General features: G+C 39.2%; 1 protein-coding gene and 1 long non-coding RNA gene across 3 annotated transcripts; one reads left to right on the top strand and one right to left on the bottom strand.

The window, feature by feature from the left end:
• The first annotated feature begins 290 nt into the window (after positions 1 to 290).
• On the top strand, positions 291 to 123151 carry LOC131761713 (uncharacterized). Of its 2 annotated transcripts, none has more exons than XR_010841601.1 (5): positions 291 to 556; positions 3816 to 3886; positions 112671 to 112802; positions 122022 to 122128; positions 122712 to 123151. It is a non-coding gene; the product is annotated as an uncharacterized lncRNA (long non-coding RNA). The 2 variants fall into 2 exon arrangements; XR_010841600.1 differs by lacking the exon at positions 291 to 556 and adding an exon at positions 602 to 769 and having other exon boundaries at positions 122712 to 122846.
• GDA (guanine deaminase) lies at positions 73784 to 202585 on the bottom strand. Its single transcript, XM_059072734.2, has 14 exons — positions 202022 to 202585; positions 149457 to 149545; positions 142366 to 142537; positions 129700 to 129787; positions 127584 to 127689; positions 125876 to 125903; positions 124623 to 124730; positions 121224 to 121331; positions 119898 to 119995; positions 114680 to 114747; positions 89254 to 89400; positions 86027 to 86157; positions 78489 to 78516; positions 73784 to 77732 (listed from the first exon to the last, which is right to left on the bottom strand). Exons 1-14 carry the CDS (start codon positions 202142 to 202144, stop codon positions 77662 to 77664), a joined length of 1365 nt encoding a protein of 454 aa, XP_058928717.1. The 5' UTR covers positions 202145 to 202585; the 3' UTR covers positions 73784 to 77661.
• Between the last annotated feature and the right edge of the window lie 41208 nt (positions 202586 to 243793).

The raw sequence follows: 243793 nt of genomic DNA, 5'->3' as shown, positions 1-243793 counted from the left end.
ATCAGCAGGTGGTGGCTGGCACATTCCCCTTTGATTTTGTGGCTCAGGAGCATCAGGCTAAAACCTAAGCTGAATAAACATCATATCATTTGGCACTGGCAGCATTCCTGGTAGCCCGGGTCAGGCGAGGTTTAAGGAGGATTAGGTTTAGATTAGAAAAGGGGTTGAGTTATTTTTTTCCCCTGTGGTCTCTCTTAAGTGCCTTAGGGTTTTGTAAGAGGAAAGTGGGCTGAGAGCCTGGGCTCATTTGCTCCAGAAATAAAAGTGGTGAGCTCGGTGTTCTTTTCTGGAAGACAGGGGTATGTTCTTCTCCTGAATATGGTTTCTCCCATGAGGGTCAAGAGCGCTTCGGATTTGCTGAAAGCTCTAGACCTTTTCTCTAGAAAACTGTGAGCATTTGTGCGCGTGCGCCCACGTGGACGCACACACGGGCACGCTCACACCGGTGCGCGCACACAATTTGACTTCTTCCTGGGGGTTCCTGAAACACTCAGGCTAGAGGAATTTTAAGAGCCTACACAACTCACTGATGGGAGAGACCTCACTCTTCTCCGAGGTGAGCCTTGAGGGGCGGGGTGGTTGTCCTCCCCAGAGTGGCTCCTCGGTGACCACTGGCCGTGCGGCATGGCCCTTGCTGTCACAACGCCGGGTTTCCTTGGCAGTCCGGCCTTGGAGAGGCTGGCCAGGGGCTCTGGCACTTGCTCCTGTTTGTAAGAGTCTTGCTCCACTCCCTGGCGATGGCTTGCAAAGCCAAACCAGCGACACACAGGTGAGTGGGTAGTGGGGGAGGAAAGCAGTACCGCGGCAAACACCCTTTTTTTTTTTTTTTTTGGCGGTACACGGGCCTCTCACTGCCGTGACCTCTCTGGTTGCGGAACACAGGCTCCGGACGCACAGGCTCAGCGGCCATGGCTCACGGGCCCAGCCGCTCCGCGGCATGTGGGATCTTCCTGGACCGGGGCACGAACTCTCGTTCCCTGCATCGGCAGGCGGACTCTCAACCACTGCGCCACCAGGAAAGCCCATGCGGCGAACGCCTTTTGAAGGCACACCTTCTCCTTAGATTCCCGGGAAGATGGCGTGTCCTTTCACCCTGGCGTCTGCCAGCTCCGGCGTTGCTTCTGGGGCAATTGTGGTTGGCTCTGCCCTCCAGGGAAAGAAACTGCTGACTGAATTTTTCCTCGTTCTTCTCTTTCTCAGTGGTGTCCTCCTCACCACCAGCTTTTTTTTTTTTTTTTTTAAAGGGTGAGACTAACATGTTTTTTTCTCAGATAAATGTATGTCCCCACTTAACAGTTAAACGCCAGAGTGCCCAGGCGGCCGTTTACTTGTTGTGTAACAGAGAGCAAGTCTCTCTAACCTCCCTGAGCCTCAGTTTTCTCCAGGGATTAAAACAATGCTGCTGTATGGGGCAGTCATGAAAAATCAACATGGGACAAGTTATTAGCAATTCTCTCACTCTAAGTGAATATTTGGGAATGGTTTACCATTACTGTTATAAGCAGATTCTTATCCTCCAATGGAACATGATTTTCTCTCTAGAAACAACCTTCTAGAGCCTTAAACGCAAGCATAGGCTTTCTCTAATTTCGCACAGGGAATTTCCATTTGCCACGTCTAGGATGAGCAACTACTCAGGTGGCATCGTTTTAGGGGCTGCTAAAGATTCGAATCCCAAATAGTGCTCTTAGCGTGAAGGTAAGGGAACTTAGTGGTCCAACCTAGTCTACTGTGTAATAAATATATTTTAAAACATTCAAATTCTGCTTTTCATTTTTACACCACTGTCACGTAAGTGGAGAATACCATTCTGGTTTCTATAAGAGTTAACATTTGAGCACTTTCCATGTCCTAGTAGATGTCCTAAGCACTTTAACTAGTTTAATCCTTGCCATAACACTCCAGATAGGTCCTATTATTATCATTTTATAAATGGAAACAGAGGCTCAGAGAGGTTAAGTAAATGGTCCAGGGTCACAGAGCTTGTGAGTATCAGAGCTGGTGGTAAATCTTCAGCCTCCTGCTGCTTTGATCTCTCCAAATTTTTATGGGAATGTGTTGCCTCGCCTTACACTCCCTAAAATAATAATTTTCAGTTGAGAAGTTCATCTTTGCTCTCTTTGATAGGCCTGACAGTCTCCCCCTAGCAAAAATCTCAGATGGCTTAACGCTGTCCAGAGCCTCAGATTTATTAACGCAGCCTTCACATTGTTTGTAAAGCTGCTGGATAATTTATTTTTTAACCTCCACGCTGAAGAAAATTATGTACGTGCACACATGCTTCAGTGCTCATCAGTAAGGGGTGAAGAAGTATTAGTGTTTGTGTATATCATCCAAAATGTTTGCTACTAAACAAATAGTTGTTAACGCTGTACACAGACTCAGGTGGTGGAGCTTATAGAACTTACAACATGATCTCCAGCTTATCCTCTCATTTTTTTTTGACCCTGAGTAAGTTTTGGATATGAACTAAATTTCTTTATGTGATATTTTTCTGATTATAAAAGTGTTACATGTCCCTTGTAGGAAATTCAGAAAATATGGAAGAAGCCAGTAAAGAGGGAAGAGATATGGGGACATATGTATATGTATAACTGATTCACTTTGTTATAAAGCAGAAACTAACACACCATTGTGAAGCAATTATACTCCAATAAAGATGTTAAAAAAAAAATAAGCCAGTAAAATAGGGCTAAATTTCTTAGTGTGTGATCTGGGCCCAGAACCAAAGGTCTTTTGGGTTTAGTTAATACCTGTGCAGTTATTTTTGTGAAGAACTACAAAGAAAAGCCCTTTGATTCTAGGGCAATTTTAAGGTATTTTACCATAAGTCATTTTAAAGCAATCAAGTGAGAAAAAAAACAATTTTCTGTGCTCCTCATTGTTACAGATGAGTCTGTAGAGAATTGTTGAATGGGGGGAAAAGTAAGCTTATCACATCCCCAAATGCTGTGTATAATATGGCAGACTGGATTCTTGCTTTCTTTAAACTTCCAAAATGATCTGGAATCTTGAGTTTCCAAAGCTGTGTGTTAAAAATATTTAACTTAGAAATGTGATTCCCTACTCCCCATTTCTCCCCATTTTCCTTCCTATTTATAAAAAATTAAAATACTGTACTTTAAAAAATAAAATTCACGAAAATCAAGTTTTCCATAATCACATATGGACATTCGCAGTACTTAATATTTACATCTCACCTGAATATGAGTCAAAGAATGAGTTACCCCCACATATATTTCTCTCTCACTATATTGGCCAACAAATATTTTAAAATATTTAAAAGTTATTTTTAGGCACTGCCTGCACATGAACACATAATAGAAAAAGATCAGGCCATTTACTTATACATGTTCTCAAATCAACTATCCTGAACTGATACTGTGTGTTCATTATGTCTCCACTGGTATATAAAAAATTAGGTAGATTGGAACCTTATTTTCTTCTTTGGTAGAGAAGAGTTGATTTCATTCTAAACAGCATCGCTTCCCATGTTGTCTGTGGGCCTGGGTCCTGTAAAGCAATTAATGTTTTCAGATTTACAGTACACAATTTCAGAGGCATTACTTGCTTGTGTAATCGCTTATTTATGTAATATTTATTTACTTATCACTTCACTTCATCTGTGAGCCTCAATGTGATTTGTAAATATTAACATATTATAATTACGTTTCATCACAGGGAAAATATGATGTACAGTCATTAGTAGTTTTATACCATTATTAGCTTTGTAGTTGACCTAGAAAGCTGGCATTTAGATTTGTGGTTGTGGTTTCTCTCTAACTTATAGTAAATCATTCTTCTCTTTGTGTCAGTGATTTGCTACCATGTATTGAAAGAAGTCGGGATGATGCCACATTCCCAAGGGATGCCAGAAGACCTCAATGTAAGTTTACTCTTTCTACTATAAGATTTTCATTGTTTTGCTCTTAACTGAGCACATGAAATTTAGGGTCCTCTAAATAACTGATATCACACTTCCTAGAGTGACCTTTGAAAACCAGCCAAACAAACAAACAAAATGTTTAGTATTATCAGCACCGCATTCACCAGGATGAAAAACAATAAACGAGCAAACCAACGTTACTATGACACCTAGTTAGTCTGTCTGGGCTTGTGACCTTTCCCCTTTGCCTTTCTCTCTGAACCCTCTGAACGTTTTGCCCTTTTTCTTCTGAACTTCTTAGGATGGTGGAGCCCCATGTTGTGAATTATGATTTATAATCTCTTGTCTTGTGTTTATGACATTCTGCTTCTTTACAACATGATTTATTGCTGATCTTGTTTTTAACATTTGGACATAATGCGTTTATATTTCAAAGCTGAACATTGTTCTTTGTGTGTTATGTTTGGTTAATCTTGAGCAATGGATCTGGAGAACCACAGATGAGAAGCAGTAATAAAAAAAAAAAAAAAAAAAAAGGTCCCAGAAATGCAGTAGCAGCTGCTATGGTTCAACAGCAGGGATGTGAAAGCTGCGATGCACACAGCCCCTCAGAGTAGGAACTTGTTTGGACTGTGAATCTGAGTAACTCCCTGAACCAGTAATACTTTCCGGGGCCTCTGAGTCTAGGATAAGGATCACCTTTGACTTTATAGTGACTAACAATGTCTGCTTTTCCAAAAGAATGACGAAGGATGGAAGGGGAAGGCACTATTATCTACTTTTAATTGTACATTTTTCCTAGCAGTATGCTAATTTAATAAACAAATACCTGAATATAGCTCAACATGTCAATAATATTAGTCATGTGCATGTTAGCATGTTTAAATGTTGATAACTGTATCATTCTAGCCATTTGGGTTTGCAGACTTACAATACAGATGTGCCCCCATGAGGACATACTGAGATGGTCTTCTCAGATTTTTCAATTTTACACTTAAATTAATATTAAAAGAAGTAATTACATTATAAAATAACAGTTTCCCAAAAGGCTTTTGAGTCCAGGTTCTTACTGTCCTGGAAGGTGGCAATTATTGGTCTTGGATCTTAGACACTGTAATTTTCATTAAGGCTAATTCTGTTCTTGCTTGGTGATCCATCCTTACACTGAATAACCCACTTTCTAGGATACCTTCTTTATAAGTAATAGAAGTTCCTATTGAAGCAATCTAAGACTGGCATTTTATAAATTATTATTATTGAGCAGTCCTCAGTAGAAGTAAAGTGACCGTTTTTCTTCCTTTGTTCCTTCCTTCCTGATTTACACTCTAGTTAAAAGGAAATATATGAGTCCTGTACAGAAACCATGTGGCTAGCAAGTCAGTATTCTATTACCAAAGCTTATGTCTTATCTTTACCTGGTTGGCAATCCACTGAACTCTACCAGGTCAGGGCCTCTGAAAAATATCTTTTGGAAAAAGCACAAGCATTAGATTTAGATGCATCTCTATCCAAATATATCTCTTCCATGTAACTTACCATGTGACCTTGGACAAGTTAACACATGTGTAAAAGGAAGAAAACAATAGCAAACTTGTAGAAGGATTAAATTAGATAAAAGTATAAGTTAAGTACCTAAAATTATGCTTTCTACTTGCTAGACACTCTGTACATAGACCTGAGGTAGTGAACTAATCTGTAAAATGTTCTTACATCTCTCATTAAATCTTCTTTTTCATAATTCTCTGCAGAAGCTTATGAAAAACAGTAAGCTTTTCCTTATGTAAGAATAATCCCCCCTTTCAAAAAGAAAATTGCCACTTTCTCTGTACCAACAATTATTCCTTATTCATCGTACTTGTACCGTCCGAGAAGTATACAATGATTGAAACAGATGAAGAAAAATCAAGAACTGTCCTTACTCAGGTTGGCCACAGTTGACAATGAAATTTCAAAGAGGAATAATATTGTAAGCAGAATGAATTAGAAGATTGAACTGCAAAAGATCTAGAAAGATAAGAAGCCATATAGATACAGCATCTGAAAAATGTAAGATGAAATTCAAGCAAGGTGTTCTAATGTACTGGAAAATGGAAGGGGTTGCTGGACCAACCCCTTATATCACTTAAACTTAGAAGTAATTATGCAGGAAAAATCCATTCGAAGAAGATAAGTTCAAAAGAGGCACTGAAAAAAATGTGATTAATCCTATTAAAAACAGTTGGTAGGGGGGATCAGAATAATAATAAGACTTAACCATTTCACGAAGACCTTTTGTGCATGCCATCTCTGTTTCTCAGAGCAGCCTTGGAAGAGGGGAACCTCACTTATTGTTTTACAGATGTGGAACTGAAGCTCAGGCACAAGCAAGTGACTTGCCCAAAGTCATATAGGTAGTACAGGATTCAAAGTCCATTATAATCTGCTCTGAGGGAAAATCTGATGTGGTTGTTTCACTAAGGACTAATGAGTTTGATTAACTCTATTTCTGATAGAAAGCCAACTATTTTTCTGCCTTGAATATGTTAACCTGAATAATTTAGGAAAATATTTAGAAGCCTTAATTATAGACATTATCTTTCAGGTTATCTTCAGCCTCTAAATGTTTATGTAAATATACTAATTTTGTGAGGGATATATATGTCCCAAAAGAGGCTTCAGATAAACACAACTGTATTAATACCAACTAAGACTTAAGCCCAAACCCATATTGGATTTCCTATCCTGGTGGCCTCAGCTAAGCTATGTCTTCACCTTGGGTGAATAAGTCTTAGTATAAAGGCAGACCGAAGATAAGAGGCTTGATTGCACTCCAAATCACACTGGACATTTGTTGGTCATCTTGCAGAAAATTAAAAAATAAAATTAACTGTAATAACACGTATATGGTAAAATGCACAAACCTTGAGTGTACTTCTTGATGACGTTTTACATTTGTATACACCCATGTAAATTACTGCCATCAAGATATGGAACATTTCTGGTGCCTGCAGGCCTTTTTAGAATATCTGTAAAGATGAACTCTCCTTCTCTAAACCATCAGTGAGGAGAAAGATGGCCTTTGTCTACAGACTTAATTGAGCAGGTAATTATTTTAAAACTGCAGGGAGTCCTTAGATATTCAGAGGGATGCCTAAGCTGACTGTGTGGGTGCATCAGGCGTTTACTGGATCTTGATGTTTCCGGCTGTTGCTCTGTGACGTTTCACCCTTCCATGTCTCTTGTAACTGGTTTCCTCCTGAGGAGCCAGTCACTCCTTCCATGTGGTTTGGACATTTCTCTCCTTTTTTTTGGCTGAGCTGTGGGGCTTGTGGGATCTTAGTTCCGCCAATCAGGGATAGAAGCCGGACCCTCAGCAGTGACAGTAGTCCTAACCATTGGACCGCCAGGGAATTCCCTTTCCACGTGGTTTGAATCAGACTAATCCTACCCCTGGAGCTCCCTGGGTTGGATGAGGGGAAGTAGGCTTAAGCCAATGAGTACACTGTATTCCTCTGCCCACAATAATAGGCTGAGGGATTGGCACGTGATTCACTGGCGCCAGTGCAATGCAGTGAGACTGCTGAGACTTCTGGGATTGAGGCAGGCTCACCCTTTCAGTTGGTGGTGAATGCTGAAAGATGTGAAAGGTTAGTACAGTAATCTTGCAACACGGAGCAAAAGATATCTGAGAGAGAGTCAGTATTAGGGAGAATGGAGCCGATGGACTGAAAGAAGGAAAGCTGATCTGCAAGCAGGGCAGAGTTCCCATATCCAACCATACCTGAAATAAGATCTAGTCCTGGACTTTTATTATAAGACTCAACAGATTCTCTTGCATAAACCAGGTTGAATTGGGTTTTCTGTCACTTGCAGTCAAAATGACCTAATATGTGTCTGTTAGGGCTGAATTATTCTCTATAACAGAATGAGGGGATTGTTTTTTCTTCTTTTAAAAGCGAGTGCACACACAGGGAGGGAGGAATGAAGAGAGGGAGGCCGGAGTGCCAACTGTTGCAGAAAAGGATGGAAGACATTTTTAAAAAGCAAGGATGATGAATATCATATGCATGTTTTTGCAGTCTTTGTAAAGTAACTTTCATCTTTTCAAAACTCTAGTAAAGTTGGCTACATACAAGAATGCCTTGTGTGGACTGTATGTGTGTGAGAGAGAGGGAGGGAGGGAGGAAGAAAGACTGGTTTCTACATTGTATTGACATGGTATGAAATAAGGAAAACAAGAAGTGATGGAAAGATCAATTCCAGACTCAACAAAGTCAACAGAATAGGAACTTGGAGTCAGAGCGGACACTGAGAATATAAGCCCTCCAGAAATGTGTATAATTGTTGAGGAATGCCTTGGACTTTCCACATGGGATAAAGGGTTGAGCCTATCTCCCCTGGATCTTAAGGGGTAAGATGACACCAACTAATTATGGCTTATATTATTCCTAAGTCTGTTTGTTTGACAATAACATTACTTACTAGTAATAATTTTCTTAACTAATTCTAACTTTGGATCAATTAAACAAATCCAAAAGGCTAACATATAAAATTCTGTGTGCAGAGTGAAAAACAGATAATGGGAAGACATTTTCCAAAAATTTCTTGAAATAAGGAATTTTAAAATCAACAAACTATTCACTTTACTGCTTTGCAAAAAGTCAGTTTCCCCAACCCCAAATGTACCCAAAGGGAAACAATATGCAGGCACTTCCCAGTGTTTAATGTAGCTGCCTGTGCATAATGCTAGCCCCAAATGAATTTAACTCACTTTCAGTCCCCTGAAGTGACTAGTTAGCCCCAAATAAGATATTTACCACTTATTGTGAGTAATTATACTTACCACCCCACCCTACCCTGGAGCTTCTTCTGTTCAGGGAACATTCATTAAATTGTAACTGTATTTGATTTTCAGCGAGTACAGAGTAGTATAAGTAGTGTAAAGTAGGCAGGATCTACACCCTCAGAAATTCCATGTGGAAATCATACATATATATGATTAACACATCCTCCACTGGCTAATTACAACTGCAAGAAAGTGATAGTATGTCGTATAAGGTAAGGAAACGGGAAAGCCAGATATTGCATGTTGGTTCTCCAGGAAATGGACTCTGAGGTGGAAATTAGTATGCAAATTGTTTATTAGGGGGTGCTTTAAGGATCAAAACTTGTGGAAGGAAGGGAATGGGAAGGAAGCAGGATTAGGAAGGTCAATCATTAGTGTTGTAATGTCATTTAAATCAAGGTCTAGGGGACCCCACAGGTAGCCCTGAAGCCGGGATGGCTTTTTAGAGTTGTTCTTATTTGAGAGGAGGAAGCATGGACCAATCATTGGATGCTGGCTGCCCCAGGGAGGGACGTGACATTGGGTGGAACAGCCCTGAGGACCGTCAATTGACATCCTTCCCAGAAAAAGCTAGAGAAATAAATCCTTCAGTCCTAGAAGGGGTCTCTGTGGCATGACACACAGCAGCCATACCACCAGAAATTATTTAAGGTTTTGAAATTCAATTAATCTAGTTATGCTCTAGACATATGAACCCCCCAGGGCTCTTGGGGGGTCAGAGTGACTCTCCTGGACATATTCTCCTTGAGCAGTAAGCTTCTTCATTCTTAGCCACCTTATTAATCCATCTAATAAGAACATTTTCCCAGAGAGGGGAACATGGTAGCCACAAGAATAACCTTGCTTGAGATAACGAAGAAATTACTGACATTAGAGCAAAGTGTTTTGGAGTTGATTCTGGAGTCAGAGTGATAGTCCTGTCACTGGAGTGGTCTAAAAGCTTTGCATACTGTTAACTTACTTAGATCTTTGCATGTATGGGGGCACCAAATGGTTGATAATGTCTATCATGGGAAGGCAGCTGAGATGCTGCTCAGTTCCTACTATTTGCAACTTAAACATGTGCTGTCAATGAAGAGAGAAGGTAACCAAGCTTGTGAAGATGCCCTGAGTTCAGAGCTGTTAGTTACCAGCTGTGACTTCATATTTTCAAGTGCATTATTAATGTTTGGATGACTATCTGCAGACACGCAAGAAACATGGAAATAACTGCTGCATCTACTGATTTCACGGATGTGGCTGGAATGTGTCCCATTTCAGGATAATGGGAATGGGCTGTCTGCATTATTGCTCAATTAATTAATTAACATAATGGTCCCATTATGTATTATAATGGTCACATTATAAAGGCCAGCACCTCACAAATGATTGGCTTTGTGTAGCAGAAGCGAGTGAAAATAATACAAGAGACACAGTTGTGGCTAGGCCCAGTGCTAATTAAATTCATAATGACTTAAAAAATAAGAAACATCAGATGCTCTTAATCAGAGATTTTCTCTTCATTAGAGAAATATGCCTTGCCATATTTTTGTCTGAGAACCACTATGGAGTTACAGGGAGTTTAGGGACAGCTCTGAGCAAAGTTAATCATAGCCTGCTCAGTTGATTATAGTATGCTTTCTGTTTGCTTGTCATGTGAGTAGAGAGAGCTTCAACTGCCTGACACAAAAGGACTGGGTATGCCAGAGAATTATGTATTGTGTTATTTGTTAAACTTTAGAAATGAGACCAAGGCTTAATGTTGAAAACCTCTAATCAACATTGGATTGTTCAGACTCAAAGCTGTGTTTATAATAATAGCAGATAGTAGGATGGAGGTATCATCCATTTGCAAGTTAAATAGAAACATTATAATTGAAAGCGCATTAAAATTTTCCCAGATAGAGTTAAAAATTAATAATAACTTGATGACTTTACTGAAAAAAGAGGAAAAACTATTTGTTAAACTTTTTGAGTTGCTAGAAGCATCTCTGTCCCCAATGAACATTGGGCGGGTAGCAACACAAAGTAACTCACCCTAATTTATTACATTCTTCATACTAATAGATGAATAACATCTAAGAAAAAAAGATTATTTTTGCTACCACACTAATAATTGTAATATGCCAAGGTAGGGTGAAAAAACACTTCTTTTGTCCTGCAAATGTTGATAATATTCAGATGTTATCAAAATCTGAATAGAGTACACAGGAATTTTTGCAATTTATTTTAGTAAAGGGTACTAAAGTAAAGTGTTGGTTTTAGAATAGTACCTAAAAACTTTAATGACATCTCGCTTTGTTTTCCCCTGTTCATAAGCTTTCTAGCCACTTTTTTTGATTAGCGTGTGGAAGAGGGGGTATCTTTTATATTATTTATTTTTTTAGCAGATAATTTTTTTAATAGACTTAGTGTTTTGAGCAGTTTTAGGTTCACAGAAAAACTGAGAGGAAGGTACAGAGATTTTCCATATACCTCTGCCCCCATACATGCACAGCCCCCGTCATTATCAGTATCACCCGCCAGAGTGGTACATTTGTAATATCTGATGAATCCGCATTGACATGTCATTATCCTAGAGTTCAGAGTTTGCATTAGGGTTCACTCTTGGTATTGTACATTCTGTGGGTTTGGACAAATGTATAATGACATGTACCCACCACTATAGTATCATACAGAATAGTTTCACTGCCCTAAAAATCCTCTGTGCTCTGCCTATTAGATAATTATTTTTAATAACAAAATTATAATAACAGTAAGCTCCGAAGACAGCTCTTAAAAATCATCAGCCTAGGGCTTCCCTGGTGGCGCAGTGGTTGAGAGTCCGCCTGCCGATGCAGGAGACACGGGTTCGTGCCCTGGTCCGGGAGGATCCCACATGCCGCGGAGCGGCTGGTCCCGTGGGCCATGGCCGCTGGGCCTGCGCGTCCGGAGCCTGTGCTCCGCAGCGGGAGAGGCCACAACAGTGAGAGGCCCGCACAGCACAAAAAAAAAAAAAAAAAAAAAAAAAAAATCATCAGCCTGAAGAAATTCTATCCAGCTTACAAGATTTGGATGACTGTGGCCTATATTTACCATTGTATTCCATTTTCTGAGCTATCAGCATCTCTGATTATAGTTCACCATACACAGGCCAGAAACATCCACCTGAAACAAATATATCTGAGCTTACCCACTGAGGCAGTGGGGTGAAGCTGATTTCTAAGATGACTGTAAAGGGTGACAAGGAGACACATTTTCATTTATACTATTCAGATATGCAGGCAGGAGCCCCTTTTTTGCCCTGCTTTGGTCTATGGCTTAATTCTTCTGTCTAATCTTTACTTCCCTTTTAAGTTACATCTTATTTGATTAAGTGAAACAGAAAGTAAATTAGGAAAAGCCCAAAATACTTTGACAAATTTAGGTCATTGAAAAGGCCTAAGGATTTTTTTCTTTTTATTAAGGTGTCGAGTTCATTCATTTGTTTGCTCATTTGTTCAGTCACTCAACAAGCATACATTGAAAGTCGTGTATTCCAAGCCCTGTAAGGCCCTAGGGGTACAACGATGAGAACATAGTCTTTGAGAAATGGAGGGAAGTCCCTATCTTCTCTCCTCCCCGTCCCAGTTCCTTTATTTCCCCTGGCTGCCCAATACACACATACTTGGGGATAGGCCTGTGGATCTAGTTACCTCCTCAGGCTCCACTCGACATCATTTTAGTGGAATCATTTTATGGCAGGGAGCAGCAATTATTTAGGATTTTTTTTTTCTTTTTAGTGTTTTTGAAAAATCAACTATTCCTTTGCTAGCAGATCTTTCTGGATTTTATGTTACCACACAGTCAATTGCAGTGAATTCATAAATGAAGAACCAGTCTTTGCATCATCAGGGCAGTAGGAGATGTGCCAGTCCTGTTAATCACTTAGTAATTAGTATGTAGGTAAAACGCATCACGGTTGAGAGCAATGTCACATAGAGTACGAATGGGGGAGTCATAAAGACCTGGATTTGAATCCAGGCTCCATCACTTAGGAGCTCTGTGATCCTGGGCAGGCTATTTACCTTTTCTGAACCTTGGTTTCCTATTTTGTAAAAATGAGTGATACTGCCTGCCTCACATATGGTGAGAGTTAAATGTGGGTCTACTTCAAGTTTCCCCAGGTCTTGACAGCCTGAGGGCATGAAACTGATCATCTTAGGGATCCTGTATGAGTTTGCTTGGACTGCCATAACAAAATACCACAGACTGGGTAGCTTCAACAGTGGAAATTTATTTTCTCAAAGTTCTGGAAGCTGGAAATCCAAGATTAAGGTGCTGGCATGGTTGATTTCCTCAGGGCCTCTCTCCTTGGCTTGTGGATGGCCATCTTCTTGCTTCCTCTTCATGTGGTTGCCTCTTTATACAAGTGCACCCCTGGCGTCTCTTCCTCTTCTTGTAGGGTCACCAGTCATGTTGGATTAAGTTCCACCCTAACAGATTCATTTTAACTTAATCACCTCTTTTAAGGGCCTTATCTCCAAATTTTGAGGTCCTGGGAGTTGGACTTCAACATACAAATTTACGGGGATACAATTCAGCCCATAAGAGATAGTAACTTGGATTTTACTGTGTTGCATTCATCTACATAATGCTGGAGTGTAGCTCAATATAAATCCCAGAACGTACCTTATAGGTGTTCATGGCTTTCCAGTTCTTCCACTCTTGGTCTGCCCAGGAAGTCACTTTGAGGAACCTCTCCACCACCGCTCCGGCCTGAGCCCTCAGTGAGGACAAGATGTCTGCCCCTAAGGTTCCCTGCCTGGTGCTGAGGACGCCCGGGCAGCACAGCCCCTTTTGCAGCCTGCACTGCAGCACAGCCAGGCCCTAACTGTGGGGAGAACACCACTCACCCTGCTCTGCATCACGGCCTGTCACCAGGCCTGCAGCCAGGTTGCTTATACCTCTGTGTCTCAGCTTCCCTTGTGAAAACATCTGTTTCATCATCTGTCTGCAGCCTCTTGCCCAAGAGGCTTCAGACAGTATGGAATCAAATGCCATGCTCTGTTCCCTTCCCTAGTCTCTCAACATCAGGCACCAAGTCACGCCACCCCTCCCACTCCAGGTTAAGCCAGAAACCTCATTGACGTTGACTTCTGGTGACCCTCCCTACCAGGTTGTTCACAGGCTCAGACAAATCTGAATCCCAGTTCCAGTTTAGGGCACAGGACTGCTTTACATGTAAACTCTTGCACTTTCCCAACATGTTTATTCAGCAAGTGGCTTAAAGGGGGCAATGCCATTAGTTTCTGATTCTGCTGTCTTTGCCATTGGCATCCTATAGTGATTAAGAAGGTGGGCTCTGCAGTCAGATTGCCTGGACTTGAAATCCTCTTCTGTGACCTTGGGCTGGAAACTTATGTTCCTTAAGCCTCGGTTTTCCTATCTGTAAAATAGGTATAGTAACAGTTCTTACTTCATAGGATTATAGTAAGAATTAAATTGGTGAGAGATGTAAAGAATTCATCCCCATGCCTCGAACACTATGATTCTAATCGCTGTTATCTAATATTCTCTGAGTGCTAATTCTTCTAGGTACTGCTTTCAGGTATTATGACATTTCATTCTCAAACGATCCCACGAGGAAAGTCCCCTTCTGATCTTGATTTTACAGATGAGGAAACAGTTGTCAGTAGTCCGAGGTGGCACAGTTAATAAGGATTCAGTCCAGTTCATTCGGACTCTTCACAGACTCTGCTCTAAGCACTGTGCTCAGTAAGTGTTATTTATTATTACTGTAGTCATGATCAGTTAGTCAACAGATTTTATATAGATGCTAAATGCACTTCAGTAGGTAGAGTGAGAAATACAAAACTTTGGTGTTTTCTTTCAAGGATCTATAATCTCATTGGGAAGACTGGATCCATGTATGTAAAAGCAAACTGAAATAACAAGGTGCTGTGGGTAACTAAATAGTGGGGATAATATACATTATGAGTCTCAAAGAGGGAGAGGGAGAGTTTGTGGCCAACCAGTGTGGTCAAGGAAGGCTTCATGGAGAAGCTGGAACTATGAGCTTGGTAACTGTTTGATGATTGAATAACTTAGGAAGACATTGAGGAATAAGTGGGACTGGGAGAAATTAAGAGGAGGAGGAAGGAAAAGCATTTCAGAAGATCAAGGTGAATGAGTAAACTGCTAAATTGGAGGAAATACCAGTATTGTTTAGATTAGTAACTTAGAGTGACCCTGAATACCTGTATCCCCGGATACATTCAAAGTGAAACAACTTTTGTAAAGCTACCAAACCTCTTTAAATTCAGGGCATATTTAGAAAATGGTAAGATATTGATGACACATTGGGGTAAATGAATGAGGCTTCTAGAAAATGGAACCAACAGTCACAGGCTAGGCCAGGCTGTAGCCGCCAAGCCTCACCAGCTGCCCGATAACTGAAGGGAATCAGTATCTTGGTTCTAGGCCCCCGTTCTAAACAGCTTAAAAATTAGTCGGGGCGGATAGAAATGTACCAGTATTTCTTAGTGTGTTTTTACATAATTACCACCTAATGGTGTCTAAAACGATAAGCTACACGTTACTAAAGCAAACAGAGAAATGTGCAGTTAATTTTACATTAAGCCAATGATGAAGCTAGTCCAAAAGTTTCAAAATGAGACAGGAGAAAGGAAGCCAGCCATGATGGATGAAAACAAATTAAGACCTAGTGGTTTCTGAGTTTAAACACTCCACCAGCAAAAGTCAAACAATAAAAATGACAATTAAAAAGCACATTTTTTATTAGGTGATGTCTGACCACACAGAATGCTGGGAACTGGGTTTATTTATTTAGTCCACCCGAAACAGCAGGATAACACATGCATGGTTGCACATTTTGGGTGGTGGCACATCAGTTGCTGCCTCCAAGGCTAGTTGAAAGAGAACATTTTGTGCATTTTGCATGATTAGTAAATTGGAGTGGACACCAGGACACATAAGTATCACTCTTAGACCCAGGCAAGAGGGGCCCTGACCTGGGACGCATAATTTAGACGGTTCTGCTCTGGCTTGCCACATGAGGCATCCCTGCTTATGGGGCGAGGGATCCATGGGGCCAAAGGACTGTGCCCATCTGGAATCCAGCAGTCCCCTCCCCACCTTGACCAATGGCTTCCTGCCACTTTTGAGGGCTTCTGCAGACCTCATCCCCAAGTCTATCCTTGGGAGAGTAAATGGCACCATTGGTGGGAAAACCCCTGGCCATAGGGTAACCGAGGACCAGCCGGGCAGTCTGTGTTGTCCACACTGTTGGCATAAAGTCCCTCAGAGTTGAGGACAGGGCCAGGGTGGGTGGGAGAATTGGGCAAGTGTCAGGGCCCAGCTCTCCCTATGCCACTGTATTCCAACGAGGAGGTTTGGGGAGTCTAAAAATTCTAAATTCCAGCCTGGCCCTCTAGGTCATTATAAAGGTACATTTGTCAAGGTATGCCATTTATCTGATTGTCCACTTGACTTAAAACTTTTAAATACTTAGACATAAGGTATGTGGATGTCCTTTGTATTCTTACCGTGGGCCCACAAATGCTTGTGGTGGACCCAGGACACACAAGAGTCTGACAGAAAGCACAACAGGACAAGGACACAGAAATTCTGAGTCCCATCTCCTCTTAATCCAGGGCTAGGAAGTCCATGGCATAAATTTGGCCTGTGGGTGCTGTGTGTACCACCAACTCCATGTCTTTCTGTTCTCTTTCTTTTTTTTTTTTTTACTTTCTTCCTCGTAATCCAATGTGTCCCTTGCACAGACTGGGAGATCAGCCAGTGTCCACCTTGGGCACCACACAGGTGATCACCAACAGGTACATGAAGATAAAACACAGTCACTCAGAATTACAAAAATGTGAATTACTTACCCAGCAACACATCCCCCCATGGGCATAAATGCCTAGCTCTGTGTCACATTCAAAACCAGCCCATGCATTGTTCTAGTTTTCTTTTCCTAAAGCTGGCCATTCCTAGCCTTTTGGAGTAGTTTGCTTAATGTTTTATTTTAATAGATTATCAATGCTTTTGTTTGCTTTCAGATCATATCTGCTACCTCAGTCCATATTAATATCTCCTTTAAATAGAAATTAAGCCAGAATCAGTGTTAAAAGTTCTTCACCTTAACATAGCTTTCATTGTAGAGTGTTTGGAAGAAATTCCCATTCCTACCCTCCTATATTAATGCGTTTTTGTAGCTTAAGTTAGAAATGAAGGTAAATCATTCAAAGTAGACTTTGAGTGGTTTGTACCAGAGGTGTTAATTATTGATTTCATTAACCTTTAGACTCTAGGATTCAGGAATTTACCCAAACTTAAAGGAGAAAATATTCTAGCTCATCTGCCTAATAACTATAAAAATTTTCTTGACAGGCTGACTTTGGGCATGCTTATTAACAAGGAGGTATTGAACACCAAAGTCAGGTGATATTGTTTGATTTTCTCTTTTTCTAAAGAGAAAGGAAAGAGATGGCCTTGAGGAAAGGTCTAGAGATCTGAATACAGAAAATGTGAGTTTGAACCCCAGCAGTGCCTCTCATTAGCTGCGTAACTTTGAGTAGGTTACTTACTGTCTCTGGATCTTAGTTTCCTCAATTGCAAAGCAGAAGAAGCATCTATGGGTGGGATTGCTGGTTGTCTCAAAAGAGACTATGTATGATAAAATTTTTTGTAAACTAAAAATCACTGTAAAAATATTAGTTATTATTAAATCCCCGTTACAAGGCTGTTTGCTTTCAAATCTCTGTAAGAAGAGGATAGGGAAGAAGTTTCAGAAAAAATAGAGAAAAATAAATGGGAAAAATGATACAGACTAAACCAGAAACGACTTTAAGTATTTAATTTGCAGTGGGTGCTGAATAAATAGTATTGACTATAAACAAAACTGAATTTTTTATTTTTTTATTGAAGTATAGTTGATTTACAATGTTATGTTAGTTTCTGGTGTACAGCAAAGTGATTCATATATATATGTATTCTTTTTCATATTTTTTCCATTATGGTTTATTACAAGCTATTGAATATAGTTCCCTGTGGTATACAGTAGGACCTTGTTGTTTATCTATTTTATATATAGTAGTTTGTATCTACTCATCCCAAGTGCCTAATTTATCCCTCCCCCACCCCCTTTCCCCTTTGGTAACCATAAGCTTGTTTTCTATGTCTGTGAATCTATTTCTGTTTTGTAAATAAGTTCATTTGTATCATAGTTTAGTTTCCACATGTAACTGATACCATATGGTTTTTGTTCTTGTCTGATTTACTTCACGTGGTATGATAATCCATCCATGTTGCTGCAAATGGCATTATTTCATTCTTTTTTTATGGCTGAGTAATATTCCATTGTATATATGTACCACATCTTCTTTATCCATTCATCTGTCAATGGACATTTAGGTTGCTTCCATGTCTTGGCTATTGTAAATAGTGCTGCAGTGAACACTGGGGTGCCTGTATCTTTTCGATTATGGTTTTCTCCCAGTATATGCCCAGGAGTGGGATTGCTAGATAAAACTGAATTCTTCATGAAATTTCTCTCAAGAGTAAGATGAAATTTATAAATAAAAACATTGATTTTATTTTTAGGACCCAGAAATTTGGTCATCATTTCTAGATAAATGAAAATGCCAACTTCCCTTAAAATATTTCTGTATCCTATTAAATGAGCAAACAAAAACCTTAGTAACTGTTGCCCCACACAGAAATGGAAGCTCCAACACAACAGAGATTTTTGTCTGTTTTATTCACTGATGAATCCCCTGTGTCTAACCCAGTGCCTGGCACAGAGCAAGTGCTCAATATATATATTTGTTAAATAAAATGAATTAATATGTGTATCTAAATCAGCGCTGCAACTTGGGAGCTAGTTTCCACAGATAATATACTTTTAGGACAATCACTAATGAGGCCCATGCTTACCATTCCAATGAGAAAAAGTCTTTTGTTAGCATCAGACCCTGTGCCTCAATGATTAAGGTTTTTACATGAAAATTGTGAGTGAAGCTGGCCTCTCTCCGTAAAAGGTAAGGCTCTGGAACTCACACGGACTTTTTGCCTTTGAATGTATGGTCTTCTACAGTCAGGAGGAGAGTTGTAAAACCAAGTGTTTCTTGTTTTAAAAATTAACTTGCATGCAGCTTAATTGTTTTAAAAGGCTCTTTGATATCTGTTATCCTTGATTAGCTCAACAACTCGCAGAGGCAGGCAAATGATAGTCTCTATTTTGTGCAAAATGAGACCTAAAGAAGGGAAGTGATTAGCAAGTGGGGGTGTGGGAGATAAAAATAGAAGTTGGGTCCCTTGATCCTTGTCTAATGACCTACTTAACCCAGCATGATGTATGCATGCAGTCATAATTAATAGACTGCTCATTTGTTGTTTATCAATGCAAAGATGTTTAAAGGCAAAAAAATGTAAACAATTGTTTGGACTAAGTTAAAAGCACCTTCAGTTGAACATAAATATTCCCAAAATGTTTTCAAAAGGCATTCTTTTTGTCTCTGCTTTCTGGGTAGTTGCTTTGTCTTCATTTTATCTTGCATGCTTGAACAGTCTTTGTTGCTGGTTCCATAAAGCTAAGTGCTCATTACCACCTATTTTCATTGTTTTAAAGTGTTCTATGACTTCTTGTTTTGTGATTTAAGGATTAATCTCATTTTAAATAACTTCTATTTCCTGTACCCTAAGCAAATTATGGTAGAGATAAATGCACAAAAATTAAAGTCCGTGAACCAAAAGTAAAAAGGTTATGGAATCTTATTTGTGAAGGAGCTTAATTTTAAAAGCTTGCCCCCTGCTGGAGTAGTGTTGACATAACAACTGGAAATAAGATTGGGAGGAACTGTGCAGTTATGTTGAAGGCCCATTCTGATACCCATAAGACTTCAGTTATCTTTTAAAGACCCTAAAATTACAGGTCTTGCTGCCTGTTCAGATTAACTTCAATCACATACTCAGTCCAGAAAATTCAGAGTTCAGGAATAAGATAAGGCCACACTACTGAGTTCTCTATATATAAAATTCTATCTTAGACTAAGGGATTTTCTTTCATAAATTATTTATGAGAACACTTTAGAAGCAAATTTTTTAAATTACCTCTTGAAAATTTTAAAATAAAAACCCACAAGACAAACACAGTAGCAGAAATAGAGAAAACTACCTCTTTTTACCCTGCCTTCTGTAGCTGACAAACTCCTATTCACAGGACCCAGCTCAAATGGCTTCTTTCCTTTAAGCTTAATCATACTCCCTTAAAGACGATTAGCTATTTTCTTTTCTGTGCTACTGTAAATAAATTTTGCATTTATCATACTATATTGAAATCGTCGATATATTTTTCTCCCCCAAAGCTCCAGGGACATCAAATGAGAACTACAAAAACATGTAAAATGTTCTCCTTTTTTTTTTTTTTTTTTTGGCTGCACAAGGCAGCTTGTGGAATCTTAGTTCCCTGACCAGGGATTAAACCTGGGCCCTGGCAGTGAAAGCTCCGAGTCCTAACGACCGAATTTCACATGCTATTTTAGAGAATCATAGATTATTAGAACTAAAAGGTATCTGAGAGATTATTAGTTCAAACACACCCCTTCCCCAAGCTTCCCCCACCCTGCCAACTTCCATTATGTAGATGAAGAAACAGAGCCTATCTAAATAAGATAACTATACAAGTTCTCTCATCCAGGAATTATCAAAGTAAAGCTATCATCCCTATCTTTTTTTAAAATTTTTTTATTGACCTATAGTTGATTTACAGTGTCATGCTAATTTTTATTACACAGCTAAGTGACTCAGTTATACTCAGAATATATACATTCTTTTTTTATATTCTTTTCCATTATGGTTTATCCCAGGAGATTGGATACAGTTCCCTGTGCTGTACAGTAAGACCTGTTGTTTATCCATTCTAAATATAATACTTTGCATCTGCTAACCCCAAACTTCTAGTCCATCCCTCTCCTTTCTCCCCTCCCCCTTGGCAACCACAAGTCTGTTCTCTATGTCTGTGAGTCTGTTTCTGTCTTGTAGATAGCTTCATTTGTGCCGTATTTTAGATTCCACATATAAGTGATATCATACGGTATTTGTCTTTCTCTTTTTTAAAAAAATTTATTTATTCATTTATTTTTGGCTGTGTTGAGTCTTTATTGCTGAGCACAGGCTTTCTCTAGTTGTGGCAAGTGCAGGCTACTCTTTGTTGCAGTGCACGGGCTTTACATTGTGGTGGCTTCTCTTGTGGAGCACAGGCTCTACACGTGTGGGCTTCAGTAGTTGTGGCACGTGGGCTCAGTAGTTGTGGCTCACAGGCTGTAAAGCGCCGGCTCAGTAGTTGTGGCACATGGGCTTAGTTGCTCCGCGGCATGTGGGATCTTCCCGGACCAAGACTCGAACTCGTGTCCCTTGCACTGGCAGGTGTATTCTTAACCACTGTGCCACCAGAGAAGTCCTGTCTCTCTTTTTGTGACTTACTTCACTTAGCATTATAATCTCTAGTTGCATCCATGTTGCTGCAAATGGCATTATTTTTTCTTTTTTATGGCTGAGTAGTATTCCATTGTATATATGTACCACATCTTCTTTATCCACTCATCTGTCAGTGGACATTTAGGTTGTTTCCATGTCTTCGCTATTGTGAATAGTCCTGCTATGAACATACGGGTGCATGTATCTTTTTGAATTACAGTTTTGTGTGGGTATATGCCCAGGAGTGGGATTGCTGGATCATATGGTAGTTCTATTTTTATTTTTTATTTTTATTTTTTTTAACATCTTTATTGGAGTATAACTGTTTTACAATAGTGTGTTAGTTTCTCCTTTACAACAAAGTGAATCAGTTATACATATACATATGTTTCCATATCTCTTCCCTCTTGCATCACCCTCCCTCCAACCCTCCCTATCCCACCCCTCTAGGTGGTCACAAAGCACAGACGTGATCTCTCTGTGCTATGTGGCAGCTTCCCACTAGCTATCTAATTTACATTTGGTAGTGTATATATGTCCCTGCCACTCTCTCACTTCATCACAGCCCACCCTTCCCCCTCCCCATATCCTCAAGTCCATGCTCTAGTAGGTCTGTGTTTTATTCCCATCCTACCACTAATCTCTTCATGACATTTTTTTTTCTTAGATTCCATATATATATGTGTTAGCATACGGTATTTGTTTTTCTCCTTCTGACTTACTTCACTCTGTATGACAGACTCCAAGTCTATCCACCTCATTACAAATAACTCAGTTTCATTTCTTTTTATGGCTGAGTAATATTCCATTGTATATATGTGCCACATCTTCTTTATCCATTCATCTGTTGATGGACACTTAGGTTGCTTCCATGTCCTGGCTATCGTAAATAGAGCTGCAATAAACATTTTGGTACATGACTCTTTTTGAATTATGGTTTTCTCAGAGTATATGCCTAGAAGTGGGATTGCAGGGTCATATGGTAGTTCTATTTGTAGTTTTTTAAAGAACCTCCATACTGTTCTCCATAGTGGCTGTATCAATTTACATTCCCACCAGCAGTGCAAGAGTGTTCCCTTTTCTCCACACTCTCTCCAGCATTTATTGTTTCTAGAGTTTTTGATGATGGCCAATCTGACTGGTATGAGATGATATCTCATTGTAGTTTTGATTTGCATTTCTCTAATGATTAATGATGTTGAGCATTCTTTCATGTGTTTGTTGGCAATCTGTATATCTTCTTTGGAGAAATGTCTATTTAGTTCTTCTGCCCATTTTTGGATTGGGTTGTTGGTTTTTTGTTATTGAGCTGCATGAGTTGCTTATAAATTTTGGATATTAATCCTTTGTCAGTTGCTTCATTTGCAAATATTTTCTCCCATTCTGAGGGTTGTCTTTTGGTCTTGTTTATGGTATCCTTTGCTGTGCAAAAGCTTTTAAGTTTCATTAGATCCCATTTGTTTATTTTTGTTTTTATTTCCATTTCTCTAGGAGATGGGTCAAAAAGGATCTTGCTGTGATTTATGTCATAAAGTGTTCTGCCTATGTTTTCCTCTAAGAGTTTGATAGTGTCTGGCCTTACATTTAGGTCTTTAACTCATTTTGAGTTTATTTTTGTGTGTGGTGTTAGGGAGTGTTCTAATTTCATACTTTTACAGGGAGCTGTCCAGTTTTCCCAGCACCACTTATTGAAGAGGCTGTCTTTTCTCCACTGTATATCCTTCCCTCCTTTATCAAAGATAAGGTGACCATATGTGTGTGGGTTTATCTCTGGGCTTTCTATGCTGTCCTATTGATCTGTATTTCTGTTTTTGTGCCAGTACCATACTGTCTTGATTACTGTAGCCTTGTAGTATAGTCTGAAGTCAGGGAGCCTGATTCCTCCAGCTCCATTTTTCATTCTCAAGATTGCTTTGGCTATTCGGGGTCTTTTGTGTTTCCATACAAATTGTGAAATTTTTTGTTCTAGTTCTGTAAAAAATGCCAGTGGTAATTTGATAGGGATTGCATTGAATCTGTAGATTGCTTTGGGTAATAGAGTCATTTTCACAATGTTGATTCTTCCAATCCAAGAACATGGTATATTTCTCCACCTATTTGTATCATCTTTCATTTCTTTCATCAGTGTCTTATAGTTTTCTGCATACAAGTCTTTTGTCTCCTTAGGTAGGTTTATTCGTAGATATTTGATTCTTTTTGTTGCAGTGGTAAATGGGAGTGTTTTCTTAATTTCCCTCTCAGATTTTTCATCATTAGTGTATAAGAATGCCAGAGATTTCTGTGCATTAATTTTGTATCCTACTACTTTACCAAATTAATTGATTAGCTCTAGTAGTTTTCTGGTAGCATCCTTAGGATTCTCTATGTATAGTATCATGTCATCTGCAAACAGTGACAGCTTTACTTCTTCTTTTCCAATTTGGATTCCTTTTATTTCTTTTTTTTCTCTGATTGCTGTGGTTTGAACTTCCAAAACTATGTTGAATAAGAGTGGTGAGAGTGGGCAACGTTGTCTTGTACCTGATCTTAGTGGAAATGGTTTCAGTTTTTCACCATTGAGAACAATGCTGGCTGTGGGTTTGTCATATATGGCCTTTATTATGTTGAGGAAAGTTCCCTCTATGCCTACTTTCTGGAGGGTTTTTATCATAAATGGGTGTTGAATTTTGTCAAAAGCTTTCTCTGCATCTGTTGAGATGATCATATGGTTTTTCTCCTTCAGTTTGTTGATATGGTGTATCATGTTGATTGATTTGCGTATATTGGAAAATCCTTGCATTCCTGGAATAAACCCCACTTGATCATGGTGTATGATCCTTTTAATGTGCTGTTGGATTCTGTTTGCTAGTATTTTGTTGCAGATTTTCACCTCTCTGTTCATCAGTGATATTGGCCTGTAGTTTTCTTTCTTTGTGACGTCTTTGTCTGGTTTTGGTATCAGGGTGATGGTGGCCTCATAGAATGAGTTTGGGAGTGTTCCTCCCTCTGCTATCTTTTGGAAGAGTTTGAGAAGGATAGGTCTTAGCTCTTCTCTAAATGTTTGATAGAATTTGCCTGTGAAGGCATCTGGTCCTGGGCTTTTGTTTGTTGGAAGATTTTTAATCACAGTTTCAATTTCAGTGCTTGTGATTGGTCTGTTCATATTTTCTATTTCTTCCTGGTTCAGTCTCGGCAGCTTGTGCATTTCTAAGAATTTGTCCATTTCTTCCAGGTTGTCCATTTTATTGGCATAGAGTTGCTTGTAGTAATCTCTAATAATCTTTTGTATTTCTGCAGTGTCAGTTGTTACATCTCCTTTTTCCTTTCTAATTCTATTGATTTGAGTCTTCTCCCTTTTTTTCTTGATGAGTCTGGATAATGGTTTATCAATTTTATTTATCTTCTCAAAGAACCAGCTTTTACTTTTATTGATCTTTGCTATTGTTTCCTTCATTTCTTTTTCATTTATTTCTGATCTGATCTTTATGATTTCTTTCCTTCTGCTAAATTTGGGGGTTTTTTGTTCTTCTTTCTCTAACTGCTTTAGTTGCAAATTTAGGTTGTTTATTCGAGATGTTTCCTGTTTCTTAAGGTAGGATAGTATTGCTATAAACTTCCCTCTTAGAACTGCTTTTGCTGTATCCCATAGGTTTTGGGTCATCGTATCTCCATTGTCATTTGTTTCTAAGTATTTTTTGATTTCCTCTTTGATTTCTTCAGTGATCACTTCGTTATTAAGTAGTGTATTGTTTAGCGTCCATGTGTTTGTACTTTCTACAGATCTTTTCCTGTAATTGATATCTAGTCTCATAGCATTGTGGTCGGAAAAGATACTTGATACGATTTCAATTTTCTTAAATTTGCCAAGGCTAGATTTGTGACCCAATCTTATGATCTATCCTGGAGAATGTTCCATGAGCACTTGAGAAAAATGTGTATTCTGTTGTTTTTGGATGGAATGTCCTATAAATATCAAGTAAGTCCATCTTGTGTAATGTATCATTTAAAGCTTGTGTTTCCTTATTTATTTTCATTTTGGATGATCTGTCCATTGGTGAAACTCGGGTATTAAAGTCCCCTACTATGATTGTGTTACTGTCGATTTCCCCTTTTATGGCTGTTAGTATTTGCCTTATGTATTGAGGTGCTCCTATGTTGGGTGCATAAATATTTACAATTGTTATATCTTCGTCATGGATCAATCTCTTGATCATTATGTAGTGTCTCTTGTAATAGTTTTTATTTTAAAGTCTATTTTGTCTGATATGAGAATTGCTACTCCAGCTTTCTTCTGATTTCCATTTGCATGGAATATCTTTTTCCATCCCCTCACTTTCAGTCTGTATGTGTCCCTAGGTCTGAAGTGGGTCTCTTGTAGACAGCATATATACGGGTCTTGTTTTTGTATCCATTCAGCCTGTCTGTGTCTTTTGGTGGGAGCATTTAATCCATTTACATTTAAGGTAATCATCGATATGTATGTTCCTATTACCATTTACTTAATTGTTTCGGGTTGTTCTTGTAGGTCTTTTCCTTCTCTTGTGTTTCTTGCCTAGAGAAGTTCTTTTAGTGTTTGTTGTAAAGCTGGTTTGGTGGTGCTGAACTCTCTCAGCTTTTGCTTGTCTGTAAAGGTTTTAATTTCTCCCTCAAATCTGAATGAGATCCTTGCTGGGTAGAGTAATCTTGGTTGTAGGTTTTTTTCCTTCATCACTTTAAATATGTCCTGCCACTCCCTTCTGGCTTGTAGAGTTTCTGCTGAAAGATCAGATGTTAACCTTATGGAGATTCCCTTGTGTGTAATTTGTTGTTTTTCCCTTGCTGCTTTTAATATGTTTTCTTTGTATTTAATTTTTGACAGTTTGATTATTATGTGTCTTGGCATGTTTATCCTTGGGTTTATCCTGTATGGCAGTCTCTGTGCTTCCTGGACTTGATTGACTGTTTCCTTTCCTATATTAGGGAAGTTTTCAACTATAATCTCTTCAAATATTTTCTCAGTCCCTTTCTTTGTCTCTTCTTCTTCTGGGACCCCGATAATTTGAATGTTGGTGCATTTAATGTTGTCCCAGAGGTCTCCGAGACTGTCCTCAGTTCTTTTCATTCTTTTTTCTTTCTTCTGCTCTGCAGTAGTTATTTCCACTATTTTATCTTCCAGGTCACTTATCCGTCCTTCTGCCTCAGTTATTCTGCTATTGATCCCATCTAGAGTATTTTTCATTTCATTTATTGTGTTGCTCATCATTGCTTGCTTCCTCTTTATTTCTTCTAGGTCCTTGTTAACTGTTTCTTGCAATTTGTCTATTCTATTTCCAAGGTTTTGAATCATCTTTACTATCATTATTCTGATTTCTTTTTCAGGTAGACTGCCTATTACCTCTTCATTTGTTAGGTCTGGTGTGTTATTATTTTGCTCCTTCATCTGCTGTGTGTTTTTCTGTCTTCTCATTTTGCTTATCTTACTGTGTTTAGGGTCTCCTTTTTGGAGGCTGCAGGTTCGTAGTTCCCGCTGTTTTTGGTGGCTGTCCCCAATGGCTGAGGTTGGTTCAGTGGGTTGAGTAGGTTTCCTGGTTGGGGGGAATAGTGCCTCTGTTCTGGTGGATGAGGCTGGATCTTGTCTTTCTGGTGGGCAGGTCCACGTCTGGTGGTGTGTTTGGGGATGTTGGTAGCCTTACTATGATTTTAGGCAGCCTCTCTGCTAATGGATGGGGCTGTAGACCTGTCTTGCTCTTTGTTGAGTATAGGGTGTCCAGCACTGTTCGTTGCTGGTCCTTGAGTGAAGCTGGGTCTTGGTGTTGAGATGGAGATCTCTGGGAGATTTTCGCCATTTGATATTACGTGGAGCTGAGAGGTCTCTTGTGGACTAGTGTCCTGAGGTTAGTTCTCCCACCTCAGAGACACAGCCCTGATGCCTGGCTGGAGTGCCAAGAGCCTTTAATCCACACGGCTCAAAATAAAAGGGAGAAAAAATAGAAAGGAAAGGAAGGAAGGAGGGAGGGTGGGAAGGAAGAAAGGAAGGAATGGAGGGAGGAAGAAAGGAAGGGAGGAAGGAAGGAAGAAAGGAAGGAGGAGAGGAAGGAAGGGAGGAAGGAAGGAAGGAAGGAAGGAGGGAAGTAGGGAAGAAAGGAGAGAAGAAAGGAAGAAAGAAATGGAGAAGACAAAATAAAGTAGGATAAAATATAGTTATTAAAATAAAAAATAATTATTAAGAAGAAAAATTTCTATTAAAAAAAAAAAAAAAAAAACCAGGTCGGTCTAACCCTAGGGCAAATGGTGAAAACAAAGCTATACAGACAAAATCTCACACAGCAGCACACACATACACACTCACAAAAAGAAAAAAGGGGAAAATAATAGTATATCTTGCTCCCAAAGTCCACCTCCTCAACTTGGGGTATTTCGCTGTCTATTCAGGTTTTCCACAGATGCAGGGCACTTCAAGTTGACTGTGGAGCTTTAGTCCGCTGCTTTTGAGGCTGCTGGGAGATACCTCCCCCTCTCCTCTTTGTTCGCACAACTCCTGGGGTTCAGCTTTGGACTTGGCCCCGCCTCTGCATGTAGGTCGTCCGAGGGCATCTGCCCTTCGCTCAGACAGGACGGGGTTAAAGGAGCAGCTGATTCGGGCGCTCTGGCACAGGCCGGGGGGGAGGGAGGGGCACGGATGCGGGGCGAGCCTGTGACGGCAGAGGCCGGCGTGACGCTGCACCGGCCCGAGGCGCACTGCGCGTTTTCCCAGGGAAGCTGTCCCTGGATCACGGGGCCCTGGCAGTGGGGGGCTGCATGGGCTCCTGGGAGGGGAGGTGTGGAGAGTGACCTGTGTTCGCACACAGGCCTCTTGGTGGCGGCAGCAGCAACCCTAGCGTCCCACACCCGTCTCTATTGTCCTTGCCGACAGCCGCGGCTCGCTCCCGTTTCTGGACCTCCTTTAAGTGGCGCGCTTAAACCCCTCTCCTCGCGCACCAGGAAGTAAAGAGGGAAGAAAAGGTCTCTTGCCTCTTCGGCAGCTCCAGACTTCAACTGGACTCCCTCCCGGCTAGCCGTGGTGCACTAACCCCTTCACGCTATTTTCACTCTGCCAACTCCAGACCTTTCCCTGGGATCCTACTGAATCCCGAGGCTCAGTTCCCAGCCCCGCCCGCCCCGTCGGGTGAGCAGACAAGCCTCTCGGGCTGGTGAGTGCTGGTCGGCACCGATCCTCTGCGGGAATCTCTCCGCTTTGCCCTCCGCACCCTGTTGCTGCCCTCTCCTCCGCGGCTCCGAAGCTTCCCCCCTCCGCCACCCACAGTCTCCGCCTGCGAAGGGGCTTCTAGTGTGTGGGAACCTTTCCTCCTTCACGGCTCCCTCCCACTGGTGCAGGTCCCGTCCCTATTCTTTGTCTCTGTTTATTCTTTTTTCTTTTGCCCTACCCAGGTACGTGGGGAGTTTCTTGCCTTTTGGGAGGTCTGAGGTCTTCTGCCAGCGTTCGGTGGGTGTTCTATAGGAGAAGTTCCATGTGTAGATGTATTTCTGATGAGGAAGGTGATCCCCACATCTTACTCTTCCGCCATCTTCTCCAGTATTTCTAGTTTTCTGAGGGACATCCATACTGTTTTCCATAGTGGCTGAACCAACTTACATTCCCACCAACAGTGTAGGAGGGTTCCCTTTTCTTTACACCCTCTCCAGCATTTGTTATTTGTAGACTTTTTAAAATGATGGCCATTCTGACCATTGTGAGGTGGTACCTCATTGTAGTTTTGATTTACATTTCTCTAATAATTAGTGATGTTGAGCATCTTTTCGTGTGCCTGCTAGCCATCTGTATGTCTTCTTTGGAGAAATGTCTATTTAGGTCTTCTGCCCATTTTTTGATTGGGTTGTTTGGGGTTTTTTTGTTGTTGTTGAGTTGTATGAGCTATTTATATATTTTGGAGATTAAGCCCTTGTCTGTTGCATCCCTTGCAAATATTTTCTCCCATTCCATAGGTTGTCTTTTTTTCTTTTTAATGGTTTCCTTTGCTGTGCAAAAGCTTATAAGTTTGATTAGGTCCCATTTGTTTATTTTTGTTTTTATTTCTGTTGCCTTGGGAGACAGACCTATGAAAACATTGGTACGATATATATCATAGAATGTTTTGCCTGTGATCTCTGATAGGAATTTTATGGTGTCATGTCTTATGTTTAAGTCTTTAAGCCATTTTGAGTTTATTTTTGTATATGGTGTGAGAGTGTGTTTTAACTTCATTGATTTATGTGCAACTGTCCAACTTTACTAGCACCACTTGTTGAAGAGATTTTTTTTCCCATTTTATATTCTTGCCTCCATTATCCCTGTATTTGATTCCAGTATTACTATCTCCTTTCCACACGGTGATCCTGCAATAATATATCCTGCCAAACTCTTCAAAGGTACTGATTTTGTATCCTTTAATTTCCTAAAATCATGTGCAAAATTTGTGTGCATGTATTTTACGGCCTGCCTCTATGAGGGATGCCTTCCCTCTCTAAACATTCATTCACTTATGCATGCATGCATTCATTCAACACATATTTATCAAAGGCACTATGTGCAATCCTCAGCAAAATACAAACTGAAACCAGCAACATATAAAAAGTATTATACACCATGACTAAGTGTGATTTTTTTCCCCCAGGAATGCAACATTGATGTAACATCTGAAGATCAATCTTGTAATATACCATATTGATATAATAAAGGACAAAAATCACACAATCATCTCAATAGATACAGAAAAAGTATTTGACAAAATTCAACACCATTTCATGATAAGAACACTCCACAGACTAGAAATACAAGGGGACTCCTAAACCTGATAAAAGGCATCTGTGAAAAGCTTACAGTTAACATCACACCCAACGGGTAAAGAGTGGATGTTTTCCTCCTAAGATCAGGAACATGACAATGCTGTCCTCTATCACCAGTTTTTTAACATTGTACTTGCAGTTCTAGCCAAGAAAAAGAAATAAAGCCCATCTAGTTTGGAAAGGAAAAAATAAAACTATCTCAGTTTGCAAAAGACATAATCTTTTATATTAAAAATCATGAGTAATAGACCCACACAAAACTATTAGACCTAATCAACAAGTTCATCAAGGTTACAGGATATAAGATCAATATGCAAAATGCAGTTGTATTCCTATATAATAGCAATGAACAATCTGAAAAAAGAAATGAAAAAAGTAATTTCATTTACAATAGCACCAAAAACAGTAAAATATATAGGGATAAATTTAACCAAAAAGTTGCAAGACTTGTACACTGAAAACTACAAAACATTGTTGAGAGGAATTAAAGTATTAATAGGTCCCAATAAATGGAAATAAATGTAAACATATCCCATGTTCTTAGATAGGAAGAACTGTTGCCATCTTACTGTTAAGATGGCAATACTTTCCAAACTGATCTACAGATTCAATGCAATCCCCATCAAAATCCTAGGGGTTGGGGGCTTCCCTGGTGGCGCAGTGGTTGGGAGTCTGCCTGCCGATGCAGGGCACACGGGTTCGTGCCCCGGTCCGGGAAGATCCCACATGCCGCGGAGCGTCTGGGCTCGTGAGCCATGGCTGCTGAGCCTGCGCGTCCGGAGCCTGTGCTCCGCAACGGGAGAGGCCACAGCAGTGAGAGGCCCGCGTACCGCAAAAAAAAAAAAAAAAAATCCTAGGGATTTGCATTTTTTGCAGGAATTGATGAACTGATCCTAAAATTCGTATGGAAATCAGGGGACCTAGTATAGACAAAACAATATTGAAAAAGGACAATTTAAAGTTTTAGCACTTTCATTTCAGTCTAGGATCCAATTTGAGTTAATTGTTGTATGTGGTGTAAGTTAAGGGGTTCAACTTCATTCTTTCACATGTGGTTTTCCACTTGCATGGGCCTGAGAATTCGCTGAGAGTTGATGAAGATTTTGTCAACTCAGGTTTCATGTAATACCTCAAAGTTAAATCAAGTTCAGTATTCGAATTTATACTTTGAACTAGATATTCTAATTTCTAAATCAAGAGTAGGTTTGGCTTCTGAATGACAGTGGGTCTAATTGTTGCTTAAGAGTGAGCTGTGAAGGCATGGTCCTGGCAGGAACTAGGAACGATCACCCCCATGGAATAATCTTGCAGGAGTGAGTTAAATAAAGTTGTGTTTTGATTGTGCTATGACCCAGGCTTGTTCAGCATACTGTTTACATATGTAGACATGTGTTGAAGAAGTCTGTCTTAATGACGAAAGTGAAACATCGGAATCTAAGGGCATGTGGTCGCCAGCCCTCAAGATGGCCCTCAGTGGTCCCACCTCTCTGTATTCATGCCCTTGTGTAGGCTTCTCACACACTGAATAGGGCTGATTTGTGTAACCAATAGGATATTGTAGAAACTGTGGAGTGTGGCTTCTGAAACTATGTCATAGGAGACATTGCAGCTTCTGCATTCCTCTCTCTTGGATCCCTGGCTCTGAGGGAAACTCACTGCTGTATCATGAAGATACTCAAGCAGCTTATGAAGCTGTCCATGTGGTGAGGAACTGAGGCCTCCTGCCAACAACCATGTGAGTGAAAAGCTTGGAAGCAGATTCACTAACCAGTCAAGATGATGAAAGCCCAAGGAAACATTTTGGTTTTTGTTTTGTTTTTACGGTACGCAGGCCTCTCACTGTTGTGGCCTCTCCTGTTGCAGAGCACAGGCTCTGGACGCGCAGGCTCAGCGGCCATGGCTCACGGGCCTAGCCGCTCCGCGGCATGTGGGATCTTCCTGGACCGGGGCATGAACCCGTGTCCCCTGCATCGGCAGGAGGACTCTCAACCACTGCAGCACCAGGGAAGCCCCCAAGGAGACATTTTGAAGAGACCTGAACCAAAACCACCCAGCTAAGCTGCTCTTGGATTCCTGATCCATAGAAAATATGTGAGGTAATAAATGTTTGTTATTGTTTTAGGCCATTAAACATTTATCTAATTTGTTATGCAGCAGTAGCTAACTAATCCAGGATAAGGAAGGGCAGCAGTTCTGGGTATAGGGGAGATACCTGAGAGCCGAGGGACCAGGTCCTGACCCTGCCACAGGGTGGCTATTCATCAGTCCACATCTTGACAAACTGGTAATTTGACCTTACCTGGTGGGGTAAGGCTGGCCTTACCTTACCCTGATGAGCTCAAGGCAAAAGAGAGAAGTAGATCAAGTTTATTTCCAAAACTATTTTTAGTCTTCTACTGCTTTATAGCTCCTCCAAGATCCCCATCCTGACATCTCAGCTTACTGTCTCCTGCTACATCACTGCTCCTCCTTTCTTTAACTAGTTCTGTAAACTGCTTCAAGTCAACATATACTGAGGGTTTGCTATGTGCAAGGCCCGCAAAGATGAATAAACCCCTATCCTTCTCCTAACAGAAGAAGCCTGAGATTCTGCATTTTCAGGAAGCTCCCAGCTGATGTTGCTACTGCTGGTCCTGGGACCACACTCTCAGCATAGGGCTCTGAAGACTCTGCAAGCATAGGGATGGAAGATAGTGCAGCATGCCCAGCAAACGCTTGAACTCTCACAATGGAGGATACTCACTGCCTGCAAATCCAGCCATGTATACGGTTCTGGCTCAACTTATATCCGAGGTCTGTCACAGTCACTGTGAATGAAACATGAGAAAGAGACTGATAGAAGTCAAAATTTTTACTCCTTTTCTTTTACATCCCACCAAGATCTCCCTGCCCTAATCTTATAAGCTCCATACATGTTCTTCAATTTGACGAGCACACCTGATCGTGTTGGAGTAAACGGCCTTGGGCACCCTCTAGAGGCCAATAGTAATAAAGGCAAAGAGAACAGATTGGTAATTGAAAGTGAAGAGGAAAGAGGGTGAAGTGGTAGAAAGGGCTTGTTAACTAACCCGCGGGGGGCTGGGGAGGGAGTGTCACATACTCTGTAGCCTTCTAGAGCAGCAGTTCTCGAAGTGTGGCTTGGCGACCACGAGGGGGTCCATGAAGTCAAAACTGTTTTCATAAAAATTTGCCCTTTTTACTCTTATTCTTGCATGAGCATAGAGAGGAAATTTCCAGAGGCTGCATGACATACTGAAGTCTCAGCAGATTGAATACAGAAGCAGATTTGAGAATCTTACTGTCTTCTATTAAGCTGGACATTAAAAAGATCTGCAAACATGTGCAACTCTTCTAATTTTTTTTATTTTTGAAAATACAGCTATTTTTCATAAAAATGTTATTTATGTTAACATATAATGGGCTTATTACTGCTGTTATTTTTAAGTAAATTAATACATAAAATTTTTATATTTTAATTTCTAACACAACAAATATCTACAGATAAAAATCCACATAAACAAGAACACTTCAGGGGTCCCAGTAATGGTGAAGAATTATAAGGTTCTGAGGTTAAAAAGTTTGAGAATCGGGGCTTCCCTGGTGGCGCAGTGGTTGAGAGTCCGCCTGCCAATGCAGGGGACACGGGTTCATGCCCCAGTCCGGGAAGATCCCACATGCCGTGGAGCGGCTGGGCCCGTGAGCCATGGCCGCTGAGCCTGTGCTTCTGGAGCCTGTGCTCCACAACGGGAGAGGCCACAACAGTGAGAGACCTGCGTACTGCAAAAAAAAAAAAAAAAAGTTTGAGAATCAATGCTCTCAACCTTGGCTGCATATTGGAGTCAACCTAGGAACCTGGAAAAAATACTGATGCCTGGGTTCCATGCCCAGAGATCCTTATGTAATTGGTCTGAGGTACAGCCAAGATATTGGGATTTCTAAACGCTTTCAGGCAATTCTAATGAACAGACAAGGTTGAGGACCACTGCTCTAGGCTAAAGGCTTTTACTGGGTGTCAGAACAAGCACAGCCATGGCCAGATAACAGGAAAGCAAATACAATTCTTTTTTTTTTTTGCGGTACGCGGGCCTGTCACTGTTGTGGCTTCTCCCGTTGCGGGGCACAGGCTCCAGACGCACAGGCTCAGCGGCCATGGCTCACGGGCCCAGCCGCTCCACGGCATGTGGGATCTTCCCGGACCAGGGCACGAACCTGCGTCTCCTGCAAAGGCAGGCAGACTCTCAACCACTGCGCCACCAGGGAAGCCCAAATACAATTCTTAATAGTGAGTGGCGGAAGAAAAGCAACAAGCAATCAGTCTATCACATTATCCCCAAAAGTACAACAGGACAAGGGGTATATTTTGCACCTCTAGCAATCAGACAAAAGCTTTTTCTCTTGCCAAGAATGGGACAAAGGAGAATACATTAACATGTGACCGAGTGAGGATTTGAGCAGCTTTCGGGGACATAAAGTTATAAAATCTATCCATAGAGCTGTCACCAAAGAATAGGAATCAAACCAAAGAAGTCAGCAGGATGCTATTCTGATTCCAAAGAAGCCAAGTAACAGCCATGGGAGTGGGGATCCAGAGAGGGATTCAAGCCCACCAGGAAGCACTCTCTTTGCCACCCCCTGACCCTGTGGGATGAACACAGGTGAGTTGGTACAAGCTCCAGCAGCTCTCAGGTGATCATTACTTAGCATGACCAGGGTGGTGCCAGGAGAGGAGAAAAGTATAGCTAAGCCCTCCAAGCAGGGATGGTTTGAACTGGATGCGGAGCTATGAATGCAGTGATAATCATACCACAGCTCTTGAGCTGAGAGAGCTCTCAAGCTGTCAGGTAACCTGCTGCTCTTCAAAAATGTAAATTTTACACTAGGTTATTTAATTCAGATAGAGAGCAATCTCAAGCTCTTTTGGTAATGTGGTCAGTAATGATTGTAAATTAGTGTATGGCTTCTGTGAGGATGGTTTGCCACTGAGTAGAAGGAAGAGAAGAGGCTCGTAACAATAACAACTAATATTTATTGAGCATTTACTATACCAAGCAATGTTTTAAGAACTTCATATGCATTATCTCATTTAATCTTGTTAACAACCCTATGAGATTGTCCTATAATTATTCCCAGTGATAAGGAAACTGAGGCTAAGCAGAAGCCAACCTCCAAGATGACCTCAGTAATCCTCTCTTCCTGTAATTTATGCCCTCATGTAGTCTCTTCCATATTGAATCAGAGCTGGTCTGTGTGACCAATAGCATATGGAGGAATAGACCATGTGTGACTCTCAAGGCTACATCATGATACATATTGCACATTTCCATTTTGGTCTCTTGGATCACTTGCTTTGGAGAAGCCAGCTGCCATGCTGTGGGGATGCTCAAGCAGCCCTGTGGAGAGCCTCAACTGACATCTAATGGCAACCTTATGAAAGACTGCCAGCCAGAACAGCCCAGCCAAGCTTCTCCCAGCTTCCCTGTCCACAGAAACTGTATGCTTTTCAGTGTTCCCAACAGGACTGAGCCCACACTGCTCATGATAGTAACCTTGATAATGCACCCTTATATTTGCTTTTCTCCCTTCCCTGTTTCACACTCACACTCCTAGTTCCTTCACTCCTGCTTCCTGGGTCACCTTTCAATAAACTTCTTATACCCATGTTCTTTTCTCAGCTCTGTTTTTAGGGAAAACCCAAACTTACACAAACATCATGATGAGCTTGGCCTCTACAGATTCAAATGATGTTCTATTAAAGACATATTAAGCAAGGAGTTTAAATGTAGGAATGTAGGGAAGAAGTACTCTTCGCTTATAGAGCTGGGGTTTTTGAGTTTTGTTTTTATTTTTTCTAGTCAGAAAGAAAATAGATTCAGGAATTCCTGAAAATATGAACCTTCACCCAAATTGATTTGCATGACTCAGAAGGCTTTGAGTTTGTTTTCATTGGTGTTAGCAGTTTCCAGCCATGAGTCTTTCCCACCTGCAGAGCTGACCTTGAAATTTTGTTGGTGACAAAATTTCCCACAAGACTTTAAGGGCAGCTGCCCTGCCAACCGGGCTCTTGGCCAGCATTGTCTCACTAGCCTGCTTGCAATGAATTTTGATCAGGAACCAGAAATAATCAAAGTTTAAAAAAAATAAATTTATTTAATTTATTTATTTTTGGCTGCATTGTGTCTTCATTGCTGCATGCGGGCTTTCTCTAGTTGTGGTGAGCGGGGGCTACTCTTCGTTGCAGGGCTTCTCATTGTGGTGGCTTCTCTTGTTGCAGAGCACAGGATCTAGGTGCACGGGCTTCAGTAGCTGTGGCTCACAGGCTCTAGAGAGCAGGCTCAGTAGTTGTGGCACACAGGCTTAGTTGCTCTGCAGCATGTGGGATCTTCCCAGACCAGGGATTGAACCCATGTCCCCTGCATTGGCAGGTGGATTCTTAACCACTGTGCTACCAGGGAAGTCCCCAGAAATAATCAAACTTTTAATGAAAAATTTCTAAAGAAAGACACTAACCATTTGTTGGCTCTTTTCTTAAGCCACTATAGAATATTGCTTTGACTCAGCCAAGTCATGGATATTCTCTTATATCCTTGGTACCCTAGGATTGGCCTCTATAAAATATTCCTGAACATTAAGACTTCCAGTGAAAGCTGTCAGAAAATCATATTAAGATATCCATGTCTGTCCTATTTACAAGCCAGATCACACTGTATAGATAAACCAAATAGTTTCCAACAGGCTGGTGCCAGAGATTGTATTCACTAAGGTAATTTGAAATTACTTGTTTGGAGTGCAGAATGTATTTTCCCATAGAAATAGCTATTCTTAGGGTGATTCACTAATTGAGGTTAGTTGGGGGCTTTTCCAGTTTTAGCACTGATAGTTCCACATCCTAGGAATACCCTCAGTCCTGGGAAACCAAGACAACTGGTTATTCTACTTATTTCTGATGGTTATGATTCCAGATTAGTACACAGAAGCCTATTTAACCCTTGGTGGAGTTGAAATTTAGTCCTGATCTTAGAGGAGTTCTGAATAATGGATAAGAGAAGGTAAGGTGCTATGGTGTGTCTGAGAATTTCAGGGCTGATCAAGGGAAATCCAGGACCAGGAGATGGTAGTATTGGACAGTATGCTTGTTGGGCAGTTCTAGGACAGGGCTACATGAGAGAGGATGTCCCTAACAGTAGCAGATCTTCCAGAGACACTGGTGCAGGGCCACCACCCAGAAGTGGAAAGGACCAGGGAACTCTCGGGGAGAGGGGAACTGGAGAAGGGGCTATGTGTCTAGGCTGTGTCACTCAGCAGCAAAGCAGGGATCTTTGGGTCAGAGAGCTCTGAAGGGCAGCAAAGACCAAGACCGTTTGGAATCTTTTATAGCTGTGGGTTTTATCCTCTATGTGGTTAGCACGGTGTTTGGTGCAGTTTCATGAGGTATGCAAAGCAGGCAGGTTCTAGATTGCAAAAATAGGCTTAGTTGGGCTACACACACACACACACACACACACTTTTTAAAATTTATGTTTTCTTAACTATGTGACTTAAAATTTTTTTTATATTGGAGTATAGTTGATTAACAATGTTCTGTTAGTTTCAGGTGTACAGCAAAGTGATTCAGTTATACATATACATGTATCTATTCTTTTTCAGGTTCTTTTCCTATTTAGATTATTACAGAATCTTGAGCAGAGTTCTCTGTGCTATAGAGTAGGTCCTTGTTGGTTATCTGTTTTAAATGTAGCAGTGTGTACATGTCAATCCCAGCCTCCCAATCTATCCCCCGCAACTTTTCCCCCGGTAACCATAAGTTCATTCCCGAAGTCTGTGAGTCTTTTTCTGTTTTGTAAACAATTTCATCTGTATCATTTTTTAAAAATTCTGCATATAAGTCATATCATATTATATTTGTCTTTCTCTGTCTGACTTACTTTACTTAGTATGATAATCTCCAGTCCATCCATGTTGCTGCAAATGTCATTATTTCTTTTTAATGGCTGAGTAATATTCCATTGTATATATGTACCACACTTTCTTTATCCATTCATCTGTTGATAGACATTTAAGTTGTTTCCGTGTCTTGGCTATTGTAAACAGCACTGCAGTGAACATTGGGGTGCATGTATCCTTTGGAACCATGGTTTTCTCCAGGTATATGCCGGGAGTGGGATTGCTGAATCATATGGTAGTTCTATTTTTATTTTTTTAAGGTAACTCCATACTGTTCTCCATAGTGGCTATACCAATTTACATTCCCACCAACAGTGTAGGAGGGTTCCCTTTTCTCCACACCCTCTCCAGCATTTATTGTTTGTAAACTTTTTGATGATGGCCTTTCTGACTGGTTTGAAGTGATATCTCATTGTAGTTTTGATATGCATTTCTCTAATAATTAGTGAGGTCGAGCATCTTTTCATGGGCCTCTTGGCCATCTGTATATCTTCTTTGGGGAAAAGTCTATTTAGGTCTTCTGCCCATTTTTTGATTGGGTTGTTGGGTATTTTTATATTGAGCCACATGAGCTGTTGGTAAATTTTGGAGATTAATCCCTTGTCAGTCGCTTCGTTTCCAAATATTTTATCCCATTCTGTGGGTTGTCTTTTCTTTTTTTTATGGTTTTCTTTGCTGTGCAAAAGCTTTTGAGTTTAATTAGGTCCCATTTGTTTATTTTTGCTTTATTTCCATTACTGTAGGAGATGGATTGAAAAAGATATTGCTGCGATTAATGTCAAAGTGTGTTCTGCCTATGTTTTCCTCTAAAAGTTTTATAGTATCTGGTCTTACATTTAGGTCTTCAACCCATTTTGAGTTTATTTTTGTGTATGACGTTAAAGAATGTTCTAATTTCACTTTTTTACATGTAGCTGTCCAGTTTTCCCAGCACCATTTATTGAAGAGACTATGTTTTCTCCATTGTATAGTCTTGCCTCCTTTGTCATAGAATAATTCACTATAGGTACGTGGGTTTATTTCTGGGCTTTCTGTCCTGTTCCACTGATCTATATGTCTGTTTTTGTGCCAGTACCATACTGTTTTGATGACTGCAGCTTTGTAGTATAGTGTGAAGTCAGGGAGCCTGATTCCTCCAGCTCTGTTTTTCTTTCTCATGATTGTTTTAGCTATTTGGAGTCTTTTGTGTTTCCATACAAATTTTAAAATTTTTTGTTCTAGGGCTTCCCTGGTGGCGCAGTGGTTGAGAGCCCGCCTGCCGATGCAGGGGACACGGGTTCGTGCCCCGGTCCGGGAGGATCCCACATGCCGCGGAGCGGCTGGGCCCGTGAGCCATGGCCACTGGGCCTGCGCGTCCGGAGCCTGTCCTCCGCAATGGGAGAGGCCACAGCAGTGAGAGGCCCGCGTACCACAACAAAAAAAAAAAAAAAAAAAAAAAAAATTTTTGTTCTAGTTCTGTGAAAAATGTCATTGGTAATTTGATAGGGATTGCACTGAATCTGTGGATCACCTTGGGTAGCATAGTCATTTTGACACTATTGATTCTTCCAGTCCACGAACATGGTATATCTTTGCATCTCTTTGTGTCATCTTCAATTTCTATCATCAGCATCTTAACAGTTTTCAGAGTACAGGTCTTTTGCCTCCTTAGGGAGGTTTATTCCTAGGTATTTTATTGGTTTTGATGTGATGGTAAATGGGATTGTTTCCTTAATTTCTTCTCCTGATCTTTTGTTGTTAGTGTATAGAAATGCAACAGATTTCTGTGTATTAATTTTGTATCCTGAAACTTTACTGAACTCATTAATGAGCTCTAATAGTTTTCTGGTAGCATGTTTACTATTTTTTATGTATAGTATTATGTCATCTGCAAATAGTGCCAATTTTACTTCTTCATTTCCAATTTGGATTCCTTTTATTTCTTTTTCTTCTCTGATTGCCATAGCTAGGACTTCCAAAACTATGTTGAATAAAAGTGGTGAGAGTGGACATCGTTGACTTGCTCCTGACCTTAGAGGAACTGCTTTCAGCTTTCCCTACTGAGTATGATGCTAGCTGTAGGTTTGTCATCTATGACCTTTATTATGTTGAGTTTTGTTCCCTCTCTGCCCACTTTCTGGAGAGATTTTATCATGAATGCATATTGAATTTGGTCAAAAGCTTTTTCTGCATCTGTTGAGATGATAATATGGTTTTTATTCTTTAATTTGTTGACGTGGTGTATCACACTGATTGATTTGTGGATGTTGAAAAAATACTAGCATCCCTGGGGTAAATCCCACTTGGTCATGGTGTATGATCCTTTTAATGTATTGCTGGATTTGGTTTGTGCAAATTTTTGTTGAGGAATTTTACATCTATGTTCATCAGTGATATTACCCTGTAATTTTCTTTTTTGTGTGGAATGTTTGTCAGGTTTTGGTATCAAGGTGATGGTGGCTTAATAGAGTGGGTTCAGGAGTGTTCCTTCCTCTGCAGTTTTTTGGAATAGTTTCAGAAGGATAGGTGTTAACGCTTCTCAAAATGTTTGGTAGAATTCACCTGTGAAGCCATCTGGTCCTGGACTTTTGTTAGTTGGGAGTTTTTAAATCACAGATTTAATTTCAGTGCTTGTGATTGGTCTGTTCATATTTTCTGTTTCTTTCTGGTTCAGACTTGGGAGATTGTACCTTTCTAAGAATTTGTGCATTTCTTCCAGGTTGTCCATTTTATTTGGGATATAGTTGCTTGTAGTAGTCTCTAATGATCCTTTGTATTTCTGTGGTGTCCATTATAACTTCTTCTTTTTCATTTCTAATTTTATAGATTTCAGCCCTCTCTTTTTCTTGATGACTCTGACTAAAGGTTTATCAGCTTTCTCTTTCTAACTAACTTCACTCTGTGTGACACTCTCTAGGTCCATCCACCTCACTACAAACAATTCAATTTCGTTTCTTTTTATGGCTGAGTAATATTCCATTGTATATATGTGCCACATCTTCTTTATCCATTCATCTGTTGATGGACACTTAGGTTGCTTCCATGTCCTAGCTATTGCAAACAGTGCTGAAGTGAACATTGAGGTACATGACTCTTTTTGAACTATGGTTTTTTCAGGGTATATGCCCAGTAGTGGGATTGCTGAGTCATATGGTAGTACTATTTTTAGTTTTTAAAGGAAACTCCATGCTGTTCTCCATAGTGGCTGTATCAATTTACATTCCCACCAACAGTGCAAGAGTGTTCCCTTTTCTCCACACCCTCTCCAGCATTTATTGTTTGTAGATTTTTTGATGATGGCCATTCTGATCGGTGTGAGATGATATCTCATTGTAGTTTTGATTTGCATTTCTCTAATGATTAGTGATGTTGAGCATCTTTTCTTTTTGTATTTATTTATTTATTTTTTATTTTTGGCTGCGTTGGGTCTTCGTTGCTACACGCGGGCTTTATCTAGTTGTGGTGAGTGGGGGCTACTCTTCTCTGCAGTGCACGGGCTTCTCATTGTGGTGGCTTCTCTTGTTGCAGAGCACAGGCTCTAGGTCCATGGACTTCAGTAGTTGTGGCACACGGGCTTCAATAGTTGTGACTCGCAGGCTCTAGAGCACAGGCTCAGTAGTTGTGGGGCACAGGCTTAGTTGCTCCACAGCTTGTGGGATCTTCCCAGACCAGGGCTCGAACCCATGTCCCCTGCATTGGCAGGCATATTCTTAACCACTGCGCCACCAGGGAAGTCCCATGTTGAGCATCTTTTCATGTGTCTGTTGGCAATCTGTATATCTTCTGTGGAGAAATGTCTATTTAGGTCTTCTGCCCATTTTTGGATTAGGTTGTTTGTCTTTTTGATATTGAGCTGCATGAGCTATTGTATATTTTGGAGATTAATCCTTTGTCAGTTGCTTCATTTGCAAATATTTTCTACCATTCTGAGGGGTGTCTTTTTGTCTTATTTATGGTTTCCTTTGCTGTGCAAAAGCTTTTAAGTTTCATTAGGTCCCTTTTTTTTTTTTTTAATTCCATTTCTCGAGGACGTGGGTCAGAAAGGATCTTGCTGTGATTTATGTCATAGAGTGTTCTGCCAATGTTTTCCTCCAAGAGTTTTATAGTGTCTGGCCTTACATTTAGGTCTTTAATCCATTTTGAGTTTATTTTTGTGTATGGTGTTAGGGAGTGTTCTAATTTCATTCTTTTACATGTAGCTGTCCATTTTTCCAGCACTGCTTATTGAAGAGGCTGTCTTTACTCCATTGTATAAGCAAACAACAGCAAAGATCAATAAAACTAAAAGCTGGTTCTTTGAGAAGATAAACAAAATTGATAAACCATTAGCCAGACTCATCAAGGAAAAAAGGGAAAAGACTCAAATCAACAGAATTAGAAATGAAAAAGCAGAAGTAACAACTGACACTGCAGAAATACAAAGGATCGTGAGAGATTACTACAAGCAACCATATGCCAATAAAATGGACAACCTGGAAGAAATGGACAAATTCTTACACAAGTACAACGTTCCAAGGCTGAACCAGGAAGAAACAGAAAATATGAACAGACAATCACAAACTTGAAATTGAGACTGTGATAAAAAATCTTCCAACAAACAAAAGCGCAGGACCAGATGGCTTCACAGGCAAATTCTGTCAAACATTTAGAGAAGAGCTAACACCTATCCTTCTCAAACTCTTCCAAAATATAGCAGAGGCACAAACACTCCCAAACTCATTTTAAGAAGCCATCATCACCCTGGTATCAAAACCAGAGAAAGATATCACAAGGAAAGAAAACTACAGGCCAATATCTCTGATGAACATAGATGCAAAACTCCTCAACAAAATAAACACATAAGTTTTCAACTATAGTCTGTTCAGGTATTTTCTCAGTCCCTTTCTTTTTCTCTTCTTCTTCTGGGACCCCTATAATTCGAATGTTGGTGCATTTAATGTTGTCCCAGAGGTCTCTGAGACTGTACTCAATTCTTTTCATTTTTTTTCCTTTATTCTGCTCCCTGAGAGTTATTTCCACCATTTCATCTTGCAGCTCACTTATCCATTCTTCTGCCTCAGTTATTCTCTTATTGATTCCTTGTGGAGTATTTTTAACTTCAGTAATTGTGCTGTTCATCACTGTTTGGTTGCTCTTTAATTCTTCTGGATCCTTGTTGAATGTTTCTTATATTTTCTCCATTCTGTTTCCGAGATTTTTGGATCATCTTTACTATCATTACTCTGAGTTCTTTTTCAGGTAGGTTGCCTATTTCGTCTCCATTTATTTGGTCTTGTAGGTTTTTACTTTGCTCCTTCGTCTGTAAGGGTGAAGTTGTATTCCTGTCTTATATGTTGTTTGGCTTGGGACGTCCAGCACTAGAGTTTGCAGGCAGCTGTATAGAGCTGGGTCTTAGGGCTGAGGTGAGGACCTCTGGGAGACTTCACTCTGATTGATATTCCCTGGCATCTGAGGTTCTCTGTTAGTCTAGAGGTTTGGACTCAGACCTCCCACCACAGGAGCTCGGGCCAGACCTACAGCCTGGGAACCAGGATCCCGCAAGCTTTGTGGCACAGTAAAAAAAAAAAAGAAGAAAGAAAATAAAAAGCAGTACAATATCAAAGAATAAAAACAAAATAAAATTGGAAAGATAAAAAATATATTTAGAAAAATAAAACTATAATTGAAACAACTGCAACAAGGTAAAATAAAACCACAGCAGAAAAAAGAAAAAAAAAGGAGGGAGGGGACAAGCCTAAAGAAGAGAACAATAACAAAGTATAAAGAATAAAATAAAGTTAGAAAAATAAAAGATTTATTAGGAAAAATAAAAATATAAAAGAATCAACAACAATGAATCAACGAGGTAAAACAGAACCCCCATCTAAAAGAAGAAAAAAGAAAAAAAAAAAACAAAAAACAAGCCTTGGCTATGGGAATTTAGCCCGGGGTGGAACTTAGGAAGTGTGGGGCAGGACCTAAGCAGGTTGGGAGTGACGTTTGAGCATGGGGCAGGGCCAAGGTGGGGCAATGTTCAAGCATGGGGTGGGGCCTCTGCTTAGGACCTGCATGGAAAGGGAGAGGCAGGCAGCACATTGAAAGGAGGGCCTCTGGAGTGTGGCATTCTGGAGTTTGGAGGTAGGGCCCTGAGTGAGGTTTTGTGGGTGAGGTTACGTCCAGCTCATTGGAGGGGGCCTCTGAGTGTAGAGGTAGGGCCCTGGGTGTGGGGTAGGTGTGGGGCTTGGTCTCTGCATGGCAGGAGGGAGGCTCCAAGGTCAGAGAATTAGGCCAAGGAGCCCAGCAGGCTTCCCGTTGCCTAAGTGGACAGGGAAAGCACTGGCCCTGTTCCCTTCCATTCCTTCATGCCACTGCCCCACTGTCTCTCTCAGGGTCTCCCCTGTCGCCGCTGGACCCCTAACCATGGGTGGGTCCCGCTGGGTGTAGGAATTCCTCCCCTCTCCCAGCTACCCCTCGAGGGTACCAGTCCCGGAAGTCTGGCCTTTACTTTTGCTCCCCCTTCCCTCCTTCATACTCCCTCAGGGCCCGCATGGCTGGAGGGGGCCTGGGTGGGCAGAGGATCAGGCCCAGGATCTCAGCAGGTTCCTGGGTGCCCAAGTGGGCAGGGGAAACCTGGCCACACTCTCTTTTGATCCTCTGCCCTCCCAGTGGATCCCCAATTTCCCCCTTCGAACGTGGGATCCCTTCTCCTCCCCTAGCCAGCCCCCAGAGTTGCCAGTCCCATCCCGCCTCCACTTCTCTTCCCCATTCACTCTCCCCACACCCCACGTCTTACCCGGTGACTGGGGGTTCCTCCCGTCCCCTTAGGTGTCCGTGGTCTCCCACAGGTGCCTGGTAGGTGCTCTAGTTGTGAGGAGACACAAATTGTGCATCCTCCTAGTATGCCATCTTGACTCTGCCTGCCTCTGTAAGGTTTTTTTGAGATTTTTCTTGTTTTCTGAGGTAAGATTGTGTCATTATAAACTTCCGTCATAAACTGCTTTTGCCGCATCCCATAGATTTAGGATCATTGTGCTTTCATTTTCATTTGTCTCTAGGTATTTTTTGACTTTCTCTTTGATTTATTCATTGATCCATTGGTTGCTTAGTAGCACACTGTTTAGCCTCCAAATGTTTTGGACAATTTTTTTTTTAAGTTTTTTTTTTCTTGTAGTTGATTTCTAATCTTATAGCTTTGTGTCAGAAAAGATGCTTGATATAATTTCAGTTTTCTTAAATTTACTGAGCTTTGCTTTGTGGCCCAGGATGTGATCTATCCTGGAGAATGTTCCGTGTGCACTTGAAAAGAATGTGTATTTTGCTGCTTTGGGATGGAATGCTCTATAAATATCAAGTAAGTTCATGTGGTCTAATGTGTCATTTAAGGCCTGTGTTTCCTTATTGATTTTCTGTCTGGACAATCTGTCCATTGATGAAAGTGGGGTGTTAAAGTCCACCACTATTATTGTGTTACTGTCAGTTTCTCCTTTTATGGCTGTTAGCATTTGCCTTATATTGGGTGCATATATGTGTCCAATTGCTATATCTTCTTCTTGGATTGATCCCTTGATCATTATGTAGTGTCCTTCTTTGTCTCTTGTAACCATCTTTATTTTGAAGTCTATTTTGTCTGATATGAGTATTGCTACTCCAGCTTTCTTTTGATTTCCATTTGCATGGAATATCTTTTTCCATCCCCTCACTTTCAGTCTGTATGTGTCCCTAGATCTGAAGTGGGTCTCGTGTAGACAGCATATATATATGGGTCTCGTTCTTGTGTCCGTTCAGCCAATCTTTGTCTTTGTTGGAGCATTTAATCCATTTATGTTTAAGGTAATTATTGTTGTGTAGGTTCGTATTGCCACTTTGTTAATTGTTTAAGATTTGTTTTTGTAGGTCTTTTTTCTTTTCTTCCTCATTTTTTCTTTTCTCTTGTGATTTGATGTCTAACTTTAGTGTTGTGTTTGGATTCGTTTTTCTTGCTTGTCTATCTACTGTCGATTTTTGCTTTGTGGTTACCATGTGGTTTTGATATAGCAGTCTATATATAAACAAGATTGTTTCAAGTTGCTGGCCTTTTAATTTCAAATGCATTTCCAGTATCCTGCATTTGTACTCTCCTCACAATTGCTGGTTTTGTGTTTTTTTAAAAATCATATATCTTACTATTGTAATAAAAGTAAATATAAATGGACGAACTTTGCTAATGAAAGAAGAGGTATAGCATATGAACTATAATAATGATGATTATGATGATAATAATAAACCTAGCTAATTGCTCTTTATAGCAGAAGCACCTAAAGTATAGGACAAAGTAAATAGATTTAAAAAGCTATGTCCGATTGCTGGTTTTATTGTTGTTTTTTTTTGCGGTATGCGGGCCTCTCACTGTTGTGGCCTCTCCCATTGTGGAACACAGGCTCTGGATGCACAGGCTCAGCGGCCATGGCTCACAGGCCCAGCTACTCCGCGGCACGTGGGATCTTCCCACACTGAGGCACGAACCCGTGTCCCCTGCATCGGCAGGCGGACTCTCAACCACTGCGCCACCAGGGAAGCCCCAATTGCTGGTTTTGATATCATATTTGTGTGTGGATGATTTCCTACCTTTACTATTTGTTTGCCTTCACCATTGAGCTTTTCCATTCATAATTTTTTGGTTTCTAGTTGTGGCCTTTTCCTTTCTGCCTAGAGAACTTCCTTTAGCATTTGTTGCAAAGCTGGTCTGGTGGTGCTGAATTCTTTGAGCTTTTGCTTGTCTGTAAAGCTTTTGATTTCTCTGTTGAATATAAATGAGAGCCTTGCTGGGTAGAGTATTCTTGGTTGTAGGTTATTCCCTTTCATCACTTTAAATGTATCATACTACTCCCTGCTGGCCTGCAGAGTTTCTGCTGAGATATCAGCTGATAACCTTATGGGAATTCCCTTATATGTTATTTATAGCTTTTCCCTGTTGCTTTGAATATTTTCTCTTTGTCTTTAATTCTTTTCAGTTTTATTACTATGTGTCTAGGCATGTTCCTCTTTGAGTTTATCCTGCCTGGGACTCTCTGTGCTTCCTGGACTTGGGTGACTGTTTCCTTTCCCATGTTAGGGAAGTTGTCAGCTATTATCTCTTCAAATCTTTTCTCAGGTCCTTTCCCTCTCTCTTCTTCTTCTGAGACCCCTATAATGTGAATGTTGGTGCATTTAATGTTGTCCCAGCGGTCTCTTAGGCTGTCCTCATTTCTTTTCATTCCTATTTTTTATTCTGTTCCATGGCAGTGATTTCCACCATGCTGTCTTCTAGCTCACTTATCCATTCTTCTGCCTGTTATTCTGCTATTGATTCTTTCTAGTGTATTTTTCATTTCAGTTATTGTATCGTTCATATCTGTTTGTTTTTTCTTTAGTTCTTCTAAGTCTTGGTTAAACATTTCTTCTGTCTTCTCAATCTGTGCCTCCATTCTTTTTTCCAAGGTCTTGGATCATCTTTACTATCATTACTCTGAATTCTTTTTCAGATAGATTGCCTATCTTCACTTCACTTAGTTGTTTTTCTGGGGTTTCATCTTGTTCCTTCATCTGGGACATATTCCTTTGCTGTCTCATTTTATCTGACTTTCTGTGGTTGCAGTTTCCATTCCACAGGCTGTAGAGTTGTAGTTCTTCTTGCTTCTGCTCTCTGCCCCCTGGTAGATGAGGCTGTCTAAGAAACTTGTGCAGGCTTCCTGATGGGAGGGACTTGTATTTGCCCACTGGTGGGTGGAGCTGGGTCTTGTCCCTCTGGTGGGCAGGGCAGTGACAAGGATTGTGTTTACCAGGCCACTGTGTGCTCAGGAAGACTTTAAGCAGCCTGTCTGCTGATGCGTGGGGCTGTGTTCCTGCCTTGTGGTTGTTTGGCCTGAAGCATCCCAGTACTGGAGCCTACGGGCTTTTGGGTGGGGCCAGGTCTTGATGAGAAGATGGTGGCCTCCAGGAGGGTGCATGCCAATGAGTACTCCCCAGAACTACCGCTGCCAGTGTCTTTGTCCCTGCAGTAAGCCACAGCTGCCCCCTACCTCCACAGGAGACCCTCCAATACTAGCAGGTAGGTCTGGCCCAGGCTCTTATGAGGTCACTGCTTTTTCCCCTGGCTCCTGGTGTACACAAGACCTTGTGTGCACCCTTTAAGAGCAGAATCTCTGTTTCCCCCAGTCCTATGGAATTCCTGTAATCAAAACCTGCTGGCAGGGGCTTCCCTGGTGGCGCAGTGGTTGAGAATCCGCCTGCCGATGCAGGGGTCACGGGTTCGTGCCCTGGTCCGGGAAGATCCCACATGCCGCGGAGCAACTAAGCCCGTGAGCCATGGCCGCTGGGCCTGCGCGTCCGGAGCCTGTGCTCCGCAACGGGAGAGGCCACAGCAGTGAGAGGCCCGCATACAGCAAAAAAAAAAAAAAAAAAAAAAAAACCTGCTGGCTTTCAAAGTCTGATTTTCTGGAGGCTCCTCCTCCTGTTCCAGACTCCCCAGGCTGGGGAGCCTGCCGCAGGGCTCAGAACATTCACTCCTGTGGGAGAACTTCCATGGTATGATTATTTTCCAGTTTGTGGGTTGCCCACCTGAGGGGTATGGGATTTAATTTTGTTGCATTGCGCCCCTCCAACTGTCTCATCATGGCTTCTTCTTTGTCTCTGGATATAGGGTGTCTTTTTTGGTAGGTTCCAGCATTTTTTTAAATCAGCGTTTGTTCAGCAGTTAATTGTGATTTTGGTGCTTTCGTAAGAAAAGTTGAGCTCACGTCCTTCTACACTGCCATCTTGTCTCCATCCTTAGTTGGGCTATATTTAAAGCAATTGGATGTGTAAATGTTTGACTTTGGTGCTGGTGGGCTTTGGGCTAATAGTCCTAACCTGCTGTGAAGATGTAAACACAGGGCCAATGTGCAGAGCTCAACTTTAGCCCATTTGTATAACATATGCATTCAGATTTCTAACAATGGGTATCAGAACACACATCATTCCTGCTGCAGCTCTGACAGTGAGAACAAAGACTGTCCTGGGCAAATGACCTTCTGCCTCTGCGTCCTCCCATTTTTGTTTATCCTTCTTCAAACACTAGTGAGGAGTGTCTCTCGTGACCTGGGAAGAAAGATCTAACATAAAATGAAAGGAAATGGTAGTGATTGGGGGGGGGGGGCGCATAAAACTACTGGTGGATCAGGAGTTCTGAGGCTTAGGCAGGAAGCAGGAACTGAGGCAGGGCTTTTGATATGAGGAATAAAAATATTGCTCTGGGAGATAAGAACTTTAATGTGACTTGTAGTCAGAACTTGCCTGTACCATAGAAATAAATATTGTAGGCAGTATTTACTTTATCCAGACTGTCCCCACATCTAACTCCCTTTTTTATTTGCAAGAATCCTTCATTCGGTGTGGTGTACCCCAACCTCACTGAGGAAACTCAGGATGAAGTCTTCCTACTTATGCCCCTTAGAGAGGTAGGGGCACATGACCCAAGCTGGCCCATCAAATGCCCAGGAACAAAGTAGAAGGGCAGTTAGAATCATTCACCTTGGTGGTGTTCCACAATGCAAGAGCACCCAGTAGTGTTCAGCATTGGCATTGTCCACTGAAAGTGGAGTCAGCAGGGCCCTGAACAGACCGCTCCTATTTGATTGTGACTCCAGCAAGTCAGACTCACATAGGACAGTGCCTGATTTCTAAACCTGATTCTTCAGCCTCCACGATGAGTTTTTAAGCAGGTATTCTTAAATTAGCCCAGGTCAGTTTCTGTTGCTTACAACAAAGAATCCTGATCGATACAAATGTCATAGTCTCTTTTTGATCCAGAAGTTGTAAATGTCTACATCTCTAGGCAAGCCCACATCTGTCCTCAAAGTCTTAAAACACAGATCAGGTACATTTCCTTTTTTCCCTTAAAGACAAATCCTTTCCAAGATTATCAAGCCTCGAAATGTAATGAGCAGTTTCCATTACAATAAGTAAATAGTATAACAGTTGTCCCTCATATCTAAAGGTATTGGTTCCATGATCCCTACAGATACCAAAACCCATGGATGCTCAAGTCCCTTATATAAAATGGCTAGTACATTTGGCCCCCTGTATCCCTGGGGTTCCACATCCTCAGATGCAAAGGGCTGACTATATGTATCAAAGTCTTCTCTTCATGGATGGAAAAAAAATATGAATTAGCAAATGTGAAAACATTTTTATTGAACTGAAGGTACAGTAATTTTAGGAGAGTGAAACAGTTGACATTGTTTTCAGTTATTGTCACAGCAAGATGCCTGTGAAATTCTTATAATTAGACTGAGTAGCACTGTTAATGACACTTGAGATATGTACAAAGCTAGTTATACACTTTAAAATTCACAGAGACAAATCAACTTAATATGCTTTATTCACTTTCTGGGTTGAGCATTGGGTTATATCCCAATTGAATAAAACATCTGATGTGCTCTGATTTGCATTTTTTCCCACAACATGCTTTCCAATTTTACCTCGTTCACATCACTATTTAGTTTTGTGTCAATTGTTTCTTAGACAGGAGGGCATTAGTTACGTTCATTATCAGCTGAATAATTTGACCCAAAGGGTAATAATGAATCATGCTCAACTTAGACAATTGAAATATCAGAATTTTTAACTGTGGCCTACTTAGCTTGGGCAAAAGACCCCTGGTCCTAGTTATTCTAATTGTTCCTTCCTTTCAGGGAACACAGTATAAGACACATTGGGAAGTGTCACTCTACATTCTCTCTGTTAAATTAGTATGTATGGAGGATTATGTATATCTGATTTAGTAATAGAATATGGATTTGTGTATGATCTCTAATGAACAACTTATATGTGATCATAAAAACAAAAATCTACAGAAACATGTGTCAGTGACAAACCAAAGAGAGGCCTTGAGATTTTGGATCAGTTTGAAGCCCAAATCAGGGTGTTCACTGCTGCCTACCAGCAATTCAAACAATATAGAAGCATATAAAGTAAAATTCAGTAACCAACTTGTCTGATCTCCGATCTTCCTTCCTTGAAGTAAGCAAATATTCACAGCGTGTGTGTGTGTGTCTACCTCTCTCTATATATATACATGTATGTATATATGTATATATATATATAAGCTGTGGGTCTGAGGAAAGCATGTGTTAAGCAGCCCAGGCTGGGATGTAGATCTGCACTGTCTGGGACTGCTAGCCACATCACCACAGCCTGAGTCAAGAGCTGGAGAAAATAATTGGTCCCAACTGTGGGGAGAGTTGTGCCCCACAGGCGTCTAGCTCTAGAAATACCTCTAGTGAGGAACCGGAATGTCCTTTTAGAATGTCTTTCCAGTGCCCTCTACCGATGAAGCTTAATATTATGTCAGCTGCCAAAGGAAGAATGTTTAAAGGGCCAGTTGCATTCTTATAGATCAGGCAACAAAAGGTGAATTTAAGTTTGACAGGCAACAAATTGATAACAACCATGACACTGTACGTATTACCCTGCCTATTTGAGTTATCTATTGGACTGTAAAAAAATATTCCCAGATAGAATGACTTAAAAGAACCATCATTTTATTTTCTCTCATGATTCTGAGGGTTAATGAGGCCCAGCTGGGGAGTTCTCCTATTCTGTGACGGCATCTGGGCTATGGTCATCTGGAGACTCACCTGGGCTAGAACAGCCAAGGTGGTTTGCTTACATGTATGGCATCTGGCAGAGATGTCTGGAAGGCTCAACTGGGGTGCTGGAAAAGCTAAGTCTCTCTCTCTCTCTTACTCTCTCCATGTAATCTTAGGACTTCTTTATCTCCATGTGCCCTGTCTGTGTGGTCATTTCAAATGGCTGCTTTACTAGGCTTCTTAAATTCTGGCTCAGAGCTCCCAAAAAGCACAAAAGCAGAAGTTTCCAGGCTTCCATAAGGCTTATGCCCAGAACGAGCACACCATCACTTCTGATGAATTTTGTTGATCAAAGTGAGTCAAAGGTCCAGCCCAGACTCAGTATATAAGAGTACTATACAAAGGCATGAATGCAGGGAGGCATGGTTCATTAAGGTCCACCTTCGGAGACTAGCTTGGCCACCTGATATTTTTTTTTTTTTATAAATGAGATTAATATTGCCTAACTCTCAATTATCATCACTTTTGAAGCATCATCACTTAGTAACAAGGTTGTAAAGATGAAATAAGGCATGGGAAAATCTCTGGTGACTGCCTGCTCTGGAAGAAAGGAAGCAGGCTCATCAATTTGAAGATGGTATAAAACTGGTATGCACAGTAAATTCTGGATCCAAAGACTAGAAGGTCGAAAAGGTGTACTGACTCTAGAACCATGCAGTTCAGTAGGGGTTGAGGAAAAGTCCAGCAGTTGGATCTAAAACTCCAGTAGAAAAAAATAATTGATGATGAGAAGACATATGATGTAACAGAGCAGTTTGAAAATTTAGGTAGATAATAAAGCTCAATATGCATCTATAGTGTCATGTGGTCAAATACCAAAAAGTGGTCATAGCCCCCATGGATTAAAGTCCTGTATCTAAAAAACTTTTTTCAAAAAGTCCCCAAATATTAGTGGGATATTAATTGGTATTTTACGGTGAAAAATGACTGGAAGGTGGTTCTTTTTTTTTTTTTTTTTTTTTTTTTTGTGGCCTCTCCCGTTGCAGAGCACAGGCCCCAGATGCGCGGGCTCAGCGGCCATGGCTCACTGGCCCAGCCGCTCCGCGGCATGTGGGATCCTCCCGGACCGGGGCGGACAGGGGACACGAACCCGTGTTCCCTGCATCCACAGGCAGATTCTCAACCACTGCGCCACCAGGGAAGCCCTGGAAGGTGGTTCTGTAGCGTAATAATTTTGGAAATAATGTGTAAAACAAAGCTAGACAAAATTATTAGGCCACAGAATCACCTTCCAACCATGTTGAAGAACTCCTCAAAATCAATAGTGTGCTACTCTAAATAGTGAATCTTCAGGGACAGGGGAATATGGAAAAAGGATGCAATATTTCCCAAATTTATTTGGCCATAGAAACTCTTTTTTTTCATGAGACATCTCCCAGAACCTATATTCTGGGGAACATACTTTGAGAAACATTGGTCCAGAATTAAGGATTTGTATCTCTCTTTGCTAGCCACCCAAGTTTAAAAACTTAACTTTAATCCATGGCAACATAATTAAAGGGAGTAATGGACTATTTGGGTATTGTTTGGGGAGAAGAGGTCTTAATGATGAAAAGATGAAGAACAGTGAGATATAAAGTACTGGGGATGTTTCATCTGGAGAAGAAAGTGCTTCAGTGGGACATAGTAGGTATCTTCAAATATGTGAAGACTGTCTCATGAAGATGGAGTAGACTTGTTCTTGTAAGGGTTAACAATGGGATGGGGTAGGGTAAGAGGTTAAGATTTTGTCTCTTCAAGAAAGGATTTTTCAATTTGGTGGTTCAAAAATGGAAAGAGCTTTGAGACATAGCCTTGAGCCTCCCCATCACTCTCAGGGCTTAAACAAACTTGGGTATTGATTGTTGGAAATGTTAAAGAAGGGATTCAGGCATAAGCCATCTGGCCAGACAAGGTCTTTATTTTTTTATTATTTTTAACATCTTTTTGTAGTACAATAGATTTACAATGGTGTGTTAGTTTCTGCTTTATAACAAAGTGAATCACCTATACATATACATATATCCCCATGTCTCCTCCCTCTTTGTCTCTCTCCCACCCTTCCTATCCCACCCCTCTAGGTGGTCACAAAGCAGCGAGCTAATCTCCCTGTGCTATGCAGCTTCTTCCCACTAGCTATTTTACATTTGGTAGTATATATAAGTCCATGACACTCTATCACTTCGTCCCAGCTTACCCTTCCCCCTCCCCGTGTCCTCAAGTCCATTCTCTACATCTACGTCTTTATTCCCGTACAGCCCCTAGGTTCTTCAGAACCGTTTTTTTTTCTTTAAGATTCCATATGTATGTGTTAGCATATGGTATTTGTTTTTCTCTTTCTGACTTACTTCACTCTGTATGACAGACTCTAGGTCCATCCACCTCACTACAAATAACTCAATTTTGTTTCTTTTTATGGCTGAGTAATATTCCATTGTATATACGTGCCACAACTTTTTTATCCATTTGTCTGTCGATGGACACTTAGGTTGCTTCCATGTCCTGGCTATTGTAAACAGAGCTGCAGTGAACATTGTGATACATGACTCTTTGAATTGTGGTTTTCTCAGGGTATATGCCCAGTAGTGGGAATGCTGGGTTGTATGGTAGGTAGTTCTATTTTTGTTTTTTTAAGGAATCTCCATACAGTTCTCCATAGTGGCTGTATCAATTAACATTCCCACCAACAGTACAAAAGGATTCCCTTTTCTCCACACCCTCTCCAACATTTATTGTCTGTAGATTTTTTCATGATGACCATTCTGAATGGTATGAGGTGATACCTCATTGTAGTTTTAATTTTCATTTCTCTAATGATTAGTGATGTTGAGTATCCTTTCAAATGTTTGTTGGCAATCTGTATATCTTCTTTGGAGAAATGTCTGTTTAGGTTTTCTGCCCATTTTTGGATTGGGTGGTTTGTTTTTTTGATATTGAGCTGCATGAAGCTGCTTGTAAATTTTGGACATTAATCCTTTGTCAGTTGCTTCATTTGCAAATATTTTCTCCCATTGTGAGGGTTGTCTTTTCGTCTTGTTTATGTTTTCCTTTGCTGTGCAAAAGCTTTTAAATTTCATTAGGTCCCATTTGTTTGTTTTTATTTCCATTTTGCTAAGAGGTGGGTCAAAAAGGATCTTGCTGTGATTTATGCCATAGAGTGTTCTGCCTACGTTTTCCTCTAAGAGTTTTATAGTGTCTGCCCTTACATTAAGGTCTTTCATCTGTTTTGAGTTTATTTTTGTGTATGGTGTTAGGGAGTGTTGTAATTTCATTCTTTTACATGTAGCTGTCCAGTTTTCCCAGCACCACTTATTGAAGAGGCTTTCTTTTCTCCGTTGTATATTCTTGCCTCCTTTATCAAAAATAAGGTGACCATACATGCATGGTTTATCTCTGGGCTTCTATCCTGTTCCATTGGTCTATATTTCTGTTTTTGTGCCAGTACCATACAGTCTTGATTACTGTAGCTTTGTAGTAGAGTCTGAAGTCCAGGAGCCTGATACCTCCAGCTCCGTTTTTCTTTCTCAAGATTGCTTTGGCTATTCAGGGTCTTTTGTGTTTCCAAACAAATTTTGAAAAGTTTTGTTCCAGTTCTGTGAAAGATGCCATTGGTAGTTTGATAGGGATTGCATTGAATCTGTAGATTGCTTTGGGTAGTATAGTCATTTTCACAGTGTTGATTCTTCCAATACAAGAACATGGCATATCTCTCCATCTGCTTGTAAGATCTTTAATTTCTTTCATCAGTGTCTTATAGTTTTCTGCACACAGGTCTTTTGTCTCCATAGGTAGGTTTATTCCTAGGTATTTTATTCTCTTTGTTGCAATGGTAAATGAGAGTGTTTCCTTAATTCCTCTTTCAGATTTTTCAAGATTAGTGTATAGGAATACAAGAGATTTCTGTGCATTAATTTTGTATCCTGCTACTTTACTGAATTCTTGATTAGCTCTAGTAGGTTTCTGGTAGCTTCTTTAGGATTCTCTATGTATAGTATCATGTCATCTGCAAACAGTGACAGCTTTACTTCTTCTTTTCCAATTTGGATTCCTTTTATTTCTTTTTCTTTTTGATTGCTGTGGCTAAACCTTCCAAACTATGTTGAATAATAGTGGTGAGAGTGGGTACACTTGTCTTATTCCTGATCTTAGTGGACATGGTTTCAGTTTTTCACCACTGAGAACGATGTTGGCTGTGGGTCTGTTATATATGGCCTTTATTATGTTGAGGTAAGTTATCTCTGTGCCTACTTTCTGGAGGGTTTTATTCATAAATGGGTGTTGAATTTTGTCAAAAACTTTTTCTGCACCTATTGAGATGATCATATGGTTTTTCTGCTTCAGTTTGTTAATATGGTGTATCACATTGATTGATTTGCATATATTGAAGAATCCTTGCATTCCTGGGATAAACTGCACTTGATCATAGTGTATGATCCTTTTAATGTGCTGTTGGATTCTCTTTGCTAGTATTTTGTTGAGGATTTTTTCATCTATGTTCATCAGTGATATTGATCTTTAGTTTTCTTTTTTTGTGACATCTTTGGTTTTGGTATCAGGGTGATGGTGGCCTCATAGAATGAGTCTGGGAGTATTCCTCCCTCTGCTATATTTTGGAAGAGTTTGAGAAGGATAGGTGTTAGCTTTTCTTTAAATGTTTGATGGATTTCGCCTGTGAATCCTTCTGGTCCTGGGCTTTGGTTTGTTGTAAGGTTTTTAATCACAGTCTCAATTTCAGTGCTTGTGATTTTCTGTTCATATTTTCTATTTCTTCCTGGTTCAGTCTTGGAAGGTTGTGCTTTTCTAAGAATGTGTCAGTTTCTTCCAGGTTGTCCATTTTATTGGCATATAGTTGCTTCTGGTAATCTCTCATGATCCTTTGTATTTCTGCAGTGTCAGTTGTTACTTCTGCTTTTTCATTTCTAATTCTGTTGATTTGAGTCTTCTCCCTTTTTTTCTTGATGAGTCTGGCTAATGGTTTATCAATTTTGTTTATCTTCTCAAAGAACCAACTTTTAGTTTTATTGCTCTTTGCTATTGTTTCCTTTATTTCGGATCTGATCTCTATGATATCTTTCCTTCTGCTAACTTTGGGGTTTTTTTGTCCTTCCTTCTCTAATTGCTTTAGGTGTAAGGTTAGGTTGTTTGAGATTTTTCTTGTTTCCTGATGTAGGATTGTATTGCTATAAACTTCCCTCTTAGATCTGCTTTTGCTGCATCCCATAGGTTTTGGGTCATTGTGTTTTCATTGTCATTTGTTTCAAGGTATTTTTTTATTTCCTCTTTGATTTTCTTCAGTGATGTTTTGGTTATTAAGTAGTGTATTGTTTAGCCTCCATGTGTTTGTTTGTTTTACAGATTTTTTCCTGTAATTGATATCTAGTCTCATAGCATTGTGGTCGGAAAAGATACTTTATATGATTTCAGTTTTCTTAAATTTACCAAGGGTTGATTTGTGACCCAAGATGTGATCTGTCCTGGAGAATGTTCCATGAGCAGTTGAGAAGAAAGTGTATTCGGTTGTTTTTGGATGGAATGTCCTATAAATATCAATTAAGTCTTTATTTAATGTATCATTTAAAGCTTGTGTTTCCTTATTTATTTTCATTTTGGATGATCTGTCCATTGGTGAAAGTGGGGTGTTAAAGTCCCCTACTATAATTGTGTTACTGTTGATTTCCCCTCTCATGGCTGTTAGCATTTGCCTTATGTATTGAGCTGCTCCTATGTTGGGTGCCTACATATTTACAATTCTTATATCTTCTTCTTGGATTGATCCCTTGATCATTATATAGTGTCCTTCTTTGTCTCTTGTAATAGTGTTTATTTTAAAGTCTCTTTTGGCTGATACGAGAATTGCTACTTAGCTTTCTTTTGATTTCCACTTGCATGTAATATCTTTTTCTGTCCCCTCACTTGCAGTGTATAAGTTTCCCTAGGTCTGAAGTGGGTCTCTTGTAGACAGTGTATGTACAGGTCTTGTTTTTGTATCCATTCAGCCAATTTATGTCTTTTGGTTGGAACATTTAATCCATTTACATTTAAGCTAATTATTGATATGTATGTTCCTATTACCAGTTTCTTAATCGTTTTGGGTTTGTTTTTGTAGGTCTTTTCCTTTTCTTGTGTTTCCTGCTTATAGAAGTTCATTTAGCATTTGTTGTAAAGCTGGTTTGGTGGTGCTGAATTCTCTTAGCTTCTGCTTGTCTGTAAAGGTTGTAATTTCTTCATTGAGTCTGAATGAGGTCCTTGCTGGGTAGAGTAATCTTGGTTGTAGGGTTTTCCGTTTCATAATTTTAAATATGTGCTGCCACTCCCTTCTGGCTTTCAGAGTTTCTGCTGAAAGATCAGCTGTTAACCTTATGGGGATTCCCTTGTATGTTATTTTTTGTTTTTCCCTTGCTGCTTTTAATATTTTTTTTAATTTAATTTTTGATAGTTTGATTAGTATGTGTCTTGGCATGTTTCTCCTTGGATTTATCCTGTATGGGACTCTCTGTGCTTCCTGGACTTGATTGACTATTTCCTTTCCCATATTAGGGAAGTTTTCAGCTATAATCTCTTCAAATATTTTCTCAGTCCCTTTGTCTCTTCTTCTTCTGGGACCCCTATAATTCGAATGTTGCTGCGTTTAATGTTGTCCCAGTGGTCTCTAAGACTGCCCTCAATTCTTTTCATTCTTTTTTCTTTATTCTGCTCTGCGGTAGTTATTTCCACTCTTTTATCTTTCAGGTCACTTATACGTTCTTCTGCCTCAGTTATTCTGGTATTGATTCCTTCTAGAGAATTTTAAATTTCATTTATTGTGTTGTTCATCATTTTTTGTTTGCTCTTTAGTTCTTCTCAGTACTTGTTAAACATTTCTTGTGTTTTCTCCATTTGATTTCCAAGATTTTGGATCATCTTCACTGTCATTACTCTGAATTTTTTCGGGTAGCCTGCCTCTTTCCTCTTCATTTGTTTGGCCTGGTGGGTTTTTACCTTGCTTCTTCATCTCTGTGTGTTTCTCTGTCTTCCCATTTTGCCTCACTTACTCTGTTTGGGGTCTCCTTTTCACGGGCTGTAGGTTTGTAGTTCCCATTGGTTTTGGTCTGCCCCCACTGGCTAAGGTTGGATCAGTGGGTTGTGTAGGCATTGTGTTGAAGGGGGCTGGTGCCTGTGTTCAGGTGGATGAGGCTGGATCTTGTCTTTCTGGTTGGCAGGACTGCATCTGGTGGTATGTTTTGTGGTATCTGTGCCCTTATGATTTTAGGCAGCCTCTCTGCTGATGGGTGGGGTTGTGTTCCCATCTTACTAGTTGTTTGGCATAGGGTGTCCAGCACTGTAGCTTGCTGGTCGTTGAGTGGAGCTGGGCCTTAGCATTGAGATGGCGATCTCTGGGAGAGCTTTTGCTGTTTGATATTACGTGGAGCCGGGAGGTCTCTGGTGGACCAATGTCCTGAGCTCAGACAAGATGATCTTTAAAGTTTCCTTCCAAATCTGATGTTCTAAGTTTCTAAGACTCGATTCTTAACATCCTTCTTGGGACCCTTACAGCACCATTTCCCCATTTCCCTGATGATTTCATTTGACTGTGTAATCCTGGCCGAAAAGCTGATGCCTTTAACTGGTAGTTGGTTTGCATAAGCTAGGATAAACGTTATGGTTTGAATCATGTATCTAAAATAATTGAGCAAATTCTAGGCAGTATTGTTGAATTTTATTATGGTGAACATGTAAAACAGTTTTTACTACATCCTTACTTCTTAAGCCAACTTCAAGATGCCCATGGAATTTCATCATTTTGCAGTATTTCCCCAAGGAAGATTCCTTTTGATAGACAAATCTTTGCCTTTTATTTTCTAAGTACTAAAGTGATTCAGGTAAGCGATTTGGGATATCATGATTGGGTTTCATTTTTTTTCTTTGTGAAATTGTCTTAAGGACATTAAGTAAATGATATTTGTTTGCATCAAGAATATAATTTTCTGGGCTTCCCTGGTGGCGCAGTGGTTGAGAATCCGCCTGCCGATGCAGGGGACACGGGTTCGTGCCCCGGTCTGGGAAGATCCCACATGCTGCGGAGCGGCTGGGCCCGTGAGCCGTGGCCGCTGAGCCTGCGCGTCCGGAGCTTGTGCTCCTCAAAGGGAGAGGCCACAACAGTGAGAGGCCCGCATACCGCAAAAAAAAAAAAAAAAAAAAAAAAAAAAAGAATATAATTTTCTTTATGCATGGTCTATTATAGAGTCTGGGTTCAACCTAAGAAATTATTTATTAATTTCCTTGTACAGGAAAAAAGAAAGTCTAACTTCCTACTAGAAAACTAATACACTAAATATTCTTTTATTGTTTTAAGCATTTAGTAAAATTATGAATTTCTATTCTTCCTGGGTATCACGATAAAATTAATTTAGCCTCTTTTATCCTGTGCAACTTGGCCCTTTTGGAGGGAGACCTAGATTGTTTCACAGAGCAATCTGTTCAAGCTTTGGCCACTAGGTGGTACACTGGTTAAACAGTATCTCCATCTTCCTGGATTGCTTTCAATCTCAACTTGTACTCGAAAAATACCAATTTACATCTTGTACCAAAAAGCCAGTTTCATTCACTTTGAAATAATCGTATGTATTCTTTCATTTTGGCGAGTTACTCAGTTTTTCTGGCTCTCTCCCATGTATACATGTTATTGAACTTTTTGTTTGATTTTCTCCTGTTAATCTCTCTCATGTCAATTTAATTATTAGACCAGCCAGAACGGTAGAGGAAAAATTTTTCCTTCCCGGCAAAGCACACACTGTTTGCTATTGTTATTAACTCAATCTTGGTTTTACTTTTCACTTTTAAAAGAAAAGTAGGAGAGGAAGTCAGAAAAATCTGTTCCTCCTCAGAGTGGGGAGTACATCTGGTTGGGATGTCCTACCTCTGGGAAACTGGTGCCACCCTATCAAGGACTGCAGAGTCCACTGCATAAGTCACTTGTTCCCTCCCCTTATAAACTGTTAAGAGAGATTCAGCTACTATTGGTGTGTAACTGAGAAGTAGGCAGGAGGTGGCAGCTATTTAAGTGCAGAGGCTTATTTCATAGGTGGAAACATAAAGAATACTAATAGGGTAATCAGACCAACTGACTCTGGTAACAGAAGCTTATTTCACCTTACCAGTGAAGACTGTTAACTCTAACTTGTCAAAATGGCAGAAGAAACCCCTGATTATGCCCGTCCCCCACCCCTCAACCCCCTCACTGTCCTTAAGAAATGTGTGCCAGCATAACAGTTGCCTCAGAAGGAATTTTAAAATCCCATTGTAATGGCAGGCAGGTCTTTATTCAAGAGTTGTATATATACACTAATATGTATAAAACAGATGACAAATAAGAACCTGCTGTATAAAAAATAAATAAATAAAATAAAATTCAAAAATTAAAAAAAAAATGATTGAAAGAGATCACTGATCTCTGGGCTACAGTTTTAGATCTTTTATACTAAAGCTGGACTTTTGAGCTACCTTGTAATCATTTACTACAAAAAGTTGATATTTTGAGTTAGACTGATCAACCATATTGTTATTGACTGAATTTTTGCATTCCTCAAAATTCGTATGTTGAAATCCTACTCTCCAGTGTGATGGTATTAGGAGCTGGGGCCTTTGGGAGATGTTTAGGAGTCATGAGGGTGCCAACCTCGTGAATGGAATTAATACTTTTTTTTAAAAAAAAGGACCCCAAAGAACTCTCTTGCTTTTTGTGCTGTGTAAAGATACAACAACACAATCCAAAAATGGGCAGAAGATCTAAATAGACATTTCTCCAAAGAAAATATACAGTTTGCTAACAAACACATGAAAGTATGCTCCACATCACTAATCATTAGAGAAATGCAAATCAAAACTACAGTGAAGTGTCCCCTCACACCAGTCGTAATGCCCATCATCCAAAAATCTACAAACAATAAGTGCTGGAGAGGGTCTAGAGAAAAGGGAACCCTCTTGCACTGTTGGTGGGAATGTAAATTTGATACAGCCACTATGGAGAACAGTATGGCACTTCCTTAAAAAACTAAAAGTAGAACTACCATACGACCCAGCAATCCCACTACTGGGCATATACCCTGAGAAAACCATAATTCAAAGAGTCATGTACCACAATGTTCATTGCAGCTCTGTTTACAATAGCCAGAACATGGAAGCAACCTAAGTGTCTGTCAACAGATGAATGGATAAAGAAGATGCAGCACATATATACAATGGAATATTACTCAGCCATAAAAAGAAATGAAACTGAGTTATTTGTAGTGAGGTGGATGGACCTAGAGTCTGTCATACAGAGTGAAGTAAGTCAGAAAGAGAAAAACAAATATCATATGCTAACATATATATGGAATCTAAAAAAAAAAAAATGGTTCTGAAGAACCTAGGGGCTGGACAGGAATAAAGATGCAGATGTAGAGAATGGACTTGAGGACACAGGGAGTGGGAATGGTAAGCTGGGACAAAGTGCAAGAGTGACATGGACATATATATACTACCAAATGTAAAATAGATAGCTAGTGGGAAGCAGCCGGATAGCACAGGGAGATTAGCTTGGTGCTTTGTGACCACCTAGAGGGGTGGGATAGGGAGGGTGGGAGGGAGATGCAAGAGGGAGGAGGTATGGGGATATATGTACATGTATAGCTGATTCACTTTGTTATACAGCAGAAACTAACACACCATCGTAAAGCAATTATACCCCAATAAAGATGTTAAAAAAAAGGATACAATGAGAAATTAGCTGTCTGTAACTCAGAAGGGTTCTCACCAGAACCCAGCTATGATGGCACTCTGATCTTTGACTTCCAGTGTCCAGAACTGTAAGAAATAAATGCTTCTTATTTATGCCAAAAAACAACAACAAAAAAAGTTGTATGGTTACAAAAAAAACAAGCAAAGAGGATTTAATACAATGACAAGGAAGTATACACAGGCATTTTGGGAGCCTTAACTGAGGGTGAAAAATAGATATCCAGGGGCCAACACAGCTGCTGTCTTCTGGGGCCACGTGGTCTCTTGTCTTTGCTTCTCTGCACAGGTCTGCCCTGCTCTACTTCTCTCTACAGGCTGAATCTGCTTACTCATCTGGCTCATTGATGGCTTTAAACATCCATTCCCAAATGGGAATATATACTCAGCCTCTGAATATAATGCCATTATGGCTCCAGCAACAAACCCACTTAGCTTATTTAGGTCTGAATTCTAATTCTAGGGAGAGATCATTGGATTGGTGTAGCCTGGATCAAATACAAATACTTGGCCAATCATCTGTGGTGGTGGGGATGGGGTCTCACAGTAGAGCATCCTGTGTGGAGGAAATGACTGTCACCTTTTGTAAGGGACAGTTCAGCAATGACTGCCTGCTGGCAGGAGAGCACATGCAATTTTCTTTTCATAAATGAAGACTTTTTTGACTGCATAAAATTTAGAAGTATTTAAACAGCAAAGAATATCTTAAGCAAAATAAAGGCTAGGAAAAGTTAGATAAGTTACAAAGAAATAAATGGTTGCAAAATGTTAACTCCCCTAAAATAACCAGTAAATTTAGGATTAAACTAAGAAAAATATTGCTAAGTTTAGCTGGGAGTGTTGTTATTTAGGTCTTCTGTGGGGTTTTTTTCATTGTTTTTAAAACAAATTAAAACTTATTGAAATAAATATTAAGTAACTTTTATAGATATTTAATAAAAGCTCATAGCATATAGTGTTTCAAATGTCTTCATCCAGTGATGTCAAACCTCCCTCAATTATGGTTTAGTGGACTTTTAATTTCAATCAAAACAAAATACTTACACCATCTGATTCTAGAGGAAATAAAATTAAAGTGGGAATGCAGTATCCATAAGAATTATATTTAAACTGTCTATATTTGGAAAATACTGTTTTCGGCAGTAAGAACAAATGTAGCATTAATTAAATAACAGCAGTTAAACTAAAAAGGTAAATCAAAATTATTCTATTCAAAGAGAGAAAACAGTCAGATTGTGGTTGTAGATATTTGGGAATCACCTGCTGCAAACCTGAATCAAATCTGCAGGTGACCCAGATCCCTGAGTCCTCACAGCTTAATTCTCATTTTCAGGGACCTGATGGTCCAGGGGATTCTCTGACCCTCTCAGACCTCTGCCCAGGGCTGCATGTGGAACAGTGGGGGAGCCACTGGGGAAAAGCTGGGATCTAAACTCGACATCAGCCAATTTTTGTCCTTGTAACCATATTCTTTGCTTAACTCGTTGAACTTTCTCTCAGTCAACAGAGCTACCAACCAACCTCCTTGTGCTTTTTTTCCTCATGATTAATAATCCATCTTTGATGGAAGGAAATGCTGGTATCTGCCTGTAGGAGTCACACTTCTGATGTAGATAGCTGATGTTTTCATTCACTTTGGGAAGTTTCTTCCCTATTTAGTGTTTAACTCCCTCCTCAGTTGATTTTCTGTGAAGTTACATTACGTTCTTGGGGTAGTTCAAGGAGTATTTGAAGTTTCAGCTGAAGCTTTTAGATTTCATTTCGAAGGTGTGAATTTTTAAGCTGTAAATATGCTTCCTCAAGCTGATGACTTTTTATTTGACCATGTGCTCTTTATTCAGTTGATTATCTTCACAGAATTCAAAAATGTGTCCTTGACTTTGTCCTTCAAGCCTTTTTAAGTAAACAGCATCAATGAGTTTCTTCAAATCAACTGTTTCATAGTCTAGGTGATCTCCATTTTCTGATTTACTCTTTTTGGTCTAATATCAAGTTGCCAACATAAAATGCTTTGTGTGTGTAATTTTAGATATTTTGACTGGCTCTCCTTATCGTTTACAACTTGTTTCATTCATGTATTCAAGTCCTCAGATATTTTTTTCCTATTCCTTCAATTCTTGCACTCTTCCCTTCCACCTGGCAACTCTTTGGAAAAGCAGTTACAGGCCTTCCTGAAAATTAGTATTTTTATCCAGACCATCCATGATTTCCCTCCGAAATTGCTCTGCATTCTTCTGAGATGCTTTTAGGATGTTTTTGGCATCAGTCACCAGGGAGCGACAGGATTTTAATGCATCTTCAAGTGGTTTTGTCTGTCCTTGAAGGCCAGCCATCATTACTCCATGAAATGAAAGTTTTGGGGGTTCACTTTTCTCTTCTTTTTGGAGAAGGTCTACAGTGTCCTCAAATAAAGATGTGAACCTGTTTGGATATTTACTAAATGCTGCCAAATTCAGTGTGTAATTCAGAGGACTGGCCTCCTCTCCAGGTGACTTGAGGGCTCCATCGGTTTGTGGAATCAGTCTGATCCTCTCATGGACGTTACAACATTCTTCAACCTGAGCAAAAATTATTTTATTAGCTCTTTTTACTAGCTCCTTAAAGTATGTTGACTCTTTTTTTATAAAAACAATCAGGATAGCATATACCAGAATCTTACAGAGACCCACAGAGACCCAGGCCTTGGCTCAAACATTCATACACCATCACCAGAGCACTGAACAGCACCTCCAGAACAGGCTGGGCAGACATTTTTGTGGCCATCATCAGGCCTTCCATGACTCCAAAGGGACCACCACTCGGTCTCCAGTTGCCAATACCTGTGGGCCACAACTGGCCACAAGGAACCGTGTGGAGTGTCTCCCTGCTAATCCAAACAAGTGCCTGGCAAACAAGACAGACCATCAGTAGGCTGGGGGTTGGGTTCTATAAAACAGTGTCTCTAACTTGGCTCTGCTCATGATTCTGCACAAACAGAAACTGCAATTATGTATCCAGTGCATTGGGCAAGTGGAAACACTGATTGCAAGCAGAGGAAACCAGCCTGAGCTCTTACCACTCTGACCAGGTTCCAGGAAGACTAGGAGATCAAAGCAGTGCCATGTCACTACCTATTCTCTGCCCATGAGCAGGTCAGGAACTAATGATGGGGCACGCTGTGGTCGAGGACTCGACTCATTCTCCTAAGTTCAAGTTTCCTTTGGTAGCAGGGAAGCCTGATCCTGCCTGCAAAGGTCACAGGGCTCTTTCTCACCTGGAGGCTCCCCTCCTGCTGCCCCTGCTTGGTGTTTGGTCTGTCCAGTAGTGCAGGGGGGAGAGCACTGAAAGGACTCAGCCAAGGTATAAACTAACAGATCTGGATTTCACTATCTGAATGGCAGTGTCTTAACCCTTCATGGATTTTCTGTGGGGCCAGTTTGTCCTCTTTCAATCCATGTACTCCCAGGTTGGGGACACTCTCTTCCACTGCTGACTTGTGACCCAGGCTCCTTCCATCACATGACCCTGCCATATTCAGCTCATGGCTCCCAAGGTTGTCCTGCAGTTGGTCTCCAATCCATGGAATCAAAGTGTGGCTGCCTCTGCAGAGGGAGCAGATCCTTCTTTGGGAGGAATGTGCCACCATTCTCTTATTTTTTTTAATTTAATTTTTATTTTATATTGGGGTATAGTTGATTTACAATGTTGTTAGTTTCAGGTATACAGCAAAGTGGCTCAGTTATACATATACATACAATGATTCTTTTTCAGTTTCTTTTCCCATATAGGTTATTACAGAATATTGAGTAGAGTTCCCTGTTCTCCAACAGTAGGTCCTTGTTGGTTATCTATTTTATATATAGTAGTGTGTATATGTTAATCCCAAACTGCTAATTTATCCCCATACACACACACACCTTTCCACTTCGGTAACAATAAGTTTGTTATCGAAGTCTGGGAGTCTTTTACTGTTGTGTAAGTAAGTCCATTAATATCATCTCTTTAGATTCCACATAAAAGCAATATCATATGATATTTGTCTTTCTTTGTTTTACTTCACTTAGTATGATAATCTCTAGGTCCATCCATGTTGCTGCAAATGGCATTATTTCATTCTTTTCAATGGCTGAGTAATATTCTATTGTATATATGTACCACATCTTCTTTATCCATTCATCTGTCGATGGGCATTTAGGTTGCTTCCATGTCCTGGCTATTGTAAATAGTGCTGCAATGAACATCAGGGTGCGTGCATCCTTTCAAATTATGGTTTTTCTCTGGATATACGCCCAGCTGTATTTTTAGTTTTTTGGGGTTTTTTTTTTTTTGTATTTTTAGTTTTTTAAGGAACCTTCATTCTGTTCTACATAGTGGCTATACCAATTTACATTCCCACCAATAGTGTAGGAGGGTTCCCTTTTCTCCACACCCTCTCCAGCATTTATTGTTTGTAGACTTTTTAATGACGGTGATTCTGACGAGTGTGAGGTGATACCTCATTGCAGTTTTGATTTGCATTTCTCTAATAATTAGTGATGTTGAGCATCTTTTCATGAGCTTTGTGGCGATCTGCTTATCTTTTTTGGAGAAATGTCTATTTAGGTCTTCTGCCTATTTTTTGATTGGGTTGTTTGTTTTTTTGATATTGAGCTGCATGCGCTGTTTGTATATTTGGGAAATTAATCCTTTGTCAGTTGCATCATTTGCAAATATTTTCTCCCATTCTGTGAGTTGTCTTTTCATTTTGTTTATGGCTTCCTTTGCTATGCAAAAGCTTTTACGTTTTATTAGGTCCTATTTGTTTATTTTTGTTTTTATTTTCATTACTCTAGGAGGTGGATCCAAAAAGATGTTGCTGCAATTTATGTCAAAGAGTGTTCTGCCTATGTTTTCCTCTGAGAGTTTTATAGTATCTGGTCTTACATTGAGGTCTTTAATCCATTGAGTTTATTTCTGTGCATGGTGTTAGAGAGTGTTCTAATTTCATTCTTTCACATGTAGCTGTCCAGTTTTCCCAGCAACACTTATTGAAGAGGCTGTCTTTTCTCCATTCTGTATTCTTGCCTCCTTTGCCATAGGTTAATTTATGGTGGGGGTGTGGGTTTATTTCTGGGCTTTCTATCCTGTTCCATTGATCGGTATTTGTTTTTGTGCCAGCACCATACTGTTTTGATGGCTGTAGCTTTTTAGTATAGTCTGAAGTCAGGGAGCCTGATTCCTCCAGCTCTGTTTTTCTTTTTCAGGATTGCTTTGGCTACTTAGGGTCTTTTGTGTCTCCATACAAATTTAAAATTTTTTTGTTCTAGTTCTGTGAAAAATGTCTTTGGGGCTTCCCTGGTGGCGCAGTGGTTGAGAGTCTGCCTGCCAATGCAGGGGACACGGGTTTGTGCCCTGGTCCAGGAAGATCCCACATGCTGCAGAGCGGCTAGTCCCGTGAGCCATGGCCGCTGGGCCTGCACATCTGGATCCTGTGCTCCGCAACAGGAGAGGCCACAACAGTGAGAGGCCTGCATACTGCTAAAACAAAACAAAACAAAAAAAAGTCTTTGGCAGTTCAACAGGGATTGCATTAAATCTGTAGATTATTTTGGGTAGTATAGTCATTTTGACGTATTGACTCTTCCAATCCAAGAACACGGTATAGGTATATCTTTCCATCTGTTTGTGTCATCTTCAATTTCTTCCTCAGCATTGTGTAGTTTTCAAAGTGGCTCGTTGGGGAGATTTATTCAGAGGTATTTTATTCTTTTTGATGCAGTGGTAAATGGGATTATTTCCTTAATTTCTCTTATCTTTCATTGTTAGTGTATAGAAATGCAACAGATTTCTGCATATTAATTTTGTATCCTGCAACCTTACCAAATTCATTGATGAGCTCTAGTAGTTTTCTGGTAGCATCTTTAGGATTTTCTCTGTATAGTGTCATGTCGTCTGCAAATAGTGACAGTTTTATGTCTTCTTTTCCTTTGGATTCCTTTTATTTCTTTTTCTTCTCTGATTGCTGTAGCTAGGACTTTCAAAACTATGTTGAATAAAACTGGTGAGAGTGGACATCCTTGCCTTGTTCCTGATCTTAGAGGAAATGCTTTCAGCTTTTCACCATTGATTATGATGTAAGCTGTAGGTTTGTCATACATGGCCTTTATTATGTTGAGGTATGTTCCCTCTATTCCTACTCGGGAGAGTTTTTATCATAAATGGATGTGAAATTTTATCAGTGGCTTTTTCTGCATCTATTGAGATGATCATATGGTTTTTATTCTTTAATTTGTTAGTGTGGTGTATCACACTGATTGATCTGTGGATATTGAAAAATTCTTGAAACCCTGGGATAAATCCCACTTGATCATAGTGTATGATCCTTTTAATGTATTCTTGGATTCGATTTGTGTGTATTTGGTTGAGGATTTTTGCGTCTATATTCATCACTGATATTGGCCTGTAATTTTCTTTTTTTGTGGTATCTTTGTCAGGTTTTGGCATCAAAGTGATGGTGGCCTCATAGAATGAGTTCGGAAGTGTTCCTTCCTCTGCAATTTTTTGGAATAGTTTCAGAAGGATAGGTGTTAACTCTTCCTAAATGTTTGGTAGAATTCACCTGTGAAGCCTTCTGGACCTGGACTTTTGTTTGTTGGGAGTTTTTAAATCACAGACTCAATTTCAGTACTTGTGATTGGTCTGTTCATATTTTCTGTTTCTTCCTGGTTCAGTCTTGGGAGATTGTACCTTTCTAAGAATGTGTCCATTTCTTCTAGATTGTCCATTTTATTGGCATATAGTTACTTGTAGTAGTCTCTTATGGTCCTTTGTATTTCTGTAGTGTTGGTTGTAACTTCTTTTGCATTTCTAATTTTATTGGTTTGGGCCCTCTCCCTTTTTTTTCTTGATGAGACTGGCTAGAGGTTTATCAATTTTGTTTATCTTTTCAAAGACCCAGATTTTAGTTTCATTGATCTTTTCTATTGTTTTCTTCATCTCTATTTCATTTATTTCTGCTCTGATTTTTTATTATTTCTTTCTACTAACTTTGGGTTTTGTTTGTTCTTTAGATGTAAGTTTACATCATTTATTTGAGATTTTTCTTGTTTCCTGAGGCAAGCTTGTATTACTATAAACTTTCATCTTAGAACTGATTTTGCTGCATCCCATAGGTTTTGGATTGTCCTGTTTTCATTTTCATTTGTCTCTAGGTATTTTTTTATTTCCTCTTTGATTTTTTCAGCGATTCATTGGTTGTTTAGTAGCATATTCTTTAGCATCCACATTTCTGTGTGTGTGTGTGTGTGTTTACAGGTTTTTTTTGTAGTTGATTTCTAATCTTATAGTGTTGTGTTTGGAAAAGATGCTTGATATGATTTCAGTTTTCTTAGATTACCAAGACTTGTTTTGTGGCCCAGCCTGTGATCTATCCTGGAGAGTGTTCCATGTGCAATTGAAAAGAATGTGTATTCTGCTGCTTTTGGATGGAATGCTCTGTAAATACCAATTAAGTCCATCTGATCTAATGTGTCATTTAAGGCCTGTGTTTCCTTATTGATATTCTGTTTGGATGATCTGTCCATTTTGAAAGTGGGGTGTTAAAGTCCCTCACTGTTATTGTGTTACCTCAATTTCTCCTTTTATGGCTGTTAGCATTTGCCTTATGTATTGAGGTGCTCCTATGTTGGGTGCATGTATAATTACATTTGTTATATCTTTTTCTTAGATTGATTCCTTGATCGTTATGTAGTGTCCTTCTTTGTCTTTTGTAACAGTGTTTAAAGTCTATTTTGTCTGATATGTGTATTGCTATTCCAGCTTTCTTTTGATTTCCATTTGCATGGAATACCTTTTCCATCCCCTCACTTTCGGTCTGTATGTGTCCCTAGATCTGAAGTGGGTCTCTTGTAGACAGCATATATATGGGTCTTGTTCTTGTATCTATTCAGCCAGTCGATGTCTTTTCATTGGAGCATTTAATCCGTTTATGTTTAAGGTAATTATTGATATGTATGTTCTTATTGCTTTTTGTTTCTGGAGGTCATTTTTTCCCTTTCCTCTTTTGTTCTCTTGTGATTTGATGACTGTCTTTAGTGTTAGGCAGCCTGTCTGCTGATGGGTGGGTCTGTGTTCCTGTCGATTGTTTGGCCTGAGGCGTCCCAGCACTGGAGCCTACAGGCCATTGGGTGAGGCCAGGTCTTGTTGCTAATGATCCAAGCAGTATGTCTGCTTCTAGGAAGAGTTCAAGTAGATGTGCACTCCCTGCTGTTTCCGCCACCATATTTTATGACCCCAGAGAGATCCATGGCTGCCCCCCACCCCACCTCCCCAGCAGGCCCTGCAAGACCAGCAGATAAGTCTGGCCCAGGCTCCTATGAAGTCATTGCTTTTGCTCTGGGTCCTGATGTGCACGAGACCTTGTATGTACCCTCCTTGAGTGTAGTCTCTGTTTCCCTCAGTCCTGTGGAGCTCCTACAATCAAGCCCCACTGGCCTTCAAAGCCAAATGCTCTGGGGGCTCCTCCTCCTGATGCCAGACCCCTCGGCTGGGGAGCCTAATGTGGGACTCAGAGCTCTCAGTCCTGTGGGAGATCTTTTGCAATATAATTATTCCCCAGTTTGTGGGTCACCCGCCCGGGTGGTATGGGATTTGATTATATTGAGTCTCTTGTGGTTTCTTCTTTATGTCTTTGGATGTAGAATATCTTTTTATAGTAGGTTCCAGTCTTTTTTTTATTGATGGTTGTTCAGCAGTTAGTTGTGATTTTGGTGTGCTCGTGAGAGGAGGTGAGCCAATTCTGATTTCCTTTAGAATCAATTATGCCATGTTAAATGGTCTACAGTACCACAAATGACATTAGATGAAGGTTGTATATGCATTTATGTTGACTTCTTTCTTACCTGGGCATTAATTTTATAGGGAACATGAAGATTTTGTACAGGATTTTTTCATAATGGTGTCTTTTTCCCTCTATAAGTTACAGTAAATAATCCACTCAAAGGAGATTGTGCAATTGTCCTGGACATCAACAGATCTATCACTGAGCGTAAAACAGCAACCACAAACAACCCAAACTCGATAGCTTCTCTTTTACATGCACACTACCAAAACTTTGCCATGAGATTTTACTGAGTGTATACTGTGCCATTGCACCAGGCTGGGACATGTTTGTGATACTGAAGGGTTTGTTGTGGTTATATTAATTAATCCAGAATACATAATTTTCAAAGCCCAATTCATCTTTCATAGTTCAGCCAGGAGGAAAGTGTTCATGAATTGCAAGAAGTATGTGTGCTGCTTTTTCTGAGCCTCTTAAGTTATCCTTTGAAATAACAAAAGCCTCTCATGTCTTTATCTGTTCATGTGCTTCAGTCAATGCTTTTAAAGTGCTTTCCAAGCACAAAGACATCTCTGCATTTATTCCCCAGCTCAGGTGTGGATGGAATCAACTCTTGCAGAAAGAGAAAGAAAACATCAAAGCTCTTTAAGGTCTCTCAAGTGCTCCAGGAAGCAAATTTAGTTATGAAAAAAATCAAGAGTAAAATTCTTCCTTTGTTTACTCATTTATGGATCGTGGCTTTATTTAACAGCAGTAAGACAAAAGTCTGATGTGGAGACTATCCAGGATTAAAAGGACAGAAATTAACTTCACAGTGAAGCTTCAAGTTTAGGTTTTTAAGCAAGTGCATGAGAACCTCTTATCATCTGAATAAATGGTAATCTTTCTAGGGTCTGTATTTCTCTTATGTTAGGTTTTACTGCTATGACTTTGAGCTTTCTTTCTACAAATAGGGAAACAAATGTTTGCTTAATTCCCTATAGGGGTGAGCAGAGTCTAGGCAATTGAGGAGGGGCCCCAGTGACTTGAGAAATTCTATGATATCTGTTCATATTTTAGCACTGTTTACCTTGGGGCAAAAATGTTTTATTTTTTCTGAGTTACCACTGAAAAATTTCTCTACAAAGTTTTTGCCATAGAGAACTTTTTTAGCCACCTCTCTCTCTCTTTCCAGGCTGAAATATAGATATTACTAATATAGAAGCATGAAAAAATTCAAGGAGTATGACAAATTTAATGTAATGTAACTTTATAATGATAGTGTAGGCAGCCTTGATGGTAAAAGGAGATGAGTCTGAATTAGTGAAAAAGTTAATTATACTTTAAAATAATGTTCTGTCATTTCAAAGAACAGAGAATACTTTGCTTATCTCATTTAAAAACAGGGTTTGAAAAAATAACCCTACTGCTTGTTAGTGACAACTAACTGCTTGTGGGCCCAGTACCTTTGAGTGCCTTTTCGTGGAGTCTTAAAATACCCTACTACAGGTCCTTTTTGCTACTGGCAGTTATATATATTTCACGTCTAAACCTTATTTTATTTAAATCCATGCAGTAATTTGTTTTTGTCTATTAAGTACCCATTACAGAACTTTGGCCTACATTGTGCAAATTAAATTAGGCAGACTTTATTGCTATACATAATGCACATGAACATTGTCTTCTGGGTATTTTGACTAAGTTGTTTCTTAGGAGGAAAAAAAAGGATGCTTAGTAAGTTTCTCAGAACATTAAGGGAGAATTTATAGACCAAATCTACTACTCTCATAGGCTTCTTGTTATAAATAAAAAATAATGAACATAGTGACGAATAGTGCCGGAAAAAATCATATTTAATCCTTAGAGAATATTTTTATGTACAGAGAGATCCTTAACACCACTTGATTTCAATTCTAAAAACTAAACTGAGAAAAACACATTTTAAATTATTTTTATTTCTGTTCAGTTTTTATTCATTTTAAAAATAATAACTACCATACAGTGAGCACTCACTTTGTCCCAGCTGCTATCTTAAGTGCTGGCTATATATTATTTTATTTAATCTTCATGATTCTAAGGCAGGCCCTCATGTCATGGCCAAATCACAGAATGAAGTCATGGAGACTTAAAGTATACAGCTCAAATGACACTGGAAACTGCTTCCTCACTGCTGGTGATAACCCATTTGAGGTTCAAGACACCAAGTGGGAAATTAGCTATCAGCATTTTAAAAATTACAGAGACTAGAATAGAATGAGAAATAGCCCAGGGTATCACAGATAGGGAAAGTATCATTTTGTGAGACATTTGTTTTAAATGCTCATGCACATGTGTATGTGTGAACTAATTCTTGATGTTAAAGTGCATGTCTCACTCTGGGTTGTGGCTTAAAAAATAAGAAATATCAACTATGCTTAAATCAAAGGCAACAGTAATCTGATTCTAAAGAGCAGAACATTAGAGCTATAGCTTAGTTTTTAAAAGTTGTGTATAAGTGGCTATTATAGGATAGAAGATACATGTTGGCCCACAGCTAAATATTCTATTTTTTTCAGTCTTATATTTCTTTTTTTCTTATTGAGATAGCATTGGTTTATAACATTATATAAGTTTCACGTGTACAACATTGTATTTCTACTTCTGCATACACTACAGCATGCTCACCACCAAAAATTTTAGTTTCCATCCATCACCAGACAGTTGACCCCCTTCAATCTTAAAATTCACATTAAAAGGAGAAACCACTTTAAGATTAATCCCCCTTCTATCAGATTGATGGAACTCACAAGAACAAAAACACATAAACACAAAATCTTGTTTATTTTTGTCTGAAGCACAAAGGAGCTCACTCAGCACAGGAACAATAAGCCAATCATACAAATATTGAGAAAAAATGTTCCCATGAATACATATGTATATATTTTTAAGAGCAGCGATCAGAAGTTTAACACAATGTAAGGTGGTTTTCAATAAAGAATGCTTTCTGACAGGCTTTTGAGTAGGAAGTGAGCACATCAATCACTGCCACATAATGGCTGTTACTCAAGTCACTTGAATCCGGTGGACTGTGGAAACCATCTTGAAATTTACATTTAGTTTCATCATTGGCCTGTTCAACTTTTGCATTTCACTCAATTTGTACCAGATTTACAAATTAACTCCTCACCTCTTGATCTCTCACACTCAGGACTGTAGGAGGGAAAGGAAGGAGGGGTTGGGCGTGAAAACATGCATGGGACCAATGCCAAGGTTTCTAATATGTGTCTGTACATTTCTGCACTTCTTTCCATGCTTTAGAGACATTAAAAAAGTGTCAGGGTCCAAAGTCATACCTAAAGTGGCTAAGTAGATCTGAAATTGTGAAGAAAAAAGAACCTTAAAAATTCACAAAAATCCACCAGTTTAAAATTTCTTCAAGACATTGCCCATGACATATTCTGTAGTTTACCTTTTAATAACTCAGAACACTCTTTAAAAGAAAAAAAAAAAAGCATGTGATTGCTTCCAGCATCATCATCTCTGTCCAGCAGGCTACAGGAGCATCCAACTCGGGATATCTTCCGTGTATAGCACACGTGTAGAATTGATACAATGTGCCTTCCAGCTTGTCTTTAAAGCTTTCCATATGTCTGGTTCTGAGGTGAAAAAATTAAAAATAGGAAGAGTCTGGAAGGGAATGAATATTCAAAATACACTGCTGGATCTCATAGCCATTGTTTCCCTTCTGAGATCTCAACTGTAGCTGCCAACAGGGATATTCAAGGGCACACGTCAAATCAGCTAAGCGTAACAGGGGTGTTTTCCAGGTGCCTTCCTTTCTTGACCATGCAGAATTCTCACAAAAATTAAAAGAGATGCAATGTGGTTCAATGCTCATAATATTAATTTAGAAAGACCTCCTCCTAGCATGAAGGACGCTTATTCCAAGATATTCTCTTGGATTTTAAAACTTTTGACAATTAAATCAGAAGAAGCTGGGAGAATAAATAAGGGGCAGAGTTTCCTGGTCTCAGTTTACAATTACTAGGACAACCTTTCCTGTTCTAATCCTACATTTTACTCTCTTTTGAAAATTAAATTCATGTTGGCTGATTAGCCTGCTTTTGTGTTCTGGTTGCAAAAATATTTTTAAATGTATGTTTTTACCTGTTAAAGTGTATTCCATTAAAAATGTCATGAAACCTGAGGCAAATAGTGCAGAGTAGGGTGAGGGGGCTGAGAAGATGTTTTAATTCTTCCTTTCCTGTCAGAGAGCAAAATATTCAAACATAAAGTGACAAATAGGATTGGCTTGGAATACTGCCTTTCTGCAATTCAGAAAGTCAACCCACATTAAGCAAAGGCAACATTTCAAAGTGCAGAACATCTGGGCACATGTATGGCTAATGCCTGCAGTACTGCAAAAAGCATATGCAACATTCAGCAACACTGTACTCTGGGAAATAAAACACATAATTTATAAGTAATGCAGGGAGATCAAAGTACATGTAAACATTTCAGCACATTCTGTTCGTACCAGAAAAAATATTCAGGTCTTAACATATTATCAGGGCTAAACTTAACATTTGACAGATTGGTTGTATATGGCCATTATTCCTGCTTCTGATGCCACACTTATTTATATTTACTGCATGTAAGTCCTAAATCTAAATGAAAGTTGATGTTCAACATCAAAATGTACACCCTTACGGAAGGTAAAGTGTAGGATCTTGCAAAGGCTAAGAACAGCTTCTACCTATTACCGGATCTTGCACATGTCATTCCAAATTCCTAAGCCCACTCATGTGGGTTAGAAACTAGGTAACCAAGTTCCTTTGGCAGGGACTGGGGAGATAGAGCAGAAAATACCTACTGGCACTATAGAGAAATGGAAAGAAATCTGGTGGGGCATCTTTGACATGGCTCAGGAATTAGGAATTCTAGAAATAGAGAGACTGAGACTGGAAACTGGGTTTACTGAGTTACTTAATACCTCACAGCACCAACTCTGTTTTTTGTTTCTGCTTTCTAAATAACACCAAAAATTTGTTCTATATTTAGGTGTAGGATATACCCAAGTCTAGAAGTGTTTCTCCAGGGGTGAGGGGCCAGAGACTGAGCAAATTACTGCTGAATTAGCATGACTATATAAGAATAAAATTTATAGTACCAGAGAACAAATTTTCGTCTTCATTCTGCAGATATGGAGTTAGCTATATTACATAAAGTTCTTTACTATAAGGTGATAATAAGGAGTCAGCCCTAAGCCCTAAGCCCTAGGTATGAGTGTTATGATATATTAAGAAAATGACTCCTTTTCCTTGTTGGTTTATAGGATTTGGAGTTAACTGAGAAAACTATAATAATTTAAATAATATATCAATATTTCTTAAGGATTTATCATGAAGTCATGATTTGTTTTTAATTCCAGGTTATGGGAAAGCACACCATTAGGAAGCATAAAAACACTCTTTGCTTTGTTTAATGTTTCTAGATGTCTAGTACAGATTAAGTCCTATTAATATAAACAGTAGTGGAACATCTAAATATTTTTCATTATCCTAAAATTCAAATGTCCTGAAAATTATTAGGAATGAAAAAGACAAGATAAAATTGAAAAATAGAGTACTTTCAATATGCAAGGTTTAAAGATTTTTAATAATATTTATCTAGTAGGATTTGTCCTTCATTTAAAGTTCTAACAGATTGATATCTGAGTATGAAATTTCCAGCAACTATGGAATAGTTCTTTGGGAGAACGGGTCATTGCAATGAAACCCTTCCTTTTAGTATTTGACAGCTCCTGGATGCCCAGCACTTGCCCCAATATATGAAAGACTCCAATCTACACAACAGTGGAGTATGAAATTTGTTTCTCTTCTAATAAAACCGAAGCAATAATAGCATCACACAATTATACATTAAGGTGATTTTAAAGTACACAAAAGTATAGATATTTATGCCATGTAGTTATATGAATAATATTCCTAAGAAACTTTAAATCTTTAATACCCAACTTCTGTCAAACACTTTGAAGCACAGAACTATATTAAGAAAGCATGTGGCATTCAATTTCTGACATTTCATCCCCAAAGAAGGCAAAGCACAACAATAACATATCTCTGAAATGCAAATTCCATTAAGTGCATATTTCCAGAACACAAGGTCAATCGAGAAACACATTTTAAAATTCAACGAGTTCTCTTTTTAAATTAGTATGCTCAGTATATAATTTTCAAACACAATCTAAAGTCATTTTCCAACGTGTGTTCGTAGTCTAATTTTTTCTCCCTCAAAAATATACTCAGTGGTTCATTTTCTGTTTTCTAATTTTCACATTTACTAGCTCAAAATATCTAACCTTATAAGAATATCTTTTCTCTCCACATGTCCAAATGTGAAATAGATTTTATTTAAATCTCATAATAAGAACACCATCAGTAATAACATTCCCTTATGTTTGAGCTTTAAAGTAAATCTAAACAGCTCAAAAAGGCGAAATTTTTAATCCTCCCAACCAGAGAGTTGAGAATTAGTGCAACTTCCTTTGAACGATTTGTCAAGTGAATACTGTAACTAGACACAGAAGGAGATAGTCATCCCAAGAACAAGGTACTGTTTTTTGACTTCCTACCTCCGCCTGGGCACAAGAAAACACAGAACTGTGTTACCCCAGGAGAACTCGTAGATGCAGAGGGTCTTACACTGAGCTCGAAAAGGGAACCACCTGCTTTCCACCCACATACACCTCTTCAATATTTCTGTCATCTCCTGAAAGAAAAATCAAGGAATCATTGTTTATAATCCGAACAGGTAGACATGACCAAAAGAAGACACTGCACCTAATTTGAGGATTAGAGCCTGAAATACACGCCTAGAGCAGAATTCACATAAAATTGAATCAACCCCCAATCACTGTTCTTTCAGCTGAAGTGAGTGGTTTCCTTTTCCAGCCCCAAGTGTAAAAGAAATACTTATCTTTACACCCCAGAATCATACACAGCATGGTGAGATGAAGGGCCTGCAAGAACTGAGCTTTTTTAAGAAATACCACATGTGCCTCTCCCACCCCAAATTCACTCAGAACTCAGAGCTCACTCAACGGAGTGGGAGGAAGAGTAGAATCTTCTGCACTATTTATTTCTCTCTCTCAGTGAATAGAATTGAATGTGAGTACGTTAAAAAGCATGTGTGGCAAGACTGCACCACAATCACAAATACAATGTGCTAGGGCAGACTTGGGGTTACAGAACAAGTATATGAAGAAGGTACAGGATGAACTCTTCTCCTTGGCCTGCCATTCCTCAGTTTAGGATTTATGACTATGTTCTAGAGGAGCATATTCATTTCAAATAGTGCCTTTAAATATTGTGCCATAAATGGGCTCAATGCCAAGGAATGTTAAAAAATATAATGAATCAAAGCAAATAATCACACATAAGGCTTAACATATGGTACAATAAATGCAGAGAGCATACCCAAGAGACAAAGAAAGATTTTACTTAGCATAGAGACATATATACCTACCTAGATAGAGGAACTTCTGGATAACAGCCTAAAATGAAAAATAATAATAAGAAGAAGAATATTTTATGCATTTAGAAACACAAATTCACAGCCAACAGTGGTTGGCAAAACCCAGAAATATAAATTTATTTCTCAATGGCAAAAATCTATTTTTATTTTTTTCTAAACACATTTTTCTTTTGTAAATATATATACTACCAAAATTATGGCTAAACCCACAGAGGAGAAAAATGTGTTAGTTGTACATTTCAGTGCCAAAACTTATACATTTACATAAAAGATGATATCTTGATTAATCAATGTCTGTTTGCATTTCCACATGTGAATTTCTTTAGTCTTTCATTCCATATCAAAGAGTTACAGTGAAAATATTTTGAATTTAAACCCGAAAAAGGTCTTGAGATAAGACACATAATCCATCCATTTAAAAGGTATTTCTCTCTGTTGTGTACATTAGCCTGGCTGGAACTTGGTCCCAGAAATGGATACACTGATGGCTATTCCAATAACAGAGTTAGGCAGGAAGGGTAAAGGGGAAGAATTATTTGTCACCAACAATCCAGTATCCCAAGTCAAAATGCTAAACTATGCCCCAAAAGACCTCTAACTCTACTCATAGGGGTTGGCTTCTATGGCTAACAATCACTGTTTCACCTAAGCTGGCATTGACTGAACATCCCAAAATCTACTTTTATTAATGAAAAAGAAATGGTCTTTTGCCTAAAAAAAAAAGTACTGACTATTAACAAATGTTTCCCATTGCCTGAAAGTTCTTAACATAGAACCTTGAAATCTTCAGAGGAAAGTGTTAACAAAAATAAAAGAATTTAATTTAATATAATAATTTAAATATTTCAAGAGGTGTATAATACAAGAAAAATGACTGGATGAATGGGTCTGAGCCCTATTCCCAGAAACTCACTCTAATAAAAAAGTAAAAGAATAAGTAATATGTAAATAACTAATGGTATCAAATTCAAATCTAGCACCTTCCTTCAAAAAACCTCAGTATGTTACATTTAGTATCACATTTACTCTCATAAATGGATCAGTTTATAAATGGCAATAGTTAATTTTTAAAGAAAAACTGTCTCAAAGAATTGTGATTAAAATAAGAAGAACTAGTTTATTTTATACATAGAAAAACATGATAAGAGGAACAAAGTAATAAAACTCATTTTCTAATAATTAAGAGAATCCATGTAGCATTGTGATCAAGAGCCCAGACTCCAGAAGTCAGAACGTCCTGGGATGGAATCCAAACTCTGTCTCCTAATTACTAGCCATGAGTTCTTAGGTAAACAATTTAGCCTCCCTTAAGCCCCACTGCCCCATAACATGGTAATATTAATAGCACCTGGCTCTCATAGTAGTTGTTCTGATAATTAAACAAAAATGATGTATTAATCCCATGCCATCTAGCACATAGCAAGTATGTTCAATAAGTGGTAGCTATATTATGGCTTCTTATAGCCAAATACCTTCAAATATACAAATATATTCAAAATACAAATGTTTCTTTAATACCATTATTGTCACGAAATTACAATAACTTAAAAGGATCTGGATTCCAAACTAGGAACCCCAGTAGGAAGAGCCAGGTGCGAGGCCTCTGCACATGACCCCCTGTGAGCAAGTGAAACCTGACTAAGCACAAAGTTAAAAAAAAGCCATCTCAGAGCTGTGACTGTTTTCAAGGGGACTGTTTTTCTCTGTGGAACACTGCCTTTGGGGCAAAACAAGGAAGAAGCAGGTGATTCTAATATGCAGTGCAGAAGGAGAGCCACTGCAGGCCAGCTTCTCCACCTCTGAAGGCACTCCAGCTGTGTGGCTGACAGGGTCTGGTGCTCCAGCCGGGTGTCAGGCCTGAATCTCTGAGGTGGGAGAGCCGAGTTCAGGACATTGGACCACCAGAGACCTCCTGGCCCCGTATAATAATCAGTCAGCGACAGCTCTCCCAGAGATCACCATCTCAATGCTAAGACCCAGCTCCATTCAACAACCAGCAAGCTCCAGTGCTGGACATGCCATGCCAAACAACTAGCAAGAAAGGAACACTACCCCCACCCATCAGCAGAGAGGCTGCCTAAAATCATAATAAGGTCACAGACAACCCAAAACACACCACCGGACGTGGTCCTGCCCACCAGAAAGACAAGATGCAGCCTCATCCACCAGAACACAGGCACCAGTGCCCTCCACCAGGAAGCCGACACAAACCACAGAACAAACCTTACCCACTGGGGGCAGACATCAAAAACAACAAGAACTATGAACCTGTAGCCTGAGAAAAGGAGACCCCAAATACAGTAAGTTAAACAAAATGAGAAGACAGAAATACGCAGCAGATGAAGGAGCAAGGTAAAAACCCACCAGACCAAACAAATGAAGAGGAAATAGACAGTCTACCTGAAAAAGAATTCAGAGTAATGATAGTGAAGATGATCCAAAATCTTGGAAACAGAATAGAGAAACTACAAGAAACATTTAACAAGGAACTAGAAGAACTAAAGAGCAAACACACAATGATGAACAGCACAATAAATGAAATTTAAAATTCTCTAGAAGGAATCAATAGCAGAATAACTGAGGCAGAAGAACGGATAAGTGACCTGGAAGATAAAACAGTGGAACTAACTACCACAGAGCAGAGTAAAGAAAAAAGAATGAAAAAAATTGAGGACAGTCTCAGAGACTTCTGGGACAACACTAAATGCACCAACATTCGAATTATAGGGGTCCCAGAGAAAGAGAAGGGAGCTGAGAAAATATTTGAAGAGATTATAATTGAAAACTTTCCTAATATGGGAAAAGAAGTAATCAAGTCCAGGAAGTGCAGACAGTCCCATACAAGATAAATCCAAAGAGAAACATGCCAAGACACATATTAATCAAACTATCAAAAATTAAATACAAAGAAAAAATGTTAAAAGCAGCAAGGGAAAAGCAACAAATAATATACAAGAGAATGCACAAAAGGTTAACAGCTGATTTTTCAGACTCTGCAAGCCAGAAGGGGGTGGCAGGACATATTTAAAGTGATGAAAGGGAAAAACCTACAACGAAGATTACTCTACCCAGCAAGGATCTCATTCAGATTTGACTGAGAAATTAAAACCTTTACAGACAAACTGAAGCTAAGAGAATTCAGCACCACCAAACCAGCTTTACAGCAAATGCTAAAGAAACTTCTCTAGGCAGGAAACACAAGAGAAAGAAGAGACCTACAATAACAAACCCAAAACAATTAAGAAAATGGTAATAGGAACATACATATTGATAATTACCTGAAATGTACATGGATTAAATGCTCCCACCAAAAGACACAGACTGGCTGAATGGATACAAAAACAAGACTCGTATATATGCTGTCTCCAATAGACCCACTTCAGACCTAGGAACACATACAGACTGAAAGTGAGGGGATGGAAAAAGATATTCCATGAAAATGGAAATCAAAAGAAAGCTGGAGTAGCAATTCTCATATCAGACAAAAGAGACTTTAAAGACTATTACAAGAGACAAGGAAGGACAACATAATAAGGGATCAATCCAAGAAGAAGATATAACAATTGTAAATATTTATGTACCCAACATAGGAGCACCCCAATACATAAGGCAAATGCTAACAGCCATAAAAGGGGAAATCGACAGTAACACAATAATAGGGGACTGTAACACCCACTTTCACCAATGGACAATTCATCCAAAATGAAAATAAACATGGAAACACAGCTTTAAATGACACATTAAACAAGATGGACTTAATTGATATTTATACGACATTCCATCCAAAAAAACCAGAATACATTTTCTTCTCAAGTGCTCATGGAACATTCTCCAGGATAGATCATATCCTGGGTCGCAAATTAAGCTTTGGAAAATTTAAGAAAATTGAAATCGTATCGAGTATTTTCTCTGACCACAATGTTATAAGACTAGATATCAATTAAGGAAAAAAATGTAAAAAATACAAAAACATGGAGGCTAAATAATACACTACTAAATAACCAAGAGATCACTGAATAAATCAAAGAGGAAATAAAAAAATACCTAGAAACAAATGGCAAAGAAAACACGATGACCCAAAACCTTTGGGATGCAGCAAAAGCAGTTCTAAGAGGGAAGTTTTTACCAATACAGTCCTACCTCAGGAAACAAAAAACATCTCAAATATTTAACAACCTAACCTTATACCTAAAGCAATTAGAGAAAGAAGAACAAAAAAACCCCAAAGTTAGCAGAAGGAAAGAAATCATAAAGATCAGATCAGAAATAAATGGAAAAGAAATGAAGGAAACAATAGCAAAGATCAATAAAACTAAAAGCTGGTTCTTTGAGAAGATAAACAAAATTGATAAACCATTAGCCAGACTCATCAAGAAAAAGAGAAGACTCAAATCAATAGAATTAGAAATGAAAAAGTAGAAGTGACACCTGACACTGCAGAAATACAAAGGATCATGAGAGATTACTACAAGCAACTCTATGCCAATTAAGTGGACAACCTGGAAGAAGTGGACAGTTTCTTAGAAAAGCACAACTTTCCGAGACTGAACCAGGAAAAAATAGAAAATATAAACAGACCAATCACAAGCACTGAAGTTGAGACTGTGATTAAAAATCTTCCAGCAAACAAAAGCCCAGGACCAGATGGCTTCACAGGCGAATATCAAACATTTAGAGAAGAGTTAACACCCTTACTTCTCAAACTCTTCCAAAATACAGCAGAGGGAGGAACACTCCCAATCTCATTCTACAAGGCCACCATCACCCTGATACATAACCAGACAAATATGTCACAAAAAAAGAAAATTACAGGCCAGTATCACTGATGAACACAGATGCAAAAATCCTCAACAAAATACTAGCAAACAGAATCCAGCAGCATATTAAAAAGATCATACACAATGATCAAGTGGGGTTTATCCCAGGAATGCAAGGATTCCTCAATATATGCAAATCAGTCAGTGTGATACACCATATTAATAAATTGAAGGATAAAAACCATATGATAATAGATGCAGAAAAAGTTTTCGACAAAATTCAACACCCGTTTATGATAAAAACCCTCCAGAAACTAGGCATAGAGGGAACTTACCTCAACGTAATAAAGGCCATATATGACAAACCCACAGACAACATCGTTCTCAATGGTGAAAAACTGAAACCATGTCCACTAACATGAGGAACAAGACAAGGTTGCCCACTCTCATCTCTATTATTCAACATAGTTTTGGAAGTTTTAGCCACAGCAATCAGAGAAGAAAAAGAAATAAAAGGACTCCAAATCAGAACAGAAGAAATAAAACTGTCACTGTTTGCAGATGACATGATACTATCAGAGAATCCTAAAGATGCCACCAGAAAACTACTAGAGCTAATCAATGAATTTGGTAAAGTAGCAGGATACAAAATTAATGCACAGAAATCTCTTGCATTCCTATACACTAATAATGAAAAATCTGAAAGAAAAATTAAGGAAACACTCCCATTTACAACTGCAACAAAAAGAATTAAATACCTAGGAATAAACCTACCTAAGGAGACAAAAGATATGTATGCAGAAAACTATAATACACTGATGAAAGAAATTAAAGATGATACAAACAGATGGAGAGATATACCATGTTCTTGGATTGGAGAACCAACATCGTGAAAATGATTATACTACCCAAAGGAATCTACAGATTCAATGCAATCCCTATCAAATTACCAATGGCATTTTTCACAGAACTAGAACAAAAACTTTCACAATTTGTATGGAAAGAGAAGAGACCCTGAATAGCCAAGGCAATCGAGAAAGAAAAACAGAGCTGGAGGAATCAGGCTCCTGGACTTCAGACAATACTACAAAGCTACAGTAATCAAGATAGTATGGTACTGGCACAAAAACAGAAATACAGATTAATGGAACAGGACAGAAATCCCAGAGATAAATCCACGCACATATGGTCACCTTATCTCTGATAAAGGAGAATATACAATGGAGTAAAGACAGCCTCTTCAATAAGTGGTGCTGGGAAAACTGGACAGCTACATGTAAAAGAATGAAATTAGAACACTCCCTAACACCATACACAAAAATAAACTCAGAATGGATTAAAGACCTAAATGTAAGGCCAGACACTATCAAACTCTTAGAGGAAAACATAGGCAGAACACTGCATGACATAAATCACAGCAAGATCCTTTTTGACACACCTCCTAGAGAGATGGAAATAAAAACAAAAAGAAACAAATGGGACCTAATGAAACTTAAAAGCTTTTGCACAGCAAAGGAAACCATAACCAAGACGAAAAGACAGCCCTCACAGTGGGAGAAAATATTTGCCAACAAAGCAACTGACAAAGGATTAATCTCCAAAATTTACAAGCAGCTCATGCAGTTCAATATCAAAAAAATAACCCAATCCAAAAATGGGCAGAAGACCTATATAGTAGACATTTCTCCAAAGAAGATATACAGATTGCCAACAAACATTTGAAAGGATGCTCCACATCACTAATCACTAGAGAAATGCAAATCAAAACTACAATGTGGTATCACCTCACACCCACTAGAATGGCCATCATCAAAAAATCTACAAACAATAAATGGTGGAGAGAGGGTGTGGAGAAAAGGGAACCCTCTTGCACTGTTGATGGGAATGTAAATTGATACAGCCACTATGGAGAACAGTATGGAGGTTCCTTAAAAAACTAAAAATAGAACTACCGCATGACCCAGCAATCCCACTCCTGGGCATATACCCTGAGAAAACCGTAATTCAACAAGTCATGTACCACAATGTTCACTGCAGCACTATTTAAAACAGCCAGGACAGGGTAGCAACTTACGTGTCCATCGACAGATGAATGGATAAAGAAGATGTGGCATATATATACAATGGAATATTAGCCATAAAAAGAAACAAAATTGAGTTATTAGTAGTGAGATGGATGGACCTAGAGTCTGCCATACAGAGTGAAGTAAGTCAGAAAGAGAAAAACAAATATCATATGCGTGTAACACATATATATGGAATCTAAAAAAGAAAAAAAAACAGTTCTGAAGAACCTAGGGGCAGGACAGAAATAGAGACGCAGATGTAGAGAATGGACTTGAGGACACGGGGAGGGAGAGGGCTAAGATGAGACGAAGTGAGAGAGTGGCAGTGACTTGTGTACACTACCAGGCGTGGGATAGATAGCTAGTGGGAAGCAGCCGCATAGCACAGGGAGATCAGCTCCGTGCTTTGTGACCACCTAGAGGGGTGGGATGGGGAGGGTGGGAGGGAGATGCAAGAGGGAGGGGATCTGGGGATATATGTATATGTATAGCTGATTCACTTTGTTATACAGCAGCAACTAACAGATCAATGTAAAGCAATTAAACTCAAATTAATATGTTTAAAAAAAAAGGATCTAGCTTTCCTTATAAGATTCTCCTGCATTCCATTAAAATGTTTCAGTGTCTATTTTTTTTCTATAGGGAAGCTGTTGTGACTGACTAGTTCATGAAATTAATGTTTTTTGATCAACTTCCTTTTACGTACCTCAGAAATATCACCAACAAAATCCCCATAAAACAGGTCAATGGGAGAGTCAGATGCTTTGGGGTTGATCAGGAGCGCATCAAATTCCTTGCCCACTTCAAAGTTTCCAATCTGTCTATCCAGCCCCAGGGCTACAGGATGGAATAAATTAATAAACAGTTAGTATTTTTAGCCATCAGACCATGCAAATATCCCAATTTGCAAGGACAGAATCTGTCAGTGTGTCACTAGAAAAAAATTAGTATGTTAATAGTGAAGCATTCCAATAGGTCGCAAGACTGCGACTTACAGAAGGCAGAGTAAGCACAGGGAAAGCAAAATCTGAGAATAAAGAGTTCTTTTCAACACCATGATCACAATTCTGATGTTGTCTCTGTTTCAGCTGTCAGTTCCCTTCACAGTCCAACTGGTCTGTGATTTCCATTCACCTCTCTAAGAAACATGATGATGGACATAATATCTTTCTCTTTCCCTCCTGTTCTTCCAACATACCAACTCCTTTCCTTGCCCTTTTTGTTCTTTTTGTTCTATGAAATAACTGACAAGATCTATTTTTGTGGCAGTGAAATGAACTTAAAATAAGTAAAAAATATCTTTTTGCATATTTTTCAATGCAGGCTTATCCATCCTAAGTTCCTTAGTTTAAACCCTTTGAATAGAAAAAATTCACTTCTGAAAGTAAATAAATTTTCTTAACTCAGGAGTCCCAATGCTTTTGAAAGCAGATTAATTTCTCTGTAACCTTAAAGATTTTTTCGTTGCCAGAGAAGAATGGTTCTCTAAAATAGGGCATAGGTCAATAATGTCTATTTACTTGATCCATCTCCCAGCTAGAATTCCTATTCCATGAATAGTGGATGTCGAGGAAGAACATCTCTCATTTTTATGGTTTAGTTTCAGAAGATGAGGGTAGTTGGTTTTCCTGGTCAATGAAGGTATTGAATTTAAAGCTCCTTAAAGCCAGAATCTGGATAGAGTGTTCCAAATAGAAGCATGCATGAAAGAAAGGTCAACTGGAGTGCAGCATTACTTATTTGAATTTTTACATGTATTTGTTGTATTCTATCACTGTCAGAATACAGTCCTATGTGAAAATATTAGACACCATATTCCTGTTAGACAATACCCACTACGTTATATTTCTAGGTATGGATATCCAGAAGTCTTTTGGCAATGCTCTAAGCACAGATTTAGAAATCTTGCTTGTTCTTAAATGGTTATTTAAAGGGCAACTCTTTTATTCTCAGAAAAGAAAAAGATTTTTTTAGCTAAAGAGTTCTTAGAGAGGTGCAAACATAATTAGAAATGTTAAAAGTGGTTAGGTGACTTCCACTGATTGTGGGGGGAAGAACTGAATGTAATAGAAAAATCACTGGAAATTTTCTCTTCCTTCATCGATTATACTCTACTTCGTTTTTCCCTTGACAAACAGCATGACAAACATGAGTTTTTGATGACTGTATTCAACATAAAACTGTGTGTTTAATAGGCCAGATAACCAGGTTCATTTGCCAGGAATTGATGGTATTATATATATATAAACAAACTGGACTATTTGTTAGAACCTGGGGAGTTCAGGTATGAACTAACCCAAAAAAACACAACTACTGTCAGTGAATTGTAAATTGATCTAAATTCACATTATTTCAGTGAGGCCTAGCTGGGCTGGTAAGCAACTCAAATGCATTTTAGGAAATGCAGGTTTACTGTCTTTGGAGCAAATGTTGGCTCTGTGCAGGTGATTCATGCACATCTTGATCTTGAGAGTGAATGTAAAGCAGGGAAGATGCCAACTTTAAACAGGGATGCATTCATCTCATTCACTCAGACTCTTGTAGAGACACAAGCTAAGGAGAAGAAATTTCATAACAGCGGCCCAGAAAATAGATTTGAAAGCTATATGGTAAGGTAGAAATGATTTGGTAAGCACCCCATGCCGGCCTGGTCGGATACAGGATCCTGATGCAACAACTCACAGAGAGCCTAGAATAAAAAAAAGCATGATTTAAATACAAGTCATTTGCACCATGAATATCAGATGGTAGGACAACTCAGATGTGAAAACTGGGGTAGGGTAGGGAGTGTCATACTTGTTAAAAGAACAGAACTTTTAAAACTTGGAACTTTAGAAAATGAAATCATAAGACTGGGGGAAATGCAAAGCACATAACCTTTGCTTTCCTTCTTGAAATGTTCTTTATGGCATTCGTAGCCCAGAACATTCAGAGAAGAGCCAGGAAGTTTCTCTTCCCAAGATACCCTGGCTTCCATCATACTTCATTTATAAGATCTAGGGTATATATCATAAATATAAAAATATTAAAATATATTAAAAATATACGCCTGTCTCAAGATCTATGTTTTTCTCACTAGCTACCTAAGGTTTCATGATATGTTCACTGTCATCCATCCATATTATACTATAATACTTAAAGTGACAGAAAGCAATGCAGTTACCAATTTCTATTTTTTCAGTAAAAATACAGTTACATGTGAGAACTGGGAAAAGGCGATGAACAATATTTGCATATCAATCAACTGTACTTCTCCATCTTTCTCCTTTGAAAGAGGCTTGGGTAATTAGCGTACTTAAGTATATAAACAAAATATATAGTCTCAGCTAAGATTTATACAGGAAGATATTGCAGTGGAAGGCAGTGGGTAACACCCTGCACTCTCGCATCAGATTTTCTGGATTCAAATCATGGCACACTGTAGCTTGACAGGTGTGTAAGCCTCACTCAGGTACCTTGTTGGTAAAATGGAATTAATAACAGTGGTTCTGAGGATTAAATAACAGCATCCATAAAGCTTGTTGCATAGTGCCTATCACATGGTAAGGGCCCAATAAGTCTTGGCTATTATTATTATTATTAGGCTATTATTACTTAGGCCAATAGAGAGCATGTTACTTGACTCAATGGAAAAAAATGATTATTTTAAAGAACTCGTATGCACGTGACCAATGCAAGTATCCATTAAAACAATTAATATGATAATTGCATACTGAACATCTCTTCTGCCAAAAACAGGGAACTTGCTAAAAGAATGATGCCTCCCCCACATGCTTGAACATGTACTTGCTAAGTTTTGGTTATATTATATGAGATGTAACAGTCATGAATATGGGGGTGCCTGCTGATGCCACTATCACGAGCCTTCACACTGCAGCGAAGGACACAGATTGGCATGGTTGTACATTGTGTGAGAAAGAAAATGCTCATTACCTTGGCTGCCTCCCAGAGTAGCTAGTCTGAAGACCTCTTTGAGGGTGAGGCTTTTCGCATTTATCTCATTAACTAAAAGCATGTTGGAAACCATCACTGCTCTTCTGATTGCATCAAGCATGGAAGGTGAGTAACCACCAGCCACATCTGTGGTAGATAAAATAAAGCCAAAACAGTAACTTTATGAGATAAATGGAATGTTAGGTATATAGGATTTTTTCTGTTTTTAATGACAGATATTCACTCTTTAATGTACTTCAAAGAAAAGATCTTATGTATAAACACAGAATAGACACAGACTAACATTTAAAGGAATTCAAAACCTGCAGTTAGTATCAAATGTATACTTGTATTAGTTTTCTAGGGCTGCTGCAACAAATTACCACAGATGTGGTAGTTTAAAACAGCAGAAATTCATTCTCACACAGTTTTAGAGGGCAATAATCTTAAAGTGTTGGCAGGGCCACCAACCCTACAAAGGCTCTAGGAAAGAATCTTTCCTAGTTTCGTCCAGTTTCTGGCAGCTCCTGGCATTCCTTGGCTTGTGGCAGTATAACTCCAATGTCTGTCTCCATCTTCACATGGCCTTCTTCCCTCTGTGTCTTTATGTACCTCTCATTGTCTGTCTCTTATAAGGACATTCGTTATTGGATTCACCTTAATTCAGAATGACTTCATCTTGAGATCCTTACCTTAATTACATCTGCAAAGACCTTTATTCCAAATAAGGCTACATTTACATGTTCCTGGTAGACACCTCTTTTTCGGGGAGGTGGTAGGAGGAGCACAGTTCAACCCAGTATAATGCCCAAATGTTTAATAAAGTTAAGAGAAAAAAAAAATCTCAGAATATTCCCTAAACTCAAATAAATAAAAATAATGTAAAATAATCTCACAGCTCTATTTTAATTCTGATGAGAACTTTGAGAATTAAAAAGCTACTTTATATTTTTCTCAGAGAGAGCTTTTAGAATGACCTATATATTCTGGAAAATTGGTGTAATAAATGAGCAATGCTGATGTAGACAGATTTATATTTGTCACTGGCATCATTAGATGAGGAATGAGATTTTTATAGTGATTTAAATAAATCCCTAATCATAATTAAATTGAAATACTACCTTTGACAAGAATGAATATAGAAGTTATTTAATGAGTTTGTGTAAATAAATGTCAAGTAAGTTTACATGTTTTATTAGAGGAAAAGTACATCTATAGCTTATAAAATACACTTTATATTTCAAGGGTTCCTTCTGTCATGTCTAGGAAGACATATATAATTGTTAGTGCCTATATATATTGCAAAGATCAAAAGTAATAGCCTATTAAGTAATAATCCTAGATTGCAGTTTAATTTTATGTTCATCTGTCTTACATGTCTTTAGATAAACTTGTATGATTTTTTTTTTAGAAAATACTTTTCTTTAGCCAGAATAGTATTGCCAGAAGATCATCCAGTTCCTTGACAACTTTTATTCATCTACTTAGTTAGTCCACTTTACTATACAGTAACCATCAATTAGCCTTTCATTTTATCATAGCATCAAACTAAGAAAACAAATACGATTTGGGAATAATGCACATTAAGCTTTGAAATACTTTGTCTACTGATTCTTTATTACCAGAACAAAGAAAATGTTCAGTCTAAAAGCAGAATAAAATGCTATCACTACATGGTATGGAAATATGTAAAGATTGAATATATATTTCAAAATACGTGGGTGAAGAGTGGAAGGAAACAGAAAAACAAAAGCAATGCTGTTAGGATGGTGTGAACATGGAAGGTTTAAATACTTGCAGTTATAAAAACAGATTTTATAAAATATGACAGGAAGTAGTCTTTTCCTCAGTATCTAACCAGAACTATCCATTTAGAGAGAATAAGGATAGATTAGGAAATAATGCTATGTAATTTATTGAGAAAATTTTTCAGACCCATCTTATGTTGCTGACTTATAAGATGACTTAATCATCCTATATTCTTCTGGATGTTGTTAATGAAGTAGCTTCCAACATGGAACAATACTGGGCAGATGAAAGAATGAACCCTGGACCACACAAACGATATTTAGTCAGAACCATATGTGTAAGAGTCAAACTTTTCTTCGAAGAATTTCCAGCATGATACTAACTTCCCGATCCCTGCCCTGCCCAGTAAGCTAAGCCCGGGAGGCTTCTTCTTCCCTCTACAGCACATGTAATGTAGGTAGAATCCCCACTTTATCTGTAACAAGAGGCAGAGTGATAGGGTGGAAAAAGAAACGGTGAACTTCCACATTTTACCGACCTGGTTTTAAACTGTGGATTTGGACTGTTTTTTGCTTTGTTGACCTTTGACTGTTACTCAGTATTTATGACCCTCAATTTTCTCAGAAAATAGAAATAACATCATTTATCTTAACAGTTGCTGAGAAAATCCAGTTAAATAATATAAGTGCTGGGGAATGAGGACCAACAGGTAGAAATTGCATGGGAGAATGGTGGAGGGAAGAAAATGGGTGCTTTTTCTCAGAAAATCTGTTCCCTAACCCCAGGCCACCTCTACTATCATGAAAAAGAGTGGCACTATCACTTCCTTGCCAGAGTCAATATAAGGATATTATTTATTACAAGAAGAAGCTAAGAAAACTGTAATAAGAGTAAAAACTTGAGCAAGAGGGCAATAGAAAAATAAAAGGAAGTAATTTTATATGTGTGTGTTCATCTTATGCGTTCATCCATTTACTGACAGATTTACTAAGCACCTTCTATGTGCCTGATTTATTTAAGCTCTCATAAATGAAAGTTACAGGTTCCACATGAGCTTACTATCTAGTGGAGAAGGAAAAGAGACTTAAACAAATATTAACTATAAACTGTGTTCCATTAGTGATAAAGAAAATGGAGGTAGAAAGCCCATTTATTTACTTATTTTCAAATATGTAAATAAATTTTATTTTCTAGAGTAATTCTTTTTTTTTCTTCAACATCTTTACTGGAGTATAATTGGTATACAATGTTGTATTAGTTTCTGCTGTACAACAAAGTAAATCAGCTATATGCACACACATATCCCCATATCCCCTCCCTCTTAAGCCTCCCTCCCACCCTCCTTATCCCGCCGCTCCAGGTGGTCACAAAGCACTGAGCTGATCTCCCTATGCCATGCAGCTGCTTCCCACTAGCTATCTATTTTACCCTTGGTAGTGTATATATATCAGTGCTACTCTCTCACTTTGTCCCAGCTTACCCCTTCCCCCTCCACATGTCCTCAAGTCCATTCTCTACATCTGCGTCTTTATTCCTGTCCTGCCCCTAGGTTCTTCAGAACCATTTTTTTCCCTTAGATTCCATATATGTGTTAGCATACGGTATTTGTTTTTCTCTTTCTGACTTCACACTGTATGACAGACTCTAGGACCATCCACCTCACTACAAATAACTCAATTTCATTTCTTTCTATGGCTGAGTAATATTCCATTGTATATATGTGCCATATCTTCTTTATCCGTTCATCTGTCGACGGACACTTAGGTTGCTTCCATGTCCTGGCTATTGTAAATAGTGCTGCAGTGAACATTGTGGTACATGACTCTTTTTGAATTATGGTTTTCTCAGGGTATATGCCCAATAGTGGGATTGCTGGGTCATACGGTAGTTCTATTTTTAGTTTTTTAAGGAACCTCCATACTGTTCTCCATAGTGGTGGCTGTATCAATTTACATTCCCACCAACAGTGTAAGAGGGTTTACTTTTCTCCACACCTTCTCCAGCATTTATGGTTTGTAGATTTTTTTGATGATGTCCATTCTGACAACCGTGAGGTGATACCTCATTGTGGTTTTGATTTGCATTTCTTTAATGATTAGTGATGTTGAGCATCCTTTCATGTGTTTGTTGGCAGTCTATATATCTTCTTTGGAGAAATGTCTGTTTAGGTCTTCTGCCCATTTTTGGATTAAGTTGTTTTTTTTTTTTTTTTTTTTTTGATATTGAGCTGCATGAGCTGCTTGTATATTCTGGAGATTAATCCCTTGTCAGTTGCTTCATTGGCAAATATTTTCTCCCATTTTGAGGGTTGTCTTTTCATCTGGTTGATGGTTTCCTTTGCTGTACAGAAGCTTTTAAGTTTCATTAGGTCCCATTTGTTTATTTTTGTTTTTATTTCCATTTCTATAGGAAGTGGGTCAAAAAGGATCTTGCTGTGATTTATGTCATAGCGTGTTCTGCCTGTTTTCCTCTAAGAGTTTTATACTGTCTGGCCTTACATTTAGGTCGTTCATCCATTTTGAGTTTATTTTTGTGTATAGTGTTAGGAAGTGTTCTAATTTCCTTCTTTTACATGTAGCTGTCCACTTTTCCCAGCACCACTTATTGAAGAGACCATCTTTTCTCCATTGTATATTCTCCTTTATCAAAGATAAGGTGACCACATGTGTGTGGATTTATCTTTCTATCCTGTTCCATTGATTTATATTTCTGTTTTTGTGCCAGTACCATACTGTCTTGATTACTGTAGCTTTGTAGTATAGTCTGAAGTCAGGGAGCCTGATTCCTCCAGCTCTGTTTTTCCTTCTCAAGATTGCTTTGGCTATTTGGGGTTTTTTGTGTTTCCATACAAATTGTGACATTTTTTTGTTCTAGTTCTGTGAAAAATGCCATTGGTAATTTGATAGGGATTGCATTGAATCTGTAGATTGCTTTGGGTACTATAGTCATTTTCACAATGTTGATCCTTGCAATCCAAGAACTTGGTATATCTCTCCATCTGTTTGTATCAGCTTTAATTTCTTTCATCGGTGTCTTATAGTTTTCTTCATACGGGTCTTCTGTCTGCCTAGGTAGGTTTATTCCTAGGTATTTTATTCTTTTTGTTGCAATGGTAAATGGGAGTGTTTTCTTAATTTCTTTTTCAGTTTTCATCATTAGTGTATAGGAATGCAAGCGATTTCTGTGCATTAATTTTGTATCCTGCTACTTTACCAAATTCATTGATTAGCTCTAGTAGTTTTCTGGTGGCATCTTTAGGATTCTCTCATGTGTCATGTCATCTGCAAACAGTGAGAGTTTTACTTCTTCTGTTCTGATTTGGATTCCTTTTATTTCTTTTTCTTCTCTGATTGCTGTGGCTAAAACTTCCAAAACTATGTTGAATAATAATGATAAGAGTAGTCAACCTTGTCTTGTTCCTTATCTTAGTGGACATGGTTTCAGTTTTTCACCATTGAGAATGATGTTGTCTGTGGGTTTGTCATATATGGCCTTTATTATGTTGAGGTAATATGCCCCTCTATGCCTAGTTTCTGGAGGGTTTTTTATCATAAACAGGTGTTGAATTTTGTCAAAAACTTTTTCTGCACCTATTGAGATGATCATGTGGTTTTTGCTCTTCAGTTTGTTAATATGGTGCATTACATTAATTGATTTGCGTATATTGAAGAATCCTTGCAATCCTGGGATAAACCCCACTTGTTCATGGTGTATGATCCTTTTAATTCGCTGCTGGATTCTATTTGCTAGTATTTTGTTGAGGATTTTTGCATCTATGTTCATCAGTGATATTGGCCTGTAGTTTTCTTTCTTTGTGACGTCTTTGTCCGGTTTTGTATCAGGGTGATGGTGGCCTCATAGAATGAGTTTGGGAGTGTTCCTCCCTCTGCTATCTTTTGGAAGAGTTTGAGAATGATAGGTGTTAGCTCTTCTCTAAATGTTAGATAGAATTCGCCTGTGAAGCCATCTGGTCCTGGGTTTTTGTTTGTTGGAAGATTTTTAATCACAGTTTCAATTTCAGTGCTTGTGATTGGTCTGTTTATATTTTCTATTTCTTCCTGGTTCAGTCTCGGAAAGTTGTGCTTTTCTAAGAAACTGGCCACTTCTTCCAGGTTGTCCACTTTATTGGCATAGAGTTCCTTGTAGTAATCTCATGATCTTTTGTATTTCTGCAGTGTCAGGTGTTACTTCTGCTTTTTCATTTCTAATTCTGTTGATTTGAGTCTACTCCCTTTTTTTTATTGATGAGTATGACTAATGGTTTATCAATTTTGTTTATCTTCTCAAAGAACCAGCTTTAGTTTCTGATATTTGCTACTGTTTCCTTCTTTTTCATTTATTTCTGATATGATCTTTATGATTTTTTTCCTTCTGCTAACTTTGGGTTTTCTTTTGTTCTTCTTTCTCTAACTGCTTTAGGTGTAAGGTTAGGTTGTTTATTTGAGATATTTCTTGTCTCTTAAGGTAAAAATATATTGCTAAATACTTCCCTCTTAGAACTGCTTTTGCTGCATCCCATAGGTTTGGGTCGTCGTGTTTTCATTGTCATTTGTTTCTACGTATTTTTTTATTTCCTCTTTGATTTCTTCAGTGAAATCTTGGTTATTAAGTAGTGTGTTGTGTAGCCTCCATGTGTTTGTATCTCTTAAGATTTTGTCCTGTAATTGATATCTAGTCTCATAGCATTGTGGTCGGAAAAGATACTTTATACGATTTCAATTTTCTTAAATTTACCAAGGCTTGATTTGAGACCCAAGGTATGATCTATCCTAGAGAATGTTCCATGAGCACTTGAGAAGAAAGTGTATTCTGTTATTTTGGGATGGAATGTCCTATACATATTAATTAAGTCCATCTTGTTTAATGTATCATTAAAAGCTTGTGTTTCCTTATTTATTTTTGTCTTGGATGATCTGTTCATTGGTGAAAGTGGGGTGTTAAAGTCCCCAACTATGTTTGTGTTACTGTCAATTTCCCCTTTTATGGCTGGTAGCATTTGCTTTATGTATTGAGGTGCTATGTTGGGTGCATAAATATTTACAATTGTTATATCTTCTTCTTGTATTGATCTTTTGGTCATTATATAGTGTGTTTCTTTGTCTCTTGTAATAGTCTTTATTTTGAAGTTTGTTTTGTCTGATATGAGAATTGCTACTTCAGTTTTCTTTTGATTTCCATTTGCATGGAATATCTTTTTCCGTCCCCTCATTTGCAGTGTGTATGTGTCCTTAGGTCTGAAGTGGGTCTCTTTTAGACTGCATATATATGGGTCTTGTTTTTGTACCCATTCAGCCAGTCTGTATCTTTTGGTTGGAGCACTTAATCCATTTACATTTATGGTAATTATCAATATGTATGTTCCTATTACCACTTTCTTAATGGTTTTGGGTTTGTTTTTATAGGTCTTTTCCTTCCCTTGTGTTTCCTGCCTAGAGAAGTTCCTTTAGCATTTGTTGTAAAGCTGGTTTGGTGGTGCTGAATTCTCTTAGCTTTTGCTTGTCTGTAAAGCTTTTAATTTCTCTGTCAAATCTGAAGGAAATCCTTTCTGGGTAATATTGGTTGTAGGTTTTTTCCCTTTCATCACTTTAAATATGTGCTGCCACTCCCTTCTGGCTTGCAGAGTTTCTGCTGGAAAATCAGCTGTTAACCTTATAGGGATTCCCTTGTATGTAAGTTGTTGTTTTTTCCTTGCTGCTTTTAATATTTTTTCTTTGTATTTAATTTTTGATAGTTTGATTAATATGTGTCTTGGCATGTTTCTCCTTGGACTTATCCTGTATGGGACTCTCTGCACTTCCTGGAGTTGACTATTTCTTTTCCCATATTAGAGAAGTTTTCAAGTATAATCTTTTCATATATTTTCTCAGTCCCTTACTTCTTCTCCTCTTTTTCTGGGACACCTAGAATTCAAATGTTGGTGCATTTAGTGTGGTCCCAGAGGTCTCTGAGACTGTCCACAATTATTTTCATTCTTTTTTCTTTATTCTGCTCTGTGGTAGTTACTTCCACTATTTTATCTTCCAGGTCACTTATCTGTTTCTCTTCCTCTGTTATTCTGCTATTGATTCCTTCTAGAGAATTTTTAATTTCGTTTATTGTGTTGTTCATCACAACACAATGTTTGTTTGTTCTTTAGTTCTTTTAGGTTCTTGTTAAACGTTTCTTGTATTTTCTCCATTTTATTTGCAAGATTTTGCATCATCTTTACTATCATTACTCTGAATTCTTTTTCAGGTAGACTGCCTGTTTCCTCTTCATTTGTTTGTTCTCATGGGTTTCTACTTTGCTCCTTCATCTTCTGTGTATTTGTCTTCTCATTTTGCTTAACTGTGTTTGGGGTCTTCTTTTCACAGGCTGCAAGTTCATAGTTCCCATCTTTTTTGGTGTCTGGACCCAGTTGGTAAGGTTGGTTCGGTTGGTTGTGTATGCTTCCTGCTGGAGGGGACTGGTGCCTGTGTTCCAGTTGATGAGGCTGGATCTTGTCTTTCTGGTGGGCAGGACTGCGTTCGGTGTTGTGTTTGGGGATGTCTGTGACCTTATTATGATTTTAGGCAGCCTCTATGCTAATGGGTGGGGTTGTGTTCCTGTCTTACTGTTGTTTTGCATGGAGTGTCCAGCACTGGAGCTTGCTGGTTGTTGAGTGGAGCTGGGTCTTAACATTGAGACGGAGCTCTGGGAGAACTCTCATCGATTGATATTACGTGGAGCTGTGAGACCTCTGGTGGTCTGGCCGGAGCACCATGAGCCTGTTAGGCACACGGCTCAGAAGAAAAGTGAGAAAATAGAAAGAGAGAGAGAGAAAAAAAAGAGGGGGAGGGGGGAGAGAGGGAGAGAGGGAGGAGAAGAAAAGCAAAGCAAAGAAAGTTATTAAAATTAAAATATATTAAAATTTTAAAAGTTTTAACATAATAAAAAAGAGCAACCAAGCCAATAAACAAATCCACCAATGATAACAAGCACTGAAAATTATTCTAAGATAAACATAAAAATCAGAGATTAGTCTTACTCATACAGCAAACCCCAAGTCTACAGTTGCTCCCAAAGTCCACCGCCTCAGTTTTGGGATGATTCGTTGTCTATTCTGGCATTCCTCAGGTTCTGGGTACATCAAGTTGACTGTGGAGATTTAATCCGCTGCTCCTGAGGCTGCTGGGAGAGATTTTCCTTTCTCTTGTTTGTCCAGGTTTGGATTTGGCCCTGCCTCTGCATGTATGTCACCCTCTGGCATCTGTTCTTCACCCAGACAGGAGGGTGTTAAAGGAGCAGCTCATTGGGGGGCTCTGGCTCACTCAGGCCGGGGGGCGGGAGGGGTACAGAATGTGGGGCAAGCCTGTGGCGGCAGCGGCCAGTGTGACGTTGCAACAGCCTGAGGCGTGCCGTGCGTTCTCCTGGGGAAGTTGTCCCTGGATCACAGGAACCTGGCAGTGGCAGGCTCCACAGACTCCCAGGAGGAGGTGTGGACAGTGACCTGTGCTTGCACACAGGATTCCTGGTGGCGGCAGCAGCAGCCTTAGCATTTCACGCCCATCACTGGTGTCCATGCTGATAGCCGCAGCTCGCACCCAACTCTGGAGCTCATTTAGGGGGTGCTCTGCCTTCTGTGGGCAGACAGGGAAGGAATCCCCTCTTCTCACACACCCCAAAACAATGGTCTCTTGCCTTTTAGGCAGATCCAGACATTTTCCCTGACTCCCTCCCAGCTAGCTGTGTCGCACTAGCACCCTCAGGCTGTGTTCACGCAGCCAACCCCAGTCCTCTCCCTGGGTCTGACCTCCAAAGCCCAAGCCCCACCCACCCCAGCGGGTGAGCAGACAAGCCCTTGTGCTGGTGAGTGCTGGTCGGCACTTATCCTCTGTGTGGGAATCTCTCCGCTTTGCCCTCTGCACCCTGTTGCTGCGCTCTCCTCCGTGGCTCCAAAGCTTCCCCCCCACCCACCCTCCCCCCGTCTCCTTCAGTGAAGGGGCTTCCTAGTGTGTGGAAACTTTTCCTCCTTCACAGCTCCCTCCCAGAGGTGCAGGTCCTATCCCTATTCTTTTGTCTCTATGTTTTGTTTTTTCTTTTGCCCTACCCAGGTACATGGGGAGTTTCTTGTCTTTTGGGAAGTCTGAGGTCTTCTGCCAGCGTTCAGTAGGTGTTCTTAGGGGTTGTTCCACATGTAGATACATTTTTGATGTATTTGTGGAGAGGAAAGTGATATCCACATCTTACTCCTCCACCATCTTGAAGGTCCTCCAGAAAGTCCATTTAGACAGGATAGTTAGAGAAGACCTTGTTAAGTCAGTGACATTTAAACCTGGACAAAAACGAGAACTCAGCCATGTTCAGAGAGACATAAAGGGTATTCCAGGCTGAGAAACAGAAGGCACAAAGGTCTTTTGGCAGAAGGGAGTGTGATTCATGGAGGGGATTAAAAGATAGCACTGTAGGGAGGAGAGAGTAGTTCGAGGTGAGGCTGGGAGATGGAGAGGTGTCACAGAATGCAGAACTTTGTGGCCTCGTAAAGAGGTTTGCATATTCAAAATCCCACTGAAGGTGGTAATCAGGAGGAAGTGAAATAGTCATATTTTCATTGCAATACTTTTGAAGAGAGGAGACTGGATTAGAAGGGCCCAGGATGAATATGAGACTGATTAGGAAGCTAATGCAGGAGTTCAGAAAGTAATGGCAGCTTGCATCAGGTGGTGGTAGCTGATATGGGAAAAGAGGATGGATTCAGGAGATAATAAGAAGTCATGAGGCTGGATATTGTACTGGCTTACATATGGGGAAGAGGTGAGGGTGAAGGTCCCCAAAACAATGCCCAAGGTTCTACTTTGAGAAATTGAATTCTCTGAGAAGGAGAGGCATTTAAGAGAACCAGGCTTAAATGTGTTTGAGGGTATAATGAAGTTTGGGGATTCTATGAGGAGGGGTCAAAGATAAAGGAGAAAGTAAGCAATTGAAAATACAGGTTTGGAATTCAAAGAGGAATCTGGGCTGGATATAAAAATCTGAGTCATCTGCATATATGTAATCATGTAAAGCCATGGTTGCAGATGATAACTCCTAAGAAGAAAGTGAAAAGAGGAGAGAGCTTAGGACTGAGCCTTGAGGAAAGCTTTTGAATAGCCAGGAAGAGAAGGGGCCTTTAGAGAAGATGAAGAAGGGCAGGCAAGAGAGGAAGAAGAGAACCTAAAACAGTGTGGTTTCACTGAATCCAAGGTAAGATTGTTGGGACAAGGAGAAGTCCAGTGTGTTAAGGACAGACTGGTGTCCTTTGTAGTTGGCAGCAAAAGAGATCACAGTGGTAACAGCTCAGGGGAGAAAGGACAAGATTCGTTACTATGGAGGGTGGTAAGAAGCCAGGCTGAAGTGGGTGGAGGAATGAAAGAATGCCTAGGAAGTGGTAGCAGTGTGGGTACCCACTCATCAAAGAGGTTTTGCTGTGAAGGGGAATAGAGAGGTGGGGCAGGAGCCAAAGAGGATGGCTAATTAAGAGAGAGGTTTTCTTCATGTCTTTGCTTAAAAGATCAGGAGACACTAGAGAATGTTTGTATCCTGAAGGAATGATCCAGTAGGGAGGAGATAACAATTTTGCAGGAGAGTTAGTGACCAGTGGAATTGATTTATTGAGATCATGGGAGAGGAGAAAGTACAGAACACACCTCAGAGTATTTTAGTTTTTGTCTTAGATTTGAAGAGAAATTTTTTCAGCTATAGCAAGAAAAAGAAGAGAAAATGGAAGCAGATGGAGGAAGGTATGTAAATTTGGTGGTGGGGAACATGTAGGTAGGGCTTTCTGATTGTTTCTATTTTTCTCAAAGACTTATGAGATAAGGCCATTAGCTGGAAGTGAGGAGGGTATGATTTGGGATTAAAGTTTAGGAAGAAATGAGATAAGTCTGTCTTGGAATATGGGGACATATTAGAGGAACATAATTGTCTATTTGGGTAGGGCTAAGGGCCACTTAGGATTTGACAGCAACATTTAAAATGAAGCCACTAGAAAATTTTTTTCCAGCAACATCCAGCTGCTCAGCTGTAAACACTGAGAAGGGAATAGTTGAGACAACTAAGGGGGTTGTGCTTTTCGAAAGTGAATACAAAGAAAACAAGAGGGACATAAGAAACAAACGAGGAACTTCCAAGGGAATGATTATAGTGAGTACTCTGGCATCTAAGATATGTAAATTAGGAAGGGAATAATGGATTGTGAAAAAGCATGTAAACATTGGGTTGGAGTCTACAAGTTCATCAAAGAATGTTGCTTTGGGATTAACTGAAGTAAGTTAGAAGGATAGGAATTTGTCCCTAGAAAGTGGAATCCTGGCTCCATATATGTTGTTTTGATGAATTTGTTGGTCTTGTTGATATAAACTTGTTCCATTTTTTTTTTTCAGGTTACTGGGGTTTTTTTGTAATTTGTTATGTCCTTTTTTTTCTGAGACAAAGAATTTTATACTTATAATTTTGCTCCCACTTGCCAAATCCTCTCAACCTTACATATAAACCACAACTTCTCAGTTTCTGTTAAGAAAATCAGAAAGTAGAATAATTTTTAGTACTTGGAAGGTTCTTCTTGCAGCCCATATATTATTTTAAATTTTTATGATAAAATATTGAAGATGTTCAAATGATATAGGGAAAATACCAAAACGGAAGGACCTGACATGCAGTTTCAAAGATAGCATCATACATACACACTACTATATATAACATAGATAACTAATAAGGACCTACTGTATAGCAAAGGGAACTCTACTCAATTTTCTAATAGCCTATATGGGAAAAGAATCTGAAAAAGTGGATATATGTATATGTATAACTGATTCACTTTGCTGTACACCTGAAAACAGCACAACATTGTAAATCAACTATACTCCAATAAAAAATTTTTTGTTAAAAGCATCATATATTCAGATCCCAGGAACCCCTGCCCAAATAGAGGGAAACACCTTCTTGATTTATGTTGCCATTTTGATTTATTTAAATGTTTTGTTGTTGTTGTTTATTAAGACTTTGTTTTTAGAGCAGTTTGACTCATAGTCTGATAGTTTTTTAAAAGGATATTACTTTTAACATTGTGTGTATTCTCTCTTGAAATACATTGAGTTTTACTATCATTTTTTAAACTCCTTTACAATTTTTTTCTTATTCCTGTTTTAAATGATTTTAGCCTTCCCTGACATCCTGTTGTACCATTACTCCTCTATACCATGACCCTTCATTTTGCCTCATCACTCATTGAATTATAAAGATTTTCAACTAATGTCTTCAGAGGGTTCATGGGGAGAATATTTTCCAAACCTTTGTACATCTGAGAATTTTGTTGCCTTCACACATGAGGGAGAATGTGGTCCAGTATAATATTTTTGAATAACAACCACTTTGTCTCCAAAATCCTGTTCTTGATATTCTGTGGGCCAACAAAAACAACTGCAACCAAATTGGTTTTTGTTTTATTGATAACTGACTTTTCCCCCTGCCTCAATGTTTTACAAGTTTTTTTCTTTTTCTTTATAATTCAAATATTTTGCCATAATGAGTTCAATTATGGTTTAGCCTAGAACAGGGTAAGTTCTTGCAATATGATACTTGGTTCTTTCTTAACCTCAGAAAAGATTTATCCTTCAGAGCTCTTATTATTGCTTCTGTTCCATTAGTTCTGGAACCTTGGTCAGGAAAATCCCGTGTGCTGGTGCTATGCTCTCTGCCCTCCATGTGGATCATGCTCAAACACCTCCTTTGATCTTTGGTCAACTTTGTTCTCCACACCACTGATTTAATTTTCTGCAACAATAATTCTACATCTCATAGCTTTCTATATGGCTTGTTTCTTGTTTTTTAACTGAAGGATAATTAAGATATCATAAAATGCACAGAACTTGTGTTCAGTTTGATGAATGTTAACAATTGTATAGAGGCATTTAACTACCTTTCAAGAAAACAAGATATTAAACATTTCCATGCAAGGTCCCTTATGGCCCTTTCCAGTGAATTCCCCTCCCCACACCCACCCCCAAGCCTTGGCAACCACTTTCCGATTTCTGTCAATGTAGGTTAGCTCTGTTGATCCCTGGATTTCATATGTAGGGAACAAACCATACAGTTGTGTGCTCTTTTGTGCCTGGCTTTTTTCACTTAACAAAATTAATTTTAAATAAATTAATTTTAAAAATTATTTTATTGAAGTATAGTTGATTTACAATGTGTTAACTTCTGCTATACAGCAAAGTAATTCAGTTGACATATATATTGTTTTTCATATTCTTTTCTATTATGGTTTATCACAGGATATTGAATAGAGTTCCCTGTGCTATACACTACAACCTTGTTGTTTATCCATTCTAAATAACCCCAAACTCCCAGTCCATCCCTCTCCCTCCCGCCCTCCTCAGCAACCACAAGTCTGTTCTCTATGTCTGTGAGTCTTTTTGTTTTGTAGATAGGTTCATTTGTATCATATTTTAGATTCCACACATAAGTGATATCATATGGTATTTGTTTTTCTCCTTCTGACTTTCTTCACTTGGTATGATAATCTCTAGGTAATGCCAAATGGCATTATTTCAGTCTTTTTTATGGCTGAATTGTATTCCATTGTATATATGTACCACATTTTCTTTATCCATTCATCTGTCGATGGACTTTTAGGTTGCTTCCATGTCTTGGCTATTGTAAACAGCGCTGATATGAACATAGGGGTGCATGTATCTTTTCGAATTATAGTTTTACCTGGATATATGCCCAGGAGTGGGACTGCTGGATCATATGGCAACTCTATTTTTAGTTTTTTGAGAAACCTCCATACTGTTCTCCATAGTGGCTGCACTTTACAACCCTACCAATAGTGAAGGAAGGTTCCCTTTTCTCCACACCCTCTCCAGCATTTGTTGTTTGTATATGTTCTGATGACGCCCATTCTAACTGGTGTGAGGTGGTACCTCATTGTAGTTTTTTTTTTTTAACATCTTTATTTGAGTATAACCATTTTACAATAGTGTGTTAGTTTCTCCTTTACAACAAAGTGAATCAGTTATACTTATACATATGTTCCCATATCTCTTCCCTCTTGCATCACCCTCCCTCCCACCCTCCCTATCCCACCCCTCTAGGTGGTCACAAAGCACAGAGGCGAACTCCCTGTGCTATGCTGCAGCTTCCCACTAGCTATCTAAGTTACATTTGGTAGTGTGTATATGTCCCTGCCACTCTCTCACATCATCACAGCTTACCCTTCCCCCTCCCCATATCCTCAAGTCCATGCTCTAGTAGGTCTGTGTTTTATTCCCGTCCTACCACTAATCTCTTCATGACATTTTTTTTCTTAGATTCCATATATATATATATGTGTTAGCATACGGTATTTGTTTTTCTCCTTCTGACTTACTTCACTCTGTATGACAGACTCCAGGTCTATCCACCTCATCACAAATAATTCAGTTTCATTTATTTTTATGGCTGAGTAATATTCCATTGTATATATATGCCACATCTTCTTTATCCATTCATCTGTTGATGGACACTTAGGTTGCTTCCATGTCCTGGCTATCGTAAATAGAGCTGCAATAAACATTTTGGTACATGACTCTTTTTGAATTATGGTTTTCTCAGGGTATATGCCCAGTAGTGGCATTGCTGGGTCATATGGTAGTTCTATTTGTAGTTTTTTAAGGAACCTCCATACTGTCTCATTGTAGTTTTGATTTGCATTTCTCTAATAATTAGTGATGTTGAGTATCTTTTCATGTGCCTGTTGGTCATCTGTATGTCTTCTTTGGAGAAATGTCTATTAAGGTCTTCTGCCCATTTTTTAATTGGGTTGTTTGTTTTTTTGTGTGTGTTGTTGAGTTGTATGAGCTGTTTATATATTTTGGAAATTAAGCCCTTGTTGGTAGTATAATTTGCAAATGTTTTCTCCCAGTCCACAGGTTGTCTTTTCATTGTGTTGATGGTTTCCATTGCTGTACAAAAGCTTGTAAGTTTGATTAGGCCCCATTTGTTTATTTTTGCTTTTATTTTTATTTTGCTTTTATTCCTATTGACTTGCTTTTATTTTTATTGGCCTTGTTTTTATTTCTATTAACATTTGCTTTCTATTTCTATTGACTGACCTAAGAAAACATTGGTACAACTTATGTCAGATAATGTTTTGCCTATGTTCTCTCTAGAAGTTTTATGGTGTCATGTCTTATATTTAAGTCTTTAAGCCATTTTGAGTTTATTTTTGTGTATGGTGTAAGAGTGTGATCTAACTTCTCTGGGTTACATGTGGCTGTCCAACTTTCCCAATACTACTTGGTTAAGACTGTATTTTTTCCATTGTATATTCTTGCCCCCTCTGTCAAAGATTAATTGACTGCAGGTGTGTGGGTTTATTTCTGTGCTCTCTTTTCTGTTCCACTGATACATATGTCTCTTTGCAGCAATACCATGCTGTTTTGATTACTGTAACTTTGTAGTATTGTCTGAAGTCTGGGAGGGTTATGCCTCCTCTTTTGTTCTTCCTCAGGATTGCTTTGGCAATTCTGGGTCTTTTATCGTTCCATATAAATTTCAGGATTATTTGTTTTAGTTATGTGAAAAATGTCATGGGTAATTTGATATGGATCACATCAAATCTGTAGATTGCTTTGGGTAGTATGGCATTTTAACAATATTAATTCTTCCAATCCAAGAGCATGGGATATCTTTCCATTTCTTTGAATCATCTTCAGTTTCCTTTATTAATGTTTTATCATTCTCAGCATGTAAGTCTTTCACCTTCTTGGTCAGGTTTATTCCTAAGTATTTTATTTTTATGATGGAATTTTAAAAGGGATTTTTTTTTTACATTCCCTTTCTCTTATTTTGAGTATGAAGAAATGCAAGTGATTTCTTTAAGTTAATCTTGTATCCTGCTACCTTGCTGAATTTATCAGTTCTATTAGTTTTTGTGTGGAGTCTTTAGGGTTTTCTATATGTAATATCTTGTCATCTGCATGTAATGACAATTTTACCTCTTCCCTTACAAATTGGATACCTTTTACTTCTTTTTGTCTGATTGCTGTGGCTAGGACTTCCAATACTATGTTGAATAGAAGTGGTGAGAGTGGGCATCCTGTCTTGTTCCAGATTTTAGTGGGAAAGCTTTCAGCATTTCACCATTGAGTATTATACTGGCTTTGGGTTTGTCATAAATAGCTTTTATTATGTTGAGATATGTTCCCTCTCTACCCACTTTGGTAAGAGTTTTTATCATGAATCGATGTTGAATTTTATCAAATGCTTTTTCTGCATCTATTAAGATCATCATGTGATTTTTGTCTTTACTTTTGTAGATGTGGTGTATCACTCTGATTGATTTGCATATGTTGAACCATCCTTGTGACACTGGGATAAATACAACTTGGTCATAGCATATGACCTCTTTTATGTGTTGTTGGATTTGGTTTGCTAATATTTTGCTGAGAATTTTTGCATCTATATTCATCAAAGATATTGGCCTGTAATTTTCTTTTTTGGTGGTGTCTGTCTGGTTTTGCTATCAGGTGGCTTCATAGCATGTCTTTGAGAGTGTTCCCCCCTCTTCAATCTTTTGGAAGAGTTTGAGAAGGATTGGTGTAAGTTCTTTGTATATTGAAGCCATCTGGTCCTGGACTTTTGTATCATAGGGAGGGTTTTTTTTTTAATTAATTTATTTTTTTAATTTATTTATTTATTTATTTTTGGCTGTGTTGGGTCTTTGTTTCTGTGCGAGGGCTTCCTCCAGTTGTGGCAAGCGGAGGCCGCTCTTCATCGCGGTGCGTGGGCCTCTCACTATCGTGGCCTCTCCCATTGCGGAGCACAGGCTCAGTAGTTGTGGCTCACAGACGTAGTTGCTCCACGGCATGTGGTATCTTCCCAGACCAGGGCTCGAACCCGCATACCCTGCATTGGCAGGCAGATTCTCAACCACTGTGCCACCAGGGAAGCCTTATAGGGAGTTTTTTAAAATTACAGATTCTATTTCTCTTCTAGTGATCGGTCTGTTCAAATTATCTATTCTTTATTCAGTTTTGGTGGGCTCTATGTTTCTAGAAACAAGTCCATTCTTCCAGGTTGTTGAATTCATTGGCATATAATTATTCATAGTATTCTCTTAACTTTTTTTGTATTTCTGTGGTATTGGATGTTACTTCTCCTTTTTCATTTCTTATTTTGTTTATTTGGGTTCCCTTTTCTTCTTGGTGAGCCTGTCCAGAGGTTTGTCAATCTTATTTACCCTTTGGAAGAACCAGCTCTTGGTTTTACTGATTTATTTTTCTCATTTTTAATCTCTATTTTATTTATTTCCTCTCTGATCTTTATTATTTCCTTCCTTCTGCTGACTTTAGCTTTTGTTCTTCTTGTTCTAGTTCTTTCAGATGGTAGGTTAGGTTGTTTATTTGAGATTTTTCTTGTTTTCTGAGGAAGGTCTGTATTGCTATGAACTACCCTCTAATAACTGCTTTTGCAGCATCCCATAGATTTTATATGGTTATGTTTTCATTGTCATTTGTCTCAAGGTATTTTTAAATTTCCTCTTTGTATTCATTGTTGACCCACTGGTTTTTTAGTAGCATGTTGTTTAGTCTCCATGTAATCGTTTTATTCTCATTTCTTTCCTCTGGTTGATTCCTAGTTTCATGTCATTGTGGTCAGAAAAGATGCTTGAAATAATTTCTACACTCTTAAATTTATTGAGGCTTGTTTTGTGTCCTAGTATGTGGTAAATCCTAGAGAATGTTCCATGTGCACTTGAATATGTATTGTGGGTTTTTTTTGGGGGGGATGTAATGTCCTGAAGATATCAATTAAGTCTATTCTGTTGTATCATTTAGGATCTCAATGTGCCTTATTGATTTTCTGTCTAGAAGATCTGTCCATTGATGTGAGTAGGGTGTTAAAGTCTCTTACTATTATTGGATTCCCATCAGTTTTTCCCTTTATGTCTGTTACTGTTTGTTTTATGTAGTTGGGTGCTCCTATGTGGAGTGCGTATATGTTGAAAAGTGTAATATCTTCTTCTTGTATTGATCCTTTTATCATTATATAGTATCCTTCTTTATCTTTATGGCCTTTGTTTTAAAGTCTGTTTTGTATGATATTAGTATTGCAGTGCCCAAAAGATGAAATATCTTTTTCCATCCCCTCACTTTCTACCTGTGTGTGTTCTTTGCCCTAAAGTGGGTGGGTCTCTTGTAAGCAGCATATTGTAGGCACTTGTTTTTTTAATCTAATCTGCCACTCTGTGTCTTTTGATTGGAGCATTTAATCCATTGACATTTAACATAATTATTGATAGATATTCATTGCTATTTTAAATCTTGTTTTCCAGTTGATTTTGTATATCTTCTTTGTCCCTTTTATTTTTTTTGTTTTTCCTTTTATGGTTTGATGATTTCCTTTTATATTACACTTGTGTTCTGCTTTTGGGGGGTTTTGTGAATCTATTGTATGTTTATTTGTTACCACGTTATTCAAGTATTTTAACCCCTTCCTATATATACTTGCTTTAGACTGATGGTCATATAGGATCAAGCACATTCTAAAAAAAAAGAATCTACATTTTCTTACTCTCCTACTCCACATTTTATGATTTTGATGTCCTCTTTTATCTTTTTTAAAAAATAAATTTATTTATTTATTTTTGGCTGTGTTGGGTCTTCGTTTCTGTGTGAGGGCTTTCTCTAGTTGCGGCAAGCGAGGGCCACTCTTTATTGTGGTGCACAGGCCTCTCACTATCACAGCCTCTCTTGTTATGGAGCACAGGCTCCAGACGCGCAGGCTCAGTAATTGTGGCTCACAGGCCCAGTTGCTCTGCAGCATGTGGGATCTTCCCAGACCACGGCTCAAACCCGTGTCCCCTGCATTGGGAGGCAGATTCTCAACCACAGTGTCACCAGGGAAGCCCCATGTTTATCTTTTTACTGTTCATTGTGGTTATCACTTTCACAAACATTTTTTGATTTTTTAAAATCTGTATACTGGCTTATTTAAGTGACTTATTTCCAGTTGTGGTTTTCTCTTTCCTATAGATTCTTGCTTCTTTTCTATTTAGAGAAGACCTTTCAATATTTCTTTTAGGATAGGTTTAGTATTGCTGTGGGTTTTTTTTTTTTTTTTTAGCTTTTGCTTGTCTTGAGAAATTCTTTGTCTCTCCTTCTATTCTAAATTATAATCTTGCTGGGTAGAGTAACCCAGTTTGCAGATTTTTCCCTTTTAGGACTTTGAATATATCTTGCCACTCCCTTCTGGCCTGCAACTTTTCTGTCGAGAAATCAGCTGATAGCCTTATGGCCTTATGGGGGTTTCTTTGTAATTAACTTTTTTTTCTCTCACTGCCTTTAGAATCCCCCTCTTTAACTTTTGCCATTTTAATTATAATATGTCTTGGTGTAGTCTGTTTGAGTTCATCTTGTTGAGGACGCCCTGTGCTTCTTGTACCTGCATATCTGTTTCCTTCTTTAGGTTTGGGAAGTTTCCAGCCGTAATTTATTCAAATACACTTTCGATCCCCTTTTCTCTTTCTTCTTCTTCTGGAAACCCTATTATGGATAGATTGACATACTTTATATTATTCCATAGGTCTTTTATATTGCTTTCATTTTTGTTTCATTTGGCTTTCTGTCTGCTGTTCTGTTTGAGTGATTTCCATTATTCTGTCTTCCAGAAGTGGGTTGCTTGTAGATAGCATATATATGGGTCTTATTTTTGTATCTATTCTGCCAGTCTTTGTCTTCTGGTTGGAGCATTTAATCCATTTACATTTAAGGTAATTATTGATATGTGTGTTCTTACTGCCATTTTGTTAATTGTTTTGGGTTTGTTTTTGCGGTCTTTTTTCTTCCACTCCTCTTTTGTTTTGTGATTTGATGTCTAACTTTAATGTTGTGTTTGAATTCTCTTTTCTTTTGTGTGTATCTATTGTAGATTTTTGGTTTGCAGTTACCATGAGGTTTTGATAGATTAGTCTATATACATATGCAAGTTTGTTTTAAGCTGTTGGTGTCTTAATTTCAAATGAATTTCCAATATCTTGCATTTGTACTCTCCTCACGTTTGTTGGTTTTGATATATTTGTGTGTGGATGGTTTCCTACGTTTACTGTATGTTTGCCTTTACCGGTGAACTCTCCCATTTCATAATTTTGTTTCTAGTTGTGGCCTTTTCTTTTCTGCCTAGAAAAGTTCCTTCAGCATTTGCTGTAAAGCTGGTTTGGTGGTCCTGAATTCTGTTAGCTTTTGCTTGTCTGTAAAGCTTTTGATTTCTCTGTCAAATTTGAATGAGAGCCATGCTAGGTAGAGTATTCTTGGTTATAGGTTTTTCCCTTTCATCACTTTAAATATATCATGTCACTCCCTTCTGGCCTGCATAGTTTCTGCTGAAAAATCAGCTGACAACATACAAGGGAACTCCCATAAGGTTACTTATTGCTTTTCCCTTGTTGCTTTTAATGTTTTCTCCTTGTCTTTAATTTTTGTCAGTTTGATTAATGTGTCTTGGTGTGTTCCTCCTTGGGTTTATCCTGTATGGGACTCTGTGCTTCCTGTACTTGAGTGAGTGTTTCCTTCCCATGTTAGGGACATTTTTGACTACTATCTCTTCATGTATTTCCTCAGGCCCTTTCTCTCTCTCTTCTCCTTCTGGGACCCCTATAATGTAAATGTTGGTGTGTTTAATGTTGTCCCAGAGGTCTCTTAGACTGTCCTCATTTCTTCTTATTCTTCTTTCTTTGTTCTGCAGCAGTGGTTTCCACCAGTCTGTCTTCCAGCTCACTTATTCGTTTTTCTGCCTAATTTATTTTGCTACTGATTCCTTCTAGTATGTTTTTCATTTCAGTGATTTTATTGTTCATCTCTGTTTGTTCTAAAGACTCTGGCTCTTTATTAAACATTTCTTGTATCCTCTCAGTCTGTGCCTCCATTCTTTTTCCAAGATCTTGAATCATATTTACTATCATTACTATGAATTATTTTTCATGTAGATTGCCTATCTCAACTTCACTTAGTTGTTCCTTTGGGTTTTTATCTTGTTCCTTCATATTTTTCTGCTGTCTCATTTTGTCTAACTTTCTGTGTTTGCCATCTCCATTTTTCAGGCTGCAGGATTATAATTCTTCTTGGTTCTGGTGTGTGCCCCATGGTGGGTGAGATTGGTGTGGGGGCTTGTGCTGGCTTCCTGGTGGGAGGAACTGGTGCCTGCCCACTGGTGGGTGGAGCTGGGTCTTGTCCCTCTGGTGGGCAGGGCTATGTCAAGGGGTGTGTTTATAGGCAGCTTTTGGCTCAGAATGACTTTAGGCAGCCTGTCTGCTGATGGGTGGGGCTGTGTTCCCACGCTGTTTGTTGTTTGGCCTCAGGCATCCCAGCACTGAAGCCTGCAGCCTGTTGGGTGAGGCCAGTTCTCAGTGCCAAAATAGCTATCTCCAGGAGAGTTATTACCTATGAGTATTCCCTGGGGCATCTGCCACCAATGTCCTTGCCCCCAGAGTGAGTGAGCCACAGCCAACCCCTACCTCCCCAGAAGACCCTCCAAGACTTGAAGATAGGTCTGGTCCAGCCTCTTACAGAGTCACTGCTTTGCTCTGGGTTCCAGTTCCTGTGAAACCTTGTGTGCTTCCTCAAGAGTGGAGTGTCTGTTTCCCCCTGTCCTGTGGAGCTCCTGCATTCAAGCCCCAGTGGCCTTCAAAGCTAAATGCTCTGGGGGCTCCTTCTCCTGATGCCAGACCCCCAGGCTGGAAAGCATGATATGGGGCTCAGAACTCTCACTCCTGTGGGAGAACCTCTGCAATATAATTATTTTCCAGTTTGTGGGTCACCTACCTGGCAAGTATGAGATTTTATTATATGGTGAAAGCACCCATCCTGCCATCTCGTTGTGGCTTTGGATGTAGAATATCTTTTTTGGTAGGTTCAAGTCTTTTTTTGTCAATGGTTGTTCAGCAGTCAGTTGTGATTTTGGTGTTTTAGTGAGAGGAGGTGAGCTGTAGTCTTTCCATTCTGCCATCTTGTCTCCTCTAGGCATCTAACTCTTCTATACCACATCTTCTTTTTCCATTCCTCTATTGATGGACATTTAGGTTGCTTCCATGTCTTGGCTATTGTAAATACTGCTGCTGTGAACATAGGGGTGCATGTATCTTTTTGAATTATAGTTTTGTCCAAATATATGCCTAGGAGTAGGATTGCTGGATTATATGGCAACTCTGTTTTCAGTTGAGGAAGCTCCAGTTTTCCATAGTGGCTGCACTAATTTACATTCCCACCAATAGTGTAGGAGCATTCCCTTTTCATCACACCCTCTCCAGCACTTTTAACAAAATATTTTTGAGATTTATCCATATTCTGCATATATCAATGTTTTGTTCTGTTTTTAGAATGCTGAATAATATTTAATTGTATAAATATGCCACATTTGCCTATCTGTCCTCCTGTTGGAAGGTGTTTGGACTGTTTCCAGTTTGGGGCTATTACAAATAAAGATATTATAAATATTCTTGTACAACTATATGTGCAAATATGTGTGTCCATTTCTCTAGGGTAAATACCCAAAATGGAATTACGGATGTATATTTAACTTTATATGAAACTGCCAAACAGTTCTCTACATTGGTTGTACCATTTAATCTCCCTGCAGTAGTGTATGAGGGTCTACATGCTTCTTATTCTTTTTTTCCTTTTCTTTTTCAGTTTTCGTCTTTCATTTTCAAATTTTCCATCAAAACTCATGGTCTTTTCATACTGCCATGTCTTCTTGTACTCTAAGGATGAATAGCAGTTTTCTGAACTCATTCTGGATCCTGAAGTAGATGCTTTTCAGAGGTATGTTCATCTTCTTATTCTTTTTGATACTGCTTTCTTCTCTTGTTTTGCAATATTTTTGTGAAGCTTCATGAGGGTTTCTCCTATTTAATATTTGAGAAAGTCCAGATCTGCCTCTATTTCTTATAGACATGGTGAATGATCCATTCTTGGACCTGCTCTCTGTCCACAGTATAAGTTAAATAATCTACTGAAGTCCAAAGCAGAAGGACACGTTTATACATAAAGGTCATGTTTAGGTAATACTGGTGCATAGGATGGCTGTTACAACAGAGACTATGTAAAATGCAACATATTCTCCAAGTTAATATGATAATATATCATATTTAATCAAACCTTTAATCAGGAAACCAACATTACTTTTTCCCTTTTAAGCCAATCTCTATTAACCACTGCAACATGCCAGGTATGTGCTAACCACCTCACACACATATTTTTTTCATTTAAGCCTCAAAACAAGGTTGTATCATAGACATTATTATAATTATTGTTTTCCTTGTTATAGAAATTAGGAAATGAAGCCTTAGAAAATTAAGGTAATTTGCTCACGGTCTTACAGTTTGCTCAAGGTCTTACAGCTAATAAGTGACATAGCTTTACCTAATCATTTTAGACCATCACTATACAACCCAAAATCAAGAACTGGAAATCATGTGATGAACTTAAATCATGGAGACCAAAATCCTAGAAAATTTGAAAGCAGTACATCTGATTTTTGCATTTCTACCAAATTTTCCATTAATTGACAAACACTCTTGGCCATTTTTTTCTTATTCATTAAAGCTTTTCTGTGAAGTTAAAAATAACTGGTTTCCTGCCTTAATACCTGAGACTATATCCAGGTATTACACAATCTCAATGATTCAAGGCTTAAATTCAAAATTTTAATTACTTTGATTCACGTAAAATTGAGAAAAACTTCTAATCTAGCACACCTCTTTAAAATTATAGATAAATCATTTTGTATTATTGTATGTCTTACCAATATTGCTTGATATAAAAATTCACTGAGACTTGAGTTATTACAGAAAATGATAAAAACCATTATTGTCAATATGCAAACATTCTGGTGCTCTTACATATCAGGAAGACAAATGCATCAAGAATGAAAAATAAGACCTTGTGCCCCACAGCCATTTAAAAAAATTTTTTTTAGTTCATTCACACACAGTGATTAGAAAAAAAGGTTCACAGCAATGCCTAAACATTTGGGCCTTACTGACACTTCTAAAGTGAGCAGCACTGTACACACTCAAGAAAGACAATTCAAATGTACTGTGAAAAAAAAGGAGACATCACTAATTCATCAGCCACCTAGACTGTCCTTCAGCCTAGCAAACATCAGACTGCCTGTGGGAATTAGAATCTCATTTTGTTAAAAACTGCTTAAAAGCAAGGCATGCTTTTTAACATATCTTAGAGTTCTCCATTATGGCATAGACTGAAATTTGTGCTCACTACTGGCAAAGTTGAATAATTTTATTTTGAGACAGTATTTGTGATGACACAGTTATTGAAAACCAAAAACATACAAATCCAAACCATTGAAATTCAGCAGGAAGGACGAAACAAAACAAACAAAAAACAAGGACTTTTCAAAAAGAATCTCTAAAACACTTGAGAAGGACTTATCCTTTATAGCCCTGTGTCTGAATAGTAAACATGGTTAATGGCTTTCAAGAGGTTAATGTCATCAAAACTTTTCCCTTTGCATACACTTTCTTACTGCTTCCAACCTATTTTATTAGCTCTAGATATGACTACCAGAAAATAAAACTAAGTCTTTTAAAACAAAGAACTCTTACTTGAAAATTAGTCACATTTGAAAGTTATGCACTTAACCACTTTGCCATGGTTCTTCATGGGAAACTACTAACCTGTACCCAGCCCTATCTTGACTCCATGTTTCAGGACCTCTGGCACGTTGAGAAGGCCGCTGCTAAGCCTGCAGAGAGAGGAGATAGTCAGAACAAGGAGACCCACGTGGGTCCAAAAGAGAAGGGCACTAACAAAAATGATGGTGATATCACTGAAAATTATGATTCCCAGCTCTAATGCTAACACAAACACATTAGTCAAATCAGACCATCCGAGTCCTGTAGTAAAAAAGGATCATGAAGGAGTTTGAACCATTGAGCAGAGGTTAATATCAGGAGGGCACAAAGCAGCAAGAAGTAGAAGGGAGAGCACGGGATCATTTGTAAGGAAAAATAAATGAAGAAATTAAATCTTGTAACTAGTTTAAAACTTTTTGCAATTTTTAACATTTTTTCAGCTTAAGACACAAATGACAAAATTGTAAGATTTAAAGTGTACAACATGATGATTTGATATATGTATACATTGCGAGAGGATTTCCCCCCGCTGAGTCGACCAACACATCTATCACCTCACATATTTACCTTTTTTATTTGTGAGAACATACAAGTTCTACTCTCTTAGCAATTTTCAGTTATACAACATGGTGTTATCAACTATAGGTCTTTAATTTTATTTTTAACCAACCCATCCTTCTATGCTAGGAAGTAGAAATTATAAAGCATTGCCTTTCCTCACTTCCTGGGATCATTTGTTGCCCTGAATGAGTAGCGACTTACAAGATCAAAGAAAGAGGGGTATAGCTGGAAGAGGAGGTGCAGGTTGTAAGTCAGGTCCTGGTGGTTCAAATGCTACTTCTGAGGACAGCAGCAACTAGGAGAGATGGTTACTGGACTGAATTCCAGAGCTCGTGACCCTGACGCAGTAGATGTGCTGCCTTTCTAAAGAGACAAACTAAAGCAATCCTTAGAAGTCTGAGAAGATGCAAAGGTCAAAATAGTCTGTTTGAAAATCCACAAAATTATCATTTTCAAACTTCCAGTGCACATGCAATAAATCTCTCAAAGTGGCTGGAGAAAGAATAACAGTGACCATTCAAACCAAAATATTAGCCATAAAGAAATTTAACTTCAAACCTCAGTTTGCAAAACTGGGTCATGTTTTAATTTAGATGTTGTGTTACTAAACCCACAGGATGTTAAACCCTTCCTCTAACTGGTCACTAGACCATAATTATGGCCACTAAGCTGTACATAGGCAAGATTCCCTGTATGTACGGCCTCCCTGTTATGTACGGCCACTTTATGTCTGAAAACTAAAAGCCTCTGGAACCTCTCAAAACACTCCAGAAATACATTGCTGTGGCTCTCGTGCCTTTCCCATACTGCCACTGATGTAGAACTTTTTCATTTGCAAAGTTCCTACACTTCTGACTGCTGGCACCTCCTACTCTTTGCCTGGAGGCTCTTTCACTCGGCTAGAGCCGGCTCTGCCCTTGTTTGGGGAAGGTCCAAAGTTGCAGGGACTTCATGCCCCTTCGCACCCACCCAGCAGCCCTCCACCAATAACTGATAAGTTTAGGTATAATTACTCCGGCTCCCCCACTCCTTGGGCAGGTTGTCTTTGAGGTCTGCTTTGTACACTGGCTCCCTGAGTTTTCCAGAAGGATTAAATTCCAGGAACCCATGGTGGTAACTAGCTTGGAGACGTGCTCTTTACTTTCTTCCTTCCCTTCTCTGTCTCACCCCATAGAGGTGCTTCCTGAGATCACCTCCCAAATAAGTTATTTGTACATAACTCCTCACGTCACGTTCTGCTTCTACAAGAACCCTAAAACAAGTAAGGATATGAAGTAATCCTCAAAACTACAGGCCAATATCACTGATGAACATAGATGCAAAAATCCTTAACAAAATACTGGCAAACAGAATCCAACAGCACATTAAAAGGATCATACACCATGATCAAGTGGGGTTTATCCCAGGAATGCAAGGATTCTTCAATATACACAAATCAATCAATGTGATACACCATATTAACAAATTGAAGGAGAAAAACCATATGATTATCTCAATAGATGCAGAGAAAGCTTTCGACAAAATTCAACACCCATTTATGATTAAAATCCTCAAGAAAGTAGGCATAGAGGGAAATTTCCTCAACATAATAAAGGCCATATATGACAAACCCACAGCCAACATTGTTCTCAATGGTGAAAAAAATGAAACCATTTCCACTAAGATCAGGAACAAGACAAGGTTGCCCACTCTCACCACTATAATCAGCATCATTTTGGAAGTTTTAGCCACAGCAATCAGAGAAGAAAAAGAAATAAAAGGAATCCCAATCGGAAAAGAAGAAGTAAAGCTGTCACTGTTTGCAGATGACATGATACTATACATAAAGAATCCTAAAGATGCTACCAGAAAACTACTAGAGCTAATCAATGAATTTGGTAAAGTAGCAGGATACAAAGTTAATGCACAGAAATCTCTTGCATTCCTATACGCTAATGATGAAAAATCTGAAAGTGAAATAAAGAAAACCCCCATTTACCATTGCACCAAAAAGAATAAAATATCTAGGAATAAACCTACCTAAGGAGACAAAAGACGTGTATGCAGAAAATTATAAGACACTGATGAAAGAAATTAAAGATGATACAAATAGATGGAGAGATATACCATGTTCTTGGGTTGGAAGAATCAACATTATGAAAATGACTGTACTACCCAAAGCAATCTACAGATTCAATGCAATCCCTATCAAACTACCAATGGCATTTTTCACAGAACTAGAACAAAAAAAATCTCACAATTTTTGTATGGAAACACAAAAGACCCCAAATAGTCAAAGCCATCTTGAGAAAGAAAAACGGAGCTAGAGGAATTAGGCTCCCTGACTTCAGACTATACTACAAAGCTACAGTAATCAAGACTGTATGGTACTGGCACAAAAATAAATATAGATCAATGGAACAGGAGAGAAAGCCTAGAGATAAACCCACGCACATATGGTCACCTTATCTTTGATAAAGGAGACAAGAATATACAATGGAGAAAAGACAGCCTTTTCGATAAGTGGTGCTGGGAAAACTGGATAGCTACATGTAAAAGAATGAAATTAGAACACTTGATAACACCATACACAAAAATAAACTCAAAATGGAATAAAGACCTAAATGTAAGGCCAGGCACTATTAAACCCTTAGAGGAAAACATAGGCAGAACTCTCCATGACATAAATCACAGCAAGATCCTTTTTGACGCACCTCCTAGAGAAATGGAAATAAAAACAAAAAGAAACAAATGGGACCTAATGAAACTTAAAAGCTTTTGCACAGCAAAGGAAACCATAAACAAGACGAAAAGACAACCCTCAGAATGGGAGAAAATATTTGCAAATGAAGCAACTGACAAAAGATTAATCTCCAAAATTTACAAGCAGCTCATGCAGCTCAATATCAAAAAAAACCAAACCCAATCCAAAAATGGGCAGAAGACCTGAATAGACATTTCTCCAAAGAAGATATACAGATTGCCAACAAACACATGAAAGAATGCTCAACATCATTAATCATTAGAGAAATGCAAATCAAAACTACAATGAGATATCATCTCACACCAGTCAGAATGGCCATCATCAAAAAATCTACAAACAATAAATGCTGGAGATGGTGTTGAGAAAAGGGAACCCTCTTGCACTGTTGGTGGGAATGTAAATTGATACAGCCACTATGGAGAACAGTATGGAGGTTCCTTAAAACACTAAAAATAGAACTACTATATGACCCAGCAATCCCACTACTGGGCATATACCCTGAGAAAACCATAATTCAAAAAGAGTCACGTACCACAATGTTCATTGCAGCACTCTTTACAATAAAGGACATGGAAGCAACCTAAATGTCCAACGACAGATGAATGGATAAAGAAGATGTGGCACATATATACAATGGAATATTACTCAGCCATAAAAAGAAACGATACTGACTTATTTGTAGTGAGGTGGATGGACCTAGAGTCTGTCATACAGAGTAAGTCAGAAAGAGAAAAACAAATACCGTATGCTAACACATATATATGGAATCTAAGAAGAAAAAAAAGGTCATGAAGAACCTAAGGGCAGTACGGGAATAAAGACGCAGACCTACTAGAGAATAGACTTGGGGATATTGGGAGGGGGAAGGGTAAGCTGTGACAAAGTGAGAGAGTGGCACTGACATATATACACTGCCAAATGTAAGATAGCTAGTGGGAAGCAGCCGCACAGCACAGGGAGATCAGCTTGGTGCTTTGTGACCACCTAGAGGGGTGGGATAGGGAGGGTGGGAGGGAGGGAGACACAAGAGGGAAGAGATATGAGGATATAGGTATACATATAGCTGATTCACTCTGTCATACAGCAGAAACTAACACACCATTGTAAAGCAATTATACTCCAATAAAGATGTTTAAAAAATCTAGTAGAAGCTGATAAATTTATTGAATGAATATATGAATGATCCACTCCAACCTGCCTCTAGCTCTGGTTCTGGGCCAACTAACACAAGAAATGAGAAATCCTTTCTGTATCATATCATGGAGCATGAATTCTTAGCCTAGCATCCAAGGGTTGGCATTATGGAATGTATGAATTCCCTGAAATTAGATGCAGCATATTTATGTCCATGGGCTTTTTTTTTCTTAAGATACAGGCCACAAGTTTCATCTGATTCCCTATGCATCTATAACCTTTCAAATGTTAAGAACCAGGTGTAAATAAAAATTTTGTTTGGTTGAATTACAGTAGGACAAGGCCCCTCCTAAGTGCATCTCGTCAGATATAGCAACATGACGTTTACTGAAGGGTGCTGGCTTCTAGTAGCATTGCACCATTTCTGGTAATGTGCACATTTCTAGTTGTACAACACAAAGTAACAAGAGGTCAGTACACTCTCTCTGGAACACCTGGTTGGCACACCCACTCTTTTGGTCCTTAGCTCTAAGTTCTCAGTGCTATTGGTTTTGAACTCTATTTCCTATTCTGTTTTGTGCAAACTCAGAAATTTTAAGAGATGTGGTGCTCTTCAAATGCATACTCTGCAAAAAATAGCCTCTTTTAAATGCTGTCTCCCCAGTACAGTATAGGTAGGTATCCTTCTATCTAGTTCACATCCCAACTGAACATAACTACAGAAGAGAGATACTGGAGGAATGACTGAGAAAATAAAGGTATTTGGCCGCTACTTTGCAACACAAACGTTCATAATCTACTAATCAATAATTGCCTACTTACGATAAATTAGAATTGGGACAATGCGAGATGGATGCTCCTCGTTCCCTGAATACATCCAGTTCTTCTTCGGAAAGGTAGCAGCCATGTGCCATCACTGTCTGGAGAGAAGAGCATCCTATGTGGAGTCTACCACTCAAAAATGCTTAAGTCAGTCCTCACTCACAACAAGATATTATAGGTGCACATAAAAGCTGTGACTTATCTGTTACCATCTTCACAAGAACATTGATGATTACCTGTATGTATAAAATCACTGTGTACAAGTTACACCTCAGAAAAGGCCTGTGAAAACATTGGATTACAAAAGTCTCACACATTTGTGGATCTTTTTCTCTTTTTTTAATCTATAAAATAAATGAGGGTTGGTCCAGTTGACCTCTATGCAAGTAAAAGTAACATGCAAATTGAAGGCTAATTTATTAATTATATAGAAATATATGTAGAGGAGGGTGAAAATTATGATGTAGCATAAACAAGATCTATGCAGAGTATTAACCTTTCAAGTCAGTCACATTCAGATCTCTGAGCACCATGTCCCTAAGAATTTATTTGCTGTAACAGTTAAACTCTCCATGCGGTTCATACATTTCATTAAATACCAAGGCCAGGGGGTATATTGTTGTAATGAGGTCTCTCCTCACTCATATTAATTTTAATTAACTTAAAATTGTTTAATTATAAATGTAGTAATACTCATTTCTTTTACAAAGCAATCTTAGAGTGTTTAAAAAGCCCTTTGTTTTTTCCCTCAGGAAGGATCACTTTTAACATTCAGTGTGTGTCTTCCAGACAGTGTTTGCTAAGTGATCACGCACCCGCACGTATACACACATATCAAACAGTACTGTACACTCTTCCTTGTAAGTCTGTATACTTCATTCTTTGTGAATGTTGGATAAAATTCTAATTATGTATGCTCTATAATGTAAACAATTTCCCACTGATAGCCATTTTTTAACTTTCATATGTAATTAACATCCCTATTCATAGTCCTTACAGAATGGATCTTCAGAAATACATTTTCTAACTCAAAGGAATGCACATTTACATTCTAATGGATACTGACAAAATGTCCTTGGACCACATAACATTCCCACCTCAAAGAAGCTTTTAGATTTATTTACCAATAAATTTAATGGTTTATTCATTAGGGATGAGAAACTTCAGGCCCATTTTAAGTTCTACGCACACATGCATATGCACACTCTGTACTTTAGTTTGGGAAATGCACGTGTATTATAGAAGTCTGAAGATTACTACTGAGATTTTAAAATTTAGATAAATATGCCCTACTTCATATAGATTATATCATGACATACAGCTTACCTTATTTGTCAGAAGATTGTTTTTATCATACACATCTGTGTAGTTTTTATAACCAGGGTATAAGTTTTTCACAGCTTTAACTTCATCACGATTTTCACTTATATGGCTCTAAAAGAAAAGAAATATTTTCAATTTTTTAATGTAAAATACCATTAGAAATTATATTTCCTACCCCCAAATGATATGGATGGTTTCTACTTGCCTATGTAAAAAAAATGAAGATTCTTGTATATTTTATTTGAAACAATTCTTATTATATAAGATATATATGACAAAGAAACTATGAAAATGTAATTATATGAACATGTAATATCCTAATCCTAACCCATGTAATGTTTTTCTGACAAAGTCTTTTCAAATTCCAAACTACAGCAAGAATAAGTAAAAATAAAAAGTACTCCTTGAAGAGAGTCAAGAGCCTAGCTATTCATGGTCACCTACTTCTTCTGGTGTTGGCCATTTAAGAAGAGTTCATTGGCCATCAAAAGGACAGAGCACGGTTCACTCATAGAAAGCTGAAATTTGAATTAAAAAGCTGAATTTCAGCCCAAGTTCTGACCCTAGTTATGTGTCTTAGGGTTGAGTCCATTGTTTTCTTTGGGCCTCCATTTTCTCATCTCTCAAATAACAGGGTTGGGATAGATGAGTGATTTTCTAAATTCTTTAAGCTTTAGATGTGTTATTCTTATTAAAAAAATCATAGAAATTCAATATGTAAACAGCATAAACAAGTTGCTACGCAGGATGAAGCAGGGTTAGGACTCTGGGACCCTGTCCCCATTCTATCCCCTTTGTCAGCTTCCAGGATGAGTTCTTCTGCAGAAAACAGTTTGAAAATAACAGAGCTCAGCAGTCCTGTGGTTGTCAAGAAAGAGCCTATAAGAATCCACACGCCAGTAAAACAAGTGAGTCCTGGCCCCCGCACTGTCCTTTCTCTAGGGCACCACAAACCTGAGACAGCATAAAGTGTTCTGGAGACACAACCTAAGTGTCACCATCCCAACCCCTCACCTAAAACAAAAATCATTTCTGACCAACTGGTGATGACCATATATTATGGGAAATAACTCATGAGCAAGTTACCACTTCCAAGAACAGCAATGCCATTTCCCTTTCTCCTTGAGGTAGAGTATGCATAACCAAATAAATAAAAGAAAACAACAGCAATGGACTAAAAACAGAATGTTCTACCTGCAAAATGAGTTCTATCCTTGGCCTTGAGGAACTCCAGACCACTGAAGAAATGGGCATGGGCATCAGAAGAGATTTGTATCATTTTGATAGACTTGAGTATATGCAGTTATACACATATATACAACCCCAGTAAGTATATACTTGATTTTGTTGTGTGTTTCTGGGATTCAGGACCAATGAACCCAAAATATGCCACCTTGGAATACAGAATACTTTATGCTGAAGGAGTCTGAGAAAATGGCAGAAGCAGGAAGGTCACTCTGATTTTGCCCCCACCCTTTTCCCCTGAAACAGGTCATAAAACTCATAAATGAGAGGCACCCGCCATATACATGGAGGAAAGGAGCATCCTTATCTCTGAAGACAAAGGGAACCAAGAAGAAACAGGCCTCGCTAAGTTTCCCCCAGTTTACTATACTTACCTCGTACTCCTTATGTTCCTCCAGGACTGTACACTTGTCACCACACCTAACATAAAAATACTCAGGTCTGTTTCTTTGTTTCCTTATAAAGGCTCCTGTGCCATGTAAACCTTATATGAAATAAATTTGTATGCTTTTCTCCTGTTTAGCTTTGTCAGTTTAGTTTTCAGGCCCAGCCAGGGACCCTAAATAGGTCAAGGATAACTTTTTCCTCCCCTGCAATTGTGTGCAATTGAATATCACAGCCCATCCAAAAAAAAAAAAATGGGGAAAAAATGAAAATAGTTAATGAGTCCTAACAAGATAAATCTTAAAAAAAAAAAAAAAACACTTCCACCCTAAGAAATGATAAAGGATCTATGTGTTGCCTTTCCCCGACATGCCCTTTGTTTTAAGATAGCTCTTAAGAGGGAGAATTTTAGTGCAGTTATGTAATGAAGTTTGGATGGGGTAAGGGGAGCTCCCAATTTTAACCCAGCTGGAAGATTTAGAGAATGTTTTATTCCTAAATTGCAACCGCTTAATGAAAAAGTAAGATATACTGGGTTTTTTTGTGGTACACGGACCTCTCAATGCTGAGGCCTCTCCCGTTGCGGAGCACAGGCTCCAGACTTGCAGGCTCAGTGGCCATGGCTCACGGGCCCAGCCGCTCTGCGGCATGTGGGATCTTCCCAGACCGGGGCATGAACCCGTGTCCCCTGCATCGGCAGGCGGACTCTCAACCACTGCGCCACCAGGGAAGTCCAAGATTTACTGCTTTGTTCCTGATTTTAAATTAAGAAACTTGGAACAAAAGGGCTTTTAAATCCATTTTGGTAAGGTGGAAATTAGGTTCTTTTTGCTTTTCAAATAATAGACGGTTCCTCCAAAAAGGAAGGACTAGAATACTGAGAAAGTATCAAATAAAAGACAGCAGGAAAGAAATGCATTAAATGTATGCTACAGAGAACAGGTAACCAGTTTGCCATTGATCTTGCTTGGTTACTTAAATGTCCTCATCTCTCTGAGCCAGATCAGAGAAGATTGAAGGGAAAAGGAACTTAAGGTTTCTTAAATTTTTTTAACTAAAAAATTAAAGAACTAGATTTAGGTGATATCTGTAAGGGAACTTATGTCCTATTATGCTGTATCTTGAGATCTTATGGGGCTAAAGGCAGGCCGCCCCCAAGATGTGCCACTCTGGCATGTAGATGATTTTGAGTTAAAAACCAATCAAGGCCCAAAAGACTCAGGAAGAATCTTTGAACTCCCTCCTTACCACCTAAAAGAATTTAAGATAGGAGGCCTGTCCCAGGAAGGAGCTATTATCATAGATAACTGCAGTAAGGTACTAGGCATGGTAGACAAGAGGAACCTAGCAAAGCCCATTTGATCAAACTTGTCTGTGTCCTGTTGTCTTTGAATGGTTCAGCAAACTTTTGTTTACCAAATATTAACTCTTTTTATCTTCCAGTGAATTACCTTATTTCTCCTTGAAACCTCAGACCCCTGCTTCCTTCTACTTAGTCCAGATTATATATATACCTCACCTTGCCTTGCTGTCTTTGGAATTCTTCATACTTATGTAGATTTCCTGTACACACATAATAAATTTGATTTTCTCCTGTTAATCTGCTTTATGTCATGTTAACTGCCAACCAAACTAACTAAAAGAGAAAAGGAGAAACCCACCTCCTCCAAAATCCCAGTAAAAGAATTGGAGATTACGAGATTACTGCCAGACTTTAGGGTACAGAGAAATCTTGCAGGTCTAGACAGAGGCAAATAGGAGAAAAATGCCCACCTGAATGTGCAAATCACGGGTCTTCGCAATGTTTCCAAGTTCACCCAACAAAGTCTCGGAGCAGGAAAGGGAAAAACGTGGTGTCACTATGGGCTGCACTCTAGAATACTGGAAATAATCAAAAACACTTGGTAAGGAAATGCATATCATACCATGAAATGATTTTATGTCTTCATCTCTAGGGATAGTCCTTCATTCCAGGAGTGGGTAGAAGTGCTGGGTTTCATGGAAATGGCTCATGGATGAGAACAAGGAGGGGTATATTCTGTAGCACCAAGTTCAATGGAAGAAGATCCCACCTCAAATGCAAGGCGCATGAAGGCTATACCAGGCCTAGACTGGGTGGCTTTTATGAAGAGAATTAGGAGGCAGAGGAGACGTTTTAAGGGAGAGTGCTGGGAAAACTAAGAATGAAGTGGTGGCCTGTTCCCCTTTCTACATCTTGGGGTGGTGTGCTGGCCATGGCCTCCCTGAGGACTGTTAATTAGTTGCAGGAACGGCTCTGATGTCACCTTTGTTGCTGAGCAGTAGAGAAGGACTCATAGAAGAGCGGTGAGGATAAGGATCCACAAAGCTGCACCTAGGTCTCCCAAGATTAGACTGAAAGAAGTACTGAGGTTTCCTATGGCTTCCAATCAGACCTTAAAAAATGGTGAGGGAAGAGTCTGGTTTGCAAATCTAAGAGACTGCACAGCAGAGCCATAGACCAGCCTGCTGGGGGTGGGACAGAAAACAGCACTGTCTTCACAGGATCACCAACACCAGGGCACTGTGGAACGGGGTGCCTGGCTGAGTGCCTGCAGGCCACATGACATGCCACGCATCTATGGACCAAGGAGGTCTGGCTGGGGTATCAGGGCTGGACACCACCTATGTTTCAGACCAGATCAGGGGGTACAAGAGGCCAAAGCCAATGGTGATGTAGCCAACAAACCATGCCACAACATCCAGTTGCCACCAATCTGTCTACATGCATGAAGCCCTCTCCTGCCTCCCCACCAGCCTGTCCTATGAAATTAGAAGGTCCCGGAGGAGAGGGAGGGAAAACCACTGAGAAAGTAAAAAACACCTGACCTTCCTGAGCTGAGTTGATGCATCCACCATGAAAATAATTTAAGGCTTTAGGAAAATACTTCTGCATGCATGGAATAAGCCAAATGTACACAGGCTAACCTCTACCAAACAGCTTAATAACAAATCCTACAACTAACAGGAAGGCAATTAAAAAACGAGCTGGGAACAAGTTTACTTACATTCCTTTGGAGCATTTCTGACACAAATCTGAAATAAAGCAACAAACGGGAAGTTAGAAAATTTAGGCATTTTTCAAATTAATTTTTTAGGGCTTCCCTGGTGGCGCAGTGGTTGAGAGTCTGCCTGCCGATGCAGGGGACACGGGTTCGTGCCCCGGTCCGGGAAGATCCCACATGCCGTGGAGCGGCTGGGCCCGTGAGCCATGGCCACTGAGCCTGCGCGTCCGGAGCCTGTGCTCCGCCATGGGAGAAGCCACAGCAGTGAGAGGCCCGCATACCGCAAAAAAAAAAAAAAAATTAATTGATTAATTTTTTAAAAGCACGAAAACATGACCCTTACATGTCCTAATTTCCATGTAAACATTTCTAATGCTGCACATGTTTCGCCACCACTAATTAAGGATTGACAAGTAGTAATTACCCTGCTTTCTCATTTGCAGCCAGAGCGATGGAGTGCAAAATCACAGGGAAATGCAATTTTATCATCTAACATCAGCTGGGCTGTTCACAAGTATTCCCACAGCACTCAAACCATTCTACTAGCTTAAGCTCTGTTTGGGGGAATACTGCAGTATGTTATGTTCCTTGGATATCAGAGTCATGGAGTCCTATATATCCAGAGGTGTTTAGAAGTCATGGGGCTCTCTACTCCCAGTTTCCCTAAAGTGGAAGCTGCTTGCTCACAAAATCACAATAGCATCATTTATTTTCAAAGGCTGAGTCCTACTGGGCATGGATGTTGGAGTAAAGCAGAAGGAATAGGCCAGACATGGTTGTGAAATGGGTAGTGACAGGGATGGTGATCTTACCAATTTTATCTGCAGGGATGGTGGTATCCGTAGGGCCAATGAAATGACTGTTTCTGCCCTGGCTGGAAATATTTATGAGCTATAGCTTCCTGCTTTCTGGTAATCCTTTGTTTAAGAATAAAATGTGAATTAGGGTTCACTATTCCCACAAACACAGATTCATAGAAAAGTTGAGCATATGGCCAAACGCTAAAGGGAAAGTGTGTGCTTCCTTCTCTCTATGGGAACATAGCAGCACCTTAGCCACCCTTTACGGAGGACACACTTAAGGTGAAGGAGGTCTGGGGAATGGAGAAAAGCTGGACTTCTCAAACTTGCATCAGGATATGTTTGGTCTTAGGCAAGATTTAAACCTAAAGAATTTTCTTCTATATCTCTTGGATGTTGAGTGTCATACAACACAATTCCTTGTCAAATCCTCAAGGCACCATGGAAAAACCATTAAAGAAATATAGAAAAAGTACCTATGGTATCACTAGCATATCCCCATGTAAAATAAAAAGAACATAACAAAAGCAAATGATCTCAAGCAACAGGATGACCCACAACCAAAAGTAATTTAATGAGCCGGCCACAGACACTTAATGCAAGTTTAATCTACAGGAGAAGCCCCAGTCTATAACGAAGGACAGGGAGTGGGTAAATCATTTACTTTTTAAAAAATCCTTCATTTTATAAAGGGATTTGCCCTAGGACTCCTATAACAAGTTCCCAGAGGCTTTAAAATGATTTGATATACAAAAATAGTACTGACATGCAACATTTTCCTTAGGATCAGATCAATTTCATCAAGTTATGCAAACCCAGGCAGTGATAGATGTGCACATTCTGCCTGGGTTAAAGAGGTTTCTGTTTCCCATCTCCAACTCCATCCATAAGACAAATCAAGACAAACATACCTCTCTGTTTCCTTGATTGATTCCTCAGTGGTTTCCTTGTATTCTGGAACAGTGTCATTCAAATCCATGCAGACTTTGCCCACAAATGCCCGCTGCCCGAATTTATCTGTGAGACACACACAAAAAGAATCTAAAGTCATGTTTCTTTCCCAAACTGTACCTTTCCTAAGCCTCTTTAAAACATCTTAAATTAAAATCATTATAAAAACATAAGTGAGAATGTAGAAGATCATCACACCATTTAAGAACAATAACAACAAGACCCCGATCAATTCTGTAAGTAGTAAAGGTTCTCCCATTAGCACCTTACTCCTCTGATTACTCCCAGAATGTAGGATATTATTTGCTTAAGGTCGAAACCCAGATGTGCCCAGTGTTCTCCGCTATGTGCAGGGTTATGAGGACTATACCCAATAATGTATGTAAAGTGGCTGGCACATAGGGCTTCGAAAAGATACTGTCGCTATTCTTAAGTGTAGCAGTGCCAATATCATTATCTGTGTGGGATTCTACTTACTCCTACCAGCAGTTCTCAGCACTGAAGAACCTCATGCTTATCAAAGGTGCTAGAGGAATTCTATTTCAGCTAGAAAGTTGATGCTACATGAGGCAATGTTCATTTTTTCAACAATGTCTCCCCCTCTGTCTTGAGTCTTTCAGAAGTCTTTCTATCTCTCTCTTTCCCCTGTAATTCACTGTAATACCTGGCCATTAGATTACTCTTCCTTAAAACACCACCTTCATCACATACCTCACCTCGCTGAAAACTTTTTTGAGTCTGATGCATATTTGAATCTCTCCAGAGACTGAACCATCCCCTCTGCCCAACCTCTCCCATCCCACCATGCCATGAATCCTTCCCTTTAGTTCAGCTACTCTGTCCCCTGCCTCCTGTATAGCCACTATGAACGTTCCTGTCCCCATACCCATACCCCCATGTCATCTTTCCTGTCTGAAAGGCATTTTCCTCTCTCCTCATTTTATCTTCCCTTCAAAGCCCAATTTAAAGATCCCTTCAATGAAATCTTCCCAGGTGATCCAATTCTGGGTTCATTCTGTCTCCTCCAAAATTTGCAATGTTTACTTTCAGTGTCACCCTTGAGGTCTTTGGTATAAACTACCTTGGCCAGCAAGCAGTAGTGTCAGCATATCAGTCAACAGTATTTACTTACTGAGCACCTGCTGTGTGCTAGGCACTGTACTGGGTACAAGTTTTGTGGGGTTCTTTTTGTTTTGTTTTTTTGTGTGTGTGGTATGCGGGCCTCTCACTGTTGTTGGCCTCTCCCATTGCAGAGCACAGGCTCTGGACGCGCAGGCTCAGCGGCCACGGCTCACGGGCCCAGCCGCTCAGTGGCATGTGGGATCTTCCCGGACCGGGGCACGAACCCGTGTCCCCTGCATCGGCAGGCGGACGGACTCTCAACCACTGCACCATCAGGGAAGCCCCGGGTACAAGTTTTGGAATCATCAGTTTAAATCCAGTCTCAGCTCTGCTTACTAGTTGTGTGACTTCGGCATGTTACATAACCTCTCTGAGCATCAGTTATCCATCTGTCATACAAGGACCTGAATAACTGCTGCAGAAGGCTGTTTGCAACCGAGCTGAACTAATCTACGTAGAGTTCTTTGAACAATACCAGGCATCTACTAAAAGCACTACAGCTATTACTAAAGTCATTAATCAGTGCATGTACCTATTAATCAGTTAATCCTGTCTGGTTCCTCAAGGGCAGAGACTATTTTCTGTTTTACTGTGTTCCCAGCATCTAGCATAGTGCCCTGAGTCTAGCCAACAGCTAAGATCCATCTGCTGATAGATAAACTGTTGCTATTGCTAGAATTAGTAAACCTGCTCCAAAAAGCCCTAAATTAATACACAAAATTCAGACCCATTCACATCATTCTGCAGCCAAAAACTAAAAGTAAATAATCAAATTACTTAAACAACAGAAAAAGTTCAAGGGCCACAGTTATACACAAATACCTAATTACCTGCAAGAAGTGCAGTGCTTAAATTCTAGCAATTAAAAGGCAGCACTGCTCACAAGTATAAGTCACTGCTGGCATGGTCTGGACATGCTTCATGTGCCTGTAAATCATCCTTTCATCTCCTCACCTGTAATTTCTGCAAGGAGCAGCGATGAGTCAGTGTGAATTGTTGCAAAGTAACAAGCTGTGGTTGTTCCATTCTTTAGTGTTCTCCTCTAAAAATAAATCATAAAAACCATGAATCGCCTGTGCCCAGAAAAGTCACATGGTATATACAGATGAAAATGGAATTTTAGTTTTCAATTTTAAGATGTTTTTATTTAAAGGCATGCCATCTCAATATGAAATGTAGTTAAGGCAAATGGTAAAAGTATTTATATTTTAAAAGTGTTAGCTAAAGGAGAAGTTGATGCTTTCGATTTCCTAGATTCACACAGTTCTGTGTTGCAGAATTTATAAAATGTGATACTAATTAATTCCTTATTTTTTTAGGACTGTTTAAGAATATGCAAACTTTATTGCATCTGGGAGTGAATAAATGAGATTTTTCTAGCAATTACAGGATACAGTTATTCAACCAGATTTTTAGTTCATCCTAGCAGATTGATAACATGTATCCATCTCTCTTCCTCAGCAAATCTCTATTAAAATACCAGTAAAGGAGTATAACATTTATTAAACCATAAGCCGAGAGGAGACGTGAGCAGTGGAAATATTTCAACATCTTCTTGGAAGAAAAGACAAGTATAAGAACCTGGAGGCAGCTTGGAAAGAGAGGGGAGCATGTGGTGGTTGACAGGGAATTGGCTGAAAGTCTGTATACAGATAATTAAACCTTGGCAGGACTGTTTTCCCTGCTGAAATCAGCCAACCACCCCTAACCTGCTCCTTGCAGAAGAGATTTACCCTTTGTAGAAATTGGATAGTATTTAGAGGGTACAAGCCCAAAAGGACAAGGTGAGGCATAGGCTGAAAAGAAGAGGTTTAAGTGGACATCCGGTTGACCTCTGGGACCCTTGGTCATCTTCCCCAAAATACCACATGTACTGTTTCCACCAGTCCTGGCAGGACTGAAGGACTTTTTCCTAGAGAAGATGAATGGCTCTAGAAGAAAGATGTCCTCACAATGACTTTTGGGACCCACAATTTATAGGGCTGTTTACTACCTTCACTGTTCATCATATAATGAAGTTTACCAGTCAACAAATGCTACCCCACCCAGATCTTCCAATCAGCATCTTGGAGCATCACACTTAAATATGAATGTACATTTAAGGTTCAACAGACACTGGAGGAAAGCTACTATTAAAAAGGGGAGAGGGGAAGGAAGAAAGAATATGGATAAAATATTGCAGGAAACGCAATCTGTAAGTCAGAAGGAAGCATGATTTAAAAAAAAAACAACACGATGATTAACAATCTCAAAGAAATAAAAGAAGATATTGTATCCACAAAAAAAGAACAGAATGCCGTGGAAATCAGAGAATAAGAACGCTCCAAAAGTAAAAATGTTAAAAATCAAATATGGGGGTCAACAGAAGGTTAAATTAGAAGAGAATTTCTCAGAGAAGAAAGATGAAAGTCAAGGATGAAAAGATAAGAAAATTATGCTCAATCTAAGAGATCTAACATATAGAATAAAAGTTCTAAAAAAAAATTTTTTTTAGATAGCTAGTGGGAAACTGCCACATAGCACAGGGAGATCACCTCTGTGCTTTGTGACCACCTAGAGGGGTGGGATAGGGAGGATGGGAGAGAGGGTGACGCAAAAGGGAAGACATATGGGAACATATGTATATGTATAACTGATTCACTTTGTTGTAAAGGAGAAACTAACACACTATTGTAAAACAGTTATACTCCAATAAAGATGTTTAAAAACATTTTTTTAAGGAAATGGAGAGGGTGAAATTGAGAAATAATACTAGTCTCTCCAAACTGAAAATCCTCATAGAATGCTCAGTTCAGTGTATGAAAACCAGAAGCCAAGTAAGGCATATAATTGTGAGATATTAAGTCTACAAGTAAAGTGAAGATTCTGAAAGGTTTCAGAGAAAGAAAACTAGTCATAGACAAATGGCAGGAATCACTATGGCACTGGTGTTATCACCAGTGATGCTGAAAGCAGAACAATGGCTTTAAACTTCTGGGGGAAAGTTTTTTTTAATTTAAAAAAAATTATTTTATTGAAGTATAGTTGATTTAAGGAGGGAAGTTATTTTAAAGTAGAATTTTATACGCTGGTAAATTATCAGTCAAGTGTGAAAATAGAATAGAGAGATGATTAGATACACAAAATCTTGAATGTTTTTCTCCTTTAAGAGCTTAGGAACCTCCTAGAAGATATGTTTTTAAAAAATGTGAGAGTAATGCAAAGAAAAAGAACTTCTTAGGTCCAGAAAATGGGAATTAAACACAGAGGAGAAGCAAAGGGAATGCCCAGATTATAGCAGTGCCAGAGACAATCCCAACCAGAGTGAGACAAAGGAATAGAAGACAGTGGGAAGATTTTGAGAAAGAAATCGGAACTGATATTACCTGAGTTGTCTGAGCACTTGGAAAAGTACTGACTGACCTGAGTGGGGTCTGTCTTAAGCAGAAGCTTTTTCTTCTTCTTTTTTAAAATTTTAAGACATTTTTTAAGAGCAGTTTTAGGTTCACAGCAAAATTGAGAGGAAGGTACAGAGATTTCCCATATGCCCCCAGCCCCCACACAGAGCAGAAGCTTTTTAAAGTGCAGAGGAAAAACTGCACTGGAGTTCTTGCTTGTTGCATATTATGACCTGTGTGACCTTGAGAAAGTTGCTTTACATTCTCAACATCAGTTTCCTCATTTGTGAAACAAGAGGACTCTTGCCTAGAATGGGGTTGGATTAGAAACGTAAACATCTGCAGGAGGAAAATAATTTGGACTTAAAGTAATAGGGAAGAACATGCTGTATCCTAGCAGCCTCTATTCAGCTTCAGCCAACTGTTAAAAAAACAACAACAAAAAAGAGAGACCAGTGCTGTCAGTTAGTAATGAAGGGCAAGAGAATTAGGAAAACTGGATTTTCATGTCAATCTCTTCAAATTTTAAGACACTTGCACATGAAAAAAAATATTTCTGGCTGCAAGTAAAGGATGTTTATATAGCCTGTCACCTATAAAAAAGGATGTGCTAGCTTGCTACCATAATCACACACCCAAGAGAAAAGTTAACACCATGACAGAGGCATCAAATTCAATCTCCAGCAACCAGAAACGTGCCTGGATCCTCGTGTGTGCCTAGTAAATATTGCTGAATGAACACATGAGGAATCAGACTTACTAAAGCAACAAGAGGCATAAAATGATCTAAAATAAGCATTGTTACGTACATAGAATAGGACATTGTATCCTTGACAGAGGAACAGGCTACTGTAACACTGAGAGTGAATTAATAACTTGCAAAGTTGGGCCACCGGCATTCTCTAAGAATGCAGCGCAAAAGTATACACAGAAGTTTCACTATTTTTCTAAGAAGAGTTGCTGAAAGAAAGAACAGATTGGAGGGAAGAATATACTAAGAGCAAGGGAAATGGGGTGGGGGGTGGCAGAGAAAATGAATGAGCGTGCATGCACAAGAAAGAGAGAGAGAGAAGGAAATTCATTTCCCAGAACAGAAGTAATACTGTATTAAAGAAAATGGACTGAAAAAAACAAAAACAAAAACAGATCTATAAGTGAAATTTCAGACCCTCAAGAATGAAGAAAATCCTGAAGGCCAGCAAATTAGCTACAAGGGAATGAGAATCAGATTGACATCAGCACACTGGATGCTGGTAGGAAAATCATTTGAAAGAGAATTCTCTCTGTAGCTGAAGTGCATCATTCAAGAGTCAGAAAAAAGTAAAACCATTTTTGGTAGTTCAAGGACTTGGATTGTTTGTCAACCACCTTATTGGAAAAGATTATCATCGTCTAAGAAAATAAATCCAAAACAAAGACAGAGGATCCAAATTTAAAACATTTTAGACATCCACCAGAGGGCAGACAGCAGAAGCAAGAAGAACTACAATCCTGCAGCCTGTGGAACAAAAACCACAATCACAGAAAGATAGGCAAGATGAAAAGGCAGAGGGCTATGTACCAGATGAAGAAACAAGATAAGACCCCAGAAAAACAACTAAATGAAGTGGAGATAGGCAACCTTCCAGAAAAAGAATTCAGAATAATGATAATGAAGACGATCCAGGACCTCGGAAAAAGAATGGAGGCAAAGATCGAGAAGATGCAAGAAATGTTTAACAAAGACCTAGAAGAATTAAAGAACAAACAAACAGAGATGAACAATACAATAACTGAAATGAAAACTACAGTAGAAGGAATCAATAGAATAACTGAGGCAGAAGAACAGATAAGTGACCTGGAAGACAGAATGGTGGAATTCACTGCTGCAGAAAAGAATAAAGAAAAAAGAATGAAAAGAAATGAAGACAGCCTAAAAGACTTCTGGGACAACATTAAATGCAACAACGTTCGCATTATAGTGGTCCCAGAGGAGAAGAGAGAGAGAAAGTACCCGAGAAAATATCTGAAGAGATTATAGTCGAAAACTTCCCTAACATGGGAAAGGAAATAGCCACCCAAGTCCAGGATGCGCAGAGTCCCATACAGGATAAACCCAAGGAGAAACATGCCGAGACACATAGTAATCAAATTGGCAAAAATTAAAGACAGAGAAAAATTATTGAAAGCAGCAAGGGAAAAACGACAAACAACATATAAGGGACCTCCCATAAGGTTAACAGCTGATCTCTCACCACAAACTCTACAAGCCAGAAGGGAGTGGCATGATAAGGTGATGAAAGGGAAGAACCTACAACCAAGATTACTCTACCCAGCAAGGATCTCATTCAAATTTCATGGAGAAATCAAAAGCTTTACAGACAAGCAAAAGCTAAGAGAATTCAGCACCACCAAAGCAGCTCTACAACAAATGCAAAAGGAACTTCTCTAAGTGGGAAACACAAGGGAAGAAAATGACCTACAAAAACAAACCCAAAACAATTAAGAAAATGGTCATAGGAACGTACATGTCGATAATTACCTTAAACGTGAATGGATTAAATGCTCCAACTAAAAGACACAGGCTTGCTGAATGGATACAAAAATAAGACCCATATATATATACTTTCTATAAGAGACCCCCACTTTAGACCTAGGGACACATACAGACTGAAAGTGAAGGGATGGAAAAAGATATTCCATGCATGTGGAAATCAAACCTGGTGTAGCAATACTCATATCAGATAAAATAGAATTTAAAATAAAGAATGTTACAAGAGACAAGGAAGGACACTACATAATGATCAAGGGATCAATCCAAGAAGATATAACAATTATAAATATTTATGTCCCCAACATAGGAGCACCTCAATACGTAAGCAACTGCTAACAGCTATAAAAGAAAATCGACAGTAACACAATAATAGCGGGGGACTTTAACACCTCACTTACACCAATGGACAGATCATCCAAACTGAAAATAAATAAGGAAACAGAAGCTTTAAATGACACAATAGACCAGATAGATTTAACTGATATTTATAGGACATTCCATCCAAAAACAGCAGATTACACTTTCTTCTCAAATGTGCATGGAACATTCTCCAGGATAGATCACATCTTGGGTCACAGATCAAGCCTCAGTAAATTTAAGAAAACTGAAATTATATCAAGCATCTTTTCTGACCACAACACTATGAAATTAGAAATGAATTATGAGGAAAAAAACATAAAAAACACAAACACATGGAAGCTAGACAATACATTACTAAATAACCAAGAGATCACTGAAGAAATCAAAGAGGAAATCAAATAATACCTAGAGACAAATGACAATGAAAACACGATGATCCAAAACCTATGCAATGCAGCAAAAGCAGTTCTAAGAGGGAATTTTATATCTATACAAGCCTACCTCAAGAAACAAGAAAAATCTCAAATAAACAATCTAACCTTACACCTGAAGGAACTAGAGAAAGGAGAACAAGCAAAACCCAGAGTTAGCAGAAGGAAAGAAATCATAAAGATCAGAGCAGAAATACATGAAATATAAACAAAGAAAATAATAGCAAAGATCAATAAAACTAAAAGCTGGTTCTTTGAGAAGATAAACAAAATTGATAAACCATTAGCCAGACTCATCAAGAAAAACAGGGAGGGGATTCAAATCAATAAAATTAGAAATGAAAAAGGGGAAGTTACAGGAGACACTGCAGAAATACAAAGCATCCTAAGAGACTACTACAAGCAACTCTATGCCAATAAAATGGACAACCTGGAAGAAATGGACACATTCTTAGAAAGGTAAAACCTTCCAAGCCTGAAACAGGAAGAAATAGAAAATATGAACAGACCAGTCACAAGTAATGAAATTGAAACTGTGATTTAAAATCTTCAAAAAAAAAAATCTTCCAACAAACAAAAGTCCAGAACCAGATGGCTTTACAGGTGAATTCTATCAAACATTTAGAGAAGACCTAACACCCATCCTTCTCAAACTCTTCCGAAAAACTGCAGAGGAAGGAACAGTCCCAAACTCATTCTATGAGGCCATCATAACCCTGATACCAAGACCAGAAAAGATACTACAAAAAAAGAAAATTAAACACCAATATCACTGATGAATATAGACACAAAAATCCTCAACAAAATACTAGCAAACAGAATCCAACAACACATTAAAAGGATCACTTTTAATGATCAAGTGGGATTTATCCCAGGGAGGCAAGGATTCTTCAATATACACAAATCAGTCAATGTGATACACCATATTAACAAATTGAAGAATAAAAACCATACGATCGTCTCAGTAGATGCAGAAAAAGCTTTTGATGACAAAATTCAACACCCATTTATGATAAAAACTCTCCAGAGAGTGGGCACAGAGGGAACCTACTTCAACATAATAAAGGCCATATACGACAAACCCACAGCAAACGTCATTCTCAATGAAAAATTGAGAATTTGAATTGAATTGAAAGTATTTCCTCTAAGATCACGAAAAAGACAAGGATGTCCACTCTCACCACTATTATTCAACATCGTTTTGGAAGTCCTAGCCATGGCAATCAGAGAAGAAAAAGAAATAAAAGGAATCCAAATCGGAAAAGAAGAAGTAAAGCTGTCACTGTTTGCAGATGGCATGATACTATACATAGAGAATCCTAAAGATGCTACCAGAAAACTACTAGAGCTAATCGATGAATTTGGTAAAGTAGCAGGACACAAAATTAATGCACAGAAATCTCTTGCATTCCTATACACTAATGATGAAAAATCTGAAAGAGAAATTAAGGATACACTCCCATTTACCACTACAACAAAAAGAATAAAATAACTAGGAATAAACCTACCTAAGGAGACAAAAGACCTGTATGCAGAAAACTATAAGACACTGATGAAAGAAATTAAAGATGATACCAACAGATGGAGAGATGTACCATGTTCTTGGATTGGAAAAATCAATATTGTGAAAATGACTATACTACCCAAAGCAATCTACAGATTCAGTGCAATCACTATCAAATTATCAATGGCATTTTTTACAGAACTAGAACAAAAAAATCTTAAAATTTGTATGGAGACACAAAAGACCCCGAATAGCCAAAGCAGTCTTGAGGGAAAAAAACGGAGCTGGAGGAATCAGACTCCCTGATTTCAGACTATGCTACAAAGCTACAGTAATCAAGACAATATGGTACTGGCACAAAAACAGAAACACAGATCAATGGAACCAGACAGAAAGCCCAGAGATAAACCCACACACCTATGGTCAACTAATCTATGACAAAGGAGGCAAGGATATACAATGGAGAAAAGACAGTCTCTTCAATAAGTGGTGCTGGGAAAAGGACAGCTACATGTAAAAGAATGAAATTAGAACACTCCCTAACACCATACACAAAAATCAACTGAAAATGGATTAGAGACCTAAATATAAGACCGGACACTAAAACTCTTACAGGAAAACATAGGCAGAACACTCCATGACATAAATCACAGCAAGATCTTTTTTGATCCACATCCTAGAGTTATGGAAATAAAAACAAAACTAAACAAGTGGGACCTAATGAAACTTAAAAGCTTTTACACAGCAAAGGAAACCATAAACAAGATGAAAAGACAACCGTCAGAATGGGAGAAAATATTTGTAAATGAATCAACGGACAAAGGATTAATCTTCAAAATATATAAACAGCTCATGCAGCTCAATATTAAAAAAACAAACAACCTAATCCAAAAATGGGCAGAAGACCTAAACAGACATTTCACCAAAGAAGACATACAGATGGCCAAGAAGCACATGAAAAGCTGCTCAACATCACTAATTATTAGAGAAATGCAAATCAAAACTACAATGAGGTACCACCTCACACCAGTTAGAATGGGCATCATCAGAAAATCTACGAGCAACAAATACTGGAGAGGATGTGGAGAAAACTGAACCCTCTTGCAATGTTGGTGGGAATGTAAATTGATACAGCCACTATGGAGAACAGTATGGAGGTTCCTTAAAAAATTAAAAATAAAATTACTATATGATCCAGCAATTCCACTACTGGGCATATACCCAGAGAAAACCATAATGCAAAAAGACACATGCACCCCAATATTCACTGCAGCACTATTTACAATAGCCAGTTCATGGAGGCAACCTAAATGCCCATCGACAGAGGAATGGATAAAGAAGAAGTGGTACATATATACAATGGAATATTACTCAGCCATTGAAAGGAACAAAATTGGGTCATTTGTTGAGACATGGATGGATCTAGAGACTGTCATACAGAGTGAAATAAGTCAGAAAGAGAAAAACAAATATCGTATATTAACGCATATATGTGGAACCTAGAAAAATGGTACAGATGAACTGGTTTGCAGGGCAGAAATTGAGACACAGAAGTAGAGGACAAACGTATGGACACCAAGGGGGGAAGTGGCAGGGGGGTGGTGGTGTGATGAACTGGGAGATTGGGATTGATACACTCATGTGTATAAAACTGATGACTAATAAGAACCTGCTGTATACAAAAATAAAATTAAATTTAAAAAAACATTTTAAATTAAATGTATGTAGATGGCAAAGAAAAAAAACCAGGAACTAAAATTTCACGTGATCTACACAGGACATGGTGAGGGGGCTGCATCTTGAAGGGAAGACTATTTAAGTTTCTTGTCTTATTATGTGGGAGACTACAGAGGAAAACGATACAAGACTTGTTTAACACTTTTAACAACCTAATCTAATGGATATTTTTAAAAGTCATATTGACAGAGAAAACACAGTCTTTTTAAATTTGTACTGTTTTTTTTTTTTTTTTTTTTGGTACGCGGGCCTCATGACTCTTGTGGCCTCTCCCATTGCGGAGCACAGGCTCTGGACGCGCAGGCTCAGCGGCCATGGCTCACAGGCCTAGCCGCTCCACGGCATGTGGGATCTTCCCGGACTGGGGCACAAACCCGTGTTCCCTGCATCGGCAGGTGGACTCTCAACCACTGCGCCACCAGGGAAGCCCACACAGTCTTTTTAAAAATGTATAGAATAATCATAAAAATTGACCTTTTATTGGGTCATAAAATAACAGTGAACTAATTCCCAAGAAAAATAACCACACACGTTACATTTACTAAGCAAAATAAAATGAAACTCAAAATTAAGACAAGTGTAATCTGACATTTTCTAAATTCTCAACACTTTAAACACCGTTCTAAAACAGGGGCTTGAAGAAGAGATCAAAATGGAAAATTTCAGCTAATTAGCAACAATGACAATGGAAGTACTACCCAGACACCAACAGCAAGTCCTTCCTCTGAGTCGGGGGAAAATGCTTCTCATACAGAAAAGCTTCTAGATGAGAAACTGCAGTTTCAAATTGGACTGGAACAAACTAGAAAGACTAGAAAGTTCAAGAATCGGCCCAAATTACATTTAAGGGACAGGACAGGGAGAGCCCATAGAAGAGGGGAAAAAAAGGAAGGTAGAGAGGGAGGGAGAGAAGAAAGAACCCCCAAAGCTGCTCCTGTTGGTTCCCACTGCATTCAGCCACATGTGTGACTTATGTAGTTAAAAAAGTAAGGAAAGAATTTGGCTGAAAAATCTTACTAGGTAAGCCATCTAAAATGCAGCTACTTTTCTTCTTCGCATGTTATATGTTTGGGTTTCTGGGCATCTGTTCCACCCTAGTTTCTCATAAGCTTTTGAGAGGGCATTTCCATTAATGATGACTTTCCAATTTATAAAGAAATCTATCAGGAATAACATCAAAATATTGGCTGTACTTCCCAGCCTTTCCCCTGCTTTCAATTCTTGATAAGAATTGTCAATTCTTGAGACCAAGCCTTTTGAGCTCAAAATATATTGCACACTACTACTGAGCTTCAACACCAGTATCAACAGGCCCCTTAACAGGTTCTACAATTTCCATGAGCTAAAATAGGGGAAAAGAGTGGCCTGTTTCCTTGTCTTTTCACCTGTACTTTAATGACTTGACACCTCTTTGGAATTAGTTGAATTTATCTGCTGAATTTGACAACCCCATAGAGTAAGCATATTCATTCTATTATCCAGGAGAATATTTGCAACCAGTTTGTCTTGGCATATTTACCAAGAATCTCACTCTGCAGTCCCTTGACTATAATCTATATAATATACAGATTCCTGAACTTTCGAGTCTTTTTGGTTCATTCCAGTCCAAAGTCCAATTTGAAACTTCAATCTCTCACCCAGTTTGCAATGTTTAAAGGGAGATATTCCAGGACTGACTTACTGGGATTTTTTTTTTACGCACAGGCTCAGCGGCCGTGGCTCACGGGCCCAGCCGCTCCGCGGCATGTGGGATATCTTCCCGGACCTGGGCACGAACCCGTGTCCCCTGCATCGGCAGGCGGACTCTCAACCACTGCGCCACCAGGGAAGCCCTTACTGGGATTTTTTTCTTAACACTCTTAGGAGATGTTTGCTAATATATACTTGAAATTACTTTCAGATTAAATTATCACTGTCAAAATCTGTGATGCAGATTGCCCAATCTGGGGTCTGGATTGCCCATTTGTTGAAGAATAGATCCAGGACTGTTTTCTGTGGCAGAAAATAAAAAACAAAACAAAAAATGTCTTGGTTCATGGGTACTGCCTTAGCACCCCCTTTGCATTGCCACAGGCAGTCTTCAGCCTTAGGGACAGGTTCTAGTTAACAAATTTCAACTTTCTTAAACAAATGTCAATTATACTCTCAGCTCATCCAACTCTTGAAGTCTATGGGCCTGCTCATAATCAGAAACAGAAGATGTGTACACCGAGAATACTTGTAGAGAATAACACTATTTCACCTATTTTGTACTCACTGACATCAAATACTTTGATTTCCCTCTCTGGGTCAGTTAAAGCCAAATGTGTGACAAATCCTAACAAGTGCATGGACCCCCATGGTTATACATTTACCTCTTGGCTTTATTTTATTTTTCCTCCTCCTTTTTTTTCCTTTGCCATGATTTCATGACTCATTTTCTTCTCTTGTATACAATGCAATTTTAAGATATCTCTAACCCTTTTCAGAACAATGCAAGGTATAAATAAATTTTGAGAATAAAAAGATTTGATGTGATTAACACAATGCACTAGCAACTTCCAACACAGCCTTAGTCCTTCTCAGTTTTCCTGGTGTCATGTGGATCCGTGCTAAATATGTAAAGTCCACAATTACACTGAATTTATAACTAAGCAAGGCAAGTATATAAATGATAGCACTTTTACTCTTTAAGGCTTGGATGATGCAAGATCTGGGAAACTGGCAGGGTGGCTAGGTCACTGTATAAGGCTTATAATATTATCACCCTCACACCATTACTTTAAGAGAAAAACCATCAATGGGTCCAATAAAAATGCAGGAATGTTCAGACTAAGTATGCTAGATGACAAGAGTTAGTGGTCAGATAGGATATTTGCCGCTTTAATTCTCAGCTGCAGAAGTTATTTCTGGCTGCTGAGTGGACTGGGCATAGGGTTGGAGTAGAATAAAGGGAACTGATTTCCCTGATAGAGTGGAAGGAAGGACATTTCAGGGCCTTTAGTTGGCACACACCACAGCCACTGTTCTCTGACTGAACTAGCTCCATAGTTCCCTCTACTGGGTTAATGCTCATCACATTCCCACGCGCCCTGCAACGGGACCATCCTATTTTCCTTCCTTTCGAAGCTACCAAAATAATGTGATACACTTTCTCACTGTAACTTGAAAGTTTAATTTTAGATTTCCTTGGGTATTTTGTAAAGCAAATACAAATGTCAGGCACTATTTTAAGAGCGTAACAAATATTAACTTGCCTAAGTATCATAATAATCCTAAGAAGTAGGTACTATCATTATCTCTATTTTTTTTACAAATGGGGAAAATGAGTCACAGAACTTTCCAAAGGTTACACAGCTATTCCATATGGTACCTAGAACAGCACTGTTGATTGGCAAGAGTAAAGGAACACACATATGCATTAAACCCAAATTTAGTAAAGTAAAACGAGGAGTAAATGAGAGTAATGAGAACCCAGGGGATTTGAGGATTTAGATTCAAGCTGTCTCTTTGCTAGTGGCTAGCTATGTAGGTGAAGTGGTCACAAACTCACTGAGCTATGAAAGAACTGAAAAAGTCTATACAGTCTATTATAGCCTTAACTGCCTATTTTTAATAACTTAAATCTGCCCCCAAGAAATGGATGTTTCTACAGATGACTGAACACAATGCACCAATACTCATAAGCAGGATACTTACAACAACTCTGGTATATACTTCTTCAGCAAAGTCGATGTTCTGGAATTTGTGTTCTGTAGGAAATGTGTACTTGGTCAGCCACTCCAAAAGTGGGAGGTCTACGTTACTCCCGGCAAAAGAGTACTGAGGGGCATGGATGTGTGTATCAACCAGCCCAGGCATGAAGAACTCACTGGAAATTAAGACAGGGAGAAAAGAATTTAATAACATCTTAAGTCATTTTCCATATCTTTAAATCACATTTTCTCTATACGGTGATTTAACTGTTTACTCCACCCAGGTTTAGAGCCAATGCAATCAGATGAATGTAAATTATTCTGTTATTTAGAGATCAGAAAATAAAAATGAAACTCTGCTAGGAGCGATAACAGTCCTAAATTGGAATGTCTTGGTGTAAAGTTTACCAGAGATCATGAAAGGAGGAAAAAGCACAGCCCTGGGCAGAAGCAAAGCAGTCGTTGCACGAGAAATGCGTGAAGCTACAGTTTAATCATATGACTTTGTTCTCACAATTGGGGGTTGTAGGACAGAGGGCAAAGATGAGAGAGGAGGTCAAAACTTCTAGAGCCAGGATGAGGAACTACACACAAGTCACTAAGGATGACTGATGATGAGAAACAGAATGGCCATGATTTTAGTTCCAATGGTCATCTTGACCTTGGCTGACTGCAAGAAATCTAGTCCTGTCCCATGTGATGGAGGGGCTGAGTTCTGAAACAGAAGCAACAAGAGCAAACTGAGGCTGGTTAGGGAAGGGCAATCTGAGAAGACGAGAGTGTCAGTGGGTGAGTGGTATGAACAGTTAAGTGAAGATACAGATGCAATGCTATGACAACCATTCTCCAGATGTTTCTGATCACTCCACTGTTCCACCCATCAATTTTCCTATTTCTATTAACTCTTACAACAGCAAGTCCTAGAACGATGTTTTTTAGAGTTTTCAGAGGCACTGCCCACAGAATTGAGGCAGCCCAATGCTAATAGATACTTAAAAGCTTTACTAAAGAAAGAATCTGGCTCACTGGTGTCTATTAAGTGTCTAATTGCATCCAAGCAGATATTTGTTAAAATACAGTATGCACCACCACCATCACCTCAAGGAAATATTAGTTACATTTTTATATACATAAGGAACTTGAACTCAGAATTGGACATAATAAAGAATCCCATATAGTACCAACTCAAATGTATACAACCTAAATGGAAGACAAATAAAGCCACGGGTATCTATAAATGCTTTATTTTTTTTAAATGACAACTAGGAATGGTGGTGATAATGATGATGGTGACAGCAGCTAATGTTTACTGAAGTCGGACATGTACTGGGCACTGGGCACAGCATTCTACGTACATCATCTTATTTGTGGAAGGCAGTTTATTATAAGGTTTGAGTATACACATTCTTGACTGATACTGCCTAATTTTGAATTTATGCCCCACCATAAACCAGCAGTGGGATCTTCAACATATTCTTTAACTGCTCTGTGACTCAGTTTCCCCTTACATAAAACGGAGATAGTAGTTTCACCATAGGGCTGTTATGAGAATTGAGTTAATATTTGCAAAAACAGTGCCTACATAATGGAAAGCACCAAAAAAATTAGTTGTGATGATGATGTAATGCTCACAACAAACTTAAGAAGTAGTATTGTAATCCCCATCTTCACAAGAGTAAACTCAAGCTCAGGAAATTTAAATAGCTTGAAAAAAGTAATCATCTGACTTCAGCTCTAGAGCCTAGGCTCAAACCCAGGCAGTAGCCTCAGTATTCTTGGTCACTACCCTCTGAATTTTTCATTCACTCTGGAAATGAAAAGCAGTGACAACCTACAAATATGTCAAGAAGGCTGCAGTAAGTGGACCTACAACGTGGGGGCATGCAGAGAGGGAGAAGGAAATACAGATTCCTCTTCGGTGTCAGTCACTGACCTTTCCAGAACACTTCAGTCCTTGGGGCTTTTACTGTCCCCACCATCATAACATGGAATGGCAGTGTGACTTCTTCATGTAGTTGAATTGTTCAATCAAATAATATTTCCCAAGTGTCTACTATGTTTAAGAAACTCTGCTACACCTTGAGTCCAAAGAAAAATAAGACATCTTCTTGTCCTCAAAGAGATTATAATCTAGTTGAGGACATCAAGGGTGAGAGAGGATGTGTGTGTGTGTGTGTGTGTGTAAAAGAGAGAGACAAACATAGACAGAAGGAGCAATTTCACTCCTAGTAATTTACCCAAGTGAAACAAAACATGTTTACAAAAAGGATCATATTAGGCTTTATGGGGGATGTATTCATACTAGCCTCAAATTTACAATAGCCAGGACATGGAAACAACCTAAATGTCCAATGACAGATGAATGGATAAAGAAGATGTGGTACATATATACAATGGAATATTACTCAGCCATACAAAGGGAATGAAATTGGGTCATTTGTCGAGACGTGGATGGACCTAGAGTCTGTCATACAGAGTGAAGTAAGTCAGAAAGAGAAAAACAAATATTGTATACTAACGCATATATGTGGAATCCAGAAAAATGGTACAGATGAACCCACTTCCAGGGCAGGAATAGAGACGTTAATGTAGAGAATGGATGTGTGGACATGGGGGGAAGGGGAGGGTGGGACGAAATGGGAAATTAGGATTGAGATTGGGAGAGTAGAGAGATTATGTACACTACCGTGTGTAAAATAGCTAGTGGGAACCTGCTGTAAAGCACAGGAAGGGAAGCTCAGCTCGGTGCTCTGTGGTGACCTAGACGGGTGGGATGGTGGGTGGGGTGGGAGGGAGGTCCAAGAGGGAGGGGATATATGTATACGTATAGCTGATTCACTTCGTTGTACAGCAGAAACTAACACAACATTGTAAAGCAATTATACTCCAATAACAAAAGGGCGGGGGCCGGGGGGGAACCAAATACCACAGGAATGTAGATAAACTGTGGTCTACTTATACAATGAAACACTATTTGACAATGAAAAAGACTGAACTACTATTATACATAACAATATGGGTGACTCTCAAAAACATTATTTTGAATGGAAGAATCCAGTCACGGAAGAGTACATATTGAGTTATTACATTTATGTGATGTTCAAAAACAGGCAAAATTAATCTAAGTGATAGAAATCAAATAGAGCTGCTGATAAGGGGCTGGACAATGACTGGAAGCAGCACAGGGGTGCTGCTTTCTAGGATGGTAGGAATGTTTTGTATCTTGATTGGTATGTTTCACAAATATATATTTGTCAAAATTTATCAAATTATATAAGATCTATGTACTTTATTATATAAAAAATGTTTCCTAAAAAACTACAAAAAAAAATTTTTAAGAAAGGGTCTTGAATACCTAACTTAGTGAATTAACATGTATTTGTTATTCTGTAGCCAAAAGGGAGGGGATCATGAGAATATTTGATCCTTTGTTTTTTATCTTCTTAGGCAGAACTGTGACATATTGAACCCCACGTCTAGGAAGTTGAATCTGGTGGTGGCAGGCACGTGTGGGGACGCTCTTTCAATCTCTCAAGAATGAGAGCATTTCTGAATAAAGGAAAAGGATAAATATGAGAGAAAGAACTTGATTTTTATTAGCTCTAGTTAGCAGAGGAAAGAGAGTAAGTTTCTGAGCATGTGATGCTGAATAAATGACATAAAGTACAGAGAATTTAAAAGGAAAGTCCATTTTGAGGAAGGGACAATGTCATACTAAGCCTACAGTCAAAGTATGACCTGCAAGTCTCCAAAAAGCAATTGAACACATGGGATAAGAGGTCACAGAGTTAAAGATGGCATTCAGATTTGACAGTCTCCCCTAATTAGGTAACCCTAGAAGTTGGTGGTGCCAGAGATTTCTGTGGAAGAAAGCATGAAACTAAACCTTGAGCAGTAGCCTCCACTTAAAGAGTAGGATTGAGGAAGAGAAGGTCGTGCTCAACCTAGACAGAATCATTGTCAGGAAGATAGACACCTATGATAGAGAGGTGTTGAGGACAGCAATTTAGGAAAGGAGTGCAGGACAGTGACCAGTGTTCAAAACTGCAAGAGTCCAAACCCTGCGAACTCTCATTTCCATACAATGATTGGGGAGACACCTGATTTCACATAGATGCAGTCCTTTATTATCTAAGTACTTACCCAGTCCTAGTATGTTTTAGTTACTGTCCTAGGTGCTGAGGAGAGAGCCATGAACAGGAAAGACAGGTGCAGAGAAAGTACTGTGCAAAAACTATTCAGTAGTGAAAGTCAGAATGGTAATGTAGGGGAGGAGTGAAAGTCACTTTTTGTTTTCCATGTAGGAGAAACCTGAGCGTATTCTGAAGGTACCAGAGATGAAGAAGTAAAGGAGATAAACACAGGATACAAAGTCTTCAGAGGCGACAGGGAGCAAGGATTTACTGTATCAGAAGTTTAACTTTCATCCAGAAAGCCTAGCAATCCTTTTTAGGACATAGGAAGTATTATGAAATGCTTATTAATAGAAACATTCACATAATCAAAGTTATATTCCAGGATTATTACAGACAGCAGTACATGCAGGAGTGTGTGGACTGTCAGAGCTGCACGTGAGATTAGCGGTCACTGAGCCCAGCTACTCATTCTACGGAAAGAACAAAGGAAGCTTGAGGATGATTAGTGGCCCAGCCAGGCTTAGAACTCCACTCAAGATATCACTTGCAGCTAAATGGTTGCCATCAAAAGTCAAACTGCAGGCAAAGCAAGGGGGCTTGAAGGCTGAAGCAGGAGAAGGTGAAAAAGCTCTCCTTTCTCCTTTTGCTTTTCGACTTTGCTCTTTTCACTTTACTTAATCACTATCCTAACTTCCTTAGAAAATCTCAACTTTCCCCAGAAAAAAACCATCAACTTCACATCCCAAACTTGCAGTGCTGCCTAGGCTCTATCAGAACCTGAGGAGAAAGAACAATATGTGCCCCTATATACACTTGTCAGAACATCCACCTGTCTTTTAACCAACTGGAAAATGCTAGAAAAAGCCCTACAATCAAAACACATGACCTTCTATATAATAGCCTGAGTTACTCAGTCTGCTTGCACGCTATTGGAAACCCTCATCAACATGCACTGCTGGGGATGCGATGGTCCCAAGGGCCTGGGAATCCTGGGCTCTTTGAAAACCACTCTTTCATTGCACAAAAATGCAAGGTGTGGAACAAACAACATCCTGTCCTTATTAAAAATTTTGGCATTTTGTTCATTGTGGGTTTTTTGCATTAATTTTGATTTTTAAAAATACTGCATTAAACTGCATTAAAGTATTATTTATCTTGATTAGTAAGTTTTTTGCCCTCTCCAACATCCTTAAATTCTGTGCTCAAGGTGAATGCCTCACCCTAATCCTGGCCCTGTCAACCTCTCTCTGGTCCATGGTCTTAGTCTGATCCACTCCTATTGAAGCACAGCTCAGACTGCTCCAGCTGTAATTTTCATTAAAAAAAAAAAATCCACACGGTGCTGAGATACCTGTAGGTACATTGACTCTATTAAACAGACTGTCAGAGACATCATGTATTTTAATCCTGACTTGAAGAAATTCAACTGTACCTATCTTATAGGTTTAATGTAAAAATTACTTTGCATTTTAAATATAATTTTTCTTCAAAGATTTTAGTCTTCCACCAAAGTTCACATTTTTTTCTTACCTTCTCACTTTTCTGAGTGTAGTGCTTATAGGTCTCCTGGAATATGCATTTATTAGATGGATTTAACTCCAAAAGCAGTCTCATAAAGAGGGACAAAAGGATAGGAAGACCCACAGATGTGTTCACCTCACTGCCCTTCCTCCAGGCACTCCACCATCCTCCCACCCTCTCCCAACCTCCATCTCATCCACTCCCAAGCCACCTTCTAATCTTTCGTGACAAAGCAATGCAAGAAGGTGACTTATAAATGTCAGTTATTCCTCAACATATATTCTTAAGAAAATCTAGCAGAGGAAACAGATGGCAACAGCAGAGGTGCCTAAAATGACCTCCATGCCCATTGGAGGCATGCCCATTGGAGGCATGCATCATCTGCATGCCCACTGGCCACGTGCTTCTAAGCCAACAGGGAGGCAGCACAGAGAGGGAAGGAGGAGGAGATGTGAGTATAAATGCAGCAAAACTTTAGGGTCAGTCACCCCATCTCTCTGGACTGTGGCCAGCTCCTCTGCCTCAAAGCCTAAGGGGGAACCCAATTCACAGTCCTCCTGCAGTGGACAAGGTGTCTACCACAATCTAGGACAATCCTTTGCCAACAGCCCAGGAGACGAGCTCAAAGAGGGGAGCTAACAGCTGCAGAGCTGTAGGGTGAGGATTCGTGGCAGGTGTTCTAATTCCTAATTCAGTGTTCTCACTACATTACTCCAAAGCCACTTCCCAAGTTATAAAAGTGTTTTTAGAATGAAAACGATTTTGGTTGACTTTGCAACTTGCATTGACTTTGGAAACATACTTGGCCTGAAACCAGACAAAATCTTTGAGTTTAAAAAAAGTATTCCCATTTCTATGAGTCAAATCACCCAGGCTATGAAGAGAGTAGACCAATCAACAGGAAACACATTTGGCACAAATATTAACCACTAAAGTAGTTGGAACATAAAATCGTAGCTCAAACGCACTTTTGGAGATAGGTCTTCCCTAAGCACACTGTCAGAGTTATTCCTCCCCAAACTCCCCTCCACAGCATCAGTTTATCTCTATCATGCTGCCTCGTTACTTCCTTTATAGAAGGCATCACTGTCATGCTTACATATCTGTGCACTTGTTTATGCTCCCTGTTCCCCATGGGCCGTAAACCCAGTGAGGACCAAGGCTCTGTAGATCATTTTCACCTCCAGATCCTATTCTTACACATAATAAGCTCAACAAATATTTGCTGAAGAAGTAAATGAATGATGGCAGCCTCTAGGTTTCAAAGTTTCTGTCTTTCAGCTCCATGTTCTCTATTTACCTTCTCTTTCCCACCTCATCCTTAAAAAAAAAAAAAAAAAAAAAAAAAAAAGCCTCTTTGTCTCTCAAGACAGGTTCTTATCATTTGAGACTAGTTAACACCATCAAGTAAAAGGGAAAAATGTTGGCTCTGACTTACTGGTGGCTCAGTTCTCTTATTTCACATGGCTTGAAGCACCATTCTTTGGCCAGCTTTTCTTGTTGGGACGCTTCTTCCAAAAACACTATCTTTAAAAAAAAGAAAGAAAAGAATCATAAATTAATGAACCATAGTCATTTGTTGTTATTAAATATCTAAGTCTTAAAAGAGACTATACCATAGCTAAATTAATTTTAAAAGGTATTTGACAGCAAATGGGATAGAGTTCAGAGGCAAAAAGACAGGGATTTGCCTTTGCTTGCCCAAAGAAAAACTGTATGAAGTTTCTCCTTTTCTGCCATTCTACAGATATAAGTAAGACTTCAAAAATTCTAATTTGAAGACACCCAGTATTAAAAATGGCTAATTGGTATCTATGTCTCCCCACCCCCCAAATGATTAAAGGAAACAATTGTTTATAGAAAGTGTACCTCACTGCAGATGAATGAAAGATTTTTGTTAGGTTGTTATAGGAAACCCAAGTCCAGAACACAGTAGTAGTATACCATGGGACAATTTATTAACACTGAACCTAACTGCATGTAATAATTGCCTGACAATGGAATCTTAGCATGAACTATGTTGATGTTCTGATGCTAGACATCTGCTATAAAGAGGTCTGCTATATTTTTCTAGTATTGTGCATGAGAAACTAACAGAATGATCTCTCCCATGGAGCGTGTGAGTCCATGGGCAATAGGTGGGAAACCCTGGATGGGTTCCAATCCCTCTTGGTCTGGTTTCCCCATCTGCAAACTGAGGATACCATCAGTACATACTTCACAGAGCTACTGTGAAGGCAAAATATGGTAATTTCAATTAAGAAGTTAGCACATCCCTGGAATATTTAAATGGTAGATACATTGCATCTATTGTTGATTCTTTTTAAGTACAGTGTGATTGCTTTCTCTGTAAAAGTGGATTGCAAAGCAAGAAAGGACAAAGAAAAATGAAATGTATGTGCAGGACATATCCTGTTTCATTTTTAAATGCAATATTGTAAAAATAAATGTTTCATGGAACATGAAATATTGAAAGAAAACTTATATAAAATGTATCTAAACAATTAGAATCAAGGCAATATACTGCAGGAAAAACAGTCTGTGGAACAGAAAATAAAATAAAATAAATATTGACTTCTCTATTCATTGATGATATCCTTTTTTAAAAAACAGGGATTTTTATCAGAAGAGAAAATTAAAATGTAATTCCTACAAATAAGGAAAAGTAATTGGATGATTCTAAAAATATATTTGAATCAATAAATGTCAAAGCAGATACAAAATTAATTGAAAATCACAAAAACAGAATTTTATCAATGTATCTTAGAGCTGATTTACCATTTACCATTACCGAAAGGAAGGGAGGGAGGGAGGGAGGGAGGAAGAAAGGAAATATGTGTAAAGTACTATATTCATACATTTGAAATAAATACTTTTGAGGAAGATATAAATGATCAAAATTTATTCTGGAGAGATAGGAAAACTGAATGAACCAGTAACTCTATAAGAAAATGAGGAGAGGGATAAATTGGGAGATTGGTATTGACAAATACACACTACTATATATAAAATAGATAACTAATAAGGAACTGCTGCATAGCACAGGGAACTCTACTCAATACTCTGTAATGACCTAAATGGAAAAAGAATCTAAAAAAAGAGTGGATATATGTATATGTATAACTGATTCACTTTGCTGTACAGTAGAAACTAACACAACGTTGTAAATCAACTGTACTCCAAAAAAATTAATTAAAAATAAATAAATAAAAGCAGATATGAAAATTTTTAAAAAAAGAAACTGGGAAGTTTTTACTACCTTTTAGAAAAGCTCATGGTTCAGAACCATGCTGTCTAATAGAAATATAATACCTGTCACAAATGCAAGCCACATTTATAATTTTAAATTTTCTAATAGCCACACTAAAAGTGTAAAAAGGAACAGTAAAATTAATTTTAATAACATCTTTTATTTAACAACATAGGTGGCCATGACAAAAAATTATCATGTCAACATAAAATCAATGTAAAGGTTATTAATTTTACTTCTTCTTAGTCTTTAAAATCCAGGGAATATTTTGCATTTAAAGTACATTTCAATTTGGCTGGTAAATTTTCATTAGAAATACTTCATCTGTATATTTAGACTTTACATAATCTACAAAACATAGACTCACATAACCAGTTTGTCCCCAAAACACTGAAACACTGAGATGAGCATCAATTTTTAAATGAGAAATTAAATTAAAAATAAAAATAATAAATTTAAAAATTCAGTTCCTCAGTCATATTAGCCACATTTCAGGTGCTTATTATGCCACATTAGATAGCACACATTCAGAGAATTTTATAGCAAAGTTCTTTCTAGCTTACAAAGAACAGATGTCTGTGCTAAGAACTCCAGAGCGTGGAAAACAATGGACACCTCTCTATTTCTAAAAGCTACCATAATCCTCATACCAAAACCTGACAAAATATACAATATACATAAACACAGATATACAGAGGATGAAAATTATAATACAGGCCAATGCCTTTTGTAATGTAATTATTAAATAAATAATTAATAATAAATACAGACGCAAAAATAATCCCAATGATATACTGGCAATAAAAAGCAAAAATACGTTAAAATAATAATTCAGCATGTCTGCAGCATGTAAGCCTCAATTATTTCAACCAAGCAAGACACATCTTCAATGAACTTAAAGCAGATGTTGAGTAGTTGGGCAAAGGCCCTACTCCTCAAAGACCACTGGACTAAATCCACCTGCCCTCTTTTCTGTTTTCTTCAGTCAACATGAAAACTAGAATTCACCTGCTCCTCAAATACACAGCAGGGATCTTGATCTGTAACATTCTCTTCCAAAAGCTCTGTGCTACTTTCTTGTTCCTGACCTGCTCCTACCACTCTCCACTTCACTGTGACTTCTTGTTACTGCCCATCCATCAGCAGCAAATTTCCCTGTGTCTTCAATATCTGCCCTGAGTTTCTCCCTCCTGATAACTGGGGCTCCTACCCTGAGGACATGTCCTCCCCTACACTTCTCAAATGACAGGTATTCATACATCAGGGTCAAGCAATGAGTTTCCATACCCACCACGGCCATTTCTAAACCACTTTTCCTACAGGTTCTCGTAAGCATGCAAAGCTCCCTTAAGACCCACTCCTTTCAGCTTTCAAGGCATTCTTCCTCTTTCTTTGTTGTTCTGCTTTACCAACCTTCTCTCATTGTTCAGATCTGCCTTCACTCCTTATCATATCAACATGGAGAACCCTTTTGAGATCATAGCACCTATTTCCATGAACTTATCTTCATGTGATCTGTTTATGAACAAATGAAGTTTATGAACTTCACGTCACGGCCACACCTTGGGCATGTTCACGACCCATAAGTGCTCTACCTCTAAAACTACGGAATCACACAACTGACCACCATTTCCTCTTTTTTCCTCTTTGCCACTTCAGCTATTCCAAACAATCATCCACCTTAAAGAGCCCTCCCTTTACTTTCTCCTCTCTACTTTCCCCCAGTCCATCTTTCACCCCTTTCCTTGTCCAGCCTGGATTCCACCAGCTATTTTTTCATATTTCTTATATCTTTTAGTTAACACACATGTGCTGAATTTTCAACCCTGAGGAAACCCAGCCCTGCTTCTCTGGGCTGCACCTGAGGAGCCAGGCAGCACTGGGGCGAGCACACCACACAGTAGACAGAATATCCATAGTCATCAAGTTCAAAGGTGCTCCAGCCAATGTCTGTGCCTGGCCCTCTGAGACATTTCTCCAGCCCTGTCTTTACTGTCAATAAAACTGACAGGAGGCCTAATTGCTTATCCACTGACAGATCATTAGAAGTATTTTCTGGTAATAAATTTATACACAATTTTTTAATCAAATAACTCAAAAGGAGTTCAAAGGATTGAGGAAAACTGCTATAAGAAAACTCTGCCCATTCCCATCTACGTGATTAATGTGAAAATGTTTCTCAGCATTTACATCTATAAAAATGAAAAATAAGAAAAAAATGGATACTGCTCCTATTTAATTCTACCAACAAGTAACACTCATCCATAGATACATTACTTAGTTGGAAGAAAAAAACAGCTTTTTTATTTTATTAATACATTTAACAAATTACTTTTCAAAATGTGTAATACACATTTAAAAATTTCCTTGTGGTCCCAGGAAATTTTAAATATTTAAATTTATGCACACAAATTTCATGGCAGTGGTTGACCAGTAAAAGGCTTTGAAGTGTAAAACTATACTGTATTAGCACAAACTCTGTAAGAAAAGGAGAATAGAATTAGTAATTCTAGAAGAAAAAGGGACTGTATACCATTTCAGATCATTAATAAGGAGCTAGTTCATGATTTTTTGAAACATAGATTAAGGCAGATATCAAACCACTCACTGTATTTTGATTCCATCAGACATCTTTTAAAAAGTAATAGCATAGCTTAATTTTAACATGTATATATTTACAATTTGCCAGAAATTATAAGCTTTAAACATTTTAAAATTTAATAAAAACTATACATATCAACTTTTAAAAATGCAAAAGCGAACAGAATTTTTCAAAATTCTTTTAGGGGGCACATTAGTAAAAAAAAATGTGAAGAGTATTTCTCTAGTCAATTCATGTTCCACCCCTCCACCATGATGACTTCAAGTCTACCCTCTCTTCAAATCTCTCATCCCGCTTGCCCCCAAAAGGTACATCAAACATTTGCAATAGCTAAAAATTGCAAATAATTTCAAAGTCAGTCAAATAAGGGATTGGTTAAATATGATGAAACTGCAGCAATTAAAAGTATCAGTGAAGGGCTTCCCTGGTGGCGCAGTGGTTGAGAATCCGCCTGCCGATGCAGGGGACACGGGTTCGTGCCCTGGTCCGGGAAGATCCCACATGCCGCGGAGCAGCTAAGCCCGTGAGCCATGGCCGCTGGGCCTGCGTGTCCGGAGCCTGTGCTCCGCAACGGGAGAGGCCACAACAGTGAGAGGCCCGCATACCACAAAAAAAAAAAAAAAAAAAAGTATCAGTGAAGACATATTTACTGAATTCTCCTTGATATAATCTTAAGTTTTTTTAAAAAAACGCAAAAAAAAATTTAAGGTACTAGATAACATATATGGTATCCAATTTTTTATAAGAATATGGTGTGTGTGTGTGTGTGTGTGTGTGTGTGTGTGTGTGTGTGTGTGTGTTGGGCTGGTGTGTCCAAATGTTCACAGTGGTTATTTTCTCTACAGTAGAATTTGGGGGTAATTTTTGCTTTCATCTTTATATCTTTGCAGATTCAAAATTGTTAATAGTAAATGTTTTATTCTATCTAAAACAATAAAGTCAATTCCATTTAAAATATACATGAAAATGTAAAGTAAAGCAAAATAGAAATACCTAAAAATAAACTCTACTCATAGAGCCTATGGTTGGGGAGTTAAGACACGCAGAGATAGACAATGAATCAGATTGGGGAGGGCATGATGACACAGTGCCCTTGGCCCCACCAGTTCAGATGAAGAGATAGTGGGCATGGTCAGTGAAGGTTTCAAAGAAAAGGCAGAACTCAGACAATGATGGGTAGGATTTGGGACTTATAAGTATCTAGAATTAGAGGGTAAGGGATAGAAGGGGTAAATAATGATAGGTGCAGAGGCATAGAGGCAAAAAAACTACAAGTTGTGTTATAGACAGGTGTGTACTTTAACAGTGGAGTTGGAGAGAACCTTAATTCACAAATCAAGTACTTAACAGATAATTTTTTCTTGTTCTCATTCATGTATTCACTCAACAGTTACTGCTTGAGACTCCTGTGTGCAAAGCACTATTCCATGGGCTAGGTAGGAACAATAAATTGATAGATGAATATAAGACACATTGCATATATGAGTGAGTGCTATGATGAAAAATAAAGCAAAGTAAATGGATAAAATAAGATGTGCGATGTGATGGTCTCTCTGAGAGATGATGTTTGAGCACAGATTTGCATAAAGGGAATAAATCACTTGCATATTCTTAGAAGAGCATTCCAGGCAGAGGAAACAGCCAGTACAAGGACCCTGATATGTATATTTAAATTAAACTTAAATTAGATGCTTGGCATGTTTTGAAATACCAGGACGACCAGTAGGGATATAGTATAAAGACTAGAAGAAAGAGTAGTAAAAAATCAGATGGAGGAGGTAGCAAGGGGCCTTGAGATTTATTTTTAGGAAACCTCTAAAAATACTGTGGAAAATTACAAACTATCATTGGTATTGCCTTTATGGGGCAATGGCTCTCTCATCCTGATGTTACCTGGGCTTATGTGGCCATTCGTTCACTTACTCAGTTATTCATCATCAAGAGAGCCTATTATGGCATGGCCTTCCTCTTCACAGACCACAGTCTAGGTGGGCTGTCAATCACATACATTAAATCACATTAAAACCCAAGTTTCATAAAATCATAGATGGTGCCAACTGGCAGGAATCTTCTCATCCAACGCCCTTGTTTTCCAGATGAGGAAATTGAATCCCTTCTATTAAGCAAACAACTCCAAGTGCTCTCTTACTTAAAACAGAGACTATTTAGGATGAGCAATAATGAGAATGTCAGATATACTAAAGCCAAAAGCAGATGAGAATGACTGTCAGCTAATGAAAAAAATCTCCACAAGATACAGGCTTCAAACACCAGATGGCAAATGTGGGCAAAAGGCTTGTTGCTATGGAACAGAATAAACTGCTCTTTGGGCCATTGTGAAATAGCTTCGCCGTCTAACAAAATAAGGTACTATACATTGCAACACAAAATCCACTCAGGCACAGTAACGGGAGATAAAATCAGATAAAATGTGAGGTCAATGATTTCTGAAGCTTTGGGACAGAGATGAAAATTGCCATATTAGCTCAATTCATATCAAACAGATTAATGGAAAAGATGAAGTGAGACTGCTTTTTAAAATAAACTGTCAGCCTATAAAAGTAGAATCGAGTGAATTAATGTTACGAAGGCACCAAAGGGTAGCATGAAGGACTTAGATCTTCAGGTCCAATATTCTCATTTCACAGATGAGGAAACAGACCAGGATATGTGACTTGTCCAGGGTCACCAGGCAAGGCAGGAATATCTGCTGGACTTGACCCATCTTCCCTGAGATTCTTCCAGACCTCTGTGACTGCTCCTCTCACAGTATAAACCAAGAGTCAGCACACTTTCTTTTTTTTTTTAAACATCTTTATTGGAGTATAATTGCTTTACAATGGTGTGTTAGTTTCTGCTTTATAACAAAGTGAACCAGTTATACATATACATATATCCCCATATCTCTTCCCTCTTGCGTCTCCCTCCCTCCCACCCTCCCTATCCCACCCCTCTAGGTGGTCACAAAGCACCAAGCTGAACTCCCTGTGCTATGTGGCTGCTTCCCACTATCTATCTATTTTACATTTGGTAGTGTATATATGTCCATGCCACTCTCTCATTTTGTCCCAGCTTACCCTTCCCACTCCCCATATCCTCAAGTCCATTCTCTAGTAGGTCTGTGTCTTTATTCCCATCTTGCCCCTAGGTTCTTTATTACCTTTTTTTCCCCCTTAGATTCCATATATATGTGTTAACATATGGTATTTGTTTTTCTCTTTCTGACTTACTTCATTCTGTATGACAGACTCTAGGTCCATCCACCTCACTATAAATAACTCAATTTCATTTCTTTTTATGGCTGAGTAATATTCCATTGTATATATCTGCCACATCTTCTTTATCCATGCATCTCTCGATGGACACTTAGCTTGTCTCTGTGTCCTGGCTACTGTAAATACAGCTGCAATGAACATTGTGGTACATGACTCTTTTTTGAATTATGGTTTTCTCAGGGTATATACCCAGTAGTGGGATTACTGGGTCGAATGGTAGTTCTATTTTTAGTGTTTTAAGGAACCTCCATACTGTTCTCCATAGTGGCTGTATCAATTTACATTCCCACCAATAGTACAAGAGGGTTCCCTTTTCTCCACACCCTCTCCAGCATTTACTGTTTGTAGATTTTTTGATGATGGCCATTCTGACTGGTGTGAGATGATATCTCATTGTAGTTTTGATTTGCATTTCTCTAATGATTAATGATGTTGAGCATTCTTTCATGTGTTTGTCGACAATCTGTATATCTTCTTTGGAGAAATGTCTATTTAGGTCTTCTGCCCACTTTTGGATTGGGTGGTTTGTTTTTTTGAAATTGAGCTGCATGAGCTGCTTGTATATTTTGGAGATTAATCCCTTGTCAATTGCTTCATTTGCAAATATTTTCTCCCATTCTGAGGGTTGTCTTTTCATCTTGTTTATGGTTTCCTTTGCAGTGCAAAAGCTTTTAAGTTTCATTAGGTCCCATTTGTTTATTTTTGTTTTTATTTCCATTTCTCTAGGAGGTGGGTCAAAAAGGATCTTGCTGTGATTTATGTCATGGAGTGTTCTGCCTATGTCTTCCTCTAAGGGTTTAATAGTGTCTGGCCTTACATTTAGGTCTTTATTCCATTTTGAGTTTATTTTTGTGTATGGTGTTAGGGAGTGTTCTAATTTAATTCTTTTACATGTAGCTGTCCAGTTTTCCCAGCACCACTTATTGAAGAGACTGTCTTTTCTCCATTGTATATCCTTACCTCCTTTTCATAGATTAGTTGACCATAGGTGCGTGGGTTTATCTCTTGGCTTTCCGTCTTGTTCCATTGATCTATGTTTCTGTTTTTGTGCCAGTACCATGCTGTCTTGATTACTGTAGCTTTGTAATATAGTCTGAAGTCAGGGAGTCTGATTCCTCCAGCTGTTTTTTTCCCTCAAGACTGCTTTGGCTATTCGGGGTCTTTTCTGTCTCCATACAAATTTTAAGATTTTTTGTTCTACTTCCATAAAAAATGCCATTGGTAATTTGATAGGGATTGCACTGAATCTGTAGATTGCTTTGGGTAGTAGAGTCATTTTCATAATGTTGATTCTTCCAATCCAAGAACATGGTATATCTCTCCATCTATTTGTATCATCTTTAATTTCTTTCATCAGTGTCTTATAATTTTATGCATACACGTCTTTTGTCTTCTTAGGTAGGTTTATCCCTAGATATTTTATTCTTTTTGTTGCAATGGTAAATGGGAGTGTTTCTTAATTTCACTTTCAGATTTTTCATCATTAGTGTATAGGAATGCAAGAGATTTCTGTGCATTAATTTTGTGTCCTGCTATTTTACCAAATTCATTGATTAGCTCTAGTAGTTTTCTGGTAGCATCTTTAGGATTCTCTATGTATAGTATCATGCCATCTGCAAACAGTGACAGCTTTACTTCTTCTTTTCTGATTTGGATTCCTTTTATTTCTTTTTCTTCTTTGATTCTGTGACTAAAACTTCCAAAACTATGTTGAATTATAGTGGTGAGAGTGGGCCATACATTAAGTATTTTGGACTTTGTGGACCGTATTGTCTCTATTGTAACTATTCAACCCTGTCACTGTAGAGCAAGATCACCCACAGATAAGATATACACAAATAGGTGTGGCTATGCTCCAATAAAACTTTACTTATAGAAAATGAAATTTGCATTTTACATAATTTTCACTTGTCATATAATATTCTTACTTTTTAAAACAATTTAAAAATGGGCAGAAGACCTAAATAGACATTTCTCCAAAGAAGACACACAGATGACCAAAAGGCACATGAAAAGATGCTCAACATTGCTAATTATTAGAGAAATACAAGTCAAAACTACAGTGAGGTACCACCTCACACCAGTCAGAATGGCCATCATTAAAAAGGCTATGAATAACAAATGCTGGAGAGGGTGTGGAGAAAAGGGAACCCTCCTACATTTTTGGGAATGTAAATTGGTGCAGCCACTGTGGAAAACAGTGTGAAGCCTCCTTACAAAACTAAAAACAGAGTTGCCATATGATCCAGCAATTTCACTCCTAGGCATATATCCAGACAAAACTATAATTAAAAAAGGTACATACATCCCAATGTTCACTGCAGCACTATTTACAATAGCCAAGACATGGAAGCAACCTAAATGTCCACTGAGAGATGAATGGATAAAGAAGATGTAGTGTATATGCACAATGGAATACTACTCAGCCATAAAAAAGAATGAAATGATGCCATTTGCAGCAACATGAATGGACCTAGAGGTTATCATACTAAGTGAAGTAAGTCAGAAAGAGAAAGACAAATACCATATGATATCACTTATACGTAGAATCTAAAATATGACACAAATGAACTTACTTTTGAAACAGACTCACAGACATAGAACACAAACTTGTGGTTACTAAAGGGGAAAGGGGGTGGGGGAGGGAAAAATTAGGAGTTTGGGATTAGCAGATACAAACTACTACATATAAAATACATTAGGGCTTCCCTGGTGGCACAGTGGTTGAGAATCCGCCTGCCAATGCAGGGGACACGGGTTCGTGCCCTGGTCCGGGAAGATCCCACATGCCGTGGAGCAGCTGGGCCCATGAGCCATGGCCTCTGAGCCTGTGCGTCTGGAGCCTGTGCTCCACAATGGGAGAGGTCACAACAGTGAGTCACAACAGTGTACCACACACACACACAAAATAAATAAAATAAAATAGATTTTTTTTAAAAGGTCCTACTATATAGCATAGGAAATATTCAATACCGTATAATAAACCATAGTGGAAAAGAATATGAAAAAGAAAAAAATGTATGTGTATATATATGAAACTGAATCACTTTGCTGTATACCAGAAACTGACACATCACTGTAAATCAATAAAAATAAATAAGTTTTTTAGAAATGTAAAAACTGGGGCTTCCCTGGTGGCACAGTGGTTGAGAATCCACCTGCCGATGCAGGGGACACGGGTGCATGCCCCAGTCCGGGAAGATCCCACATGCCACAGAGCAGCTAGGCCTGTGAGCCATGGCCGCTGAGCCTGCACATCCGGAGGCTGTGCTCTGCAACGGGAGAGGCCACAACAATGAGAGGCCCGCATACCTTTCCAAAAAAAAAAAATGTAAAAACCACACTTAGCTCACTGGCCATATGAAAACCAGGCAATAGGCTAGATTTGACCTGTGGGCCACAGACTGCCAACTTCTGATTCAGACTCCTAAAAAGATGCTTGCAAATTAAAACTGTATAATTTGAAAAACATCCCAGTGGCTTACACTAATATCTCTAATTGGCAATAACTTTTAATGATTTTTCCTTTAACTTCAGAGTCTGATTTAAAAAAAAAAAAAAAAAACTCTTGGAAAGGTACCAATTCTGGCTGCCTTATTTTCCTGTAGAAAACATATACTTTTTGATAGATGAAAAAGTAACTGTAGTAATTTTTCTTATCTCTACTGAAGACATCACTAATGATCATTGGTATTTAGTAATTTTTTATTAGAAAAAAAACAACATATTTCACAATGATAGGTTGTCTGATAATAATAAAAATACTGTGTGCAAGACACTGTCCTGTACACTTTATACATATTAACTCACTAGAACATATTAACTTCACTAGAACCCTATGAGACAGGTATTATTACTAGCCCCATTTTACACGTGAGAAAACTGAGGCACAGAGATGTTAAGTACCTTGCCCAAGATTACACACCTGGTAGGTGGTAAATTTAGAATTTGAACCACAGTCAGCCTTGAAGTAAGGGCTACTAAACACTATTATATATTTTTAAAACAGCATTTCACACAGAAATAAATAAAACAGTTCTCCGCTTTCGTTTCTTTTTCTTTATAATATATTTCTTAGTGTCTTTCCTCTTCCTTCCCTTCGCTTAATACAGCCCAGGTTGGTGGGTCTGCTAGGGCCAGGAATATAGAGACAGTTGTGGGAAGGGGATGGTCCAGACTGAGAAGGCTAACAGTGCCAAGGGAACTGGGACTGGAGAAGTACAGCGTCAAAGGGGCAAGTTAAATGTGCAGAGATGTGGCTAAGGAGACAGCCACCATAGTGATTACACATGAGGGTAACAGGCAAGTATGTAAATATATTGTGAATAATGAGAGCCAGGCTTCTCAGAAAGGAGTTTCAAAAATGGAAAGGGGAAAGGCTAAAACAAACTCTGTCATACTGGATTTGAATTGGAGGTATTTGTGTCAACTCATGGTTTTTAACTTAGGTAGATCAATAAATAAACAAGTAAGTGCATGTATGCACACACATATGCAGAAAGAGCTAAGAAGGATATACACATACATATACGTGCACAGGTGTATGCATGTGCACACACACATGGGCTCTGCTTACGGTAAATGTTATTTCTTAAAAACATCAAAATGCATATTATATGAAGTGCTCACACTGGTAATCTGTGGAACACCAAAATGACCAAGAAGAAAAATATACGTGTGTGTGTGTGTGTGTGTGTGTGTGTGTGTGTGTGTGTGTGTATGTCTATCCTTCCTAGCTCTATTTGCTAAAAGGGCCTAGAAACAATGACACCCTGTATTAATCAGCACCCCTAATGCTCAGATCGTGGTTTCTACATATCATTCTCCACTAGAAAGAACCAGAATGACACTACAGGTGGAGCACAGAAAGTATAACATAAGTCTGGAATAGAAGTGTCAAAACTGAGGAAATGCTAAAGATGCGATTGGAAAGTGGTAAAAAACACCTAGGAACCCTCTTGAAGAAGCTCCTGCTACCCAAATATAGGCCAATTTGAGCATCAAAATAAATAATAAGAAGAAAGAATTAAACCCCAGTAAATAAAATAGGAATCCTTGAGTCTAAATAAATGAATGAATGAATGAGAGTGTTCTTCCCTACAGTAGAATACCACTTAATACATGTGGAAGGAAAGACAAAATTAGAAAATGAGCATTTGGCAACCATAATTATAATAAATGATTCATGCAATAATTCATTAATGAATGTTAAAACTAGTGGGTGAAAATTTGTTAAGGAACAGGATATTTACATAATTTCAAAATATCTCACACAAAATTTAGCTTACAGAGAAAAACAGTAACTTTATGTTGGAGAAACCTAGTAAATACCACCTTAACCAAGTGAACAAAGTTAACATCAAGAATAATGGGACAGGGGACCTTCAAGATGGCAGAGGAGTAAGATATGGAGATCACCTTCCTCCCCACAAATACATCTACCTGTGGAACAGCTCCTACAGAACATCTACTGAACGCTGGCAGAAGACCTCAATCTTCCTGAAAGGCAAGAAACTCCCCACATACCTGCGTAGGGCAAAAGAAAAGAGAACAAACAGAGACAAAAGAATAGGGATGGGACCTGCACCTCTGGGAGGGAGTTGTGAAGGAGGAAAAGTTTCCACACATGAGAAAGCCCCTTCACTGGCGGAGACTGTGTGTGGAGGAGGGGGAAGCTTCGGAGCCACGGAGGAGAGCACAGCAACAGGGGGTGCCAAGGGCAAAGCGCAGAGATTCCCGCACAGAGAATCAGTGCCGACCAGCACTCACCAGCCTGAGAGGCTTGTCTGCTCACCTGCCGGGGCAGGCAAGGGCTGGTAGCTGAGGCTTGGGCTTTGGAGGTCAGATCCCAGGGAGAGGACTGGGGTTGGCTGCGTGAACACAGCCTGAAGGGGGCTAGTGCGCCACAGCTCGCCAGGAGAGAGTCTGGGAAAAAGTAGGGACCTGCCTAAGAGGCAAGAGACCATTGTTTCCTGGTGCGCGAGGAGAGGGGATTCAGAGCACCGCCTAAAGGAGCTCCAGAGATGGGCACGAGCTGTGGCTATCAGCGCAGACACCAGAGACGGGCATGAAATGCTAAGGCTGTTGCTGCAGCCACCAAGAAGCCTGTGTGCGAGCACAGGTCACTCTCCACACCTCCCCTCCTGGGAGCCTGTGCAGCCCGCCACTGCCAGGGTCCTGTGATCCAGGGACAACTTCCCCGGGAGAACACACAGTGCACCTCAGGCTGGTGCAACGTCACACCGGCCTCTGCTGTCACAGGCTTGCCCCACATTCCATACCCCAGCCTCCCTCCGGCCTGAGTGAGCCAGAGCCCTCTAATCAGCTGCTACTTTAACCCCATCCTGTCTGAGCGAAGAATAGATGCCCTCAGACAACCCACATGCAGAGGCAGGGCCAAATATAAAGCTGAACCCCAGGAGCTGTGCAAACAAAGAACAGAAAGGGAAATTTCTCCCAGCAGCCTCAGGGGCAGCAGATTAAATCTCCACAATCAACTTGATGTACCCTGCATCTGTGGAATACCTGAATAGACAATGAATCATCCCAAAATTGAGGCAGTGGACTTTGGGAGCAACTGTAGACTTGGGGTTTGCTTTCTGCATCTAATTTTTTTCTGGTTTTATGTTCATCTTAGTTTAGTATTTACAGCTTACTATCATTGGCAGATTTGTTTATTGAGTTGGTTGCTCTCTTCGTCTTGTGTGTATATATATATTTTTCCTTTTTCTCTTTTTGGGAGTGTGTATGTGTATGCTTCTTTGTGTGATTTTGTCTATATAGCTTTGCTTTTACCATTTGTCCTAGGGTTCTGTCTGTGCATTTTGGGGTTTTTTTGGTATAGTTTTTAGCACTTGTTATCATTGGTAGATTTGTTTATTGGTTTGGTTGCTCTATTCTTTCTTTCTTTCTTTTTTTAAATTACTTTTAATTTTTTTATTTTTAATAATATTTTTTATTTCAATAATTTTACTTATTTATTTTTCTTTTTTTTTCTTCTCCCTTTTCTTCTGAGCCATGTGGCTGACAGGGTCTTGGTTCTCTGACTGGGTGTCAGGCCTGAGCCTCTGAGGTGGGAGAGCCAAGTTCAGGACATTGGACCACCAGAGATTTCCCAGCCCCATGTAATATCAAACAGCAAAAGCTCTCACAGAGATCTCCATCTCAATGGTAAGACCCAGCTCCACCCCACGACCAGCAAGCTACAGTGCTTGACACCCCATTACAAACAACTAGCAAGAGAGGAACACAACCCCACCCATTAGCAGAGAGGCTGCCTAAAATCATAGTAAGTTCACAGACACCCCAAAATACACCACCGGATGTGGTCCTGCCCACCAGAAGGACAAGATCCAGCCTCATCCACCAGAACACAGGCACCAGTCCCCTCCAACAGGAAGGGGACCAACCACAACCCACTGTAACAATCTTACTCACTGAGGGCAGACACCAAAAACAACAGGAGCAATGAACCTGCAGTCTGTCAAAAGGAAACCCAAAACGTAATTAGTTAAGCAAAATGAGAAGACAGAGAAATACACAGCAGATGAAGGAGCACATAAAAACCCACCAGACCAAACAAAGAGGTAACAGGCAGTCTACCTAAAAAAGAATTCAGAGTAATAATAGTAAAGATGATACAAAATCTTGGAAATAGAATGTAGAAAATACAAGAAATGTTTAACAAAGACCTAGAAGAACTAAAAAGCAAACAATCAATGATGAACAACACAGTAAATGAAATTTTAAAATTCTCTAGAAGGAATCAACAGCAGAATAACTGAGGCAGAAGAACGGATAAGTGACCTGGAAGATAAAATATTGGAAATAACTACTGCACAGCAGAATAAAGAAAAAAGAATGAAAACAATTGAGGAAAATCTCAGAGACGTCTGGAACAACATTAAACGCACCAACATTCGAATTGCAGGGGTCCCAGAAGAAGAAGAGAAAAAGAAAGGGACTCAGAAAATATTTGAAGAGATTATAGTTGGAAACTTACCTAATATGGGAAAGGAAATAGTCAATCAAGTCCAGGAAGCACAGAGTCCCATACAGGATAAATCCAAGGAGAAACATGCCAAGACACATATTAATCAAACTATCAAAAATTAAATACAAAGAAAAAATATTAAAAGCAGCAAGGGGAAAGCAATAAATAACGTACAAGGGAAGCCCCATAAGGTTAACACCTGATTTCTCAGCAGAAACTCTGCAAGCCAGTTTGGTGTTGCAGGACATATTTAAAGTGATGAAAGGAAAAAACATACAACCAAGATTACTCTACCCAGCAAGGATCTCATTCAGATTCAATGGAGAAATTAAAACTTTTTCAGACAAGCAAAAGCTAAGAGAAGTCAGCACCACCAAACCAGATTTACAACAAATGCTAAAGGAACTTCTCTAGGCAGAAAACACAAGAGAAGGAAAAGACCTACAATAACAAACCCAAAACAATTAAGAAAATGGTAAGAGGAACATACATGTCAATAATTACCTTAAATGTAAATGAACTAAATGCGCCAACCAAAAGACACACACTGGCTGAATGGATTCAAAAACAAGACCTGTATATATGCTGTCTACAAGAGACCCACTTCAGACCTAGAGACACATACAGACTGAAAGTGAGGGGATGGAAAAGGATATTCCATGCAAATGGAAATCAAAGGAAAGCTGGAGTAGCAGTTCTCATATCAGACAAAAGAGACTTAAAAATAAAGCCTACTAAAAGAGACAAAGAAGGACACTACTAATCAAGGGATCAATCCAAGAAGAAGATATAACAATTGTAAATATTTATGCACCGAACATAGGAGCATCTCAATACATAAGGCAAATACTAACAGCCATAAAAGAGGAAATCGACAGTAACACAATCATATTAGGGAACTTTAACACCCCACTTTCACCAATGGACAGATCATCTAATGTGAAAATAAATAAGGAAACACAAGCTTTTAATGATACATTAAACAAGATGGACTTAATTGACATCTATAGGACATTCCATCCAAAAACAACAGAATACACTTTCTTCTCAACTGCCCATGTAACATTCTCCAGGATAGATGATGTCTTGGGTCACAAATCAAGCCTTGGTAAATTTAAGAAAATTGAAATTGTATCAGGTATCTTTCCTGACCACAATGCTATGAGACTAGATAACAATTACAGGAAAATCTGTAAAAAAATACAAAGACATGGAGGCTAAACAATACACTCCTAAATAACCAAGAGATCACTGAAGAAATCAAAGAGGAAATCAAAAAATACCTAGAAACATGACAACCCAAAACCTATGGGATGCAGCAAAAGCAGTTCTAAGAGGGAAGTTTATAGATATACAATCCTACCTCAGGAAACAAGAAACATCTCAAATAAAAAACCCAAATTTACACCTAAAGCAATTAGAGAAAGAAGAACAAAAAAAAATCCCCAAAGTCAGCAGAAGGAGGGAAATCATAAAGATCAGATCAGAAACAAATGAAAATGAAATGAAGGAAATGATAGCAAAGATCAATAAAACTAAAAGCTGGTTCTTTGAGAAGATAAACAAAATTGAAAAACCATTAGCCAGACTCATCAAGGAAAAAAGGGAGAAGACTCAAATCAATCGAATTACAAATGAAAACGCAGAAGTAACCACTGAAACTGCAGAAATACAAAGGATCATGAGAGATTACTAAAAGCAACTATATGCCAATAAAATGGACAACCTGGAAGAAATGGACACATTCTTAGAAAAGCACAACCTTCCAAGACTGAACCAGGAAGAAATAGAAAATATGAACAGACCAATCACAAGCACTGAAATTGAAACTGTGATTAAAAATCTTCCAAGAAACAAAAGCCCAGGACCAGATGGCTTCACAGGCGAATTCTATCAAACATTTAGAGAAGAGCTAGTACCTATCCTTCTTAAACTCTTCCAAAATATAGCAGAGGAAGGAACACCCCCAAACTCATTCTACGAGGTCACCATCACCCTGATACCAAAACCAGACAAAGATGTCACAAAGAAAGAAAACTATAGGGCAATATCACTGATGAACATAGATGCAAAAATTCTCAACAAAATACGAGCAAAAAGAATCCAACAGTACATTAAAAGTATCATACACCATGATCAAGTGGGGTTTATCCCAGGAATGCAAGGATTATTCAATATATGCAAATCAATCAATGTGATAAACCACATTAACAAACTAAAGGATAAAAACAATATGATAATGTCAACAGATGCAGAAAAAGCTTTCAACAAAATTCAAGACCCATTTATGATAAAAACCCTCCAGAAAGTAGGCATAGAGGGAACTTACCTCAACATTAAAAAGGCCATATATGACAAGCCCACAGCCAACATCGTTCTCAATGGGGAAAAACTGAAACCACTAAGATCAGGAATAAGATAAGTTTGGCCACTCTCACCATTATTATTCAACATAGTTTTGGAAGTTTTAGTCAGAGCTCTCAGAGAAGAAGAAGAAATAAAAGGAATCCAAATTGGAAAAGAAGAAGTAAAACTGTCACTATTTGCAAATGATATATACATAGAGAATATGTATATTCTGTATACATAGAGAATCTTAAAGATGCTACCAGAAACTTACTAGAGCTAATCAATGAATTTGATAGAGTAGCAGGATACAAAATTAATGCACAGAAATCGCTTGCATTACTATACACTAATGATGAAAAATCTGAAAGAGAAATTAATGAAACACTCCCATTTACCACTGGAACAAAAAGAATAAAATACCTAGGAATAAACCTACCTATGGAGACAAAAGACCTGTATGCAGAAAACTATAAGACACTGATGAAAGAAATTAAAGATGATACAAATAGATGGAGAGATATACCATGTTGTTGGACTGGAAGCGTCAACATTGTGAAAATGACTATACTACCCAAAGCAATCTACAGATTCAGTGCAATCCCTATTAAACTACCAATGGCATTTTTCACAGCACTAGAACAAAAAAATTTCACAATTTGTATGGGAACACAAAAGACCCTGAATAGCCAAAGCAATCTTGAGAACGAAAAATGGAGCTGGAGGAATCAGGCTCCCTGACTTCAGACTATACTACAAGGCTACAGTAATCAAGACAGTATGGTACTGGCACAAAAACAGAAATATAGATCAATGGAACAGGACAGATGGCCGGCGATAAACCCACACACATATGGTCACCTTATCTTTGATAAAGGAGGCAAGAATATACAATGGAAAAAAGACAGCCTCTTCAATAAATGGAGCTGGAAAACTGGACAGCTACATGTAAAAGAATGAAATTAGAACACTCCATAACACCATACACAAAAGTAAACTCAAAATGGATTAAAGACCTAAATGTAAGGCCAGACACTATAACTCTCTTAGAGAAAAACATAGGCAGAACACTCTATGACACAAATCACAGCAAGATCCTTGTTGACCCACCTCCTAGAGAAATGGAAATAAAAGCAACAATAAACAAATGGGAGCTAATGAAATTTAAAAGCTTTTGCACAGCAAAGGAAACCATAAACAAGATGAAAAGACAACCCTCAGAATGGGAGAAAATATTTGCAAATGAAGCAATTGACAAGGGATTAATCTCCAAAATATACAAGCAGCTCATGCAGCTCAGTATCAAAAAAACAAACAACCCAGTCCAAAACTGGGCAGAAGACTTGAATAGACATTTCTCCAAAGAAGATATACAGATTGCCAACAAACACATGAAAGGATGCTCAACATCACTAATCATTAGAGAAATGCAAATCAAAACTACAATGAGATATCATCTCACACCAGTCAGAATGGCCATCATCAAAAAATCTACAAACAGTAAATGCTGGAGAGGGTGTGGAGAAAAGGGAACCCTCTTGTACTATTGGTGGGAATGTAAATTGATACAGCCACTATGGAGAACAGTATGGAGGTTCCTTAAAACACTAAAAATAGAACTACCATTCGACGCAGTAATCCCACTACTGGGTATATACCCTGAGAAAACCATAATTCAAAAAAGAGTCATGTACCACAATGTTCATTGCAGCTGTATTTACAGTAGCCAGGACACAGAGACAAGCTAAGTGTCCATCGAGAGATGCATGGATAAAGAAGATGTGGCAGATATATATAATGGAATATTACTCAGCCATAAAAAGAAACAAAATTGAGTTATTTGTAGTGAGGTAGATGGACTTAGAGACTGTCATACAGAGTGAAGTAAATCAGAAAGAGAAAAACAAATACCATATGTTAACATATATGGAATCTATGGGAAAAAAAATGTAATGAAGAACCTAGGGGCAAGATGGGAATAAAGACACAGACCTACTAGAGAATGGACTTGAGGATATGGGGAGGGGGAAGGGTAAGCTGGGACAAAATGAGAGTGGCATGGACATATATACACTACCAAAAGTAAAATAGATAGATAGTGGGAAGCAGCCACATAGCACAGGGAGTTCAGCTTGGTGTTTTGTGACCACCTAGAGGAGTGGGATAGGGAGGGTGGGAGGGAGACGCAAGAGGGAAGAGATATGGGGATATATGTATATGTATAACTGGTTCACTTTGTTATAAAGCAGAAACTAACACACCATTGTAAAGCAATTATACTCCAATAAAGATGTTTTTTAAAAAAGTGTGCTGACTCTTGCTTTATACTGTGAGAGAAGCAATCACAGAGATCTGGAAGAATCTCAGGGAAGATGGGTCAAGTCCAGCAGATATTCCTGCCTTGCCTGGTGACCCTGGACAAGTCACATATCCTGGTCTGTTTCCTCATCTGTGAAATGAGAATATTGGACCTGAAGATCTAAGTCCTTCATGCTACCCTTTGGTGCTTTCGTAACATTAATTCACTCGATTCTACATTTATAGGCTGACAGTTTACTTTAAAAAGCAGTCTCACTTCATCTTTTCCATTAATCTGTTTGATATGAATTGAGCTAATATGGCAATTTTCATCTCTGTCCAAAAGCTTCAGAAATCATTGAGACCTCACTTTTTTTTTTTTTTTTTTTTTTTTTTTTTTTTTTGCAGTACACGGGCCTCTCAATGTTGTGGCCTCTCCCATTGCGGAGCACAGGCTCCGGACGCACAGGCTCAGAGGTCATGGCTCACAGGCCCAGCCGCTCCTCAGCATGTGGAATCTTCCCGCACTGGGGCACAAACCCGTGTCCCCTGCATTGGCAAGCGGACTCTCAACCACTGCACCACCAGGGAAGCCCGAGACCTCACATTTTTATCTGATTTTTATCTCTCAGTACTGTGCCTGAGTGGATTTTGCATTGCAATATATATTACCTTATTTTGTTAGATGGCCAAGCTATTTCACAATGGCCCAAAGAGCAGTTTACTCTGTTCCATAGCAACAAGCCTTTTATACTCCAATAAATTGGAGTATATACTCCAATTATACTCCAATAAAGATGTTAAAAAAAAGAATAATGGCATAAATCAAGGTCATGTGCCTCTTGATATAATGCACTGAGAAGAACACAGCATCATTTCCGCCAAAAAATGCATAACATGAGGAAATAGTAGATGAACCCAAATTGAGAGATACTCCTAAAAAAAAACTATTCTGTATTCTTGAAAATTATCCAGGACATGAAAGAGAAAGAAAGACTGAAGACCTGTTCCAGATGGAAGGCAACTAAAGAAACATGACAATTAAATGCAGTTGTGACTCTGGAGAGGATCCTGAACCAGAAGGGGGAAAAAATGTACCAAAGATGTTATACGACCAATGGGCGAGGTTTGAATGGATCTGTGGATTACGTGGTAGAATTATATCTATGTTAATTTCCTGATCTAGACTTTTGCATATGACTACATAAGACAGCATCCTTATGTTTAGGAAATACACACTGAAGTATTTAAACTAGAACAGGATATCTGTAAATTACTCAGAAAAAATATGTGTGTATGTACTGGCATATGTATACCTACATATATATGGAGAGAGTAGGGAAGAACTGTGAATCAAATATGGTAAAATGTTAACACTGGGGAACATGGGTGAAGGCTATATGAGAGTTATTTATATTATTCTTGTAACTATTTAAATAATTTCTCAATGACTTAAAAAGTTTTAATTTTTTAACTACAAAACTTAAACAGTATATTTGTTTAGAAACACAAATACTTAAAGTATAAGGAAAAGTTAACATGATAAACATAAAATTTAGGATAATGAGTTTGCCAGAGTAGAAGGGAAGAAAATGGGGTGGGGAGTTAAAATTTTTAACTACAAAACTTAAACAGTGTATTTGTTTAGAAATGCAAATACTGAAAGTATAAGGAAAAGTTAAGGACATGATAAACATAAAATTTAGGATAATGAGTTTGCCAGAGTAGAAGGGAAGAAAATGGGATATAGGAGGCTTCAAAGATAACAGAAGGGTTCGGCATGTCTTCATTCATTACACCTTACAGAAACATTATAACTGTTTTTTATATGAGCAAATATATGAGCAAAAAAAATTCTCCGCTCACACTAAATGTAATTTTTTTTAAACAGCAAAATCTGTGTCATATGAAATGCTCACATTGGTATGAGCATTAATGCTCTGTGGGACGCCCTAATGACCAAGAAGTAAAACTACAGGAGGGTAGAGGCAATGAGAAAACAGAGTGACACAGGTGAAACATTTATAGTATTCTGATGCTAATGCTAGTAATCTAAAATGATATTATATTTGTCCCTTCTTCTTACAAAAGGTCAGTAATGTGCTAAACAATCTTTACAAGCACCTGATAGTTGTGAATGTTTGGGGGGTACAAATTGTTACTCTCTAATATATTTGTCCCCTAAATTAAGAATCCCTTGATGCCTTAACCAATTTGTGGAATAAGGAATCTACTTATATGGGAGTATAATCATAACTAAACACTGAGCCAAATTCACCACAAATCTCAGAGCCAAGGTTAAATGACACATCTGAATCCTGAAGTCATTAAACAAGCTAATAATTTCAGCAGCTTCCTTACAAAGACATTTTCAGAGACTAAATTCAGCAAGTGGACAACTGAGAATGACTTTAGGAAAAACACCCACTCTCTCTTTTGAAAACTGAAAGGGGATATCAACTGATGGTAAAGTTTATCTCATCAGACTGCATAGATATGGATAAGAAAATACAGGCATGTACTACCTACACTGGCTACACAAGCCTGCTCCTTTGATCATTATTTTCAAATATAAAATCTGCCACAGAGACCTGCTATAAGTTGAATTGTCTCCCCAAAAGTCATACGTTGAAGTCCTAAATGCTCAGTACCTCAGAATATTTAGAGATGAGGTTTTTACAGAAGTAATCAAGTTAAAATTAGGGTGCACCCTAATTTAGTATGACTGGTGACCATATAAAAAGGGGAAGTGTCAACACAGAGACGTGAATAGAGAGAAGATGATGTGAAGAGACACCTGGAGAAAATGGCCATCAACAAGCCAAGGAAAAGAGACCTGGAAAAGATCCTTCCCTCACGGCTTTCAAAAAGAACCAGCCCATGGGGCTTCCCTGGTGGTGCAGTGGTTGAGAGTTCGCCTGCAGATGCAGGGGACACGGGTTCGTGCCCCGGTCCGGGAAGATCCCGCATGCCACGGAGCGGCTGGGCCCGTGAGCCATGGCCGTTGAGACTGCGCGTCCAGAGCCTGTGCTCCTCAGTGGGAGAGACCACTGCAGTGAGAGGCCCGCGTACCGAAAAAAAAAAAAAAACCAGCCCTGCCAACACTATGATCTTGGACTTCTATCCTCCATAACTGGAAGACTGTTGTTTAAGCCACCCAGCGTGTGGTGCTTTGTTATGGCGACCCTAGCAAACCAATATAAGACTCTATGGGAAAGGGGATTATAAGACTGGTCTAATAAATCAACAAAGGAAAGACATTACAGAAACTCTCTTTTTGTGTTTACTGTAGGCACTTCTCCTGAGAAGTCTGAGGTGGCAAAAAATACACTAGACTTAACTAAAGAATCAAGATTCTACCTAGTAAATCTAGGTAGAATCAAGATTTACTAGCTCTGTGAACAAAGCAAATCCCTTAACCTTTCTGACTTACCATGTTTGAAAATATGGTAAGAATATCTGCCACATCTCCTTTCAATGCTATCAAGACAAAATATTTTTAATGGAGATATGTAAAACACTCCATGAACTGTAAAAGTTCTCCATAAACGTAAGGTATTATGAGTAGTGTTGATTTTTGACATGGTAACCGGAGGGGTTATTTCAGGAGGCAACTGCTGACGCAGTGTGCTTTGATTTCAGAAAGGCACCTGATGGCACCAGAAAGTTAACTTTGTTGAACAAGCTCAAAATAGGCAGATTTGGAGAAATTCATATCTGGTTGTCTACTCAAAGGGTTGATTAATAGGATGAGGGAAGCGTGGCTAGAGAGCTCTAGAGACATATCGCTGAGCTCTGCCCCAGCCCTGTTCTTATCAATGGCTTAAATGTGAAAAGGATAACAATTTGGAAGGGACAATTTGTTCCCTAGGTAGCACAATCAAGTTTTTGCCACGGGCTAAGACTAATAAGACGAAGCTGAACAGGAATGCAAGTAAAAATCCAACATTTATATTTAAGGAAAATCAAATGCATGAGGTAAAGATTATGAGACCTGATAAGAGCAAGAATGATGAGTTCAAAATTAGCAGTATGGAATAGTTGCCTACAGAAACGGATTCTGAGGTCAAATTTGTATAAATATAGGCACGTCCTCGCTTTGCATGATTCTCATATACATAAATCTCAGGTACTGAGACAGTTAAATAAAACCAGCCCCCAACAACATGGTTCAAATATCAGTTACCATGGTATATTAACTGTGAGTGACTGAATGAAGTACAAACGTGGCTCCTCACTCTCCATTCCACAAATCAGTATATACATAACAGATGTGTATCATGATCAGTGGCCAATCACATCACTTCTTCCAAAGTCTGTGGTGATTGATCACTGTGCATCAGTTCAATACACAGACAACAAAGCATGTAGTTGTGTTGCCTCCTTGTATTCCAGCAATAAATTCACACAGCATTTTACAAAATGAATAATTGAAAGAGCGAACTGCTCAACAAAGATGAAAGTGCAGCGAAGAAATGAAAAATGATAGCACAAACAGTGAAACTTGAATCTAACATAAATGGAGTTATGGAAAAAACAGCTTATCATTGGGAATGTTGGCACTGCCCCCATTCAAGATACTCTAGATCTATGGCCCCAGGAACTTAGTGGAGGTGAACTTATTGACACAAATGAGGATAGTGATTGAAGATGTCTCAGAACAAACAACAGCAGCAAAAAGCTTCATTCATTGAGATGTGTCTCAGAGATATTCACACGACATTCAAAGCTCAAAAGATAAAATATTGGAAGCTGATCCAAATTTATAAAGCAGGTTGACAATTTGCAAGGCAAACAAAAGATGCTTACTCTGTATTATCAGTTTTATGATAAGAAGAAAAAGGCAAGCACTGTTCAAACTACTCTTGCTAAGTCTTTTTTAACAAAGAAATGAAACACTTTATCTATGTTTCTAATGTTTTAAATTACAGTATACTAAATGAACACTAGTTTCACTATTTCATTTTCCCATGCATTTAGATCTGAAAGTTTTTAATGTTTTAACAGTTTTAAAAGGTCTCAGAGTAATCGTAATTTTTCCCATTGATTCTTAAAATTACTTGCATGATTTCAGCTTTCAGGGTCCTTTTTCTTGTCCTGCATTATTATGCAAAGTGGAGACTACCTTGTGTTGTTCTTTTACACTTAGCTTGGGGTACAGGACTAATTGATCTTCAGTTGAGGAGGGATGAACTGAATTGAAACATTTTTATAGGAAAGTGACCAGAATGTGGAAAGACCCTGAAATCAAAACATGAGAGTAAATTCTGAATGAAACTGACAATATTTTGTCTGAAGAAGAGAGAAGTCAAGAAGATTACCATCATTGCAAATAATGGATAAGTCATGACATAAAAGTGCCATTCTAGAGCAGCAAAACTAGCTTCAATAATGAAATAGTCAGCAATAGTGTTTTCAAGTTCATGAACAGAAGAAGCTTCTAACAATTAAAACTGGATATAAATGGAACTCAATGACTCACAATGTAGTGAACTCCTCATAGTTGGAAGTGTTAAGCAGAGGCTGAGTGACCATCTGTCAGGGATGTTGTAGCAGAATTTAGTTCCTACACAGGATGAGAGTGGAGGCTCCATCCACATCCATGTGGTAGCTTTAAAATATGTCCAGGGCTTCCCTGGTGGTGCAGTGGTTGAGAGCCCGCCTGCCGATGCAGGGGACACAGGTTCGTGCCCCGGTCCGGGAGGATCCCACATGCCGCGGAGCAGCTGGGCCCGTGAGCCATGGCCACTGAGCCTGCGCGTCCAGAGCCTGTGCTCCGCAGCGGGAGAGGCCGTGACAGTGAGAGGCCCATGTACCGCAAAAAAAAAAAAAAAAAAGTGCACAAATTCTTCGACACTCCTCTTTTCAAAAGGTGCCTTGAGGTGTACCAAACTTCATAATGTGCTTGGAATAAAGCACTCATGATGCTATGTGACTTCTCGGGCTAGCTGATAAAAAGGACAGCTTCCATCTGGCTCTTTCACTCTTGGATTATTATTATGGGGGGAAGCCTCCAGTTTTGCCATGAGGATACTTAAAAAGCCCTGGGAGAAGCTCTCATGCGAGGAAACCAAGGATTGCTGTCCACAGCTGTAAGCACCAGCTTACAGTCATGTGAATGAACTTGAACCTTGGAAGTGGATCCCTCAGCCCCAGTCAAGCCTTCAGATGACTTCAGCCCTGGCCAACATCTTGACTGAGACCTCATGAGACATCCTGAGCTAAACTGCTCCTGAATCCCTGACCCAAAGAATCTGTAAGGATAATAAACTGTTGTTTTAAGCCCCTAAGTTTTGGGGTAATTTGTTATGCAGCAATAGCTAACAAATACAATCCATTTTGATGCGAACACTGAGGGTACACTGTAATCTTAAGAAGCCTGCTCACAGAGCTTTTTCTTCCTTTCTTTCTTTCTTTCTTCCTGCCAGTCTCCTTTTAATACACTCAAACCACAATTTCCAAAAACTAGTTCCTATCATTGAAGGACAAATGATTACCAATAGTATTCTGTTGTAAAAAGCAGAAAGCAGAGAAGGAATCTAAAATTAATTCCTCCCACACTGGCTGATTATCAACCCACATTCAAATCTGCTGTAAAAGATTAACACAGACCTCACAAATAGGTCTTAATGTGCTCTTTAGCAGGAGAGAATTCCTTTAGCAAGTTCATCTCTCTGTCACAAATGGTCAATGAAACAAGGCTGAGCCCTTCCATGCTTCATATAATGAAGGAACCATTTCCTTCCGTGTGGCACCATCTGCTCACCCAAACTTAAAGGTCCAGCCCCGACTTCTATATGGACTCCGGATTCCTATATCTGACATCGTCCTTGATATCTCATTAGTATTTCTCACAAAGCACTTCAAAGTCAACATGTCCAAACAAAGTCTATGATCTTATTCCTGAACTGAGTCCCTTTCCAGAGTTTCTGTTCTAGAAAATGAGACCACATAATTTCAGGGCACAACCCAGAAACCTTTGTCACATCTCTTTTACCCCCTGCTTAAAACCTCAATGGCTTCCCACTGTGTTTAGGGTCAAGAAAAACATTCATAACATGGTCTGTAGGGTGCTGGCTGGTTTGGCATCTACCTGCCTCCCAGCCTAATCCCACCTCAGCCAAATCCCACTCTTTGTTTCTCCCTCCCCCTCTCTCTCTGCTCCACCACACTGGTCCCATTTCAGACTCTGTAAGCAGCCTGCTCTCCCCACCATCGGGCCTTTCCCCCCCGCCCCCCGCATGGAACACCTTTCTTTCCTCTTGCCCAATTAATCCCAACTGATTTTTCCTGTTTCAGTTTAGCTGTCCTTCCTTAGGAAGCCTTTCCTGATGAGCTCAAATTCCTCATAACACCCCTCATTCATATCCCACCCCCAATTAACAATTCTGTAAGCACTAGGCACCTATTCTTTATGAAAATACAACATCGTGGTTATTCAATACACAAATCTAGAAGCAGGATGCCTGACTTCAGTCCTTTCCGGTTGTATAAATTTGGGCAAGTTACTTAAACTCTGTGCCTGTGTTCGCATCTGTAATGTGGGAATAATAGTTATGAACATGTTGTGAAGATTAAATGAAACATAGGTAAAATGCTTAGACTGGTGACAGACACGTCACAGACATTACATAAGTCTGAACTACTGTTTTACGACAGCTGCAATTTCACACATATTCATAATTATTGTTTTATTCATATCTGTCTTTACCATTAGATGACAAATTCCACAAAGGTGGAGATGTCTATTTTTACTTATTATCATACCTCCACTTCCTGGCATGAGGGGAACACATGAGAGATGCCTACTAAACATCTGATGAATGAATAAATGAATGTGATGTAGGGCTGGCCTCTGAAGAAGCTTGAAGTGTCACACAAAGGAGTTTAGAATTTTTTCCCTAGAAGTTTTTAAACAAGGGTGGCAGATGAAAATTAACAGAGCAATGATCATAAGGTAAGTTAGGAGAAGAGTTTAGAGACAGGAAGAACCCTTAGCCAACCATCTGAATGGTTCATCTGGGTAGAGGCAATGGCCAGTGTAGAGAGGAGCAGAGAGAGAAGAAGTATCATGGGAGCAGAATGTTAAGGAAGGACCCACACAACTTGGTAGTGCACTGGATCCAGAAGAAACAGTGAGGATATATATAAATACTAAGTCTCTGAATGAGAGAATGAGGATGAAACGACAGAACTATGACAACCAAAGGAGATGTGGGTTGGAGGTGTAGAGGGGAGATGACGCAGGGGAGCAGGACTTGCAGACAGAGCTGTCCAACAGCAGGTGTGGGCAGAGGACTGAAACTCACAGGTCTGGAGATAGATATTGGAGTCATCTGTGCAGAGGTGAATGTGAACCCCATGCAAGAGGCTGACATTTCTGGGGAAGAGAAGATGGAGTGAGAAGCATTGACAGGGGAAGCCTGGGGTTTTGTGGCTGATTTTTAAAATCTAGAAGGGTGAGAGGAGCCAGGAAAGGAATTGGAAAAGGTAAAGTCAAGGAGACAGGCCTGGGGAGTAATGAATGGAATGAATGGAAGCTCACTCCTATCTATTTAAGAATTCAGCTGAAGGGTCAACCACTTCCTCAGGTGCCCTTTTTGACCTGACCTCTCAAGCTAAAGAAATTGCTCTTTGGCAATGTCTGCATGCACCTGCCATCAGCAATGTGGTAGGCTGAATAATGGCCACCAAAAATATCCAGTTCCTAATCCCTGCAACCTGAGGATGTTACCTTATGTGGCATTTTGCAGATATGGCTAAATTAAGTATCTTGATATGGAGAGATTATTCTGGACTACCGGGGTGGTCCTTAAATGCAATCATAAGTGTCCTTAGTGGAGAGAGGAAGAGGGAGATTTGACACAGAAGCAGAAGGCAATGTGACCACTGGAGCGAGATGCTGTTTTTGAAGATGGAGGGAAGGCCTAGGAATCAAGGATGCAAGAAATGTAGCTCTAGAAACTGGAAAATGCAAGGAAATAAGATTCTCCCTTAGAACTTGCAGAGAGAGCAGGGCCCTACTGACACCTTGATTTTGGCCCAGGGGATCGGATTTCAGACTTTGGACCTCCAGAAATGTAAGAGAATCAATGTGTGTTGTTATAAGCCACCAAGTCTGTGGTAACACCATAGGAAGCTAATATTGATACAAGCACTAAACTCACTGCAGTATAATCTAGAGTTCATCTATTTGTTTCCCCACTAAAGTATAACCTCCTCAAAAGACAGTGATGCTCTTGGTCCTTGGTATTTCTGGCACCAAAGTGCTAGACACACAAAGGAACTCAAATATAGAAAGGTTGAAAGAAAAGAATGAGAACGAGAAGAAAAAAGAGGGAGGGAGTTTCAAAATAGAAGAGTGGCCGATAAACGCTTATCCTTAAACATGAAACTGACAATATGAATGTAGAAAAACTGGGCAGGGCTGAGCTTCGTGCCAGCCCCCATGTCCCCCAGGAGCCAGCAATTCCAAAACAGCCTGGGGCAGGCCACATCCAGGCTGGGCATCAGAGATAGAGGGGTGATCCTAAGGTGAACCCTACCTCCAGCCTTAACTCTAACTAACCCTCAGCCTAACCCAGTACAGGGGGGCTAAAGGCATCCATCCCTCTGAAAAACCCATAGGTAGCATCATCTGAGGGCTGAGAGTGCAGGTTCAGGAACCATGAAGACCTCGGTTTGCATCTAAGCTCTGCTTCTTACTATCTGAAAATCCTTGGACAAGTTACTTAAATTTCCTAAGGCTCAATTTCTCACCTTTAAAATAAAACTAATAATTCTTCAGATTAAAAGAGGTAATGGGGCTTCCCTGGTGGCGCAGTGGTTGAGAATCCGCCTGCCGATGCAGGGGACACGGGTTCGTGCCCCGGTCCGGGAAGATCCCACATGCCGCGGAGCGACTGGGCCCGTGAGCCATGGCCGCTGAGCCTGTGCGTCCAGAGCCTGTGCTCCACAACGGGAGAGGCCGCGACAGTGAGAGGCCCGCGTACCACAAAAAAAAAAAAAAAAAAAAAAAAAGAGGTAATGAATGAGAAATGCCAGGGATGGAGTAAGAATTCAAGAAATGTTACTTTCTAGTTTTGTTATTTCTATTTTTCTATCAAATCCAGACAGAGGAGAACAGGGTAAGGCCCACTCCCATGAAAATTAAGGGCTGGGAACGAAGCAAGGGACAGGTCGTGGTCAGAGCTGCAAAGATTCCACATGAGGCCATGCTGGTGGCTGGAGTGGAAGGAGGATAGAGGCCCCTGGAGATAGAAGAATATGAGATCACATTGTCCACATGGTGAAGGGGAAAGTGGTGTTAACTATTGAAAAAAGAGTACCCTTGCTTCCAAACTCCTCTCTATCTAGACTCTCCTCACTGCAGCCACCAGAGTTCTCTTTCAACAACAGAGCACTGGTAACATGTCACTCCCCTATTTAAAAATGTTTCTCATCATCATTTTCAGAGTACAGAGGAAACTCCTTAGCAGAAAGTAAATGAGAAGGTTGGCAAAGAAGTAGGGATCAGGAGTCAGATTATCTGAGTTCACATCCCAGGACCACGCTGTTTGTAATAACAAAACAGATGAAATAATTTACATACTCATCAATAGGGAATGGTGAAATAAATTCTGGCCCATCACTGCAATGGAAAATTGTGGAAAAGTGAGAAAATGAGGCAAATCTTTATGTACTGGTATGCAAGGATGTCAAAGAGTCATCCCTCCGTATCCACGGGGTATTGGTTCCAGGACTTGTGAGGGTACCAAATTCCAGGGATGCTCAAGTTCCAGAGTTGACCCTTTGTACCCCCAGATGCAGAAACTGAACATATGGAGGGCTGACAGTATATAGCAAAGCATTAAACATTTAGTGGACCACCATTTGTGGGGAAAAAAATGAATATATAAAAATATATAAGTATTTGAATATGTAAAATATATATATTAGCTTCTATATGTTGTATATTATCTCTAGAAAAATATATAAGAAACTGGTAATAGTGGTTGTCTTTTGGGAGGGGCACTGTCATGTCTAGGAGACAGGAACAGAAACAGGACCTGCTAGCCACTACATATATCCTTTTGTAAACTTGTAATTTCCTATCATGTGCATGGATTTTTTTGGGGGGGTGTATTTTTTAAAATCCCAGTTCCAGCATTTATCAGCTGTGTAACATTGGCAAATCATTACTTAATCTCACTAGGCCTCTGTCTCCTCACTCATAAAATGAGAATAAAAATACTACCTTCCTCATAAAGTTGTTGTTGGCATTAAATGAGATAGCACAAGTAAATGCTCAAAAGAATGCCTGGCATAGAGTAAGTATTCAATAACACCAGCAATTTCTGCTTCCATAAATAAGGGGGTGAGATACACTAAAGGTACAAATAACTCTATGCTGCATAAGACTTTTTAGGTAATGCTTGCAGGACACAGGAGAAGTATCAAGGTTTTAAAAAAAAAAAAAGAGAGAGAGACTAAAAAGAGGCTCTAGGGTGAAAGAGGAACAATGAGCAGTAAGCTCAAACATAATGCCCGGTGACCCCAATGGCCCCAAGCTCCCAACAGAAGAAAATAAAAATCCTTTCTGGAGGACTGTATCCCCAAACCCACTTCACAGATGAGGAAGAAAGACACACAAAGGATCCAGACTAGCCCATGATCACACAATCCTATGAGTAGTAGAATCCCTTCTCTAGTTCAGGTATCCCAACTTACGGCCTAATACATTTTTTCACAATATTTAATCTATAAAATTTCCTTTCAATACAGTTCCACAAAAATCCAGTTATTAAGTTCTAAGAAATGTGTACTCAATGAAAACAGCAATGAGCTTTATTTTTCATTCAGTCTTTATGTATATTCCTTGCTTCTTGCTGTATCCTTTAATATAGTACTAGGAGAGTCATTTTTGCCAACCAGTATTCTGTCTTTAAAATTAATATGTGCAAATGCCCCCTCACCCAAGCTACTGCAATTGGTTCACAGCAAGAGCTCAGGGATAATCATGTGTTTTCATGAGCACAGCATTCATTAGTCAAAACTGTGGTTCTAATCCAACTTTCCTGTTGTATTTTTATGGCAACCAGAGAATGCTATTTGATGTCATGTTCCCTAATTTTAAAGGAGGAAAAAATGTTATGCTTCATTCTGTTTGTTTAATTTACAGTTCATCTCTCTTCATCCCATTTGGTCATTGGGGCACAGCTGTATGAATTAGCAAGAGCACCTCCTACTGGAGGTTCAAGGGACCTTTACCTGCTCTCAGAGCTGGAAGATATTTTTTTAATTACTATTTTTTTCTATCATATGTGGTGAAATTGAAAACCTCTTTGTTTCTATCACATTAATTACAAAGACCTTCCCAGTGCCCCTGGAAAACCAAATGTTTCACAATTTCCAATTCCAGTGTGAGCTAAGTAGCCAGGTTTGCTTTTTGGGTGTTTTTGTTTGTTTTAATCAGATTGACTACATATATGGAGTTGGATGAAAGCAGAAAAGCAAAATTTTGGTTCCGTTTGTTTCTGCCAAACAGAACTCCCAAGACTTTGTACCTGCGACTGTGAGTAGCTCTTTAAATAAGTTACATCAGGACAATTAGTCCAAGGTTTGATTTACAAAGCCTACTTAAAAGTCGGTATGAACATGTATGGAAATCATGGTGGCCATCTAGAGAATATGCATGCAGAGCAGCCAAGGTTTGTCCAATTGTGGCTCTATGTCCAAAAGAGTAGATTTAAAAAATAAAATCTTGGGACTTCCCTGGTGGCGCAGTGGTTAAGAATCTGCCTGCCAATGCAGGGGACATGGGTTCAAGCCCTGGTCCGGGAAGATCCCACATGCCACGGAGCAACTAAGCCCACGTGCCACAACTACTGAGCCTGTGCTCTAGAGCCTGTGCACCACAACTACTGAGCCTGTGTGCCACAACTACTGAGCCCGCGTGCCTAGAGCCCGTGCTCCACAACAGAGAAGCCACCGTAATGAGGAGCCTGCGCACCGCAACAAAGAGTAGCCCCCGCTTGCCACAACTAGAGAAATGCCGTGCGCAGCAACGAAGACCCAACACAGCCAAAAATAAATAGATTTATTAAAAATAAATAAATAAAATAAAATCTTTCCTTGTCAATTGCATTATTATGAACTTTCATCAAATCTTTAGCTGTGGTCATTTTTAAGTCTTTTGCCATTTACAGACAGTTCTGGGTGTACTCTGATGCTTTTGCAAATATGTTCCTATAAAAGGGTTTCATCTTCAAGGAATTCACGGAAAAGACCCTGACAAGTACAGGTTTCTGGTAACTGACTATACTGCTGAACTGAATGAATAAGCATTTTCAGAACTCTAATGGAAAACTGATGAATTCATAAAAGTGCTAACAAAAGATCAAGATAAAAAAATTAATTACATGGGACTGAGTGAACTGATGAGGATGATTATAGTTTTTGTGACTTTCTGTTTGAATTTTTTAAAAAATCCCACAAGGACTCAGAGGCAAAAAATATACAAATCAATTTTCACTGCAAAGTAAAGGAGCTGTTACAGTGGAGGATTACTAGACTGAATGTCAATATTGACATATTATGAGTGTGTTTCATGTTTGGTAATTGCAATCATTGCTTTTGTTGTGGTCATCCATTTACAATGCTTGGTGTCAGTTTATTTATCTCTTGTAAAAATAAAATACAGTGTGTGTGTGTGAAAAAAATAAAAATAAAATCTGAGTCCAATCAGAAATATTCCATGTGATTGATACTCCCTCTTGTTTTTCTTTTCTTTGTGGTGGCTCTAGATACACCTGACATTAGGTTTCACACAGCCAACATATTGTGAGTTTCACTGAACTGCCTGCTTATTAGCTCAACAAACTCAACTCTTGAAGCTAATAAAAGAAGTTCAGAACAAGCCCCGCTACTGGCCTTGCAAATCCCTCTCCTGTATGAGGATGCCAGAGCCAAACACTGATACTAGTTTACTTTTCCCCACTCCCAAAGCCAGTGCCTACGCCCCTGGTTCCAAAGCTCTGAGGTGTAACGAGATAACAGCGTCCCTGAAAACCTGAGTAAGAATTAGCAAATTGGTGATCTTGGAAAGTACACATAATTGCTTCAGAAAGTTTACTGACAAACTGCCAAAATGCCTTATGAGTTTTCTCTGGTAAGAAAAAAAGCCAAAAGCAAACAAAAATTTTATAACAGAGATTGGTGACTATATCCTAAGGTTTTCCTATATCCCCAAATATTTGATTACCAGTACAGCATTTAATTTCTCCCAAATCAGAGCTGCTAAAAGTACAGATTTTAGAACCGGACCATGTAGATTTAAACCCTAACTCCATCAGTTTCCAGCTATGTGATCTTTAACAAGGCACTCAAACTGCTGGTGACTCAGTTTCCTCATCTGCAAAATGGAGATATAATGGTACTTAATTCACAGAGTTGTTGTAATGATTAAATGAGTTAATATATGTAAAAGACTCAGACTAGTGCCTGGCACACAATAAATGCTATACAATCTTTTACCTGTTTTAGAAATTAATCATTTGCTTACTAATTCATTCGTCAAATATTTGCTGAGCACATTCTATCTACCAGATGACGTGCCAGCCTGGAGAATGTGATATGAGTAAGACATAAATCCTTGCCCTCAAGGAATTAATAATCTACAGCAGCAGCAATGCTAGTAAAAGGAAACTGCTTTGATAGCAGTACACCTTCACTTGCTCATTTTTTTAATAATTGAAGTATAGATGACTTGCAATATTATATTAGTTTGCAGTGTACAAGTAGTGATTCGATATTTTTATAGATTATGCACCATACAAAGTTACTGTAACATATTGACTATAACATATTGATCATATCCCTGTGACTTATTTATGTTATAACTGGTAGTTTATACCTCTTAATCCCCTTCACTTATTTCACCCCCCTCTCTCCACTACCCTTTTTCTGGCAACTACTAGCTTGTTCTCATGTCTGTGAGTCTGTTTCTGTTTTGTTATATTTCTTTGTTTTGCTTTCTTAGATTTCACATATAAATGAAAACATACAGTACTTGTCTTTCTCTGTTTGACTTACTTCACTAGGCATAATACTCTCCAGGTCCATCCAAGTTGTCACAAATGGCAAGATTTTACTCTTTTTATAGCTAAGTAACAGTCCACTGTATATATTTTTACCACATCTTCTTTATCCATTCATCTGTTGATGGGCACTTAGATTGCTACCAAATCTTGGCTATGGTAAATAATACTGCTACAAACACTGGGGTCATCAATTTTTCAAGAACATAGAAACATTTTATAAATATGCTAAATGTGGGTTGCTTTTCACCTTCTTTGTGAGAGTTACTGCATATACAAAAAGGACAAGAAATGATATTAAGGTGCTGATGCTGGAGGACAAGATGGGCTCAATGGCTGGTTAAGTGATACTGACCAGTACACCGCCATGCAGCTTTAGGGATTCAGACAACACCTCCACTAAATTACAAACACCTTCCAAATTCATCTGAGAAAGTCACACCTGTGCTCACCAAGGGCCTGTTACAGGGTACATGGCAAACAAATCATTAGGTACAGAGGCTAGGAGGAAAAATGCCAAGATTTGGCTGGAAGTTGTATAAAATATACTCCTTGGCCTACCTTTTGTCATGTTCAGTAATGCATTTTCCCTGGTAATGATTCAAGGCAACACATATTGTTTAAATGTACATCATATGCCCATCAAACTGTTAAGGATTCAGATAAATGTATAAGAAATAATTCTTGCTTTTTGAAAGTTTATTTTCTAGCAGAGGAAATAGAATTTATGTGCAGATAGGAAACTGAGAACAATGCACAGTGGCATGTTTCTAAGAGCCAAATTGGCATTATGAACTGAGCTGTGAAAACTCACAGAAAGGAGAAATCAGTGAGGACAAGAAAAATCAGGTTGTGTTTTGGAGGTGATGGATAAGTTATAAGTAGGGAAGAGTGAGGGGTTAGGGCATTCAGGGTAAGACACAAAGATGGGGAAGCCCAAAGACATGAAAAAAATGTAAACTGATGTGTATTTATATTGTCATAATTGTCACATCATTCCTTTTCCACATATTTTCCTCTTAACTGTCTTCTCACTCTATGTACCCAATGATTTGGCATTTTTGAAGAATCCAATCCTGTCTAGATTACATGGATAGTTTTCCTTATTCTAATTTCAATTGTCATAAATCTAGCATAAGTCTTGCTTTTCTCCTTCCTACTTGATTGCCTGGACAGAGAAAGAAAAAAAGAATGATTGTTCAGGCCTCCATTCATACACAGAAGGGTTGCAGTTTTCCTTCCTAATGTGAGTCATTTATATCTGTTTTGTTTTTGTTTTTTTTGCCGTACGTGGGCCTCTCACTGTTGTGGCCTCTCCCGTTGCGGAGCACAGGCTCCAGAAGCACAGGCCCAGCGGCCACCGCACACGGGCCCAGCCGCTCTGCGGCATGTGAGATCTTCCCGGACCGGGGGACTAACCCGTGTCCCCTGCATCGGCAGGCAGACTCTCAACCACTGCGCCACCAGGGAAGCCCTATATGTGGTTTTTTTCAACTGGATTAAATTTTTCTTGCACAGTCATCCACCTGGGAGAGAGGGAGGAGGTGAGGTTTTCTTAATTCCCTTCGAAAAGGCAGGAGTCCAAAAATGCTTCCCCAGGATCAAAGCGCATTTAAAATACAGGAAACATCTGTTTCAATTGTCTTACCTGCTTTTGTTTGTTTTAATTTCAAAACAACCTTAAATGTATAGAAAAATTATGCCTTCCCTGTTTGGTCTTAATAAAATGAAAATAGCTTCACTAGTAGCATCCCACACTTTGAAACAAAAATACTGACTGAATATCAAGATTTCCAGTGACTCTGAGGTGCTAAATTGCATTTCTGAGATAAGACAGTAAAATGATTATTAAGAAGGCTGTAACTAATTCTAAACTCTGGCACATACATGTTTGCCAATGCTTTAGCGTCCACTCAAATATTTGTAAATGGGCAATATTAGTGCTTATGTAACTTTTACAAGCACAAACATTTGTAGAAAAGCCCTCAAATAACTTAACTGGGGGAATAAATCATACATAACTTATTTGTATTTTATTACTATTGGAGGCACTTTATGATAAATAAAAATATTACACACTTATCTCAGAAGAGTTGTCTATGATCACTATCTGTATTTCTTTAACTTTCACCCATTTCAAACCCAAACCAAGATGACTGTCACCCTCTCTACCAAAATAAGTCTTCATAAGTTCAACAATAATCTCATGTTGCTAAATCCATTGGACATTTTTCCAGTATTATTCCTCCTCTACTTCTCAGTAACATGTGACATTTGCTCTACTCCTTCCATCTTGAAGTATCCCCATCTTTTGCCTTCTATGACATTACCTTCTTGTGCCCAATCCTTACTCCACTATCTCCTACTCAGATATCTCAAGGGCACCTCAACTCAGCATGACCAAAACAGACCTCAGGGTCTGACCTCTTTCTCTGTTCCCTAACTCAATGATGTCCACCACATCCATCCAGTTGTATAAGCCTGAAATCTAGGGGAAGCTTGTCCCCACCCCATATCCAACCTGTCACCCAATCCCATTGAGTTTTTTGCATGCTTATTGTCTCACAGATGGACCTACTTCTCTCCAAGTCTACCACCACCTACCTCTCTTTCGTGGTTCACTGCAATTCCTTCCAACACATCTCCTACAGCAACCACTCTTGCTCTGCTCTAGTCTGCTCTCCACCCTGCAATTCATATATATATATATATATATATATATATATATATATATGTAGATTTGTTTGTTTTCATTTTTATATATCTTCTTTATCCATTTATCTGTTGATGGACACTTAGGTTGCTTCCATATCTTGGCTATTATAAATAATGGTGCCATGAACATTGGGGTGCATGCCTTTTTCTGAATTACTGTTTTCATTTTCTTCAGATATATACCTAAGGGTGGAACTGCTGGTAGTTCTATTTTTAGTTTTGTTTTTTTTTTTCTGTTTTTTTTTTTTTTTTTCTTTTTAGTTTTTTGAGGAACCTTCATACTGTTTTCCATAGTGGCTGCACCAATTTACATTCCCACCAACAGTATACTAGGTTTCCCTTTTCTCTACATCCTTGCCAACACTTGTTATTTGTGGATTTTTTATGATAGCCACTCTGACAGGTGTGACTGTTTATATATTTTTAAAATGCAAATCTGATCTATCTTCTTCATTCTAACAGTCTTCATTGCCTTCCCATTGCCCTTGGAATAAAGGGAAAGGCCTACAAAGACACTGCCGTGGCTACTGCTTATCTCTCTGGCTTCATCCATTTCCACCCCCATCCTCCATCACAGGTTCCTAATTCCTCCACCCCACGGGGTCTTTGCATGGCCTTTCCCCTCCTTTCCTTTGCCTAGTTAACTTCCATTTAGACTTCAGACTCAACCAACTGTCACTTCTTTAGGGATGCATCTTGAAACCCCTCCTCAAAATAAGCCAGGTCCTCTGGCTTCATATCTCCATAGCACTCCGCATTTTTCCTTTGTAGTGATCATATACTTATTCATGCTCATTTGATTATTGACTCTGAGTACAAATAAGGCAGTATCTGCATTCCTTTTGCTCACCATTTTATTCTGAAACCTTTAAGTCTTTGCTCTTCATCAGCCATTATCAGTTGTTATGAGCTCCAAGGGCACTAACTCCACAGGCTAGTGAGTCCACATGCTGGAGCTGAAGGTTGATGTCCCAGGGAGCTGGAACGGCTTCTCCCTGTGTTTTGCACTTCAAAAACTAGTTAGGGCTTACATAAGACCACCCTCCACACGGCAGGAGGGAAACACCTTCCAGGTTAAACAACACAAAGAAAAAAATCTGTCCCACTCTTGGAAGGCATTAACAATGTTACTTCTTCTGTTGCACCTTCACAGATACTGGCTACAACCAGATGAGCATGTTGATTAACTATTTCCTGCCTACACAGCCAGGACTATCTGAGGGTCAAAAGGAATAGTGTACTCTCAGAGAAGAGCAGCCCATTCTGTTCATTCTTTTACTCAGAAGCATATTTATTGAATGCTGATTTTGTGCTAAAGCACTTGCAAGTACTGTGAGGGGCAGGAAATGGATAATAAGAGCTATTGTTTTTGGAGGGTCTACCATGTTCCAGGACTACCGGTAAATTGTAAGTGGCAATTTACAAGCAACATTTCAAGTAAATTACCATTTTATGAAGAAGCGAACACTTAAACCATAATATAAAACCAAAGGGAGTAAGCAGGCCTATATAATCTACACTATTCCAGATCCTTAACACAGTCCAAGTTAAAGGCATTTGAAAACTTTACGAGGTCTCAGAGTTCCAATTAGAATCTACTCTTCCAGGGTTCTTAATTACTCACTAGGACATGAAACTAATTATAGCTCCCAGTGGCCAAGTACATTGTATCAAACATCCAGATTAGAAAAACCCAGAGTTCTTATTCAAACAATTATTTGGAAGATATTTTTAGTTGGCTGTACATTTTGGTGATCCTAAAGTGAACTTTTCCAACCTGGTTATCCTGCAGTAAAAACAATCTAAGCACCGTTTATCTAACAAATATTCATCTGAGTGCCTACCTACCATGTTCTAGGAGTCGTGAATACAAAAGTGATCAAGTCATGGCCCCTGCCTTCAAGGTTGGGTTACAGGAGAGACTCACAAAATAAGAGCCACAAAGAGGTGCCAAGCAGAAACTGAGGCACAAAGGAGCCAGGTTCAGCTCTGCCTGCAAACAGAAGGCAGGGAGCAATGTCGACAATGACCTCATTGAGGAAGTAGCGTTTAAATGACCTCATTGAGGAAGTAGCGTTTAAATGAGTTTCTAAGGTACATTCAACCAGCAGAAGGAAGGTGAAGGGGGAGCATAAACAAAGACACAAGGGCATAAACAATATGAAAGGTGGGGCAATCAGCAAGGCTAGGCCAGGAATTATCCCACAGTTAAGCAATGTGGAACCATAAAACAACTTTAAATAATAAATTGGTTTCAAAAACTTGCACATGAATGTTCAGGGTAGCAATGTTGACAATAGGCAAAAGGTGGAAACAGTTCAAATGTCCATCAACTGATGAATGAATAAACACAATGTTGTATATCTATACAGTGGATTATTAATCAGCCATAAAAAGGAAAGGAGTTCTGACACATGCCACAACATGAGTGAACCTTGAAAACATTAAATTAAGTGAAAAAAGACACAAAAACACAAAGGTTACACATTATATGTATCCATCTATATAAAATATCCAGAATAGGCAAATTTATAGAAACAGAAGGCAAATTAGTGGTTGCTCAGGGGAAGGAGGGGAGGAATAGGGAGTGACTGCTTCATGGTTAATGGGTTTCCCTTTGGGGGTGATAAACATATTCTGGAACTAGATAGTGGTGATGGTTGTACAACATTGTGAATGTGATAAATGACACTGACTTGTACACTTTAAAATGGTGAATTTTATGGAAAATTATAAAACAAAAACTAATAATGCAGAAAGTTATAAAGTGGAACGTGAAAATTCTTCTCCACATCCCCAACTCTCCACTCCTACTGTACAAAGCTAAATGTTATTTAGGTTTTTAATTTTAATATTGCCTTCCAGAAATGTGTTTTATATGTGTGTATATAAGTGTGAGGGTGAATGAAGAGTGTTGTATGGTCATACAATACACTTTTTTGTCCATTTAAACTATTGGGAAATCTTTGGGTTCTTAAAATTCGTATATCAGTATATGTTAAGTCCAGAAGGACTCACTTTAAATTAGAATTACCTTATAACTGTTCAGCCTTCAAAGTTTTTTTAACTCACGAATCAATAGCTGGTTGATAAACTGAGATCAACGCAGCTGGGTTTTCAGGTGGAGGTTACTGAGGAAAGTTCATTCTGTAAAAATTTTTTTTTTTAAATCCAGTAACAGGCTGAGAAGAGAGAAAAGCATTGTGACTATAGAAGCAGGTCTCATGGTGATGCCAACCTGAGCAGAATCACGATGAGAAGAGAGGCATGAAGAGTATTTATTATGAAACGGTTTCAGGTAACAGTGCATGGATAATAATTCATGAAAAACAAATCACCATTTCACAAGCAAAGGCACCAACGTCAACAGTCAAAAGATTTTTGAAAAACAGATCTCAGTTAGAAGTTAATGTTGGGCTTCCCTGGTGGCGCAGTGGTTGAGAGTCCGCCTGCTGATGCAGGGGACACGGGTTCGTGCCCCGGTCCGGGAGGATCCCACATGCCGCGGAGCGGCTGGGCCCGTGAGCCATGGCCGCTGAGCCTGCACGTCCGGAGCCTGTGCTCCGCAACGGGAGAGGCCATGACAGTGAGAGGCCCGCGTACCGCAAAAAAATAAAAATAAAAAAAATAAGTTAACGTTAATGTTAATCAACTCTACTCCAATATAAGAGGAAAAAAAATCTACCTCATATGATTATAGAGTATTAATGTGATAATAGATAAAATATCTAACACAGCATGTAGTATATTGTTTGATGCTTAAAATATATGAAATACTTTAAAAAAGAAAAAAAATAGGGGCTTCCCTGGTGGCGCTAGTGGTTGAGAGTCCGCCTGTGGATGCAGGGGACACGGGTTCGTGCCCCGGTCTGGGAAGATGCCGCGGAGCGGCTGGGCCCGTGAGCCATGGCCACTGGGCCTGTGCGTGTGGAGCCTGTGCTCCGCAACGGGAGAGGCCACAACAGTGAGAGGCCTGCGTACCACCAAAAAAAAAAAAAAGAAAGTTAATGTAATTTATCCTTTAGAGTCCATAAGTTAGTGTAATAACGTCAATGAAACAATGCTTTCATAAAGGAAAAGGGTGAGGCTTTTTAGAAGGTAGGAAATAATGTCAAAGTAAGATTTTGAGGGAAGATGATCAACATTTATTGCTCAATCTTTTTTTTTTTTTTTTTTTTTGTCCACATCTTGTGGCTGTGGGATCTTAGATCCCCAACCAGGGATTGAACCTGGGCCCTCGGCAGTGAGAGTGCAGAGTGCTAACCACCAGACTGCCAGTAAATTCCCTATTGCTCAGTCTTAAAAAATGTATCATCAGAGATGAATCTGTCTTCACCTTTAATCTTAGGGATTAAATTGGTATTAACAATTTAAGTACAGAATGCTATTATAACTTTGCCATTTGACTATCTGAAAACAAAGAGCTACACAGTGGCTTTAGGAGAGAGAAATCATCCAATGTATAGTAATCAGATGTTTATTTCAGAGTTAGGATTAACACTCTGAGTCTCAGTTTCCTTGTCAATAAAATAAGGAAAAGTTCTGTCACCCAGGGGATCAAGTCAAGGGTCCTTCATCTGTACCTAAACTGTCTCTGTAAAGCACAAGTGCACCTGTCCTAGGCAAGGAGGCAAAGAAGTGCCCCACTTCTGGTAAACTCTCTACTCCAGGCAAACTTGCAGAAAACCAAAAACTGACTGTATCTTCTAGTTGTTTTTACATAATTAGAACAAGAGGGCTTAACCACAAGAAACTGGCATAAGCTAGCCGAATTAAAAATTGGGACAAAGGTCTCTCTACGGCTCATTACCATCTCACTGTAATAAGATCTCTTCCCACCTGCGCCATACTGCTTAAACCCACTTCTGACCCAGATGCTGGAGGATCATACAAGGGCTGAAAATAGGCGTGAGCTGCATTCTGGAAAATCACCACTCCTTTCCACAAGTCAGGATAATAAAAGATCCCCATTCACCTTTTTCTATAGAAATTTCGCCTTGCCTGTAATGGGGAGAAGGTGATTTTAGAGCATGAGCTCCTCCTCCATTCTTTGGCCAATGAATAAAGTTTCTGTTTGCTGCCAAAAAAGTAATTTCCCCTTATTGATGTGAACAATAACCAGGCAGGGAAAGAACCTAATCAGGAATCGGTAATAGTTTCACCTCATAAAGTAGTCAGGAGAATTATGCTTCGCAAAGCACTGAGTACAGAACCTAGCACATAACAAGTGTCTAATAAATGTTTGATGTTATTGTAGTTGTTAACCTGAGCAATAGCACCATCAATGTACCTCCTGTCTACGAGTTTATAACCCAGTGTCATGGGCTAGAAATGCAGTGCAATGTAAGAAGATGACTTACACACAACATTTATTTCCTTTTAACTCATGTTAGAGTATTTTAATGCACATCTGCTTAATATAACAAATGTGCTACTTATATTTTTATTGATCAAACGTTTAAAATCATAATTTAAATATACCATGGAACTCATTTTTAAAACTTACTGTTGTAGTTGAGTGACCAGCTGAGAATTTCTCTTGTATTTTGTTTTCTTAGTGCCTTGGATGCATCAGGAAAGAATAACACATTGTTCTCCTCCCTAGAGGGGAAGCTAAATATTAAGACCAGTGTGACCACAGTGGTCTGTATGAGTTGTTCTAGAACAAACAGAGCACAGGGCTGTGGAGTTGCCACTGAGCTGACCTAGAGGAAAGCCCTTTCCAGCCTGGACAGAACAGCATAGTAATGGCAGACAGATGGCTGGGATTAGCACCCAAGCGTAGCATTGTGTGGTCACAAAGGGCAGCCACAGCCACCATGGAAATGGATTTCTCACCAATGTAAATGGGTTTGAAATTGTTGAATAGTCTCTTGTGAGGCTCCTCAACATCCACAAAGCTGGATTAGCAGTAAAGGTAGGTGGTTCTGCATTTTACTGGCAACACGAAACAAACTGCACTCCAGGCTTATGCCAATAACTACGAGGCTCCTCCCTCTTGGTGTTCATCATAACCCTATCAAAAGGACCACTCTTAGGAGTACCTGGAAGACATGGGGTCCTGCCACCCCTGTGACATCCTGAAGTCTATCTCTAGGACATTTCAGATCAGCCAAGACCTGGGTACCTGGACCACCTCCCACTGTCCCCTCCCCACAGCTTCAGCCCTACAGAATAGTTTTATGGACCCCCTTCTTCCTGTCACATCTTCAGCTCAAGAGAGGCAATCCTATGAAATGCTACCTTGCACCGGAAAGTTGTTAAGCATAATTATAAGAGACAGTGTGCATCTAGGAGAAATTCCCATCCAAACTCAGCATCAAGGACAGGGGTGTTCCTCTTGAGCAACTGCTTTTAGTACAGATATTGCCAACTAGGTAACACGTGTCCTTTTAATGGCTGGCACCTAGGAAAGATAGAGGCCAATAAGAGTGTAGGTCATTTCACGATGCATTTTAAATCTAATTCCTAGCTTTGTTTTATGTCAACAACTGGCTCTTCTCCCTTAAATGTATAAAAGCAACACCACTTGCCTGTGCCCTCTAGAGCTGCCTTAAATCCTTTCTACAAATAGGGGGTTGTAAACACATGACCGATTGGATTCTCTTCTTGCAGGTAAGGGAAGTCCACCTGGCCTTTATCCCTAAATAGTCAGATCAATGCCCATTAAGTGAATGGGCATGCCATAGGCCTGCAGGAGATCCTGCCCACCACCTCTGCACCTGTCAGAAGCTCCCACAGCCAGCCAGGTGTCAGATACACCAACACCTATGCTGCCTCACAGCCACAGCGCTGAATCAACCAGACTGCCAAGAAATTCCAGGAATTAACAGACAACTTTACACAACCAGAAGGGCGGCAAACTCCAGTCATGCCCAGCAGTGTTGCTCCAAGTCCTTGAAGAGTAAGTCAAATAGTGCTTAAAAAAAAAAAAAAAAAAAAAAAAAAACTCTCTGGAATTAGAAATGTCTTTTTTTTTTTAATTATCACACACAAATGTCTTTGTACTACACATCACTTTCAAAACACTTTTCTGATCACCTACTTTGTGTTAAAACAATAAGACAATGTTGAGGAGCCTTAAAGACAATAGGGTGTCAGCCCTCCTCATGACAGGAGGCAGCCAGAACAGACTTGAGTGTGATTCTTGGTTTGCCACTTACTCACCGTGACTGCAGTCAAGTCAACTAACTAGCTGACCCTCCATTTCCTCATTTGTAGGGAGGGATAATGAAGAAGAAGATGATGATGATGATGATGATGTGGTCTCATCTCAGAACTGTTGACGTATAAAGAATCTGGCACAGTGTCTGACACAAATTATGTCTTAATAAATGTTACCTTCTCTCCAGTTCACCTCCCATTTGTCAAAGAACTTTAAATCAGTTCAGTGAGTGAGAACATTCTATAAACCTAAGTATAATCAAAGGCAAAAATGAAATAATCACTTCAGCGAGAGAAAAATAATAACAATGGCCAGTATTTATTGAGCAACTACTATGTGCCAAGTGCTTTACACACACTATCTCATCTGCCTTACCTCTTCTTCAGGGTGCTGTTGTCCACATTTTATAAGTGAGGGTACCAAGGCTCAAATATGTTAGGAAATGTTTCCAAGTAAGTGGCAGAGCTGGGATTTGAATCCACATAATCTGACTCCAGGAGCCATGCTCTTAACCACCAGGAAAACACTGGTTTGAATATATATGCAAATTTTATGGAAAAACAAAAGGTAATTTATTTCAACTGGGGGATGGTCGCCAGAGAAGCTTTTGGGAAGAAAGGGACATCAGAACTGGGCCTTGGAGGAAAAGCAAGATTTCATTTTGACAGAGGTGGAATGGAAAAGGGATTATATAAAGGAGGACTATTCCAGGCTGAGGGATTGGCACCAACAAAGTGGAGGTGTAAAAAGATATGATGTGCTGGGAAACAGTGAGAAATTGGCATGGATAGATATCCCTCAGCTTGTGGATACCTCATGGTAATCCTACTCCTATTTGCAAGAGAGAAGGATGGAACAAGAGGAAGTATTAGGAAAGCAGGTTAGGGCCAAATGTCACGTCTAAAATATCTTCCTGGGGCATTTGGATCTTAGAGGCAATAGAGAGCCATAGGTAGTTGCAAAAGAGAAGATACATGATACTACCCATGCTCCAGGAAAGTAACTGTCAGTAATGTGGAAGAGATATTAGAATGGGGGAAGAGAAAACGGTTACGAGGTTCCTGTAATACTTCAGGCGAGAGACCTGGACAGGGCCAATGACAATGGAAAGGGGTGTGCACAAAGATACCCCAAGGGATAACTGGCGGGACCTGAATACTGACATGGGTGCCTGGAAAGACACTGATGTTTTTGGCAAATAAGGAGAAGATAGAAACAGAAAAAGGAGAAGGCAGCTACCAGTCCTTTGAAAAATAATATGATTCTTTGAAAAAGTGGTATAATTGTTAGAGGTCCTTTGAGCTGCAATTGACAGAAGGATAGATAGTAAAGACATTTCATTATCTCGCAAAACAAGTCAACATAGTAGGCAGCTCCAGGGACCGTTAACTACTCAATGATGTTATTCACGTATGTATTCAGTGATGTTCAAAGAGGGACTAGGTTGGTGCCTCTGAAAACCTCTTAACTTTTTCCTCATAGTCTCAAACAGTGGTGGCAGCAGCTCCACTCCTCACATGGAAGTATCCAGAAAAGGGAGGACTTCTCTTCCCACATCTGTGTCTATTTATTAGGGAAAAAAATATTTCCCAGAAGCCTCTGCGATGACTTCCTGAATTCTGGAATGTCATCACTGGCCACCCTTCGCTACCAGGAAACTGGAAAAATAAGTATCCAGCAAACAGGATTATGATTACTATGACTGGCTTACACCATGATCTATCCATGAGCCAAGTATATTGCAAGCTATCAAACTCAGAAAGTGTTAATAAGAAAGAAGTGGTTATGGCTATTGAGTGGGTAACCAACAGGGTCTGCCATGAGCATTTTGAACAAAGCAATCTGCCTTCCTGAAAACGGGAATTTACAGGATGATAATGTGATCCTTGGGCATGAACACGTTTCTGATGAAAGTGAAGCCCTGATTCAGCAGCCTCAGAAGGGATAGCTTATCCCAAATTCCCTCTTCAAAATGATAAGATATTCTGAGGTCTTGAGCTTATAGGAAGATGGGTCTTCACCTGCCCAAGCAGAAGGAAAAGATGACACACAACCACTAAGATTTCTGATTCAGACTATGAGAACTCCTGGTAAAGCAAGATGATGATGCAGTCACAGGTGAAACACAACTCTTGCTCCTCCTAGCAGTTTTAGAAATTATAGAACATTGACTCATTTCCCTTAACCAGAGCTATTTAACCCTCTTCTGCATGTTCAAGTCCTATGTGTTCTTTAATGTCCAGTTCAATTTTGGCTTCCTTCATCAAGTTTTTCCTATCACCAACCAATTTATATCCCACCATACTATTTAATACATTCACAAACATCTTTCTAATCCTATCATCAAATCCAATTAATTTGACCTAAATAGTTACCAATTCTGTCCACCTCTTTCCATCTCCATTGCTGATAATAACTGCTGATGTTTACTGGGCATGTGCTACGCTGCAAGGCATTGTTCTATGCACTTTACAATTATTAATTCATTTAGTCTTTTCAATAGCCCAGTGAGGTAGATTATAGTAATCATTTTATACATGAGGAAACTTGGAAATAGAATTGTTAAGTAACTTATTCAAATTCACATAGGTAATAAGTGATAGAAGTACTCTTGAGAGTTTTTTGTTTGTTTGTTTTTTGTTGTTTTTTTTGTGTGTGGTACGCGGGCCTCTCACTGTTGTGGCCTCTTCTGTTGCAGGGCACAGGCTCCGGACACGCAGGCTCAGTGGCCATGGCTCACGGGCCCAGCCGCTCCACGGCATGTGGGATCTTCCCGGACTGGGGCACGAACCCATGTCCCCTGCATCGGCAGGCGGACTCTCAACCACTGCGCCACCAGGGAAGCCCTTGAGAGTTCATTTCTTAATTGATACATTACACTGCCTCTCTCTTCTAAGCCACATCCCATTTCACCTAAACTACTGCAACAGGATCCTGTCTGATTTCCTTGCCGGCACTTAACTCCTCTCCAATGCATTCTTTATCCTGAAGCTAAAATGATCTTTTAAAAAAAATGCAAAATTTGGTCATGGCACAATCCCTCCCCCAACTCCCTATGCCCTGCCTACCTCTCCAGACTTACATTGTGTTATCCTCTCCTAGAACTTTGGATTCTAACCACCTTGATGTTTTCATTCCTTCCTATCCCAGGGCCTTTGCACAGGCTATTCCCTCTACCTAGAAGGCTCTTCCCTACCTCCCAGATTAGTTCAAGTTCTGACAGGTCACAGCAGATTCTGTTAATCACGAGATGATCAACCTCACAAGAGCAGGGCAGAGTTTGCATATTTCATTCATCAGTGTATCTCCAGCAATAAGCCCAGTCTTTGGTTCAGGAATCAATCCACTTTTATTACAGGTACAATTCTAAGCTCCCTTGCTAAAAGTGCAAGTTCACTGAGGTCAGGGACTGTGTCTCAGGGAGGTGGGCTATCCTAGTAAAGAGAATATGGGCTTCCATGTCCTAGCTATTGTAAATAGAGCTGCAATGAACATTGGGGTGCATGTGTCTTTTTGAATTATGGTCTTCTCAGTGTATATGCTCAGTAGTGGGATTGCTGAGTCATATGGTAGTTCTATTTTTAGTTTTTTAAGGAACCACCACACTCTTCTCCATAGTAGCTGTATCAATTTACATTCCCACCAACAGTGCAAGAGGGTTCCCTTTTCTCCACACCCTCTCCAGAGTTTATTGTTTGTAGATTTTTTGATGATGGCCATTCTGAAAAAGGAACAAAATTGGGTCATTTGTAGAGATGTGGATGGATCTAGAGTCTGTCATACATAGTGAAGTAAGTCAGAAAGAGAAAAACAAATATCTTATACTAACGCATATATATGCACTCTAGAAAAATGGTACAGATGAACCAATTTGCAGGGCAGGAACAGAGATGCAGATGTGGAAAATGGATGTGTGGACAACGGTGGGGAAGGGGGTGGGATGAATTGGGAGATTAGGATTGACATATATACACTACCATGTGTAAAGGAGATAGCTAGTGGGAACCTGCTGTATAGCACAGGGAGCTCAGCTCCATCCTCTGTGGTGACCACAGCAGAATATGACACAGCATTGTAAAGCAACTATATCCCAATTAAAAAGAAGAGAGAGAGAGAGAGAGAGAGAGAGAGAGAGAGAATATGGGCTTTGGCCATTTTAATTCAAAATCCATCTCTGGATGCATGATTTTTCAAGTCTCAACTTTCCCAACTTTAAGACAAAATAATCACACTGAAGACTAAAAGAGACACTGAAAATGATGTGCTAGTGAACTGGCAGCAAATGCTGTTTAGATCTTTCTTCCTAGATGCAGCTTTGTGTCCCAGAGGGTCAATGGCATGAGCAGTGAGGCTACACACCAGAGGTCCAATGACCTCCCCAACCTCCCACATATTTCATCCCAGGCCATGGCTTCCTTCTCTGCCTGTTGGCCTGCAGGGGTGCCACCATGTGGAAATATGCAAAAATGCTACAGTGAGCAAGAGGTTAAGGATTTGCTAGGCACAGAGGGAAGGAAGGGGACAAAATGAACATGGTATGTGTTGCGTATCCACTACGTGACAGGTATTTTCATATATGATCTCATTTAATACTTAGCAAAAGTATCTGATTCTATGAGTAAGGAAACTGAGACTCAGAGAGGTTAAGGTCTCACCCATGGTCTTTGAACATGTAGGTGGTGGAGACCTGACTTGAACTCAGGTCTCCATAAGACCTGCTCCTGCTACCCCAGGGCACTACTTCCAAAATGATTCTCTTCCTTGCTGTTGCTTTCAGTTAAGTGTGCTTAAAAGACCTAAGACATCTTTACCTATCTTTAAAGTCAACCTGACCCTGCTAGAAGAATCAGATAATTTAGTAATATTTGAGCACACAGTGTGTCACAATTAATTACCTATCTGCAAATGAATTACACATGCTGGAGTTTTTCTTTCAAAAAGCTACACGCCACTTGAGTAGAAAAACTAACTCTGAATTCAAAATGCCCAATACTAAAATATTGACTAGAGAATTTTTTTTAAAAATTAACTTAATTTTGAATGAGTTTTAATTAATGAACTAAAAGCAGTTAATCATTACCATTCTCTGGGCCTAAATGAAATGAAAGATTAGGTCTAGAAGAAGGGAGAGGGAGGACAGAGGAAATCATGTCCTGTCTCTCTGAGATGCTACCCCAGCCCAGGGCTTGAAATGGAGAACTGAGCACCCAAGACCCAATAACTGGTTGCATCACACAACCTATATACTGAGGTTATCCAAAATGTAATCCATCCACTACCTGTGTCCAAATCTCCTGGGACCTTTGTTGGAATACCACTTCCTAGGACCTACTCCAGGCCTACAGATTCAGATTCTCTGAAGATGACACCCAGGAACTGGCATTTTATCAAACACCCCAGATGTTTCTGATTCATCCCAAGGTTTGAGAACAGCTTTGGGAGCTCAGTAAAAATATAAAGATCAACTGCATATTTATTTACTTCATGGAAATATAATTTTCTGTAAGAACCTTGAAAATTTTTAAATGAATAATATATTTATCCCAACAACTCTAAAGGTGAGGCAGTCCCATTTTCAAAATGAAAGAAATCAAGTCTTAAAATACATATGACATGTTCACCCTTTACACACAGTCAGGAATCAACTGCCTTGCACTTAGGAAGAGAGTGATAAAACAGTCATCATCTCACTGATTAGGATATTGTATACTGTAAATCTAATCCAGTTGATTAACTCACCTTTGTATCCAATTCCTAGTTAATTTTATCTTGTGGGGGAATGGCATTTTTCTAAATTTATAACTTCAATATGCTCCTTAGTTATGAACAGACTCCCTGACTCAACTACTAATTTCATGTTCAGGACACTCTTTTATTCTTCTTCTATACAACCCCCAGAAAAGGTAAATTTTTAGATAAATTACTTCCTTTTCTTCCTCCTCTCCACTGGTTAAAGCCAGTCCCCTAGTCAATTCTCTCAACTGCTATCCTACCAACTCAAATTTTGGAAATGAAAATGTAAATTGTAAAAAGAAACCTAATTGTTGAACAATTCCTTGTGATTAAGCAAATACCTCTAATCTTTCTCTGGTTTAGCAGTCTCTCTTCCTCTGCTTCTTGGGACTTGTCCCAAGCCTAAGGTGTCCCTGAAACTTGAGGATCAAGTACTCAAGGCAGCAATTCATCAGTCTCAGGGTTTATTGGAGTCTCCCCATTTGGGAGAGCTCTGAGAGTTTCATCACCTTGGAAACAACAGCAGGCTCCCTGAATATACACAGGGAGTATAGATTTTTAAGCACCAAAAGTAAACAGGGTTTAGTTATCCCCAAATGTAAGAGTCACGATTCAAAACTGTCACTGACTCGGAATCATCTTTAGTCAGGAATAGTATCTTCAAGCTGACAAGTTCCAAATATGTGTACTTATGCTAACCAAACCGGTAGTTGGGGGAAAGCTCAAAAATAACCCATCTTTATCTTTAATTTTTCTCCTAAAAATGGAATGGCTTTCACTGAAACTGGCCAGGCCACTGCCAATACAGTTACCACTGGTGTGTATGGAACAGTCAAGTTACCTATGTCGTTTGCAGAAATCCTGATTTTGGAAACGTAAGTGTGAAAGATACTCTCATAGAAGACATTTTGAACCTTAAAATGGAACTGCCTGCTTTGATGCAAATGGCTGGGGAGTGGGGTTGGGTAGGTAATTTATCTCAGACTAACCTTTCTAGTATTACAAGTTGTCTAGTCTGAATCATTCATATATTGTTTGCTGAAAGGTCAGGTGAATGAAATCAGTTCTTTACTTATTCCAATGCACTGAAAGGGCTCAACAACACTGATCAAATGACCCTTCTGTTATTTCTTTCACAATAAATTCAATCAAATTTACGGAGCGCCTAGGCGGTGCCAGGCACTGTGTCAGGCGCCTGAGATACAAAAATGAATGAAGTGCGGTGCTAGTTTATTAATGATCTCTTAAGATTTGGCAGGGCACAGCCTCGCTCCCTGCCACCACAGCCTGCACGGCTGTCGAACCAATCGTGGGTGTGCGTACTCCACGGCTCCCAGCACCTGGGAACACTTTACTCCCAGTCCAGCCCACGAACCCAGTGCCAGGGCTCTCCCGGCGCTCTCCCAAAGCCAAAACGCTCAAGTTCAACTCCAGCGCTGCGGCTCCCGCTCCACACGGAGCTAACTCCGGGCTCCGCGGCTCACGCGGCGAGCTTCCTTCCACCTGTCCGCCCGCCCGTCAGGGTGCGCCAGACCCCGCACCCGCTTACTTTGCCGCTGTCGCTCACACCAAGGAGGTGATCCCGCAGCACCTCCATGGGGCAGGTCCAGGTGGAGTGGACGAACGTCCCTCGGAAGATGTGCGCCAGGGGTGGCATCCGGGCGGCACACATGTCAGCGGTGGAGCGCAGTGCGGAGTCCGCGGCCCAAGGAGGGCGCACCGGGCGGAGGCGCGAGGAGGACTCCCAGCGGCTTCGGGCAGCTGCCGAGCCCGCACCAGTGCCGGCCTCGTCCTGCCCCCGCTTCCCCGTGCTATCGTCTGCCCCCTGCAGACCGCGCCCAGGGGCTGGCTCCCTGCCTCCTCGATGCCAATAGGATTTTTTCTCCCGTGAGTTGGCTCCAGTCTCTCCTCCCCTGCTTTAGTTTTTGATACGTTAACTCTTTGAGTTTCCAAAATCACCGTTCACGCTGCGGTTCTTTTAACCCTTGGTTGTTGTCACCCACCCAGGGGGCGGGAGATGAAGGAAGGAGCTGGAGGATTCAGGATTCCATCCCTGTACCTTTAACTGGTCATTAAATTTGCTTTTGCCGCGGGCCCCAACTTCCTCCACCTTCCTTTAGTTGGCACACCCAGAGTTGTATCTATCTGCTTTTTCTGCCCTTTAAACTCTTAGGACTATTTGTGGCCAAACCCTGGACCTTTCCAACCTGTAGTGCCACAAGGTCTGAACGGGCACAAGTTCAGTGCCAGGGTGACAGGTCTGTTAGGGCTGCCTACTTTACCAACCAGTTTCATTTTCATTTTCTGTGGGCTGCAGAATTTGTCCTAACCTGATGTTCTGAAAACATGTCTTACAGAATTATGGGGGCCCCAGCAGTGGAGGCTAATCTCGACCCCAAAGTTCCTCTCTTCACCTGAGGCCAATGTTTTGGCCCTTGTGTCCACCAATAAACAACTCCAATTCCAGTTTTCCTCATACCTAAAATAAATGAATCTCTTTGATTTACTTCCTGTTGTACAGGGGGAGAAAATTAAGTACTCAAGCCAAGTAGCTAGAAATGGCAGTGTGGCATGGCTTGGTGGAAAGAGTCCTGGATTAGGAATCAAGAGACTATGGTCGGGGCTTCCCTGGTGGTGCGGTGGTTAAGAATCCGCCTGCCAATGAAGGGGACCACGGGTTCGAGCCCTGGTCTGGGAAGATCCCACATGCCACGGAGCAACTAAGCCCGTGTGCCACAACTACTGCGCTCTAGAGCCCACGAGCCACAACTACTGAAGCCTGTGTGCCACAACTACTGAAGCCTGCATGCCTAGAGCCTGTGCTCCACAACAAGAGAAGCCACCAAAATGGGAAGCCCTCACACCGCAACAAAGAGTAGCCCCCGCTCGCCGCGACTAGAGAAAGCTTGTGCACAGCAATGGAAGACTCAATGCAGCCAATAAATAAATAAATAAATAAAATCTATTTTTTTAAAAAAAGAGAGACTAATGGTCAATGCAGGTGGGACTCAGCATCCTTATCCTTGTTTGTGAAAATGGAACTTGGACTGGGTGGTTGCTAAGATTGATTCTAGGTCAGCATTCCTTCCCTACAGTATGTGCACAAAGAACTTTACTAAGTTCCTGCAGGAAGAATAACTGATTTCCACTCAGGGCCTTTGCGCAGGCTGCCCCTTCTGCCCTAATGCCTCCTGTGGATACTCACATGACTGGCTCTTCTCATCACTGGTTTGCCTCAAGTGTCAGCTCTTCGGAGTAACCTCCCTCCAACACCAAGGTAATAGCACGTCCACATCCCTGGCAGCTTCTATCACATTAGACTATTTTGTTTCTGCTATTGCATTTATCATATCCATTCTCATTTACTTTATGCTTTTTCATTTATTTCTGCTTCCCTTCCCACAGTATACACCACACACACACACACACACACACACACACACAGGGTAATAGAAGCACCACAAGAACAGGAGCCTTATACCTAGAACACTGCCTGGTGTTTCATACATATTGAATGAATGAATGAATGAATGAATGAATGAATAGTCTTTCTGGAAGCAGAGCAGTAACCTGAGATAAATATCTATTTTGGCTCCTACATAAAGCATAAGGGTTTCACATTGCCGTGCATGAGCAAGCTTTCTCTGAATTGCTGCTTTTATGATGCAGGGGTAGCTTATATAAATGATTCTTTCCATTCTCAGTTCCTTCACCTCCCCCTTACCGAGGTGCAGGGTGACCAACTCATGGGGACTTTCCCTGCTGTAACACTGAAAGTCTCACAATGCAGGAAACTCCTCAGTCCCAGGCACACCAAGCTGGCTGATCACCTGCCAAGAACTCAGATTAGGAAACCCTGAGATTAGGAAGCTGAGAGCTTTGCACTTGCCTCTGGGAGACATCAGCTCTTTTCTCCCTGTCGCTTACTTCTGATTATGCAGACCACACTCCCTGCTTGCAGTCGCAAGAGACAGAACACTGAAAACATCCTCTTGATCTAGGCTTGTATACACACAAACCTCAGAAAGAAAAGTGAAGAAAATGTCTGGCTGTTACTGTAAAAGAGAAATCAATTAAATATTTCTAAAAGATGTATTGGTTTCCTAATATAAATACAGCTAATATATTTTTTAATGAAAGCCACCTAAATGTCCAACAATTGAGTCTAGTTTAGTGAATTAGAATCTATTTACTTAGTAGAATATTATGCAGTTATTGAAAACAATACAGGATATATGTAACCTTGTAGGAATTACGTATAATAAAATGTCAAGTTTTTTTGTTTTTTTTAATGGCATTTATGCTATGGTTAAAATCAGGAAAAGCCTAGGGCATAATAGCTAGAATTTTAAAAGTGTACCCAACAATGGCAGTCATTCTGTTGAGGTAGTGGAATTGCTGGGGAATTGTGTTTTGATGTTTATTGACATTGTTTCATGTGGCCTTATGGAATGACTAATCATTGTGTAGCTTTGAATAAAGCTGATCTTCTTAAACAGAAGATATGGCCATGGGCCTCCAGGTGACATGGCATTAGCACTTCTCAGGTAAGTGTTAGCTCTTCCAAGCAGGGCACAATTTCACTTCCATTCCCAGCCAAGGTATAGGCACCTCGCTCAGGATCCAGTACCCTCAGCTCAACCACACGTCAAGAAATCTTGGCTTCCCAACTATTCTCACCTGTTCTCCACCCTCAGGGGTGAAGACTCCTTTAAATTCCTAGTCCACCTGCAATTTTGACTCCCATCCTGTTACCTCTAGGGAAACGTTCTGGAGGCTACTGAGGTTTGGAGGAAGAAACGAGTGCAGAGCTTTTATATTTACCTTTGAAACACAGCTCAAGAACACCGCAAGCCAGCCTCTGGTTTAGTAAAATTATTCTGACCAGGGCAAAGTATGTGACAAGTGGTGCTTATTGTGCCTCCGAAGTCTCAAGGAAATACCTGTTCGTATTCATCAGCTCTTTCTGTAGCCCATTTTAAATTCATGCAATATTAGAACTGAAAGAGCCATAGAGATTATTATTCAATGTGCATTTCACTGCTATTTTCTAGGATCACTGTTCCCTGCCAATAAGGGCTCCTTTCAACCCTCCCCAACTCAATTTCTCTAAAGGAAATCCAACAGTGGTATGCACTTTCAGTGTCCTACCCCTATGTATCACTTCCTCCCGAAGAAAAGAGACTCTCCTTCTCATGGACGCTCCCTGAAGCCCTGGCTGCTTCTTCAGGCTCTTCTTCCAGTATCCCACATACCGTGCATCTGCTCTGCTCACGATCTCTCTGCCTGCAGCGCCCTTATACCACTTTATACTGCGCCTGCCTCATTTTACTGCCCACTCTCCCCTGGCTAAATCCCTCGTCTTAATTGTGCACTCCCACCCACCTCCAGGAAATCTTTATACCTCCTCTCTCTCTCTCAGGTGTTAAGTGCTCCTCCTCTGAGTTTGTAGGGTTGCTATAAGTATTCCTTATCAGTCTGTCTCCCTGAGAAGCTTGCTGTTTCCTTAAGGACCATGTTTTCTTCCTTCCCTTCTTTCTCTGTACCCCCTTAACACAGCGTCTGACCAGTAGGAGCTGCTCAATAAACATATAAATGCTGGATTTCAAGAGATGACTCATTGTCTATATTTTAGTGATAAAAAAGAAGAGAATAGCGGATGTGTGCTAATGGTGAGCAATTCACTGGGACTAGAATTTAAGGAAGAGTTTTATTTCATTTATTTAGTTTTCTAACATTTTATTGTGAAAATTTTCAAACGTACAGAAAAGTTGAAAAGCTTCATTTCTTAAGATCACATTTTTCCCTTCTTCAGATGGAGCCAAGTGATCTCAAACTCAACAACAACTGGATGGGACCAGTAGAAACTGAACCTCTAATTGTGTGAAGCAAGGAACAGGACCATAGCATGACCAGATCACCTTATCAGTGTAACTATACCTGCAGCTGGTCAATCTCTCCTGCTAGATAGAACTTGACTGTTTTTTTTTTTTTTTTTTTTTTTTTTTTTTTTTTTTTTTTTTTTGGTACGCGGGCCTCTCACCGTTGTGGCCTCTCCTGTTGCGGAGCACAGGCTCCGGACGCGCAGGCTCAGCGGCCATGGCTCACGGGCCCAGCCGCTCTGCAGCATGTGGGATCTTCCTGGACCGGGGCACGAACCCGTGTCCCCTGCATCGGCAGGCGGATTCTCAACCACTGCACCACCAGGGAAGCCCTTGACTGTTTAAAAAACTTTCTCTTTTACTCTCTCATTTTGAACCTCACAACAACCCTATAAAGTAGGAAGAGGATGTATTTTAACCATTTCAGAGATGGGGAAACTGAGGTTCGGGGCAGTTGGCCTGCCTATCCAATTAGTATAGGAGAGACCTGGGTTTTAACTCCAGATACTCTCACTCATTGTCTCATCACAGTAGACTGTGAAGAATTTCCATCAATTTTGCCATGACTCATTTGGTCACCACATTGTGGGTTGTCATCTACAACTTTCACATTGTACATGGTTTCTCAACAGTTGCCAGTGACATACAGATCTACCCTGAAGAAAAACCAAAGTAAGACTAATGGACCTCGAGGGGAAGAACAATCCAATCAACATAAGTCAGTAAAATGATCCAGTGATAATAACTCATACTTTCAAGAGGCATGGAGAGTGAAGGTCAGGCAGGTTAAATGAGAAGCCACTTTCCTCTCCTATCTGGCAGAGAAGTTGTCATTGCATAGTGAAATAAATGCCTGCCTATTTTATTTATTCTTTCCGTGTAGCTAAATCTATCAGTTTCCATGGTGCCCCACATTCACCATGGAAACTCTGACAAGCTCGTTATGCTTTAGGGAAAAAAACACACACACCAAAAATCTGAGATGGGATAAATGGATTTCTTTTAAAACTGTGTGCTCCTCAGTAGGAAGCCTTGATAGATGGCAAATCATTATGATCTTGATTTTTCCACTTCTTAAGTGGGAACACAGGATTGCACACCCATCAAAGGAGCACCCTTGGCTCCCGAAAATTATCTGTGTAGCAGTAGTTATGTCTGTGAATATCTCACTTCTGCATTTACTGGCAACAGAGAAATGGCTCAAACCTCACTGAGCCGATTTTTATGAGAATATGGTACTAGTCCCTATACATTTTCTTCTGTTTGTTCATTCAGCCAATATTTATTGGAAATCTATATTATGATAGGCACTCTGCCAGGCTCTGTGGATGTAACAGTGTATGAAACAGATATTATCTTGTCCATATGCAATTTATACTAATCTTCTTTCTCTCCATCACCTCTAGGAGTAGGATTAGTTTTCATAGTGTTATTATAACATTTCCCTAGCATGACTGGCAAATAGCATATTATCATATATACTACATATAAAACTGTAAATTATATTAATATAATAAAACGCACTTAAGACTAAGGCTTGAAGTGACACATGTTGATAACAATGCAGAGGTTATGTGATTTCTTTAACATTATTTGTTTTAAAGAAGTCTGTATTTTTAAGTAGCTATTTTATTACTTTTGTAAAACTGATATATGTTCATTTTGCAAGATTTGACTATTTTAAAAAAATACTCATATCTCACTACCCAGATATATCATCGCCATTAGACCCTTGAGATTTTCTTAGGAAAGTTCAAGTATAGAAAAGACAAAAAATAGACAGCCTAGAAGTTTGTAGAAAGGAAAACTAAGCTAGAGAGAAGCTACCTCTACTTTGTAGAGCAGCGATTAAATTTGGAGAAATTTGGAAAAAGGCATATATTTCACTTGAATTTTAATGAAGAAAGGAAAACTTCAAAACAAGAGGATTGTGTTTCAACTTGAATTAGGTTTTATGCCAGGCTGGTGCAGGAAGATATTTTTCCTGGCTGGAGAGCTTTCAGTACCATGTAAGTAGCTGTCTCCACCTGCTCATACTGCTGTTCCTTAGAATAACATAGCACCTTAGCAGAGATTACCTTAGGCCACTTTCCGTGTCATGACAGCAAGCTCAAAGCAAATACTATTGACCTGATGTTACTTTCTCTACATTTCTGCCCTAACATAGATATTTTCCTATGTTTAATATCAAAGGATAAGCACCAGATAGAATCAATATCTATAGACTCCTGTTCCAGCTTAGCCACCAGCCAGTGGTGCCTTGGGAAAGTCACTCCACCTCTTTGGCTTGGTTTCTCCATCTATAAGATGGAAGGTCACATACTATCACTGGCTCCATACTTCTTTACTCTCAAGGACTGCTAAGATCTTAAGTTTTAAAACATTTTATCCATCAAGAAGATAAAATAGATGCTTGATATAAATTTTTGTTGAATAAATTATTTCCCTATTTTTCATTAAAGACCAAATTAACTACCAATCAAATTTTGCTGATCAACATGAACTGTCTAGTATCAGTATGTTGAGTTAACATAATTCAAAACAAAAGCAGATCTAACATTTCATGTAGCCCATGCAATCTATCTCAAGTTGGACAAATTCTGTTAGGCTTTGTGAAAATGTTAGAAATAGCTTAAGGAATATGTTTTTTAATTTGTTGAATAATCTTCCTTAGTATCCTGGGACTCTAGGTTGATAAAAACCAAACTAGGGTAGGGAATCATTGACCTGATTGCACACATTTTGGGGAATTAGTTGTTAATTTTCTGCCTTGAACTAAAAGAGTATATTTTACACATATCCATCATGCCACATCAATGACTGAGACCTAGAGGATTAAGTGAATACTACTTAGGTGTTAATTCTTGAGATCACAGAGAAAGGTTGGTTTTCCTCAAGGATATCAATTCACAACTCAAGTGGCTTGAGCAATCATGGTTCCAAAGTTGGGAAAATGCTGGCGCCAGCTAATGACATGATAGTCAATATACTATAACAGCTATTGCATGCCTATAGAGTCCATGCTTCTAGAAGCCATGTCAAGGTTGGACTCTACCCCAGCAGAAAGCCAAGTATTACCATCCTTAGAAAAGCTACACAATTAGAGCCCCTTCAGATATGGAAATTAAAGGCTAACTGAAACTCAAATTAAATGATAAAATAATGATGTTTTTAAGGGGAAAAAAAGAGTTCTGAGGAATTCTTAAAGTATTATTTGAATGCATAAAATTAAATTTATTTGGGAAACTATAAATGTCAAAAATTCCTCTCTGCATATTTCTAAAGGGATCATTTTTAATATTACATATAAATGAAGGAACCTACCATTTACACAAGACTCTTCCTTATGAAATGCAAAACCATTGATTATATTTATAACAAAAATCTAGCCCTAATCGGAGGATAAAAACATCTAAGAAAAGCAATTTTTCTAATTGCTTTTATAAGTTTGGTTTGTTTTTCAGAATTCTTTGTGCAATGGAATATAATAGGGACTCAGTAAATATTAGATGAATTAATGTTACATTATATACCCTAAACCCCCGATTCAGACTCCCTCATCTCCCCCCTGCAGCATTAAAATTGCCATAGTGTGTATAATACTATAATATGCTGTGAAATGAAGAAAATGTAATTTGAGTTTAGGGCATGTGTAAGTAAAGACTATGAGTTGAAAGTGGCAGAAAATCAGTTCAAACTTTTTAAGCCAAAGGAGAATATACTGTCTCACAAAACCAAAAACATAATCTCACTGGCTTCTGGCATAGCTTGGTTGCAGGTTCCATCAATGTCTACAGCACCTGGTTGTTTCTCTCCTCTCTCCCTCCCTCCCCCTCCCTCCACCCTCCTCCATCCCTCCTTCACAAAGACTTAATTCTCTAGCATCTCTCTCCTTATGGCTACAACATGGCAGCAACAGCTCTAGATGTCATACTCTCTTAAATTCAACTGAGGGAAGCACCAAACAACCTTCCTCCAAATTTCCAGGAAAACAACAACAGACAGCTCTTTGCCTTGTTTGCCCCAATTGGACCAATGTCCAGTCCCACAACAATCACCGTAGAGGGCAATGTGAGATGTGATGCCTTGAACAACTTGGGGGTTAGGGGTGCAGACCCCAAACAGTTAAAAATCTGTGTTTGACTTCTGACTCCCCCAAAAGTTAACTACTAATAGCCTACTGTTGACCAGAAGCCTTACTGATAACATAAACAGTTAACACGTATTTGGTATGTTATATGTGTTATATACTGTATTCCTACAATAGAGTAAGCTTGAGAAAAGAAAATGTTATTAAGCAAACCGTAAGTAAGCAAAAATACATTTACAGTATGGTACTGTATTTATCGTTACAGTAAGTTTGAATCGTCTGTTTACAAGATGAATCATCTGTCAGTATCTATATCAAAGTTGTCTTATATGATATAAAATACTGTAGAGGTTATTATTAACACTAGACATCAAAAATGAAAAGATAACATGAAAAAGAAATTCATATTTATTTACAGGTGTAACGATTCATGCACTGATAATAAAGCAGCAGCAATATGGTAGCCTAGTGTAATCAATACAATTGCTTCACATATCGATTGTATAGCCTACCCTATACACTAATGAATGAATCATTATAAAATTTTTATGGCATACAGTATTACAATCATATTCATAATACAGTATTGGAAACTTCATTTTTTAAAAACTCACTTACCTGTGATGACAGACTCATATGCAGTTTTACCAATTATGAAAGAGGGAGGCATAGTGAACAGTAATGTAATTCTCTGAAAGCAAAGTTATGAAACAGTAAGAAAACTAACACATTATTAGTTTTATATTAAATATGACTCACCTTAACACATATGTAAGGATCAACTAATATCTACATATATTTTATGCATTCTTCACATACTTAACTTTTTCTTAATTTCTTTGATATTTCTAGGCTACATGGTTCATCTGAGAGTTTATCAAATTGTCTCAAATCTCCATTAAAATTTTCCAATATATTTATTGAAAAAAAATACATACACAGTAAGTGGACCTGAGCAGTTCAAACCCATATTGTTCAAGGGTCAACTATATAACAAGTATAAATATTGGTAAAGTATGACAGAATCCATGATGTACATGAAATAATTATATTGCAACATGCTTTCTTTTTTCCTTCAATAAACTTTGTTTTGTGCCTCCTATGAGTAAGACAATGTGCTGTGTGTTGTGTGGGATATAAAAATAAGTGTGAAATAGGTCCTGTCCTCACACTAAGAATCACAAGTGTAAGGGACCTTTTAAAAAATAAAGTGCAGAGTGAACTACTCTTTTAATTTTTATTTACAGACTGCTCTTCCCTTAGAAGGACATAAATACATATATCTGGGTCAGAGATTCAGCCATTATGACTTAGAAGAAAGATATTTAACATTTTTGGTGCCATAAGGAATTTCTCTATTTGCCATGTACTTACTTTATGTAAATTATGTCATTTCCAGATACGGAACATATTGATGTGGTTATTTCAATGGAGAGATGATAGTTTAATGACTTAAAACATATAGCATCGGGCTTCCCTGGTGGCTCCGTGGTTGAGAGTCCACCTGCCGATGCAGGGTACGGTCCGGGAGGATCCCACATGCCTCGGAGTGGCAGGGCCCCTGAGCCATGGCCGCTGGGCCTGCGCGTCCGGAGCCTGTGCTATGCAACGGGAGAGGCCACAACAGTGAGAGGCCCGCGTACCACAAAAAAAAACCATATAGCATTGCAATGTCAATTTGATCATTAATCTTCCCAATCCTTACTTATCCCTCATGCCATCTTGAAATTGGTAATGAAATTCAGTAAATTTGCACTTAGACAAAATACACCAAAATGCCTAATTCAAATGAGCCACAACAAAAAGTACTGCTTTGATCATATCTCTGGGTCAAATTTTTACTTGTCAACCTTAAGGTAAAGTGCTAGAAAGATGGGTGGCCAGTCATGCCTGTTTCATCTTTCTTTTATATTCCTAGATGTGTTAGGATAAGGGACAATGTTCATAAAAACAACATACGATGGAAGTATGGAAATCCTCTGAGCCAAAGTTCCCCTCCCTCCCCACTACCCATACCCCTATAAGTACACTTCCCTCATTCTGAGATTTCTCTATTCCTGGCTTTTAGTAAAATTCTATGATTAAAAAAAAATGAAACTATGGAAAGATGCAATTATATAAATCTTCCACAAGACCTAACAAAAACTATATAAATCTTCCTCCTTCCCCAATCAACTAAACATGGTTGATTATTGTGGTGGTGGTTTAATGTGCTGGGTAGGTTACCATTTCCTGCCCTTACCCAATCTTCTACTCTCTCATTCATTTAGTCAGCAAATGTTTGTTGATCACCTACTATATTCCAGGCATTCAGCTAGGCCCTGGGAACCCAAAGATTTCAAAGACGTGGTTCTCACCCTTAGGAAGCTCCCAAGATAATGGTGGAAACAGACAGGAACACAGGTTAACTGTGATAAACCATATACAGGTCTGTCTCTTCTCCCCTCAACCCCTGCAATCCCATCCACCCACCACAGAGCTCTGTGTGGACTAGCTCTGTCTCCTTTACCACTGTAGCCACAGTGCTTAACACAGCATCTGGCATGTTGTAGATGTTTGTTAAATGCATTAAGTGCAATGGTAAAGGTATGTACAAGATATAAATATTTAAGAAACTTCTTACTGATTACTATCTCAGAAGAGCAAATATGCACAGAGAGAAGTGGGTCTCGAACAGTGATCCTCAACCAAGAGTGGTCTGCTCCCTAGGGGAAATTTGGTAATGCCTGGAGACATTTTTGGTTGCCACAACTGGGGGGGTGTTACTAGTATCTAATGGGTTGAGGCCAAAAATGCTGATAAACATCCTACAAGGCAGAGGATGAAGAATTTTCTACTCAAAAAATGTCAGTAGTGCTGAGGTTGAAAAATCTTTGTCTAGGTAAGATCATCAGCTATAGGATCTTAAATGTCCAGTGATCTTTGAGCGACTAGCAGCATCATGGAATCACAGAGAATGATGGAGTTGAAAATGATCTTAAAGTTCTAAATGATCTTTAGTTTGACTTCAATCCCCCAAACAATAGAATCATTTCTTTTATATCAGTCTTGGAAGATGGTCCACTATCAATTTTCATGAGCAAAGAACACAGTTCTTTGAGCAACAGCCATTTATTTTGTTAGTTTTAATGTTCATATTGTATATTACACTGAACTGAAAGTTGTATTTCAAAAAGTCACACAATTTGTCCTTGTTTGACTTTCTTGAGGATAAAATAAGAAATAAGTACTATCTCCCACATGTCAGCCCTCCAGAATTTGAAATAGTGGTGATTGTCCTAAGCCATTTTTCCACCTACCAGATTCATCATCCTACTATTCTTCAAAGCAATTAAAAAGAATGGTAAAGAGTATATTCAAAAATATTGGATGTGAGCAACTGGTGAAAGCTGAGATGTCTTCACATGGTTCAGGAGATGATTTCAGCTATCTCACACACATTGCATTAAACAGCATTGAATTACATATAATTATTGTGAGGAAATTACTTCTGTTTGAATTCTTCAGTTCTTTACAAGTCAGGGTTCTAAACGGCTTAGTAACCATGCAAATTTCGCTTTCTAATAAAGAGAAAGGGGACCTCAGAGTTAGAACCTTCTGCAGGCAACAATATCTAGCTAGTATCCAACATCCTTTTGTTTATAACATTCTTATGTTCATGGTCTCTTCTTGTTTATAGCAAAGGGGTGATAGTTTCTCTTTTATAGATTTGGCATAACTGTCTTCTCTTTTATGGTTCTGTATACAATTTTCCAGTTAAATCGTTGAGTTTAGGGACTTCCCTGGTGGCACAGTGGTTAAGAATCTGCCCGCCAATGCAGGGGATACGGGTTCGAGCCCTGGTCTGGGAAGATCCCACATGCTGTGGAGCAATTACTACTGAAGCCCGTGTGCCACAACTACTGAAGCCCACGCACCTAGAGCCCGTGCTCTGCAACGAGAAGCCACCGCAATGAGAAGCCTGCGCACCGCAGCGAAGAGTAGCCCCCACTCGCCACAACTAGAGAAAGCCCGTGTGCAGCAATGAAGACCCAACGCAGCCAAAAGTAAATAAATAAATAAATATTTTTTTAAATAGTTGAATTTAAGTTTTAAAAATTGAGATTTTTACCAAAAAAAAAAAAAAATTGAGATATTTTTCCTAAAAAGTTAATTCCAACACAGATTTACAGACTGGGCAAAATCAATATGGGTACCATGTGTTATATCTGAAAGTGGGGAACTAACGGCAAACCATGGTCACAGAATCGAACAGATGAGTAGCCTGATCCTGACTCTACCACTTATTTATTAGGTGACCTTAGGTAAGTTATTTTTTTCTTCCAGTTTTATTTTGATATAACTGACATACAACACTGTATAAGTTTAAGGTGTACAACATAATTTGACTTACATACATCATGAAATGATTACCACAATAAGTTTAGTGAACATCCATTATTTCATACAGATACAAAATTAAAGAGAAAAAAGTATTTTACTAAAATCTGGTTCTTTGAGAAGATAAATAAAATTGATAAACCATTAGCCAGACTCATCAAGAAAAAAAGGGTGAAGACTCAAATCATAGAATTGGAAATGAAAACGGAGATGTAACAATTGACACTGCAGAAATACAAAAGATTATTAGAGATTACTACAAGCAACTCTATGCCAATAAAATGGACAACCTGAAATAAATGGACAAATTCTTAGAAATGCACAAGCTGCCGAGACTGAACCAGGAAGAAATAGAAAATATGAACAGACCAATCACAAGCACTGAAATTGAAACTGTGATTAAAAATCTTCCAAGAAACAAAAGCCCAGGACCAGATGGCTTCACAGGCGACTTCTATCAAACATTTAGAGAAGAGCTAACACCTATCCTTCTCAAATTCTTCCAAAAGATAGCAGAGGGAGGAACACTCCCAAACTCATTCTATGAGGCCACCATCACCCTGATACCAAAACCAGACAAAGACGTCACAAAGAAAGAAAACTACAGGCCAATATCACTGATGAACAGAGAGGTGAAAATCCGCAACAAAATACTAGCAAACAGAATCCAACAGCATATTAAAAGGATCATACACCATGACCAGGTGAGGTTTATTTCAGGAATGCAAGTATTCCTCAATATACGCAAATCAATCAATGTGATACACCATATCAACAAACTGAAGAAGAAAAACCATATGATCATCTCAATGGATGCAGAGAAAGCTTTTGACAAAATTCAACACCCATTTATGATAAAAAACCCTGCAGGAAGTAGGCATAGAGGGAACTTTACTCAACATAATAAAGGCCATATGTGACAAACCCACAGCCAGCATTGTTCTCAACGGTGAAAAACTGAAACCATTTCCACTAAGATCAGGAACAAGACAAGGTTGCCCACTCTCACCACTCTTATTCAACCTAGTTTTGGAAGTTCTAGCCACAGCAATCAGAGAAAAAAAAGAAATAAAAGGAATCCAAATAGGAAAAGAAGAAGTAAAGCTGTCACTGTTTGCAGATGACATGATACTATACATAGAGAATCCTAAGGATGCTACCAGAAAACTATTAGAGCTAATCAATGAATTTGGTAAAGTAGCAGGATACAAAATTAATGCACAGAAGTCTCTGGCATTCTTATACACTAATGATGAAAAATCTGAAAGTGAAATTAAGAAAGCACTCCCATTTACCATTTCAACAAAAAGAATAATATATCTAGGAATAAACCTACCTAAGGAGACAAAAGACTTGTATGCAGAAAACTATAAGACACTGATGAAAGAAATTAAAGATGATACAAACAAATGGAGAAATATACCATGTTCTTCGATTGGAAGAATCAACATTGTGAAAATGAGTCTACTACCCAAAGCAATCTACAGATTCAATGCAATCCCTATCAAATTACCACTGGCATTTTTTACAGAACTAGGACAAAAAATTTCACAATTTGTATAGAAACACAAAAGACCCTGAATAGCCAAAGCAATGTTGAGAACGAAAAATGGAGCTGGAGGAATCAGGCTCCCTGACTTCAGACTATACTACAAGGCTATAGTAATCAAGACAGTATGGTACTGGCAGAAAAACAGAAATACAGATCAATGGAACAGGATAGAAAGCCCAGAGATAAACCCACACACATATGGTCACCTTATCTTTGATAAAGGAGGGAAGGATATACAGTGGAGAAAAGACAGCCTCTTCAATAAGTGGTGCTGGGAAAACTGGACAGGTACATGTAACAGTATGAAATTAGAACACTCCCTAACACCACACACTAAAATAAACTCAAAATGGGTTAAAGACCTAAATGTAAGGCCAGACACTATCAAACTCTTAGAGGAAAACATAGGCAGAACACTCTATATGACATAAATCACAGCAAGATCCTTTTTGACCCATCTCCTAGAGAAATGGAAATAAAAACACAAATAAACAAATGGGACCTAATGAAACTTAAAAGCTTTTGCACAGCAAAGGATACCATAAACAAGACCAAAAGACAACCCTCAGAATGGAAGAAAATATTTGCAAATGAAGCAACTGACAAAGGATTAATCTCCAAAATTTATAAGCAACTCATGCAGCTCAATAACAAAAAAACAAACAACCCAATCCAAAAATGGGCAGAAGAACTAAATAGACATTTCTCCAAAGAAGATATACAGATTGCCAACAAACACATGAAAGAATGCTCAACATCATTAATCAGTAGAGAAATGCAAATCAAAGCTACAATGAGATATCTCACACCAGTCAGAATGGACATCATCAAAAACTCTAGAAACAATAAATGCTGGAGAGGGTGTGGAGAAAAGGCAACACTCTTGCCCTGCTGGTGGGAATGTAAATTGATACAGCCACTATGGAGAATAGTATGGAGGTTCCTTAAAAAACTACAAATAGAACTACCATATGACCCAGCAATCCCACTACTGGGCATATACCCTGAGAAAACCATAATTCAAAAAGACTCATGTACCAAAATGTTCATTGCAGCTCTATTTACGATAGCCAGGACATGGAAGCAACCTAAGTGTCCATCAAAAGATGAATGGATAAAGAAGATGTGGCACATATATACAATGGAATGTTACTCAGCCATAAAAAGAAATGAAACTGAGTTATTTGTAATGAGGTGGATAGATCTGGAGTCTGTCATACAGAGTGAAGTAAGTCAGAAGGAGAAAAACAAATACTGTATGCTAACACATATATATGGAATCTAAGGGAAAAAAATGTCATGAAGAGATTAGTGGTAGGATGGGAATAAAACACAGACCTACTAGAGCATGGACTTGAGGATATGGGGAGAGGGAAGGGTAAGCTGTGACGAAGTGAGAGAGTGGCATGGACATATATACACTACCAAACGTAAATTAGATAGCTAGTGGGAAGCTGCCGCATAGCACAGGGAGATCACCTCTGTGCTTTGTGACCACCTAGAGGGGTGGGATAGCGAGGGTGGGAGGGAGGGTGATGCAAGAGGGAAGAGATATGGGAACATATGTATATGTATAACTGATTCATTTTGTTGTAAAGCAGAAACTAACACACCATTGTAAAACAGTTATACTCCAATAAAGATGTTAAAAAAAAAAAAAAAAAGAAGAAGAAGAAGAATCCACCTGCCAGTGCAGGGGACATGGTTTTTGTTTTGTTTTGTTTTGTTTTTCGGTACTCGGGTCTGTCACTGTTGTGGCCTCTCCCGTTGCGGAGCACAGGCTCCGGACGCGCAGGCTCAGTGGCCACGGCTCACAGGCCCAGCCACTCCACAGCATGTGGGATCTTCCCGGACCGGGGCACGAACCCGTGTCCCCTGCATTGGCAGTCGGACTCTCAACCACTGCTCCACCAGGGAAGCCCGGGACGTGGGTTTGAGCCCTGGTCTGGGAAGATCCCACATGCCGTGGAGCAACTAAACCCATGCACCATAACTACTGAGCCTGCGCTCTAGAGCCCACAAGGCACAACTACTGAGCCCATGTGCCACAACTACTGAAGCCCACGTGCTTAGAGCCCGAGCTCCGAAACAAGCGAAGTCACCACAATGAGAAGTCCGCACACTGCAACGAAGAGCAGCCCCTGCTCGCTGCAACTAGAGAAACCCCGCACGTAGCAACGAAGAACCAAAGCAGCCAAAAATAAATAAATAATTTTTTTTAAAAAAAAAGAAAAAAGTATTTTGTCATTGCAGTGAGAATTCTTAGGATTTATGCTCAACAATTTTCATGGATAACATTCAGCAGTGTTAATTTATCATGTACATTATATCCCTCGTATTTATTTATTTTAAACTGGAAATTTGTACCTTTTGACTACCTTCATCCAATTCCCACCCTTACCCCCTGCCTCTGTTAATCACAAATCTGATCTCTTTTTCTATGAGTTTGCATGTTTGCTTGTTTTTGAAGTATTGATATAACTGACCTACAACACTATGCTGGTTCCTGTTATACAACATAGTGGTTCAATACTTCTATACATTCAAAATGCCTAGGTTGTATTTAGTCATTTGAACCTCAGTTTTCTCATATTAAAATGGGTATGTGATAATACCTATTTTGTTGAGTTACTATATTAATTGAGACTATGCATGTAAAATGTCTAGCAAATAGTAGATGCCTCACTTCTCCTCTACTCTTAGCTACCTCCGTTCATTCCCACCCCCAGGTTGCTCCCTTCAGAGATTAGAGCCCTCTGGGAGCCTGATGTGGTGGTGTGGCTATGAGTTTTGGAGTTACATCAATCTGACATCAAATCTCAGCTTCACTGCAAACAACTTATTAACCTCTCTGAGGTTCAGTTGTTATGTCTTCTTTAAAAGTGTTTCACAGAGATGTTGTGAGATTTGGATGACATCTAGCACATAATCTGGTACATAGTACGTCCTCAATAAATGTCTCTGTTGCCTCTATCTGGTCAATATCTCATTTCAAGGAAGACACCTGGAACTGTCAGAATATTTTTTTAAAGTACAGCAATAAATACACTGAAACTTATCTTCATTGATCTGGACATAAGACTTCTATTATTTCAGTCTAAGGTAACACATGCTCCATTAGCACACATATTTTGTTATTTAGACATACTGCACATTTAAATCTTTCTAGCCCATTATTAGTATTATTCTATACAAATGTAGTTGAGTTCCTGAACCTAAATCAAAGGCTTTACATTATCCTTAATGATAATGACCTTGTTTAATTCAACGTGTCAATTATTTCTCAAAGTCTTATGCCATCCACAGATTTGTTATGTGCTAAACAAATCAGAGACCTAAGGCACTGTTAAAAGAGATGAGTAGGTCATGAGTAAAGACAGAGCCCAATGGCTCACCTCCAGAACCTCACTCCAGCTTGACCTTGACTGTATTATTCAATACATTTTGATGTATGGGTTTAATCAGCTCTGAATTCTCCATATTACACTGTCATTTACATGATAGTTCTACAATTCTCCCTCAAAAACTGTCTGGTGCCTTGCTGAAGTCAAGATGTAACACACATTCTGCTATCATTTTTACTGCTTAAAAATGGAATATTTTCCCCTCAAATTGTAAAAATTTATTATTTCTATAAAAAACTATTATGGTAATCATTTCAGTCTTGTGGGCCTCTCAATAATAGCTTTTATAATGCTCATTCAAACATCAAATGGAACTTGATGAGGACAGAATTACTTTATTCATCCTTCCATCCCCAGTACACAGCACACCTTCCTCAGAGCAGATGCCCTTTGGTGAAGATAGGAGAACAAAGTGATTAATGATCTGGGATTCAAAATAAGATAAAGCTGGATCTGAATCCTGGATCTACCCTTTACGACTATGCAATCTCGTGTGTGTGGCTTCATCTTAAATCTTGCTTTCTCCAAACAGAAACACAAATACCTACTCTCAGTTTCACTATTAGAATTGGTGAAATAATATACATATAATTCTTAGCACAGCAGTTACAATATAGAAGGTGCTCAATATTATTTATTTTTATTATTTGATGATGTGATTTCTTTTGTTGACTGAAATTTGAAAACTCAAAGGAAAAAAAGGCCATGATGTCCAGTACCATACCTTAATTCTTTCTTGGGTAAAAGTTTATTTATTCAAAAGTGGATGTAAAAATGGGTCAGTCTTGCCAATGAATAGCTAATTGTGGATACTGATACAGAAAAACAAAACAAAGCAAATGGAGCAGGAATTCTTTTTTAGCTGACATTGTTTTCCCTAACTGTAGAATCTTGTGCTTCCAGAGAAATATCACTCAACTGAGAGGTAACCAACAATAAACCCAAGTTACTGGATATCATAGCTGGATGTGATCTGGACCAGCCACCTTCTTCGCCAAAACCACAGTTCCCCCAATGGAGGCTGGTCAACTGGGAGATCCTCAGCTCTATAATAGCAGCACCAGGATTGCAACCAGGCAAAATTGTCAAGTAGATGCTCCTTTATTCTTGATATGTCTCATAAATATTAATTCAATTCTATGTACTCTTTTATACCCAACTACTTTCCCAATAGATTTTGAGTCATGATTTATACACACTCAGAAACCCATAATAAAAACCAAGTGCCTTCCTAGAGCACAGTATGTTTCACAGAGTCATCAGAAATACAAACTTGGGTTTCACAATCAGCCAGGGAGATGGGCAAGGCAAGCATAGTACATTGCATTTTACAGATGAAGTAACTGAGATAAACAAACATTAACTGCTATGTCCAAGACTGCAACACTGGTTCTCTAAGAGCCTCAGAACTCGGGCAATTAACTCAACATTCTTTCCATCACCCTACTTGGTCTTTTATTTGAGCAAACTGTTTCAGCCCCAAACTGGTGTTTATACCTATTTGCTGAATCCCTTCCCTTTGTTCTCCTAATGTTCTCTTTTTCATGGTCTTCCTGCTCCCCATTATATCAATGATTTCCACTCTTTAGACAAAGAGTAAAGAGAGAATCCGAATGGTTCTTCTGCAGTAAATGAGAAACACAGGGAGAGTTCAACGAGTAACCAGAGACCGGTTTGCTAAACATGGAACGAAACCATGATAACACAGTCCTGTGATAGCTCAGATTCCAATGTAATGGGATTTGGCATTGGCTTCAGTCCTTCCAGCAGGCTCCCTGGGCTTATGTCTTGAACCTTGCATTAAAGCAGCACTGCATTATACAAAGCGACTACTTTGGATCCATTCATAGCATTATTGTACAACAGTGTTGATTATAGTGGAATTTAAAGCACATTTGGGGAGAATATTTCTAGGAAGTCAGTCTAAGAGAAAATAAGGGAGCTTCCTTAACTCTCCTTAAACTTCAACCAGTGTGAATATGTATTCTTCCCATGGAAAATCAGGACAATGTTAAGGCCATGGAGTTTAAAAACAAATGATGGTTCTTCAGAACCGTATTTTTTTTTAGATTCCATATATATGTGTTAGCATACGGTATTTGTTTTTCTCTTTCTGACTTACTTCACTCTGTATGACAGACTCTAGGTCCATCCACCTCACTACAAATAACCTAATTTTGTTTCTTTTATGGATGAGTGGGAAGCAGCTGCATCGCACAGGGAGATCAGCTTGCTGCTTTGTGACCACCTAGAGGGGTGGGATAGGGAGGGTGGGAGGGAGACGCAAGAGGGAGGGGATATGAGGATATAGGTATAGGTATAGCTGATTCACTTTATTATACAGCAGAAACTAACACAACATTGTAAAGCAATTATACTCCAATAAAGATGTTAAAAAAAATGATGGGTAATAATTTCTTTGTGTGCTAAGGTCACTTGGCTAATCTAAAAGCAAGCATTCTCAGCTCAACGTTCCCGAAGAACAATACACAAGGGATGTCCGAATAGTATCTAAACTATATACATTACTGATTTTTAAAATAGAAAAGAATTCGTGTAAAATAGCTGACATGCTGGAACCTGCAAATCAATAAATAATATAGATGGAGACCAGAAAAGAGAAAGCTCAGAGATTGCTTCCTAAGCAAAAATTACTTCTTGTTATTAGAGAAGAACAGTTCTCCTGAAATTGATAATCACACAAAGGGCACCCAGCTGCCTCCTTTTCTTCCTCTGTTACACTTTGTCCTTGGAAATGATGGGCCCCATCTCATAGCTGGACACAACTATACAAGGCGGCCCTTCATAATGGGGTCCCATAAGCCAGAGCCACAAATCTGCACACCTAGGACAGATACAGGGATATCTGGTTGAGGATGTGGTTTTGGGAGGTAAGAGGATTCCAGAAACTATAACTGTTTGGATCCAGCAGAACCCTCAATAGTCTGTGTATCTCCCAGTGTGTCTGGACTACTGTGTCCCTATGGGACATTCTTGGAGGACTCTTCTTGACACAAATCTGCATCCTCTTGACTGATTTGGACATCTTCAGAATGATATAGCAATAATAAAACTAGGCTGAGACTGCTGCACATGTCATTTACTGTCAAATTGGGCAAGGGAGAAGAGCCGTTGAACATGTTCTTTCCTTTCTCCATTGTGTAAAGAACGTGTAATAAACATGTTCTTTCCTTTCTCCATCTGTCTGGCACATTAATTCCATCATTTCTACCTCACTCAGTATGTGGCATTGCTTTTTCCATGCTCTGGGAGCCAGCATGCAACACGTTCACATCCTTTCTCTTGGGTCCTTGCCAGAATATTATTACATCCTGTACTGTGGGCAAATGCTCTCATATTGGCAAACTCTCATATCTAAGTTTATCGTCCACCCACCTTGGCCGGGCACACTCAGAACCCAGTCCCATGCATACTTCCCCAGTTGGCTAGTGGCTAGTCTTGAAGTTAGACTATAGGGGGATAGTCCTTTTCCTCCCTTAGCAGTTCCAGTAGGTCCTTGGCAGAGGTATATTGTGATTTAATCCTAGTTATTGACCTACTGATTGGGAGGGGAGATGACAGAGATCCTGAATGAGTACAGAGGATTAACTTCAAGCATGGAGTGTGAGTGTGTGTGTGTGTGTGTGTGTGGGTGTGTGTGTGTGTGTGTGTGTATCTAGCCCTTAACAGAGAGGAAGAGTGGGCCATTTGTACAGGCTCAGAGGGTTCAGGGTAATCTGGAAATTAAAGATTTTTGGCAGGTGGGGGGGATCCACACAGATAAACCCATCCCTTGTGTCAGGGGTCCATTTTTCCCAACAAACCTGCCTCAGCTACTCTTACCATTAAATCCTGGCCTTGGTCCTTGTATTTGAACCCCTTATCCTCAATTTATGATATAAGAGCCTTTTTTTTTATGTTTCCAGGGAGGTCATCTGATCTTCATAATTAGGATTTAATTGCTGATTAATCCATCTCAGCTCTTTTGCTACCGTTTTCCAGGGCATCAGTGGAACTTGACCACAGCCAGCCAATCCATTGCCCTTAAGATTACTATTTCCTTCTCACTTCTCAAATGCCTGACACACAGCATCAGCCAGCACATCCCCTTCCACTAGTAGGTCATGACTGGTGAAACAACTGCACAGCTGCCTGGGCTATGCATGTTCTACCTACCAGTGACAGCACTCACATTGGCAGCCAGGAGATGGTGATCAGCTTCAAAATGCCATCTTAGTGTCTATGCTTAGAGACCAATCCTGGTACCTACTATCACAGGCAGGGATCATTGGGTGTAGACCCTGAGAAGGAGTTTAGGGAATGCTCTTGAGATCAACACCTATGGAAGAGTGAGGAAGGTAGCAGGATGGGGCACAGGAAAAGCCTGAATTTCCACGGTCCATGGGGACCTCTGGTGCTGGTACAGATCTGAGTTGGGGGGTGGGGGGGGTAAGTCCATACTTGCCAGAGTAATTAGTAATTAGATGGGCGCTGCCCCAGAAAAGAGTCATGACCTGAGGTGAAGTTTTCTTCCAAAACAGCAGAAGGTTGACAACTAAGTGCTATCTTTTGACAAAGGAGGAAATAGATCCTCATTCAGAAGAGGGATAAGGGTGCCACATCACAGCATCCATCAAATACACAACAGCTCATTTAATCATTATAAAAACATGCTGCAGCTTTAATAATTACTGCCATGTGACTCATAAGGAAATTGAAACATGAAAGTTAAATAACTATTATCTCAAGGATACATAGTTTTGGAGGCCATGCCATCTCTGAAACAACTGCTTAATTCTGCTACTGTAACCCCAAAGTAGCTATAAGGTGATACTTGAATGAATATGGCCGTGTTCCAATAAAACTTTATTTACAAAACAAATAGTGGGCCAAATTTGATTCACAAGCCATAGTTTTCTGATCTCTGGTTTAGAGGGTGCTAGAGATAGGCCTTGAAAGACAAGTAAGCTTTCTTATTTTTTAAGTAATAGAGGAAAGGCATTGCAATTAAGGAAAAATCCATGGTGCAGTTAAGAGTGGCAAAGTGGGTAGCACAGGGTTCATGAAGGAGGGGTGTGGTGGGATGAGGTAACAGCTTAAGGCCATGGTTAAGGCTATTCATTACTCAAAACCAAGTTCATAGGTCACCTTTTCTGGAAAGCCTTCTTTGACCACTGCCAATAGAATTATGTTCTCCTATCTCTATATTATCACCATGCCTTATATAGCTTTGGATCATTGGGTATATTATGCAGTAACTATAACTGATTAAGTGATAGACTTCACTGGACTGTGGCTTCTTGAGGGCAGGGACCATGTGCTATTCATATTTGTGTCCTCTGGGTTACGCCCAGGGCATATCTGGGCAGAGGTACTCAATAAATATAGAATGAAAAAAAAATGAGTTTGCTACTTTCTCATAAGTTATCCATTAACCAGGATCTCCAGGTCTTAGTGTCAACATCTTCCCGCAGCTCTGTTTTCCCCTCATGTACTTGATGATGAGTGTTTTGTATATTAAAAAACTAATGTAGTTGAAGTAACAGAACATAAAGCTACCCAAAATCTGGCATGAGAGCCGCTGACCAGTTCTAAAAAAAGTGCAGAGTTGAAGATGTCCATTATGGTCCTCTCTGCACCCTATGACCTTCCACTGGGGCTCTACTTAGGTTCCCTGGCCCCTAACATTGTGTCATTCTCAAAAAAATTACCCCTTACCCCTCTCCCTCTCTCTCAAACCCAAATTCCATTCCTTATTTGGTGCATATCAACTGGGTGATAGAAGAAAAATAAGCTGTACTTAATTATGCAAACAACTTTGGACTGAAAGTTAAGCGAGTGTATATTTTGCTTCTACCTCTAACCATTTGTATGTCTTCAACTCTGTGGGTCTCAGCTTCTTGTGTAAAGTTCTTGATTGTCATTTTTTAAAATTGAAGTATAGTTGATTTATAATACTATATTAATTTGCAGGTGTACAACATAATGATTCAATATTTTTATAGATTATACTCCATTTAAAGTTATTATAAAATATCAGCTATATTCCCTGTGCTATACAATATATTCTTGTAGCTTATGTATTTTATACATAGTAGTTTGTACCTCTTAACTCTCTGTCCTATCTTGCCCCTCCTCACTTCTCTCTCCCCACTGGTAATCACTAGTTTGTTCTCTGTATCTTGTCATTTTCTGTAAATCAAGCATTATATGTCACCAAAAATTATTCATTTAAGTGTACTAAGTTATGAATATTAGGTAGATTTAAACCTCTTGGAAGTGTCTGTTTTTTAAAATGCTCTTATCTACATAAATAAGCCATTAAATGAAATTGAAACATCTATATGGGATTTGTACCCCACCCCCTTTTTTTCCGGCTTATTTTAATCTACCACATTTATTCTCTAGCTAGATGAATTATTTTTTAAACTACTTGGCATCTTAGTTCAGAAATATGATCGCTTCCCAATGTGAATGTAGGATTAGAATAAAGGCATTTACATCTATATGCTATAGGGGCTTGCTGTTTAACTATCTTTCTCTTAGCGCCTACTCAGTGCAGTGCACTGGGGAGGTGCCAGTGGCCAGGGGCAATATTTCCAGCATCATCCAACAGTCTCCAGCAGGCAGTAGTCATCTCCAGGGCAGGGAACTTCCAGGGGCAGAAATGCTCTGGCTTAAGAATTTACCGTTTCCCATCTTGGTGGCCACAAGATTCCTGGTCTCAGACTAACATGATCCTGGGGTCTTTAAATATTCAACTCATTATGCTCACTCCCCTGCCTTGCTTTAATGCTAACCAAGCAACCCTCTGATTAAGATTTAGCTTCTCATATAGATTTCACTAAGAGAAATTCTTTTTTGGCAGTTACATTTCTCATTGTCAGTTAAATACCCTAACATTCTGGGGGGTTTTTTGTTTTGTTTTTTCGTTTTTTTTTCCGGTACGCAGCCCTCTCACTGCTGTGGCCTCTCCCGTTGCCGAGCACAGGCTCTGGACGCGCAGGCTCAGTGGCCATGGCTCACGGGCCCAGCCGCTCTGCGGTATGTGGGATCTTCCCGGACCGGGGCACGAACCCGCGTTCCCTGCATCGGCAGGCGGACTCTCAACCACTGCGCCACCAGGGAAGCCCCATAACATTGTGTTTTTTACATGGAGTCTGTTGTGAGCTAGATAAAGCATTAATCTGTCTCCCTGTATCTGAGGAATTCCAGGCTCCTAGCAATATCACATCAGTGGAGCTGTAAGACTGAAGGCCAGCATATGGGAATGTGAAGAATATACTGCAGCAGATGCCATGAGCCCTGTGTGGGTCCCAAAAAGTAATTTTTCTTCAGTGACACCCTGACTCCATCCTATGTCCCAACAAGTCCTAACTTGGTCTGGAAGCAGAGGGGTGGTGATTAATGTTACCTGAGGATTGTGGACACAGCCGGAGGATGCCCACAGGTGTGGAGGGCACACACAAGCTCACTGTGGCAAGGCAAATGTGCCAGGAGGAGTGAAGCAGTCAGTGAAGACTCCAGCTCTGCCTGGCTTACTCACAGGGAGAGGCTGCTGGCCTATTCTGTTGAAAGCTTGAATAATTTTTATCAAAAGAAATCTAAAATTGGTGTAATTTTATTCCATCTCTATTGCCAGACAAGGAATACCTCAGACACCCTAAAAGAAATTCCAGTGAGAGCCCATCTAATCTGAGAAGTAAATTTGTATTACTTTGATTATATTGCTGTTCACTATTTTATTTTTATTACTATGTATTGCATTCTAAAAATAAGTTAGGTGCTAGGCAAAAAACTGAATCAGGCTCAAGCCCTGCCTATATAAAGATACTGGCTTCCAGCCTGTCTCACAAGACTTTTATGAGGGTTTAGAGCTGGCTTGAAATCTGGTAAAGAACTCCTACAAGTTGTCAAAATCCTAATGCAAATAACTAATCCACTCTAATTATATCAACATTATATGCTTACTACTTTATATATCTATATATAAAAATATATATACACACATATATAGGCATTGGCAAGCAAATAATAGCATCTATTTTCCCTTTTTGTTGTGAAGATAATGTATATAAAATGCCTAGCACATAGAAGTGCTCCAAAATGATAGTAGTTTTTAATTATTATCATTATTACTATTACGATTAGCAAAGAGACTGTCAATGTGAAGCAAATTTTTCAAAAGAATGTCAAGAAAGTCATCCAACACACTCCTACCCTACCACATTTTACCACTCCAATATTTGAACCCCTTATTTAAGAGAACATAGAATGATAAATAAACTATTTACCATTTTCCATTTACTTAGTTGTAGAGATAGCTTTTAAATACATCAAGGATAATATGGTGGTAATGGGCAGGTCCGGAAGTAGCCATACGACTCTCATTTATCTTACCTATTCATTTCTATGCCAGTTACATTTATCTCCTTCTGATATGAAATTATTTTCCATTTATCAGAAGTCCCTTCTCTGTGGGAATGTGGGTAACAAGTAACAAAAATCCAGTAAACCACTAAGCAGAAAATCTAGAAGTCTTTGGCTCAAGTGAATCCACCAAGAAAAGTACTTGATAGAATTGAGAGACAGAATTCAAAGTCCTCTCTAATAAATGGTTTACAGTTACACATAGATATGAAAAAGAATAAACCAGCCAAAAGTAAAAGATAAACAGATACATAATGGGGAAAACCACCTAACTTCTTTTGGAGGAAATGACTTCTTAGGCCATTAGTTGACAGTGGCAATGCCTTCTTTTTGCATGGAACAGTGGTGCTTACAAGGCCAGTCTCATACATCATTTCATTTGATCTGATACAGGCAGGTAACCTGAGAAAATGTCCAAGGATAAGCCTGAAAGGAAAGAACAACTAAACCTACAGACATATTGTAGATTCTCCCAGGAAAGATTTACTTTCATATATTTTTTTGTGCTCATTTCAGAAAGATTTATTTTCCCATCAACCAATTTAAATTAAAAAAACTGATCTTGATTCCACCTGGTTCAAATGTTTATTTTTTTAAAGAAAAAGGACATAATTTCTACTTTACTCCAAGATGAGCATTAAATATAGCAATGCTCAATACAGCAAGTGCCATGCAGTTTTAAAAGATCAGGCTAAGTCACACATAAATAAATGGAAATTTAGGATGCAACATATTTCCCAGTGATTTTAAGCAAGGCAGATGGCCAGTTTGAATCATTAGGGTCACAGAGAATGTTTTACTATGGAAATTTCCCAGGAATGACTATGCTCTCCTTGAACTCACCAGCCAGCAGTTTGCTCAAAGAGAGACCCAGATACTCTCAGAGAAGATCAGGCAGTTATACGACAAACTTAAAACAGGGAGCCAAAAACTAACTAGTTCCTCACTATCCCTTTAGAGTGCTTTGTAAACCTAATTCCTATCTTGTTCTAACTGGACAGGCAGATGTGATCAGACTTAAGGTTGAGGTGCCATTGGCCTGTCACTACAGGTCACACCCACTACACAACATCTGTCAAGTTTATGAGTCGCCAACATTTTTTAGATAACCCAGTACAGTGTCTGGACTATAGCAGATTCATTTTTCTCAAAAAATGTTTGTTGGATGAATGGATGGATGGATGGATGGATGGATGGATGGATGGATGGATGGATGGGTGGATGGATAAATGAATTAAGTACTGAGGAGCCCAATAAAGGAAATACCACTTCTTTTAGCTGGGTTTACAAAATCAAGTAAACCAGAGTCAGAATACTTTAGAAGGTCCCCATCTTATTTAAAAACATTCCTGAACCTGCTCTTTACCTTCCTAATTCACAGAAAAGCCATGTCCATTATGCATCTATAATTTTCCTTTAAGTGATACTTGAGAATTAGGACTTTGGGTAGGATTGGGACAAAGTTAGAAGTTTCTAGAGACTAGAAAACATGAGAATAGAGTCCATTTACTCTTAGAACCCAGAGAACCTAAGTACTTTGAATCCAAGCATTACCCTACCCCGAAATATCTCTCCCACCTTCACCCCAAGCAACCCTAATGTTCATAATTCTGCCATGAACCTGGTGCTAAATCTTGTTGAATGTGTTACATCTATATCACTGTATCACAAATTTATTCTTTTAATATTTTGATATCAGTATGTCATATAATTGGTCTCCTTTGTAATTCTAAGTATTTACTTTATGCACATAAAAATATTATTTTTAAAAGGAGCCTTTTGTCTACTCCAGGCTGTCAAAAGGGCCCATGGAAAAAAAGACATTAAAATCAACTGCTTGAAAGGCCAGACCCAAATCTGAATGCCTCATTTCCACTCTCATGCGATTGGTAGAACTTAGTCACATGGTTACCTTGTTGCTGCAATGGAGCCTAATAAATGTAGCCTTTTTTTTTTAACATCTTTATTGGAATAAAATTGCTTTACAATGGTGTGTTCGTTTCTGCTTTATAACAAAGTGAATCATTTATACATATACATATGTCCCCATATCTCTTCCCTCTTGAATCTCCCTCCCTGCCACCCTCCCTACCCCACCACTCTAGGCGGTAACAAAGCACCAAGCTGATCTCCCTGTGCTAAGCGGCTGCTTCCCACTAGCTAGCTATTTTACGTTTCGTAGTGTATATATGTCCATGCCACTCTCTTTGTCCCAGCTTACCCTTCCCCCTCCCTGTATCCTCAAGTCCACTCTCTAATAGGTCTGTGTCTTTATTCCCATCTTGAGCCTAGGTTCTTCATGACCATTTTTTTTTTTTTGGTTTCCATATCTATGTGCTAGTATATGGTATTTGTTTTTCCCTTTCTGACTTACTTCACTCTGTATGACAGTCTCTAGGCCCATCTACCTGACAACAAATAACTCAGTTTCGTTCCATTTTATGGCTGAGTAATATTCCACTGTATATATGTGCCACATCTTCTTTATCCACTCATCTGTTGATGGACACTTCAGTTGCTTCCACATCCTGGCTATTGTAAAAAGAGCAGCAATGAACATTGTGGTACACGACTCTTTTTGAATTATGGTTTTCTCAGGCTATATGCCCAGTACTGGCATTGCTGGGTCATATGGTAGTTCTATTTGTAGTTTTTTAAGAAACCTCCATACTGTTCTCCATAGTGGCTGTATCATTTTACATTCCCACCAACAGTACAAGAGCGTTCCCTTTTCTCCACACCTTCTCCAGCATTTATTGTTTGTAGATTTTTTGATGATGGCCATTCTGACTGGTATGAGATGATATCTCATTGTAGTTTTGATTTGCATTTCTCTAATGATTAATGATATTGAGCATTCTTTCATGTGTCTGTTGGCAATCTGTATATCTTCTGTGGAGAAATGTCAATTTAGGTCTTCTGCCCATTTTTGGATTGGGTTGTAAGCTTTCTAATGTTGAGCTGCAATGAGCTGCTTGTATATTTTGGAGATTAATCCTTTGTCAGTTGCTTCATTTGCAAATATTTTCTCCCATTCTGAGGTTGTCTTTTCATCTTGTTTATGGTTTTCTTTGCTGTGCAAAGGCTTTTAAGTTTCATTAGGTCCCATTTGTTTCTTTTTGTTTTTATTTCCATTTCTCTAGGAGGTGGGTCAAAAGGATCTTGCTGTGATTTATGTCATAGAGTATTCTATGTTTTCCTCGAAGAGTTTGATGGTGTCTGGCCTTACATTTAGGTCTTTAACCCATTTTGAGTTTATTTTTGTGTATAGTGTTAGGGAGTGTTCTAATTTCATTCGTTTACATGTAGCTGTCCAGTTTCCCCAGCACCACTTATTGAAGAGGCTGTCTTTTCTCCACTGTATATCCTTCCCTCCTTTATCAAAGATAAGGTGACCATATGTGTGTGGGTTTATCTCTGGGCTTTCTATGCTGTTCCATTGATCTATATTTCTGTTTCTGTGCCAGTACCATACTGTCTTGATTACTGAAGCTTTGTAGTATAGCCTGAAGTCAGGGAGCCTGATTTCTCCAGCTCCGTTTTTCTTTCTCAAGATTGCTTTGGCTATTCGGGGTCTTTTGTGTTTCCATACAAATTGTGAAATTTGTGTTCTAGTTCTGTGAAAAACACCTGTGGTAGTTTGATAGGGATTGCATTGAATCTGTAGATTGCTTTGGGTAGTAGAGTCATTTTCACAATGTTGATTCTTCCAATCCAGGAACATGGTATATTTCTCCATCTGTTTGTATCATCTTTAATTTCTTTCATCAGTGTCTTATAATTTTCTGCATACAGGTCTTTTGTGTCCTTAGGTAGGTTTATTCCTAGATATTTTATTCTTTTTGTTGCTGTGGTAATGGGAGTGTTTTCTTAATTTCACTCTCAGATTTTTCATCATTAGTGTATAAGAATGCAAGAGATTTCTGTGCATTAACTTTGTATCCTGCTACTTTACCAAATTCATTGATTAGCTCTAGTAGTTTTCTGGTAGCATCTTTAGGATTCTCTATGTATAGTATTATGTCAACTGCAAACAGTGACAGCTTTACTTCTTCTTTTCCATTTTAGATCCTTTTATTTCCTTTTCTTCTCTCATTGCTGTGGCTACAACTTCCAAAACTATGTTGAATAACAGTGGTGAGTGTGGGCAACCTTGTCTTGTTCCTGATCTTAGTGGAAATGGTTTCAGTTTTTCACCACTGAGGACGATGTTGGCTGTGGGTTTGTCACATATGGCCTTTATTACGTTGAGGAAAGTTCCCTCTATGCCTACTTTCTGGAAGGTTTTTATCATAAATGGGTGTTGAATTTTGTCAAAAGCTTTCTCTGCATCTATTGAGATGATCTTATGGCTTTTCTCCTTCAATTTGTTAATATGGTGTATCACATTGATTGATTTGCATATATTGAGGAATCCGTGCATTCCTGGGGTAAACCCCACTTGATCATAGTGTATGATCCTTTTAATGTGCTGTTGGATTCTGTTTGCTAGTATTTTGTTGCGGATTTTCACATCTCTGTTCATTAATGATATTGGCCTGTAGTTTTCTTTCTTTGTGATATCTATGTCTGGTTTTGGTAACAGAGTGATGGTGGCCTCATAGATTGATACTGGGAGTGTTCCTCCCTCTGCTATATTTTGGAAGAGTTTGAGAAGGATAGGTGTTAGCTCTTCTCTAAATGTTTGATAGAATTCGCCTGTGAAGCCATCTGGTCCTGGGCTTTTGTTTGTTGGAAGATTTTTAATCACAGTTTCAATTTCTTTGCTTGTGACTGGTCTGTTCATATTTTCTATTTCTTCCTGGTTCAGTCTTGGAAGGTTATACCTTTCTAAGAATTTGTCCATTTCTTCCAAGTTGTCCATCTTATTCTCATATAGTTGCTTGTAGTAATCTCTCATGATCCTTTGTATTTCTGCAGTATCAGTTGTTACTTCTTTTTCATATCTAATTCTATTGATTTGAGTCTTCTTTTTTTCTTGATAAGTCTGGCTAAGTGTTTATCAATTTTGTTTATCTTCTCAAAGAACCAGTTTTTACTTTTATTGATCTTTGCTATCGTTTCCTTCATTTCTTTTTCATGTATTTCTGATCTGATCTTTATGATTTCTTTCCTTCTGCTCACTTTGCGGTTTTTTTGTTCTTCTTTCTCTAATTGCTTTAGGTGTAAAGTTAGGTTGTTTATTTGAGACATTTCTTGTTTCCTAAGGTAGGACTGTAGTGTTATAAACTTCCATCTTACAACTGTTTTTGCTGCATCCCATAGGTTTTGGGTCGTCCTGTTTTCATGTCATTTGTTTCTATGTATTTTTTGATTTTCTCTTTGATTTCTTCAGTGATCTCTTGGTTATTAAGTAGTGTGTTGTTTAGCCTCCATGTGTTTGTATTTTTTACAGATCTTTTCCTGTAATTGATATCTAGTCTCATAGCGTTGTGGTCGGAAAAGATACTTGATACGATTTTAATTTTCTTAAATTTACCAAGGCTTGATTTGTGACCTAAGATATGATCTATCCTGGAGAATGTTCCAGGAGCACTTGAGAAGAATGTGTATTCTGTTGTTTTTGGATAGAATGTCCTATAAATATCAATTAAGTCCATCTTGTTTAATGTATCATTAAAAGCTTGTGTTTCCTTATTTATTTTCATTTTGGATGATCTGTCCATTGGTGAAAGTGGGGTGTTAAAGTCCCCTACTATGATTGTGTTACTGTCCATTTCCCCTTTTATGGCTGTTAGCATTTGCCTTATGTATTGAGATGCTCCTATGTTCGGTGCATAAATATTTACAATTGTTATATCTTCTTCTTGGATTGATCCCTTGATCATTATGTAGTGTCCTTCTTTGTCTCTTTTAATAGTCTTTGTTTTAAAGTCTGTTTTGTCTGATATGAGAATTGCTACTCCAGCTTTCTTTTGATTTCCATTTGCATGGAATATCTTTTTCCATCCCCTCACTTTCAGTCTGTATGTGTCCCTAGGTCTAAAGTAGGTCTCTTGTAGAGAGCATATATACAGATCTTGTTTTTGTATCCATTCAGCCAATCTATGTCTTTTGGTTGGAGCATTTAATCCATTTACATTTAAGCTAATTATCGATATGTATGTTCCTATTACCATTTTCTTAATTGTTTTGGGTTTATTATTGTAGGTGTTTTCCTTGTCTTGTGTTTCCTGCCTAGAGAAGTTCCTTTAGCATTTGTTGTAAAGCTGGTTTGGTGGTGCTGAATTCGCTTAGCTTTTGCTTGTCTGTAAAGGCTTTAATTTCTCCATCAAATCTGAATGAGATCCTTGCTGGGTAGAGTAATCTTGGCTGTAGGTTTTTCTCCTTCATCACTTTAAATATATGCTGCCACTCCCTTCTGGCTTGCCGAGTTTCTGCTGAAAGATCAGCTGTTAACCTTATGGGGATTCCTTTATGTGTTATTTATTGTTTTTCTCTTGCTGCTTTTAATATTATTTCTTTGTATTTAATTTTTGATGGCTTGATTAATATGTGTTTGGCATGTTTCTCCTCAGATTTATCCTGTATGGGACTCTCTGTGCTTCCTGGACTTGACTATTTCCTTTCCCATATTAGGGAAGTTTTCAACTATAATCTCTTCAAATATTTTCTCAGTCCCTTCCTTTTCCTCTTCTTCTTCTGGGACCCCTATAATTTGAATGTTGGTGCATTTAATGTTGTCCCAGAGGTCTCTGAGACTGTCCTCAATTCTTTTCATTCTTTTTTCTTATTCAGCTCTGCAGTAGTTATTTCCACTATTTTATCTTCCAGGTCACTTATCCGTTCTTCTGCCTCAGTTATTCTGCTATTGATCCCTTCTAGAGTCTTTTTAATTTCATTTATTGTGTTGTTCATCACTGTTTGTTTGCTTTTTAGTTCTTTTAGGTCCTCGTTAAACGTTTCTTGTATTTTCTCCATTCTATTTCCAAAATTTTTGATCATCTTTACTCTGAATTCTTTTTCCAGTAGACTGCCAATTTCCTCTTCATTTGTTAGGTCTGGTGGGTTTTTGCCTTGCTCCTTCATCTGCTTTGTGTTTCTCTGTATTCTCATTTTGCTTAACTTACTGGGTTTGGGGTCTCCTTTTCGCAGGCTGCAGGTTCGTAGTTCCCGTTGTCTTTGGTGTCTGTCCCCAGTGGCTAAGGTTGGTTCAGTGGGTTGTGTAAGCTTCCTGGTGGAGGGGACTGGTGCCTGTGTTCTGGTGGATGAGGCTGGATCTTGTCTTTCTGTTGGGTAGATCCACGTCTGGTGGTGTGTTTGGGGGTGTCCATGGCCTTATTATGATTTTTGACAGCCTCTGTGCTAATGGATGGGGTTTTGTTCCTGTCTTGCTAGTTTTTTGGCATAGGGTGTCCAGCACTGTAGCTTGCTGGTCATTGAGTGGAGCTGGGTCTTAGCATTGAGATGGAGATCTCTGGGAGATTTTTGCTGTTTGATATTACATGGAGCTGGGAGGTCTCTTTTGGACCAGCGTCCTGAACTTGGCTCTCCCACCTCAGTGGCACAGCTGTGACACCTGGCTGGAGCACCAAGAGTCTGTCCTCCACACAGCTCAGAATAAAAGGGAAGAAAAAAAAAGAAAGAAAGAAAGAAAGAAAAAGATAAAATAAAAGTTATTAAAATAAAAAATAATTAAGAAAAAAAAATTTTTTAAGCTGACAGAACACTAGGACAAATGGTAAAAACAAAGCTATACAGACAAAATCACACAAAGAAGCATACACATACACACTCACAAAAAGAGAAAAAGGGAATATATATATATATATATATAGTTGCTCCCAAAGTCCACCTCCTCAATTTGGGATGATTCGTTGTCTATTCAGGTATTCCACAGATGCAGGATACATCAAGTTGATTGTGGCGATTTAATCCACTGCTCCTGAGGCTGCTGGGAGAGATTTCCCTTTCTCTTCTGGGGTTCAGCTTTGGATTTGGCCCTGCCTCTGTGTGTAGGTCGCCTGAGGGCGTCTGTTCTTCGCTCAGACAAGAAGGGGTTAAGGGAGCAGCTGATTCGGGGGCTCTGGCTCACTCAGGCCGGGGGGAGGGAGGAGTACGGATGTGGGGCGAGCCTGCGGCGGCAGAGGCCAGCATCACGTTGCACCAGCCTGAGGCATGCCGTGCGTTCTCCCAGGGAAGTTGCCCCTGGATCTTGCGACCCTGGCAGTGGTGGGTTGCACAGGCTCCCGGGAGGGGAGGTGTGGAGAGTGACCTGTGCTCGCACACAGGCCTCTTGGTGGCAGCGGCAGCAGCAGCCTTTGCGTCTCACGCCCATCTCTGGGGTCCACACCGATAGCCGCGGCTCGCGCCCTCTCTGGAGATACTTTAAGCGGTGCTCTGAATCCTGTCTCCTAGCGCACCCGGAAACAAAGAGGCAAGAAAAAGTCTCTTTCCTCTTCGGCAGGTCTAGACTTTTTCCCGTACTCCCGCCTAGCCGTGGTTAGCACTAACCCCTTCAGGCCGTGTTCACGCAGCCAACCCCAGTCCTCTCCCAGCTTCCAACCGAAGCCCGAGCCTCAGCTCCCGGCCCCCGCCCTTTCCGGCGGCTGAGCAGACAAGCCTCTCTGGCTGGTGAGTGCCGGTCGGCACCGATCCTCTGCGGGAATTTCTCCGCTTTGCCCTCGGCACCCCTGTTGCTGTGCTCTCCTCCGTGGCTCCAAAGCTCCCCCCTCCGCCACCCTCAGTCTCCGCCCACGAAGGGGCTTCCTAGTGTGTGGAAACCTTTCCTCCTTCACAGCTCCCTCCCACTGGTGCAGGTCCCATCCCTATTCTTTTGTCTCTGTGTTTTCTTTTTTCTTTTGCCCTCCCCAGGTACGTGGGGAGTTTCCTGCCTTTTGGGAGGTCTGAGGTCTGATGCCAGTGTTCAGTAGGTGTTCTGTAGGAGTTATTCCACATGTAGATGTATTTCTGATGTATCTGTGGGGAGGCAGGTGATCTCGGCGTCTTACTCTTCCGCCATCTTGAAGCTCCTAAATGTAGTCTTTACCTAGGTCAATGCCATTAATGATGAGTCCTTTCAGTCCTCTCTCAAAGTATCCAGGATTCAAACATAAAATATCAAATGGCACTAAAAATAGTTTTCATTTGTTCTAAAGAAGGTATGACTATTTTATTATATTGGAGGTTAAAACCCTGCTCAACAGTGATTTCCAAATAAGATAGTTCATTAGAATCTGCTGAGAGCTTTAATATATACATATTCCTGGCTCCCATCCCCAGAGATTCTGGTTCAGTAAATCTGAGAAGGAATTCACATAGGTATATTTTAAATTTTCTGCAGTGATTCTTATGATCACCAGATTTGAGAAACACTATTCCTGATTATTGTTTATTGAGTACCAATCTGCTTGAATGCCACAAGTCCCTCTTAGTGAATAAATGACACTAATTATCTTGAATGATACCATTAATTAATAGTAATTTGTGTAAATTTTTATGAAAATTCAGGCTTTCTTTTTTTAATTTTTTAAAAATTTCAACCACTCTTCCTCCCTCTCCTCCTCCCTCCTTTATCTCTCTTTCTCTCTCCTTTGCAGTTTTTGACAGATAAAAAATAGGATACTGGACTATTAAAATAAAGAACATACCATTATTTTCTCATTGATGATTGGCAGGTGGCCTGCACAATAATTTGAAAAATAACCTTCAGTGGTATAGTAGTATCTTTATTTGCGTAAGACCTGTTTTTCTTTAAAAAGAGAAAAATTTTATGTGTGTGTACTCAGTAAGTGCAGATGAAGTGAGGAAATGGAGGCCCAGAGGGTTGAATGCCCAGAGGCACGGGGTCCTAGGTGGTGGTACCAGGATTCAAGCCCCAGCGTGAGTCTAGACAGGATGCTCCCAATACTTCACTACTCCACTTCTGTGCCTGAGGGACAGGTAAAGTCAAATGTGAAACAGGCAGCAGATATTCAGGTCTGAAGGTCAGAACAAAGACCTGGGCTCCAGATAGAAATGAGGGATTTATCAGCAAATAGACATAAAACCATGGGAGTGGATGAGATCCCTAGGACAGTATTTGTAATGAAAACATTTGTATTTGTAACAAACAAATGACAGATATGAGGAATTTTAACACAAAGATAGAGGGGAAAAAAAGAAGTAATTCGCAACCCCAAAGATTAAGTAGGGGAAAAAACTAGCAAAGTGGGTATTTTATGAAAGTCCACAGAAGAAAATGTTTCAAGGAGAGAGCTGTCAACAGAGTCAAAGTCTCAGACAAATCAAGTTGTGAAGAGGACTCAGAAGACCTTCTGGCTTTAGAAATGAGAAGGTAACCAATGATGTTGCACAGGCCAAGTTGCAGTGGGTTGAGATGTGAGGAGTGAAGTAGAGAGAGCAGGTCTTCCAGGAAGTTTGTCTATGATGAGATAGAGATTGGGTCCAAGAGAGGATTTTTCAGAGACAAACAAAAACAAAATAACACAACAGTTAAGATATAATCTTGCAATCAGACAGAGTTTGATTTGAATCCCAACTCTGCCTCATGTGTGTTGTATGATCTTAGCTGGTGCTTATTAACCTTTCTGAGCTTCAATTCCCTCATCTGCATAATATGGAAAACAATACCCACCATACAAAGAGGTTGAAAGAAATAAGCTAATAGATTCAAAGCTCTGTGCCCAGTACAGACGAAATGCTTAGTAAATGGGGAATTGCCATTTTATTAATGCTATCCATGTGCTACTTGTGAGGATGTTGAGATACCTATGGTTGAAGTCAGAGTTGGAGATAAGAAAAGGGGGCTAATTTGTGGAGTATAGTCCTGAAGGCAGGGGAAGATGAGATCCAAAGCACAGATAAAGGAATTCACTGTAGGAAGGAAAGTGGATTGGTGGGTGCTAAGGTAGGTAAATCTGTAGTTTCAGTGAAGCAAAGTACAGTCATTTTCCTTCTGGTGCCTTCTATTCTCTGAATGACGCAAGTGTTGAAGTCACGTATTAAGGGACAGGTTGGTGAAAGCATAGGCTTGATATGAGCAGAAAAAAATTCAAGTATCTACCATGGAGAAACCAGGGAGCTACCTGGAGGCTGCTGATAAACAAAGTTAGACCATATAAAACATGTTAGGGGTGCTTCCCTGATGGCGCAGTGGTTGAGAGTCCGCCTGCCAATGCAGGGGACGCAGGTTCGTGCCCCGGTCTGGGAAGATCCCACATGCCACGGAGCAGCTGGGCCCGTGAACCAAGGCCGCTGGACCTGTGCGTCCGGAGCCTGTGCTCCACAACAGGAGAGGCCACAGCAGTGAGAGGCCCGCGTATCACAAAACAAAAAACGAAAAACAAACATGTTAGGGAATGTGAATCATGTCTTAGGGACAATGAGTTTATTTACGCCCAGTAATATGTGCATCAACTGGGTCATGTTAAAAATGTCATGTTTTGGGCTTCCCTGGTGGCGCAGTGGTTGAGAATCCGCCTGCTGATGTAGGGGACACGGGTTCGTGCCCTGGTCCGGGAATATCCCACATGCCACGGAGTGGCTGGGCCCGTGAGCCATGGCCACTGAGCCTGCGCATCCGGAGTCTGTGCTCCGCAATGGGAGAAGCCACAACAGTGAGAGGCCCGCATACCACACACACACACACACAAAAAGTCATGTTTTATGTTAATAGATGACTTGATTTGTTTCTCATCTACAATGATACCGATTGATTGGAAACAACAAGACTCCATTGCTTCTAAACAGCCCCTAACACCATTCAACTGCATAAAGATGCCATTTTGCTTAATGTTTTAAAAAAACGCTGCACATCTTTGAGAACACTATTGCTGTTGTTCATAATTATTGATATGACTCATATATCCTATTGATAAGTGTGCTTAACCGTACTTTAAATAGCACTGTCAAAGAAAGAGAAGTAGGCAAGCAGCTTTTTAAAACATTAAGTTGCTGCTCTAGAGTATAAGATATACAAGGTTGAAGCTCAACTTCAAATACAATAGATTAAATTTTTTTCCCACAGTTTATGCAGAAATTTGTGACTCTTTTCGGCAATCTTTAAAATATCATTTAAAAACCTGCTGCAGGGCTTCCCTGGTGGCGCAGTGGTTGAGAGTCCACCTGCCGATGCAGGGGACACGGGTTCATGCCCCGGTCCGGGAAGATCCCACATGCCGTAGAGCGGCTGAGCCCGTGAGCCATGGCCACTGAGCCTGTGCATCCGGAGCCTGTGCTCCGCAACAGGAGAGGCCACAACAAGTGAGAGGCCTGCGTACCACAAAAAAACAAAACTAAACTAAACAAAAAAACCAGCTGCAGGAGTCACAGTAGGAAAACATCCCACAATCTGCCACAAAAGTACCACAGATTGATTCTTCATGCTTAGTTTGGTTGATATAGTATATATATCTTTATCAAGCCATCATTACCAAAATAAAATGACATTTGATTAGGAGTAATAAATGGAGAGAGGTTTTTTTTTCCCAAATCACTCACTTGAACAAAAGAACATTTATTCTTCTTTTCCTTTTTACAAAACAATACATGTTAAGTATTTAAAAAAATGAAAAAGAATCAGCTATATTCCCATCATAGTTAAATAATCACTGTGCACATTTTGTTGTATATATTTAAAGCACTTTTTCTAAGCATTTTCACATATCCATGTATTTAACAGAAGAGGTCATGCTATTGTTAAAACTTTCTTGATTTGATAATACACATTTATGAACATCTTCAATATTATTAAATAACCTTCCACAATGTTTTTTTATTAGCTCTTATCATCTGGATGTGCTAACATTTAGAATACTAATCCCTTACGCTAAACATTATTCCCCCACTGACATTTTTATCTTGTTGAAGCTATAAATTACAATGGGATAAACATCTTTATAAATGATTCTTGGTTTATAATCCTTATTTTTCTCATATATATTCCTAGAAACTTTAATGCCAGGTTAAAGGCTATGCTTACTTTTTAAAATATCTGTTTATTAATTCAGCAAATATTTAGTGACCACTCAATAACTATTAGATATGTATTTATTTAATTATTAGGCAATGGTCTAGACACCAGGAATATTCAGCAGAACAAATATAGTCCCTGCACTCAGTGACCCTAAGGTCTAGTGAAGACGGAAAATAAAAAATCCTTTGTCACAAACTGTTAAAATGACAACCAGAAATGATGCAGCAAGTTACAATCCCACCATCAGTATATAAGAATGCCTATTTTCTTACACACTCACCAAACTTTAACACCAAGCTTAGGAAAAAAAATTGCCAGTTTGATGAGTGAAAATGTTTCTCATGCTAATTTGCATTCCTTTGATTACTAGCAAAGCTGAACTTTTTTCATATATTTATACTGCACTGACGTATTTTTGGAAAATGCTGCTTTTAAAATCTGTGCAATTGTTTGGCTTTTCTATGCATCTCCTAGAGTTTCATTTTTCTTTTCATGAAATTTCTACAGTTCTTTAGAAATAGAGTTGTAATAATCAGTATTGTGATAAAAACTTATATTTATGGTGTATGACTTCATAGAGCTCATTTATCTTTATAGCAACATAAGAAAGCCTGAAGGAGGAATTTCTATATGGTTCATACAAATGTGCATTATCATAAATTATAAAAGTATTTGATGGTTCTAAAGAAAGGAATGAGAAATCAGTTTTCCTTCTCTCAACGCCTTGATATTCTAAATATCTTTCTCCTACATATATATTTTCACTTCTCTCTATTCATTCAACCAGTATTTTGTGCAGTAGGAAGACCCCTAGAATCAGTCTATCAGTCTGGCATACTGAGCCTTAATGATTGTTTATTGACAGCCATTTCTCCCCCTTCTTTTGTGTTCAAAAAACCCAATTTTGTTTTTTTTCTACTCCTCAGGGAAGGTGACCCTAAACCAACTCAGTGGTACATCCTGACCAATCATGTTCACCCCATTCCATTTTCCACAGTCATTGGTTTGGGTCTCAGCGTGTGACACATTTTAGCCAGTGAGTTGAGGGAGAAGTCTGCTGGTAACCTTTGTGAAAGGTTTCCTCACTTTTACAAAAGAAAAACACAGAAAGAGGCCATCTCTTTTCACGTTGCCAAACACTGGATGTCTGCTTATGACATCTAGAACCGTGAGTACCACCTTGAAACCAAAGTCACCCATTTGCAGACGGCTGAGAAGGAAATACAGAAAGGAGAGATTGGTTCAAGATGGCGGAGTAGAAGGACATGCGCTCACCCTCTCTCGTGAGAGCACCAGAATCACAACTAACTGCTGAACAATCATCTACAGGAAAACACTAGAACTCACCAAAAAAGATACCCCACCTCCAAAGACAAAGGAGAAGCCGCAATGAGACAGTACGAGGGACACAAACACAATAAAATCAAATCCCATAACCACTGGGTGGGTGACTCACAAACTGGAAAACAATTATACCACAAAAGTCCACCACTGGAGTGAAGGTTCTAAGCCCCACGTCAGGCTTCCCAACCTGGGGGTCTGGCAACAGGAGGAGGAATTCCCAGAGAATCAGACTTTGAAGGCTAGAGGGATTTGACTGCAGGACTTCAACAGGTCTGGGGGAAACAGAGACTCCACTCTTGGAGGGCACACACAAAGCAGTGCACACATCAGGACCCAAGGGGAAGAAGCAGTGACCCCACAGGAGATTGAACCAGACTTACCTGCTGGTGTTGGAGGGTCTCCTGCAGAGGCAGAGGGTGGCTGTGGCTCACCATGAGGACAAGGACACTGACAGCAGAAGTTCTGGAAAGTAATTCTTGGCATGAGCCATTCCAGAGTCCGCCATTAGACCCACCAAAGAGCTGGGTAGGCTCCAGTGCTGGGTCGCCGCAGGTCAAACAACCAACAGGGAGGGAACCCAGCCCCACCCATAAGCAGATAAGCAGATTAAAGTTTTACTGAGCTCGGCCCACCAGAGCAACACCCAGCTCTACCCACCACCAGTCCCTCCCATCAGGAAGCTTGCATAAGCCTCTTAGATAGCCTCATCCACCAGAGGGCAGACAGCAGAAGCAAGAAGAACTACAATCTGCAGCCTGTAGAACAAAAACCACATTCACAGAGAAACAGACAAGAAGAAAAGGCAAAGAATTATGTACCAGATGAAGGAACAAGATAAAACCCCACAAAAACAGCTAAATGAAGTGAAGATACACAACCTTCCAGGAAAAAGAATTCAGAATAATGATAGTGAAAATGATCCAGGACCTCAGAAAAAGAATGGAGGCAAAGATCAAGAAGAGGCAAGAAATGTTTAATGAAGAACTAGAAGAATTAAAGAACAAACATGTAGAAGAATTAAAGAACAAATGAACAGAGATGAATAATACAATAACTGAAATGAAAAATACAGTAGAAGGAATCAATAGCAGAATAACTGAGGCAGAAGAACAGATAAGTGACCTGGAAGACAGAATGGTGGAATTCACTGCCACAGAACAGAATAAAGGAAAAAGAATGAAATAAAATGAAGACAGCCTAAGAGACATCTGAGACAACATTAAATGCACCAACATTTGCATTATAGGGGTACCAGAAGGAGAAGAGAGAGAGAAAGGTCCCAAGAAAATATCTGAAGAGATTATAGTCAAAAACTTCCCTAAA

This window comes from Kogia breviceps, chromosome 8, assembly GCF_026419965.1.
Source record: "Kogia breviceps isolate mKogBre1 chromosome 8, mKogBre1 haplotype 1, whole genome shotgun sequence".
Lineage (NCBI taxonomy): Eukaryota > Metazoa > Chordata > Mammalia > Artiodactyla > Physeteridae > Kogia > Kogia breviceps.
Note: the sequence above shows the minus strand (reverse complement) of the source record. Positions and strands in the feature narration are given on the sequence as shown.

Excerpts from the sequence above, each read along its gene's own strand:
- GDA (XM_059072734.2), bottom strand. The coding sequence starts at position 202,144 with ATGTGTGCCGCCCGGATGCCACCCCTGGCGCACATCTTCCGAGGGACG. Across the intron at positions 127,690-129,699 it reads GCTCCTTGCAGAAATTACAG|ATAAATTCGGGCAGCGGGCA; the intron begins GTGAGGAGATGA and ends TGTGTCTCACAG. Across the intron at positions 78,517-86,026 it reads TTGTTGGTGATATTTCTGAG|GCTGTTATCCAGAAGTTCCT; the intron begins GTACGTAAAAGG and ends TTTTCATTTTAG.